Source organism: Balaenoptera physalus (assembly GCF_965194825.1).
Source record: "Balaenoptera physalus genome assembly, chromosome: 2".
NCBI classification, from domain to species: domain Eukaryota; kingdom Metazoa; phylum Chordata; class Mammalia; order Artiodactyla; family Balaenopteridae; genus Balaenoptera; species Balaenoptera physalus.
The window spans coordinates 141,484,077-141,706,325 of NC_138883.1; the positions used below are offsets into that span (position 1 = coordinate 141,484,077).

A 222,249-nucleotide genomic window follows, 5' to 3' on the forward strand; every position below is an offset into this window, starting at 1 on the left:
CAAATTATTAGCGCACCGTTAGTGCGAGGCTATGGGAACAGGCTCAAGCATGCATTGTTGGAGAAAATGTAAACTGGTTCAAGTTATCAAGAGAGCTGTGTGGTAGTATCTATGAAAATGACAAATGCTGAGACAGTAAGACCTAGCAATTCCACTTATAGGAATTCACTCTACCAAAACTCACACGTACAAAATGACATATACACAACGATATCATAGTATATCATAGCAGCATCCTTTGAAACGGTAAGAGACTAAAACAAAAAGGAATCAGCATACTTTTTCTGTAAAGGGCCAAATAGAAAATACTTGAGGATTTTCAGGCCATAAAGTCTCTGGGGCAACTATTCACCTCTGCCCTTGTAGCAGGAAAGCACCTCAATATTCCAGGAAATGAGCATAGCGGTTGCTAAAGGGGAAGGTAACCAGGGTGTCAGGGTGGGAAGAGACTTGCTTGTCATGGTTGACTTTTTCCTAAATGATTCTTTTTTATCGTGTGCAGGTATTACCTATTTACAAAAAATAATAATAATAGTTTTAATAATAGTGTTCTAGTCAGACTAGACACAGGAAAAAAAAAAAAAAAAAAGCAGCCAGATATCTCCCCTACCACATATGTTGATACCTAGGTTAGGACTAGAGTCAGACATAACTACTGGCCAGAGGCCTTTCTTAAAACTATTCAGAAGGAAAAACACTACCTATGATCAACTCAATAGCCACAGAAAAAGCATTTGGTAAAAAACCCCTTCATGATAAAACAACAAACCAGGAGTAAAAGGGAGCTTTCTCACCTGATATAGAATATCTATGAAAAACTTACAACTAATATCATGCTTAATGGTGAAAGACTGAATGTTTCCCCTACAATCAGCAACAAGATAAAGATATCTGCTCTCACCTCTTCTATTCAACACTGCAATGGAGGTTCTAGCCAGAACAATTAGGCAGGAAGTAGAAATAAAAGACATCCAGGTTGGAAAGGAAGAAGTAACACTACCTCTGTCTCTATTCACAGATGACACACTCATATATAGAAAAATCTAAAGAATCCACACACCAAAAAAAAAAAAAAAAGTCTATTAAAACCAATAAATGAGTTGAGCGAGGTCACAGGATACAAGGTTAATATACAAAAATCTTGTGTAGTTTTTACACTGGAAATGAACGATACAAAAATGTGATTAGAGTTCAGTGGGATGGTATCTCCTTGGCCTGACTACTTTCTTACTCAGTACTAGATAATTTCAGGTCTTAGCTAGTGCTACAAAGACAACACAACAATATGATGTGATTTGAATAAGGAGGAGGAAAGGGAGACATGTTTAAACAGGGTGGCCCGGAAAGGCCTCTTTAAAAAGGTAACTTTCACACTGACCCTGAATAAGAAGCCAGCCTTAGAAGGATCTGAGGAAGCAAAAGCTCTGAGAAAGAAACAGAACAGGGAGCTCAGAAATCGACCCCAATGTATACACCGATATGGTCAACTGAATTTTGACAAAGGTGCCATGGCAATACAATAGAAAAAGGATGGTTTTTTCAATTAATGGCACTGGAAGAATCAGATGTCTATATGCCAAAAAAAAAATAAAAACAAAGTTAAACTTCACATCTTATACAAAACTTAACTCAAAATGGATCATAGACCTAACTCGAAAATGGAAAACTATAAAACTTCTAGAAGAAAGTCTGCATGACTTCTGTTTGGGTGATGAGTTTGAAATGCAATACTAAAAGCAGGATTCATGAAAGAAAAATTGATAAATTGGACTTCATCAAAAGTAAAGAGTTTGCTCTGTGAAAACACTGTTAAGAGAATTAAAGACAAGCCGCACACTAAGAAAACATTTGCAAATCACATATGTTGTAAAGAATATGTATCCAGAATAAAGAACTGTTAAAACTCAAAAATGAGAAAACACACAATCCAGCCTTTTATTTTTATTTATTTATTTATTTATTTTTCACCTATTCACGAAAATGTATTTGTAATTCTAAAATCAATACTTATGGAAAATTCACAGACATGCACAGAGTGGTGAAAAATTTAAGCTGCCTGACGTGCACGTTTCCAACTGAGGCTGAGCAAGATAACTCTGCTTTCTTGTCTCAGTTCTCATCCTGTAAACAAGTGTCTTGTCTACAGTCTATTTAGTGTTGTTTTTTTTCACATTTTTGTGCTTTTTGTGGATCATTTTGCTGTTAAAATGCCCCCCAACATAGCGCTGAAGCGCTGTCAAGTGTTCCTAAGCGCAAGATGGCTGTGATGAGCCCTGCAGGGAAAATACACGTTTCAGATAAGCTTCATTCAGGTATGAATCATGGTGCTGTTGGCTGTGAGTTCAGTGTCAATCAATCAACAGCCTGGTCCATCCAGAAAAAAGGAGAGGAAATTCACCAGTCTGTACATGAGGCCACTCAGAAGGTTTTAAAGCTAACATTTACAGTGCTACGGAAAAAGATGGAAAAGTAACGATATAGATTTGTGGATTCATGTGCTGATGACCGATAAAAAATGTGACAATCCAGCTTTTTAAATGGGCAAAAAATCTAAACTGGCAAAGGAGATAAATGGATGGCAAATAAGCATATGAAGAGTTGCTCAACGTAATTTTTCACTAAGAAAATAAAAATGCAAACAACCATTTAATATCACTGCAGACCTACTGGAATGGCTAAAATCCAAAAACACTTGATCATACCAAATGCTGACAATGATGCAGAGCAATAGGAACTCTCATTCACTGCCCATGAGGATGCAAGATGGTACAGCCATTTTGGAAGACAGTTTGGTGGTTTCTTATAAAGTTTAATATAGACTTACCATATGACCCAAGAGCAGTTACACTCTAGATGCTTATCCAAGTGAATTAAAACATATGTCAACATGAAAACCTGTACACAAATGTTTACAGCAGCTTCATTCATAGTCATCAAAAACTGGAAGCAACCAAGATGTCCTTCAGTAGGTGAAATGGCAAACTGTGGTGTAACCATATGATGGAATAGTTATCTGTGATAAAAAGTACTGCGATATTGATTCACACGACAACATGGATGAATCTTAAATGCATTTTGCTAAGATAGAGAAGACAGACCAAAAAAGCTAAATGTTATATGATTTCATTCACATAACATTCCGGGAAAAGTAAAACTATAGAGATGGAAAATGGATGAGTGGTTGCCAGGGGTTTGGGGAAGCAGGAGTGGTTAACCGCAAAGGGGAAGTATGGGGGAGTTTTTAGGTGATGGAATATTCTGTATAATACTAGGATGGTAGATACATGATGCTACCCAACTGCCAAATCCATAGACACTACAGCACAAAGAGTGAAATTTAACATATGCAAATTTTAAAAAATCAACCGGGATGCTGCAGGGCACCAGATTGTGACAAAAGAATCTAACTTTATTGCAAATGTACGACAAAACGTCAGTGAGAGTTGTTATATGAGGAGAGAAGTGGAGCGGAGAGGAACTGACCTAAGTAACTTTGGAAAACAGTGTTTTGACTGGAAACTATAAGGCTGAAGACAAACGGAACTGTACATAATCCCTGAAACCTAGTCAGTAAAGTCAATAAAAGTCACTACAATTGTTTTTCATGGGGATTCTGGTTAACACGTGCATGTATGTTGGGACTTAAACAAGTAAGTAAGTGGATGGTTGATGGTAGGAGTCAGACTTCTCACTGTTGGAGAAGGAAGTTATAGATAAGCAAGGGAGGAGGTTGGAATAATCCACATGGTACTAGATTAATCAGAGAGTCCAGTAGGACTTCGTGTTTAACTTAACCTAGATACAAATGGGTAGGTACAGAAATTATTATAGATATGTGTGTATACAAGGGTTATAATACATATGTTTATTTCCTAGCTCTGTCTGCTGAGAGGGACTAGAAACAGTGACACCCCAGTAGCAATGAGCACCTCAGTGCTCAGACCTTGGTCTCTAATACCATTCGCCAATAAAAGGGATGAGAGTTCCTTGGAGAAATGGCTGGTTCTAGGACAGGGAGAATATAAGATGAGCCTGGAGCATCCAGAAAGTGCTCAAATGCTCTCCAATGACGGCAGCTATGTAGGCATTGGGAGATGGATTGGTGTTGTAGGCGGTGGGCTCCCTGTGGCTGGAGAGATTTAAGCAAAGGGCATGTGTCAGGGGGACAGTGTTTGAGAGGCACAGTGAGGACAGGTGATCTCTGAGGTCTATGCTCTCTCTAAGGTGCCGGTTTACAATTACGTATTTGTCAACACTGCCCAATTCCATCCAGGTGGAGAAGAAGGAAGAGTTTGCCTGGTCCAGCCCCTCCTCTTCGGCTCTGCAGCATCTGTGAATGCAGGCATCACATGGGCTGGAGCAGAATAGCACAGCACTCCCATCCTCACACTCTCCAAATGCACACTCCCTTTCCTAGACCACATGCTCAAAGCACACATCACGATCTGTGAGCAAATAGCTCAGCCCAGGGAATGAACAACCTCCTTTTGTTTTTAAGCCAAAGGCCAAGGGCCGGGGGCCAGTGCTGGGGAATAAATATGCTTTCAGTTTAAAAATGTAAAATTGTTTTCTCTCTGAAACCAAATGGGTGGGCCAAATTCTGAGGTTCCTTTATGTGATTTTCCTCACTTCTGTTGGGACTTCTGTTGACCACTGTGCTCACTAATTTCCCTGGCGACTCCCTCCACCCTAACTAATTTCCCCTTCTCTGAACTCCTGAAGCCCTGACGCTCAGAGCAGCCAATGGTCTCCTGTGCACAGTTGAGTGGCGCCCTGTGATGCCTCCCCACCTGGTTTGTCTGCTCCTCTGAGACAGGTAGTTGGGTGGTTTACAGAAAGATTTAGACCTGGGACCTGGATTTGAGCCCCAGCTTCCCATCTTACCTGCCTGGTGACTCTACCAAGCTGCTAATCAGGCACATTTATTTTCTTCATTCAAAGTTTGCTTCCTTTCCTCCTTCCCAGGAGGTCAGTGGCTGAAAGGAAGTTGCCTTGCTGGTCCAGAGCAGTTCTAGGAGTGAGCATCTTGTGTGGAAAAGAAATACACCCACACCGGGGTTGGGGATTTGGTCTGCAGAGCAGAAAGGATGTGGAAGAAATGCCTTAGAAAGATCTATTTTTATAGGGCTCTGCTCAAAGCCAGCCAGACATCTGGACAACCCATCTCATGCCTGCGTCCAGAGCAAGGCCATTTCCGGAAGAACATCAAGTCCTTTCTTGGAAATCAACCCAGGGAGAGTTGAAGCCAGAGCCCCAGGTTGGGCAGGGTCAAGGGGTGGTTAGTAAAGCACGGGCCCAGGAGGGTTTGTCACTGGCTAACCTCATCTCCCCACCCCCAAGCAACACTCTCTCATCCTCCAGCTGAAAGGACCTCCCTTTAAGGGTATGGGTGCCTTGTCTCTGACCTGTCTTCTTTCTCCTACTACTACCTCCTTTTCAAGTCAGCAGCCCCAGGAGAATTTGTCAGACACTCATTTTGCCATTTCTCCCAAGAAAAAGTCAACCTTCTTGTTAAAAAAAATGAGACAGGGCTTCCCTGGTGGCGCAGTGGTTGAGAGTCTGCCTGCCAATGCAGGGGACACGGGTTCGAGCCCTGGTCTGGGAAGATCCCACATGCCACGGAGCAACTGGGCCCGTGAGCCACAATTACTGAGCCTGCGCGTCTGGAGCCCCTGCTCCGCAACAAGAGAGGCCACGATAGTGAGAGGCCCGCGTACCGCGATGAAGAGTGGCCCCCGCTTGCCGCAACTAGAGAAAGCCCTCGCACAGAAACGAAGACCCAACACAGCCATAAATAAATAAATAAATATTAAAAAAAAAAAAAAAAAAAATGAGACAACAGGTCCAAAATGGAATCACTTGTGTTAAAGCCCAATGTTAGCAAACCAAGACTTAATACCTAACCTAATTGCAGTTACAACCTCCCCCAGGAATGTAATCTTTAACCAACCTGAAATTACCTGGTCAGCACTAATGAGATATTCTGTTCCCCTTAGGAGGGCAACCTTGCCTGAAACAATGCATTTTTTGATATTAATTTCCTTTTTCTGCCCCCTCTCTGCCTTTAAAAATCTTTCCTTTTCTCCAGCTCAGCAGAGCTCCTTTCTACTTGCTACCTGGGATGCTGCCCAATTTATGAATCGTTCAATAAAGCCAATCAGATCTTTAAAATTTACTTGGTTGAGTTTTGTTATTTAACTCTCAATGAACTGAGTAGCCGACTTAAAATTTCTGATTGCTTGCTCCAAACCTACTACTCTGTAGCTCTGGCCCCAAAGCCTCTTAGAACTCAACTCCCAAGTCCTAGCAGATGTCAGATAAACTTTTGTAAAGTTGCCAAGTGAAGAAGTTGGTCTACCCAGTCTTTGCCAGATGCTAAGTATGCCACTGAGCCCAGAGGGACCCCAGCTTGGCTGTATGGGGCAACCTTCTCACCAGAGAGGGGAATTTGGACCACATCTCCTGCCCCAATCCCCAGTGTCATACATGCTTGGCCATCAATCAACATCCTCCCTACCTAATCCCTACTGTGTTCATTCAGTCATTCAAAAATATTTATTGAGCAACTGCCAAGCCAGGTGGTGTGAGGGCCCATTCAGAACCTCAGAGTTGGTATAGAGATTATTTTAAGCTTAAGACATCTGAAACTCAATAGATGCAGAAAGAAGCCTTCTCGGAGCTTCCCTATATGACTAAAAGCAGAAAATTTTGAGAAATGAGGATTGCCATAAATGCCCTCTTTGGGGTGGGTCTGCTCCCAGGAAGAAACCAAGAGTAAACCTACCATAAACCCCTCTCTGGAGGAGTTTTAGGGCTCTGAAGAAGACAGAAAGACCACTCACACCTTTTTAGACAAATATTATCACAAACATTCTCATGTCCCCTTAGTTCTCCTAGAGAAGCCTATTCCTCCCATAGGAGCCTTTTCTCCCTCTTCCCTTTCCCCTGCTAAGTTAATACACAACCCCTAATTCTAAGCCCCCTTTGAGTTACTCACCACTGAGCACTCCTGTGTGTAAATAAATTCTTGTTAATCTGTCTTTTGTCAGTTTAATTCACAGGCCCTCAGAAACAGATCATAAGAGGATAGAGGAAAAGTTTTTTTCCTTGTCAACAATGGTTTGTAATGAATCTTGTTTTACCCTCCAGTTCTCAACAAGACCTGGAGCTCCTAAAGCCCTTACCTAGCACTGCCAATCTCTTGATCCTAAGACATCAAATCCTTCTCAGGGGACTCTTGGTCGGGGTGTGTGTGCCAGTTCCTAGCCTTGCACCCCTCCCATCCTCACTGTCCAAGTGTTTGCTAACCTCAGCTAAGGAACTCCCTGAGACACGGACCTGGAGCCAGAATCTACTCCTTCCCCAGCATTTCCACAGGTCTAAGCTATTTGTCTTTCTAAAATTAAGATTCTAGAGTCTATTTGTCTTTCTAGAATCTAGAATATTGATTAATGCCCTGGGGACTCCTGACAGTGTGGTGGCCTTTGGCTGGGGAAGCTTTGGCCCACCAAGCCCAGACCCCTTCAAGGTCTCACCAGCAAGGCGACTTGCAGAAAAGCCTCTTCATTTTCCCACTAATCCAGTGCATCATTGCTGAATCAGATACTCCCAGGTTTCCAAAGGGCAAACATTCGTTCTCAGAAATAGCACCACCCAACCCTTAAGGAGGACAAAACAATGTCCCTAAGGGCCCTCAGATACTGAGTTAGAACTTCACACCACCCCGCCCCCAGCCCCTTGGGCTACCAGGACGCGAAAGCGCCCCAGCCAGAACAGACTCCTTAAAGGCTGCACTCAGCGACGCACACAAAGAGCCGGCTGGAGCTCTGAAATGACCACTTGCAAAGGCGCAATTGCATCCTTAACGGAGGGTGGCCCTCCTCCTCCTTCGCCGCTCTATCTCCGGGGGTGGGGGGGTGGGGGGGGGGGTGGAGATCGTTCTTCCGGTGATCTTTGTGTTTGGGAATGTAAAGCTGAGATGTCGTAAGGCATCCAGGAAGTTGGCAATAAAGCTCCTGAGAGCCATTTGATCCATACAGATAGATGTGAAAATCATCAGCTCTAAGGTGGCAACCCAGGGTGTGAAAATGGGGACGTTCACTTGGGGGCAGACGCAGGAAGAAGGCAGAACCTGTGTGCTTTCACCTGCCCAGCTCTGCAAAGATGCTCTCCCTCACCTCAGCCCAGCTTCCCCAGATACTTGGAGAAGAAGGGGCAGGAGGAAATTAAGAGGTTTTGAGCGCCTGCTGGCCCCAAGGCAACATTAGCACATGAGAAGGCCATGGAATTCTGAGTCCTCCAAAGTGAGATGGAACCGTGGCTCTGCCATTTTTGTGGTGGGGTAACCAGGACCAGCTACGTGATGCGCGGGGTCTAGTAGCCTGCTGGAGGCCCCGTCAGATTCATCAAGGTGAGAGTCAGCTGTTCAGGCAGACCTTTCGCATCACCTCTAAACTTGACTTTGCTGCCTTATTATATTTACTAAAAGACCTCTTTTCTATTAGGAGGGGAGGGACTCCTCGAATTACTAGCCACAGTTGATCCAGATTACTTATCCACCCTTGCAAAGTGACCCTGGCAAGTTACAGATGATTCATTGAATTCTCCATCCGCATGCTGAGCATTTAGTAACTGCCAGGCTGGTGCTGAGTGCCAAAGGGACATAAAGGTGACCAGAAGGGGCTCAAAGCCAAGTGGGAAAGCAAGCTTATCCAAGGCTAACAAGGCAGATGGTGATAGGGGCCCCGTGACACATTCTAGCAAAGACCACGGTGGCTCTCAGAGACCGGACAAACAGCTGGAATCGCACACCGCACACTCCATGCCTGTCTCCATAAGGCCTCCCAGCTGCAGCTCTAAAGCCTTTCAACGCCAGGGATCTCAGCAGAACTCTGAGAACCTATTTCCTCTTTGAAGTAGCAAGTGGATGCCCACTAGTTGCCAGACCTCCCTGATGAATGTGGAGGGAGGCGTGTCCCAAAGCCCTCCCCCTTCAGAGTCAGCACTGGCGCATGGCTCCTGTGTCCTCAGAGTGACAGTCTCCAGTTGGCTTCCCCAGCACTTCCGAGAGAATTCTTGCAAACCTGCTGTCCTGCCATCCCCCCTCCCCCCACCAGAGAATCGACAGGCTCTTTCTTGGCCACACCAATCACCCTGACCATTTTCCCCACTGCTGCTACTGAAATCTCCGGCCTGCGTTACCGCAAGCTGCCACCAGCAGCCCCTTGAAGTGGGCTCGGACCACATCGTGCTGCTCAGTTGTCAGGGGGCAGGCCCTATACTCCAAACACTGGGTGCCCCTCCTTGCCATCCCTCAAAGGACAGACTCACTGCTGAAGATGCCTAGGGGTATGTCTCCCTAATGCCAGTTTAAGCGCCCGCTTCCCCCAGGGGGCGAGTGTGGACCCCAGGCAACACAAAGCCCTCTCCTCTCCCCACCCTCCAGCAGGCCCCTCTATTTCTGCTCTTCCAGCCAAACTTCTCCCATAGAGACTCGGGCTGTAGCCTACCCCCGTCCCTGCTTCATCTGGGCTCCCTCACAGTCATCAGATCTCCTTATTGTGCCCATTTCACAGTTGGGAGGATGCGACCCAGACAAACCTCCCACCTGCTGTTTGCTTGGGCACACAGCTGCTGGGTGTTTTGCTTGGAAGCCCAGGCTCTGAGGGCAAAAAGAATAGATCCTGGTTTGCGACACTGGCTCTCCTGGGAAGAAACCTCATCAGAACCGTCAGCGGTGGGCAGCTCCCAGGCTCCAGCCTGGCCACCCTCCCTCAGCCAGCGAGCTTGGACGGGACCAGGCTCCCTGGGAAGCAAGTGCACCGGAAGGAAGCCGCCTGCAGCTTCCCAGTGGACCTTTCAGACTGAGTGTTGTTGAGGAGCAGAGAGCCTGGGGGACAGCAGGTGACAGAGAGGCCACCAATGGGGCTCTTTGTAGGGAAAAGCAGAAAAACACACTTAACTACCAATGACATTTCCTCATCAGCTGGGCTAGCCAGCTCTCTCTGGCCTCCTACCCCCATGCCAACCCCAGAAGTCCAGTTGGCGCAGACCATGGGCACGGAGAGTTCCTTCCCAGCACAGCAATTAGATCCAGACATGGAGCAGATGCACATTCCCAGGGAGGCCAGGTCCCCAGGCCTTGGCAGGGACCCCCGTGGCTGTCCATCGCCAGCAAGGCCATCAAAAGGAGGTGAGGCGTGGGAGCCGGGCCCTTGGAGGGACCACCACAGGACCCGCCGAACCGCCATCAGGTCTTGGCAGGAAGAGAAAACTTTTTTGCTCTTATAGAGAGCAGAGAGAAAGGCAGCATGGCCGGACAGGCCAACTTCTGCCAGTCTTCAGGGGACGGAGAACAAAACCCTTTTATCTCCAGGTCCTAGAACCTTCTGCCAGGCTGGGCCATTGGTTGGTTCTTTCCCAGCTCTCTTGGCACCGGGAGGTGTGGCAATCAGAGCTGCCCAGGCCCATTGAGGAAAATCCCTGAATAGGCACACCCAGGAGGCCCAGGCCAGTGGATGCTCCCTCCCAGAATCAGCACCTCACAGGCTTTGCATTCTGAGAGACCTGATTAGCCGTCCAGGCTCCGTAACCCCGGGAACCTCAGGGTCCTCTTATTTAAAATAATGAGGAGAGGGTATATTGCAAAGTAAAGGAGGCGAGGTGCAGACTGCATGGATACTGGAGCAGGCGGGGGAGGGGACATGATATTTACACACGTTTGCTTGTGTGTGCGTGAAGCGACTCTGGAAGGATAAACAAAAAATTGCCGTCAGGAAAGGAAATTGGGTGGCTGAGGATCAGGGGAGGGAGGGAGACTTTTCAGAGTGTACTTTTTGGAACTTTAAAGTTTTGAATTGCTTCAATTACTATATATTAAAAAATAGAATTTGAATTAGAAAACAAAACCCAAGGGTAGCAGTGAGTACCTCGCTGGATTGCTGCGAGGATAAAGTGAGTTAACATAAATAAAATGCCAGCAGGATGCCCAGTGCGTGACAGGAAGTGGTGTTAGACTGTGGGGTTTACAAATCACACGCACGCACACACACACACACACACACACATGTGCACTGGCTCGCACTGCTGAACAGGGAACGGTGCAGAGCAGGCATGGGCGGGACCCTGAGGTCCAGAAGGGACCTGTCCAAGGTCTCACAGCTAAAAGTGATGGATGGTAGATCTTGGACTGGAATCCTGTTCCCAGGGGCCTGGGAACCTTTGTAGAAACTAGAAAAACTATTAAGATCTTTGGAGACACCAGCACCAAGTAAAAGTCAGTCCCTTCCATGATGACCTGGCTTTCAAGGTCGGCCTTCAGAAGAGCAAGGGGCCCAGACCCTGGCTGATCAAGGCAGGACTTTGGGCTGGGGCCTAACGGCAATGAGGTTGGATCCAGAATCTAGCCTCCTGCCAGACCAGGTTCACCCCAGAGGCCCATTTACAGAGGGAACACGTTTCTATCTGTGGTTTCTCCTCCCAACTCCAAGCTCGGCATCAGCTGGAAATGAACCTTTTCAAAATGCCCTCACTCCCTTCCCCACTTCTCCACTGACATTGCATGCCCAGTTAGTTCTAGCCATTCAGCTGTGCCTTGGGGACATCAGGAGGTCTAAGGCACCTCTTAGAGCTTCTAGCTTAATCTGAAGATAGGTCAGGAACAAAGAGGTTAAGCGCAGACTGGTATATGTTCTTGGAGTCCTGGCCCTGCTGCTTCCCAGCTATGTGGCCTCAAGTCAGATACTACACTGCTTTCAGCTTCCGCTTCCTTGTCTGGAAAATGGATTTGATAAAAGCAGCTGCCTGGCTTGTTTTGAGGATTAAATGAGATAATCCATAGAAGGCATGTAAACTGTCCATAGGAAGCACCTGACCCATAGCTCTATCAGCTACTATTGTTTTGCAAGAGAGAAGGGGAGAAGAGACATTTCAAGACAGAAAGGACCAAATGTTGGATGAGTGGTGTAAGTCTATATTGCATAGTTGGGATTCCCAGGGGTGATTTAGCCCCATGAGGAAGTGGATCTTAAATTGAGCCTTGAAGCAGAGAAAAAAAAGGATAGGGCCTTCCACGAAGGAGGATCAGTGACAGCAAAGATATGAGTTGAGAATGAGTTTGGCGTATTCGGCTGGGGAGACCAAGGCAGCAGGCTCTGTCTTTGGGAAATTGGCCCCTCATCCTCCAGATGAGAGTACTGGGGTCTAAAGCCAGCCTCTGCAGTCCTCCCCTGGCAGCATCCAGGATGGGCCAGAGGTCACCCAGAGTTCTTGCTCGCAACTCATTGGTGTCAGTTTACCTCTTCCCTCTGGGTCCAGCTGCTCAAATTCAGAGTCAGGATGTTCCATTCCCACTCCTGGGCAAGACTAAGGCAATGGGTACAGGTGGCCTGATCCTGTGCCCACTGCCCTTGCATTGACTCTACCCCACACAGGAGCATGGCTTCACAGTGGTCAGACTCTTCCCTGGTTGGGCAGTCAATAAAACTGAGCAACATCTTTTCACAAGAATTATATGCTCCTTATCAGGACTTTAGAAAATATGGAAGCATTTTAAGAAGGAAAGAAACAATATCTTAATCCTCTAACCCAGAAAGAACCATATCATCATTCGGCCACCTGTGTTCTTTTCATGTTTGTCCTATGGATGCAATTTTGACAAAGTTAAAAATTGTGCCATGTGTGATAGGCAGCCTTCTAAAATGGCCCTCATTGACCCCCACCTCTGGGTGGTCACACCCTTGTGTAATCTCCTCCGCTTGGGTGTGCACTGGATCTGGTGACTTGCTTATAATGAATATAGTATGACAAAAGTGATAGAATGTCATTTTCTTTCTTTCTTTATTTTTTTATTTTATTTTTTTACTTTGGCCGCACCACTCGGCTTGTGGGATCTTAGCTCCCCAACCAGGGATTGAACCCGCACGCTCAGCAGTGAAAGCGTGGAGTCCTAACCACTGGACCACCAGGGAATTCCCAGAATGTCATTTTCAAGGTTAGGTTATAAAGGACTGAATTGCATCTTGCTGGCATTCTCTCTCTCTGGCTCTTCTCATATGCTTGCCCTGATAGAGAGGGCCACCCAGCAAGGAACTGAGGGCAGCCTCATCCCAACAGCCTTGAGGTCCTGAATCCTGCCGATAGCCATGTGAGTGAGCTTGGAAGTAGATCCTGCCACGGTTGAGTCTTCAGGTGAGACCACAGCCCTGATTGACACTTTGTAGCTTCTCAAGAAACTCAGAAGCAGAGGACCCAGCTAAGCTGTGCTCAGATTCCCAACCCACACAAACTGTGAGATAATAAAGTTTGTGTTGTTTTAAACCACTATGTTTTTTAATAATGTGTTAAGCCTTGATATATAACTAATAAACTACATATATAATTTTATAAACTATTTTTAAAGCCTAAACTAATGATGTAAGTATTCTCCTATGTTATCATAACTCTGTAAACATCACGTCTGCTTGTTGTCCAATTCTTCATCCATGATTTGTTTAACCATTCTGCTATTGTGGAACATTTGAATTATTTTCCAGTTTTTACTCTGTAGTTGACATTTTTATGCATAAAGCATCGTCCTTAATGATTTCTTCAGAGCAGATTACCATAAGAATGATTGGGTCAAAGAGCATGATACAGGGACTTCCCTGGCTGTCCAGTGGTTAAGACTTCATCTTCCAGTGCAGTGGGTGAGGGTTCGATCCCTGGTTGGGGAGCTAAGATCCCACATACCTCGTGCCCAAAAAAGAAAAACAAAACATAAAACAGAAGCAATATTGTAACAAATTCAATAAAGACTTTAAAAATGGTCCACATCAAAAAAAAAATCTTAAAAACAAAAAAGAGTATGATACATATCATTTAACAAGATAAGTTCTGATAAACGCACCACCCTATCACCCTATCTCTTTAAGGTACAGTTTATTCTCTTTTAAACCCTGGATCTTGACAAAGTTGCCATAAGTTCAGGCTGAGACCCAAGGTTTTGGCTGGGGTTATAAGTTAAGGTCTTAGAGAAGCCATAAAACAAGAGGTTCAGGTTCAGTCGTTTTGTTTTGTTTTTTTCAAGAGCACTTGGTACTGAAGATGACCGAAGGTCACCTTCTAGGTTCTGTTTACCACAAACTCCAACTGTATGTCTCAGCAAACCAGTCTCTTAGGGTTCCCATCTACTGCTGTGTGACCTCGGGCAAATTACTTAACCGCTCTGTGCCTCAATGTCCTCAGATACAAAAGTGGGGAGTAAAAATAACTCGTACATCACAGGGTTGTGGTGAGAATTAAATGATTTAAAATATGTAAAGTGCTTAGAACAGTACTGGCACATACGCGATGCTACGTGCATGTGTTCTCATTTGCAGGGAAGGGCAGTGTGATGGTGAAGAGTCAGGCAGAGCTGGCTTTATATTCCCCCTTTGCTGATTACAGGCTGTGTGACCTTGGGCAAATAGCCTCTTGTAGATTTAATTTCTGCATTTGCAAAGCTAACGAAGCTTTGCGACCCTTCATTTGTCAAGGTTCTGGACCTAATTTTGTATTTATTACTATATAATTGCAATTTAATTTTTTTAAAGAGGGCCCCCCAATTTTATAAGCTTCAGAGCCTCACAAACCTGGATCCATGCCTAAGAAGGGCAATAAAGTAATAGCACGCACAGCACGAGGTGGTCGTAAAGATTAACAAGGTAATGTATTTAATGACTTAAAATCAAGTCTGACAATAGAAAGCCCTGACTGTGTGTAGCAGCTGCTTCCAATTTCCATTTGGAAATTCCCTGAATTTCAGCCTCCTCCTCCCCCAAGAACAAAGCCACCACAACTGAACACAGCTGGAGGCCGCGTTTCCGGCCAGGGCCTCGTGTGTCGCCTGCCTGCCTAGGAGATGAGCAGACAAGAGTGAGGTCCCTGAATCAGCCGGCCTGGGGCGTACCAGGTCAGAACTCGCCCTCTGTCCCTGCGCAGTGTGGGCTGAACGTCCTCACTGTCCCCAAAGGCCCTGAAAGCAGCAGCCCCGGACCTGGGCCCTGAGAGAAGAGCTCCTCGGAACATCTCCCTGTGGCCAGATGTTCCATGATCCTGGCGGACCTGACCCGAGTCCGGAGGTCGACTGAAATTCTGGGTCAATCCCTGGTTCCCTGGGAAGGGGTGTCCTCTGGGGATAGAAGCGTGGGCCCCCACATCCTTTCCAAAGCTGCAGAGCCCTCCCTAGTCTCAACATAAGGCCCGAAGGGGTCTGTGGCCCAGCACACCCTGGACTGCAGTTCACACCACCTAGCAAACAAGATCATAGCTAACCCTTATATAATAGTGGCTAACTCACCGAGCACTTAGCAAGAGTTCTGTTTTTTAGTTTCCTGTGACTGCATAAATAAATAAATAAATAAATAAATAAATAAATAAATAAATAAATAAAAATAACAAGCCACAAACTTGGTGGTTTAAAACAACAGAAATGTATTCTCTCACAGTTCTGGAAGCCAGAATGCAAAATTAAGGTGTTGGTCGGGCCACGCTCCCTCCAAAGGCTCAAGGTTGAGAGTGCATCCTCGCCTCTCCCGGCTTCTGGTGGCTCCAGGCGTTCCTTGGGTTGTGGCTGCATCACTGCAAGCTCTGCCTCCGTGTTCACATGGCTTTTTCCCTGTGTGTTTCTGCCTCTTCTGTCTCTTATAAGGACACTTGTTATTGGATTTAGGGCCCCTGTGGATAATCTGGGATGATCTCATCTTAAGATCCTTACCTTAAATACATCTGCAAAGACCCTTTTTCCAAATAAGGTCACATTCACAGGTTCTGGGGGTTAGGACGTGCACATGTATATTACATGTATTAAGGCTTATCAACCTCACGACAACCCTGTGAAGATGTGCTCATTTTTCTAGATGGAGAACACAGGCACAGACAGTTTAAGGAAGCTCACCCAGATCACACAGCTAGGAGGTGGTGCAGACCACATTTGAACCCAGATGTTAGCAATCACTATACTATGTTGCCTCTCCTGTAGGTCCCAGGACCTCAGACACATGATCCTCCGACAGTGATTGAAGGGCAGGGACATAGTAAGCCAAAGCTTGTGAAATAACCTCGCAACCCCATACACACCTAGACATTTTTATTGAACAACTGAAGTCATATTAAAATGGACAATGTAGGTAGCCAATGGCAGGGGTTCAAATAAAAGGATAAGTGTCCTTTCATTCACATTTTTTATCCAGAACAGTGCCTAGAATATAATAAGCACTGAATGCATGCTGGCTGTTACCATTATTGTTGTCCAAACTCCCAGGAGCCAGAGGCAGGAAGGGGGTGCAGGCAGGCCCATGGGGAAGATAGTCTCATAGCCCTGGCCTGGCAGGCAACTCTGCTAGCAGTATGACCTGGCACCCCTGTCCTGAAAAGTGGCTTGCTATCACTCTACACGTATTCTATGGGGAACTGACATTAAAATTAGGATTCGAACTACATATCAAAAATCAAACCAGAATTCCTCAATAAGTTAAGCAGAGAAATATCATACAATCCAGCAATCCCACTCCTAGATGTATTCCCAAAAGAATGGAAAACAGGTGTTCAAACAAAGACACGTACACAGATGTTCATAGCAGCACTATTCACAATAGAGGTGGAATAGAACCCAAATGTTTATCACCTGATAAATGGATAAACAAAATGTGGTATATTCATGCAATGGAATATTATTCAGCGATAAAAGGGAGTGTAGTACTGATACACGCTGAAACATAGATGACCTTTACAAATACTATGCTAAGTGAAAGAAGCCAGACACAAGTAGCCGCATATTGTATGAGTCTGTTTATATGAAATATCCAGAACAGGAAAATCCATAGAGAAAAAAAGCAGAGTACTGGTTGTCGGGGACTAGGGGACACAGGAATGAGGAGAGACTCCTTAAGAGATAAAAGGCTTCCATTTGGAGGGAAGAAATGCTCTGGAACTAGACAGTGGTGATGGTTGCACAACATTGTGAATGTACTAACTCCTACCGAGCTGAACACCTTAAAATGGTTAAAATAGCGAATTTTATGTTATGCATATTTTACCACAACAAACAAAAAATATCAAACCAGCATCACAATTCTGCTCCTTCTACTCAGAAGTGTAATTGGTGGCTATGCCTTTCCAAGCCTAGAAGACAGGACGTTACCTTGCTTTTGTTTTTTGTAAACATCCAAATGACTTAGTTTTCTTTTCTTTTTCTTTCTTTTCTTTTTTAAGAGAGTCATGGAAGGAAGAACCAAAGAAAGTCAGTGTCACTCATAGTACAACCCCTGGTGATAACGTAAGACAATAATGAGGAGGTTTGAGAGCAGAAGTAAACACCAGTAAAAGGAACAGTGGCTGATGGGATGTGGGAGGGGAGGACGCAGGAGAGGGGCGGCCCAGCAGTGAGTCAGCCTGGAGGCTCAGCGTCCCTCCACCCGCCGGCCCCTAGTGGAGGCCGGGCTCACAAGAGGGACACACCTGGTAAACCGGTCAGGATCCAAGGGTCCCTGGAATCCCTTCCTGCACCTGTTCTCTCCCTCCCTATGGCCCCTCCTCCACTTGCAGCCTCCCTTGCTCAAGAATCCAGCCTCTTGCCATCTTAAACCAGAGCCTGCGTGAAGAACCCATCTCTCCCGAAGGCAGGCATTTCACACCCAGGTCTGTCCACCCCTCCTGCTTGTGTGGTCCCTTCCAAGCATGCCCACCTGATCTCCAGCTGCACCCACACTTTCTAGACCAAAGAGATCCCCCAAAAGTAAGGATTCCAACCCGGTGATGCTGGGTGAGAGAGTGGCAAGGGCACTGACACCCGGGCTCACATCCCCCTCTCCCTTGTGTGACCTTGATGGTGTGACCTTGGTGAGTCACATACATTCCCCTCTCAGCGCCATAAAATGGAGGAAGTGACACCACCCGGGCCACCTTACCTGAGTGTCATGAAGATGAAGTGAGTTGCTGTGTGGGAAAGTGTCTTGCAAATGAAAAGGTGTGTGACAAAGACACACTGTGGTAATAGATTCCCAGCCTGACGTGACACATCCACTTCCCGCAGTGACCTGGAAATACTCGGGGACCCTCTCCTGTACCCCGGGTGTGTCTGTACATCCCAGGCCATGGCTCAGCAAGGCTTCCTCAGTGCCTGGTTGGACAGTGTCTGGAGCACACCCTCTGACAGCCACCTCCATGGGACCCAGCTCCCCCACTCCTCCCAACTTCCTGCTGATACCCAGCCCCAGGACCAGAGCCACCCGGGAGGCAGCTCTCTGATGGCCCAGACCCAGGCAGGGCTGAGTGTCCGCACAGAGAGAGAGATCCGCTTCCCAAAGAAAGGGCTCAGAATCGCTGTCTTGGGACTTCCCTGGTGGCGCAGTGGTTAAGAATCCACCTGCCAATGCAGGGGACACGGGTTCGAGCCCTGGTCCGGGAAGATCCCACATGCCACGGAGTAACTAAGCCTGTGCGCCACAACCACGGAGCCCGCGCGCCACAACTACTGAAGCCCTCGTGCTCTAGGGCCCACGTGCTGCAACTACTGAGCCCACGTACTGCAACTACTGGAGCCCGTGCTCTGCAACAAGAGAAGCCACCGCAATGAGAAGCCTGCGCATGGCACGCAGAGTAGCCCTGCTCGCCACAACTAGAGAAAGCCTGCATGCGGCAACGAAGATCCAAAGCAGCCAAAAATAAATAAAAATTTTTTTTAATTCTTTAAAAAAAAAAAAGAATCCCTGTCTCACACAATGCTTCAAAGAAAAAAAAAGGGGTTCTATGGTTGGAAAAGAAATTCTGCCAACCCAGGTCTAACCTTCCCCTCTTTCCCTTCCTGACCCATCAAGGAAACACTCAGGAACCTATGGAATTTGGACAACACAGTGGCTAAGGGCATAGTTGGTGTTTTTTTTTTTTTAAGGCAATTTTCATATACACACAATTGAAGTGAATAATAAAATTAAACCCTTTGGATATATCATCCACTTTCAACAATTATCAACATTTAAGAACCTGGGAAAGCAGGGATCTGGGAATCAAGTCGATGTTGGAATCCCAGTCACACCGAAAATTAATGCTGGGACCCTGGGCGAGTTGTTCAATCTCTCTGAGCCTGTTTCGTCATGCACTAAGTGGAACTATTACCTCACACCTAAAGGGATTGTTCCGGAGTAAATGAAATAAGGTAGCTCTAAGGCACTAGCCGAATGCACCCCCACTCCCACCCCCAAGGTAAGCACTCAATCAATAGTGATAATCATTGCTAGAGGTAATGTGATATAGGCTGAGTGTGGGTTCTGGAGCCTGACTGTCAGGGTTCAAATCTCAGCTCTCACTGCCTTCTAGCTGTGTGACCTTAGACAAGTTCCTGAGCCTCTCTGTGCCCCAGTGTTTTCATAGCAGTATCTACCTTATGGGCGTTTTGTTAGGTAAGTACATTTAGAGCATTGGGAATAGTGCTTGGCAGGTAGTAAGGGCTCAATAAAGATAGGCTTTGTTACTGTTAACACAACCTGTTGAATTTTATTTAATTTGGCATTTCCTACATCCCATTCCCACCTGTAAGCATTCACCTTCTGAAGTGGAATCTCAGAGCACCATCTTTGGGAAAATCTGGATGAAGGAAATAGAAGTAAAGTCTCAGAGTCTCACTTCCCCCAGACCACAACATTGACACTTCTGCCATTTCCCCACCAGAAATGCCAGACCCATAGACCCAAGAGTTAGTGTGCTGATTTGCTTGCTGGGTATGTGGGTCATAGATTATTCACAGGACATCCAAACATGCTTTTCCATTGAGTTGACACAATCTTGGAAAGCTGGAGTCACAAATCAGGAGAGGCATAACGGCGCTCTTCCCCACCACTAGGTAAACAAAAGGAGGAATCTCAGATCTTGAAGACCTCTACACTGCTGCCTGGCCCTTCACTGGGAGCCCTGTCGCCTGGAAGTCCTGGAGTGGGTTCCATGGATGAGTCCACCTTGTTATTCTTCTCTCATTGAGCAAACACAGACCCAGTACCCACTGGATGCTGGGTCCCCGGGGTGACGGGATGCAGCATGCTCAGTTTTCCCTGGGAGACCTCAGGCTGGTCATGTACCATATCTGGGCTTTCTTTTTTCAATAGGCTGCACCCAGATGATACCCAGAGTCCCTTCCAATCTTGCTTTTTATGATTATATAATTCTGCTTTTGACCTGAAATTCTACTATTCTAACAATCTGATTCTTTTACCAAAACAAGGGGCAGGGGTGAGGGGGAAACGATAAATAGAGAAATCGGGGCCTGTGGCTTCCAAAGAGTGTGGTTCTCCTCTCCGTCTGCATCTGCCCACACTGCCTCCTGCATCCAGATGTTTACAGCAGTCCAAACCACAGCACTTCCTGAGGTTTCAGACAGTGTGGCCAGCTCATCCCCTCTGTCCCCTCGCTTTGTTTATTAGGGAAAAAAGCACCCAAAAAAATCCTACCACCAAGATCCCAGACAGGCTGAACCCATAACCCCAGGGAGGGCAGTGCCCTAAGCCCAGGCCAGAGGGAAATCCCAGCAGCCCCAGGAGGGCTGGGCCTCCTTCTGAACCCTGGCCAGAATATCAGGAACTGGAAAGAGAGCCCTCTGCCCAAGTTCTGACCTTTTCACCCAGTGCCTGTGAGGTAGGCTGGGACCTGGGACCTGGGACCCTTCGCTGCAGTGCTTGCACCTGGACAAACATCTCCTTGAGCAACAAAATACAAAGAACTATAAGGGGCTAAAAATCACTGTATACATGCACAGTTAGGGCAAATTATGAACGAGATACAAAAAGGCCAAAACCCAGCTGCCATTTGTGAGGTGCTGAGAGCAAAAGCTGGGTCCTGTGCATAATCCCTGCACACGGCACCACAAAGAGGGTGGGCAGACCCGCTAAGCCGCCCCTCCAGCCAGACCCACTGGTCCGCCCCTACCGTCACCCCATTTAAGGAGTCAGCTCGTCCCCCTCCCTCCAGGGAGCAAGCAAGGGCACCTGTTGCTTGTTTTCTCTCCCTCGTGCTGCAGCCGGAGGCCCAGTAAAGACTTGCCTAAATTTCTCGTCTGGCTTCTTGTCAATTTCTATTGGTTAAAGAGTCCAAGAACCCAGGTCAGTAACACCTGTTTTTATTACCGTGCTCCCTCCCATGGACTCCCTGGTGTAAAATGATTTTCTCCACTGTCAGCTGTGTTGTTGGTTAAATTATGCTGTTAAAGAGGCCAGTTGTAACTCTGAGAAGCAAGAGGACTGGGCCTGGGATACTGTGCTGTGGTTCCCATTATCCACTGCCCTCCCTTCCTGTAAGAGGATTGTTTATCCCCACCACGAAGGGAAGAGGATACCTTCCCCACCACAATGTCAGACGCAGCCTTGTGATTTAGCACCGCCCGTGAGATGGGAGTGCAAGTGACTGATGCCAGCTCCGAGCAGCAGCCTGAAGGGCCATTGCGTGTTTCTTGCAGCAATCTTGCTCTTTTTTTTTTGCCGTGGGAATACCAGGTTCCAGATCGGAGATCCTCCTTCAGCGTGGGTCCTGGAATGAGCAGTCACATGGACAGAGCTGTAGCCACGGACATACAACGTGAGTGAGGAACAAGCCATGGCTGTTCCAAGCCCCTGAGATGTGGGTGTGCTTTGTTACCGCATCATAACCCAGTGGAAGCTGACTAACCCAGCAGTGTTCCCCCAAGATGGTGTCATGGCTTGCCTATTGGCCTATCCTGCCTACTCCTATTAAAATTCAAACACCGGAAATAATCTGTCTCCATTCCACCATTATCCAACATCCGGTTGGAAAGCACTGGTGCTGGAAAAGCATCAGGACTTCTGTGAAACCAACTAAGCGGCGTTCAAATCAACAGGAGCTGCTTGACTTTCATTCAAAATGGTGAGTCGTGAAGACACTGTTGTTTTCCACTCCACGTGATTTCTGCTGCCTTGAAATAGAAACACAAAATCTGCTCGTTCTATTCCCCACCTTACCTACAATGATGGTTAATTTTATGTGTCTGCCTGGCTAGGGTAGAGTATCCAGTATTTAATCAGACATGAATCTAGCTAGGAGTTGCTGTGAAGCTATCGGGTTGGCCAAAAAGTTCGTTCGGGTTTCCGTAACAGCGTACGGCAAACCCGAACGAACTTTTTGGCCAGCCCAATATTTTGTAGACATGATTAACTAGAGTCAGTTCACTTTTAGTAAAGGAGATGATCCTCCATCATGTGAGTCAGCTCCATCCAATCAGTTGAATGTCGTAGGAGCAAAATCTGTTTGCTGGGTAAGAAAAAATTCTGCGGCACCAGTTTCCAGCCTGCCAGCCTGTCCTAGAAATTTCAGACCCATCAACCCATTCCTTAAAAGAAATCCCTCTCTCTCCCACCCTGTTCCTGTCCAACCAGAACCAATCCAGGTTTTCCTGTATTCCCAGATCTGAGCCATCCTCACTATCTGTGGGGCTGCTGGGACTGAGGCCCCTGGTTCACATTAGGGATGTGACAGGGGTTTCGAGAAGAAGGAGGGGCTCCCCTCCCCACCCCCGACTTGTTCTGAAAAGCCCTGCACAGAGTGAGCTGGGGAACTCTGTCCCCTCTTCCAGAGCCTCCTCTCCCGGACCTCTCTATGTCCCCCCTTCCACATTCACCCCTCAGCGTGCCTGTCGCCCTTTGCTGACCTCCTTTCCCCTTTAAGGCTATCCGTGAGCATGATTTTATCCTCATTCCAGCAGTATAAAAACAAGTGTACGGATCCAAGGCCCATCGGCAGACTTCCCCCTTCAGGAATGACCCACCCCTCCAGCCTCTAATCTTTCCTTCCTTCCTACTTCCTTCTCCTCCTCACTCCTTCCTCCCCATCTTTTCTCTCATTTCCACAAAAGTGCAGACAATGGAAATAGTGGGACAGAGAAAGGGAGCCCTGGAGGAGGTGATAATAAAGAACCAGGGCAGGAACAGAGCCAGACCCCATGGCACGGAAAGGGAGGGACAGGTGCTGTGGGTGTAGGAGACTCCCCCGAGGCCTAGGGGACAGAAGCAGGTGTCTGCCAGTGTCTGAGAGGCTGGGTGGGCGGTGAAGCCATTAACTGACACAGGGGACAAAGGATGTGGAGAGAGTTGGCGAAAGGATAGTGTGATATTGTGATTTATAGTAAGAATATATATTCGGTCTTCCTCCATTTCTGGCACAGAGTTCCTAAAACTCCTGGAATTTCCTAAGTGATAAGAGCCATCAAGATGTCTTTTGTTATTCATAACAAGCCCCTTTCAATCACACCAGAGTTTATATTAATGAGGAGACTTTTGGAAAGCCCCTAGGATGGGCTGGTTGGCAGGGGAACGAACCCTGTGATCAGAGGATTGGCGCTTTCAGCCCCACCCCCAACCTCTGCAGAGGGGAGAGGATTTGCCAAGTGTGTTCCATTGCCCATGGCCAGTGATTTAATCAATTGTATCTATGTAATAAAACCTCCATTAAAAAGCCAAAAGGAGGGGTTGATGAACAAGAGCACATCTACATGCCAGGATGGTGGCACACTCCAAACTCCAGGGGGTCAGAGACGCCCGTGTTCAGGATGCTTCTGCACCTCGCCCTATGAGTCTCTTCATCTGGCTGTTCCTTTACCCTTTGTAATAAACAAATAACTAGTAGGTAAACTGTTTCCTGAGTTCTATGAGCTGCTCTAACGAATGAATCAAACTTGAGGAAGGGGTGGCGAGAACCTCCGATTTATAGCTGGTGGGTCAGAAGCCCAGGTGACCACCTGGACATGTGACTGGCGATGGGTGTCTGGCGGGGGGAGGCGGGCTTAACCTGTGGATCTGATGTTATCTCCAGGTAGATAGTGTCAGAATTGAGTTAATTGTAGGACATCTGGCTGGTGTCACAGAATTGTTTAATATGAGAACCTCCCACCCCAATAACACAAACACACATATGGTGACCAGAAGTGTCAGAAGTGTTGTAGTAGCAAACTGAGAGTAAAGGAGACACACAGGAGTGTGTTGTTTTTCTTTACAAGTGGGAAGGAAGTGATTTTCGTTAAGATTTTAAGTTATCTGTGAAATACCGGGTGGACTTGAGCAGGTAGAAGGAAATTTGTGTCTGAACTCCTGAGACTTATGGCATTATGGTTTGGACAGGCCTCAAAATACAGGAGGGAGCTAAGCTATGGGAGTAGATGTGATCATCCCGAGAGGAAGTGGTGAGTGACAAGAGACCCTCTGGCTGGTCGCTGGGGAAACTCCAGCACTTGAAGGGCTAGCCAATAAAGAAATTCCAGAACAGGGGGAAAAAAAGTAAGGGACAGGAGAGCAGTCTATATGAAAATTCCAGAGAAAGAGGAGAAAGGAAGGAAGGAAACAGAGAAGATGGAAATAATAGAAGAAAATATCCATAAATTGAAGAAAGGCATGAATCTTCAGCTTGCAAAGACTCATGTGTCAAGCAAGATAAACAAAGGAACAAAACAAAACCCCAACAAAACTCCTAGACACAGCCTTGATGATATTACAGCACTCTAAGGATAATGAAAAAAAAAAAAAAAAAGAAAGAAAGAAATCCTAAGTTTCTGGAGAGGGAAAAACAGGTTACCTGCAAAAGAATAAATATCCAACTAGCCTCAAACATCTCATCAGCAATATTGGATTCTAGAAGATTGAAACAATGCCTTCCAAGTCCTCAGGGAATGTTGTTTTGATTCTATAATTGTGTGCCCAGCCAAAAGATCAAATAAAATTTTTTTTCAGATATGGAAGGACTCAGACTCTTGACTTCCCATGCACCTTTTCTGGAAAAAAGAAAAAAAATTCAAGGACAAACTCTAGCAAAATGAAAAAGGAATTCAGGAAAAAGAAATGCACAATGGGGGAAGAAAATCCCAGAATGACAGTTGTCCACAGACCTGTAAATTAGTGGCTCAGTTAGAGCAAGAGGTCCAGGAGTTACATGAAGAATGCTTTCAAGGAGAAAGTAGATTTCAACCAACAGATAATGTTTATGAAAGAGATGATCTTTGCTCCCCATCAATGAAAAAAGGGGAAGCAATTTTTAAAACTCTAGGGAAAACAAAAAGTGGTATAAGACAGTGGTGATCCACATATAAAGTGCTGGGGAGGAAAAAATTTCCCTCTGCCTTTCTAGGTTCTTCTGGCTGGTCTAATAATTAAATTGACATGCGACATTAACAGGAGAAAATCGAATTTTAATCTGGTATGTATGGCAGTTCATAGAAATATGAGACTCAAAGAAATGACCAAAGCGGGTCAGCTTTTATATCTTTTAGACAAAGAAACAATAAATTTGTGAAGAACTGACAAGACAAAGGAACTTAGGCTTGGGTACTAATTAGTGAAGAAACAAAGTAGACTTTGTTTACACAGCCTTCTGGGCCCTGAATTCCTTATCTCTGGCGACAAGGGTGTCTCTTAACCTCCTGGTGCAGGGAGGGGACCTTTTGTGTTGGAGATTTATTTCCTGCTTTCAGGGGCACAGAGATGAGGGTCAGAGTGTCCTTGCACCTGCTGTTCCTCAAGTAACTTTAACTCAGTCAACATGCCACAGTGGCATATTTTGGGGCACCCTGCCCTGAACCCCATCAGAAGCTATTTATTTGTTTGTTTCATTTAAAATTGAGGTATAATATACATTTGGAAAAGTACTCAGATCTTAACAGTACCACTCAATCAGCTGCCACAAATGTGTAATCTCATTTAACATCACCTATTTACACCACTATCATGATAAAGAACATTTCTATCACTCCAGAAAATTCCCTCATGTCCCAGTCAGTCCTCTCTGACCAAAAGCAACCACTGATCTGAAACAAGCTCATTTTGAGAAATAGATGGAGTGTCATAAACAAGAATCCATTTGACCTTGATTCTTAGAACATCTCCTTCAAGCAGCACAAGTGTAGTACAAAGAATTACATTTACTTCTTTATGGATCCAATCACAATTTTGTGTCCTAATACTGTAAATGATATTTATTGATGTATTGGCTTCCTAGCACTACTGTAACAAATTACCACAAACTTGGTGGCTTAAAACAACAGAAATGTGTTCTCTCACAGTTCTGGTAGCCGGAAGTCTGAAATCAAGGTGTAAGTAAAGGCCCGAGAGGATAATCTTTCCTTGTGGCTTTCAGCCTCTGGTGGCTCCAGGCACGCATTGGCTTGTGGCTGCAACACTCCAATCTCTGGATCCATGGGTAACATTGTCTCCTCCTCTCCTCTGTGTCTTCTCATCTGTGGGTCTTTTATAAGGATGCCTGTCATTGGAAATAGGGCTCATCCAAATAATCCAGGATGATCTCCTCCTCTCAAGATCCTTAGCTGAATTACATCTGTGAAGCACTTTTTTCTAAGTAAAGTCACATTCACAGGTTTTGGACATGGACATATTTGGGTGGGTGTGTTGACCATTCAGCCCACTACAATTGTTTTTTTTTTTTTTTTTTAACCCAACATCTAGTCCAGTGCTGCCAATAGAAATATAGTGTGAGCAACATATGTAATTTTAAATATTCTAGTAGCCATATTACAAAAGTAAAAAGAAATGGGTGATATTATGGGCTGAATGTTTGTGTCCCCCGAAACTCATATGTTGAAGCCCTAACCCTCAGTGTGGCTGTATTTAGAGATGGGGCCTCTAAGGAAGTAATTAAAGCTAAATAAGATCATAAGGGTGGGGCCCTAGTTTGATAGGATTGGTGTCCTTACAAGAGGATGAGACACCAGTGCACTTTTGGTTAGAATGTAAATTAGTGCAGCCACTATGGAAAATAGTATGGAGGTTTCTCAAAAAATTTAAAGTAAAACTACCTTATAAACCATCAATCCCACTTCTAGGTATAATATTTATCCAAAGGAAATGAAATCACTATCTCAGAGAGATATCTGCCCTCCCATGTTCACTGAAACATTATTCAGAATAGCCAAGACATGGAGACAACCTACGTGTCCATCAACAGATGAATGGATAAAGAAAATGTGGTTTATATATACAATGGAAGATTATCAGACCATGAAAAAGAAGGAAATCTTGCAATTTGCAACAACGTGGATGAACCTTGAGGGCACGATGCTAAATGAAATAAGTCAGACAGAGAAAGGCAAATTCTCTATGTAGAATCTAATAAATGCTGAACTCATAGAAACAGAGAGTAGATTGGTTGTTGCCAGGGGCTGGGGGTGGGGGAAATGAGTGATGGTGGTCAAAGGGTACAAACTTCCAGTTATAAGATGGATAAGTTCTGGGGATAATGTACAGCATGGTGACTAGTTAACAATACTGTATCACATACTTGAAAGTTGCTGAAAGAGTAAATCTTAAGTGTTCGCACATTGAAAAAAAAAGTAATTATGTGACGTGATAAAAGTTTTAACTAAGCTTCTTGTGGTAATCATTTCGCAGTATATTTGTGTATCAAATCATCACATTGATGATTTGATGATAAGGTGATCATCACACCTTAAACTTATACAGTGTTGTATGTAAATTATATCTCAGTAAAAGGAGGGGGCGGGGAGGAGACACCAGAGCTCTCTGTCTCTCTCCCTATTCACTCACACAAAGAAGAGGTCATGTGGGACTTCCCTGGCGGTCCAGTGGTTAAGACACCGTGCTTCCACTGCAGGGGGCATAGGTTTGATCCCTGGTCAGGGAGCTAAGATCCCACATGTCACATGATGTAGCCAAAAAATAAATAAATAAATTTTAACATTTAAAATAAAGAAAAAACGAAGAGGTCATGTGAGCCCACAGAGAGATGGCAGCCACCTACAAACCAAGAGAAGAGGCCTCAGAATGAAGCTTGCTGGTACCTTGATCTTGGACTTGCCAGCCTCCAGAAGTGTGAAAAAATAAATATCTGTTGTTTAAGCCATTCATCCAGTCTGTTAGTATTTTGTTATAGCAGCCCAAACTGCTTAATACAGGTAAAATTAATTTTAATAATCTATTTCATTTAATCAAACATACTCAAAATACGACTTCAACATTTAATCAACATTAAAATTATTAATGAGATATTTTACTTTTCTTTTTTTAGCACTAAATCTTAGAAATATGGTGTGGTTTTACACATATAGCACAAATCAATTCAGACTGGCCACATTTCAAGTGCTCAATAGCCACGTGTGACTCATGGCTGCCATGTTTGACAGAGCAAAGCTAAATAATGCAGAGAATACACTGCACAGAGTATGTTTGTATGCACAGAATAGTTTATCATAATTATAAAATAGAATGTACATTTTTTTAAACATTGACAAAGTAGAAATAATGATACAGTCACAGAGGTTGGGAAATGTGGGGGAAAGATCAGTGTCTGAAAAAAAAATGCACAACTTAAACTCACTGAGGACTTTAGCCTGGGATACAGCGTTTCAGATAGCTCTGAGGGACAATTCCAAAGAGGTAAGGGAATAGCCAGGATATATAGCAGTTTTTCTGAAAAACAAACAAAAAAAAACCAACCATGTTGTGGAACATCAAAAGTTTACTGCTAATCATAAAAACAGACATCTCATGTTAATGACTTTGGTGCTTTTCTATGTATGGGAACATGCAAGAGTCTGGGCTTATTGAAATCATTCTTTTGACATGCATCTTAACTATCTACGGCCAGTATCCTGTTTTTCTCCAGCCTGAATCCCCTCAGAGTATACTCTTGGGAGCAGCTGCAGTGGCTGCTGGCTTGATGGCCACAATATCCTTTGTTTAATGAAATGGCAGGCGACATTCTTTGTCCACAACAGGATGAACAAATTTTATGTAGTGGGAAGTGAATCGATAAATAGAAGTTTAACGATAGAATTTAAAATTATAAATTAACCATGTGTTTCAGTTACCTATTGCTGTATAACAAACAAATGGCTGCAACATTTAGTGGCTGAAAACAACAATCATTTTATTTGCTTATGATTCTATGGGTCATGAATTCAAGCAAAGCGAGGTTGGGCGGCTCTGTTTCCCATGGCATTAGCTGAGGAGCTAGGATAGCTTGGTGCTCCAAAATAGCCTCCCTCACATGACTAGCAGTGGGCACTCATTGCCAGCTTAAAGCTCAGCCGGGGGCCCCGGCCAGGGGCCCCTCTTCTCCATGTCAGCCTCTCTAACAGCTGCTTTGGCTTTCTCACAGGATGACGGCTGTGTTCCAAGAAGGAACATTTCAAGAGGTGAAGACAGATGTTACAGATCTCTTAATGTCCAGCCTTGGAAGATACACATTATCACTTTCTTGCATTTTATAGATCGAGATAGGTCACAAGGCCAGCCAAACTTCAAAGGAAGGGAAAAATAGACTCCATTTCTTGATGGAAGAAAGGTAAATTAATATTGCAAGAGAGCATGTGGGATGGGAGATATTGTTGCAATCAACTTTGAAAACACAACCTATCATACCACTAGGAGAAAACAAACAGATAATCAACACTGGGGAGAGGAAAGGTGGGAAGGGAGCTGAGAGTGTGAGCTTGAAAAGTACTTACCCTATATATAGTCAAACGTTGATAAATCAAGAAATATGAAATGGTGGATACATGTCATTATAAATATGTCCAAACCCATAGAAAGTCCAACACCACAAGTGAACCCTAATGTAAACTGTGGACTTTGGGTGATTATGATGTCAGTGTAGGTTCATCAATTGTAACAAGTGTACCACTCTGGTGGGGGATGTTGATAATAGGGGAGACTATGCATGTGCAGGAGGTGAGAGTATGTGGAAAATCTCTGTACCGTCTGCCCAGTATTGCTGTGAACCTAAAACTGCTATTAAAAAAAAAAAAAAAAAGCAAAGGCCCCAAGACAGAGCCACAAAACAGAGATGTCAAAATGATTACCTCTGGGCTGTGGGTTGGGGAACATAAAGCAGAAGACATTGATATTTCATGTTATAATTTGTAATACTGAAGGAATTACTATTTCATGGGTTGGGGAATATAAAGCAGAAGATATTGATATTTCATGTAATAATTTGTTATACTGAAGGAATTACTATTTCTGTATTGTGTACATGAATTATTATTATAATGTAAGTATATTTTAAGAAGCTGGGTAAAAACTAATCTATGAAAAAAGTAGGTATATGACCTAAAATAGAAAGCAAGAATGCATAGAATCTAACAACGTACAAAAAGGATTACTCAATATTACCAAGTAGGATTTATCCCAGGAATGAAAAACTGGTTTAACAATGAAAATCAATCAACATAATACGCCATATTAATAGAATAAAGGACAAAAACCACACAATAATTTCAACCGATGCAGAAAAAGCATTGGACAAAATCTAACTCCCTTTCATGATAAAAATACTCAACAAAGTAGGAATAGAAGTGAACTTTCTCAACCTAATAAATGGCATCCACACACACAAAAAAAAAACCCACAGATAATATCATATGTAGTGGTGAAAGAATGAATGCTTTCCCACTAAAAACAGGAACAAGGATGTCTGCTCTCACCACTTCTATTCAGCATTGTGCTGGAGGTGCCAGCCAGGGCAACTGGGCAAGAAAAATAGATAAAATACATCCAGATTGAAGAAGAGGAAGTAAAATTATCTCTATTTACAGGTATTCAGAGATGACTATCTCTATTCACAGAAAATCCGAAGAAATACACATTTACACACACACACTCAAACTATGAAAACTAATAAACTCAGCAAGGTTGCAGGATATAAGATCAATATACAAAGAGCAACAGTATTTTTATACAATAGAAGTAAACAATCAAAAATGAAATTAAGAAAATTCCATTTACAATAGCATCAAAAAGAAAAAAATACTTAGGAATAAATTTAACAAGAAAAGCACAAGACTTTTACATTAAAAACTACAAAACATCATTGAAAGAAATTAAAGAAGACTTAAATAAATGGAAAGACATACCTGTTCACGGACTGTAAGACTTCTGTTGTTCTATTGTTAAGATGGCAATACTCCCCAAATTAATGTACAGGTTCAACTCAATCCGTATCAAAATTCCAGCTGCCTTTTTGCAGAAATTGACAAGCTGATCTTAAAATTCATATGGAAATGCAAGGGATCCAGAATAGCTAAAACAATCTTGAAAAAGAACAAAGTTGGAGGACTCACACTTCCCAATTTCAAAACTTACTCTACAAAGTTACATTAATTAAGACTATGTGGTTCTGGAATAAGGAGAGACATAAGTCAGGGGAATAGAACTGAGTCTAGATGTAACCCCAGATATTTATGGGCAATTGATTTTAGACAAGAGTGTCAAGACCATTCAATTGGTGGGGACTTCCCTGGCAGTCCAGTAGTTAACACTCCATGCTTCCAATGCAGGGGGCTCGGGTTTGATCCCTGGTCAGGGAACTAAGATCCCACATGCCGCTCTGCATGGTCAAGAAAAAAAAAAAAGACCATTCAATTGGGGAAAGAAAGTCTTTTCAACAAATGGTGCTAGGATTGTTTGATATCCACACACAAAACAAGTTGGACCCCTAGCTTATACCATATACAAAAATTAACTCAAAATAGATCAAAATCTAAACGTAAGAGCTAAAATTAGAAAACTCTTAGGAGAAAACATAGTAGAAAATCTTTGTGAACTTGGGTCAAGCAATGGGTTATTATGTATGATACTCGAAGCATAAGCAACAAAAGAAAAAAGATAAATAAGGCTTTATCAAAACTGAAAACTTTTGTACTTCAAAAGACACTATTGATAAAGTAAAAGACAACCTTAAGAATGGGAGAAAATACTTGCAAATCACTTGTCTGATAAGAGCCTAATATCCAGAATATAATGAACTCACAACAACAGAAGGACAGCCTGGTTTAAAAATGGGCAAAGGATTTGAGTAGATATTTCTTCAAAGAAGATATACAAATGACCAAAAAGCACATGAAAAGATGTTCAATATCATGAGCCACTGGAGGAATACAAATCAAAATCACCATGTGATACTATTTCACACAAAGTAGCATGGCTATAACCAAAAAGACAGACAATAAAAAGTGTTAGTAAGGATGTGGGGAAATTGGAACTGTTAAACATTGCTACTGGGAGTATAAAATGGTGCAACCACTTTGGAAAATAGTCTTGGTGTGAGGGAGAGGGAAGGAAGTTCGGGATTTAACTAGGCCCTTAATTTTCTCAATGAAATGATCATTCATTCCACAGACCTCATCTATTTTTTTAATTGAAGTGTACTTGATTTATAATATTGTGTTAGTTTCAGGTGTACAGCAAAGTGATTCAGTTATATATATATATATATTCTTTTTCAGATTCTTTTCCATTATAGGTTATTACAAGATACTGAAGATAGTTCCCTGTGCTATACAGTAGGACCTTGCTGTTTATCTATTTTATAAGTAGTAGTGTGTATCTGTTAATCTCAAACTCTTAATTTATCCCTCCCCACCTTTCCCCTTTGGTAACCATAAGCTTGTTTTCTATGTCTGAATCTGTTTCTATTTTGTAGATAAGTTCATTTGTATTATTTTTTTTAGATTCCATGAATAAGTGATATCATATATGTCTTTGACAAATATTTTACTTAGTATAATAATCTCTAGGTCTATCTATGTTGCTGAAAATGGCAATATTTCATTCTTTTTTATAGCTGAGTAATATTCCATTTTATATCCATTTATATATATATATAAATACACACACACCACATCTTCTTTATGCATTCATCTTTTGATGGACATTTAGGTTGCTTCCATATCTCAGCTATTTTAAATAGTGCTACTATGAACATTAGGGTGCATGTATCTTTTCAAATTAGAGTTTTCCTCTTTTCCAGATATATGCCCAGGAGTGGGATTGCTAGGTCATATGGTAACTCTATTTTTAGTTTTTTAAGGAACCTCCATACTGTTTTCCATAATGGCTGCACCAAGTTACATTCCCACCAACAGTGTAGGAGGGTTCCCTTTTCTCCACACACTCTCCAACATTTATTATTGGATCTTGTGAGATCTTAGTTCCCCAGCCAGGGATTGAACCCGTGCCCCCTGCAGTGAAAGCGCAGAGTCCTAACCACTGGACCGCCAGGGAATTCCCATTTGGAGACTTTTTATTGGTGGCCATTCTGACTGGCATGAGGTGATACCTCACTGTAGTTTTGATTTGCATTTCTCTAATAATCAGTGATGCTGAGCATCTTTTACATGTGCCTGTTGGCCATCTGTCTGTCTTCTTTGAAGAAATGTCTATTCAGGTCTCTGCCCATTTTTGGATTGGGTTGTTTGTTCTTTTTGATATTGAGCTGTATGAGCTGTTTGTACATTTTGGAACCTAAGCTCTTGTCGGTCGCACTGCTTGCCAATATTTTCTCCCAATCCATAGGTTGTCTTTTCATTTTGTTTATGGTTTCCTTTACTGTGCAAAAGCTTATAAGCTTAATTACCTTGTCTATTACATGCAGAGCACTTAAGTGTTTCTTGACCCAGCAGAGGTTCTGTAGCTGCTCGTTCAATAAGAAGGCAGTGCGTTCTGCTGATTTAGAAGGGGCGTGGGGTTGAGGATTTTAAAAGGGAGAAAGTTTCCTTTGACCCTTCTAAGCACAGGGGAGCATCCTTGGTGCGTTAACTATCCTGGGCCGTGGTCTGTCTGTTGACCGTTCCGGAACATAGTCTGTTGCCCAAAAGGCCTTTTAAGGGTCAGGAATCCTTTTGATGGCTTCTGCAGTGGGTTGCCTTGCCAGTGACAACATCAGGGCAGCAACGGAAAAAGACCTACTTCCGGTTCCCTGGTAAAATGTCTCCATAGTCTTGGCGAATAAATTCTTTTGCCATTTTCCCAATAAATGACTCATTCTCCTGGAAGCAACTCTGTGGGCACTTCCTGGACACCCACGCACCTGGAAAAACTGAGGTTGCCCTTCTCCTGAAGCAGGCCTTCAGGCAAGACGACAAGGCCATTGTGGGTTTCTATCTCCTTCCCCACACTTACCTAATCCCCTCACTGCCTAGGGGACCTGCCTTCAGTGCCTTAGTGAGCCAGAAGACACACAGATTCGGCTTAGGGTCTGGACAACTGACTAGGACAAAGAAGCCCAATTTAGAATTGCAATGAAGCTAAGACACATCCTTAGGGCTGCTGGAGCTTAACCACAGAGGCGGAACTTCCCTGGCCTTTCCTGGTAGCGGAAGCCATGAAATGCCCAAAGCACAGTACTGGGTGGTGCAGTTCTGTTCCCACTCATTCACCGCTGGCCGCGTACCTTGCTCTCTATCTGTTAAAGAGGCCCCTCCTCTGGACTTCTAGATGGGGGGAGGGAAATGGGGCGCTCACCCAAATTTGCGATGTCCTGCTCCCCAGTGCCCTCTAGTGGCTAACAGGGCCCAGTGCTTTCTCGCCTCCCCTTAACCACCCCAGCTGAGGTTCTCGGGTATGAGGGACTCTTTTGCAAGTCAGAATACTTCACTGAGGGTATCACACCCTCACACATCCACCCGCACCTCCACACTTGCTCCTGACAGTAAATGTGCTTGAGAAAATGTTTTTGAAAAGTTACAGTTACGTAAGTAGATAAAGCATTTTATTTGTCTGCTGACAACGTGTTTGGTGTGTGTACATGTGTGTTGTGTGTGCACCAGCTCCCTCGCTATAATATCAGGAGCTTCCCAGGACAGGAGCCACTAACCAGGCCAGGCCCTTCTGGCCCTTGTGTTAAAAACAGACTGTGGCTGTAGCCACCGCGATTCCTATTTAGGCTCTTACTGCCCAGGGCTCCTTTCTTGGGGGAAATTCCAGAAGCTGCTGTCCTCTTTAGCCAGGACTGACTGAAATTCCCTGGGGAGAGGGAGGTGCTGGAGGGAGTCACGTGTACTCTCAGCTTCCGGGCTGGACTCCCGGCAGAAGGGTCTCTGTTGCCACGTGACCTTGTCATCCGTGTGACTCGCGCTGTCAGTGGTGCCAGCGCACACAGCGTGTTTGAGAATGTTACAGTGCACGAGGTTAGCAGGCTTCTCTTCTGATGTGGTCATTACCACCAGCACAATCCCCAGCATTTTGTGAGCTCTTACTGTGCGCAAAGCACCTTTCAGGAAATTTTAAAAAGTAGAGGACTTTTAAAAAGTGTCCTCGTCCTCCAAAAACTATAGTTTTATGAGAGAGGGGGGTGATGACATGAATCCATAGGAGAAAGTAACTAAAATTCTGTTTAATTCCGTTAAAATTAATTGAGTACATGTGTAAGGAGTTGCAGAAGGCATTTTAAAGGTGCCTTAAAAGAGCTTAGCTAGAATCTTGTGAGGACAATGAGGACAAGGAATGGGACAGTATTAAAATGTAAGAATCAATCATACAAAGTAGGGTAAGTTCGTGCCTGTACTAACCAGGACTTGTTATGCTGCAAATGCCAGTTATACAAACTCACACAAACCAAAAAAAAAAAAAAATGGCTCATTGGACCAAAGGATAGAAAGGGTAGGAATGGGCTAGCTTCAGGGACAGCTGGATCCAGGCCTGAAATGCCTGGAGGACTCTCTCACCCCTTCCCCTCACCCATCCCACCCCCCCCAGTCTCTGGGCTTCTCTCTCCCTGTGGCCTACACAGAAGGGCTTTCTCTGCAAAGCCGTAAAATGGCCCCAGGCAGATCTGGATTCACATCCTTGGCTTTCTACCAAAGAGGAAAAGAAATCTTCCCTTCCGGTTCCATTCAAAATGAGAAGAAAACAAAAAGGACTTGACACCTCACTCTTCTCAGCCGAGTACTTTTATTGGTAGCCCATTTAGAGCCTAATAGTTGAAGTCAGGGAGGAATGTCCTCTGAAAGAAGGGGGAATGGTGGTCTTGGCAGACAAAACAAAGTAAGCCAGTATAAGCCACGCGTTCGTTTTTTCTGGAATGAGGGTCCACGGTTTTTAACCAATTAGCAAAAGGATCCCTAACCCCAAAACTCAACTCTAGAAGGAGTGTTGGTGACCATCCAGTTCAACTTCCCCATTTTATAGAAGAGCATACCAAGGTGCAGAAAGTATAGACAGTTTGCTCAAGATCACACAACTATGGTGGAATTCTATATTGATCTGATGTAGGTTGGGGAAGGGGAAGTGTGAGAAGGAAGAGTCAAAACCTGATCTGAGGGCTTCCCTGGTGGCGCAGTGGTTGAGGGTCTGCCTGCCAATGCAGGGGACACGGGTTCGAGCCCTGGTCTGGGAAGATCCCACATGCCGCGGAGCAACTGGGCCCGTGAGCCACAATTACTGAGCCTGCGCATCTGGAGCCTGTGCTCCGCAACAAGAGAGGCCGCGATAGTGAGAGGCCCGCGCACCGCGATGAAGAGTGGCCCCAGCTCACCACAACTAGAGAAAGCCCTCGCACAGAAACGAAGACCCAGCACAGCCATAAATAAATAAATAAAAATAAGTAATTTTTTTTAAAAAACCTGATCTGAAGTTTAAAGTCAAGACAAACATTTTTCAGATGATGATAGACTATCATAAGAAGAGAATGTGAGGGAAAATAAAGCACAGAATGAGGTGAGGCTTATTTTTAAATAAGAAAATTTTTAAAATCCTCTAAAGTCAACAAGGGCTGCTTTGGTTACATTCCAAGCCTCAGCAATGTTTGTAATCTTTAAGGAATTTTTAAGAATGGGCGAGGCTCCACCTAACTGGAAATAGGAAAATGTTCTAATTTTCCAAAAGAAAAACAAGCAGATTCTAAGAACGGCAGGCTGGTAAACTGGACAAGACTGCACTGTGGGCTTGTTAAGAGTGGGTTATGCCAGACAGACCTTGTTTCCATTTTTGAGAAAGTTCTCCCCTGAAACGTTACTTGTGGGGAATACTCTAGACTCCAAGACTCCTGGCTTGTTAAATCTGAAAAGGATCTTCAGGGATTAAGAAACCAGGGGTTTGACAGGGATTTCACTCAAACTAGTGACTCCCAGCTGAATTCAACCCTCAGGTGCTTAAACAAATGAACTTCCCATCAAATCTGCCTTTCTGGCTTCATGAGGATACTGGCCTACATTCCTGCCAGGCAGTGGGTATCCCTGCCCTCAATAGACAAAGCATGTGCTGGCACACTCCAATTCACCCCAGGCCCCATCATTCCCTGTTGCCTCACCCATCGCCAGCTTCACCCATCAGTGTAATCTGTCTACTCCAGCAAGCATTGGAGTGTGTGACCCTGATCTAAACTACCTCCATTATTTTAGAGAGACTCTGAGGAAAGGAGTGCAGGGTTGGAATTACTTGTGATTCCTTACAAGGTGGCAATCTAGCATGGGCTACGGGTGTCTATGCACAAAATTAATGCTGGAGAAACCGTAGAAGCAGAGAGAAGCTTGGATCTGAGAAACAAACCTAAAACCTTGTGAGCTCCCAGGAAACCCAAAGGCTGTGGTGAACCAGTATGTGTGTGGTGGGAGTTTGGAGAGTGGGGAGTGGGACATTAACGGGGGGTAGAGCGGCCTGACACATCTGTGGGCGGATGGGTTGCAAGAGATCTTTTAAGCCTTTCTCTTGCTTCTTCCCCACATTGATTGGGACAGTCATTGCTGCCCCACTCCCTCTGTGTGACAGGAGCTGGAGCAATAGCTCTGGCTTCAGGTGTTGGTGGGGTAATATCAGGGCACCCCAGTAGCTCTGCTGGGGTGAGAAGCTGGTAGAAACAGGTGTGGCTGACCAGCTTCCCCCAGACATTCGTTTCTCCCCGCTTCTCTGTCCCACCACCAGGGCTGGTAGTGTTCCTGGGGGAAGCTCCCACTTCACAGCACTGCTTCTTTCTAAGTGTTCAAAAGCGAATCCCTGAGCAGAAGCTTTAGTTGGTGGCCCTGCAACAAACAGAGAGGGGAGAATGGGGATCGGTAGTGGTTGCATGGTGCCTGGGGCTCTATGCCTGGCTTCATCCAAGCCACTCTCCTTAAACTCATCCAGGGGCACAGACTAGGGCATGAACTTGCCCAAAAGACAGTGTTAGATACCACCATGGAAACATGGACTTCAAGACCAAAATACCAGATAACCTGAGAGGTACATCCCATCAAAAAAGGAACACACACACACACACACACACACACACACACACACACACACAGGAAACAGAGCAAAATATATCTGTTGAAGCAAAGTCAATACGAATTTATTTTAAGAATCTTCAAAGAGTTAAGAGAGGATATTAGTAGGTGGGGTGGTTTTTAAATATGTGTGCAACTTCTTTGATAATCCTCTCTTGAAGGGGTGATTGAGTCCCTGCTCCTTGAGTGTGGATTGGACTTAGTGACTCACTTCTAATAGATAGACTATGAAGGAAGCAACAGGGTGTGACTTCCAGGACTAGGTCATAAAAAGCATTACGGCTTCTTCCTTGCTCCCACTCTTTTGGATTGCTTGCTGTGGGGAAAGCCAGCTGCCATCTCATGAGGGCACTCAAGGAGCCCTATGATGAGGTCCATGTGGTGAGGAACTGAGGCCACTTGCCAACAGCCACCTGAGTGAGCAATCTTGGAAACAGGCCCTCAAGCCCCAGCCGAGCCTCCAGATGACTGCAGCCCTGGTTTACATCTTGACTGCAACCTCATGAGAGATTATGAGCCAGAATTACCCAATCAAGCCACGCCTAAATTTCTGACCCACAGAAACAACAACAGTAACAAAAAGGCGGAATTCTAGAAGACCTAAAACATAAAATCGGTAAGCTTGAGCTATTAGGTTATGTAGAACTCTACAACCCAAATCAGAGAGCACACATTCTTTTCCAGCACATATGGGATATTTACAAAACATTTCCTGTGTACTTGGCTGCAGAGGAAGCTTTAATAAATACCAGAGAATCATCATCACACAGACTATGTTTTCTGACCAATAATAATTATAATTGGAGGGTAGGAGAAATGAGTGAACTGTTTTCGGTTGTTGTTGTTGTTTTATTTGTTTGGTTTGTGTGTGTGTGTTTTAGTTTAAGTAAATTGAATTTTGGGAAAAAAAAAAGGAAAGAAAGAAGACGCTTCTCCTCTGTCACACTCTAACAATTTGGACTGGAGTCACGGAAGCTGCTATGTTCTTTCCTGTAGACCCCACCCTTCTGGTCGAAGTTGATTGATCTGGGATGGAATCGGATCCAGGTGGCCAGCCAATCAGCAACTTTCCCAGGAGTTGTTGAATTTCAGAGAGAACACAGTTGGTCTTTCTCTGGTGCATGTGCAGTGAAAGAGAATGAAATTGATACACAGACAGAGGCAGAGAAAAGGATGGTGAGAGTTCTGGTGGTTTTCAAGTCCTTGGTTGGAGGTTTTCTAAGTCTCAGTTTCCCCTCTGACCTTCCCAGGACTTGACTATGTGACACACCTCTATGTCCTTCTGATAAATTCCTCTTTTGTCTAACCTATTTCAAAAACAACAAAAAAAGTAAAACATAAGTCTTTAAAAGTGGAGAAATCTTTCCTAGCTGCATCAAAGACATGGCAGCATGAGAACAATTTGATGCCCTGTGCTGCCTCTGAGATGCAGGGAGCTGTTTGCAAGGACCAGAGAGAAGCTTCTTTAAAAAAATCAATCACAGAATGATGACAAAAAATCTCATGTTTGGAGACAAAATAACATACTATTTTAACACCTTGGGTTAAAAAATCATAAGGGAAATTATATAATACAACTAAATGACAATGAAAACATTACATGTCAAACGCTAAGTGACATTGCTAAAACAGTATTTGGAGATGTAAATATATAGCTTTACTTATATTTACCAGAGAACAAGAAAGATTTAAAATAAATGAGTAAACATTTAGCTCAGGAAGTTGGAGAAAGGGAGCAATAGAGTAGGCCTAAAGAAATAAGAAGGAATCAAAAATTTTTATGAAATAGAGAACAAAAGAAATAAAGAAAATGAATAAAACCAAAAGTTGATTCTTTGAAAATATGTATTAGTAAGAGAAGCCTATGGTAGGAATTATCAAGATAGGAGAAAAGATAGAAATAAATAAATGAAACATAGATATATTTTTTGAAAAATAGGCCAGTGTATGCATAAGAACTCAATATATAATAAATAATCACCACTTATCAATGCAGAAAAGGCAGGGTATTTAATAAAATTGCACTAGGAAAACTGACTACCTACATAGAGACAAATAAAATTGCATTGCTTCCTAATACTATACAAAGCTGGAAATCCAGTGGATTTGATATCTAAATTTGAAATGGAAAGTAATAAAGCATGAAAATGATAATATAGGAGAATGCAGCGACAGGGAAGCATAGCCATAAGCAAAAAAATGGACAGATTATAAAACTAAGGATTATGATTCAATGAGAGACATCACGGAGAAAGTTAGCATTCATCTCACAGACTGACAAAATACATATGCGACGTCAAAGACCTAAAGGGTAGTTTTAAACATATAAAAATTCCTTCTAATCAAGTAAAAAGAATCCTATAGGAACTCGAAAGGAAAAACGGGCAAATATTGTAAATAGCTCATTTCTAAGATTAAAACCCAAAAGGCTAGCAAACATTTAAAGAGATGCTCAAACTTATTAGTAATTGAAGAAATACAAAATTAAAACAATAATACACCCCACTGGCATCCCCATCAGAAGGGCAAAAACTAGAAAGCTGGCTAATGTCTAAGCTTGGCAGGGATTTGGAGGCAGGAGAATCCTGATTCACTGCTGGTAGGAGTGCAGACCGATGCAGGGGGGCCAATCTGGTACTACTAAGTTGAGTAATATGCACACTCCATAACCAGCAATTCTGCTCCTAAGTAAATTTCCCAAAGAAATTCCCTTATTATTCCATATATAAGGATGTTCATGTTAGCATTGCAATAGCAAAGAGTTAGAGGCAATCTAGGTGGCCACCACTGGGTGAGTAAATATGTAAAATGTAGTACATGCATCCATCAGAAGTAACAAATTAGAGGCATATTTTGCAAAATGTATGCATATTAAAAACAGACTGTTGAGTGAAAAAAAAGAAATAGAATAAGGCCTATAGTACAATAACATCTATGTAAATTAAAAGCAGATGCCCATAAAACAACATGATATCTTTTGCAAGAACACATGCAAATAAAAGGATACACATCAAACACATTAGACTCCTATGTATGGAGAGAAAGAAGAGGGTGGTAGTGAAGAAAGGCGATAAAAGCAAATGTCATGGATTCCTCTAAACCTCACCCATAGGCTATTCTCCTTTCCTCCCAAACATGGGGGAGGATTGCACTTCTCTGCCCACCTTCACCCAGAGTTGAGCAGGGTTGTGGGATTACTTCTGTCCCAGGAGTTGTGAGTGGAAGTCATGTGTGCCAATTCTAGACCAGAGCATTCAGTTTCTGGTGGGAGGTCATCCAATGCTCTGTTTCCCTACTGCAAATGCTCAGGAAAGCACAAGTTGAGAAGAAACATCCATCAGCCTGGATCCCTGAGTGAAGACAAGGTCATGACCCCCTCCGCTCCCTCCACCCTGCCAACCTGCATGGAACAGTTAGTTTTAGTGAGAAATAAACTTTTGTTGTTTTAAGCTTCTGGGATTTGGGGGTGTTTGTTACTGCAACACAATCCTGTCCTATTCCGATTAGCACGGGAACTAATCAATTAAATAAAACAAGGGGTCTTGTTTGGGACCATTGGTCTGGAGATGGGTCTTTCAGGGACCAGTGATACCAAGCAGAATGACCAACTCAAACATGTGCACCTGAGCTTTCCCTGCCCCACCCAAATGTGATGGAAGAAGAAGACAAGGCAGTTGCCTAAGATCACACAGCCTTGAATTAGGGCATGACAACAACCCTCAAAAGGATGAACAAGAATGAACACTGTGCTTGCCTAGATTTCAGCAAGATTTTCACAGAGTTCCTTGTGCTGTTTCCAGGGACAGGATGGAGACTTACAAGCTGAAGAGTATGGTTACTGGCATTCTCGCTGATAGAAATCCATCATATCCCACGAGGGCCAGTGAGTGGATCCATGTCAGTCTGAAGTGTGTTGCTGTAAAGCTGGGTCCTCAATCTCTCCCAGTTCAACCTTTTATCAATGACTTAGATGAAGATACAGAAAACAGGCTGGGAGGGACAGCTAATACATGGAGAACGGCATCATGACTCATAAGGACAGGCTAGCTAGACCGATGGTAGAAGTGTACTCCACAGACTAGCACCATCAGCATCACCTGGGAACTTGTTAGAAACCCAAATTCTTGGTCCCCACATAAGATGGACTGAATCAACTCTGGGAATGGGGTCCAGATATCTCTGTTTTCATAAGCCCTCCAGGTGGTTCTGATGTACAATAGAGTTTGAAAACCATAGTTTTAGAAAAATGGGCTGACACCAACAGCATCCTATTTAACAAGAATAAATGTAAACTTCCTCCCTCATCCACCTATCCCTCCACATTCAAAACAGAAAAAAAGGGACTTCCCTGGCAGTCCAGTGGTTAAGACTCCACACTCCCAATGCAGGGGGCGTGGGTTCGATCCTTGGTCAGGGAAATAAGATCCCACACCCCGCATGCCGTATGGAGTGACAAAAAAAAAAAAAAAAAAGTATGGATAAGGGACTTTTAGAAGTTTTAGAGGTTTTGTTTTCTTTTGTTTGTTTTTTTACTATAACCTCGAAATGAACCGTTAGTATGTGAGGGAGACTGACAAAAAGCCAACTCAATCTTAAGCTACATTAAAAACAAGATTTACTACCACTGAGGGGCCCAAAGGTGACTCTGAGATTTGGGGCTTGGGCCTGGAATCACAAAGCAGGTCTTGTTAAGATTGGAGCCAGTTAAAATATAAATAAACATATTATATATATATGTATATATATACACATATATATATATAATATGACATGTTATAAATTTGCAAGGCTCAAAACTCAAAATGCAAATGGTTATACAATGCAAGGTCTCTCTCCCAGTCATTCTCCAGCCATCCTGTTCCTTTCCCAGAAGCAACCAATTTTGTCATATTTCATTGACTTTTGGGGGGGGGCTTAGATTAGGATATTGTTTAATTTTCTTTTTTTTTTGATTTTTTGAATTTTATTTTATTTATTTTTTATACAGCAGGTTCTTATTAGTCATCCATTTTACACATATCAGTGTATACATGTCAATCCCAATCGCCCAATTCATCACACCACCACCTCCCCGCCGCTTTCCCCCCTTGGTGTCCATACGTTTGTTCTCTACATCTGTGTCTCTGTTTCTGCCCTGAAAACTGGTTCATCTGTACCATTTTTCTAGGGTCCACATATATGCGTTAATATATGATATTTGTTTTTCTCTTTCTGACTTACTTCACTCTCCATGACAGTCTCTAGATCCATCCATGTCTCTACAAATGACCCAATATCATTCCTTTTTATGGCTGAGTAATATTCCATTGTATATATGTACCACATCTTCTTTATCCATTCGTCTGTCGATGGACATTTAGGTTGCTTCCATGACCTGGCTATTGTAAATAGTGCTGCAATGAACATTGTGGTGAATGTGTCTTTTTGAATTATGGTTTTCTCTGGGTATATGCCCAGTAGTGGGATTGCTGAGTCATATGGTAATTCTATTTTTAGTTCTTTAAGGAACCTCCATCCTTTTCTCCACAGTGGCTGTATCAATTTACATTCCCACCAACAGTGCAAGAGGCTTCCCTTTTCTCCACACCCTCTCCAGCATTTGTTGTTTGTACATTTTCTGATGATGCCCATTCTAACTGGTGTGAGGTGATACCTCATTGTAGTTTTGATTTGAATTTCTCTAATAATTAGTGATGTTGAGCAGCTTTTCATGTGCTTCTTGGCCATCTGTATATCTTCTTTGGAGAAATGTCTATTTAGGTCTTCTGCCCATTTTTGGATTGGGTGGTTTGTTTTTTTAATATTGAGCTACATGAGCGGTTTATGTATTTTGGAGATTAATCCTTTGTCCGTTGATTCGTTTGCAAATATTTTCTCCCATTCTGAGGCTTGTCTTTTCGTATTGTTTGTAGTTTCCTTTGCTGTGCAAAAGCTTTTAAGTTTCATTAGGTCCCATTTGTTTATTTTTGTTTTTATTTCCATTTCTCTAAGAGGTGGGTCAAAAAGGATCTTGCTGTGATTTATGTCATGGAGTGTTCTTCCTATGTTTTCCTCTAAGAGCTTTAGAGTGTCTGGTCTTACATTTAGGTCTCTAATCCATTTTGAGTTTATTTTTGTGTACGGTGTTAAGGAGTGTTCTAATTTCATTCTTTTACATGTAGCTGTCCAGTTTTCCCAGCACCACTTATTGAAGAGACTGCCTTTTCTCCATTGTATATCCTTGTCTCCTTTGTCATAGATGAGTTGACCATAGGTGCGTGGGTTTATCTCTGGGCTTTCTATCCTGTTCCATTGATCTATATTACTGTTTTTGTGCCAGTACCATACTGTCTTGATTACTGTAGCTTTGTAGTATAGTCTGAAGTCAGGGAGTCTGATTCCTCCAGCTCCGTTTTTCTTTCTCAAGATTGCTTTGGCTATCGGGGTCTTTTGTGTCTCCATACAAATTTTAAGATTTTTTGTTCTAGTTCTGTAAAAAATGCCACTGGTAATTTGATACGGATTGCACTGAATCTGTAGATTGCTTTGGGTAGTATAGTCATTTTCACAATATTGATTCTTCCAATCCAAATACATGGTATATCTCTCCATCTGTTCGTGTCATCTTTGATTTCTTTCATCAGTGTCTTATAGTTTTCTGAGTACAGGTCTTTTACCTCCTTAGGTAGGTTTATTCCTAGGTATTTTATTCTTTTTGTCGCAATTGTGAATGGGATTGTTTCCTTAATTTCTCTTTCTGATCTTCCATTGTTAGTGTATAGGAATGCAAGAGATTTCTGTGCATTAATTTTGTATCCTGCAACTTTACCAAATTCATGGATTAGCTCTAGTAGTTTTCCGGTGGCATCTTTAGGATTCTCTATGTATAGTATCATGTCATCTGCAAACAGTGACAATTTTACTTCTTCTTTTCCAATTTGTACTCCTTTTATTTCTTTTTCTTCTCTGATTGTTGTGGCTAGGACTTCCAAAACTATGTTGAATAACAGGGGCAAGAGTGGACATCCTTGTCTTGTTCCTGATCTTAGAGGAAATGCTTTCAATTTTTCACCATTAAAGATGATGTTTGCTGTGGGTTTCTCGTATATGGCCTTTATTATGTTGAGGTAGGTTTCCTCTGTGCCCACTTTCTGGAGAGTTTTTATCATAAATGGGTGTTGAATTTTGTCAAAACCTTTTTCTGCATCTATTGAGATGATCATATGATTTTTACTCTTCAGTTTGTTAATATGGTGTATCACATTGATTGATTTGCATATATGAAAGAATCCTTGCATCCCTGGGGTAAATCCCACTTGACCATGGTGTATGATCCTTTTAATGTGTTGTTGGATTCTGTTTGCTAGTATTTTGTTGAGGATTTTTGCATATATATTCATCAGAGATATTGGTCTGTAATTTTCTTTTTTTGTAGCATCTTTGTCTAGTTTTGGTATCAGGGTGATGGTGGCCTCATAGAATGAGTTTGGGAGTGTTCCTTCCTCTGCAATTTTTTGGAAGAGTCTGAGAAGGATGGGTGTTATGGGTGTTAGCTCTTCTCTAAATGTTTGATAGAATTCACCTGTGAAGCCATCTGGTCCTGGACTTTTGTTTATTGGAAGATTTTTAATCACAGTTTCAATTTCATTACTTGTGATTGGTCTGTTCATATTTTCTATTTCTTCCTGGTTCAGTCTTGGAAGGCTATACCTTTCCAAGAATTTGTCCATTTCTTCCAGGTTGTCTATTTTATTGGCATAGAGTTGCTTGTAGTAGTCTCTTATGATGCTTTGCATTTCTGTGGTGTCTGTTGTAACTTCTCCTTTTTCATTTCTAATTTTATTGATTTGAGTCCTCTCCCTCTTTTTCTTGATGAGCCTGGCTAATGGCTTAAAAATTTTGTTTATCTTCTCCAAGAAACACCTTTTAGTTTTATTGATCTTTGCTTGCTTTCTTTGTTTCTATTTCATTTATTTCTGCTCTGATCTTTATGATTTCTTTCCTTCTAGTAACTTTGGATTTTGTTTGTTCTTCTCTCTCTAGTTCCTTTAGGTGTAAGGTTAGATTGTTTATTTGAGATTTTTCATGTTTCTTGAGATAGGCTTGTATTGCTATATACTTCCCTCTTAGAACTGCTTTTTCTGCATCCCATAGGTTTTGGATCATCGTGTTTTCATTGTCATTTGTCTCTAGGTATTTTCTGATTTCCTCTTTGATTTCTTCAGTGATCTCTTGGTTATTTAGTAATGTATTGTTTCACCTCCATGTGTTCGTGTTTTTTATGTTTTTTTTCCTTGTAATTGATTTCTAATCTCATAGTGTTGTGGTCAGAAAAGATGCTTGATATGATTTCAATTTTCTTAAATTTACCAAGGTTTGATTTGTGACCCAAGATGTGATCTATCCTGGAGAATGTTTCGTGTGCACTTGAGAAGAAAGTGTAATCTGCTGTTTTTGGATGGAATGTCCTATAAATATCAATTAAATCTATCTGGTCTATTGTGTCATTTAAAGCTTGTGTTTCATTATTAGTTTTCTTTCTGGATGATCTGTCCATTGGTGTAAGTGAGGTATTAAAGTCTCCCACTATTACTGTGTTACTGTCAGTTTCCTCTTTTATAGCTGTTAGCAGTTGCCTTATGTATTGAGGTGCTCCTAATGTTGGGTGCATATATATTTATAATTGTTATATCTTCTTGTTGGATTGATCCCTTGATCATTATGTAGTGTCCTTCCTTGTCTCTTGTAACATTCTTTATTTTAAAGTCTATTTTATCTGATATGAGTATTGCTACTCCAGCTTTCTTTTGATTTCCATTTGCATGGAATATCTTTTTCCATCCCCTCACTTTCAGTCTGTATGTGTCCCTAGGTCTGAAGTGGGTCTCTTGTAGACATCATATATATGGGTCTTGTTTTTGTATCCATTCAGCAAGCCTGTGTCTTTTGGTTGGAGCATTTAATCCATTCACATTTAAGGTACTTATCGATATGTATGTTCCTATTACCATTTTCTTAATTGTTATGGGTTTGTTTTTGTAAGTCCTTTTCTTCTCTTGTGTTTCCCACTTAGAGAAGTTCCTTTAGCATTTGTTGTAGAGCTGGTTTGGTGGTGCTGAATTCTCTTAGCTTTTGCTTGTCTGTAAAGCTTTTGATTTCTCCATTGAATCTGAATGAGATCCTTGCCGGGTAGAGTAATCTTGATTGTAGGTTCTACCCTTTCATCACTTTAAATATATTGTGCCACTCCCTTCTGGCTTGTAGAGTTTCTGCTGAGAAACCAGCTGTTAACCTTATGGGAGTTCCCTTGTATGTTATTTGTCATTTTTCCCTTGCTGCTTTCAATAATTTTTCTTTGTCTTTAATTTTTGTCAATTTGATTACTATGTGTCTCGGTACGTTTCTCCTTGGGTTTATCCTGCCTGGGACTCTCTGTGCTTCCTGAATTTGGGTGGCTATTTCCTTTCCCATGCTAGGGAAGTTTTCGACTATAATCTCTTCCAATATTTTCTCAGGTCCTTTCTCTCTCTCTTCTCCATCTGGGACCCCTATAATGCGAATGTTGTTGCGTTTAATGTTGTCCCAGAGGTCTCTTAGGCTGTCTTCATTTCTTTTCATTCTTTTTTCTTTATTCTGTTCCACAGCAGTGAATTTCACCATTCTGTCTTCCAGGTCACTTATCCGTTCTGTCTCAGTTATTCTGCTATTGATTCCTTCTAGTATATTTTTCATTTCAGTTATTGTATTGTTCATCTCTGTTTGTTTGTTCTTTAATTCTTCTAGGTGTTTGTTCTTTAATTCTTCTAGGTCTTTGTTAAACATTTCTTGCATCTTCTCGATCTTTGCCTCCATTATTTTTCCAAGGTCCTGGATCATCTTCACTATCATTATTCTGAATTCTTTTTCTGGAAGGTTGCCTATCTGCACTTCTTTTAGTTGTTTTTCTGAGGTTTTATCTTGTTCCTTCATCTGGTACATAGTCCTCTGCCTTTTCATTTTGTCTATCTTTCTGTGAATATGGTTTTCCTTCCAGAGGCTGCAGAATTGTGGTTCTTGCTTCTGCTGTCTGCCCTCTGGTGGATGAGGCTATCTAAGAGGCTTGTGCAAGCTTCCTGATGGGAGGGACTGGTGGTGAGTAGAGCTGGCTGTTGCTCTAGTGGGCAGAGCTCAGTAAAACTTTAATCTGCTTGTCTGCTGTTGGGTGAGGCTGGGTTCCCTCCCTGTTGGTTGTTTGGCCTGAGGCAACCCAGCACTGGAGGCTACCCGGCTCTTTGGTGAGGCTAATGGCGGACTCTGGGAGGGCTCACGCCAAGGAGTACTTCCCAGAACTTCTGCTGCCAGTGTCCTTGTCCTCACAGTGAGCCACAGCCACCCCCCGCCTCTGCAGGAGACCTGCCAACACTAGCAGGTAGGTCCAGTTCAGTCTCCCATGGGGTCACTGCTCCTTCCCCTGGGTGCTGATGCGCACACTACTCTGTGTGTGCCCTCCAAGAGTGGAGTCTCTGTTTCCCCCAGTCCCATCAAAGTCCTGCAATCAAATCCCGCTAGCCTTCAAAGTCTGATTCTCTAGGAATTCCTCCTCCCATTGCCGGACCCCCAGGTTGGGAAGCCTGACGTGGGGCTCAGAACCTTCACTCCAGTGGGTGGACTTCTGTGGTATAAATGTTCTCCAGTTTGTGAGTCGCCCACCCAGCAGTTATGGGATTTGATTTTATTGTGATTGTGCCCTTCCTACCGTCTCATTGTGGCTTCTCCTTTGTCTTTGGATGTGAGGTATGTTTTTTGGTGAGTTCCATTGTCCTCCTATCGATTATTGTTCAGCAGTTAGTTGTGATTCCGGTGCTCTCACAAGAGAGAGTGAGCGCATGTCCTTCTACTCCGCCATCTTGAACCAATCTCTCACTGACTTTTAAAATACACATTTTCCCCCCACATTTTAACATCTCTGAAATCAGGCTGTGTTTTACAATAACTGTCAGCCAGGTGGCTGTCATCACGTGGATGCCATTGCTGGCACATGTGCAAACTTAGTTATAGTTTTTGTACTGTCAGCACTTCAAAAGATTTATATGCATTGTGGCTACTACACATGCTGAGTTTAATTGCTAATGAAAATGTCTTCAGAAGGATTATACTATGATTTGACATTGAAATGAAAGGTCTTTCTGGATGCAGAAAGTCACAGAAATAGCAGTAAGGTACAAAATTGATATTAGTGAAGCAAATGTATACATTGTTGGAGAAGTGATGTCAATTCCCTATACTGTTGCAGAGAAATCCCAGAGTGCATTTCTTTCTTTTTTTTTTTTTTTTTTTTGATGTGGACCATTGTCACAGTCTCCACTGAATCTGCTACAACATTGCCTCTGTTTTATGTCCTGCTTTCCCGGGCTGCAAGGAATGTGGGATCCTAGCTCCCCAACCAGGGATTGAACCCACACTCCCTGCATTGGTAGGTGAAGTCTCAACCGCTGGACCGCTAGGGAAGTCCCCCCAGAGTGCTTTTCTGCAGCAGTGCTTCTCCAGGTGCAAAGTGCACATTGAATCCCCTGGGATCTGGATAAAATGCAGATTCTGATTCACTAAGTCTGGCATGGGTCCGAGATGCTACATTTCCAATAAGTCCCCTCATGATGTTGATGCTGCTGGTCCACGCTTGGTCCACTTTGAAGACCCAAGAGAGGAAGATACCCAAAGTAGGTGGAGAGCCATTACATATGGAGATTCATGCAAGAGCCTTGCCAGACAAGACAACTTAAGGCCAAGGAAATTGCCAGATCTTGCAAAATAGTTGCAAGAAATTTCAAAGCAATGAAGGGCTGGTGTGATCAATCATGTGTCATGCAGGACTATTGTTATGGCATCATGCCATATAGTTCATTGGCAGTCTTTTTTTTTTTATTACTTATTTATTTATTTATTTTTGGATGCTTTGCGTCTTCATTGCTGCATGTGGGCTTTCTCTAGTTGCGGAGAGCAGGGGCTACTCTTCGTTGCAGTGCACAGGCTGCTCATTGCAGTGACTTCTCTTGCTGCAGAGAAGGGGCTCTAGGCAGGCGGGCTTCAGTAGTCGTGGCACACGAGCTTAGTTGCTCCGTGGCATGTGGGATCTTCCCGAATCAGGGCTCGAACCTGTGTCCCCTGCATTGGTAGGCGGATCTTTAACCAATGCACTACCAGGGAAGTCCCTTTTTTTTTTTTCAATAGACTTTATTTTTGGAGCAGTTTTAGATTCACAACAAAATTGTGAAGAAAGTACAGAGTTCCCCTGTATCTCTTGTCCCCACGCATATGCAGCCTTTCCCACTATCAACATTCCACTGGCCTACATTTGTTACAATCAATGAACCTACACTGACACAATATTATCACCCTAAGTCCATAGTTTACATTAGGGTTCACTCTTGGTGTTATACATCCCATTGGTTTTTAACAAACATATAGGGACAAGTAACCACCAGTAGAGTATCATACAGAATAGTTTCACTGTCCTAAAAATCCTTTGTGCTCCATCTACTCATCCCTTACTCCCCCCTAACCCCTGGAAACTACTGATCTTTTTACTGTCTTCATAGTGTTGCCATTTCCAGGACGTCATATAGTTGGAATCATACAGTGTGTAGTCTTTTAAGAGTGGCTTCTTTCACTTATTAATATGTATTTAAGGTTCCTCCATGTCTTTTCATGACTTGATAGCTCATTTCTTTTTTTTTAAACTTTTTATTTTATATTGGAGTATAGCTGATTAACAATGTTGTGATAGTTTCAGGTGTACAGCAAAGTGATTCAGTTATACATATACATGTATCTATTCTTTTTCAAATTATTTTTCCATTTAGGTTGTTACATAATATTGAGCAGAGTTACCTGTGCTATACTGTAGGTTCTTGTTGGTTATCCATTTTAAATATAGCAGTGTGTACATGTCAATCCCAAACTCCCTAACTATTGCATATAAGTGGAATCTAAAAAGAAATGATACAAATGAACTTACTTACAAAATAGAAACAGACTCACAGACTTAGAGAATGAACTTAATGGTTACCAGGGAGGGAAGGGTGGGGAGAAGAGATAGTTAGATAGCTCATTTCTTTTTAGCACTGAATAATATTCCATTGTCTGGATGTACCACAATTTATTTATCCACTTGCCTACTGAAAAACTTCTTAGTTGCTTCCAAGTTTTGGCAATTATGAATAAAGCTGCTATAAACATCTGTGTATAGGTTTTTGGGTAGATATAAATTTTCAACTCATTTGAGTAAATACCAAGGAGCATTGCTGGATCATAGAGTAAGAGTGAGTTTGATTTTATAAGAAACTGCAAAACTGTCTTCCAGAGTGCCTATACCATTTTCTCATTCCCACCAGCAATAAATGAGAGTTCCTATTGCTCCACATCCTCACTAGCACTTGGTGTGGTCGGTATTCTGGATTTTGGCCATTCTAATAGGCAGGTGGGGACTTCCCTGGTGGCACAGTGGTTGACTCCACACTCCTAGTGCAGGGGGCCTGGGTTCGATCCCTGGTCAGGGAGCTATATCCCACATGCATGCCACAACTAAGAGTTCGCATGCCACAACTAAGGAGCCCACCTGCCACAACTAAGACCTGGCACAACTAAATAAATAAAAAAATAAATAAATAAATAAATAAATAAATAAATAAATAAAATAGGCATGTAGTGGTTACTCGTTGTTTAATTTGCATTTCACTGATGACATATGATGTAGAGCATCTTTTCATATGCTGATTTGTCACAGGTATATCTTCTTTAGGGAGGTATCTTTTCAGGTCTTTTGCCCATTTCAGCATCAGGTTATTCGTTTTCTTATTGTTGAATTTTAGGAGTTCTTTGCATATTTTGGATAGCAGTCCTTTATCAGAAATGTCTTTTGTAAATGTGTTCTCCCACTCTGTACCTCTTCTCATCCTCTTGACCGTTCTTTCACAGAGCACACATTTTTAACTTTAATGAGGTCTAGCTTATCAGTGATTTCTTTCATGAATTGTCCCTTTGGTGTTATATCTAAAAAATCATTGCCATCTCCAAGATCATCTAGTTTTCTCCTGTGGCATTTTCTAGGAGTTTTATAGATTTGCATTTTACATGTAGGTCTATGATCCACTTTGAATGAATTTTTGTGAAAGGTTTAAGGTCTGTGTCTAGATTCTTTTTTTTTTTTCCATGTGGTGTCCGGTTGTACCAGAACCATTTGTTGAAAAGACTATCTTTCCATCATTGTATTGCCTTTGCTCCTTCGTCAAAGATCAGTTGACTATATTTATGGGAGTCTATTTCTGGGTTCTCTATTCTTTTCTATTCCATTGATCTATTTGTCTCTTCTTTCACCAATATCACACTGTCTTACTACAACTTGTAATAAGTCTTGATGTCGGGTAGTGACAGTCCTCCAACTTTGTTCTCCTTCCGAATATCGTGTTGACTATGATGATCTTTTGCCTCTCCATTTAGCAGTCTTTTTCATTTCTTTTTTGTACACAAAACAATCAAGCAACTTGCAGTTGATGGTACCATAGATTTGATGGACTATGATAGTTCTTTATGGATATTTCCAGAGATATCTTGTGCATATAAAAGTAAATACACAAATGTTTTATTTTTCCAAGTCCATTTAAAATGTCTATATTGTGGGACAAATATTAAGAGTCTTTGAAAGAAAATGAGAGTATAATGGGGAGATCTGCCCCCTGATGGGTGCCCAGGGGAATATTTTCTTGTCAGATACGGCTTTTTTTACACTTATTTCACACTTACTATGTGCAAGGCTCTGAAAAAAAGAATTCCTGGCCCATTAAGCTTATGAACTAATAGAAAAGACGCAAAAACATAATAGATTATAGTTCTATATGTTCTCTACTACAAGTTTATACCAAATGCTGCTAAAGCATAAAGGGGAGCGATTAATCCTCCCTAGGACTGAGACTCAGAGCAGAACTCACAGAGTGAGTGCTATTTGACTGGGGTCTTAAAATATAAGCAGTGTATAGCAAACAGAGAAAGCAGGAAAGGGCACTGCAAACAAAGGGAGCAGTTTGCTCAAAATATCAAAGGGCAAATGCTAAAGAACATGCCATGAGCTTAAAAAGGTGAGATTGACTGTGGAGTTGGTGGAAGAGAAGAGAGTATAATAGGGAATGAGGTTGGAAAAGCAAGTTGGGGGCCCGAGAGTCTGTAAATTGTTTTGAATGTTATTCTAAGTGTTTGGATTTTCTCCTGTGGACACTGAGATGCGGTGAGGAGTTTTTAAATGGGGGAGTGAAGTGCTCAGGTCTGAGCTTTAGAAAGATCCTGTGGTATGAAGGGCTGATTAGGAAGAGAAAGAGCAGGGAGACTGGTGAGGAAGCTACTGGAAAAGGCCAGCTCAGATGATTAAGGAAAGTGTCAGAGACTGGTGGTTGTCTCCTCACATCCATTCTCCTCTTCTTTAAAAATAATATTTTTTATGGAGCATGACTTTGCTGAAAGCTAAGTGTCATAAGGTGGTTTAGGCTTCTTATGAATATATTCTTTTTTTACTTATATTCAAGAAGAGTATACTATTGTATATATTTATTTATACGTTCATAAGAAGTACATATTCATAGTCATTGAAAACATTAAAGACATTTTCTTTCCAATGGGCAAATCAGGAAATTCAGTAAATTTGGCAAAGTGGCTTTAGGTGACCCTTTCTGCTTCCAGCGTCAACAGCTCTTTGAAGGATTTTGAAAGTGAAGGAAAGGAGACAAAGCAGTAGCTTGAGGGAGAAGCAGGACCGAGGGAAACTGTTTGGAGACAGCTGTGATTCAAGTGGTTTGTTGACTAAAAGGGACGATTCAGTGAAGAGGAAGCAGAGGCTGAGCTGAGAAAGAGACTACCGGGTAGAGCAACGTTTCAGAGGAGTCTGGAAGGGAGGGTGTCAAGTGCACAAAGGGGGAAACTTAGGAAAAGTAAGTGGAAGTTGACTGCCGCTTTGGTGGTTCCCAATAAGCCATTCCTCCTGGTATTCAGACTGTGTGTAAACCCCCCTACCCTGACTCTGGGCTTGGACAGGTGACAAGCTTTGGCCGATGGGGCATTAGCAAAAAGATGCCAGCAGAGACTGCAAAAGTGTTTGAACACCTGGCCTGTCCTTTTGGAGGTGCTCCCTCTCAGAACACATCCATCAGGCTGCGGAAGTCTGATTTAGCTATGTGGGGAGGCCACGAGGAGGAGGCCCCCTGGGCTGACAGCCCCAGCTGAGCCCCAGCCAACAGCCGGCATCAACTTCCAGCCAAGCGAGTCCACCATCCTCCAGCCTCAGTCAAGCGGCCCCAGATGATGCCACGTGGAACAGAGACGAGCTATTCCCGCCAAGCCTGGCCCTCGCTGCAGAATCATGAGCAAGTATGAGTTTTGTGGTTTTAAGCCAATGAAGTTTTGGGGTGTTTTGCATGGCATAGAAAGGATTGCTTTTCTTCTGAGTTTTGGCTTAAATTCTGCTCTATTATAATTTATTTATTATATACTTATGATAATTCTGTCTTGGCCCATCGGCATTTGCCTGCCAAGGGCCACTAAGGCCCTAGAAACTTCCTTGATATCTGGATCTACTGCAGTGGCTTTACTGCAATGGGTAAAAGCCAGACTGCCGGAGTTTGAATCCAGCCTTGGCCGTTCATTGTCTGTGAGATCTAGGTAAGCCTTGTACCTCTTTCAGCCCTTCTGGGTAGATGCCTGGGGAGATCACTAAGGAGAGAGCTGAACCAAGTGAGAAGTGGAGCTGGGGAAGCAGCTCTGCCATCACCTGCTCTACTGACCTGGTGTGACACTCCACCTCCATGAGCAGGGCCCACCTCTCCCAGGCCCTGCCCCTGAGCGGCAGGGAAGCATAGTTCAGGGCAGCAGTCAGATGGTCACAGAATAAGGAAGCTTAGACCTGGAAAGGCACAGGCATTTCCCCCTACCTGGAATCAGATACTTAGCTGGAGTCTAACAATGGGGGGGGGGGTGTGTGTGTGGAGGAGGGCCAGGAGGGGTTTGTGGCCAGAGGTCCCCTAGGGTGTTTGGTTGGTAAGGGAGCCCAGCATCATATTCATCATCTTCATCATCGCCATCATCAACACCAACATTGCTGACGTCTAATGAGCAGTTACTAGGTGCTGGGTACTAATCTAAACTCTTTCTTACATGTATTAATTCATTCGCACAGCCACTTGATGAGGATTATTATCATCTACACGTTGCAGCTGAGGAATCCATGGGCCAGAGGGGGTTTGTGATTTGCCGAAGGACGTGCAGCTGGTGAGTAGCACAGCCAGGATTTGAACCCTGGCAGTCTGGCTCTCAAGCCTGCTCAGAACCACTCAGTAATACTATCCAAGATTTTGACCAGCTTCTCCATAACCCCATGGTTTTGCTATTACTCTAGCCCCTCAACATCCTTTCACCAGGTCAGTACTTAAGCTGAAAAATTGCAAAACTGTTGCTTTTGGAGCAAATATTCAAGGTGCAATGCACTGCCCCTCTCCCCCCCACTCCCCACCCTGGCTCCCCAGCCAGGCCACTCCCGTATCCCCTGCTTCCAATCACATCTAAATCACACTGAACACCACCTCCTCCATGAAGACTTCCTGCTTACTCCCCTCCTAGAAATTCATCCCGTCTTTCTTACTTTGCCTAGGCTCATGGGTTTCCTCCCTCTTATCCAGGGCTTCCACGATCTGTTTTTATGCCTGTGCTGACCACTGGGATGAGATCCCGGGCTCTTTTCAACACCATCAGGGTGCCCAGGAAAGTGAGTGACACGGCTGTGGACAGACAGCAGTAGGACATAGAGTGTCTCTCTGAAGATGGCAGCCCACCCTGCCTGAGCTCTTCCTGGTGCCATAAATCAAGGTATGTTTGCTCTCGGTAGAAGAGCTGGGGTCGGGGGCAATCTATAAAGTTGGGATAAATGTTTTGATATATTCATCTATGAGTTTTTTCCCTCCTCCTCGTATTGTTCTCTTTACCGTCCCTCCAAAGATACAGGTGTGGGTTTGTTGTCTCTGGGCAGGGCTATGGCAGAAAACAAAAGTCACCCACTAAATACCAGCTCCCTTCCTGGACTGTTGCCATGGCTCTGGTCTAAGACTCCGAAGTGGAGAAGATTTCGTAGAGGAGAAAAAATGTCTTGAAGGAAGGGGAAGGCAGCTGGGCATCCCCTCCCTGCTGACATGAGCCTGGGAGGAGGGAGAGGTCATGGGTCCCAGAAGCAGCAAAGACCTGGCCCCGCTCCCAGCAGACTGCCAAAACCTCATATGTGACCCCTGGCAGGTTGGCTGGAGACTGTGTCTAGGTTGGGGGGGTGGTGCTGGTTGTGATGGAATTTTCAGTTTTAGAGGCCAAGGGGAGGGACTGTGGACATCTCAGCAGTAACTGTGTGGACATGTGTCCAGTGAGACAGCTCGGCACAGCCTAAGAAGTGGGAACTGAAACCAGCCATGGAGTGGGACGGAGAGCAGGGAACTCATCTCCAAGAAGAACTGGAGTTAAGCTCCCCCCAGTTTAGCAGAGTGCTTGATTCATGAAAAACAAAGTTAAACCTCATGTGCACCTGAGTTTGCAGACTGAGATTTCTCCCCAGCGCACCTGTTCTCACATTGCGAGCCCTGGGGAGACGATCTGTTCCTGTTCTCCTTGGAGCAGGGGAGCCAGCACACTCACTGGAGCCCATCTGCTGAGGTAGGAGGTGGAGAGGAGGGGGCTGGCTTTCCCTCTGACACCAGATGACAGTTCCCCAGGGAGCGAATCCTGCCACCTGCCTGGTTCCCTCAGCACTGAGGGAGGCAGGGGGAGCTTGAATAACACCCATGGGTCTGGGAGCTTGGGAGAGCAGACTCCAGGGGCCAGGAGAAAACTGGGAGAAAGAAGTCTTCATGAAGGATGTCATAGCAGGGGATTCAATCCATTTAAGAATTGTACATTGAGCATCTAGTATGTGCCCAGTCCTGGGCTAAGTGCAGGGGGGATAAGTAAAAGAAAGTATGCAAGAGAGCACTGTTTCAGAGCCTGGCACATAGCAGGTGCTTCATAAATGCTGTATCCCTCATACTCTTCCTGGAAGGATACAAAGATGAAAAAAATAGTCTTGCCCTCAAGGATCTTAAGATCCTGTAAGAGGGACTTCCCTGGTGGCACAGTGGTTAAGAATCTGCCTGCCAATGCAGGGGACACGGGTTTGAGCCCTGGTCCAGGAAGATCCCACATGCCGCAGAGCAACTAAGCCTGTGTGCCACAACTACTGAGTCCGCGAGCCACAACTACTGAAGCCCATGTGCCTAGAGCCCGTGCTCCACAACAAGAGAAGCCAACGCAATGAGAAGCCCGCACACTGCAACAAAGAGTAGTCCCCGCTCGCCGCAACTAGAGAAAGCCCGTGCGCAGCAACGAAGACCCAACGCAGCCAAAAATAATAATAATAATAATAATAAATTAATTTTTTTAAAAAAAGATCCTGTAAGAGGTCAAGACCTTTGCACACAGTCCTCTAGAACCCAGCCAAAGCAAGGTAGGCGCTACAGCCCAGGCCCAAAGGTCCAGGGGTTCAAGGGAGGGAGAGAGAGGGTCTGGCTGAGACTTCACAGAAGAGGTACCATCTGAGGGTTGAGTGTGTATAGGGGAGGTGGGAGGTGAGGAAGGGGCCAGGGGACGGGACTCGTGGGGAGCTATCAGAAGGCTGAGCTACAAGAGAACACATTCTGGCCGTCCCTAACCTCCAGAGTGAAAGTTCATGTGCAAATCAGTTGTTTGGAATTTGGAATGCATTTTCCCATGGGAACAAGGCCATAAATGGAGGCTAGGTTCTTGGGCCAGAGGATGGAAACAGATTTCCCCCACAATGTTATTCAACTAGATTACTCAGCTAGGCCCTAGTTTAGGGTTCAGAGAGATGGGAGCCCTGTGACATAACTTCCTTCTGGGAGGCTGGGCTTGCCACAGGCCAAGGACTTTTTTGGGGGGATTTGCTACGGTTTAGGAAGGGATTAAACCTGAGAAATCGTAAGGCTAGTTTTAATTGTATTTAATAACAAAGCTATCAGCTGACATATATTTATGATTACATATTAAAGGAATAGTCCGTTTGCAGGAGGTAGAGATGAAGTAAATTCTAAATTACTATCAAATCAGCAGGCAGGCTAGTCTTAGAATTTCATAGTGGCCAAAGCAGTTCTGTTTGATGTAAATGCCTCCTAATCCCTAATCCAATATGACTGGTGTCCTTATGAAAAGGAGGAATTTGGGCACAGACACACACACAGGGAGAACACTGTGTGAAGATAACGGATGTGATCGTGGTGATGCTGTAAGCCAAGAACTCTAAAGATTGCCAGCAAACCACCAAAATGAGAGAGGTGTGTACGAGATTCTCCCTCACAGCCCTCAGAAGGAACCAGTCCTGCTGACACCTTGATCTCAGACTGATCTAGCATCCAGACATGTGAAACAATAAATTTCTGTTATTTAAGTTTGTGGTACTTTGTCACGGCAGCCCTAGAAAACGAATACAGCCATTATAGTAGACACAGATAAGTGACATGCAGCATAATCCCACCACCTTTGTGACAGCTGACCGGGTCAGGAATCTCTAACAAAGGCTGACCAGTGCCCTCTGACCTGCACTGGTGCCAGAGCTATGCACAGCAGGTGCTCCCGATACTGGCCACCCAATCAGACTGTCTTTCTTGAAGGGTTTAAAGAGAGTGCAAGACTCTCAGAAAAGGGGGACACAGAGAGGAGCTGAGACGAGGTATAAGCAGAAACCATAGAGGAACTGGTCAGGAGCAGATCCTTCAAGCAGAGAGGAGGGTGGGGTCAGGTATTGGGAGCAGCAACAGAGACGGAGACTCATGGATGAAGCAGAAACCAAGGCAAGAGGCCTGGACCAAGATGCACTTATGAGGGCGCCCCTCTGAGCAAGAGCACCTCCACTGCCCTTGAAGGCTGAGAAGAAGCTCACCCCACCGCTCCCAGGGGGCTGCCAGAGCCACCGTCATCCTGAATAATGTGTCAGCCTCCCAGACACCTGGCGTCCTCACCTTTCTGGTGGAGCCTTAAAATAACCTCACCCCTGCCAGGTGAGACACCTGGTCTCTGCCCCCCTGCACCCGGAGAGAGCCTAACACATTACTACACGAGCAGCACAGGATCCCTGTAGAAATTTTAGAAAATATAAACAAGGAAAATAAGAAAATAAAGGTCATTTCTGACCCCACCACTCAGAAATGACCACTGTTAATATTTCAGTGTTCTTAAAGTCTTTTATTCTATGCACATATTTTTACAAAATAGGGTAATACTATATAACATGGCTTTTCTCTAAATAGCTTCTAACAAACACTTTTCAAAACCAATAGAAATTTGTCATTATTTGTAAGGAATGTTCCTTTGTGTGAGATGTATGCTAACCAAACTCCTACTGTTGGAAATTTAGTTTGTTCCCAGTTTTAATGAGCATGCACTTTGATCCTATGATCCTACTTTTAGGAATACATCCCACAAAGGTAAAGCACTGGTTTCTAAAAATATATCTACAGAGACATTTATTGCAATATTATTGACAATAGACTAATTGCTAGAAACAACCTGGATGTTCACCAATAGGGCAGTGATTGAATAATTTATGGCACATTTGTACTATGAAATTTTGGACTGCTATTACGAATGAGATGGATCAATATTATTTGTAAAAATGACCATGGTATATTGTTAAGTGAAAAGTAGGTCACAAGCTAATTGTATAAGGTGATTTTTGCTTTTGATTAAAATTTTGTAAATGGAAGTGGGGAACCCCTATATGCATTTTTACAAATATTCATTTATATCTCCATAGAGAAAATAATAGGGAAAAAACTCACGAAACTGTTAATATTGTTCACCTTAGGAGGTGCTGGTGGAGATATTTTATTTAGTTACAATAATATGTATTGATTTTGCAACTTGAATAATGTGGTGGAAAGCAGTTTAAGAAGCAACAGAAAAAAAGAACACCATGCCCTAGTGCAGGGATTGTGGCAGGGATTTGAATATTTAATCCCTTCGGAGATGCTCGCAGAAGATAGAACAGTGGGGCTTCCCTGGTGGCGCAGTGGTTAAGAATCTGCCTGCCAATGCAGAGGACACGGGTTCGAGCCCTGGTCTGGGAGGATCCCACATGCCGCGGAGCAACTACGCCCATGAGCCACAACTACCGAGCCTGCGCATCTGGAGCCTGTGCTCCACAACGGGAGAGGCCACGACAATGAGAGGCCCGCGCACCGCGATGAAGAGTGGCCCCCACTCGCCACAGCTGGAGAAAGCCCTCGCACAGAAACAAAGACCCAACACAGCCAAAAAATAAATAAATAAATAAATAAATTTATTTAAAAAAAAAAAAAAAAGGAGATAGAACAGTGTAACGAAAAGAGAGAGATCCGGCAATGCTCCTTATTACTGAGTGACCTTGAGTAAGTCATTAATCTCCCTGGGCCTCAACTTCCTTGTCTGTAAAAGGAGGACCATGACAATCTCTACCCTTCAGGGCTCATGTGAGGGCAATGCCAGGAAAGATAGCAAGATTTATATTTTTCACTTAAAATAACGTTCAGTGGAAAGGGGAAAAGACCTATTTAACTCCCTCTGCAAACATGTAATCTCTGCTTGAGAGGCTGCCCCCAGGACAGCTCTCCTAAGCTACTCAAGCCTTCATCTCTAAGTTACATGGGCACTTGGCGGGGTGGCACGGGGTTCTAGTGATGAGGAGAAGCAGTGGTTATACAGGGACCATTGGGAAGTTGGGAACTGCATTCCTTGGGAGCTCTGAGGACTGACTTTTCACCATTAGTAAACAGCTGAGAATTCCTCGGGAGCTTCCATGAGGAAACCGATATTTTTGGTAAGAAAATTAAAAGTAAAATCTCTAATGTAGCTGTGGCTGTGGAATCAGGAAGGGGTAGATCTGGTGCATCAGGCGCTCAGAGGCCGGCCCCCTTGGGAATCACTCAAGGATTCCTGCTGCAGTTCCCACTCTGGCCTCAGGGTGGCACTGCTCCTCTTCAATGACGGTCATTTATCCCTGCTATGCTGTAAACTGTAAAAACTAACTGGGACTTTCCAACAAGACCGTCCTAAAAGCTGAAGAATAACAAAAGGAAAATAGTCTCAGAGGGCACCATGTGTCAGAACTCTAGCTTGCCACGTCTAGCTTGTTCCCTGCAGCTCACAGCCTTCTTCCCTGTGCACCAGTGACCCCAGGACTACGACTCCCTCGTTCCTCACCTCCAATTTCAGGCCCCACTACATTGGTGGGGTCCTTGGCAAGAGGACAAATGGAGGGCTTGGTGCCAGTTGGTCAGGAATTCTGGGGTCCTGGTACCCAGAGTCTAGTCTGAGAGTGTGTATTAGTTACCCAGGGCTGCTGTAACAAAGTACCACAAACTGGGTGACTTAAAAAAACAAAAATTTATTGTCTCACAGTTCTGGAGCCTAGAAGTCCAAAATCAAGGTATCAGCAGGGCTGTGCTCCCTCTGAAACCTGTATGGGAGGCTCCTTCCTGGTCTTTCCCAGTTTCTGGGGGTTTGCGGAATCCTTGGCATTCCTTGGCCTGTTACTGCATCACTCCAGGCTCTGCTCCATCTTCTCATGGCCTCCTCCTCCCATGGGTCTGTGTCTCATGTTAACTAATTACAACTACAACAACCCTATTTCCAAATAAGGTCACAGTCTGAGGTACTGGGGGTTAGGATGTCAACATATCTTTGGGGGCACCTCAGTTCAACCCATCAAAGGATGGGTATATGGACTCTTTTGCCTGTGGGAAGGGATGCAGCCAGAGGAGGTACAGAGCAGGGGCTTCTCTTGCTCTGGGCCAGGATGGTCCTGGGAATGGGGGCAGGGAGAGATGACATCCTTAACCCCCCACCACGGGGGTATGCCCCAAGACGTCTGGACTCCTAGAAATCTGGAATGAGAGAGACCAAGTCCCCTCTCGCTTCCTCTTTTCTGCTGTGGACCTGCCTTGTGTCCAATGATTGGCACCAGGAGAGACCTCACCCTCAGGCAAGACCACAGTAAGTGCCCCCAAAGCCTTTCTCTCTCCACCCTCAATAGTATCTCAATAAAACTGCAGCCCAACCTTCTTGTGAATGATAGAGGCCTACGGTAATGGGGGGTGGGGTAGGAGCTGTCCTTCCAGGAGCACAGAGTGCCCTTTGTCTCTCAAGGGACAGATGATTTCGCCTTAATGCAATTCTTCATCTGCTCCATCTCCAGCTGCTGTGAAAGCAGGCTCCCAAAGCAGTCCCAGTGAGAGATAAGGGCTCTTTGCCTGAAATGAAAAATTCATGAAGAAAGACTAAGGATGGGGCACTCGGATAGCGGCCAAGTTGCTGTGCTCTGGGGACATGGCAAGAAGCTGGAAAAGCCAAATGGAAATTTTCTCTCCTCTCCAGCACCTCCCTTCAGGCTCCCCTTCCATGTTCAGTAGGACTCCTTTCTCTGCTGTACCCGCACACACCTCCTCAGTCTCACTTGAGACTCCAGGCCAGCACCAGCAATGCCCATATTCCAGGGCATTCAGGAAGAGGGGTACCTCTCCCTACCCAGACTGGGCATCTACCAGCAGCCTCAACAAAACGTGCGTTGTTTCTAGAGCAAGCTGGCACAGTCCTGACCACCTGCCACCCCCAAACCTGGAGGAGCCACAAACTGGCTATTATTTGCCCCTGGGAGGACCCCTCCAGATTACTTCCTGTTCCAATTCCCTGACCCACAAATCTGACCAAAATTCATAAGATCAGTCAGATGATCATAACTTACAACTTGGGGAGGAAGCCTTGGATCTGTTGTCACCATGCTGGACAGACATTGGTTTCAATAAAGGGGGGAAAACCCTCAAACCCTCAGAGTTGGAGAATTTGACTCTAATGTAGAGATGGGTTGAGAAGTGTGACTGGCCGGCCTGTGATACGCAAGATGCATAAGAGTCGCAGATGCCAGTGCAGAGACGGTGAGCACTGGGGCAGTGGCTGACCCCCAGAAATCAGGTAGCAGGGCAGGCTGTCATCGCAGGAGAATCAGCCACCAGACTCCACTGTCAGTGGGAAATGGGGAGCTTGAGTTTCCTGCTGCAGAGCTGTGGTGCTTCCTCCTAGTCACAGGTGCCACGGGAAAATCTCACTCCACCATCCCTGCCCAGGCCAGCTGGGGCGCTCCATCAGGCAGAGCACAGAGAGGCCTATCCGCCCCCACGCAACATAAACAGGAGCCCCTGACAAGACATCAACAAAAAGACAAAACACAAGTTGCGTTTTCCATGTACCACCCTGATGTACTTGGGAGCCTAGCCATTCAGACTAGGACACCAAGTCCAAGTGTAATTGAGTCATTTCTTCTTCTGTGTGTGGAAAGTCTTTTGGAGCTTTTTCCTGCAGATGATAAAAGGGATTTGTACTCCCATGGAACACTTGAAAAGTATAAGTATGAAGACAAACAGGGGAAAAAAATGTACCTGTAATCTCACCACCCAGAGGCAAATTATTAATATTTTGACATATTTCTTTTTTATTTTTGTTCTATGACTTTTTGTTGTTGTTGTTGTTCTATGACTTTTTTATTTCACTTGAAATCATACCAAATATATCATTTTGATCAAGAGTGTTTTTCCCCTGGCATTAATGATACTCCACAAACATATTAATGGCTGCATAACTGTCCACAATATGCATGTGCTATAATTTGCTTAATTTGATCAATCTTCTGCTCTTGGACATCTAGGCTGCTTCTGTTGTTTTTTTGGTTTTTTTGTTTTTTTTTTTTAGACTTTTTTTTTAATTTGGTACACAGAACTATTATTCACTCCCCTTCTTTTATTTTATTTATTTATTTTATAAATTTATTTATTTTATTTATTTTATTTTTGCATTGGGTCTTCGTTGCTGTGCGCAGGCTTTCTCTAGTTGCGGTGAGCAGGGACTACTCTTCGTTGCGGTGCGCGGGCTTCTATTGCAGTGGCTTCTCTTGTTGTGGAGTGTGGGCTCTAGGCACGCGGGCTTCAGTAGTTGTGGCTCACAGGCTCTAGAGCACAGGCTCAGTAGTTGTGGCGCACGGGCTTAGCTGCTCCGCGGCATGTGAGATCTTCCTGGACCAGGGCTTGAACCCATGTTCCCTGCATTGGCAGGCGGATTCTTAACCATTGCGCCACCAGGGAAGCCCTGCTTCTGTTGTTTTGCTAACTTAAATTATGTGATTCATATTTCTGCTTTAATCCTTGTCCATCCATTTCCTTAGGAGAGAGTCCCAGAAATGGAATTATAAGGTCAGAGTTTCAAAGGCTATGAATATTTTCAGGATCTTCTTTCAAATTGCCAAATGGCTTTTCTGGAAGCTTGTACATCCCAGTAGTTTATGAAAAGGCTGTCTCTGCAAGACTTAATTCTAAGCTCCACCAGGTCATAAGGCCAAAGCTACACAGTAAGGGGTGAGGGGGGCACGACTGAGCTTGAGGTGAAGGAAGAGTAGACCCAGCCAAGAGGAGCTGGAACAGGCAGAGCTAGCAAGGTCGAGGCTCACAGAGAGCACCAAAATTGAGGACACTTTCAAGACATGAATTCTGGAGGATGCAGCCACAAATGGAAAGAGAAAAACCTTTGGACCCCAGGGCTGGAAGGAAAGACAGCTGGAGTCCGGAGGCCAGGCTGAGGTCCAAGAAAAAGCACAGAGTGTGAAGAAGGGTGTTGAGGGCCCCAGAGCTGTTGCTCATTCAGCAATATTAAGGTTGTTTGGGCATGACATGCACTAGGGTAAGTCTGGAGGAGGTTGAGGAATTGATTTTAAAGAAAAGACATTTAGGAATGGATAGAGAGGGGTGGTTCCAATGCTGGCAAAGAGAGGATAAGCGTAGTTTCAGATGTTCTATTGTAAAATAGGAATGAATATGTCAAAGAGGAGATCTGAAGCTGGCCCATCTCACCTTATTGATTCTACTGTTGACTGAATGAGTCACTTTTATTGGAGAATAATTTCCTTTTAATTTTTTTTATCTTGCTTATTTGACTATGTCATCTCTTTAATCAATCACATTGCTGCTTCTTTTTAAAAATTTTATTTTATTGAAGTATAGTTGATTTACAATGTGTTAATTTCTGCTATACAGCAAAGTGATTCAGTTATATACATGTATACATTCTTTTTCATATTCTTTTCCATTGTGGTTTATCACAGGATAGTGAATATAGTTCCCTGTGCTTATCCATTCTATATATAATAGTTTGTATCTGCTAATCCCAAACTCGCAATCCATCCCTCCCCCGCTCCCCTTCCCCCTTGGCAACCACAAGTCTGTTCTCTATGTCAGTGAGTCTGTTTCTGTTTCATAGATAAGTTCATTTGTGGCATATTTTAGATTCCACATATAAGTGATATCATATGGTATTTGTCTTTCTCTTTCTGACTTACTTCATTTAGTCCATCCATGTTGCTGTGAATGGCATTATTTCATTCTTTTTTATGGTTGAGTAGTATTCCATTGTGTATATGTACCACATCTTTATCCATTCATCTGTTCTTGGACATTTAGGTTGTTTCCATGTCTTGGCTATTGTGAATAGTGCTGCTATGAACATACGGGTGCATGTATCTTTTTGAATTATAGTTTTGCCCAGATATATGCCCAGGAGTGGGATTGCTACATCACATAACAACTCTATTTTTAGTCTTTTAAGGAACCTCCATACTGTTTTCCATAGTGGCTGCACCAATTTACATTCCCATCAACAGTGTAGGAGGGTTCCCTTTTCTCCACACCCTCTCCAGCATTATTATCTGTAGACTTTTTAATGATGGCCATTCTGACCAGTTGAGGTGGTACCTCACTGAAGTTTTGATTTGCATTTCTCTAGTAATTAGCAATGCTGAGCATCTTTTCATGTGCCTGTTGGCTATCTGTATCTCTTTGAAAAAATGTCTATTTAGGTCTTCTGTCCATCTTTCGATTGGGTTGTTTGTTTTTTTGTTACTGAGTTGCATGAGCTGTTTGTATATTTTGGAAATTAAGCCCTTGTTGGTTGCATCATTTGCAAATATTTTCTCCCAGTCCATAGCTTGTCTTTTCGTTTTATTTTTGGTTTCCTTTGCTGTACAAAAGCTTGTAAGTTTGATTAGGTCCCATTTATTTATTTTTGCTTTTATTTCTATTGCCCTGGGAGACTGGCCTAAGAAAACATTGGTACAGTTTATGTCAGAGAATGTTTTGCCTATGCTTGTTTCTTTTTTTTTTTAATTAATTACTTAATTTTATGTTTTTGGCTGCATTGGGTCTTCGTTGCTGCATGCGGGCTTTCTCTAGTTGCAGCGAGTGGAGACTACTTTTCATTGCGGTGCATGGGCTTCTCACTGCAGTGGCTTCTCTTGTTGCGGAGCACGGGCTCTAGACACACGGTCTTCAGTAGTTGTGGCACACGGGCTCAGTAGTTGTAGGTCGTGGGCTCTAGAGCACAGGCTCAGTAGTTGTGGCACACGGGCTTAGTTGTTCTGTGGCATGTGGGATCTTCCTGGACCAGGGCTCGAACCCGTGTCCCCTGCATTGGCAGGTAGATTCTTAACTACTGCACCACCAGGGAAGCACCTATGTTCCTTTCTAATAGTTTTATGATGTCATGTCTTATATTTAAGCCATTTTGAGTTTATTTTTCTATATGGTTTGAGGGTGTGTTCTAAATTCATTGATTTACATGTGGCTGTCCAACTTTCCCAACACCACTTGCTGAAGAGACTGTATTTCCTCCATTGGATATTTTTGTCTCCTTTGTCAAAGATTAATTGACCATAGTGTGGGTTTATTTCTGGACTCTCTATTCTGTTCCATTGATCCATATTGTCCAAGAGCCAATACAATGCTCTTTTGATTACAGTAGCTTTGTAGTATTGTCTGAAGTCTGGAAGGGTTATGCCTCCTGCTTTGTACTTTTTCCTCAGGATTGCTTTAGCAACAATTGCCACTTCTTGATGAAACATGGGATTCCTTTCTTTTAAAATCAGGTTTATTGTTTTCTGATTACACATGTAAAATTTACTCATAGCCAAAGAACCATATAGAAAAGCATGAAGTATAAGAAAGAGAATAAAGATCATCTATAGCCTGAACACCAAAAGATAAGCATTGTAGACATATTGATATAAATTCTGCCAGATTATTTTCTATACATTTTCCTTCTCTCTCTTATACATACACACACACACACAGAAAGGTAATTGTATTATATATATAGCCATTTCTTATCGTGGTAAAATATATATAACATAAAATTTACCATTTTAACCATTTTTAAGCATACAGTTCTGTGGCATTAAGCACATTCACATTGTTGTACAACTATCACCACCATTTATCTCCAGAACTTTTTCATCTTCCCCAACTGAAATTCTGGACCCATTAAACATTAACTCCACATTCCCCTCCACCACCAACTCCCAGCCTCTGGAACCACCATCCTTCTTTCTGTCTATGAATTTGACTTCTCTAAGTATCTCATGAGAATGGAATCATACAGTATTTGTCCTTTTGTGACTGGCTTAATTCACTTAGCAGTATGTCTTCAAGGTTTATCCATTATAGCACATGTCAGAGTTTCCTTTCTTTTTAAGGTTGAATAATATTCCATTGTATACCACATTTTATTTATTCATTCATCTGTCAATAGGCACTTGGTATATATAGTTTTTAAGCTGCCTTCCCCCCCGCCCCCTACCCCATACTGGGCGGTATGTGGAATCTTAGTTCTCCCACCAGGGATCGAACCCATGCCCCCTGCATTGGAAGTGCAGGGTCTTAACCACTGGACCACCAGGGAAGTCCTAAGCTGCCTTTTTCATTTACTATATTATGGACGTGATTTCATATCAATAAGGTAAGATTACATTATTATTTCAATGGCTTGTTAGTATTTCATTAAACAGATATTTTATGTTATTTAGCCAGGCTGCTGATAATGAGCACTTGATTGTTTCCAAATTTGTACTTAATAAACCTCTCAGTGATGAACAATCTTTACAAACTTTTATTGAAAAATACTTCACACATGAGAGGATATAATATATGTGTAAAGCTTAAAAGATAATAATAAAATGAACCCCTCTGTACCCCCCTCCCTGCTTAAGAAACAGAGCATGATCAGAATCTTAGAAGCCCCCTGGAGTTCCTGCCCCAGCTTATGAGACTCTCATCCTCCTAGAGGCACTACTATCCTGAACTTTGCATGAATCATTCCCATGCTTTTCTCTATGATTTTATTCTATAAGTATTTATCCTCCACCCCAATAAACTAGATCCTAAGTATAAGCCTACAGGATAAAATAAAGAACAAGAGTGCTACGGGCATCTTGATTCCTGGCCTTCCTTTCCAGACTAGGGACCCTGACTTACTGAGCTCTACATTCACAGCCTGGAGCTTACTATATGATCAGCAATTGTTTGATGAATGAATGAATTTGTAAATGAATGAATGAGTGAGTGAAAGAACCAAGTTCAGTGGAACTCTCGCCATAAAGACCGAATAAACTTCTACTTCCTTTACCAAGGAATAAGGGAGAATTTCTTTCTCAAAGACCTTGGCCCTAGACTTCATGATCCTAGACTTTTCCCCTTGTAGGACCTTTCCTGTCAGGGCCCCTGCAGGCCAGTCTGTGGGCCACCTACCATCTAACATATGCAAACTCACTTTAAAAAGGCCCGTAAAGAGATTTTTATACAATAGATAACTGAAACAGTTTTTTATGTGTATTTTTTAAACGTTCCAGTCCATCCACTGTTACATAACAAACTCAGTGCCCCAAAACAAGCATTTTATTATGCTTATGAGCTCTGTGCGTCAGGAATTGAGACAGGATCTAGCAGGGGTGGCTTGTCTCTGCTCCCTGATGTCTGGGGTTTCAGCGGGGAAGACTCAAAGGCTGAGGATATCCCAATGGTTGGGGGCTGGGGCCAACTGGAGGCGTCTTTACTCACATGTCTGGGTGTTGTCTGGAACCTCAGCTAGGCTGTCAGTCCCAACACCTACACGCGGTCTCTCCACGTGGGCTAGTTTGGGCTTGCTCAAACTAGCTTGTAGCTGGGATGAAAGAGAAGGTGTACAAGAAAGCAAGCACAAGTGCGTGCCATTTTCATGATCCAGCCTTAGAAGTTACATAGCCTCCCTTCTTCCATACTATTGATATATTGACTGAGGCAGTCACACAGTTGCCCAGGTTCAAGGCGTGGGGGGGTGGCAAGTTTCTAGAAGAGTATGTAAACAGGATTTATTGTGTCCATCTTTGGAAAACATAATCTGCCATGCTTTTGCTTTCTTTTTCTTTAAATTGCATAATCTACACACAAAAGAAGAAATATAACATCTGAAGAGTCTAAAACTCTCCAATCATGTCTGTCTCCCTTATATTCAACCAAAGGGAACCATTCTCATGAATTTTGTGTTAATTATGCTCTTGTTTTCTTTATAATTTTGCCACCGCAGGTTTGTTCCTAAATAATATACTGCTTAGTTTTGCCTGTTCGCCAACTTTACAAAAATGGAGTCATACAGAGGTATACTTATGTAATCTTGTTCGTTTACTCTTGTGTCAGGCAGGATTGGCCTGGTTATGCTGTGGTAACAAGCACCACCCAAATATCTCTGGCTTATTACTCCAAACATACTATATATATGTTGAGGTGGCTGCAACTCTGCTCTGGGATCCAGGCTGAAGGAGCAGCTCCTATCTGGAACATCACTAGTCTCGTGGCAGAAGGAAAAGAGAAGATGGTGGGCCACAAGCTGGCTCCTCAAACTCCTGCTCAGAAGTGACAATTGTCTGTTTTTACTCACATTCTATTGGCCAAAGAAACCACGTGGCTAAGCCTAAGGTCAATCAGGTTGCAAATATAATCTTCACGTAGATAGGGACCCCAAAGAGAGTAGCCCTAGAGGGGCAACAAATATTTTGGATGATAATACAGTCTACCCCAGCATTCTCCTTTGGTCACAAATATTTATTTCCCTTTTTTCTGTAAAATAAATTCACTCATCTCACAGGAGACAACCTAAATTCTCATCTAACCATGGCACCAGACTTTTTTTTTTTTTTTTTTTTTTGGCTGTGTTGGGTCTTCGTTGCTGGCTTTCTCTTGCGGGCTTTCTCTAGTTGTGGCAAGCAGGGGCTACTCTTCATTGCAGTGCACGGGCTTCTCATTGTGGTGGCTTCTCTTGTTGTGGAGCATGGGCTCTAGGTGCACAGGCTTCAGTAGTTGTGTCATGGACTCTAGAGCACAGGCTCAGTAGCTGTGGCACACGGGCTTAGTTGCTCCATGGCCTGTGGGATCTTCCCGGACCAGGGCTCGAACCTGTGTCGCCTGCATTGGCAGGCGGATTCTTATCCACTGCGCCACCAGGGAAGTCCCTGGGTGAGTGTTTTAAAGCCTCCAGTAGTGAGGGACCCATAGAGAGGGGGAATGAATATTCTGAATACTAATACAATCTACCGCAGAAAGCAAGTCAAAAAACCTCACAGCCCCCAGGAGGGCGTATGCGCTCTCTAGGAAGAAAATAGAACAAGAAGGACCTCCAAGATGGCAGCGGCAAGAACTATGAAGGACAATGGCCTGACAAATCCCCTCTTCCCCTGAGAGCAGGACTAAGACCTAATCAAGAAACATTCCCTCCACCTAGGGTCCAGTGGTTTAGAATCCGCCTGCCAATGCAGGGGGACACAGGTTTGATTCCTGGTCCGGGAAGATCCCACATGCCGTGGAGCAACTCAGCCCGTGTGCCACAACTACTGAAGGCCGTGTGCCCTAGAGTCCGTGTGCCCTAGAGCCTGTATGCCACAACTACTGAGCCCACATGCCAAAACTACTGAGCCCATGTGCTGCAGCTACTAAAGCCCGCACACCTAGAGCCCTTGCTCCACAACAAGAGAAGCCATCACAATGAGAAGCCCTCAGGCAACAAAGTGTAGCCTGCAACTAGAGAAAGCCCGCGCATAGCAACGAAGACCCAACGCAGACAAAAAAAACTCACCTGATTGATGACAAACTTGGTCATGTGACCTTTTTGGCCAATGGAATGTGAACACAAGTGACATGTGTCACTTCCAAATAGAAGCTTTGTTAGGGTGACCAAACATTTTGATTTGCCCAGGACTATTCTGGTTTTAGCACTGAATTTGTGTGTCCCAGGAAACCCCCATTCCTGGGCAAAATGGGATATTGGTCACCCTAGCTTTACGAATCATTACATGGCCAAGCACTCTCTTTTTTTCCTTTTTCATGAGACCACAAATATCATTAGAAACCTCCCATGAGCCTTGATCGCAGAATGAAGAGGAGATGCAGCTAACCTCTGTGGACATGTAACACGAACAGGAAAGAAGTCTTTGTGGCTGTGAGCCGTGGAGATGTGAGAGTTGTTTCTCACTGCAGCCTTAGGCATAACTTAGCTTATCTGACTGAGAACACTGGACATGGTGTTTTTCACATTCAGCCATTCATTCATCTACTTCTTGTTGATGTCCCGGCAGACCCTGCCTCTTCCTTCCCTCCCTAAGGTTATACCAATTTTCTCCTTGAAACTCTGGTACTGTTGTGAGTAGGGTTGCCAAACAAAATACAGAATGCCCAATCCAATCTGAACTTCAGATAAACAATGAAAAATTTCTAAACAATTTTTACCAAATGTAAACTGATCAAATTTATAGTTTTTACTAGTAAATTCACTAATTTTTTACTATTGAAAATAATTTTAATTAGTATATCCCATGCAATATTTGGGTCATACCTATACTAAAAATTTATTTACTATCTGAAATTCAAATTGAACTGGGCATTCTGTAATTTTATTTGCTAAATCTGGCAAGCTAGTTGTAAGGAAAACACCTTCTGAGGTGCCTGGGACAGAGTATACTCAGAAAATTTCCTCTTCTGCAGGGAGGTGGTGTTGTTGAGGGGAGTGGTCCCCAGACTTACTTGATCATCACACTTATGGGGAGCTTTAAAACAGGGACCTAGGTATGACCTCAGACCTAATGAATTAGAAACTTGGGATACCTAGGGAATTCATACTCTAAAAAAACAAACAAACAAAACTCCCTAGTTAATTCTGATTGTCAGCCAGGTTTGGGAATTACTGGTCTTCTCATTTTTTTTTTTTTTTTTTTTTTTTGCCGCACCGCGTGGCATGTGGGATCTTAGTTCCATGACCAGGGATCGAATCAAACCCGCACCCTCTGCCTTGGAATCAGAGTCTTAACCAGTGGACTGCCAGAAAAGTCCCTGGTCTTCTCAAATTTTAAAGCGCATGCAAAGAACCTAGGGATCTTGCCAAAAAGATCCTGAATCAGTGGGTCTGGGGTAGGACCTGAGGTACGGCATTTCTACCACATTCCCAGATGATGTTGATGCTGTGCGTGTGTAGATCACAATTTTGTTTGAGTAGCAAGGCTTTAGAGCAGCGGTTCTCCAACCTGATTGTGCATCAGAGCTACTGGGGGGCTTGCTTTACCAGATTGCTGGGCCCCACCCCAAAGTTTCTGACTTAGTAGATTAACAAGTAAGTAGGGCCCCCGCTTGCTAGAAAAGTGCCGGAGACCTCACACTGAGAACCACTGCCCTAGGGGAAAGCGTTCAGGCTTTGGAATCAGGCTGACCAGAATTGAATTCCATCCCAACATGTGGACCACCTCCAGCAAATTCCTTACGATGGTACTCCACTCTGACTATACATTAGAATCACCTGAAGAACGTAAAAAATTCAGTTGCCAGCGTCTTATCCCAGATCACATTAAATCAAAAAAGCTGGGAGACCCAGAGCCACAGTTTACAGAGTTCCTCGGGTGATTCTAATGTATAGCCAGGGTGGAGAGTCATTGAAATGCTTTGAGCCATTCTCCTCATCTGAAAATGAAGACTGTGGGGATTAAGTGAAATAAAAGATGTAAAGGATCCGGTACAAGGCAGGCACTCCAAGCAGCTGCTATTACTCCTTCTCTCTCTATTGTTGCTTCCTTCCTTGCCTTCTACCTTAGAGGAAGAGTTGTCTCCAGGCCAGTCCAAGGCCCATCTGGTCCCCCTCCCCCACAAAAATAAACCTAGTCGCCTTTGTCATTTTGCTTCTGTCACTGCCCCCTCTCACCAGCCTTTTAAGTCTATTTCCCATGGGCTCCTCTCTATGTCTTTTAAAATACTCTGAACACCCTTATCACTCAATCTTGCTGCCATCCTGTTTCCTGCCCCTTCTCATGAATGTATTTTTTAAGCTCATGGCCTACAACTGGGCCAATTCCTAGGTTCTCCTTAACCCCTGGGAACAAGGGACTCATTCTCTCCATCCCTGAACCTAAATTTTACCACACAGACACCCAAAGGTTATCAAGACTGTTTGAATGGTCAACCCCAAAGGTCTTCTCTGAGTAATTATTCTCCTTCAATTCAATTGAACAAACATATTTAGTGCCGTCACTGGGGTACAAAGATGAATGAGTCACCATCCTTGCCCTCAAGGGGTGGGGTACAGGAGTGGCTATTTATGTAAATAAGTCAATAGTATTGATGAGATAAGAGCTATGATGTAAAGTGTGAACCATGTGGATTCTTGACTTAGCACTCAGACTTAGTTAAGGGCCTTGAGCATAAATATTTTTTGAATGAATTAATGAATGATTGAATGAATGAATGAACTCCACAGGAAGGCTTTATGAATGAAGTGACCTCGCAGCAGTGTCCCAAAGGATGAGTAGGGTTTTCCAGGTGGGGAAGTGTATAGGTAGGTGTTCCAGATGGGGTCAAAGGTGTGGGAGCAACAAATAGCATGGCACATTCCAGAAATGGTGATGATGTAACTGGCTGACAGGGAGGTGTGAAGAGGAATGGGAGGAGGGAAGGGTGGAGAGGGAAGGTGGTTTGGAGGTAGAGGTGTAAAGAGATGCTGAAGGACCTCCTGTGCCTCCATAAGAGTTTGAATGTTATCACTTAGGTAATGGAAACCATTCCTGGGTTTTAACGAGGGAATCGGTTGATTAAAATTGCATTTTGAAAGGCAGCCTGGCAGCCACTTAAGCTACTGGGAGAGGATGAAACCCTTGGCAACAGTGTATGGGAGAGAAGCAGAGGGTTTAGGACAGAACTCATGGCCGAAGAGTCAGACACAGGAAGGAGAGTCCACAGTACAGACTAATGGGGGAGGCAGGGAAAGCAGAGGTTCCTGCCACCAGAGTCCCAGGCTACCAAGAAGTCAAGAAAGGGGGACTGAAAGCTGACTTCCAGATGTGGGAGTTACGGTGACCTTGTCAGAGCCGGTCCAGTGCAGTGGCAGGGGCAGAGACAGAACTACAGCAATGGGCACCACAAGACCACTCCCTGCCCCTTTGATCTCTGTGACCACGTGCCTGCTCTCTCCTCGTCTCTCTCAACGGAACTACAAACTTAAAAATATGAAGCCACGGGAAGCAAGTCCTTTGCTGGGACATTGAATGTAAGTTTTCTTCCTTTTAAAAAACTTCTTATCTAAAAAATGTTCAAACATATACACAAGTAGAGAGAATGTTACACGGAAACCCAGGTAGCCATCTTCCACCTTCCAGAATGATCAGCTCCTGGCCAAGGCTGTTCCACCTCTACACTCATGCCCAATGAGTGTAGCAAATCCCAAACATCACATCATTTCATCTATAAACATGTCATTACCTCTGATATATAAAGACTTAAAAAAATTAACAATACAATTAATATACCTAAAATCAACAATTTATTAACATCATCCAAAATACAAGGTGTTCAACGTCCCTGATTGTTTCATTATTTTATTATTTTTACAATTTGTTTTAATAAGACCCATGTGTTGCATTTGGTCAATCTCTATCTCTTAAATATCTTTTACCTTTCTAATTGTATAGGATCCCCTCTACATTTTTCTTTGCATTTTATTTGTTGCAGAGGAAACAGGACACCTGCTATCTTGACAGCTCATGGTTAAAAGGGCATGTCCTCAGATCATATGGCCTACTTCTATTTTGCTTTCTTTTGTATGAGTAAACTTTTTATTGATGTATTACCTATTACACAAAAGTATATAAATCGTTAAGTGTGCAGGTTGATGCATTTTCATAAAAGAACACACCTGTGTAACCACCACTGAGATCAGGAAACAGGACATTACAGGACCCCTTTCATGCCCTCTCCCAGTGTCTACTACCCCACAGACGTGACCTGACTTATTCACACCATAGATTCATTTTGCCTCTTTTTGAACTTTATATAAATGGAATTATACAACATGTTCTCTTTCAGAACTGGCTTCTTTTGCTCAACGTTATGTCCATGCTGTTGCTTATGACAATGGTTTGTTCATTCTCAAAGCTGTATAATATTCCATTGAATATGAATATACCAGTTAGCTTACCCATTCTAGTGTTGATGGACATTTGGGCTGTTACAAACAGTGCTACCATGAACATTGGTGAATGTTGCTTTGGGTACACACTTTGGTATGAATGTTATGCATGCCTAGGTTTTCATTTTGGCTCTACTGCATACCACTTGTGTGACCTTGAGCACATTATTTCCCCTCTCTAGCCTCAGTGTCTTGATTCGTAAAATGGGGATAATAATACCCACCCTGTGGAGCTATTGTGAGGATTAAATTCAAGAAAGCATGTAAAACAGTGCTTGGCTCTTAGTAAGGGTTTAATAAGGGTTGGCTATCATTATTCCTACCTGTCTTGTGCGAACTTCTCAATCTCCTTACTGTTTTCCTCCTCCTGCCTCTTAAAAGTCCATTTTTCCAAGTTTAAGGTAAACTGGTCTGGTTTTCTCTCTCTGAAACTTATCTATTCTCATGACTTCCACTATCCTGTATGTGGGCAACTTTGCAAAGGGTCACATAAAAAGTTTGACTCAAAAACTCTTGCCTTGGGCTTCCCTGGTGGTGCAGTGGGTAAGAATCCTCTTGCCGATGCAGGGGACACGGGTTCGAGCCCTGGTCGGGGAAGATCCCACATGCCGCGGAGCAACTAAGCCTGTGTGCCACAACTACTGAGCCTGCGCACCACAACTACTGAAGCCCGTGCACCTAGAGCCTGTTCTCCACAACAAGAGAAGCCACCGCAGTGAGAAGCCTGCGCACCGCAACGAAAGAGTAGCCGCCACTCGTCGCAACTAGAGAAAGCCTGCACGCAGCAACGAAGACCCCATGCAGTGAAAAATAAAAATAAATAAATAAAAACACTTGCCTACAAAACTCAACCTTTCCCCTAATCTCCAATCCTGCCTTTCTAGTCCCAATGTACTATTTGCCCTTTTCCTTGCATATATCTGTTACCACGATCTCACCAGACCTAAATGAGACTTGTCTTTTCCTCCTCCATATTATCATCACCTTGGAATCCTCTCTGACACTTCCCTTCCCCTCGCACCCCAGATTTAACCTGCAGGAAGTCCTGACGAACCTTTCTGTAATCACATCACTCCTTCCTTGCTTTTCCTTTTTACTCCCTCTGTCAAGTTCATATATTTATCACTTTACACCTAAGCTAATCAATCGCCTGCTGTCTCTTCTACCTGGCTCCAGTCTCTCCCACACTAAATTACCCTGAACATTGCCTTCAGACTAACTTGACTAAGATAGTACTTGATGATAAATAATCATAACAGAGCATATGACTGCTGGAATGGTGCCATGAAGAGCTCCATGAACCCTCTCCCCAGTGAAACAACCATAATTGGTGAAAACTATTTAAAAAATTAAAACCCCAAATGAAACAATTTGTAGTCTCTGAAATTTGTTTTAAGAGCACACAGTAAATTAAGAAACTTTTATTCAAGAAAATCTACTAAATCTTAGCAAGAAAAGTGAGAGTTGTACAACATAGTAAGTACAATTAACACTGCTGTATGTAATATGTCTTCACTAGAATAGTCCAGCCAAGTCGCTGAACAAACAAGCAAACAATAACAACAAGCCCCAGAGGGGAGAGGAATCCATATCCAAAGTTACTACATTACCCAAAATATCCAGTTTTCAACAACAAAAATTACAGTACGTGCAAAGAAATAGGAACGTATGACCTATACACACAAAAATCAGGCATCAGAAACTGCCTTTGAGAGGGCCCAGTTGTCAGACTTACCAAAGCCTTCAAAATAATTGTTATAAATATGGTCAAAGAACTAAAGGAAACTGTGTTTAAAGAAGTAAAGGAAGGTCTGATGACACTGTCTCATTAAACAGAGAATCTCAGTAAAGAGAAATTATAAAAGAGAACCAATGGAAATTCTGGAGTCAAAAGTTCAATAAGTGAAGTGAAAAATTCATTAGAGTACTCAGAATAGCCAAAACAACCTTGAAAAAGGAGAGCAAATTTGTAGGACTCACACTTAACCATTTCAAAACTTACTACAAAACTTCAGTAATCATTGTGTAATATTGGCATAATGATAGACATATAGATCAATGAAATAGATTTGAGAGTCCAGAAATAAACCTATACATTTCTGGTTAATTGATTTTTGACAAGCAAGGGTGACATTCAGGGTGAAAAGTATAGTTTTTTCAACAAATGGTGTGGGACAACTGGATATTCACATGCAAAAGAATGAAGTTGGGCATCTTCCTCACATCGTACACAAAAATTAACTCAAAATAGATTATAGACCTAAATGTAAGAGCCAAAACTATAAAACTCTTAGAAGAAAGTATACAAGTAAATCTTCATGGACCTTGGGCTAGGTAAAGTTCTTAAATATGATACCAAAAGCACAAGCAAAAATAAATAAATTGGACTTATAATCAAAAAATTTCATGCTTCTCAATCATTTTTAAATATACAATTCAGTGGTATTATGCACATTCACATTTTTGTACAACCATCACCACCATCCATCTCCAGAACTTTTTCATCCTGCAAAACAGAAACTCTGTACCCATTAAATAATAACTCCCCATTACCTCCTTCCCGTGGTCCCTTGTAACCACTATTCTTTCTGTCTCTATGAATTTGACTTTTCTAGGCTCTTCATATAAGTGGAATCATACAATATTTGTCCTTTTGTGACTGGCTTATTTCACTTAGCATAACGTCTTCAATGTTCATCCATGTTGTAGCATGTGTTAGAATTTCCTTCATCTTAAAGGTTGGATAGTATTCTATAGTATGTATATACCACACTTTGTCTATCCACTCATCCATCAATGAACATTTGGGTTGTTGCCACCTTTTGGCTATTGTGAATAATGTTGCTATGAACATGGGTGTACAAATATCTGTTTGGATCAAGTAGCACGTGGAAGAACATTTTAAAATTTAATAGTTATGAAATTATTTTAATGTAGAGTAGAATAACTATAACCAGCACACCAAGCTTGCTATATCATAGATGTTATTACTTAGGTCTTAGGTCCACAGGGATTCTCAACATCAGCACTACTGACCTTTTGGGCCAAATAATTCTTCACTGTGGAAGCTGTTCTGTTTAGCAGCATCCTTTGCCTCTACTCACCAGATACCAACACCACTCCCTTCAGTTCTGACAACCAAAAAATGTCTCCAGACATTGCCAAATGTCCCTTGGTGGGTGAAACTGCCCCCAGTTGAGAACCACTGATTTAGGATGATACAGAAGAAGGTATTTAATATAAAAAATGAATGAATTTAATGAAACTATTAAGTAAATAATAAGCAGGTAGTAAAGAGATAGGGTCAAAATGATGAAGGTGATATGCAGGTGCCTGGAGCTTAGGATGCCTGGGGCATGCCATGCACTGAGCTAGGACAGCCAAATCCTCAGGCAGCTAAGAGGAAGCCATCAACTTAGATGAAATATTAACTGGCCTCTGTCATGGGCCCACTCTATCTTTTCATCTTCTCGCCTATTGATTCTCCACTTGGACTCTTCTCTGGACAAATCAACTTGTATTCTTCCACTTAGAGGCCTCTGTCCCTGTTGTCCTCCCCCAACTGGAATGTCATGCCACCCGAGCCTGACTTCAGCCCATAGACCTTCAAGGGCCAGTTCAAATCTCTAAGAATTGAAATCAGAAGAAATTGTTCCCTCCTCAGAATAACTGTTCATGTTGATTACACTTTATTGCTTACTGCTCAGTCCTTTTTAGTCATCTCTTCAAGTATTTCCCTTTGCCCTATATAGGGATGGGACTTCGCTTCCTGGTTCTCCTCTCTAATACTAAATGTCTTGCTTGGTAAAAATATTTACTTTCTTGTTAACTCAAATATATGGTAAAACAATATAGGGATCTCTGGTAGGATGTAAACAGCTTAAAAATAGCTCAAGAACATGAAATTATGCAGGAAAGGATTGTAAAGCACTTACTTAATGCACAAGTTTTACTGATTCCTCTTTTTTTTTTTTTTTTTTTAATTTATTTTATTTATTTATTTATTTTTTGGCTGTGTTGGGTCTTCGTTTCTGTGCGAGGGCTTTCTCTAGTTGTGGTGGGCGGGGTCCACTCTTCATCGCGGCGCACGGGCCTCTCACTGTCGTGGCCTCTCTTGTTGCGGAGCACAGGCTCCAGACGCGCAGGCTCAGTAGTTGTGGCTCACGGGCCCAGTTGCTCCGTGGCATGTGGGATCTTCCCAGACCAGGGCTTGAACCCGTGTCCCCTGCATTGGCAGGCAGATTCTCAACCACTGCGCCACCAGGGAAGCCCCTGATTCCTCTTGAATTAACAGCATGAACAACTCAATTTTTATTACTGTAATCAAGGATGACGTCAAGAAAAGGAATGCATGGTGACTAAGAAGTCATCTTTAGCCAACCACCTGTCTGACACTCTGCAGACATTATAGGGCTCCAACAGCTTTGTGTGTGTGTGTGTGTGTGTGTTACATGAGAATTTTCAGTCCTGGGTCCTATGTATGTAAGTGTAAAAGTTACCACCCAATTTATCTTTCAAACTGAGACCATTTGAGAGTGAAAGACACTCTTTCAAATTTTGGGGACACTATTCAAATTTTGCCAGGGCAGTAGGCATAAACCACGACTGTCCTGGGCATAAAGCCACCCTATGATTTTACTATAGACAACTTCACATGTAGGTTAAGGAAGCACCCCGAATCACAGACAAGGTTATTGTTCAGCACTGTTTGACTGGCCAGAAGGAAGCTTTCCTAATAACAAAAGAGGCTAAACCCTTGAATTTCACCATAGTTAGTTCTGTGGAACTACTGCATGCTGGCACTTAGAACTTCTAAACAAACTTCATCTCTATTATCAATCAGAAGCTAGCCAGGAGGCCTGGTCCTGGGGGCATTCTGAGCTCACTGCCCAGACTTTACAGACAGGCAGCACTGGGTGTGACAATAAAGTGACAGTTTTGGAGTCCTCAGAGCCTAAACTATCTCAGGCCTTGAGGGGAATCTCATGAACACCCAGGTTGCAGCTTTTATCACTATTCTCTCAGCCACAGACTTCCCATTTCCCTCAGAGTGATTATGCTGACGAGGTCTGGTCTCAAAAACCTTAACTTATGGTGGGAATGTAAATTGGTGCAGCCACTATGGAAAACATGGAGTTTCCTCAAAAAAATAAAAATAGAGTTGCCATATGATCCAGCAATCCCATTCCTGGGCATATATCTGGACAAAACTATAATTTGAAAAGATACATGCAGCCCTATGTTCATAGCAGCATTATTCACAATAGCCAAGACATGGAAACAAACTAAATGTCCAAGGACAGATGAATGGATAAAGATGTGGTACATATATACAATGGAATATTAATCAGCCACAAAAAAATGAAATAATGTCATTTGCAGCAACATGGATGGACCTAGAGATTATCATACTAAGTAAAGTAAGTCAGAAAGAGAAAGACAAATACCATGATATCACCTATATGTGGAATCGAAAATATGACACAAATGAACCTATCTACAAAACAGAAACAGACTCACAGACATAGAGAATAGACTCGTGGTTGCTAAGGGGGAGGGGGAGTAGGGGAGGGATGGATTGGGAGTTTGGGATTAGCAGATGCAAACTATTATATATAGAATGAATAAACAACAAGTTCCTATTGTAGAGCACAGGGAACTATATTCAATATCCTGTAATAAACCATAATGGAAAAGAATATGAAAAAAAACCTTAACTCAGTCCTCTGAACCCTCTCTGGTAAGGGTATTCTGAAGGAAAAGCTTCTCTCACTAGGTGGTAGATATAACTAGTAAAAAAATCCTGCATGCATTGGGGCAATGGGTAAATGAGAATTTTCTGCACTTGCTGCCCAATTTTACTGTGAATCTAAAACTATTTTTAAAAATAAAGTCTACATAAAACCAAATCCTGAGTCCTGTGACCACTACTTCTGAGGGACAGAACTTAGAAAATGAGGTAGCACTTAGAGAAAAAAATTTTTTTATATTTCTTTTTTTTTTTTTGGCCTTCCCACAAGGCATGTGGGATCTTAGTTCCCCGACCAGGGATCGAACCCGCACCCCCTAGCATTGGAAGTGCAGAGTCTTAACCACTGGACCACCAGGTAAGTCCCTAGAGAAAGATTCTTAAATGGGTTCCTACAATAACTAGGGCAAACATTTATTAAGAGCTAGATATGTGGCAGGCACTGTTTGATGCACTTTACATCTATTAACTCATTTGCTCCTCACAGCACCCCATGAGGGAAGCACAAATACTGTCATCTGAATTTTATGGAAAAAAGTGGGCACGGAGAGGTGCAGTACTTGCCCAAGGTCACAAGGCTGGGAGAGGCGGAGTCAGGATTCAAGCCCCAGCAGCAGAGGGGCCAAAGCCCATTGCTCTCAATCATTCACTAAGGATACAGAATAATGAAAATGACAGGCTGAGTGAATCACTGATTTTGCTAGAAAAGAATAAACAGAGCTCACTACCTTCTCTGACCTCCACTGCTCACTATCTCTCTGAGGACCTCCAGGACTTTCGCAAATCCTGCTGAGAGGCCCCAGGTGAGTTTAGAGCCACTTCTACTTAGGTAAATTGATGGAGCTTTAGTCATTCCAGAATATGAGTGGGTGCACACCCTCTCCCTTGTTCCCTTTATAACAAGGCACTCTCATGCTTTCAGAAGTGTACTTCATAGCCACGTCCTAACCACTGGTTACCCCAAGCCAAGCCTCACCAAATCCTCAATCCCAACAGGCTACTAAACTTGAGTTCATTCTGTCTCCTAAACAGCCTCCCACAGAAACTCTTTATAGAGGGAAATAGTATGATTCAACAGAATATGGCAAGAGCCAAAGCAGAGGAGAGGAAACAGAAACCAGAGACCAATAAGGAAACAGTTGTATGTGTTGCAAATGGTAATGGTTATTTAAACCAGCCAGAGCTGCAAAGGAGAAGATGCACGTGTCCTTTTCCCCTTTCTCCTCTGCCTGGCCTCATTCTGCACCTCTCTTTGAGCCTCGGTGACACAATTGTGCTTTAGAATTCCCGAATTGGATGGACATCCCTTTCTGGAACTCTTGGCTGAACCTGTGTTCCTGACATGGGTGGAAAAATCCATTTGCACAATGATAAGTCCATCTGCAATCTACTCCCAACAGCTGCTTTCTGTGGCTCTGAATCAAGCTGGAGAAATCTTCCCGGATATCAGGAGCCACTTCATGCTTTTCAAGGCCTAACAAGACATCTCAGTCTCCTTCAGCAAACACAAGCAGGAGCAAACCTGTTTCCCCAGCATGCGTGCAGATGTATGTATGGCCACCAAGCAGTGCTATTTAAAGACACAACAACTGGAAAACTGTGGAGCAGAACCAAGTGCATGAACACACACGTGCACACAGACACATCCAACTGGCCACAGATCTAAAGCTTTTTTCTGGAAGCCCAAACTGTTTTAACACAAAGAGTTGGAACTATGGGCGTCCCTCACTAAAATCCTTTGGGTTTTTCTTTCCCAAAATAGAAGAGAATATAGAGGAATAAATAAATGCTGAGGTAAAAAAAATTTTTTTTGACAACGGAATGACAAAAATACAGAAATGGCAAAGGATTCTTTCTCCTCCTTCACCCTAGAACACCACGGGTGTGGGTTCTCTCAAAGGCAGATCCAAAGGATCCGGGGCTAAATTCGGGCTTGAGAGTCTATTTCTGTTCACATTCTAGGACTTCCACACCTTCAGAATGGGCAGTGGGCTTCAGGAGTTCCTGACAGATAGATTTTTATGCAGTGGTTTTTGGTCCAGTGCTGATCAGCCTTCAAAGGGATGAAACATGAGCCATTGGACACTTGGATGGGTGAACAGGAAAAAGGAAGCTCCATTTTTTCTTGTCATAATCCTGAAATGTGTTGGAAAAAATTTAACATTGATACAAATACCACTTCCCTTCTCTGGCTAAATGGCTACTCTCATCTCAACCCCTGCTCTTGGTAGGGTGGCCCTGTCTGTCCTAGAGCGGTTGCCTTTCAAGACAGTCAAGTGTTCTATTCGTGGCAAAAGCACATGCCATTGCAAAAGCAGTTTCAGACTCAGAATTTTAGAACTGGACCTAATTCCATAAACCAATGTGTAAGTGGGTGGGGAACTAGTCTTGAATGAATGCCTACTGAGTGCCAGGCACTCTTAGCATTTACCGGAGTTATTTAATCTTCTCATCAACTACTATTGTTACTCCCAGTTGCCAAATGAAAAAAATCAGGATGCATGCAGAAAGGTTAAGTGACTTGCTCAAGACCGTACAACCTGTACATGCCAACAGAGAGTTCAATTCTAGATATGATTCCAAAGGCTACATTCTTCCAGGCTGCCTCCAACTGGGCGAAGGTCATCTTAAGGGCTGAAAGAACAGTGGGACGATAACTGAGGTCCACACTGCCTGGCACGGCCCCATCACCCTTTCCTAGCTGGAAGGGGCCAGAAGCCGCTGCCTCTTCATCCTTTCCTCTCCTTGAGGCTTGGCGACTGACTCACTAACCTGACTCCTCTCTCCCGGGACACGACCCCAAATTTTGCCCCGGTGTCCTGGACTACAGGTGAGTCCACCTGTCGGCCTGGAGCCATAAGACCCGGCAGCTGAACTACCAGTCGGCCTCCCTCCTCCCAACCCCAGACGACGCCTGACATTACCCAATCGCCCAACCCAGCTTGCGGTCACAATTGCCTCCCTCTTTGCACCCCGCCTCAGTCAACATCAAACAAGACCCCTCTAGTAACCCTCCTCTCTTCCCTGCCCCCTCCGGGCTGGCTTTATCCTATAGTGTCTCGGCCTATGGGCTAAAGACGTCAAAAATAACCAATTGTCTTGCAGCTCTTCGCTAAGGGCTCCGCCTCCGCTCTGAGGAGCAGCTCCGTTGACCAATGGGCTACCCTCCGGGTACAATGGAAGTACGGGGCTAGTAGAGCAGCGGCTGGGCGGCCCAATGAACGGGCGGGTTTCCGTGGTTAGGGGCGTGGCAGAAGCGGTCGTCAGGGGCGTGGCGGCAGTTGCTTGGGCGGGGCCGGTAGCGGCGGGAGCTGCACTGGCCAGGGGTTCCGGCTGCATTTCCATGAGCGCCGGCGGCAGCCGCTGAGCTTTGGGAACCCGACTGGGGGCGAACTGGGCCGCAGAAGTCAACCACACGCAGGTAAAGCCACGGCGGAGCGAGCTCCGCTAAGCCGCGATTGAGCCCCCGATCAGTCGGGCCAAACCCCTGAGCCCCGCGGTCCCTGTCGTGGCTCGGCCCATCGCGCCGCAGCCTGAGCGCCCGGGATCCTCGGGGGGCCTGTCACCTGGCGCCGCGGTGGTCCCCAGGGCCGGCGGGGAGGGAGGCAGCCTGGACCGCATCGGGTGGGATACGCCTTCCTGAAAGCCCTTTGTCCCCTTCAGCCTCAGATACCGAGGATGGGGACAACCCCGACTGCGGCCTCCCTACCGGCCATCCCTCCATCAGTGCGCACTCTTGGGACCTCTGGGGTCTGGGGAGGGGCTCTTCCAGCCTTGGTGATGGAGATCCGGGATCGGCACCTGCAAGGAGAGGGCCGAGGGACCTGATTACAACCCCGAATATCCGAGGGGCCTCTGCGTTTCTGGGCTCCAGGGGGGCACCCAGGAATGATGGGTTCAAGTTGTACGGACGCAGCTTTTGACCCACTTGGAGGCACACTTATTTAGCTCGCCCACGTGCCAGGCACTGTTCTAAGGCGCTTCGTCGTCTTTCCCCACAGTGAGAACTGTCCAGCAGCGTAGGCCCTGCTAGGCGAGGCAGCCAACACCTCGACCTTGGAAGTGACCAGGCAGAGGCCAGTTGACAGCCACCTGCCAGGGATGCTTAGAAGGGAGGACTGCATGACCCACCTGTAAGGCCCTTCTCCATTCACAGATGCACTCTGACCTTTAATGCCTACCTTGAGGAGAACGCTGCTGGGGGCTCATTAGTTTGAAAGTGGGTGTTGAATTCATCTACAATGAACTTGTGGTCTCAACTCTCAAGAGTGGGTGTTAGCAAAGAGAACGGACCATACCAAGAAGATAAGGTTCATTTAGCCATTATGAAACTCCTTAATTTGAACTACTGTGGGCTGCGTGCGTCTTTTAATCTTCCTGATTCCTCTCCTTTGGTTGCTTCACCTCCAGTGTGTCAGTTTCACCTGCATTCCAGTAACCAGATCCAAAGGCAGGCTCCAAGATCAGACTCCTGAGAGGTTGCTGGGGGGGACTGTAGGTTTGGCAGAGTTAATGTGATCTGGCCCAGAGCTTTTCGAGGGCCATTTCATTGCAACCACACGAAGCAGAGTCCAAAAGAAAAACCACGCAGTACCCCTTTCACTACCCTCTGTCATTTGCCTGAATAGAGGCATAAGAGAGGAATAATCTATTATTATTAGAGTAATATATATATTATACATATTATATATATAATATATTATATATATAATATATAATTATATATATTATTATATAATAAGAGGAATAGTCTTGCGAAGGTCAGGAGGCAGAGGAAGAACCTTACTAGCAAGTTTGCTGCTTGTTTTAGGATGAATTAACCTTTGAATAACCCGTCAGAAAGCAGACCTGTCCATATACTGCTGATTGTCGCATGAACTTGCGGCATTTTAGAGCTGAAGACACCTTAGATAGAGCTTGTCTAATCCGTCTTCTCAATGCACAGGTGAGGAAACGAAGGCCTGGGGAGGTCACAGGACTGACTGGTCATCACAGAACCATGATCTGTTGACCCTGGATCTAGCCAGTGCATGACTTGTATTTCACTCCTAGACTACTTATCTTGCTCTCTGTGTTGAAATTCTAGGGGAGTCTAGAGAGGTTAAGAGCACAGATTTTGGGGCCAGAGTGCCTGGATTTGTATCCTAGCCCTGCTTCTTACTAGCTGTAACCTTGGGCAAGTTACTTAACCTCTCCGTGCGTCTGTTTGTTCACCTATAAAACAGGAATAATAATGGTACTTAGATTAGAAGGTTGTTTTGAGGATTGCTCTATCTGAGGCATTTAGAACAGTGCCTGGCACACAATAAGCACTATAGATTTGCCAAATACGATTTTCTGTTGCCTTTTTATACAGCTTTTCTTCATACCTACCACCCAGTATTTTCTATCAGGAGCTAATTTTTTCCCCTGCTTCCTCTCCCCCAGTTCATTAAACATATTTCGGATTTCATTGTATTTAGCACATATGGCTGTGGGGTTTTCCAAGTCACATCACATTTTATTTCTTATTTTTGTCTTTTATTGAATCAGGTAATTCATTTTCTCTGTTAGTCCTCTCATTGTAATTACACTCTTCTTAGACTCCAAATCTCATTCTCTTTAAAAGGGGGTGGGGGGGGAATCCTTCAAAGTGATAAACCAAGTCCCTGATGATACCAATCTCCACGGCATCCTTCCAAATATCTATTCCCTCTGTTCGGCCCTATTTCCCAGTTGTCAGCGTGCTGCAGCGTGATTATAAATGGGTGAACATTTTCAGATTAAGATTTCATGAGCCACTGTATTAAGTGCTTTTCGGAAGTTCAGGGATCGTGTGTCAAATGCATTGAAGTAAGTTACTTAGTCATTGGAGCAGGGAGAGCACCAGCAACGCCTGCCTTGCCTGGCAGGAACACAAGTGTATGACTGATTCTTGCTGGTAATCTAGCTCTCTCACTAATTTTACTGCATTTTTCCTGTTCTTTTCTTGAGCTTGAAATAAACCAGATGGGACTTGCAGCGGAACGGTCTTTTCCTCTCATTCTAGTTGGGGAAGTTCCCTTTCTTTTCTACTTTCACCTTCATTCTCTTTATCACCTTCACGGTTCTGATAAATATCTACTCTCAGTCTGCCATCCAATTCCCTTTTAATCAGAAGATACCTGTCACCTTTATTTCTTGCAGGAATCCGGTCACTTTGGGTTTTCCCTTCTCTGTTTTTACATGTTTTCTAGAATGAAGCAAAGATGATCACTATTTATTGATTGGCACCTTCCTAAGAGTTGATTCTGAGTTTGGGTTTTTTGTTTAGGACATTCTGGAACTCAGCCATCTTAGAATAATTGTTTTAGTTTCTTTGTGTATTAATAAGGGCCCCTTTCTCTCTCTCTCTTGTTCTCTTTTCTCATAACGTCTTGGTGAAAGGGCTTCTTATTTGCTGTTATTCCTTACTTCTTCCACTTCCGCCTTCCTCCTGGGAATCTCTGGCAGGGCCCACGAAGAGTGTAGGGGTTCCCCACTGCCCTTGTTCCAAGCTCCTGTCCAGAGCACGAAATAATTTCTTTGGTCCTATGGAAGACTGGGGTGAAGTCTGCCTTGTTCTTTGCCTAAAACCTGGCTCTTTGAAAAGCCCTAGGAGAGAGAGCCTTCCAATATAATGGAATTCACGTGGCAGAATTTCTGCTCTAACCTACTGCTTACAGTATTCCGGTTTTCATTGCAGTGTGGGTTTTGAGTACTCTTTGACCAATTTAAGAGCATAGGTGACTGGAGCAAGGGGTGTTTAAGCCTTTCTGTTTCATCTTGGGCTACGCTGTCCCTAAAACAGAGCACAGGGAGTTTAGGCTGCCTCTTGATGTGCTCTGGCATTAGGATTTTATAGCAGCTCTGCACATTCCAACCTTTTTGGCCGGTGCGTGTTGTTTTTAACCCTCATGCTGCTATTTCTGCATTGATACCCTGCAGGTGCTGACATTATCTCCCTTCAGGATCATTTTCATATCTGCATGTTTGTTTTTGTGGTCTTGGTTCCAAGGCATCATGTTTTTGGATTAAACATTTTCTATTTATAAAATGGCTGGTGTGGACAGGCCACCAGACCTATTGTTACCCATGAAGCTTGCGCACTGGGCCCAGTTGGGTGCAGGGCTTGTGATCCAAGGACCCGTTTTCCAATCTTTTGCAATAGTTAAGTAGCAGACAGGTAAAGAGCTTATTAGAGAATTGGAACACTGATACCCTTGGGTTTGCCTGGTTTCCGATTTTCTTTTGTTGTCTTTGAGTGGAGCTTCATTAAGTTCAACAAACTGAGCATCTGGTGTGTGCCAGGAAGACAGCTGTCCAGATTAACAAGGGTGTTTGGTTTGCTGCAGAAAGACTATTTTGTTTTTATTTTACATTTTAAAATTTTCAGTGTTTTTAATTTTAAAAATTGTTTTAATAGGTAATGCATTTACATGATGAAAGAAAATATTTGAAAGGTGCAAAAGTGAAGTAGTAAATACATCTCTGTCCACCCCAGACTCCTACCACCTAGTTTTATTCCTTAGAGGCACCAGTGTTACTGATTTCTTCATCCTCCAGAGGTGTTCCAGGCACAGCCGAGATATTTTCTAACATCTTTTAGCAAATCCATTATGATTATCTTTCCCTTTTACACAAATGGTAGCAAACGATACACGCTATTTGGAACCTTGCCTTCTTTCACTTAGTGTTTCTTCACAGTATGGGAAGAGCTTCAGCCTCATTTTTACGAAGGTGATCTATTTTAGATATTCGATTCTGTTTCTAAGGCTGCTAAGAACCAGTCTTATTTAGGCAACAGCTTCACATGGCGATCTTAAAGCATTTTGTGGATTATTTGGGGGCAAATATTTTTCTTCTCTGTCCTGCAGCTCTGAGCCTGAGAAGAGGCCGCGTGAGGGGGAGGGCCTCCCCTGAAGGTCATCCTATGAAGGGAGAGTGGGGACATTAAAAAATGAGGAGCACTGGCCCTCAGGCTCTTCACCTGCCCTCTGGGCAGAACATGCTGGAATTACCTGGGAAAGCTTGCTGTGCTTTCTCTGGTCTCCAGGGAAAGCTCCCAGCCTTCCTGATACACCTTTCAGCATCTCTACCATGTCGAATCCTGTCTCCTGCACCCCAGCCCCGGCTCTGTTTGTTCTCGACCTTGGGCATCAGAGAGGAACCCTGCCCTTCATGATGGGACTTCCTGTCTGGAAAGCTTTGTTAAGGGCCCCACCCCTTCCTTTCTCTCACCCCATGAAAAACCAGCTCTCACACCTGTGCCTCTGTGAAGCATTTTTCCCAAACAACATTTGGGAATATGATATTTGTTGCTCTCCTTAGGAGTGTTTCCCATTCTCCATATCACTTGACCAAGGTCTCTGAGTCTCACATGGCCTTGCTAAGCTTTTGCTGATGATTATTCTAAGAAGAGAATTTAGGGGGTCTTCACATTTGAATTTTCTATGGCTGCTCTTATGTTTTGTATAACCACACTGGTTTAAACATGGTCTCATGGTCTTCTGTGGCTCCCAGTTGTTGCCTGTTGCTTTGTTTCTCACTTTTCTTTAAAATGTGTCTTGGGACTTCCCTGGTGGTCTAGTGGCTAAGACTCTGCGCTCCCAATGCAGGGGGCCCAGGTTCGATCCCTGGTCGGGGAACTAGATCCCACATGCCGCAACTAAGAGTTCATATGCCGCAACTAAAGATACCGCATGCCACAACTAAGACCCGACGCAGCTAAATAAAATATAAATAAATTAATTAATTTTTAAAAAAAACTAGAACACAATCCTCCTGGGAATAAGCTATAAAAAAAAAAATGTGCCTTAATCTTCATCTTGTTTTTATTTCCCTCCCAATCTAATTTAGAACGTTGAATTGCATTGAATCTTTATGATGTTAGTCAGCCAGTCTATTGAGAGTCATTACTTTCTGATCTTTGCTCCTTGCTGGGTGTCCACGTCATCAATCAGTTGTACCACAGATGCTGTGTTATGTAATATGAGGAGAGGGAGGTGATGTTATCAGTCAGCCTCTTCCCAGTCCCTCTGGGGTAGAAGAGATAGAAGCTTTGAAAAAACTGCCCCATTTCTGCACAGTCACTCCAGGCATGTATTTGTGTACTGTTTACTTAGTCATGTCAATGAGAGCAGTAAAAAACAAATCAGGAAGTCCAACATAGGATTGCCAAATTTTAAGTTTTTCAAATAAGGCATTAAAAAAGCCCTGTCATCTCCCATCATCACCATCATTTAAGAAAAGACTTTAACCCCCAAAATGTGGGAAGGTCTGTATCTGAGAATAAAGAGCAGCCTTCTAAACAGAACATATTTAGATTGATAAAAAGGTGGAGCTCATGGAAATCGAATTGTGGCGTTCGAGAGGGTCTGAGGTAGAGGATTCTATTCAAGGAGGGTTCCACTTTTTCAGTTTCCTTAAACAGTGCCAGCTGTTCTTTTGCTGAGAAACCAGGCCATTCACTTAGCCAGCTAACCTAGCCATGGCATCATTTGATGTGGTTTTGTGCCCAGTGTTTTTTTTAGGTGGTAATGACCACACAATGTCGATGTGCAGTTGTAGCATCTTAGAGTGATGTGAGCTGCTAGTGGGAGTTGTTCTTGGACTCAGCAGGGGCTGGATGTGTTCATGTCTGAAGTGCTATGTTGGGACTTCCCTGGCAGTCCAGGTAGGGCTAGGGCTCCACGCGTTTGCTGCGGAGGGCCTGGGTTCGATCCCTGGTCGCGGAACTAAGATCCCACAAGCCACGTGGCGTGGCCAAAAATAAAAAATACTAAAAAACCCACAATAATATAGTGCCCTGTTGTAGTTGTTAAGGATGAGGAGTGGGGGAAATTGAGGTGGGATCTCCACAACTTGGAATGAGGCCATTTGATGTGATGGGTTTACACATGAGGCTTTTGAAGCGTATGCTTACATTAAATTCTTGACGTAATGTGTCAGGTGGTGGCTCCCATTGTTTCTGAGATATAATGTGACTTATCACCTGAGTCCGCATGGCACCTTTTGCTCTCCTCCAGCAAAAGTAAATACCATGACATTCCTTCTGTGTTATGGGTATTTCCCAGTCCAAGGCCAAGGGTATATTCTTGAGTTTCTTTGAGTTCTCCTTAAATTAAGAACACTCAGACTTTTAGGTTTCATGTTAATGATAACTGGAAATATTTTAAAAGCATGTCCTGGATCACGGGGATGACGTAATTTTATCCAGGTCCAGGCACACCCCACCTCAGTGCCCCTTAGGTGTGTGTGAGTTAGAACCGGGCTAACCTGCTCTGAGAAAAATACAGAGATGGACTTAGCGTGAAGAAGAGGAGCTAGTATCAGGTGAAGCCAAGTGTGCAAAGGAAGGCTGAAACGGGGGTCCCAGCAGAGGAAAGGGGTGCGAGAACAGTCACCGCACTGCGCCTGGTACTCATACAACCTGCGCAGGAGCAGGTGGGAGCACCTGACGTTGTCTTGGGGATTTCAGGTCTGAGAAATGGCATCAGCCTCATTACGTTAGTGTAGTTAACCTGAATTATACTATTTGGGTAATTGTATTTGTATTTATTTGTACATTCGTTTTAGTCTCCGTAATTGTAAAAGTGCTAAGAAAACTTTATGTCTGGTTTTATGTTTGTACATTTTAAGAAATAGTATAAGAAATAATAATCGAATAAAAGTAATTCAATTTAAATTTAAGATTTGAATAAAAAGTCCCCAGAGGATCTGGCGGGACCATTTTTTTCCCATAGAGGGGGCCAACTAGCACCTGAGTTTGAAAGACCCCAGCCTAGGAATCTAACCTCATGACTGAGGTTTCCAGTCATGTTTGTGTCATGCATGGCTCCTTTCCACGTGTTGAACACTTTAGAAATATTCGTTGAGTCGAAATGAAGAGTTAGTTTGCATCATTGCCGTGCCGCCTGAATGAGAGATCCTGTTTGTCTGTGAAGTCAACACTAAGTGTCCGTACCAGAGGTGGGGAGCCCTCCAAAAGTAATCTCTTTGATTCTTTTTGTTTAATTTTGGAGTGAGTGATAAAGTTTTCTTATTGATATTTACATGACCCACACACTTACCAGGAGGGCCATAGCTGGGATCAGCCTGAAGCTTATTTGCCACAAGTAACTCATCAGCCCAGGAACAGTGGAGGTTTGACCATAGCTGAAAGCCAGGTGTGAACTTGAACCTCAGTGACTACTGAGACTGTTTGTACTGTGGCTAAATAATCATTCATTCACTTATGAGCTTTTATTATGGGAATTTTAAAGGTATACAGAAGTAGAGAGAATCATATAGGGAACTCCCGTGTACTGTTTCCTCTTTACCAGCCACTGCCCCAGCTCACATCAATTTTGAATAAATCCCAAATATCATACAGTTGTATCTATATGTATTTCTGTGATATCTCTTAGAGATAGTGATTCCTTTATTAAACCTAACTACAGTACTATTATACTCTTTAAAAAGTTAACAGTAATTCTTTAATATCATCAGCTATCTAGTCATCGTTCAAATTTCTAAGTGTCTAAAAATGTCAGAAGTACATTTCTTCAGTTTAATATTTTTGAATCAGGATTCAAATAAGGTTCACACACTGTGGTTGGTGGCTCTGCCATTTATGTCTCTTTTAAACTACAAGTCCATTTCCTTTTCTTTCTTTCCCTGCAGTTTTTTGGAGAAATTGGGTAATTTGCCCTGTGGACATATTTATTTATTTATTTTTGAACAGGTAATACACTCACACAGTATAAGAGTCAAAAGCTATGACATAGTAAACAGTAAAAAAAAACCTCCCCCAAAGCAATGAATGTTACTAGTATCTTATATATTCTTTCAGAGGTATTTTATGCATATCCCAGCAAATGTGTGTATATCTCTATCCTATATCTTTCTTTTTTCTATAACTGGCCACATATTGTGCTTGTTGTTCTGTTCCTTGCTTTGTTCACGTAACATGGAATGATGCATTTTAGCAAATCTCCATATGCATTGTTTGGCATCCTATTAACTTTTCTCAAGTATCCAATTATGACATCACTGCTTTTGAAAAATTGAGGGAAGCACAGTATTCCCAGGATGATGTGATTGCACTGGAATCTTTCAACAGACATTTATTGAGCCCTCTCTCTGCTGGCCCTCTGCCATCCAGGCTCTCCCCTGAAGCCTGGACACCCTCTGCCCCACCATTGGCCCATGCTTAGCCCAGAAGTGGTTTTCCATGAATGTTTGCTGAGCTCCCAGCCCCTCACAGCTAGCGCCCTGTGTGGCCTGGAATGTATTCACACCGTAGACTATAGCTTCTCAGATTCCATATACCCTGGCTACAATTCCCTTCTCTATTCCGATCAGGTAAATAAAGTGCTCACTCACTCTTGTCAGTGACATTGAAAAATGTGCCCTTCTAAATAGTAAGATGATAGAAAATGCCAAGGAGATTATAGCCAAGGATATTTTTCCCAATTTAGAAAATACAGACCATTTCCCTCCGTCTATCATTAATATCACCCATCAGTCTATTTATTGACTCCCCGTAGAAAGCTGGATGTTACACTGAAATTGCAAGAGAAATCTTGACTTTGCCACCAAAGAGTTTATGAGAGGAATGCAAATTTCTGTAAGGCTCTCTCTGGATGGGAGAGGACTTGCAGAGCATCTGTCAGTGGGCCAAAGGGATCAGGATCCATCCAGCTCTGTGACAGGTGCCTTGTTTCTCTGTATTCCTAGAGCCTTTTCTAGGCCTGGCCCAGGGTGGGTCTCCAGACCTCAGACTCCTCCCTGGCATTAATAATAACACACAGAACTGTCATAAGGACCAAATGAGGTAATGTCTAAGGACACACTTTGTAAACAGTAAATTACAGATTGGTTTCCATGTCAACACCAATGCACTTTGTGACATGTTTTTTTTTTTGTTTCTTTTCTTTTGGCTGTGTTGGGTCTTCGTCGCTGCGTGCGGGCTTTCTCTAATTGTGGCAAGCGGGGGCTACTCTTCGTTGCGGTGCGTGGGCTTCTCATTGCGGTGGCTTCTCTTGTTGCAGAGCACGGGTTCTAGGCGCGTGGGCTTAGTTGCTCCGTCACATGTGGGATCTTCCCAGACCAGGGCTCGAACCCATGTTCCCTGCATTGGCAGGCGGATTCTTAACCACTGCACCACCAGGGAAGCCATCGTGACATGTTTGAGGATTAACTGAGGTCATGTATTTAAATCACAAGCCTGTGATAAACTGTAGAGCTACACAAATAGGAATTTTATTTTCGTCTAGTTCTGCTCCTTCATTTTGAAAATATGGTGACCTGTTAGTTGGCATTAGCCACAGAGCACTTACTGGTTCCCAGGATGAGGGTCTTTGACCCCTAACCTGTAGTTCACAGACTTAATATTTTCTCTGGGGAGCTGATAGATAAGCTAATGGTCTGGAATGGATACAGGAACTTGTAGTACATCCGTGATCTACTCGTCACCTGCAGAAGATGGTTAAATTGGGGTTGGTGGTGATCGCTCATAGGCAAGTCCAGGACCTGGACTCACCGGGCTTGAAGACACAGACTTTGGTCTCTGCCCTAGGACCCTCTAGCCCTGTTGGATAAAGTGAGCCCCTTTTCTGCTATGTCTGGTGGACACACCATAGCCAAGTATTGTATTTGCATTTAAAATTTTCATTTTAATAATAGGACACTCTTTATCATCCCCATTTTAATGGGTAAGGAAACTGAGGTGCAAAGAGGTTAAGAAATTTGCACAAAGTCATACAACCAGTAAGTGGTAGAGTTGTGATTCAGGCCAGATCTATCTGTCCCCAAAGCCTGTCACCCTACTGTGAGTGGCCTTACTACCCCGCCATCCGTGTACACCCACAGGAAGCATCTCAATGAGATAGAAATCTTTGTAACAAGACTTGTTCTGACCTATTTACATAAACCTGTTTCAGATACCACAGATATTTAAGGAAGGATTTTTCCATTTTTCTTAGATATTAAAAAGGATCCCTATTTTTTAATTTCCACTAACCTCTCAATCTAGGTTAACCTTAGGATTAACTGTACTCAAATTTATATTTTCTGGATCAGATAAGCTCACATCAGTTGGAAAATGCCATAGACAACTTTGTTGCATTGCATGTTTTGGAGTGAAAAGCACAAATCGTGAGTCTTCTAATGGTATTTCAGTATTTATCTGAATGCCAACAGTCAATGGATAGTTTTCTGCCTACCTTCTCTTTGGGCATTTTTCCTTCCTTCTGCCATATAGAACAGCCTGTTTTTGCTTTGAATTCTCTTTCTTTCTTTATTGGTGAGCAGTTTCTGAAGTAGATTTATAACTCTTTGAAACTTTAGATAAACAGGGGAAAAGGTAAAAAGAAATATGGCATTGGACGTGAGCTTCTCTGAGTGATGAAAAGTGGAAAACTTTCACTTCGGTGGATAATTATTTGCCTGAACTTCAAAATGTTCTTTGAAATATCCAAAAGCTACTGACAGCCCAGGTCACACTGAGCTTCTTCTCTTGACCCACAGTAGTATGGCAGTTACTCATAATGGCCCCTACCTCTCAGCCTAATGTAATAATTTCCTCATGAGAAAATTCTGCTCAAGGGATCAGAATGGTGATGCGTTAGGCCTTTCCCACAGGCTCAGTCAATCAATAAATATTTACAGAGTGCCCACCTATGCTCCACACCCTAAATTTAAACTAGTATACAATTTTACACTGAGGATTGAATTAGCAGAGCGTAGACCGGAATCCCCAGCAGAGATCAAAGGGATATGAATCATCACTTTTATGTGGAAATGAGGCTTGCTGATTTTCTAGTTATGAAGGAGTATTTGCAAAATGTGAAGTGAGGAAACAGGATGATTTTTAGGGCCTGGAGGGGATGGCCCTCAAATGAAGACTCCTGTATATTTGAGCAGATTGTACGAAAACTACTTAGCTGTCATGGCGGCTTGGGGTGATGTTCACGTGGTGAATGCCAGTGTTTGTCCAACATCCCATGGGTCAGGTTACACACAGCCAAACAAAGCCTTCTCACACTTACCGAGGCACATCAGTCCCCCATTGGGCCAGCACAGTAGGCTCTACCAAGGTGCCACCTTCCCGGCTGATGTCTGGAATTCCCCCTGGAAGTAAAAACCCTGAAGCTTCTTCCACAGTGACTCACTCCCACTGCTCCCAAACCTGTCCCTCTCGCCCTGCCTGCCACTCTCCTGGCTGCCCTGCATCCTCAGGCCTTGGCTGGCCTGTGAGGCTAGCTTGAGGTCTGCACCCACCCCTCCTTTTTCTCTTCTTCTGTTCCATCCCTTCCCATGGTTCTCCAGCTATCTGAGCCCATCTCCTTCTTTCTGCCTCCTTTGTTTGAATTCCTCTAGTATTTATAGTTGGAACTTCAGGATTTCATTCTTAATTATACATGGATTTGCACTGTTTGCTAATTTTTTCCTGGATGCCATGTATTATACTTCTTTTGTAGTCCCCACAGAGCTTAGAATGAAGCTGGTGTCTTTGGTACCCGTGGGGAGCAGGGTGGAATGTCAGAAGCAGGATGTAGTTTTGCAAATATCTCCCCCAGTGGTATTGACACACTTTTTTGCGGGGGGAGGTCTATCCTCTTCTTTTACAAACGACTGCTTTATCCATGAGTGTGCTCCAACTTATACAGGTAAATCAATTTGGGGGAAATGGGATCACTTTCCCGACGATGGAGAAGTATTTCCTTCCTTTCCAAGGAAATCTTCCTTGATGGCTAGTTCCTTGCCTCCCAGGCAACATGATTGGCATCACATACGCGTGGGGAAACCCTGGCAGAGGAAGACCTCCTGTACAGTGAGCTCGTGGCTGAGTCTCTGCTCCATACGAGGCTCACCTGCCTTGAGCAGAGGTGGAGATGGACTCAGAGAAAATGCCTGCCTGATACAGGCAAAATTTAGGCAAAAACCAAAGGAGGAAGGCTGCTGGGAAACTAGGAGTAACGGTGGGGACTTGCCCTCAGGCTCTAAAGTAAGCTGAGAAAGCTCGCTTCCAAAGTGGGAGGACAGGGAGAAAGGCCCAGAACAGCAGTGGGATGTTTGCGCTGGATGGACCAGGAGACAAGAACTTTCAAGGGTGTGAACCTACTTCTGTCTCTTTACTTGGAAAAGCTATCTATTTAGTTAAGACCCCAAAATATATCAACCCAGAGGGCTGCCCTTTCCATCTCAGAGCCTTTGAATTTTTATTTTTCTAGATTTTCAGTGTCCTCAGTAGAAGGGTCTGATGAAGTCAAGCTCAAGACTGCCTGGGGACCGATTCCCATGTTCTTCATGTGTTGAAAATTGCCTAGCTGTTTCTTTAAAACTGACATTTTTATAATCTTGAAATATGTAATAAGGCAGTTTTCCTCTAAAAAGCTCAAAGCATTTTGCAAACCTCATCTTGAGCATATGGGTATTTTATAATTATAAAGCGTTTTTTTTTAACCTACAAAATTTCATCAGCTTCTTTCCCTCAATAGTCTGTAAGGTAACCTCCCCTCCCCCGTTTTATAGAAAAAAAGGAAACTTTCACAAAATTTAGGTAGTTCATCCAAGGTCACTTGGCACAACCTAAACTCAAACACAAGTCCTCTGACTCTAAAACCTTTGTCATTTGAACCTGATTAAAAAATGAACAGAGGCCCTGAATAGACATTTTTCCCAAAGAAGACCTACAGATGGCCAACAGGCACATGAAAAGACGCTCAACATTGCTTATCATCAGAGAAATGCAAATCACAATGACAATGAGCTACCACCTCACACCTGTCAGAATGGCTATGATCAAAAAGAGAACATATAACAAATGCTGGAGAAGGTGTGGAGAAAAGGGAGCCCTCGTGCACTGTTGGTGGGAATGTAAATTGGTACAGCCACTATGGAGAACAGTATGGAGGTTCCTCATTATTATAAAATTATGAATAGAACTACCATGTAATCCAGCAGTTCCATTCCTGGGTATATATCCGAGGAAAACAAAAACACTGATTAGAAAAGATAAATACACCCCTATGTTCATTGCAGCACTATTTACAACTGCCAAGATACGGAAGCAACCTAAGTGCCCACCCAGAGATGAATGGATAAAGAAGATGTAGTATATATATACTATATATAGTATGGAATATTACTCAGCCATAATAAAGAATGAAATCTTGCCATTTGCAACAGGATGGATGGACCCAGGGGGTATTGTGCTGAGTGAAATAAGTCAGACAAAGACAAATACTGTATGATTTCACTTATTTGTAGAATCTAAAAATACAAAACATAACAAAAATGAACAAACATAACAAAACAGAAACAGAGTTAGATACAGAGAACAAACATGTGGTTGCTAGAGGGTGGAAAAAATAGGTGAGGGAGATTAAATAAGAGTACAAACTTCCAGTTGCAAAATAAATGAGTCACCAGTATGAAATGTACAACGTGGGGAATATAGTCAATAACTATGTAATATCCTTGTATGGTGACATAGTGTAACTAGACTTATGGTGATCATTTTGAAAAGTATGGAAATATTGAATCACTGTGTTGTGTAACAGGAACTAACATAGTGTTGTAGGTCAATTTTACTTCAAAAACGAATGAACAAACAAACTTAGAAAAAGAGATCAGATTTGTAGTTACCAGAGGCAGGGGGTGGGAGGAGGGGAAATTGGATGAAGGTGGGCAAAAGGTACAAACTTCGTTATAGGATAAAAAAGTACTAGGGATGTAATGTACAACATGATAAATATAATGAACACTGCTGTCTGTTATTTATGAAAGTTGTTAAGAGAGTAAATCCTGAGTTCTCATCACAAGGAAAAAGATTTTTTTTTCTATTTTTTTAATTTTGTATCTATATGAGGTGATGGATGTTCACTAAACTTATGTGGTAATCATTTCATGATGTAAATCAAATCATTAGGCTGTACACCTTAAACTTATACAGTGCTGTATGTCAAATACATCTCAATAAAACTGGAAGAAAAAAATATAATCTTTGTCATTTGGTTATAGCACACAGGCCCTTAGGGTAAGTTTCAAAATCCCCAGAGAGGGCAAGTGATATGCCCAGAGCTACACAGCACAGCATACTCAGAGGGGAGAATAATTCCAGATACCATTGGAAGCAAGTGGTATGGAGACACAAATGGGATCCCCTCCCTCTTCTGACATCCAGAATCCAGCATGTCTGGGTCCTTCTGCTTGGGTTGTGACCTAGAAGTTGGGGACGAGGCTCTGTCTAGCTCTCAGAATCGGCAGGACTGATGGCAGAGGCTGGGTAGGGGCTCCCTGGACGCCCAGTAGTGGGGCTGGCTTGTTCGGCCCCAGAAAGGTGACTATCTCGCATTAATATCCTGTCCTTCATTTTTAGCCTAAGGGTGTGAGTGTGAATCAGTCCTTCATATGTATCTGTATTTAGCTGGTCGAGTTCGTCTTCTAGGACTTGGGCACTGGTCACGGTGGAATCCATGTGACCTTTAACCTTGCCGCTCCAAGCTAGCGGGAGATCCTGTTTCTAGTCACAGTGCCCGAGGTATATAAAACAGAAGTAAATAAGGCATGCCTCAAAATGCCATGCGCGCTGCATACCCTTGCCCCTAGAACCTTCTCTCAGTCTCGGAAGGACAGGAAGCCCAGAACCTTTCCTGCTTTCTACACCGAGCCCTGAGGGGAGCTACTGTTCTCACTACTGGCAAAATTCATCATCAGAGAGCCCAGAACTGAGAGAGGCCAGGGGTGGAGGAGCTCAGCCCTGCCCCTGGCCTTGCGAGTGGTCAGGAGCGTCTCTCCCTAGGGGAGGGGCGAGGGGCTTGACCTGTGGGTCGGGTCTCCTCACAGATCTACTTCTTGCTGCCTGTGCAGTGAAAGGCAAGTGTCGGGATTATAAAGGGCTGCCCTTGGTAGTGCTCCCATTACAGCTTCCAACGGCACTGTGCGCCGTTCTGGCTCTGGGGCCCTTGAGACACCCCAGAATGCTCAGGAATGGGGACTCCTGATTATTTTTATTTTCTCATTAACCGAAGGTAGCTGTTAAGTGCTTTGTGTTGCAGCTCTGGGTGAAACTTTCTTCTCTGTTTTAGTGAGTTCCATGGGGTCAATGATTTTTAGCCAAGGGCCGTGCCTCCCACCCCATCCCCAGTTTCCTCCTTCTGGAAGCTTGTTTGCTGGTGAGATTCCAGCACATGCCCCAGAAGTTTCTTCTGTGGAATAAATCTGGAGATGGTCTTCTCTTCAGCTGTATCTATCTCTTAAAAATTCCAGTAAACTGGGCACTTGGGTTTGTTGAGTTCGGGCAAACTGAGATTTTCTTTTGATATTACAGATTTTAATTGCAGTATATGGTTTTTTAAATTTATTTATTCATTTTTGGCTGCATTGGGTCTTTGTTGCTGCACGTGGGCTTTCTGTAGTTGCAGCAAGCGAGGGCTACTCTTTGCTGCGGTGCGCAGGCTTCTCATTGCACGGGCTCTAGGCATGCGGGCTTCAGTAGTTTTGGCTCGCAGGCTCAGTAGTTGTGGCTCGCGGGCTCTAGAGCGCAGGCTCAGTAGTTGTTGCGCACGAGCTTAGTTGCTCCGCGGCATGTGGGATCTTCCCGGACCAGGGCTCAAACCCATGTCCCCTGCATTGCCAGGCGGATTCTTAACCACTGCGCCACCAGGGAAGCCCTAATTGCAGTATATGTTTTTTAATACAATGTTAGAATTATCAAATCTCTCCATTAAAATGCCTGTACTATTAGAAAATTCTCTGATCTCCATAGAGGAAACACTTGGCTTAGGATTTTTGGTTTGTTCTCAGGTGTGCATTGAATGGTTTCTTGATGGTAGAGAAAGCAATTTTGCTTGTGATTTTACTAAGTGCTTTTACCCATTGTCCTCCACTTGAAAGTACTACTCTTTGAGCAAGACTATTTGCTAATGAGAGAGGCCAGCTCCCTTTCAGTAAATTAGTAAATGCGTGTAAAAGTGCCCAATTAAATGTGCATGCTTAACTGGTGACTCAGTCTCCAGCTATTTTTAGTTTAGTGACTTTGTTTTGTGAAAGTTGTGGGTTAGTAGCCATTCCTGATATTTAAACACGAGGTTCACATTTTCTCTCATAGGGTAACTTTCCTCTTACTAGAAACTTGTAGGACATTTTCTGAAATTTCAGCAGGATGAATGTGTGGCCTTATGACTTTGTAGAAGAATATGGTTAAATAAAACTATTATCACATGAGTGAGTTTGCACAAAAAGGCAATTTCAAGCTCTTAATTTTGAATGCAACTGAGAGTGAGGTTAACCTAAATATATTTAATTATCTGTAAATTCTCTTCTCTTTACCAAATTGTGTGTGACTTAGGACATTCCCTTCACCTCATAGGACCTGATTTGTAAGGGACGTGGGACTAGATCTTGCTTTCAGTCTCCCTGCCACCACCCACATCCCAGTGTCATAACCTGATCCCAGGCCCCCAGGGCTGCTCCCTGGTTTGATTTCCTGAAGGAAAGGGTCTGGGTACTTGATGCTTAATGTTCAAAAATTAATTAATCAATCAATCAGTGTCTCTTGGCATCTCTGGAAAACAGGGTTTTGGCCCTGTCGTTGCCAGGGCTCTCCATCATTTGGGGCTTGAGGTAGTGGCGGCGGTGAGAGGGGGAATTTCAAAACCCAGTTACCCTGAAGACTCAGCCAACAGGACCGTCCTTGGGAGAAGGACACACAGGACTGGTACAGCCGGGCTGTGCTGAGAGGCGGTGCTGTGAGCTGCTGGCGGAGGCGCTCACCCAGGGAATCGAAATCTCACTGTGAGGTCAGAGTGGGGCCCAAAGCAGCCCAGGTTATCAAGGGTACGCAGGTCTGGGTAGACTAGGACATACCTCGGAACCTTCTGACCGTGCCTCTGACTCTGTCCCAGCCCCGTGGCAGTGAGCACTTAACAAGTGCAGAGAAACAGCTCATAGGGGGTGGCCGGGCTTTGTCCTAGCAGTCAGCTCTGGGCTTGTTTCTCCCCTTCTGTGAAGTGACTTTTTTCTGTGTGTGCAATAGCCCTGATTTCTTTAGTTAAATGGCAGATAAAGGGGGGGAGAAACTGGCCCTTTTCCTCCCTGCTTTGTCCCCAAAGGTGTCATGTTGCCTACATTTCGGGTTGATTACTTCTATCTAAGTTGCCACCAAAAAGGCTGACAGATTGGGATGACGTGAGGTTTTTGTCTACTACACTACTCATAGGGCCTTCTTGAGGAAGGAAGCCTGCCTGAGGCTTACTATGCTGGCGCAGGGTTTTATTTCAGGGCATTGAAGAGGTTTGCTAGGAGAGCCGGGCCAGACACGAGTGGTTTTACCTGCAGGAAGGAGGTGCAGATGAAGGAACGGTCTCTCTGCGGGAAGGGAGGGGTCCCTTGGCGGGAGAGAGGGTGTGTGTATCGGAAGGAGGGGGTCCAGGCTGTGCACCGCCAGACCCCGTTCAGCATAGAAACGAGAACACACCTTGGAACTGTTAATGGACCTTGGTGATGAACACTCACTATCCAACAATTTATTAAGTCTAACACGGTTCCGCGTTAGAAGAATCAAGAGTGTGTCCTGGGATTAATTTTAAACTTGTTGGAGGAGGCCCAAGCAGGGGATCCACTAGTTATTTCATTGTTGATGAGGCCTCTGTGTCAGCTGGGAAAGAGTGTCTTTTGCGGTAATTTCTGTCAGATTAGCGTTTACTTAGGCAAAATGGAGGAGAGTTTAATGGTGGGGATGGGATGGCTAATGTTTGGGGGACACTTACTGTATGTCAAGGATTGTTTTAAAATACTTTCTGTGTATTAATACCTTCAGTTTGCAAAGGAGGCCCAGAGGAGGTAAGAAATTTGCCCAAAGACAAACACCGGAACTGGCGGGGCCAGGATTTGACACTGGGTTACCTCACTCCAGGGCCTGAACCTAAACATAATCCTCTCCAACCTGATTGGAATTGGAAGAGAGAAATCCTTTAGGAGTTTGGTTTGGTTTTCCTTGAGGAGTATTTGCCATGGGACCCACGTATGTATTGAAGTTTACTTGTCAGGTCCTTTGGGTGGCAAGGGAAAGAGGGCCCTCCCCTCCCAGCCCGTGATGTCTCCGTCTCTGGGCTCCCTCACTTTCCTATAACAGGAGAGGAAAGGATGGTCCTGACAGCTGAATCACAGAGGCAAAGAGGCCAAGCTAGTAAACATTTGTGCACAGAATACAATTTGCCTTGTGTTAACAAGTAGCCTGGGAGTATCGTGTTGTTAGCTGATTATTGGTATGTATTGGTTGGAGTTTGTCTGGATAAATTCCAAAAGAATGTGGCAGAGGGTCTCTTCAGCCTCTGAAGAACAGGGGTATGGAACAGATGAGTCACGAGAGGTCATTTGGGCTTATTCTGTAAGAGTTCTGGAGGCTAGACGTCTAAAATCAGGGGTCGGCAAGGTTCTGAGTGTCAGCCAGGTTCTTGAGGGCTCTGAGGGAAATCTGTTCCCTGCCTCTCTCCTAGCTTCTGGTGGTTGCTGGCAATCCTTGGTGTTCTTGGTTCAGAGATGCATCACCCCAGTCTCTACTGCCATCTTCATATGGTCTCTCCTCTGTGTTCCGTGTCCAAATTTCTCTTTTCTTACAAGGACACCAGTCATGGGGTTAAGGGCCACTCTAACCAGTATGACCCCATCTTAACTTGATTATATCTGCAAAGACCCTATATCCAAACAAGGTCACATTCACAGGTCCCTGGTGAACGTGGATTTTGGGGGAACAATATTCACCCCATTATACCAGGTAATGAGTCTTCTGTGTTTGAGGTCTCTGCTTGTTTTTTTCTTCACTGTAAGTTTTAGATTTTCAGTGAACATTAATATTCCTAGGCTGAGATCATCACTCACCCATGGAGGTGGAATGAATATGATGGAATTATTGGCATAAATGGCACAGCTGAAAATATAGAACTGTTTAACTTATTTGAAGGAAGAACAAAGGCCCTGAGCGTTGTTAGTTCTTATGAGTTTTACTGTTTAATGGTCCATGAAGTAGGCTGGAAAACAGGGCTATCTTCTGTTACAGAGCACAGAGAGCGTTTCCTGTGCTCTTTAGCCAAGGACTGCAATTCTATCCCTAGAATCTCAGAAATTTTGAGCTGAGAGAGACCTTTGGCATCATCGACTTCTAATCTAATCCTCTCATTTTACAAATGAGTTCTTTAGGGCCCAGAAAGGTTAAGGGACTTGTTCAAGGTCACCAGCTGAGAAGGGGCAGAGCAGGCACGAGGACCCAGGTCTCAGAACCCCCAGACTGGGCGTCTCTTGCTGAATCTGTGCCTCCATCTTAAAATAACGCCCTTAGTCATGGGGGAACAGCGAGAAGCCCAGGCCCTCGCACTGGCGGAGATGCCAGTGGAGCCTGTCTTAGAGACTGAGGGCAATACCGAAAGTTCCTTTACTGCTGGGCCTTTGACAGCACCTTGGATTTCTTCGTTTATGTCAAGAAGACAAATGAAATTTTAACTATCATTTACAGCACCTAAATCTCACTCATAAGAAGACTGCGGTGGGAGCAGGGAAGTGTGGGGCTTAGGGTGGAGGAAGTGCTGATCAGGTGCGTGTGAGGTGTGGGTGGGGAGATGTCTCCTTTCCATCTTCCGCATACCCAGCCCTAAGCTGCCTGAAGTGCACTTTAACTGGATTTCACCTGCCCAGAGAGGGAGAAGGGGCACACAAAATAGTGCAATAGAAGCTAAGTTTGTTATGTCTGGAACAAGTGCAGAATATTAATTTTTAGTGGCAGGTCAAACTTAGAAAGAAAGAAGACCCTAAAATAAAATGCAGCAAGTTAAGTTAAAATGAATATCAAGAGTTTTATTCTACAATTGCCAGTTAATTCCTTGTTTAATGTATATCGTGCACACGCACGCACACACACACGCACACACACCACAAAATCTCTCTCACACAGACTGCTCCATAAGTCCTTTCCCCACTTATTTTTTTCCTGGGCTACTTATTCTTGTCCCCAAGTTTCTAAAGTATATGTAGCCCTAACATAAACTTCTTTTCTCCCCAGTTAAAATGAGAATTCGACTTAACTGTGGTTCTACACAATGCTTAGTACAGTGCCAGGCACACAGTAGGTCATCAGGTCCTTAAGCCCACTGAAGTTCAAGGAAGGTGGCCCTAGCAACATGCGGTAGAACCGCCCTGCTCCTCAGGACTTCAGCTCAAGGTTCTGTATCTGGACCGTAATAATTAGAAACCTCTCATAGGATTGCCTTCACCAAATCGAATTCAATTTTAAACCCTTGGCATTTTTCAAGCGTTGAGGAAATTAATTCTCTACTGCATTTGCTATTAAAAAAAGTTGTAGGAGGACATTGCCTATCACATCACTCAAGGTCTCCTTATGTAAAGTCCCGCAGAATTCTTTTTTATAAATCTGTGCCAGAAGAACCCTGTTTTCTTTGAGTATCTGTCGTGCTCTCTGGAGGTAAGAAGAGTGTACTACGGATTAGCTCTGCATTTTGGAGAAACCATAGGTCTGACTAGGTTTCCCTTTTCCCCCTGGCAGTCAGAAAGCTCAGACACATTCTAGGCTTAGTCGTATGCTTAGTTGTATATCTTTTATATATATAAATTTATTTAATTTATTTATTTTCGGTTGCATTGGATCTTCATTGCTGCGCAGGCTTTCTCTAGTTGTGGCGAGCGGGGGCTACTCTTCCTTGCGGTGCGGTGGCTTCTCTTGTTGCGGAGCAGCGGCTCTAGGCGCGCAGGCTCAGTAGTTGTGGTGCACGAGCTTAGTTGCTCCACGGCATGTGGGGTCTTCCCGGACCAGGGCTCGAACCTGTGTCCCCTGCATTGGCAGGCAGATTCTTAACCATTGCACCACCAGGGAAGTCCCTAGTTGTATATTTTGACCTAGGTATTTTCCTTGTTCACAGAGTCTCTTAATTTCTTTTTAGATTTTGTTAGTTGCTATTTTAAAGCTTTTTTTTTGTAATAAAAAAAAATTTGTAGTCATTATGAATTTTGGAAAAGAAAAAGAAAAATTGCCTGTGCTCTAATAATAACCCGACCAGTGTAGCATCCATAAAGATTTGGGGAGATAGTACTTCCTCCTGTGTCATTAGAAATTACAGACTAAAAGAGTCTAGAAATAACAGTGGTTTAAACATGCAAGGGTTTATTCTCTTACATAAGAGAACTCCTGAGGTAGGCGGTCTGGGTCTGACATGGTGGCTCCATGGAATCATCAGGGACCCCAGGTCTCTGTCTTTCTCCTCTGCTGTCCTCTCCATGTGGCTCCTAGAGTGACCTCAAGGTCACTTCACAGCCCAAGATAGCTGTCGGAGTTGCAGCCCTGTCGTCTGCATTCCAAGGAGGCAGGGAGGGAAAAAGGCAGAAGAAGAGTTAACTCCCTTCCTTTTAAGGAGTCTCCCCGGAAAGCAGAGCAGCCCCGCCAGAAACTGGCCAGCACTTAGTCACGCGGACTCGCCTACCTGCCATGGAGCCTGGGATCTGTAGTTAGTTTTTTCTAGCTAGGCGCATTTTCCAGGTTTCTGTTCAAAGAAAGGAGGAGAGACTTCTTACCGGGAAGCAATCAGCAGTCAGCCACATTTCTGAATCTTTCTCTGTGTAAGTCTATTCAGCATTCTTTTTTTTATGTGTGGGGTATGTGGGGTCTTAGTTCCCCAACCAGGAATTGAACCCATGCCCCGTGCAGTGGAAGCACGGAATCTTAACCCCTGGACCACCAGGGAAGTCCCCTATTCAGCGTTCTCTTGAAGCTATCTCCAATAGTTTGTGGAAAAGAGTGAAGGTGTAAATAAACATCAGTGTAAATATCAATAAATAAAACATACTACCTCTTGTTATTTGCTACTCTGCCTTCCCATAATTGTTTTTTATTAATTTATCATTTATACATATACTGATAGTGTATGTTTTGAATATTCAATCAATGTAGACTTATCCAGGGCTAGTAAGGACCTTAGATTTCTGCAAGGGTTGCACATTCAGATGCCTTCAGGGACCATTCAGGTACCAGCAATGATTAAGTAGGCCAGAGGTCATTGTTGAGGACCATGATAGGGAGTGGTGGGAACGGTGGCAACCAGGAGGGAGCGTGGCCTGTCTAGAGGGGCAGCCCCGCCCAGCTCCATTCATTGCTGCCATGTGAGAATGCTGGATCAGTGTTCCCAAATCTTCGGATTTTTTTCTCAAGAGAAACCAGAGATCCAGATTTTTATCTGAAATCTCCTGGTGTTTATAACTTAGCAGCTAATAAATTCAGTTTTTTTAAATGCCAGTCAAATGCACTGCCATCCCATGGGTTGGCAGTTTAAGGTCTCTGATCTGGCACATCCCTTGTTTTTTAGTTGGCAGCCGAGCCCTGGAAAGGTCATGTAGCTTGTGTTGTGGCTGGAGACATTGCTCTTTAGTCCCCTCCCCAAAAAAGCCTGGTCCTCTGTGGCTAATTTGTCTCAGAATGTGAAGAAATAATAAAAATTTGAAGTTGAACAAGGCTACTCTGAAGGTTAATTGAATCTCCCCTTCAACTGGCTTTCATTTTCTTTTTAAATCATTTTGGTGTGATCGAATCAGAGAAAATTGGGCTTGAATACCAGCTCTACTATTTTATAGCCGCATGAACTTGAGCAAGCTTTTGGTGTCTCATTTGTGTTTTCAGGTACTATCCACTTTCTTTCTTGTTTCTCTCTTTCTTTACTTTTCCTGCTTTCACACAACGTAGTGGTTAAAAGCACGCTCTTTGGAGCCTGGTATGAATCTTGGTTTCTCTGCCTACTAGCTGTGTGACCTTGAGCAAGTTACTCAAGTTTTCTATGCCTCAGTTTCGTCATCTGTAAAATGGGGATAATAATAGTACCTACCTCAGAGGTACAGTTAATAGCGTTAGGATGGGTAAAGTATGAAGAGCAGAGCTTGGCACATAGATAGTGCTATATAAACACTGGCTGTCCCTCCCCCACCCCTTTCTCTCTTGTGTTTCCTCTGCTGCTTTCGAAGCCACAGATCTTTAGCCCAGTGGTCCTGACTCTGGTTCCCCATCTCACGGTGAGCACTTTTAGCTCCGGATGGCCCTGAGTAGCCAGCCTCCAGCCCCCAGTATGGACCAGATCTGGTAGGTGTTACGGCTCCCCACTCATTACTTTCAGTTCTGTTCTGTTTCTGGAACTGTGTTTTTGAACCCATCTGTGCCCTTTTACTTTTCTCAGCTCATATTTTTTTCTGTCGTTGCTGTATATTTGGGAGAGATGGAACAAGTCAACTGCCTGCTGTCTTGACCTAAACCTGACTAAGTTATTTCATTGGTCACACAGAGATGGTACCTGTCAGGTGTTTCTGAAGATTATGTTACAAGATAAAGGATAAAAGCAGTGTGAGTTTGCGTTAGCCAGAGTTTTGAACGCAACAGATAACTTGTCCTGGAAACCACAGAGAGCCCGTCAGTCTGTGGATTCACAGAGGCTTCACCAGCAGGTCTGTCCAAACAGCCAAGAGTGCGTCACATGTGTTAATTAAAGAAATTGTCTTTTTCCCTAAAGACTTTAAATGCAGAAAAACTTAGACTACGCTTATATTTCAATTAAATTGCTTCTTTCTCAGCCTTTAAAACATCACCATCCAATCTTTTCAGCTTTTAGGTTAAATCGAATGAGATCTGACCTGACCGGCCCAGCTGTACAGCTTTTCAAGAACAGTTCATATTCGCAGTAGAGAGGAACTGGTGACGTAGGTACGTATTGGCGAGACTCTTATTTTTGCTTCTTCTCCCCACCTTCCCTGACATTAGTAAGTAGTGAGTGGAAGTGGGGACAGAGGGACTTCTTGTACGTTTTTAATTCAATAAGTCTACTCTAGACCAGCCAGGAAACTGGTCAAGCCATCCAATGCATTCCTCTCCTCTCTTTGCAACCAAGGGGACAAGAAGGATGTCTGTTTCAGTTCCATATCACCAGCATCATGTCAGAGAAACTGGAATTCCTGCTAGGTTTTGGTTTTGGCCCTCCACTAACTACACTTAAAAATTCCTATTAAAATTAACACAACATTGTAAATCAACTATACTTCAATAAAATAATTTTTTTTTTAAATCCCTATTAACAAGCTGTGTCTTCTTGGTTGTTTGTTTCTCGTCGGTTTGACTGGCATAGGTGGCAGGGCTTTGGAGAGATGAGGGACAGGGGCCACAGGTGGAACCCCTGGAGCATCTTTGAGTGCGGTGCTGTGTACTTTTTAGGTCACAGGCCCCTTGAAGAATCTGATTAAATCTGCAGACCCTCTTCCCAGAAAACTTACAGACACACACACTTTCATGTATAATTTCAGGGAGTTCCTGGACCTTAGAATTCCATAGGGGACCTACAGACCCCAAGTTAAAAGAATCCTTGTTTTAAGGGTTTGGGGAACAGCCTTTGGGGAACATGGCCCTAGGAGTGAGGTGACATGTCCCCAGAAGTTAAGTTTTAAGGAAAGTGTCAGCTCATAAAAGGTCAAAGGTTGATGCAGCTGAAAAGTATATTCTGAGGTCCAGCCTTGATTCTAAATCATGCCAGATAAATTTTAAAAAATTATTTTCTTGCCCTGATGGTGAGTTAAGGAGCTGGGATCTTTTTTGGTTTTTAATTGGGGTATAGTTGATTTACAATGTTATGTTAGTTTCAGGTTTACAGCAAAGTGATTCAGTTATTCATATACATATATTCATTCTTTTTTAGATTCTTTTCTCATATAGGTTATCACAGAATACTGACTAGAGCTCCCTGTGCTGTACAGGAGGTCCTTGCTGGTTATCTGTGTTATATATAATGGTGTGTGTGTGTTCATCCTAAGCTTTTGATTTATTCTCCCCCCACCCCCGCACTTTTCCCCTTTGGTAACCATCATTTGTTCTCAATATCTGTAAGTCTGTTTCTGTTTTGTAAACAAGTTCATTTGTTTCTTTTTTTTAAATTAGACTCCACATATGAGTGATATCATATGATACTTGTGGGATCTTTGATTGCCTTTCCTCACTGAGTTGGAACCCCTGCCAGAGATCGTCTACAGTGTGTTTGGGTCCTGTATTTGCCAAAATCACCTCGATTTTAGAAAAGGCCTTCTGAGACCTCTCTGGCCTGACTGTAGGTCTCAAATGAGTTCCTTCGGTTATGCCCCAAACACGTTTTTGAGAGATTGTTTTGTCTTGCCTCTTCTGTCTGCACCGTTGGCCACCAGAGTTCTCATGCTGTTTTTAGCAGAGGCTACTTGAAACCATTCCAGGGGAAGCTGTTGCCATAGCTACCTTGGCTGCCAGAGTTACCGTTTTCTCCTTTTTGTTAGCTTGTGGTTTCCCTGATTTTTAAGGTAACAGCTGATGTTCTGTTTTCCTGCCTTGCAGCAAGGAAGAGGATGGAGTTTTGTTGCTGTTGATGTTTGGTTTTTTATGTTTGGAGTGGTGTGTGTGTGTGTGTTCTGTGTACAAAATAAAGCTACCTGAGAAGATGAAAAGCCAGATATGCATGTACGTTTTCCGTACTCCAGTTTTTAATTTTGGTCTAGCAGTTGAATTTGGTCCACTTTTAGCCCAATTTTGGACTAACGGCTATAGTCAGTTGCCTTCGGTGGGGAAAAATGTGGCCAAGTTCCATTTCACACTGCCTACAACTCCCAGGAGCAAGAACCACTGCGACCTGGGCTGAGCCTGAACTTGGCTCCAGCACCAGGGCTGCCTCCAAAGGAGCAGGTGGCTGAATCAGGCCCTTCCTGCTCTGAAAACAGAGGTGAGAGGCCAGCAGGCAGTACAGCCTCACCTGGTGGCAGCAGCAGTCCCATCTCACGTCTCTGTCCAAGGCTGTAAACACAGCACCTCACGTGCAGCTGGTGCTCCAGGTGCAGGTTAAGTCTGCAGAGAGATTCAATGTTGCCTGGTAACAGAAATCAAAACTCTCCTCCTGGCCCCCCTTGTACCTCTCCGACTGGACTCCTTTCTCCTGCTCTCAACAGGACGCTATTCTCAGCATTTTCCAATTCTCTCATCTTAGAAATAAACGTTCATTACATTAAAAAAAAACACCACCCAGCCCAGTTTATTAGTGCTCAGGACTGTTCGTGATCTGGGTTGTTGCCAGTCTGTTGGCACTTGTAAGGCACCGATGGGAATCGGCCAGGGTGGGTTCTGCGGGCACATCTGGATCGTGACAGGTGATCGCTGGCTTTGTCTCTGTGTGGTGGGCTCCTCCCCTCCCCACGTGCTTCTAAACCTGCCTGTACCCCTGCTCCCCAGATCAAGATGAATGCCATGCTGGAGACCCCCGAGCTCCCGGCCGTGTTTGACGGGGTGAAGCTGGCCGCAGTGGCTGCTGTGCTGTATGTGATTGTCCGGTGTTTGAACCTGAAGAGCCCCACGGCCCCGCCTGAACTCTACTTCCAGGACTCGGGGCTCTCGTGCTTCCTGCTCAAGTCCTGTCCTCTTCTGACCAAAGAGTGAGTAGACCTCAAACCCACCTGTACACCCGCCTGCTCATCTGTCTTTGCAGTGTTCAGAGAAGAACCTTCTCACAATGTGTCCTCAAGGCATCCATGTAAAATAGTGTCATTGGTGTTAAAGTAGCCACCGTCTCCATAGGAGCCTGGCGTTCGAATCCTGGCGGGTAGGAGACAGCCTCAGATCTTTGTTGCCTGGAAACATCCCTTCCTCCACGGTGTGGTGTCATCATCCATGACAAGGACTTTGCAGAAAACAGTTGTCATTTTAGGTAGATACAGAAAGCTTAGACAATATTCTAGCCCTTTATCAAATCCTCTGTTGCCAGTTCTAAGACAGAGAAATCATCCTGACCCAAAATAATTAATGAGCAAAAGAAGCACACGCTCATTCATTGGGTACTGGCCCTCTGCCTTATTGAAAAATATACTGAGCATTAACTAAGAGAATCCACTTAAAGAGAGGGTTTTCATTGCAAGTGAACCAGATTTCCCTGCAGAAGCCCCAGGTCTGTGTTTTGGGGGTGGCAGGGGTGAGCACTGCTTCTGATAGAGGAAACCGTAGTTGTAAAACAAAGGGTATCTGCATTTCACATCACACGTGCTGTTTTCAGGAGATGCGTTGTGAAATCTTCCCCTGTTGATGTCTTCTGAATAACTCCATCTTCCTGCAGCGCTTGGGACAAGCCTCTCACGTGAAGCAGTCCACACTCTCTGGGGTCTTAGTTCCTTCCTCCTTCCTCGTCATTGCTGCTTCACCTTGTTTGTGCCTCTTCAAGCTTAGTCCACTCTGCCAAGTGTGCCTTTTCAGATGGACGCTGCTCGGAGAGCTGTCTTATCCCAACCGTGTCCCCGGAGCACCTAACAAAGTTTGTAATACTCAATGGACAGTAGCAGAAGCTCTTCCCTCTATCCCGGTATAACCTCTCACCCCCTCTGTTGGGTGAATGATTCCCTTCTAAGAGCAGATGGGCAGCAGAGACACCTGAGAGTTTGCGCTCTGCTTTGTCCTCTTTGGTTGTCTAGTTCATTTTCATGTGCTGTTACCCACGGGTGAAGAACTGTGGGCTGCAGGTGTTTTGGGTGTTTGTGTACAGTTTGCTCGTAGTTGTAACAATAATGCCATGACTCCAAAAAGTTGCTATCAAGTCGAGAGAGACTTATAACTCCGTCATATTGCCTAACACCTGTGGACTGACATGTACCATATAAATGTCATCATAGTAAATTTGGACCCGCCCCTGCTGAAGGGACTTTACATTACAGTAGGCTCCACAACCATTATCAAGGACGTGCTGTTCTTAGCAAGCAGTGTTTGCATTGAAAACTCTCCTCTCTGAGGAGCGTACACAGAATCGGTATGTTTTCAAAATTGTCCAGCATTTTTCTTCCATACTTAATTTAGATAATTCACTCATCTGGCAAGGAACATTTGCACCCGATTTCAGATTGAGTGGGACCCAGTTAGACCCAGTTCCCAGGTCTTCTCTTTGTAGAGAGCTTTTGAAAACCAAGATATTAAAAGAGCTACAAGATTATAGGCAGATGAATACACATTTCCACCCAGCATTGGTTCCTAAGTAATTAGAGGAAGCCCTGGGAAGGTTGCTCCTGTCCAGGCTCTGGATAAACATCACGTAAGGTTTGATTCCACACTAATTGTTCAAAGTGTTTAAAAAAAAAAAAAAAGCTGATATTGGCAGGGGTTTTTCTTAACCTCTTTTCTTGTTTTCTTTGAAAAATACCCAGAGACATAAGTCCAATAGTTTCTCTTTGCTTTTTCCCCTTCCTGGCACTCTTTCTCAATGAGCCTATGGAACTGTCCTGGCGCTACGTGACCTCTATTGCGATTGCCCCCACCCTCCCTCCTGTGATGGAAGTGCATCCCTGGTCACAGTCTCCTTGGACCTCATGGCTCTGGCCACCCTCTCCCATCACCCCCTTCATTAATCAGTTGCCACGCTCCTTCCTGGTGAACACAAATCAAGGAGGGGTGGAGGTCAGCCTAGGTTAAAGGCAGAACTGATGCATGTTTAGGACTCAGCTATGGTTTGAAGGTGGCTGTGACAATTCCCCAGAAACTATGTACTTCCAAGACCTGTCCTGTTGAGCACAGGACCAGCCCTCTAGAGCACGTTGGAACATTACTTAAAACAGCTAAATGCCAAACACCCACATTCTCTGACTTGATCGTGACAAATGATTATTAAAGGGCAAAAGGATTCACTTTTCCCCTCCATCTTTTAACTAGGTTCTTATTTTTTATTTATACTCTTAATTTTGCGAAAAACTATATCCTGTGTTCACGTAGCATATCACCAAAATATTTTCCTGTTACTCTCTCATCCACATTACTGCATTTAAAATTTTGAGTATCTCTCATAGGCATTATGCCATTTAATCCTCTTAACAACTTTGAGGTTGGATTCATTTTTCCTCTCATTTTAAGGATGGGGAAATGAGGAGTAGCAGAGGCGGAGACTGGACCCAAGTCTGTGACCCCAGAGCTGGCTTCCTTCCTATCCACAGGGAGGGGGACAGAGACCTTTCTCAGGGTGCAGGTGAGAGAGAGGAAGCCGAGAGCAGTGAGGGGCCAGCCCACGACAAGAGTCTCTAGCAGGACTGGCCCCAGAGTGGCCTTCCGATTCCTGCATGACCCTCTTTCTATTTTAATTACTGTCGGAAGCCAGTGGCCTTGATGTTCTTTCTCTGTGTGGCGTGTTTGTAACAGCCTTCCATATATTTGAAGCTGAGGGCAGGAAACATATCTGTTATGGGTAAAAGTGCTTCTCCTGGGACTTTGAAGATTTTTTTTTCCCAGAGGAAGCCTGTCTGCAGCCTTCACAAACAATCATCTAGGCTAGAAATGTCAGTTAATTGATTTACAAGTTAATGGTGTTACTCAGTAACCCCGACTGAAAGTGGCCAGTTATTATGACTTATGTCCGGAATCAGGACATAGTCTCTTGCTGTTCTGGTGTAGAAAAAAAAGTCGGTGAAAGGTGAACATCGAAAACCTGTTAGGAGAATAGGGATTTTTTTTCCCTCCTTTCAGCACTGAAGTCAGTTTTTAAATCTGTTTTGAGATCACCTATCCAAAGATACATTAGAAGTGAACCTTTTAATGTCTGGACGAAAACTTTTCTAAGATGGGATGATATGTCTCTTGTTCACTTAGCAACAGATCAGTATTTACCTAGCAATTCCGTTTTTTTGTTCTCAAGAAGTGTTTGCTTTTAGTGAAACAAGCAAACTAAAAGCTCAAATCAGTATTATGAGAAAATGTAGATGATGATACAGATCTCCGTTTTTTCCCGAATAAAAAATTTAATGCATATTCATTTTTTTAAATGGAGAATAAAGTGAAACATACAAAAATCATCTGTAAGTCTCCTCCTCAGAGATTCATATCATTACTACTTTGGTCATCACCCCTGTGGGTTTTTTTCTGCTGCAGATACTTTCCCCCAACAAAGTCAGGGGCATATATAGCATTTGGTAACCTGCTTTAACACTTTGTGTTCCCTGGGAACTTCCCTGGCGGTCCAGTGATTAAGAGTCTGCACTTCCAATCCAGGGGGTGCAGGTTCGATCCCCTGCGGGGGAACTGACTGAGATCCCACATGCCTTGTGGCGCAGTCAAAAAATTAAAACAAAACAAAGCACTTGGTATACCGTGGACATTTATCCATGCTCCTACATATCTTCTAATATTTGATTTTTAACAGCGTCAGAATTCTGTCAACCATTCAGATTTCCTAATGGCCGTTGGCAGCAGTGGTGTAGAGAAAAAGGCTTGATTTGAAATGTAGATTAGGATACAAACTGAGGTCTTCTTCTAAACTAGCTGGAGAACCCTGGACCAAGTGACAGGCCCTCTGATCCTTGGTTTCCTTGTGTATAAAATGAAACAGTCTTACAAAGCTACTTCTCATCATGAAGCTATGATAGGAAAGTACTACCCAAGACAGCATCAATATTCTTTTTATTTATACATGCGGCAGACACCACGTAGACTTCTAAAACCCCAGCTTTTTGTTGGGGGTGAATGACTCAGTGACTAGAAGTCACAGAACCATGAAGAGGGGAACATTCTAGAGCTGTGCTTTACACATATCTCTAGTTTTAAGCCATGAAGAAAAGGTTGAGTGTTTCTGATAGTAATTCTTTAACTGTAATGCATGAAAAAAACAGGGCTGATTGACCCCATTATTCTGGCTGTGTATACTACCTCTTTTCCCATTCTAACTCACATTGAACCATCCCAGCATGGCTTGGGAAATGGGTTGTGCTATGGACTGAATTGTGTCCCTCCCCAAATTCATATGTTGAGTCCCTAACTCCTGATGTGATGATATTTGGAGATGGGACCTCTGAGAGATAATATGGGTTAAATGAGGTCATATGGGTGAGGCCTTCATGATAGGATTAGTGCCCTTGTAAGAAAAGGAAGAGATACCAGTGCTCTGTCTCTACCATATAAGGACACAGCAAGAAGGTGGCCTTCTACAAGCCAGGAAAAGAGCTCTCACCAGGAATCAGATTGGCTTACACCTTGATCTTGGACTTCCAGCCTCTAAAATTGTGAGAAATAATTTCTGCTACTTAAGCCAGAAAAAAAATTAAAATTAAAATAATAAAATAATAAAATGAAACAGGTAGCTTTCCTGCAGTACCCTTTCAGCACTAACATCCTCTGGGTCTAGGACCACTGCATTGTCACCAAGCACCGGAAGAGTTTCCTGCGGGAAGGACCCTGGGGTTGGAGAGCCCTGGCTACAAGGTAAGGGCAAGAACCCAAAGAGAAGGATTTTCTTGTGTATCTGCCCTCTCCTAACTATTCCCGCTCCCCTTGCTCTAAGACAAGGAGACACTGGATCCCATGGGCTTTTGTTTTTTTTAAGGACTTTTTTGAGCTATCATTTACATATATTAAAATACACAAACCTTAAGTATACAGCGCGGGGCCTTTTGCATATATATTCACCTGTGTAACTGCCACTCCCTTGTGCTTTACAGGAGTGTCCCGAGTCACCTCCCTGCCTCTGCCCCACTCTGTCACAATACCACTTGAATTGGGTTCTTCAAGCAGGCCAGCACCCAGGGTGCTACAGTGTGACCCCAGCCTACCTGACTTGCCTTACCACTCATGGCATTCTCCCATTGCCCGTTAAGTGCCTGCCCCTTAGGTTTTCATCCCTCGCTCCCCCAGATCCCTTCTTTCTCTCTCCACCAAGATAACTCCTTACCCTGTAAGAAAAACTTTAAATAACTTCAATTCTGAGAAACTTTGCCTGACCTCCTCCAACTCCTCTTCAGCCAGAATGAGACCCTCTTCCATCTTCCTACCCATGTTTCCCCAGCATGTAGCTTCTGTGTCCATTTAGCACATTTCATCTTGTTCTTTAGGGATCTGTGTCTGTCTCTTTTCTTCATCAGTGGAGTATATGTACCCCTAAATCAAGAGCCATACTCTTGACCAGACAGAACAGAATTCCTAGCAATGCCAAATCTTTAAGTATAATGCCGTTCTGTCTCTCGTTTTCCATAGACAGGTGTAGATGAGGGATGTTCCCATTTTGGTGACTGCCACGTGCTCAGGCGAAAGAAACCACACTGTTTCCAGCTTATGCAATCAGTGCTGCTCAGGGGTGCTCCAGGGAATCAGGTGTACCTTCGGCTCTGATCAAGTTTTGTTTATTAGGAAGTCACCATGCTGTCTCTGAAAGAAGATAGATTGGTTGTTTGGTCTTAAATTAAGTCAGGGCAACCCCAGGTCTATGCAGAAAGGCAGTTGGCAGCCTCTGCCCTTCCCTTGTATTTTCCATCACCAGGTCCTGGTTAGAAAACGAAGGCAGGAAGCAGGTGCCCCATCTCTGGAAGCCTGCTATTAAAATGTATATATTCCCTGTGGGAAGCCAGGCTTCTGCTTTTTCATTCATTAGCAGGCCTGTCAGTATGGGTCGTGGTATAGCTGAAGATGAAGGCATTTAGGAGGAATGTGATGGAGCACTTAGCTAATAGACAAGCCTGAAAGCGGATAGCTGAGGTGTTTTTATTGGATGCAAGAGACATCTGTGAGTCCCTACAGGGTCTGGAGAAGGGAAGCAGTGTGATCAAAACCTCAGCCACATGTTTGTGGGTCCTTTCTTCCCCAGAGACAAAAAGGTAATGGGTTTCTTCTGCAACCAGCTGCCACCTGTATTAATAAGAACTGGATGTTATTATTCTCTGTGAGTTTGAGAGATACCTGAAACTTGAAGAAGAGGGTCACACCCATTCCAACACCAAGTCAAAAATAGTAGTTGACTCACCTATGCCATGGTGCCCTTTCTGAGCATTTCCTCTTTGAAGCTGCTTCAGACACTCATAAGAGAATGGCAGAAACCCCATGACCTTTCCATGGATCGTAATGGGTTCATCTTCTGTGGTTTTTTTCTGTTTCTCTCCTCACTCACCAAGAGTACACACTCCAAACAAGAATCCTATTGAAATGTTGTTCTCATCATAATTAGTCCATATTTTTAGTTTCCTGCCAGTGGTCCTCCGTTAGTCTTGGTTAATGAACATTTGAAGATCTACTTCTCTGAGACTCCATTGTTGGGAGGTATTTTTAAAAGGTCATTTTTAAAAACTTTTTCATTGTGAACAAAATTTTTAGGGATTTTTCCCTGGCAGTCCAGTGGTTAAGACTCCAAGCTTCCACTGCAGGGAGTGTGGGTTCGACCCCTGGTTGGGGAACTAAGATCCTGCATGCCACACGACACAACCAAAAAACAAAAACAAAAACAAAAAATGTTATTGGTTTCTGCACAACTGTGCTTCCTAATTATTTCTTCTCTCAAGCAATACCAATTCCCTCTCTGTTGCAGTCGTACACATTCCCCTCCTAACAGTAATATTCATTTTTCTTATATGTACCCCAAATAAAAGCCTGGTTCTATATATAAAAATACTATATATATATATATGCAAGATACACTATTTTTGTCCTCATGTACCAAGGACATATTAAATAATTAGAAGCACTCAACAGAAAAGCACTAATTCAGATCTCTCTGATACTGCGGTATATGGAATTATTTTCCAAATCTAAAGGGCAAAGGACTCCGTATATAAACTCCTACTCCCCTTCCCATTTCCTTCCTTGCCTCCTTTTTATTTTACTGTCTATTTGCAGTGGCAGCATCACAGGGGAAGCTAGGGCAAGGGTCTTGGATATAGACAATTGGTGTTTTCTCAGTCTTAAATAAAACACCATGCAAAAGCAGCTTCACATGTCCCCTTCCAGTCAGATTGTCACCCCTAGGCCCCTCCTGGGTAGAAATTCTGGAGCCAGCACTGCTTATTTATAGTGAGTTAAAGTTGAAAAGAATTTGATTATCTTGGGCTTAAATTCTTAATTCCCTCTTGTTCCCAGAGACATTCCAAATCAGATTTAGATCCTTTCCTCCTTGGCTGAACACTAAAGCTTTGTCCTTTTTATAGGATAATCTCCTAATTGCCAAGAGTCTTAATTCTCTTGACCTGATTTTACCCATTTTAAGAACTGTGTAAATATTTCCTTAGATGCTTGTGGTAAACCATTAACAATTGATAAGTGGATCTGTAGTGCTCTGGTGGGCTTATTATGTAGGCACCAGACCTTCAAGCACATTTTTGGGAAACTTACATTACAAGAGAGTTCTTGAAGGATGAAAGACTCAAAATCATCTCTGTTGAGACTGATTATTGATGGTTAGCTTCAGTGAGGACACGTTCTCAGGTGACTTCATCTTAAAATTGCTTGTTTCTGATGACATGGCCCAAACCAAAGCGGTCAAGGTGAGAAAGTTGAGTTGTTAAACCTTGGCTACTGTCCTCTGTTACTAGACTGACCAAACGTCCCGGTTTTCCCAGGACTGATAGGTTTCCCAGAATATGGAACTTTCGATGCTAAAACCAGGGAAGTACCAGACAAACGGGGATGCGTTGGCCACCCTCTGTTACTGTCTTCTGCCATCAGATGGTGAGGTTTTTATAAGGGGGTATGCATTAGGGGTAGGTGTTCAGTTCGCCAGTGGTCAGGTTTAATTTAACTCTTGGATGTTGCCCACCTGTACTGTCTCTGCCCTAGCAGGTCACTTATCCAAGAGGCCAGGAGGAAAGTGCTACCATCTTTGAGGCCTCTTGTATTGAATTAAGATGAGCAAGCTGAGCCTGTGGAGAAATTCATCCACTTTCTCTAACCTTGGTACAGGTTGTAGCTTCTTGTTAGAGACTCTGTGCCTTCATGCAGGAATTGCTGAAAGATCTAAAAGCTTCCAAATCCAGAATATTCAAGACTTCTTTGATTTAGTTCAGATGGAAGGCAGCACATCTCCCACGTGCCATGCACTCCTTAAAGAAGTCAATTTCAGTTTCCAAAAACGTATGACCAACCTATTCCCCTGTTCATCATGCCTGAGTTTCTTCTTCAGGGCTCTACCATGCCTTCAAAAAGGCAAAAGAAGCATGTGCTACAGCTGATTCCATCACAACAGTGTCAAACCCAGCACATATGGATGGGCAAGTGGGCCTCTGCTCCGTGCAAGGCCGGTCCCATTGCCAAGTCACCCTCTCTTTCAGTCTTTCCCAGACTAGGCTCGATGTCAAACTAATCCTTTTGTCTGCCTGCTCCACGGCACGGCTCCCTTCACTATGACAGTACGCTCGATACTACAAAGCAGTATATGCTTTACTAGTAACGTATAATTAAGACAACAACTTGACTTTGAAAGTGTGTTCTAGAGGGTTAATAAATATGATTTCTAAACTCTAACTGCCCCTGTTGCCATCCAGCGGTGTAGAGGGTTAAGAGCTGACTACAGTTTTACTTCATCTTTGTCTGAAGCAGCGGTGTGTAAAGCGACCAGTTTTGGAAGCCCCCAGTTCTCTGCAGCAGCCTCGAGGATACCTTCTGTGCAAATGGAGTCTGTTGGGGGGGACTGGGTTTTAGGATCAGAATCTGCTTGGTGGTTAACTCAAGGAAAGCATCTTCCTGGATTTCTAAGGAAATCTACCCCTCCGTGAAATTCTAGGAAGCGAAGCTTTTACTCGTACAGAAAGCTGTAATCCTTAACGAATTGATGTTTCACATAATTGGATGAGATGCCATCCCTGTTACCACCCCAAGTAACTGTCTGCCAGGCTGAGCAGTGCCCTCTCTCAAGGGCTGTGTCCTCCTCAGAGCAAGCACTTCCTCTGCCCAAGGCGGCTGCCTGCGGTGCAGTGTCACCACAAGCCCTGGAAATGAGTCAGCCCTTGTGGCAGCTTGTGAACCACCCTAAATCTCCACCCCATGTCGTTTCTAATCATAGAGTGAGGGCTCTCGGTCAGCGAGGATGCCTTGGCGTCAAGTTGGAGGGCTTAATTTCTGAGGTAGACGTTAAGAGTCTATAATCCAGAGCATTTGGGAAACCTCCTAGCCTGGAGGTCAGTGGTTGATCCCAAACCATCTCTGGCCTTGTGGGAACAGAGAGGTCCACAAGAAGCAGCAGGTTGTGTGTTTTTCCATGTTTCCACTGAGTACTAATGCCATTGCCAACCAACCTGACTTTCCTGTTGACATGTGGCACCAAATTCTCCAGAACTAGTGTTTTCAGCCAGATAACAAAAGCTTGAACAGTAATTCCTTATTAATATGAAGTGAGAAACTCCATGTTTTTTTTTTTTTAATTTCTTTTTCTTGTCCTTTCTTTTTTTTTGGCCACGCTACACGGCTTGTGGGATCTTAGTTCCCTGACCAGGGATCGAACCCTGGGCCCACGGCAGTGAAAGAGCCGAGTCTTAACCACTGGACCACCAGGGAATTCCCCATGTATGTTTTTTAAACTTGAAATCTGCCAAGCCATAAGACTACAGACTTTTCTTCCTTAGCATGTCAATAAAGGATGATTCTTCTCAGTGAATACATAAATATGTATTTTTTAAAGTTAGTTAATATTTAGTAACCTGCTTTTCCTGTCTGTTCTCTGTGTGTATACCACACTCGTCCCCTCCCATACACACAGAACCCTTTTTCTCGTATTTCCACCTCCTCTGTGCGTCAAAGTCCTCTTCATCCCTCAAGGCCTCCCCACATCCTAGTTCTTCCAGCATTCTCTGACTTTCACTCCTCTTCGGTCCCTTTGGCGCCTACCTAACAACAGGGATGTAAATGATATCTTTCCATGTGTGTATCTCTCTTCTGTATTCTGAGAGGCTTAAGGACAGACACCATCTTAAAATTTTCTTTATTCTCTATGGCTGCTGCTTTGCACAGAGTCAGTGCACCCTAATGTTTTTAGGTAGTTTTGGTAGGAACCCAGGTGATTAAGTGTCAGAATGAGTAATTCAGGTAAGTGGTAAAGGAGTTTAGAGAAAGAGGGAGGTGGTACTATGGTGGCTTGGATGTTGAGGTCTTGTGTGATCCTGAAAGATGAGTTGGTTTGGAAAGAAGAGAAGACAGAGAGGTTGGTGTGAGCATGAGCCAGTGAAATCCATCCTTTAAGCAAGTGCTTCCGGTAGAAAACCGACTTTGCTCTCTGGGCCAGCACTCTTCACCCACCCACATCTCTCCCCTTGTCCTGCTAGCCTCCCAGCCAGCTGGCCTGTGTAACAAGATGATGGAGTCCTCACTGACTTGGCATGTCTCCTCATTGTCACTGCTGTGCCCTGACCCCACAGCCCCTCTGCTCCTGTCGCCCCAGTTCCAGGATCTTCATTTGGCTGGACTTTGACCATCTCTCTTGCAATTCCCAAACATCTCCTTGGTGCTCTTTGTATAGCCTTTGGACCTGCCGCCCTCTCTGCCCTTTGTTCACTGTGCCCTTGATTTTGTTTGCTAGTGTGCTTTGGCCCCATCACTGGCCTAGTCTCCATAGCTGCTTCCCCCTATGCCATGATCTGGTGTGACAAGAGCTGTCTGATTACAGCAGAGAGCCCCAGGTCTTCAGGGGAGAAAAAGGAGGTCAGATCACATGGAGTCTCAAATTCCCAGAAAGGAGGTGTTTGGACTTGATCCCACGAGCACTAGTGGTGGTAGGAAAGGGAAGGGCGGGACAAATTCCAGATGCCTTTCAAGGTAGAATCAATGGCATCAATCAATCAAATGTTGGTGGATAATGGAATGGCCTTGGGCATTGGCGGGAAGGGCTGAGTCACAGAAAATGCAGAGGTTACTGAGCAGTTGAGAGAAGAATAGAATCATTGACAGAAATAGAGAAGTCCAGTAGGGAAGCTGCTTTCTTGGGGAAAGCTGTTTAGTTTGGGGCAGTCTGTGGGTTGTACCTGTGCCCAGGTGCAAATGTGGCAACAGTGTGGCTTGGGTGTGAGCTTAAGGCCCGACATGCAGATCCCAGAGCGGCTGCCGGCAGGGGAGAGAAAGACAGAGGGGCAGAGAGAGCTGAGGACCGATGGCTGTGGCAGGTGAGGGTGGGAGGAAGAGCCGGTGAGCAAGCCAGAGATAAGCAGTCAGAAAGGTTAGAGGAGAACCAGGAGCCCTGGCTGCCATAGAAGCCAGAGAAGGAAGGCGTGGCAGGAGACAGTGTCAGAAACCACAGAGAGTGAGGAAGAATGAGGGCTGACCAAAGGCCTTGGAGCTCGGCCAGGAAGAATCAGGGATTTTTTAAAAAATCTTTTGGCTGCACCGTGCGGCATGTGGGATCGTAGTTCCCCAACCAGGGATCGATCCCGCGTCCCCTTCATTGGAAGCACGGAGTCTTAACCACGGGACCGCCAGGGAAGTCCCAGAATCAGGGATTTTTGAGGGTGAGTTTTCAGTAGTAGGGTCAGAAAAGAAGTCAGCTCATAGAAACTGAGGGGGAAAAAAATGAGTGTGGTAACCAAAGCTGAGAAAGAAAGGAAGGGGAAAAAATAGGAAGCTAGAGGAGAAAGTCAGATTGGATGAAGGTCTTCCCCAAGATTGGGAAGGTGAGTGCCGGGGCACCAGGCAGAGGGAGAAGTTAGCAGCTGTTGCTCAGGGAGATGTGGAGCCCGGGCTCTGTGGTGAGACCACCTGGGCTCAAATTCCAGCTCTGCCCCCTCCTGGCCAGGCCACTTCACCTTGCTGAGTGTCTGTTTCCTCATTCGTAAAATGGGCATAAGAGCACTTATTTCATAGGTTCAGTATGAGAATAAAAAGAGACAGCATGTGAAACGGTTTATAGGCCGTTTAGCATGTATAAGACTCCAGTAAGTATAGCTGCTTTATTGTAGCTATTTTCATATTAACATTATTAGCTAGACCAGTTGTAAAAATGACAAAGGGCATCATGTACACCAAGTTCATACAAGAATATTTAGACATCTATAAAACCTCGGTGGATAAGTGGGTAAAGGATATGACTAGATAATTTCCACAAGAGGAAAGACTAGTAATAAACACCAAATAATGTTCAGCCTTGGTAGCAATGAAACTTTCAAAAATGGAGTATTGTTGGATACTCAGAGGAAAATCTGGCAATATGATCAATATGAAATTAAATTGGACACGGCATTAGTCAAGATAGGCTAGTTTATGCCATGGTAACTAATTACCCCTAAATCTCAGTGTCTTAAAACCACAAACATTTATTTCTCACTCCTGCTACATGTTTACTTTAACCAGCAGGAGGGCTCTGCTGATTGTATTCCCGCTAGGACCCCAGCTGATGGAGGTGTCATCTCCATGTGTGCTTCCATGGCCACCACCAAGGTGGGAAAAGGGCTGAGACAACTCACTGCTACCCAGAAGGGACCCTCAGTCATTTTCCTTCCCATTTCTTTGGTTAAAGCAGGGCTTATGGCCACGCCTAACTTCAGGAACACAGACTCACCCTGTATCCAGGAGGAGGGAGTATGATGGTGACCACAGCCACTAACTCCTATCAGCTGAACCTTCTCAGTCTGTCTCTCCGCACCATCCCATTGCTTCTGCCTCAGTTCAGGGCATCATCAGGTCTTGCTTGGACTGATCCCATAGCTGCACATCTGTTCTCTACCCTTCTAACCACCTTGCAGGCCACCAAGTTGTCTTCTAAAGCACAAATCTGGTCATGTCATGCCCCTGCTCTAAGCTACCTGTGGGGTGAGGTCCAGCATCAGCCTTGCTTCTTCTCTCCCACCCACATGCCTTGTGTTCCCGACACATCAAATCACCCCACATTTCCTGATACCCTGTGTTCTCTCCGGCCTATGTCTTACACTTGTCATTCCTTCTACCTGGAATCCTTCCATACCTTTACACAGACTCCTTATTTGAGAGAGCACAGATTTCACCTCTTTGAGGAAGCCTTCCTGGGTATCCTCCTCCACACTCGGAGTGAGTTGTTGGTTATCTCACAGCATCTGGGACTTCTATTATAGAATTTACATTCATCTGCATTAAAATTATGTACTAGTTGGTATTCCATGATAAATTATGAAATAACTTACTATTAACAGCAATAACAACAAAAATAACAAATACCATTGTCTCGAGTGGCTGCTATCCACCAAGTTCAGTGATTTCAATATATTTTATTTCATCTTTAGAACAACCCTGCAAAATGGGTGTTATTATTCTTCACCTCTACCCTCCAGTTTTTAACTAATAAGTAAATGCAACTCAACAAGGTGAATTGACTTGCCCAAAGGTGCAGAGCTGTAAGAACTGAGGTTGGACCCTGGTCTGTCTGACTCCCTAGTCCTTGTTGTTTCTCTCTGCCATGTGTCCTCACTGCCCAGGATCATGTCCAGCACACACTATGTGCTCCATAAATGTTTACTAAGCAAATACATAAAGACACAGATCATAAATAAAGGAGCAAAAATGTTGATTCCACTGCTATGAATTTAACACAAAGAAATCATTTAAACAAAGAGAAAAGCTAAAAGGCTTGATTAACAGTGGCAGATCGAACACATGTTTATCTTCACCTCTTCTTGAATCCTCACTAAAATGATAATAAGGGGAAAAAAGGCACAAATTCTCAAGAACATAGAGAATAGGAGAGGAGAAGGGAGCGGATGAGTGGAAAGCAGATGGACAAGTAGAAACTAACTTAGAGGAGCAAAGGCAGCTGAAAGCCCAGCCCACAGAGTGAGAACTCTGCAAGAGTCAGGCTGATTTGAAGGCTCAGGAATGAGGCATCCCTGAGAATGGGGTGTGAAAGACGTCTGAAACCACGAAGACTGGTGGAGAGTCCCCCATTGTCTTCCCATCCCACACAACCAGGTGACTGCTCTGCCTCCGCCCTGGCAGGAGACTGGCACATTGAGAGTGGTAGTGAAGCGCCAGGCCACAGAGTCTGCACGTGGAAAGTCCCAGCCGTGACCAGGTTCCCCAAGGAGATGGAAGGACTCCCCTCTGGGGAAACTAACCTACCCAAGGGAAAAGTCCCAAAGACTGCTATTTGGGGGTTCTCTAACAGAGCGGCTGGAACCCGCAGATTGACAGGCCCGGCCTATGTAGACAGATAGCTGGGCATCAACTCTCCTGCCATAGGAGCAGACCACCAAGAGTTGCTGGACATGTAACGAAAGCCTTGAACATGAAAGGCAAAGATATAAAGCAAGCAGATGAAAGGAAGGGGAGGAAACACAATGGAGGGAACCAGAGTAAACTGGAGAAAACCTGTCATGAGCATACTCAGAGGGAAGAGAAGATGTACATCCTTGTGGCAAGAAGAATTGCATCGTTCAGAGAACAGGAAGAGCTTTTGGAGCACAAATGGAGAAGATTAATAAAGAGATTAGAAGATTAAATGAAGATCTCTTCCGGAAGGTAGAATAAGAAGTCCTTATAACTTACTATTAATAACAGTAACAACAAAAATAACAAAGAAAAGTGGAAGAGATATTAGGGGATCAGTCCAAGAAATCCAATATCCAAATCGTCGTAGTTCCAGAAAGAGGCTAGAGAAAGTGAAGGGGAAGAAATTATCAAAGAAGTACCCCAATAGCTATCCCATAAGTATAGGACCTGAAAACTCCAGATTGAAAGAGCTTCTGAAATCCTAGCCCAGAGAATGAAAAAGACCTAATCAAGGCTCTTGTGAAATTTTGGAACACTGGCACTAAAGCAAGATCCCAAAAACTTGCAGAGAGTAAGGAAATAGAGCACACACAAGGACCAGGCATCAGAATGACACCAGATCTCAATGGCAGACCAGAAGCTGGAGGACAGTAGAGCAAGGCCTTCAAAATCCTGAGGTAAAAGGGTTTCTAACTTGGACTTATATACCAGACAAACTAAACCTACTGTGAGGGTAAAATAAAGACATTTTCAGATATGGAGAGTTGGTCTCAAAAAGTTTTTTTTCCAATTTACTTTTTCTCAAGAAGCTAGTGGGAGCCGACTTCCACCAAAAGAAGGAAGTTAGCCAAGGAATAGTGGCCACGGGGTCCACAACACAGGAGAGAGGCAGAGGGGCCTCGCAGGATGGGGGGAAGGGGAGCCCTTCCGCAGGGAGCAGGCGTAGAGGGCTCCTTGAGCAGTGTCTCCAGGATCAAGCAAAACAGCTGATTGTCTGATGTCTTTGACTGTCCAGTGACTTACGGGTCCTTTAGAGTTTGGAAATAAGTTGGTGATTGGTGCAAAGAAAACTAAGCTAATGAGGAAAAGATAAAAGTGGTAACCTGAGGGAAAATGAAGAGTCCTACAAGAAAAATACAATGTGTGACTTAGTTGTGACTGATATTTACATAGTTATAATATAAATGCTGAAAATTAATTCAAACGTGTTGCTATAACAATATTGAAAAGAATGGGTGGGGTGGCGGAGAAAATGCATGTTTTAGGGGAGGTATAAGAGAGTAGGGACAACCAACAGAGTTGAAATAGTTGTCTTTCAGAAGCAGGAATTGGGAGTGGAGAAGGGTAAGGAGGCATCTTGTTGGACTTTTTTACCGTGTTGAAAAAAATGAAAAAAATTCTAGAAAGGTAAAAACGAGATGTGGAAAGATACTCTACCAGCATTGTTTATTGTAGTAATAAACCTTGGGAACAAAAGGATCCCCGATGGAGGCAGCAGCAGTATAATGCAGGGGGAGGAACGTGGGTATCAGGTCAGAGATGTGGAGTTCAAATGCAAGGTCGACTGCCTGCTAGATCTTTAGACACTGTTTCCTGGTGTGTAAAGAGAGGTCCTGATAATACATGTTGCTGTGAGGGGTAAATTACATTATGTAATGTGTCCATAGAAGGTGCCAGATAAATGTTTGCTCTCTAAACTGCAGCTAATAAACAGGTTAGAATTTTGTGCAGTCATCCAGAACTTAGTATTATAACTATATGTAAAAACAGGGAAAAGTGAAAAAAGCAGAGGACAAAACTATATATCTACATATTGATATACCAATATTATAACTGTATCAATACTCTATATTCAAGTAGATACAGGTAAAAAGGAAACAAAAGTGAAAATAGTTTCGTAAGGGTTGTGAGGATATAGATGATTTTTATTTTTTATTTTGTGTTTTTGATGATTTTTAAACTTTTGATTTCTTCTAGCTGTTTCAGATTGATATGAAATAAAACTGAGGACTCTGAATATACGTTTCACCCTTCATAGTTTTGAAAGCCGTTTGTAGTTCGTTGCTAGTAATGGGTATAAGCAGTGACACCAGCCGTTGTCTTTTAATCTGTCCTTCATGTGTAAAGAGAGATGTGCTTTGCTTTAGCAGAACTTTCTAGAATATGCTCATCTGTATGATTTTGTGATGCTCTCTTGTCATATGGACAAGTATGAAGGTTTGGTGCCTAAGTTGCCGTGAGTTTTCACAAGGGTGGAGTTGTTGACTATTTGAGGAAATATTTTTCTGTTCTCATGTCATAGCAAAGGGCTGCCATTTCAGCAGGGCTAAACCACAGCCTTCAACAGTGGCTTCTTTCAGCCTTTTGGAACTGCATTCCTCTTATTGAAATCTCCAGGGCGGCTGCATCATTTCCTTCCTTTTACATTTCTGCTCAAGAAGCAGTGTCTGCATTTGCCAGTAGTTCTCTCATCAACCAGCAGAATCTACGACCTTGTTCTGTCCTTCAGTGTTGCCCTTGTAGGCTCTGAGGTTTATCAGAGTAAATTTTTTATAGTTACACATATCATAAACATCCTCAACTCCTGGATAGCTTATATTTATATTTATTTTTAAAAGACAGGTTACATTCCCATGAAAAGATTCCCCCAGACATCATCAACCAATGTTTCCCTTCAACCGATGTTTCCAGTTTCTTGACTATTTTTCCAGACATATTTTATGCAAAAACAATTACACACACACACACACACACACACACACACACACACACTTCTTTTCCTTTTATTGCACAAATGGTAGTATTCTGTATACTCTTCTGCATTTTGCTTTTCTTCATGAAATACGACCGAGGGATTCTCCCATATGAATGTAGGAAGAGCTTCCTCCACATATGTCTTGACTTCTTAGTATTCCATAATGGACCATCATTTGTTTAATTAGTCTGCTAGAGGGAGGTTTCATTTACTTCCAACCTTTTGCTTTCACAATGCTGCAACAGATAATTTTACATTTACATCATGATGCACACGTGTCTGTGTAGGATAAACTCCTGGGAGTAGAATTGCTGGGTCAAAGAGGATGCGCATGGAAAATTGTGTTAGCTGATGCCCTCGGGGCTATCCCCACAAGCACCGAGAGTAAGAAAGTGCTGTTTCTCCCAAACCTTGCTAACAGAAGGGGTTCTCCTACTTTTTGATATTTGCAAATCTGATAAGCAAAAAGTATTCTCTCACTGTGGTTTTAATTTGTATTTCTTTTATCAAAGAGGCTGTGCATCTTTTTTATATTTAAGAACTGTTTTTATTTCCTTTTCTATTAACCTCCTATTGGTAGCCACTGCCTGATTTTCCAATGGTCATTGGTCTTTTCAGAATCACCTGAGAGAGCTCTTTAAGTACTAGGGAGATCAGCCCTTTGTGGTATGAGTTGCAAATATTTGTTCTAGGTTTGTCATTTGTCTTGTGACTTTGCTCATGGTGGTATTTGCCATGCAGAATTTTTTTTAAATGTTTGCATAGTCAAATCGTTGGATCGTTTCTTTTGGCTTCTGGGATTTCTGTTTTCCTTTGAAAGGTCTTCTTCATTGTACAATTATTTTAAAAAACACCAAACTTTCTTTTGGCACATATATGCTTTCATTTTCTACTTTGAAATGTTTAATCTCTCTGGAATTTGTCCTGGTGTGAAGTGTGGCTCCAACTTCATTTTTTTCTAGATGGCTACCCTTTGCCCAACACCACTTATGGAACAAGTCATCTTTACCCCATTTATTGAAACACCACCTTTTTCTCCTGCTAAGTTTCCTGGATGCACTTAGACGTATTTCCAGTCTGTTCCATTCTGGTGATAATCCTGAATATATACCATTAAGCAGATTTGTAGCTTTTTAATACGTTTTACTCTGGGCAGTGGGGTTGGTGCTGCTACCCCCTCACTACTCTTCTTTTTCATAATTTCCTTGACTATTACAGCTGGTTCGTTTTTCCATATGAACTTTAGAATGCTTGTTTAATTCCAAATATAAAAATCCTGTTATTTTTACTGTGTCTCTGTGACATTTATAGATAATTTAGGGAGAATTGGCATATTTGCAAGGCTGAGTTTTCCAACGCAAGCTCGTTTGTTCCAGTCTCCTGAGCCCTAAAGAGCTTTATACACTTTCCTTCTTATCCCCTTCTCGTGACTGTGAACTCCCTGGGAACAAGGACAGAGCCAGGTTTTGAGTGTGGGGCAGTAGTAAGGATATATATAATTACTGACAATAGAAGCATGTTTTTAATTAACTATTTTAAGAACCCATCTTTTTTCTAATGTCATCGTTTGCCATTTTGTGAATTATTTTCTGCATATCAAAGAAAGGCAAGATATGTGCCCATGTTGAATGCTAACATTTTAATTCTTACAGTAATTTCTTGATTAAAGTGTTCTTAAAAGGGGCATTCCATGTAGATAATCCAGGAACCTCACATGTAGCTCTTCCAGTTCCTCCCACACTAGGAATAGTAGCAGATATGATGTGATATTTCAGCTCTTATCTTCCTGCCTAGCCCTGGAATAGATTTTTTTTTTTTTTTAATATTTTATACTTTCTTTTTTTTTTTTTTTTTTTTTATTTTATTTATTTATTTTATTTATGGCTGTGTTGGGTCCCCGCTTCCGTGCCAGGGCCCTCTCCAGCCGCGGCAAGCGGGGGCCACCCCTCATCACGGTGCGTGGGCCCCCCACTATCGCGGCCTCCCTCGCTGCAGAGCACAGGCTCCAGACGCGCAGACTCAGCAACTGTGGCTCACGGGCCCAGTTGCACCGCGGCACGCGGGACCCTCCCAGACCAGGGCTAGAACCCGCGCCCCCCGCACCGGCAGGCAGACTCCCAACCACTGCGCCACCAGGGAAGCCCCCTGGAATAGATTTTTGAGGTGATCTTGGCCTGAGACGTGGCCAAAAAGGGTTGGGCAAAGAGCAGACCACTGACATTTCTCTGCGTGTCCTCCAGACAGGAGAGGGCTGAGCAGGGGAGACAGGGACAAAATGAAGGTGTTCTGTGTGCTGTGCATCACCATGCGCCCTGTCTGGTCAGCAGAGGCAGTTTTTTCAAATCCATGATTTAGCGATAAGAAAGGTGAGGCGGGGGAACAGTTTAGCATCTTGAGTGCCAGACTCCAGGAGCTGCGATGTAGTCCCCTGGTTAGGTAACTAATATTTGACTGGGTCTTTGCAGGACTAGTTCTTTAACGTATGGTATTTGTCGGTGGAACCCTGGAGCCTCGTAATAAACTATGAGCCCACTTAGAGCGTAGTGTCCAAACCAGGTTGGGATATACATGAGGAGAGAGGACTGTGCTTCCTCCCTTCTGTGTACAGAGGACTGTGACCAGAGCTAAATGTGCAGGAAGATTGGGACTTCCCTGGTGGTCCAGTGGTTAAGACTCCATGCTTCCACTGCAAGGGGCGCGGGTTCGATCCCTGGTCAGGGAACTAAGATCCCACATGCTGCATGGTGCGGCCAAAAAACAAACAAACAAACAAAAAAATATGCAGGAAGTTAATGGGATCAGAGACCTTTAACATGTGAATGCAGTTCTGAGGGGTTTTAACTGGTTTTCTTTGAACTTTAAAATTGAGTTTATTTTTCCTCAGAGCAAAAAATGTGTGGTTTCTTTTTAGGTGGTTTTATTGTCACTCATGTGCTTGTTCTTGCTAACATTCGAGTTTCATGGCTGGCACAAGGTACACAATGGGTCGTAGATGGGCCAGTGTCCTGTATTTATTTAGAAACCAGTCTCAGGAACAGAAGCTGATTTCTCTCATTTCCTTAGGCCACTTTTGGTCATTTCAGGCAGAAACAACCCTCTCTGCACTGGAATTTTCCGTGCATCATCCTGCAATTCAGGAATAGAGCATCTAACAACAGCAGTTTTGAAAATGTAATGTGTGACAGCTGTGAAGAAGTATTTGCCCCCAGTGGGGAAAATGCTGTGTTCAAAGCGTATTTCTTTCTTTTTTTTTTTTTTGATGTGGACCATTTTTAAAGTCTTTATTGAATTTGTTACAGTATTGCTTCTGTTTTATGTTTTGGTTTTTTGGCTGCGAGGCATGTGGGATCTTAGCTCCCTAACCAGGGATCGAACCCATACCCCCTGCATTGGAAGGCGAGTCCTTAACCACTGGACCACCAGGGAAGTCCTCCAAAGTATATTTCTGATGAGCCTATTAATGGGTGTTGGGGAAGCTGAATATGCCACTTGCCGTTTTGAGATAAAAGGCCCAAGGTGCTTGTTTCCAAAGCTAAAATGATGAAGTCCTTTCCCAGCCTCAGCTTTGCCTCCCCAGCAGGACTGGTGTCATGTGGTGCGGGGTCTCCTCCACATCTGGGCCTCCTGCAAAGAAGGGGCTTCCAGGGGACTGTGTCCTCGTGGAGAAGGGTGAGGCCCAGTGTTGTAGGAGCACAAAAGACCAGCTGGCTTCAGGCCGGCCAGGCTGGACAGGGGAAGAGAGGCCACAAAGGGAACCAAAAGGATCCATGGTAGGAGCAGCAAGAGTCCTGGGTTCAAGGTCTATGAAGGGGAGGCTCTGGCAGTTCAGGGTCCAGGATAAGTATCTACAAACTGTTCTCCTAACTCTAAAGAGTTCTGCCCCTTCCCTGCTTCCTCACCTCCTCTGTGGGGACACAGGCTTGTCCACATACACACACACACACACACACACACACACGAAGGCGGAAGTCAATTTTCTGACTTCCGGAGCTGCCACAAAGCTCTGCTCCGAGTGCTCCCCCCCCGCCACCCCCCTGCCCCACTGATCCTTGTCCTGATTAATTTATTCTCACTCATTAAAGTAGGTAAAAATGCTTCCCCAAACCAGACATCTCTGGCCTTTCCAGAAGTACCTCTAGCCTCTTTATCATCACTCTCCTGGGTCTCATTATCTTTCGGGAGCTATTCAGTATGAGTTAACATTCTGGCCCCATCTTGAAATAATCAATGTGAATATTCAAATTAATTACCCTCCAGATGGATCTCCTGCAGAAAAAAATGTCACTAACCTAAAGAAGATGGTTACAGTTGTGAAAAACATGTAAAATCAAAGAAATGGTTTTTTGTTTAATGTACGTGAAGAACACCAAAGAGAAGTTCCAACAAATTCAATTATCAACTTGGAAAAACATGATTTAATATAACATTCTGCCAGTTGATCAGACAGAAAAGAGCAGACACAAAAATGTTTAATTGTAGTTCTAACTTGTAGTTGAGGGAGTTGATGAGTCTCGAGTGCGGTGTGGTAAGAAAAGCTCTGGACAGAAATCAGAGATCTGTCCTCTAATCCTGACTTTATGATATCAAGCAAGTCAAGACTCTACTTTTCTCATCTGTAAAGTGGGGGGCGATATCGTCGCTCAGAGATATTGTGAAGATTGAGAGACGTGACCAGCCCAGTCCTTGACTCAGAGGTTGGATGCTCAGAAACTTGCCCACTCTGAGAACCTTAGTCTCCCATCTTAGTCAGCTCAGGCTGCTTTAACAAAATACAGTAGACTGGGATGCTTAAACAACAGATACTTAATTTTCCAAAGTTCCAGAGGCTGGAAAGTCTAAGATCAAGGTGCTAGCAGGTTTGTTTCCTGGTGAGGGCCCTCTTCCTGGCTTTGCAGATGGCCACCTTCTCACTGTGTCCTTGCTTGGTGGAGAGAGAAAGAGAGAGCTCTGGTCTCTCATCCTCTTCTTATAAGGGCACCAGTCCCATCAGAGGGGCTCCACCCTCATGACTTCTTCTAAGTCTGATTATGTCCCAAAGATCCCACCTCGAAATATCATCACATGCGGGGTGGGGGGTGGGCTTCAATATGTGGATGTTGGGGGGACACAAACATTCAGTCCTTAACACTCCCCATCATGTACTGAGTTAAATTGGTGCTTCTCAGCCTCGTGATTGTCTCCGCATACCATCCTCCCATCCTGCCTTTCTGCCCCCATTGCCCACTCCTCCTCTCTGTGACAGTAGTTGTCTGTGTTTCCCTCATGTGCTTCCACCCCCAGGTTGTGAACCCTACAAGGTCAGGCACTGTGTCTTGCTAATCTCTGAATTTTATTGACTCAACATGTAAGAGCCAAAAGAAAACATAGGCAGAGGCCAGCTCAGTCCTGATAATGTCTCTGGTTTGGTCCCAGATGCCAGCCACGTGTTTCTAGAGGCATTCCTCGTCCATGTGGTCACTCTCCAAACAAATCTCTTGGTCTGAGTAAATCTCTTCTCAGTGGACAAATATTTTTCCTGAAATGGAAAATTTGTTTTTCTTTACCTGAGGCTGTGCTTTGAGCAGAGTGGAGGGCCTGCTGAGAAGGGCATTCTCTGGGGAAGCTGAGGAAACGTTCTGAGCCCTTGTCTCCTAAAGAGTTCCAGCACCTGCTCTGACCTCTGGCTGGCGTCTCGGCTCAAACCCAGGGAAAGACATTATCAGCCTCTTGAAAGTGAGGTTCTCAGGAGAGAAACGGGAGCAGCTGTGAGGCAGCGCTCTGTGGGGCCGATGCAAAGGGAGCTTTTCCCTTGGGAGGGCTTCCCAGGATGACGTGACCCATCTGCTTTCTGCCCCATCACTGAAGTGTCCCTTGGGCTTGGGCTTTGCTGAAGGAGAGGGAAGCCGAGGGCAGACCTGTGTCTGTGGAGCGAACCTCTGTGTTGGGAACAAAGTCAGGGCCATGGGCTGGTTGGGCTTCCAGGTAAGTGCTGAGTTCCCAGACGGTGACTTTCGAAAGTCACCAACCCTTGAGAAGGTGGTCGCTCATTTTGCCGGATGACCTATTAAACCTCAAGAGTGAGTTCTAGGTGAATCCCGGAGGTAGCTGTGGATGCCTGGGGGAATCCTGCAGACAGATGGCTCTGCACCGGGTGTTCCTTCTTCTGCCCAGTGCCTGGAATTTAGGCCGGGGATAAATTAAATTACTACTTTTTTTAACATTACAATATTTAATTATTATCCTGATATTCTTTCTAGTCTTCAGTGGAGTTGTATCATATGTAACGTAACTTGTATAGATTCAGGTCTTTACACCAAGAAAGACACACACACACACACACACACACACACACACACACTTCCTTTGTGCTGGGCCCTCAACCAGCCTCTCCACTCAGACAAGTGCAGGCCCCATGGTGTGTGAGCTGGGAGCCTCACATCCCCGCTTGGTAGTGCCAGGGCCTGTGTGCCTCTCCTGCGAGAGGGAGCATTGTGCTGCATCCTCTCATTTAAAGATTTGAGTTTGTTTTTTTTTTAAATTTATTTATTTTACTTTATTTATTTTTGGCTGCGTTGGGTCTTCGTTGCTGCACGCGGGCTTTCTCTAGTTGCGGTGAGCAGGGGCTACTCTTCGTTGCTGTGCGCGGGCTTCTCATTGCGGTGGCTTCTCTTGTTGCGGAGCACGGGCTCTAGGTGCACGGGCTTCAGCAGTTGCAGCACACAGGCTCAGTAGTTGCGGCACGCAGGCCCTAGAGCACATGGGCTTCAGTAGTTGTGGCACACGGGCTTAGTAGTTGTGGCTCTTGGGCTCTAGAGCACAGGCTCTGTAGTTGTGATGCACAGGCTTAGTTGCTCCACGGCATGTGGGATCTTCCTTGACCAGGGATCGAACCCTTGTCCCCAGCATTGGCAGGCGGATTCTTAACCACTGTGTCACCAGGGAAGTCAAAGATTTGGGGGTTTTATATTTCACAACACAGCCCTAACCTCAGGCCACCAGTGCCATCTGTGTTAATGCAGTCCCAGCCACCTGCCCGGCACTGGACAAGAGGTACCTGGGCTCCGTTTACGGACAGTGTGTTCCTTCCTGAAGGGTATTCGGGGGTGTGATTTGGCTATAGTTGATAGCTTGACCTTTTAACTTGAGGATCAGGCTATGGGTGAGACGTGACACCACTACACTAACAGAATGACCCTGAGGAGGAGAGAGCAAGGTTAAAACAGGAGAAGGGGTCACTCCCGAATGACCCCTTTGTTGTGAGTGTTGTGCTTGCTGGAGGCCCAAGTTGTGGTCTGAGTGTTTGTCCTTTCTCCTGTGTGTTGCCAGCTTCCAACTCAATAAGCAGATTTGTTTCAGGAGTAATCTCCCAGGGCTCCCCATGTTGCTGAGAAGCCCCTGGTCGGCCATAGCCTTAAAAACTGACAACTCTGGAATACACGTATGCTAATTTGATGTATTTTTAAAGCTAGAGGCTGGCCATTGACTATTTAAAATACGTTAAGCCTCATTTACACTGGTTCTAGATAACTAATATTTTTAAAGGATGACTAATAGAGTCATAGGAGTCTCTGGAATGAAAGCATCTATTTTCTTCATCACGCCTATTTTATCATCCAAACAAGCACTGGACACAGTGGTCAAGGCCTCAGTTGAAGTCCTAACTCTGCCCTTGATTAGCAGAGTGACAAGTGACCATGGCCAAGCCTTTCATTCTCTGGGCCGCAGGGTCCCCATGGTTGACAACAGCTGCCCATTTCACAAACTTGTTATCAAAGGCAAATGAAAGCAACAAGGTCCTACTGTATAGCACAGGGAACTGTCTTCAATATCCTATAATAAACCATAGTGGAAACGAATCTGAAAAAGAGTATGTATATATGTATATAACTGAATCACTTTGCTGTACACCAGAAACTAACACAACATTGTAAATCAGCTATACTTTAATTTAAAAATTTAATTAATTTAAAAAATAAAAATAAATAATTTTTTTAAAAAGCAATGAAATCCTATACAGAAAGGACTTTGAAAAATTGTGAAGTGCTATAAGTAAATAAAATGTTCTGTGTTCAAAGGAGGTAAATAAATCATGGTGATGGAGCCATGACTAGTACCTCAGATGCTCCTGACTTCCTTTGGTAAAGGGCTTGGGGAACATCCTTAATGCGCCCAAAGTCACGAAGGGAGAGGCCCTAGGTTTCAGTCCAGGTGATATTCCTTTGCTCTAGTAAGGTTCCAGCGGCCTTTGTCTTCACATGTATCTCAACTCATTCTTGCAGATAATTAGAGCATGGTAACCCTTCCCTCCTGTTTCCTTTTTCTCTGTGAAATCATGAGCCCTATTACTTCCTTGTGAAGGAGGAGAAGCAAGACTTCTCAGATGACTCTCACGGATCTCCACAGCCCCTGAGTGGACCCTGCCTTTGGGATCTTCTCTTCCACATGGTTCCTTTTCAGTTCATATCATCTCCTTTGTTGGTCCCGAGTCTTTTGTCTGGATTGGGCTGGGAGGGAGGACCTCTAGGTGAATTCTAACCACCTGCCCTCCCATTGGGAGAAGGCTCAGGAGAGGTTGAACCCAAGGACATTTTAAATACAAGTATCTTCATTAGAGTTGTGCTAACATTAAAGAGTTTTAGACTATTTTCAGGAACAAATTCTACTGAGCCAATTTGATTCCGTGTTGATTTTTTTAATATAATACAGTTAAATTTTATCTTCATCAGGTTTATTTTCCATTTAACTTTTGCTACAAAGCTTGGAACCAGTTTTTGTTCGTATTGTATGTTACTGATCGTAGAAAGTTCTCTTATGGCTCTCCTTTTCATCAAGACCAATTCTCTAGGTTAACTTTTGCAAGTCTAAATGCTTTTATGAAAACTGGATTCTTTTGTAAAAATTTAGGCAATACTAGATTATACCACATGCCGTTTTAACTGTTACCAATTTTATTCTGATTCGATTCTTTCTACCAGTAGTAGCCGTTGTGAAATGAACAGGTGGCTAACAGTATACATTTATTTTATTTTATTTATTTACTTTTTTTAATTAATTAATTTATTTATAGCTGCCTTGGGTCTTCGTTGCTGCGTGTGGGCTTTCTCTAGTTGCAGCGAGCAGGGGCTACTATTCGTTGCGGTGCACGAGCTTCTCATTGCGGTGGCTTCTCTTGTTGCGGAGCTTGGGCTCTAGGCGCGCGGGCTTCGGTAGCTGTGGCACGCAGGCTCAGTAGTGGCGGACAGGTTTAGCTGCTCTGCAGCCTGTGGGATCTTCCTGGACCAGGGCTCGAACCCATGTCCCCTGCATTGGCAGGTGGATTCTTAACCACTGTGCCAGCAGGGAAGTCCAGTATACATTTATTTATCAACTGGTTCATCTTTTAAATTGTGATCAATATCACAGACAGAGATAGAAGTAGAGATAGAGTGGAAGAAAATAGCCTAGAGTCAAAATGGTAGGGCTGTTCGATGTCATTAATTATTAGGGAAATGCAAATCAACCCACAAGAGATGCCGCTTCATACCCACTAGAACGGCAGTAATAATTTTTCTAATGGAAAATAACAGGTGTCGGCAAGGATGTGGAGAAATTGGAACCCTTGTACGTTGTTGGTGGGAATGTAAAATGTTTCAGCTGCTATGGAAAACTGTTTGGAGGTTCCTCAAAAAGTTCAGCATGGAATTACCAGATGACCCAGAAATACTGCTCCTTCGTATATACCCAAAAGAATTAGAAACAGGTATTCAATCAAAAACTGGTACACAAGCGTTCATATCAGCACTCTTCATAATAGCCACAAGGTGGAAGCAATCCAAGTGTCCATCAACAAATGAATGGGTAAACAAAATGTGGTATATCCATGAAATGAAATAAAAAGGAATGAAGTACTGACACAGGCTACAACATGAATTAACCCTGAAAACGTAATGTAGGTGAAAAATCACAAGACAAAAAGTCACATGTTGTATGATTCCATTTACATGAAATATCCTGAATATGTAAATCCATAGAGACAGAAAGCAGATGAATGGTTCCCCGGGGCTAGGGGAAGGGGAGAATGGGGAGTGATTGCTTAACACATATAGGGTTTCCTTGTGGAGTGATGAAATGTTCTGAAAGTAGGTAAAGGTGATTATTGCACAATGTTGTTAATGTACTAAATGCCACCGAATTGTATACTTTAAGACGGTTAATTCCATGTTATGTGAATTTTAACTCAAAAAGATAGTGAGGGCAAAATGATGGGCTGCATAAAATGTACTATTTTACTCTGAGACCAGTAAAGATCATCGACCAGGAGTCATAAAAACTCTACTTTCCTAGATGTCTCCTTTAAAGAAAATAACACAAACTTTTTTTTTTTTTTTTTGGTGAAATTAGCTTTTAGAAAGATGGGTGTGTGAGAAAAAAAAAACAAAAACGCTTGAGCAAGTAGGTTGCCTATTTCTGATCTATGTTGTGTTATAGGTGAAGCTTTTCTGAAGAGGCTTTAAAGTATCAATAGATACATTTGAGAACGATGTGAAATACTAAGAGTTGGGACCAGGTTTCAGGGAACAGGGACAGAAAGAAAGAGGAGACTTTGGAAGAACAAGAGGGAATACTGTGATTTGATGGGGGCTGTGGAGTGTCAGGGGCACTGAAAAAGCCTCTTGAACCAAAGACATGTCCAGCTAAAAACCTTCTAGGGGACATTTGTCACTTTTCTGCTGCCCAGCATCCATTCTTCCTCTCCAGGGGCACACAGATTTCCTTTTGGGGAAGTTCCTCTCTCCCACTGCATGCAGGTAGTAAATCAAGGTGCCCTGCCCACCCACTCTGAAATTCCCTGCTTCTAGACACCTCACTCCTGGGACATTGACTCTTTCCAGGCGGGTGGGGGGCAGTGATGCTGCTGACTGTGTAAAGAGCACATCGCTAGAGCAGCGCCCTGGTTTCCTTCCTGGATCCTGTGCTCTTCAAGCCTGGCTCTCCAGACTCTCGTCCATTTGCTGAGCACCCCAGCATCCCTGTAGTATAAGAGGAGCTAAGTTAGTCGGAGTTGGGTTTTGTTGCTTTAACCAAAGCAGCCTGTTTGATACAAATTTAAAATGCCAAGGAGTAGCGGCTGATGGGCATTTGGTTCACTGGGAAGGACTTGCCGGGAGTCGGCGGGGAGCTCAACCTCAGACAACATATCCTAAACACCTACTGTGTGCCAGGCCTTGGGCCGATTTGGTAGAGAGGTACTGGAGAGGATCAAAGGGAATAACGGCTAAGTCTGGGTCCCATAGCTATAAAGTGGTTTGATCTACAACCAAGGGACCCAAGTCCCATAAGGAAGAATTGGTCACCCACAGATTTAGGGCGAAGATGAGCATTAGTCGGCTTTTTTTTCAACTGTCTTATAAACAGCCCAGCAACCATCTGTCCTTGCTCATGTGAACTCCATCTGCTGAAAGGCAGCATGCGTGTGTGTGTGTGTGTGTGTGTGTGTGTGTGTGTGTGTGTGTGTGTGTGTGTGTGTGTGCATGTCTGGAGGGATGTGGGAGGGAGGGAGGTCCAGATTTTCCCTTGTGGTCTTTCCCTTTGGGCAATTCCGTTAGCATAGCCAGATGTTGATTATAAGTAGGTTCAGAAGATAAAGACATGCTGGCCTCTAGATTTTGTTGTGATCTTCTAGCTTCTTTCTTAGTAGCAGGATTCATTAACCACTGACCACAGCATGACATTGGACAAAATACCATCTAGATAAGTAAAGAAGTAGAAGACATCACTTCTGCTTTCTGGGAGTTAGTAAAACATGCCCAGATGCTAACTCTAAGAATAGCTTTTTTAAATGTAGAAATGCATGCAAATTAGTGTAGTAAAAAATGAGTACTGAAACGTGAAGCAAGCCATAAAGTTTTACTATAGGACATAAATACCTGAATAATGGAGAGATACACCATGTTTTTTTTTTATCTTTTGGCCGTGCTGAGTGGCATGTGGGATCTTAGTTCCCCAACCAGGGATCGAACCCTACATTGGAAGCGTGGAGTCTTAACCACTGGACCACCAGGGAAGCCCCTCACACCATGTTTTTGAATGGGGCAAGTCGAAACTGTAAAGATGTCAATTCTTCCCAAAGTAGTATATGTTTGGTGTGTTTCCAATTTAAAAACCCCTAATTTTTCATAGAACAAGCTAATCCTATAGTTAATCTGGAAACTAAAATGCCAAAAGTCTGCCAAGAAAATTTTGAAAAAGTAGAGTGAAGTAGGCCTGCACTATCAACTCTCAAAATATTCCATAAAGCTATATTAATTAAAGTGGTACCATATTGGCACAAGAATAGACAAAGAAATAGCTGAACCAGAATAGAAAATGCAGAAACAAATCCAAATATTTAATTGAGAACTTGGTATATATTTAAAATGACCGTTGAAATCAGTAAGGAAAGGATGGGCCATTTATGGTGTAAGGACAATTAGCTAACTGTCAGGAAAAAATGAATTAGATCTTCGCATCATTTTCAAAAATAAGTGGACTTCAGGGTAATACATTTTTTAAAACTATAGAAATAATAGAAGGAAATATTGGTGAGTATATTTATAATTGGGTGTTGGAATAGCTCCTTTTAAAGCAAAATGCAAAACACAAAGGTTTTAACAGAAAAAATTAACAAATTTAACCACAAAATATAAAAAGCTATATAAGATGAAAAATAAAATTAAAATATACAATAGACTGGAGAAAACCCTTGCAAAATATAATATATAATGACTTAATGTAGGAGTGATAAAAATAAAAAAGGAAAAAGAAAACTATAATAGAAAAATGGACAAAGGATATGAACAGACAATTCACAGAAAAGAAGTACAAATTGCTAATAAACACATGAATCAAGGAAATGCGAATTCAAGTAAGAAATTTTTTTTTGCCATATATTGGATCAACCTTAAGAAACACAAATTGAAATGTAATACCCATTTTTTGCCTATCAAAGTAGCCAAAACACCAATTATTGATGAGGGTGAGGAAGATAGGTACTTTCATACACAATTGGTGGGAATGTAAATTGGTCCCTCTCTTTTGGGAGGCAGTTCGGTGGTGCTATAAAATTTAAAATGCACACAGTTCTTGGTTTTATTTCTCATCCTCTAGCCCCCCTCCATATTTCCCTCATCACTGGGTAGTCAAGGCCTGGCTTCTTTATAGCATAGCACCAGACTTCCGAGGAGGTATTATACAAGCAGAAGCTGCTAGGCTTCTGAAGGGCCAGGCCCAGATCTGCACAGCAGGCCTCCCACCACGTCCTACCAGACCAGACAAGTCACAGGCCAGCCTAGATTCACGGGGGGCGGGGGGAGGAATCTAGCTCCTGATGGGAAGAATGGCTTGTGGGGGCAGGAATAGGTGGAATTATTTGGCAGCTATATTTTCAGACAAACTACCCCATAGGTAGTTAGAGTAAAACATATTCCTCCATGTACCATTTCAGCAACATCTCTTAAATGTTTCCAGGGACTTCCCTGGTGGCGCAGTGGTTAAGAATCCGCCTGCCAATGCAGGGGACACAGGTTCGAGCCTTGGTCTGGGAAGATCCCACATGCCGCAGAGCAACTAAGCTCATGCGCCACAACTACTGAGCCTGCGCTCTAGAGCCCGTGAGCCACAACTACTGAGCCCACGTGCTACAGCTACTGAAGCCTGCACGCCTAGAGCCCGTGCTCCGCAACAAGAGACGCCACTGCAGTGAGAAGCCCCCGTACCGCAACGAAGAGCAGCCCACACTCGCCGCAACCAGAGAAAGCCCGCACACAGCAACGAAGACCCAAGGCAGCCAAAAATAAATAAATTTTAAAAATTAAATGTTTCCATATTTATATAAATTTCAAAATATTCTGTTGTTTTGGTCCAGATTTCTTCCCTGAACTGAACCACGTGACTAGGCACCTATTCTGGTTTTTACTTTCTTAATGTTTTTCCTATGATCTGTGGATCGGTTATGAAGACAAACGAACAAACAAAAACACAATAAAGCTCCACCACAGTAAATGCTATGCAAAAACTCAATTTTGTAAGCCCTGGTGTTGGGTTACCGTGATGCTAATTAAAAAGTGTTTTATCAGTAGGTGGTATTGTCATAAAATTATAGACAGTGAAACTTCCACTGTGCACAACTGACCTTACACTGAACTGAGAAAGTCCCAGGCAGAGTCACTTGTTCACACACCATGCACGCTCGCATGCACACACACAGGAACAGCTTGAGAATTTCATCCCAGCCCAGTCTGAGAATGGTGCTGTGTAGCCTGGAAAGAGAACAACAGCCAAACACCAATCATGCCACAGTCAAGTTCGCATCATCCTGACGCTTACGATTTTTTAAGCATATCTTTGTCTTTTCAGATTTACTAAGTGGGTCTGTATTCTGTTCATCCTCAAGTCCTCCCTACGTGCTTCGTGTGTTTCGAGTGTCCTGAGGATAGACACAAAGGAGAATGAGCCCAGGCCCTGCAGGTGGCAGGGAGGAGTGTGCTTGAAAAGGGTGTATTTTAATCAAGCCTCATGGGTGCTGGGGTGTGCAGGGTGCTTTGCCTGGGGACACAGAGGCAGGGAGCTCCCCAAAAACCTGATTGGAAGTGACTCTTGAGTGGACGGTGGTTCAGGTTTTTTGGAACTTAGGCAAAAGAGGTAAGCAGGCACCAAGGTGGCACCTCCTAAGCCGAGCTACTAGGACTCAAGCAATGGAGGGCCGTGGCCAGATTTGTGTGTTAGTTATCCCTCCACTGGTGGGGGGATGCCAGAGTCGATGGGAACAAGACTAGAGGCTGAGAGGCCACTTGGGGGGCAATTGCCAAGATTCAGAGGCGGTGACAGGACCTTGAATCTGGAGCATGGCGTCAGGATGATCACCTGTGTCACGATTATACAGGAAATCTGACTAGCCAAAAGGAAATTTTATGCTTTTGTCATCTTTTCTATGATTATATTATATTCTAAATGAGATCAGAGGCTAAGTAGATGAAATTTAACCCATTCTTCTGACATTTTTAACCTCAGCACATTTCTGTTTTTAATTTATATTGTAAACAAAATTTTCTCCGAACTTCTCCTCCAGGAACAATCGGAAGTTTGGTTTCTTGGACCACTCCCCTCCCCCTGTGCACAGTTTATTATCCAACTTAGTAGTCTGAAACCCTTTATAAATTCGGTTATCTAAATCTTGTATAGTATTCAGCTGTCCAATTGACATGATTTTATAAGCTTGCTTTTTGTTACTGCCATAATCCACTTATCTCTTAAAAATGCCTTTGCCCGCTTTCTAAAGGCCGTGGGCTCTGCGCTGAGATTTGCACCTGTGGTTGATGCTGGCAAGTGGTTTCATGTCTTTAGGTCTTAAAAATACTCTTCCTTCTCCTCCCTGCCCCCAGAGAGGAAGCTTATCTGGGAACTGGCTTGCTTAAGGTGATGATTTCCCTTCTCTTAAATTTGTGTAGATTTAATGAATTGCCAAAAACAGAGAGTAAATCTGGTTTAATTTAAGAAGAGGGTCTGGGATCATCTGGTCTGATAGAAATGATAGGCACGAATCGGCAAGCAGGTTAAGGTAAATTCTTAATAAAATGTTCACCACTGTGATACACTACAGAGGCAAAGGATTGATGTCATTACCATTTTATATTATAGGTCTCTAGTTTAATACAGAACACAAATCCTGCTCATGCATCAAGCTTGGGCTCAAAGCTGAAGAAGAGAAACCAATAGCAGTTTCAGTAAATGGGATCATCTTGCCCTGTGGTTGTGAACTATAATCATCTCTTAATTGTAACTTGGAACACCTTGTTTTCCCAGTGATTAACTAGTTTGTGATTTTTGCACTTCCTACCAAGGACCAGAGTCACTGTGTTTTCACGAAGGACAGTTGTTAGGGTGGTATCATGCCTTGCTTATGCTAACAAGACTTTATTCTTCATTAATCCAACAAATATTTACATTGCTCTGCCCTTCTAGCACATTCTCCAGAGCATACAATGTGCCCCCCAACACACACACACACGCACACACACATACATGCACAAGGCACTCAACAGACTCTTGGGAGGCTTTGCAGCCCTTCCCAGTTTAACAAGGCAGCAGGTTTGGTTCATGGGGTAACCCCTGCAGCTGTGGCTGCCTTACTGGGGGAAGGCAAAGAAGTGAGCATTTAGTGTGCATAGGTGCCGTGCTAGCTATTTTATATACATTAGCTCATTTGATAATGAGGCTAACCCTGTCAAGTAGCATGTGTTCAAAATGTATTAGTTGCTTTCTTTCTATTCTACATTATGGAAATAACCCGTGTTGAATTAATTAACACCTTAAATTTGAAATCTGTCTATAAAAGCATGTCCTGGTTGATTTCTAAAGCTAATCTGATGCATAAATGGGGAAAGGAGATAAATCATGGCATGGATATAAGGTTTAAAAAATCTCATATTTGTGCTTAGTGTACAGAATTTGTCAGGAAAAAAAAAAAGAGGTTGAAAAGCTCTTGCTCCAAAGTTTTTTTTAGAGCATTATTCAAGGAGTGTGGGAAAATTGACCTCTCCTCTCCTTCTTTCTTAGATATATTCCACCTTTGATCTGGGGGAAAAGTGGACACATCCAAACAGCCTTGTATGGGAAGATGGGAAGGGTGAGGTCACCACACCCGTATGGGCACCGGAAGTTCATCACCATGTCTGACGGAGCCACTTCGACCTTTGACCTCTTCGAGCCCTTGGCTGAGCACTGTGTGGGAGGTAAGCTAGTTTAGGTCATATGATTGGGCCATCACTCAGGGAAGGGGCACTAGTTCGTGAGGGAGCCTCGATATAAATGCTAGAGCCATTGATACTTACCATCGCATCCAGGGGCCTGTAGGAAGTCTGCTGAGGTGCATCACTTAGGAGCAACCTGCAAGGACTGGCTCCAGCGTGTGCTTGCTGGGCACCCTGTAGGGCTCTTCAGAAAGCATTGTTGAATACAGTTTTTTAGTCCTCTTGTGAAATAGAAAAGCTTGGTATAAGAACTTGGAGCCCAGGACCAGGCCTCTGGTTTGATGACAGCAACAGAAGCTGGACTCTTCTAAGTGCTTTATGTATGCTGTTATCTCATTTAATCCTCACAACAACCCCGAGAAGTCGGTGCCTTATTATCCCTACTTTACTGATGAGGAAACTGAAGCTTAGAGATGCAGTGTAGCTGGTCTTGTTTGTTGGACAACAGCAGATAACAAAGGCTCTCATATACCCTCTGTTAGGTTTCCAGAGGTCTGGGACACCTAAAGCTCAGAAACAACCACGGTTTCTACTGGTGATAAAACTCTCATTGCTCTGTGCAGACTGCACAATAAACATTCATAAAAAGCTTCACAATGAGGACTTCTGAGGAAGTGGAGTTAGATGGCTGCATCCTTTGAATGCTGTTCCTACTGGAAGAGGACATGTCTTTTGAGTTCTGTAGTATTCAAAGGCACCTAGTTTTTTATAGGAGCTCAGTCAATATTTAGGGGTAAATTTCAGTAAATGTAATATAGCTCTCAGTTATTTAAAGCACTTAGGACCTCTGAGTAACTAGTGACAACTTAGCTTATGTTCCCTCTGTCTGGAATGCTTGTCCCAGACCTTCACATGACTGCCTCTTTGTCACTTAGCTCTCAGCCCCGATGTCACCTCAGAGGGGTGGTCCCTGACTCCTCTAACTAGTGTTTCCTTCCCAGGAAATCCATCACACCTTCCTGCTCTGGTTCTTCATGGTACCTGCCACTCTCTGAGCTTATTTGCGTAGTTGTTTATCATCTGTCTGCTAGAATGTAGGAATCCCCAGAGTCGAATAAACAGTCACAGAAGGAATGAATAAATGAATAGATTAGGAGTTCACATTGTGTTTCTAAGCCTTGTAGCTGATCTTTCAAATATTTATTTCTCTACCATTTAAAAAAAGTTAACCTTGCTTCTAATGCTCTGACTTCTACTATTAAAGCACAAAATTTAAGCAATTTAATTTAACCTGCTCTTCTAGGACTGAGGTGGAAAGTTGAAAAGGACAAAACTGATTCTTTTTTGTGATTGTCTGTGTCTTTCTATCACCCCTGTGCCCAGAAAGGATTGATGAAGGTGGTTCTGGAAGGCAGAAATGCTTCCAAGAAACGCTCTAAGAAAAGCAGCCGTTTTTCCTTTTTAATGATTTCTTCCTGACAACAAAAGGAATAAATACTCACTCATAGAAAATGTAGATAATGTAGAAACATTTAGAAAAAAAGAAAAGAATCATCTGTAATCCCACACCCAGCATACCACTGTTAACGTTTTGTTCCATTTACCTTCAGTTCTATGCAAAGTTTTCCTGAAATTTAAATTACTACACATTATATTATAAATTATAATATAAATATTTCCCCATATCGTTAAAAGTCTAAAAGTCTTCAATAACAAAAGTCTAACAACTGCTTAATAGTCTCCAATGTGGTCATACCATAATTTAATCGTTCTGCTTTTGGGCATTTAGCTTGCTTATAATTTTGTTGCTCTCAAATAATCCTTTGATAAGCATCCTTACTCATAAAATTTAAGGCAAGATTCCAAGAATTGGAATTACAAGGTCAAGGTTTATAAAAAATTTTAAGGTTCTTTATACATATTGCGTAAGAATTTTAAAATTGTTTTTATCTTAACTTTTGGAAGGAAAATTTATGATTAGATTTAATAACCCAAACACAACTTTTCTTTAAAGAAAAACACATATTCATATTTTTAAGTGGGTAGTTCATGCTCATTATAGAATATTCAAAAGGTACTAAAGGATATACAGTAAAAGTGTAAGTCTCTCTCCCACCCTAACAGTGGTACCCACTGTTAGGATTCTTGTGTATGATTCCAGAGCTAGTGGATGCGTTTATAAACATAGATGTCTTTTCCCCCCCAACAAATAGTAGCATATCATAACCCTTTTCTGCACCTTGCTTTTTCCACTTAATACATATTAGAGAGCTTGCCATATCAGTGTATGTAAAGATGTCTCATTATTTTTAAGGGCTACATAATATTTCATCATTTGGATATGCAAAAATTTATTTAAGCAGACCCCTATTTCTGGACATTTATGTTATATTCAGTCTTTTGCTATTACAATCTATACTGTAGATATATTGTTTTGTGTATGTACAGTGTATCTGTAAGATAAATACCTGAAAGTAAAATTGCTGGATCAAAGAGGTCTATGCAAACACTGCTTTTTATTTTTCCATTCATTCATTCATATAGAATTTCATATAGAAATTAAGAGTAATGCTTGGAAACTTGTATAAGAATTTGACAGAGTAATTTTATATCTGTTGAATCTAATAATTAAAATATTGAGATTTGAATTTTTCATTTCATTTTTCTAGTAATTAATTTTGATTGTATTTCATTTTTCAAAAGCATCTGTCCATAATGGATTGGAACTTTTAAAAACTGACCCTTCACCACAAATAATTTGAGAAACACTGATATAGAGAGTTCCAGCTAGAAGGGAAAGATATTCTTTCCCAGAGAAATGAGTGACAAGATGTATGTTAAATTCTCTCCTACTGTTGGCTAAGCCAATGAAGTGTAGTTGTGACCATTTATCATGTCACTATTTATTGGCTATCTTGGAATCTCCTCCTCCACCATATAGATGATGTTACCATGGTCATCTGCCCTGGAATTGCGAATCACAGCGAGAAGCAGTACATCCGCACCTTCGTTGACTACGCCCAGAAAAATGGCTATCGGTGTGCCGTGCTGAACCACCTGGGCGCCTTGCCCAACATTGAACTGACCTCGCCACGCATGTTCACCTACGGTAAGCTTGGGGTACAGCCAAGTAGAGAACCCCTTATTTCTGTTCCCACTCCAAGTGTGCTGCTACTTCTGCTTCTGCCTTACTTTTCTAAGTTTAGAATTTGTGCCCATCTGCAAGAGCTGGTGGGGCACACAATTGTAACAGCAGCCCACGTGTACTGGGCATTTGAGAAGCCATGCCCCACATCAGCCTCTCAGCTGGGCATTGGAACAACCCCTATCTCAAGCCCATCTCAGAGGCAGAAACTAAAGCTCACAGGGGAAGGTCTTGCACAGCGCCCCCTGCTGGTAAGTTAATGCCCTTCACCACTATGCCCTCCTGATGCTCATTCCTCAGGACTCTTGTGACTGGCAAGCCAGCGTTGTGATGAGGCATGTGGATGTTAGTGGGAAGGGAGTCTGGCACATTAACAACTCAGTGGGTTCCAGGCTGCTTGAGGACGGGAATTGGATCTCATATTTAGACAAATGCTTCTTGCGTTTCATCGAAGTCCTTTGTTAGGTAAGGCTCTGTGTTCTGGACCGCTCGTTCTTAAATCTTATTTAACTCTCCCTTCAGATTAACTGAACACACATAAATAATAAGCACTTAAAATATGTGTCTGTATATGTACCAACATTTGTGGTGTTCATAACCACATCAATTATAAGGTGTTTTCATGGGAAACAAGTGAAAATTACATCTATAATCTCACCATAACTAATTTTCTCTTTCTTCATCCTCCCATTCTTTTATCTATGTGCACATAGTTTTTATTTAGATGCAGTCATAGTGCATATATCTATGGTAACTTAATTGAAATAACTTTATATTCACTAACATAAAGATGCATAGTCATTGTATTTAATCTTTTTAAAGAGCCACATTACTGTGATTACCCTGTTATAGTTTATTTAACCATTCCTCTTTGTAGCCATTTAGGTTATTTAAAGTTTTTCAGCATTTTAAATAATGGTGCTATAAATATTTTTGCATAGAAGTTTTTTCTTCTCTTTAATGTCTTCTTGGGCGTATATTTCCAGGAGTAGAATTTCAGAGTCAGCATTTTTTATGCACATCTGTACATATTGTCAGATTGCCCTCCAGTAATATTGCTCCAGTTTTTTCCACCCTTGGTGGCACGTGAGGGCAGGTAAGGAAGCGTGAGCGGGGGCACCTGCTCTGTGCCAGGCTGGGGGCTCCCCATCCCACTGCTCCTCCGTGTGCACTCCCCCCTAAAGACACCCATTTTACAGCCTCCCTTCTGTTCAACAGTTTGGTCAGTAGCTTGAAGGTACAGGTGAAACTCCAGATTTACACATAACGCAGGCACATGGGGAGTAGTGAGTAAGTGAGAGGCAGCTTTGGATCAAAAGGCAGAAACAGGCAGTTTCTAACAAAAATGAAAACAATGGAGAACAATTATAAGGTCCTGTACTTGGATATACAAATTCGGGTGCACAAGTAGAGGATGGGGAAGTGTGGCTCGGCCGCAGGGCCTGGGACGGGAGTGCTACCTAACAGCATGAAGTGCCAATAAGACAAGAAATGCCAGCGAGAACACTTAACGTGTGCCCAGCACAGTACCGCCATTTCCCATGGACGTGATGTCTTCCATCTCCACAGCAGCCCTTGAGGCGGTGAGTGAAATTGGGATGGAGAGACTGAAGCACAGAGAGTTTAGGTAACTCGGGCAGGGAGAGAGCCCGTAAGTGGAAGAGCCAAGATAAGAGCCTGAATCTTGCCGCCCCGGCCTCCAGAATGCTAGGAAAGGAGCTAGGCCTGTGCAGCCCAGGCCCCCGCCCCTCAGAGTGCTGAGCTGTAGAGACAGGAGACTAGACTGGGGGGCACTTGCACACAAGTCAAGGAGTCTGGTGGCTAAAGGAGCAGAGACGGGTCGGCTCAGTGTGGGACGTGGTCAGAGAGGCTACCCCAGCCCTGCCACTGGCCAGCTGTGTTACCTTGAATTTGCTTAACCTCAGTTTCAGGTTCTTCAACTGCAAAGTGGGGGTTACAGTTTTCAATTAAATATGGGTTACTAAGGACTTAGCAGGTAATTGAGTGCCTAACATATAGTATCCACTTATGAAATGTTCGACTTATTCAAATACTTGAAGATCCATTAATGCTAGTGAGAGATTAGCAGTGCTCTGTGTGGCCCAGATAAATAAGACGTGTTCTGCAGGGAAAGATGGGAATATCAATAATAATTACAATACAGTACGATGAGTGCACCAGTTGAGAGCGTCTGGTGGGCGCGCAGCAGCAGGGTGGAGAATCCAGCCTGTCTCCGTAGGCAAGGAGTCACGCGTGGAAGGAAGGGTCCTCCCAGAAAAAGCATTTGAACCGGGTCCTCAAGGTGAGGAGGGGTTGGAGCTCAAAAATAGAGAGATGGGGGCTGTGGGGTAAACAGCCCTACAGCTGCCTTTTAAGAGAGCGGCACATCTGGGCTGGCGAGCAGAATTTGAGAAAGGAAAATCCGCGGGGTGAAGTGAGTCCATCTAGGGTGAGCTCAGCATCCACATCTTTCATAGTAATTTAACTTTCCTTTTTTGTTGTTGTCACTGTTTGTTTCATCAGAATTTTAGAAATAAATTCCTATAGTTTATTATATTTTAGTAGTTTTCCAGAAAGACATGTACCTAAAGATATGGATGATTTTTCTAGCTGTGCTATTTAGTTCTTTTGTTTATCAGTACATCTTTTAACTGTTGAAGTGCATTGTTTAACCATTGGTTAGTAAGGTCAAAGAAATGTGACCTGAGGTCAAAAATCCAGAACTTAAGGCACTTGAAATCCAAACAAAAACGTCTTTGGTAGCTTAGAGAAGGCATTAGTGCTTCCTTAAGTGCAATTGATGTGACTTTAGTTTAAAAGAATGGGTTTTTAAAGAATGAAATTTTGCCGTTTACAACAACACAGGTGGACTTTGGAGGGCACTATGCTAAGTGAAATAAGTCAGACAGAGAAAGACAAGTAATGTATGATATCACTTATATGTGGAATCTAAAAAATACAACAAACTAGTGAATATAACAACAAAAGAAGCAGATTCACAGACATAGAGAACAAACTAGTGGTTACCAGTGGGGAGAGGGAATGGGGGAGGGGCAATATAGGGGATTAAGAGGTAGAAACCTCTTATTTTATACCTTAGGTATAAAATAAGCTATAAAGGGGAATTCCCTGGTGGTCCAGGAGTCCAAGGACGAGGGTTCAATCCCTGGTTGGGGAACTAAGATCCCACAGGCCGTGCAGCACGACCAAAAAAAAAAAAAAAAAAAACTACAAGGATATATTGTACAACATGGAGGATTTTCAAATATTTTATAAATATAAGTGGAGTATAACCTTTAAAAGTTGTGAATCACTATATCGTACATTTGTAATTTATATAATATCATATATCAACTATACTGCAATTTTAAAAAATAAAAATAAAAAAAATAAAAGAATGGGTTTTTAATAAATGTTCCCCTGGACTGGTGAATAAGGAGCAATCCTTCAACAAAGGTGGCCTGATACATTAGAGCAAAGCCTATGTTTGTTACTTTTCACTGGTAAAGTGAGGCAGCTCAACTGTTAGCAAGCTAGAACTGAAAAATCTTCATCACACTTAGCCCTGTATTGACTAGTTGCCTATTTATGGACTTTCTATACTTCAGTATAAATATATTTGTCGACTTTTATTTCTACACCTAATATCATTCATTTTTAATTACTGTTGCTTTGTGATATGGCCGAATATCTGATAGGATTCACCCTGACCCATTGCTTCTTCAGCGTGTGCTTTTATCTCTCTGCGTGTTTATTTTTTCAGTTGAACTTTAGAATTATTTTGTCACGCTCTGTGTTGAGTTTCTGTACCAGTCAAGATGGACTCGATTATGCTGTGGAAACAACCCCCAAATCGCACTGGTTTAAAAACAAAGATTTATGTCTTCCTCACGTGACAAATCCATCCTGGCTTGGCCGGGGGGGTCCTATGTCCCATCACCATCCTCACTCAAGCACCCAGACTCATGGAGCAGCCCCCATCTGGAGCATTACCCGTAGAGGTCACAATTTATTGGCCAAAGCATATTACATGGTCAAGTCTAACTTCAGTCGGGTGGGGGAGGTGTGTTGTTCCCAGAGAGAGAAAGTAGATTTTGGTGAACTCTAGCACACTGTATCACAATTTTTTAATAGGAATTTTATTGTATAAATTAACTTGGAAAAGCATGGTCAAGTCTAACTTCAGTCAGGTGGGGGAGGTGTATTGTTCCCAGAGAGAGAAAGTAGATTTTGGTGAACTCTAGCACACTGTATCACAATATTTGAATAGGAATTTCATTGTATAAATTAACTTGGAAAAGTTCGTTGTTATAGTGTTTTCTCATCCAGGAATGTGGAACTTCCCTTCAAGTCTTCCTTTATTTCTCCCATAAAGAACTTCTAGTTCAGTGGTTATCAACATTAGAATTCCCCTGGGGAACTTCTGAAAGATACCAAGGCCGGGGGCCAGCCCCCAGGAGTGTAAGGTTCCCCCCGCCCCGGGCTGAGAGCCACAGATGTAGGTCTTAACACATTCTTTGTTTCCTCTTCAGTTTTTCTCTTTTACCTTTTTATTATAGAAATGTTCAAAGTATAGAAAAGTAGAGAGAATAGTAAAATAAACTCAGAATAAACCCCTCTGTACCCATCACTCAACCTCAACAAGCACTCAGCTTCTGGCCAATCTTATTTCATCCATAAACCACGCCTTTCCTGCATCCCCCTTCCAAGATTGTTTTGGAGCAAGTCCCAGACAGCCTATCGTCTCATCTGTAACTGTTTCAGTGTGTGATGCTAAGGTACATGGACTCTCTGTAAACTGTTTTAGTTTGCTAGGGCTACCAAAGCAAAATACCATAGTCTGGGTGGCTTAAATTAAAGAAATGTATTTTCTCACAGTTCTGGAGTCTAGAAGTCTCAGTTCAAACTGTTGACAGGTTTGCAAAGGCTTCTCTCCTTGGTTTATAGATGGCTGTCTCTCTGTGTGTCCATGTCTGTGTCCTAATCTCCTTTTCTTATAAGGACACCAATTATATTGGGTTAGGGCCCACCCTAATGACCCCATTTTAACTTAATTACCTCTCCAGAAGCCCTGTCTCCAAATACAGTCATATTCTGAGGTACTGGGGCTTAGGACTTCTACATATGAATTTGGGGAGGACACAATTCAGTCCATAACATAAACATAGCACAGTACCATCATCACACCTAAAACTTTAACAGTATTCCTTCATAGCAGTTCAGTTTCCCCAGCTAACTTCTTTCTTTGTTATTTTCCTTTTTAATTACAGTTTGCTCAATTTGGCATCTAAATCAGGTCCCATATATTACAGTTGTCTCAAAGGTTTCTTAAGCCTCTTTTAAATCTCCTTCCCTTCACTTTTTTTTTTTCTTTTTTTTGGCTGTGTTGGGTCTTTGTTGCTGTGCGTGGGCTTTCTCTAGTTGCGGCGAGTGGGGGCTACTCTTCGTTGCAGTGCGTGGGCTTCTCATCGCGGTGGCTTCTCTTGTTGTGGAGTACAGGCTCTAGGTGCACAGGTTTCAGTAGCTGCAGCACATGGGCCCTAGAGCACATGGGCTTCAGTAGTTGTGGCTTGTGGGCTGTAGAGCGCAGGCTCAGTAGTTGTGGTGCATGGGCTTAGTTGCTCTGCGGCATGTGGGATCTTCCCGGACCAGGGCTCGAACCTGTGTCCCCTGCATTGGCAGGCGGATTCTTAACCACTGTGCCACGAGGGAAGTCCCTCCTTCCCTTCCCTTTTAATAGACCCAATCAAGTCAGCCTCTTCTATGTGGGGTAACTGGATGTGACATGAAGGGGGTCCTGATGCCTGGGACATGGCACAGCCCATCCAGAACATACGTGGGCACCAGGCACTGTCCTGAGGGGCCTGCTGACCTCAGGTCTGCCCAAGTTCTGTGTGGAGGGCCCTTCTCTTGTCTCACCAGGTTTCACCTTGTCATGCAGGACTCAATCAACATGGCACCTTCTTGGAGAACCCTTCCAAGACTCCCCTCGCCCCCAGTCATTCTCTGTCTAATCACCCTCTTCACATTCTTCAAGGCACATATGGTTTGGTGAAATGGTGTATTTGTTTACATGTTTATTTCCTGTCTCTCCATCCCCAATTCCCCTCCACAAGTGCCTGGGGTCTTTGTGCTCCTGTTCTAGCCCCCCAGGGCCTCGAACCCTGCTTGGCCCATAGAAAGTGCTCACTAGGTCGGTGTTGCCTGAATGAGGACTGAGAGGAAGGGTGCGAAATGACAGTTTGTGGATGGGAGGTGATGTTGTGCAGACTAGTGTGTCTCAAACAGGTGTGCCTTATGGTTGTGTGACCTGTCCTTATGCAAACTGTGTCGCCCTGGAACAGGTGGCAGGCCTTCCAGTCACCGTGATACTCTTCTGGCCTTTGGAAACTGTGATCTTGACCGGAGCAAACTAAAGAGGGCATCAGCATGAAGCCCTCATTCTTCTTTTCCTGTTTCCCACCCCCCCCCCCCAGACCTCTCTTTCTGAGAAAATTGCAAAAGATCTTTTCCCGCTTATCAAACTAACTCTGTTCTAAACCACGTAAGCACTAATCCCTTGTTATTGGGCATCTTTGCTGATGTGATTAGAAATTGTTGAAAATAGATCTCTTGAACAGAAGAATTTCCTAAATGGATAACCTTACATTCTTGTGACTTAGAATCACATGAATCCTTCGTGCTGCCTTTGAAAGATAAATTCATTAAGGAAAATCCTGCATGACAGCACTTACCATTTATCTCACACTAACAGTGCCAGGCATGTGCTGAGCATGCACAGGTATTACTTCCCTTGATCCTCCTGATGCCTCGGAGGTAAGCGTTAGTTTCCCCACTTCCCAGGCTCAGGGAGGTTAAGTACCTTGCCTGGGGTCACACAACCAGTAAGTGGTAGAACCAGCATTCAAACTGCGTGATTCTTAACCTCAACTCAGTACCACCTCTGTCGTAGTGTTCATTTCCTATTTATGATATTGCTTATTAGAATAAAGGGGAGCAGGGAGATAGTTGAGCATTAAAAAGATTTGTCCCCACTATGGTGGTAGTGGTCATTACTGTTTTTATTAGTAGCTGTTGCTTACATAGCACTTGCTGTGTGCCAGGCACTGTTCTAAGTACTTTATAGGATATATTAAATCAGTCATCCCCCTTTTACAGATGAAGAAACTGAGGCCCGGCAAGGTTGAGTAACTTGCACGTACTGTATAGCACAGGGAACTCAATACTCAATACACTGTAATGACCTAGATGGAAAGAGAATCTAAAAAAGAGTGGATATATGTGTATGTATAACTGATTCACTTTGCTGTGTACACCTGAAACTAACACAACATTGTAAATCAACTATACTCCAATAAAAATTTTTTTAAAAAAGGTTAAGTAACTTGCTCCAGATTACAAAGCTGATGAGTGGGTGATCCAGGTTTCTCTCCCAGGCAGTCTAGTCCTGGAGTCCATGCTTTTTAACAACAGGCTACATAGCCTTTCCATGTAAGGGACTGCATCCTGCTGATACTTCTAAGGAGTAAGGAAATAGTTCCGTCGGATACATTTTAGGTTTAAGGCAAAAGAGCAGCCAGGAGCTTCTCAGAGCCACAGAAACAGGCCTGATGGGTTTGGGCTCTGGTTTTTGTTTATCTCACATCCTATAGACATTCATGAGGCCAGACCCTGTGATGAGAATACAGGCGGGAATTCAAGTCCCTGCTTTTCTGAAGCTCCCATTCTAGTGAAGAACAGCTCACCATCGAGGGAAGGGGGGGAAATAGTCCCAATCAGTCTGCACTTACTAGCTGGGCTTGTCCAAAAAGAATATTTACCAACAGCAACCTTTTTAAGGACAGGGGCCAGATTTTAATATTCAATTTTTATATTATGTTCTTGTTAATCTCCTGCATCTAGTGTATCACTTAGAGAGAGTTGCTCAGGAAATGCCTGCATAAGGAAAAGGCAGTGTTTCAGAGTCCAACAGATGGGAATTTGAATTCCACAGTTGGGGAAGTTAGCATTAATATAAAAGTACACAGCATGAGGCCCAGCAAATACCAGTAAATGCCAATGATTATTGTCTTTATTAGTCTTTCACTCTTACTTTGTGTTTCCTGTGAGCCCACTTAGAGGAGAAAAGGCGAAAGTTTACTTGAACAGTTAAATGGCCTAGCCTCTATGTCGGCTTCAAACAGTTGACGGCCTGTGAACTGTCATAAGGGCCAATTTGAGAAGCAGTGCTCGTTGAGCATAAATTTCTGTTTTGAGCTTGGTCTGAGTTATGACTCTTTTTACAGGGATGGCAAGGCCCCGGTGGTTATTTTGAAGGGTGCAGTGCTTGCTTTCCAGCTTCATAACCTTCAGTATTGGCTCCTTGCCCAACCTGGTGGGCCCAGGCCCGGGGTAGGGGGGGTGGTCACACACCTCCAGCTCATTGTTACTGGCTTCTATATTCAAAATCAGTACTGGCAAGTTGTTTTTATTGTAGTACATGTTTATTAGCTATATTTTAACTTTCTAAAAATTATTTTCATTCTTTAAAAAAATTCCTCACCACTTGCCTCAGAATAGTTCATAGATTTTTTTTTTTTTTAACCAGCAGATATTAAAGATTTCCCTTTTGATGAATTACATGACATTATCCGATCTGACCAAAGACAAAATGTGAAACTGTTAGGATGACTAGTAGAACCCACAAGGGTAGAATTTATCAGTCTTTTAAATTTCTTATTTAAATACGATACTTTGCTGGAACAGACCGGGGGTCCATAACCCTATCTTCTGGATGAGATCAATGAATAACACTTGAAAATGAAGGAAAGCATAGAAGTCTTGAAGATTTTTTTGAAGTGTATTTATCATACAGAGCCTAATCTTTAATTGGAACACTGCGGTAGTGAACAGTTGACTTAATTGATTTTCTAACCTAGGCAGTGTTAGGAATATGAGTAATGTTGTCAATGATACTGCAGGGGACCAGTAAATTCAGGAAATATTCTGCTCCATCTTTGTCTTTGGCTAAATGCCTTATCCCAGCAGTCCAGTGTTCATATTCAGAGCAAAGTAGAGCTGGATCAAGTCCACCAGCCAAGGAAACGAACTAAAAACCAGAATGATCCAGTTGTGGTTATTCTGACCTCCATTTCTAAGACTGACCTTGAAGTCTTATGACCAGAAAGTTAAGAGCCAAGTGACAAAGGGTCTATGAGTTTGATCTTGATTAGAGAAAAAATTTAAGGTTTTTTAAAAGTCTTTTCTATATCAGATGAAAGGAATAAAAATAATAACCTTGCCTTGGCCCCCATAAGGTGACTGAGTCCCTTAGAATCATGAGCCTCCTAAGAACTTATGACCGAACACCAACCTAGGACATTTTGACATTGAAAATGGTCTCAAACGATTTAAATTGCGTTTTCCTGTGAGTTTAAACAGTGAAGTGGGCTCTTCCCTTATTTCTAAACATTTGGCTTTCTTACATTAGACATCAAGCTGAGAAGAGGTACATGAAATCACAGCATCATCTTCTGTTGCTTGGAGGAGGAGCTCATTAATGTCCAATTGGGTTTAATACTGGATTTTTTTTTGTTTTTTAAACTGTCTTTTGGAACCTCAATGTAAGATCAGAAAATTTTGCCTTGCTTAGGGGACAGCATTTCCATCTTAGAAGGGAGGGAAGCCCGGTACCCTGGGGTCACCATATAATTTAGCAACCCAACTGTGTCACTTTTGAGAGTGAAAAAGGACCTTACTAATAACTGCATCAGAATAACAGACAAACTCCAGGACTCTCTCAGGCAAACTAAGGTGTATGGTCACCCTGCTATACAGCACACTGTAGAGATCACCCATGATCCAAGACATTTTGCCACAAAGAGTTGCAGACAGTGATTTTTAAGAAACTTCTACTTTGTTAGAAGTAGAAGTAACTGCTCAATCTAGCTGAAGATATTTGATTAGATCATGAACATAAATGTTTCTGTGAGCTTTTCATGTCTACCATTTTAATTGATGCAGACTCCATTTTGGTTTTTGTTTTTGAATTTTATTTAATTTATTTTTTATACAGCAGGTTCTTATTAGCTATGTATTTTATACATATTAGTGTAGATATGTCAATCCCAATCTCCCAGTTCATCCCACCACCACCACCCCCAACCGCCACTTTCCCCCCTTGGTGTCCATACGTTTGTTCTGTACATCTGTGATGCAGACTCCGTTTTGAATCGTATTCATGATTCCAGATGACAACCAGGAACTGTGTTGCCTCTGAAGCAGTCGAGTGTTATAATGGCAGAAGGACACTGTGGGAAGGGAGGAGGGAGGGGAGGTGGGTGAAGAGAGAGGGAGAATGGGGAAGCGAAGGCAGTGAATTTGCAGAAGCTCAAGCATCTTAGTAAAACATCTGACAAGACCATCTGCTGAGAGTCACCGAGCTTTGAGAGGGGGCCCAGGGAGGGGCCCAGAGTTTAGGGAACATGCTGGGGAGTAATACTGCGAGCAGAACTGTGGAGGAGCGTCGACAGGTCTGAGCTTTCAGGATGAGATCTGAATATTTAACCCTCAGACAGAAGAGGGCAGTTTTCAGCATCCTGTACCCCGGGAAACAAAGCCAAAAGCGCTCATTTGAGAAAATCTTTGTTTCGGAGATAAAGACGAGGCAAATTAATTTGGTGGGCAAAGAGGGCTCTCACTTTATTTCTACAGCTGTTTTCTTCCCGAGTGAGTCAGCTTTACAGCAGCTTGCCCACAGCTCTAAGAAATGACTCACACACCTTCACTATGAAAATGCTAGGGGCTGCTAGGCCCCCAACAGTCTGCCAGCGAGCCGTGTTGTTAGCCGACCACTCTCTTGGATTAAATTTAGTGGGAAGGATATTTAGGTTCTTCTTTCCCGTCCCCTGCTCAGTCACGCTGGCTGATACTGTGTGCTTTCATGCCGCATGATTCAAACTTCCTTCTTACCCAGCTCCATCAGTGGCACGCCCACCATGTGCCTGGCGTGGAGAATACAGAGATGACTCAAAGTCTCCAACCACAAGGAAGACCACGTCTCTGGGTCCTTGTATTTGAGCCGACTGAGTCATGATAGTGCCATTTTGGGGGAAATGGCTTTTGAAATAGATGGGAGGTACAAGAAGAAGGTCTCTCCTGTCCTCGGCAGTTTGCTTTTCGAACATAGGCCTGTGGTACTCATCTGTCTAAGGCCAGGTTAGTGCCTCCTATTTCGTCTTGTCTTAAAAAGCTGCAGCAAGATTATATAAGGGCCTACTGTATAGCACAGGGGGGAAAAAAAGGTACAATCTGTTTGCAGGACATATATTAAGTTAACCTTAAAAATACATTCCAATATACATTAGGTGCAGACAAATACTGTTTGATTCCACTTATACGAGGGACCTAGAATAGTCAAATTCATAGAGTCTGAAAGTACATTGGTAGATGCCAGGGGCCGGGGTCGGTGGCAAGGGTGGTGAGGGGGAATGGGGAGTTACTATTTAATGGGGACAGAGTTTCAGTTTAGGAAGGTGCAAAATTCGGGAGATGGATGATGGTGAGAGTTGCACAGCAATGTGAATGTACTTAGTGCCACTGAACTGTACACTTAAATACGATTAAAATTTTTTTTAAAGTGGGCTATAGAAACATTAAAAAAAAAAAAAGATTATATACCTAAATCTTGTTACTGGTGCTAATCCTTTAAGGATTAAATACATAGAACCTCATTAAAATCCTCCTAGTATTAAAAAAACAGATAGCTGCAGCTCTTAATAAAAGAGCCCAGGGAGGGGTTCCCAGACACTGAGGGTGTTTGGTAACTGACATCAGGTGGAGATCCCGGGAGGACCCTGCATCTACCAGCAGGCTGATCCTGGAGCTGGGCAGACACCACGTCCTTGCCTTTCCCTTGCCTGGGAGAGATGGTAGCTCTTCACAAAACACCCAACAGCTTGTCTAGGATTATGTAGACCTGGCCTTTTATCCAGATCAGAAGTGCTTGAATTTAACTAAACTGAGGCTCCCAAAGTGCCTACATGATTAGCTGTAATTGCTCCTCAGTAGTGTAGCAAATCTGAGTTACAAAATCCAAGTTTTGTAACTGCCCCAGTGACATCTGAACATCTCCTCTAGGTCTCAAATAATTAGTCTCAAACCTGGATAAAGATAGGTAGGTCCAAAAGGCATCAGATGGTGAAAAAGTAAGACTTTTCACAATTGAAAAATAAATCCTGGCCGTGCAATTACTTATGTAGATTTGGGATACAAGACAAAGGACTTGGGCTATGGGGTTAGACATGGGTCCAAAGCCCGGTGCTCCCACTCACTCACAGGGCCTAGCACAGGGCCTGGAACGTAGTGCCTCCTTCCCATTCGTTTAGATGATACTGACTGAGTGTCCGCTGAGTGCCTGGCCCCACAGATACAGTGGTGAACAACACCAGGAGTATCTTTGCTTGATGGCGTTTATAGTCTAATACAGAGGCTCATTCAATGGTAGAACAAAACTTAAAGATACAAAAAATTAGCCAAGGGATGAAAAAATTAGGCAGAATCCCAAGGAAATGGTGGTAGAAACAATTGACAGTAAGTCCCTTAGTACCATTTCTTATACAGGCAAATAATGTCCCCATCACAAGCTGCACACATCACTGCCCCAGCATGAGGGATGTGTTGGGTGTATTTAGCATAGTTGAAACTGGTCTAAGGAGATTTAAATATCTTTTTAAGAAATTATTCTTCATTTTTACTAGGTTTTTTAACTGGCTGGAGTTTTATTGAAAAAGTAATGTCTATACACAGGAAAAACATTCAAACAGTGCAGAAGTCTATATAGCAATGAGTCAAACTATGTCTTCCTCCCATCCTAGCCCCTGGTTCTCCTCTTCAAAAAAAAAAAAATAATAATAATAATAACTGCTATAGTTTTTCAGCAAATATTCAATCAGATATGTGTACACATATAATCCCTTTAAAAACACAAGTACACACAGGAGATGGTGCCATCCCACTGCTCCGCTCTTGTTTTGGTCCCTCAGTAAGCTGGCTCAGGGTCATTCCACATCAGCAGACCGGACTCTACGTCGTTATTTTTCACAGCAATTTAACTAGTCCTCTTACTGGTGGAAATTTAGGTTATTTCCAATCCTTTGCTGCTGCAAATAGCGCTGCAGGAAACATTCTTGCACATATATCTTCGCACACATCTGCAGTATAAAGTCCCCCAAAGTGGAATTGCAGGACCAAAGGTTTGTCCTTTTAAAAGCATTAATAAATGTTACCACATTGCCTTCTGAAGGCTATTCCAGTGCCCACTCCCACATCAGTGGATGGACCAGCAGGCCTGGTACCCACACCCTCCCCAGTGCTGGGTATCGGCAAAGTTGATCTTTTCTAATATGGGCAGTGGAAAAGGATTGCGAATTGTCGTTTTAATTTGCATTTATTTAACTGTGAGTGACATGAAGCATCTCTCTGAACCGCCCTTTCAAAAGGCAAAAGAAACAGAAAATTGAAGATTTTACCCACCTTTCCTATCAACTCAGACAGGGGTTCTCAAAGTGTGGTCCCTGGACCAACATTGCCTGGGAACTTGCTAGAAATGAACATTCTCATCCCACCCAGACCTCCTGAATCAGAGATTCTGGAGGTGGGACCTAGCAATCTGTGTCTTAATGAGCCCTCTGTTTAGACCCCACCCCTAGAGTTTCTGATTCAGTAGGTGGCATGAGGCATAAGAACTTGCATTTTGAACAATTCCCAGGCAATGCTAATGCCACTGGGCCAGGGACCACACTTTGAGAACCGCTGGGCTAGCGCATTTTTCTTGCAGTAATATTTAACCTCAATGCAGCTTTTCTGATTCACTCTACAAGAACAATTACCAGAAAGCAGTTGTGTGTATTTAGGGCTTTAAAGATTGTTTTTGTTAGGAGTTTGATGGACCCGGTAGAGGTTCCCGGTTGGGTTGAGCAGGGGTTCACCCACTACAGAAACCTGGCTTTGAGGAAATATTTGGAAAGCAGCTACCAGGGCAACAGCCCTGCTTCAGAAGCTTCCAAAAGGCAGAGCAGTGCCTCCATGTGGGCAGGTTGCTTACTGCAAGTGGAAAGGGAAGTCTGAAAAGGCTGGCCCAGAGACCAAGTGGGAGTATGCCTTAAAGAATGCTTTCTCCTATTGGTCTGAGCCAAAGGGATCCTTGTTCCCTAGACCAGTGGTTCCCAGCCCTGGTTGCACTTTGGAGTCACCTGGAGATCTCGTAAAAGAACACCCATGCCCGGGTCCTACCCTCAGATAGTCTGATTTAATTAGTTTGGGGAGGGCCCAGGCATTAGTATTTGTTGTTGTTTTACAAGATCCTCAGGTAATTCTAATGTGCAGTCAGATCACAGAACACTGCTTTGGAGAAAAATCTAGAAATCTAGATTGGCCTTTTCAAGTGTTAAGCTACAATCCCTTGTTTAAATGATTTTTTTAAATTGTGGTAAAATACACAAAAATTTACCATTTTCATCATTTTTAAATGTACAGTTCAGTAGTGTTAAGTGCATTCACATTGCTGCGCAATCAATCTCCAGAACACTTCTCATCTTGCAAAATTAAAACTCCGTACCCGTTAAACAACAACTCCCCATTCCCCCTCCCTCCAACCCCTAGCAACCACCATTCTACTTTCTGTCTCTGTGAATTTGACTACCCCTGGTACTTCATGTAAGTGGAATCCGACAGTATTTGTCTTTTTGTGTCTGGCTTTTTTCACTTGGCATAATGTCCTCAAGATTCATCCATTTTGCAACATGTGTCATAATTTCCTTCCTTTTTAAGACTGAATAATATTCCATTGTATACATGTACCACATTTGGTTTATCCATTCATCTGTTGATGGGCACTTGGGTTGCTTCCACCTTTTGGCTGTTGTGAATAAAGCTGCTATGGGTGTACTTAAATAATATTTTTAAAAGAGAAGAGAAGTAACAGTTATAATAATAGTTAACATTGAATACTTACTATGCCCTGGTCTAAGCCTTTTACCTATATCACTTTACTCAGTCCTGCAACCAACTCTGTAAGGTATTCACCATTATTACCTCCATTTTACAGATGCAGAAACAGACCCAGAATGGTTTGGTAACTCGCCCAAGGTATTTTCCAAAGTTCCCTCAGGATAAAAATCATTTGGAGTATTTGTTAAAAGTACCCATTGCCAGACCCCATGCTGTATCTGTGGACTCTGAGCCTCCAGCAGGGAGCCCAGAGGTATAGATTTTCCTTGTACCCCAGGATTTGCTTGTCATCATTAGGAAGTTGAGAGCATTGGGGGGCCACTAAAGGTGCCTACCCTAAACAGTGTGACCACAGAGCTCTTTCACTCAACCATGGGGCCAGACTGCCTCATTAAGGCTGTGTTTTTAAGGCCTCTTATGGCCTAAGAGAGGTGAACAAATATCTCTAACAGGATTTCTGAATTCTTTATTTGTTGCATGCCTGAGCAGCCGTGATATCAGCTGAGTGTGTCTGAAGACTCCCCCCTCTTTTACATCACATCTCCCCGTTTTAAACCTAGCGTTTCCTAGAGATATAACATTCCTTCTATTGCTACCTTTTTAAAAAGAGAAACTTGAATAAATGACCTAGGTGGGGACAAAAGTCTGACGTTTCAAATTCCTAAGTTAAGAGTCAGGGTTCCCTCTGGACCAGCTTTTTGTTGCTCCAGGAGGCTGTCACCAGGACCCATCGGAGGCCTTCAGAATGCACTCAATTCATCAGCTATTTATTGAAGGGCTGCAAGGTGCCCCAGCCTCTGCTGGGTGCAGGAGGGAGAAAAATAGGAGGCTTGATCTCATATCTCAACGGAGAGAGAGACGTACTTCCTTTTCAGGGTGACGCCTGGGTCTTTCCATGTTGGGAGGGAGCAGCTCTTGGCTCCCAGTTTTTCCCCTAGTCATAAGCATCTTTTGCCACCTTCCAAGCCTCAGGAGCTCCGAACACTTTCAAATTGTGATCATTAGTCAAAGTCTGGGAGATCTTGTCTGGAAAGAGGCGCGTGGGGGCCTCTAGGAGTGTCGGGAATATTTTCCGTCTTGATCTGCACAGTGGTTGCATGGGTGTAAATGCATAGATTCATCGACTGTGCACTTTCCTGGGTGTATGTTATACCTCATTAAAAATAAAAAAAAAGAAGGCAGCTTTATGTGTATTGTTACACAATGGCTTCCGAAACATATTGTTAAAAAAAAAAACAGCGCTAAGCAATATGTATGCTGCCATTGGTATTTTTTAAAAGAGTATAGGAAAGTACCTTTTACCACATCTTTTATGTCATTTGAATTTTGTGCCATGTGCATAAATAACCAACTCAACGAAAAAAACATTTAATGCAGATTCCTGGGCCTGGCCACCATCTTACTGAATAAGCTTCTTTAGGGGTGAAGCCCAGGAATGCCCGTTTCTATCACCCTCTCCAGGTGATTCTAGGTACCCCGTGGGCTGAGAACTCCTGCATGGGGTTGTGCTGGCCTTCCACTGTTAAGAGGAAGACAGATCCAAGGGGGAGCTTGTCCCGGCTCAGAAGGTCGTGTCCCTCAGGGTTTGTGGGTTAGGAGAGGAGCCGTCCAACTCTCTTAGGAATGTCCAGCCCTCTGAGCTGGCTTTGATAAGCAGGAAGATGTGGAAGAAGTCTGTTTTCTTTTTTTTTTTCAACGAACAAAATCCATACTGTCTTCATGCTGGTCCGTCTCGTACATGCCTCTTGGCAAAGTCCCTCACTTTCCCTGTTAGGTTTTATTTTAAGTTGTCTCCCTGCTGAGTCTGGGGCTGGGCCTTAGAAGGATGTGATGAACCCCTTCATTTGTATGGCCACTAACCTCCTCCTCTTCGCAAAGCTGCAGAAACATAACATGACTTCACCAACTTCCCAAGGGGACACCAGTAGACATCATCCCTCCTGGGCAGACTGGGCCCAAACACCCTCTCCGTTCAGAAGTCTCCTCTGTATGTTTCTGAATGGGTCTGTCTCCCACGGCACCTGTCCCTACGTCACCAAGAACATTTTATCCTAATCCCACAACACATCTTGGCCGTCCCTCTGGACTGTAGTTTGTCTCTCCTTCCCTTCCCCACATTGACAAGGCAGTCCTGTAAATAACATCCACTTGGTACTTTTCTTGACACCATGAATCATTGTACATGTGGGTGTAACATCCTATTTTGTAGCCTAAGAAGCTAATCCCAAAGAGTATTGCTCTTGCTTTTGTTTACCTGTGTGTGCAAACACAGGTGCTCATGCACACCCTGAATATCTGTTTTAATTTCCATGAGTATCCAGATAGGTTTCTCACAACCCATCTTTAAAGGAGCATTGTACAAGCATTTGACACATGGTCCCTTCCTTCATGGGCACTACTAATGCCATGTTTCCTCTAATACTGAGGGGCATCTGGGAACTTCGCTGCAGGCAGCCAAAGAGAAGTCTGCCTGTCTGGCTGAATGTATGTGTCTCTCTCTACACACACACACACACACACACACACACACACACACACACACACTCACACTCACATACACACACACACATACACACACACTCCTATACAGTCGTCCCTCAGTATCCTCAGGGGACTGGTTGCAGGGTCCACACAGATACCAAGATCCACAGATGCTCAGGTCCCATATATAAAATGGCATATTTGCGTATAACCTATGCACATCCTCCTGTATACTTTAAAACATCTCTAGATTACTTATAATACCTAATACAATGTAAATGCTATGTAGATAGTTGCTGGTGCATGGCAAATTCAAGTTTTGCTTTTTTGGAACTTTCTGGGATATTTTTTCTGAATATTTTCAATCTGTATTTGGTTGAATCCATGGATGCAGAACCAGCAGATACAGAGGGCTGGCTGCGTACATATATATTTCTCTCTGTCTCTATTAGAGTCTTAACACCCACTTAGTAACCTTCCAGCTCACATTTTCTCCAATCTTTGTTGCACCCGAAATGACCAAGTCATCTTACCTCTCTGCCCATAGGCTGCACCTGGGAATTTGGAGCCATGGTAAACTACATCAAGAAGACATATCCCCTGACCCAGCTGGTGGTCGTGGGCTTTAGCCTGGGCGGTAACATCGTGTGTAAATACTTGGGGGAGACCCAGGCCAACCAAGAAAAGGTTCTGTGCTGCGTCAGCGTGTGCCAGGGCTACAGTGCACTGAGGTGAGTGATCCCGGCCACATGCTCCCACTTCTTTCTGCCGTTGGTCCTCCAGTTAGCACTCGTTTATTGAGATGCCCCAGTGCACCAGACATTGGCCAATGAAGAGCAGGGGAAATGCTGGGGCAGACTGAGCAGATGTTTCTGGGTCTTGGATTCACCTTGTTTTGCTTCCACATCATACACTGGATTTGTCGTATCAGACCCCTTAAGCCTGGGATATGCAGCTCTATTTTGGGATCAGATCTGTAATTGAATAAGCCAAAGCCCCCCTTAATAGCTGCTGTTCCCCTTTAGAGTCTCTGTGAGATGACTTAACTCTGTTCATGCTCCAGGAGTTTTGTAGAACTGTGGGTTTATGAAAACAGAGGAGACTTGGTGAACCAGGGTCTGAGAACTGGGCCTTATGACCCCAGAATCCTCCTGTCTACCAAAGAGTTGAGTCTCAGGTGGCATCTGGAAGGGGTCTTTAGAAACCATTTAATCCATGCCCTCACTCTCAAATAGTCATCTCTCTCAGGCATCCCAGAATCACACCCAAGAGATGACCTACTGGGTAAAGGTTTACCTCTCCTCTTAGTCTCCCGACAACAGAACCCCGAAGGAGGAGTGCTAGGAGGGCATTATCGTCTGCTCTGACCCCCCCACTAGATCAGTGTTGTCCTAGATCACTCCAGAGTCACCACACACACACATTCACCCCCACACACACACACACACTCATACACACCACACTCACACACACATCTTTCCAGACTCTTTAAATGCAGTCATATTTTTTCCTGTACTCACTGCTCACGATAATGTCTTTTGTATTACCAATGGGTATGACCAGTTATTAAAGAACTCCTGAAATCCAAAATCACACAAAAAAGTAAAAACAAACAAACAAAAAACTCCCTGATTGATCCAGTCTAATGCCAAAGAGTCCTTATAGTTAATAAATGAATCCTTCCTTTTTGCCTCACCTATATCTCTCGTGGTGTAGTTTAAACCTATCTTGTCATTTTCTAATGGATAAGGGGCTACGTTATTTCTAAAAATATCTGTTACTGGAATGTGAAGTCAACACATCCAAAGGGCAAATGCAGGCTCAGAATTCAGCCTCTGCCTGAGCCTTAAAGCTGGCCAAAATGGAGAATTTAAATGTACCCAAAAATAGACATGAAAGACATCCCTGCTGGAACCTTTCCTGAGTTCCAGCACCAGGGCCTAGATTCCAGTTGTCCTCACCTGCAATATGGAGATGATGGTAATAATAAATGGTACCTACCCCACGGCGCCATTGTGAGGGTCAAATGAGTTAATGGGCATGAACTACTTGCAACAGTGCCAGGCATGTAGAAAGTTAAGTCAGTAACTGTTAATTATCATCATTATTCATTGTAAAATGAGAAGTGGACTAGATCAGTGGATGACAAAGAGTAATCTACTGAACTAGCAACTGCCTCACTTCATTAAGAATCACTTGGAGGATCATGTTAGAAATAAACTCATTTTCTTGGGCCCCAGCCCTGGAGATCCTGATTCATTCATCTGCGGCACAGGGCCGGGAATCTGCGTTTGGGCACGTTTCACAGGTGACTCCTGAGATTTAGCCACGTTTAGCAGTCATTGGGCCTGGGGACCTCAGCGGTCTCTCCAGCTCTAATATTGCAGGACTAGGTTAGTCCCCTCGTCCTCCTGATGAGAATCCTCCCCTTCACTCCTCTCTACACTCTGGTGAGCCAGGACATGTTCCTTTATTTTGGCTTGGCTAAAAATATTCAACTCCCAATTCGTAGCCATTATGTAACCAGAGTTAACCGAAGTCCCATCCTGCCCAGTGACTGGACTATTAGAGTAATGAGCAAAGGGCCCACCACAGGATCCGAGGGAGCAGGGCCTGGCAGGAGGCCCTTGTCACCTGACAGGTGGTCCAGTTTTTGGCAAGGCTTCTAGCATCTGTAAAAATCAGAATCGCTGAAGTCCCCTCCTAAACCAAGTGCTGTCAAACTACTGTGAACACTGACTTTGTGTTCAGAGAGCCCTGGATTTGACAAGCAGGAGGATGTAGGACAAGTTTGTTTTCATTTTTTTTCCAACGCGCAGACTCTTCAGTAACAGCCTGATTTCATTTTGCTGCAACAGCGCCATCTGCTGCTGGCCAAGCACACGACTCACACGTTTGCCGATCCACGGTGTTCAAACTAAGGCAAAGGTTTAAGCTAGGAAACTGACCAACATCTGTGAGGTGCTAAACATTTTGCAGACGTGGTCTACCCCACTTCTCTTTGAGACCTCAAAGATCTTGATACTCATAATCATTGTCACATCAGCCTCCTGCAAAGAGGAGAGAAACAGGCAACTTTATCCTCTAGAGCACAGAGAACTAATGCTAAGGCTAAGATCCTGTGGCCCTACACACAGAAACTGGCAGCAGGTCAAGGAGACACCATCGCCCTATGTGTAACCCCAACATTTTAATGAGTTCAGGTCACCCCAACAGTTTAATGAGATCGACTTGCTAAATGACGGTGGCTTACTTTAAACCAGCATAACCTTTTTTTTCCTGCCAAGGCTTGAGGGCAATGAGCCTTTTCAGCACTGGGATGATGGCAGCCATGCTTCCTATATGCCAAGGTGGAGCGGGGAGGGCTCGTCTGCCTCTGCAGGGGCCACACAGGAGTTCATGCTTCCGGTAAATCCCTCCTCGTTGAGTCTACACAACCGCTTGTCAGTGATCCATCCCCTCCCTCTGGCTTCTCGTCCCCATAGCGCACCTCCCCACTAGTCAGAGCCAGTTCTAGGCTCAGAAGCCAGCGCCTGCTTGCTGTAGTTAGAGCAGTCTAGCTGCTGCTGAACTAGCTCACCTTTGATGAGGTGCTGAACCGGTGAAGGAGGGAAACAGATGTCCCAAAACTACATGGTATCCAGCTGACTTAGCATGTTGCCTCAGGATAAACAGCAGCCAACTAACTAGCCCTGGAAATGTGTGTGGTTAGACTCAGCCTAACTCTCTGGTTTAATTAATCATTTGAAGCTATCATGAAGACCTTGATTATAAATTCATCCTGTGAATAGCAACCAGACAGAAGTGCAAGAGGGAGAAGTAGTGATGCCGAAAGATTACCCGCAATTAATTCATTCATTGATTCTTTGATTCATTCAGCAAGACACCCTTCTAGGTAATAGGACACAACCATGAACAAGGCCAACAAATTCCCCACCCTCGTGGAGCTTAAAGAAAAGGGAAGGGAAGCTCTCGTGGTCTCATTTCAGGTAAAATCAAGTCGTCATTGCTGAGGAAGCCCTCAACAATCTTGCATTGAAGAATCCGCCAATAATAATGTGATTAAATACAAGCATTCTGTTGCAGTTTGGGTGTAAGAGATAGTCTGTATCTGCTTAATGACAATAGAATGATGTTTACACAGCAGCAAACCAACAAATAAGTGTCACTAATGGTGACACGCTAGGCATATGGGTGCCAAGGAAGTCCTCAGTCAAGTGGGGAGTCAGTGGGGAGGGATTTTTGGAAGGAGGTGAGGTGGGGCCAGAGGCCCCTTACAGGGCAGTGGAGGAACCATAAGATCTCCCTAAATGCAGTATGTTTCTGGTTAAGTGAGCGCATGAGCACCACTAACTTGTAGCCACTTTAACGTCCCAGCATTTTTAGCAGGGCCTTCCTGTCACAAGGAAGAGCCAGGCGCCCCTTTTCCTGCCAAATTGTGCATATATTCTCTCTTTTGCAAGTGGGCAAACTCCAGACTACGGATGAGTTTATGACAAAAGCAAGCATTCTCGTTCATAAAGTCCCTCTATAGAGCTGTACCTTCATCAAACCTGTGTTCATAGTTGAGCTGTAAAATAATTTTAATACTCAGTAGTTTTTTTAACGGAGCCAAGCAAAGGAGGAAAATCTGCTGCGTTTAGACAAAACTCCATGGACAGAATTCCAACCTTAAGAAACAGCTTAACTTTGCCACCACTGGGTTATGAAGCTAACCAAATGTTTTGTCCTTGGGGATTTTTGTTTATTGTTCATTGTTAATTTTTGTAATCAGAAAAATGAGGGTGTATGATATGCCCTTTGACCCATTAATCCCATTCCTGTAAAAGTGCATCCTAAGGGGAAATATTCTGATAAGGAAGAAAGGGGGTTGGTGGATGGCCATCCCTACCCTTGTCTGGGCTCCCTGCCCCATCCTGCCACAAAGCCCAGCCAGGCAGGTGTGAAGAGTTCTGGGCCCAGTCCCTAGTAGGGTACGGAGAGCTTTTCTTTTGCTTGCAGTCTCAAGCTGAACTAGCTGGAGGTAACGACCTCTCCACAGGTCAGTCCTGCCCCTGAAGGGCAACCAGCTGCCAGCCCGGAACCTTCTGCTGGGTGTCTTGGGCCCAGAGGTGCCACCATCTTCCTCCCAGAGGCCACACTGTTCAAGGCTCGTCCTGGCTTTGCCCCCACTGCAGTATGACTCTCTTGTAGGGCCAAGTTAGAAATAACCCACGTGTCCAGCATGAGGGATAGTTGTAAGCTATGATATACCCATTCAGTAGAAAACAAGGCTGCTTGTATTTTTTAAAATTAAGAAAATATATAAAATGGCAGACTGTGTATATTAAACGTAGGAGGGAAGGTAACTATGTAAAACTATGATTGTAGGGAGAGAGAAATGGGGAGTTGTCATTTAACTGGGTATAGCGTTTCAGCTTTGCAAGATGAAAAAGTTCTGGAGATCTGTTATATAACAGTGTGAATATACTTAAGATTTCTGAACTATGCACTTAAAAAGGGTTAAGATGGTAAAATTTATAATATGTGTTTTTTGCCACAATTAAAAAAAAAATTTTTAATGATTGCATATTGTCAAAGCCTGGAGGGGAACCCCCTCCCTTCGCAAATAAAAATATTGGTTAAATTGGTGTGGTAGCATTCTGGGAAAATACTTAATGTACTTTAAGGTTTCATTGGCATATTACTTTCAAGGTATTTTTTAATATTGCCTGGGACCGTATTTAAGAAATTCCTCACCAATCTTAATTTGTGGTGCCCCTTTTTGGAATGTGAGAGTCATGCTTGCCCATCCCAGACATATAGAACCTGTCTCTCATTCTCATCCTCCATATTTTCTCAAAGACCACAGGAAAGCTGTGTGGTGTTCTCACAGTCTCCCAGCACTAAGAGATGAAATTTATATGCGCTAGGAGATTTGAATTTCTTTGGGTGTTAGATGCATTCTTCCCCCAGTTCATTCTCTTCCAACTTTAATTCCTTTTAATGGATGCTTTGTCCACTCATTTTGCAAAGTATGAGTTGGAAAAGTTGAGCTTTCTCTGAGCAGTACCCCAGGAGCATAAAGCAGTTGTCTCAGCTCTTCCTTGCCTAATTGATTGTTCTGAACATAATTACAGACCCCTGTTTTGTTGGGACCCTCTTCTAAGTGATTTAAAAATCCATCTCCTGGGACTTCCCTGGCCATCCAGTGGTTAGGACTCCACGTGTCCATTGCAGGGGGCTCGGGTTTGATCCGTGGTCTCAGGGAACTAAGATCCCACAAGCCGTGCATCACGGCCAAAAAAAAAGAAAAGAAAATATCCATCTCCTTCCACAGCACCTTTTAAAATTCTTTTAACCCTGCAGAGAGAAATCTCTCACCAGGAGATGGCTGGGAAACCAGTACGGATAATATCTTATTAATGTTACATTGATTAGAAATTACAGCGTTTTAAGAGAACTTTATTGGTTTTCATAATAGATAGGTAGATGGATGGATAAAGTTCTTTAAAAATCCGTACATGTCATTCTGGAATAAGACTCCCAGTGAAGCCTTACTAGTGTTTTGGGGTACTGTCTTTTCTCATTTGCCATCTCAATGACAGAATCATTTTTGAGGGCTTTGCAACTCTCAGGGGGCATCATCCCTTTTGGAGTCATCTCGTCTTTCTGAAATCTATGAAACCTGCCTTCCTTCCAACAAGGGTTCACTTTGGATTATACAAAGGCTTTCCTCTCTGTAATTATGACCTAGCTGCGTTCTCCCAGGTTCCACACATCTCTGCTGTGTCCTCAGCCAGTTTCTCCTGGTGGGCCAGTATCTGGCTCAGCCTGGGAGCACTTCCTGCCATCCCTTCTCTCTTCTGGAGAACATAGCTGTTTAGAGGCAAGCCAAGAACTTGGATATTCTGCTGTGTGGCCAAGTAAGGGATTCTTTCAGTGTCTAGAGAGCTGAAGTCCCCTGGTTTTGGTGCCCATTTAGCATCAAAATATGAAAATTCATTTCTTCCATCTGACGTGGCAGATCTCAGCCAAACATTCCCCACATGTTTTTCCACCTTGGTCTGTGTTTTCTTGTCATATAGCACTTTTCTGCTTCTCCTTCTCTACCTTATTTTGAATAGCTACACAGTGTCCATTGCAGGGTTCCTTCCAATCCTGCTCTCATCTCAGCAAGTCTCACTGATGCCTCTCATATCTTATGACTCTGCCAAGTTGAGTTCACCTGTGCGTGTTCTTCCCATTGGCATACCGGTATCTGAGGCTATAAATGTCATCTCTCTCTCCCCGTTCTTTCCCGTTTGTTCTCATGACGCCACTCTGCTTATCACCCTGTCATACCTGAAGTCTGTCCGCCATGGTACCCTATGTTATAGTCTCATCCGAGTGTTCTTCCCCTACCACCACCACCATTCTCTTTAAACCTTCTTGACTGAGTCATCTGGTTTCCAGGCACACGTTCTCTTCATGCTCATGAGATGCATGCCCAGGAGCCTGCCCACCCCTCAGGTCTCTTCAGCCGAGGCCAGAATTCAGACCCATTCTTAACACCACCGGTTGGCCGGCTCCCCACTCGCAACATCCACCCCTGTCTGCAGAAGTCCATCCACCATTAACAGAAGCAATGAAAGCAACACCAAGGCCCCCAGGGTGGCCTCTGTCAGGCCTGTGATAGAACTGTCTACCTACCTCAGCCACAGAGCAATCTGGGTGTGAAAACTGCTTCTCTAGTTCAACCTCCTGATTTGACAGATAAGGAAACTGAGGCTTGGAGAGGTGAAGTGGCTTCTGCAGAGTTTGGTGAACTACCCAGTGGGGTCAGATGGGCCCTAGTTCAAGTCTCTGCTCTAACTCTTGCCAGCCAGGTGGCCTGGACATCTTGTTAGACCTTCATCCCATCACCAGCCCCAAGCCCTGGGCTCGTTTGCCCCTCTAGCCTGGTTCTGCCTCCTGCTTCCTCTCCCTGCAAAAACATGACAGATAAATTGGAGTTTGGCTTCAGTGGGAGCTGCATGGGTGAGGTTCTTGATGGGCCATGTATATAACGGTTCCAGACCACCTGCTGGTCTTTTGGCATCCCTGAAAATGGTTGTTGGGCTCAGGGTTAACAGTTAAAACTGACTTTGATCTTTGACTTTCCTCAGCAGGGTAAATAATTTTCAGTAGCTCATAATCCAAAAGATTTTCTATTTTCTCTTTCTTCTCCTCCTCCTCCTTCTTCATTGTTATGGAATATTTTAGACACATACAAAATAAAAGCAACAGGATATTGAACCCCCGTGTACCCACCACCAGCTTCAACCATGCTTAACTCTTGGCCACTCTTGTTTCCTCTGCACCTCATCCACGTACCACTCCGCCGTAAACTGGATTATTTTCAAGCAAATCCCAGACATTATGTCATATCATTTGTAAATATTTCACTAAGTAGCGCTAAAAGACTCTAAGGACTTTTTCTTAAACATAATCACGATACCATTATCACACCAAAAAGTTAATAATTCCTAATATCATCCCGTTTCCAGTCAGTGTTCAGATTTCCTTGATTGTCTCATGGAAGTTTTTTTAACAGTCGGTTTGTTTGAATCGGGATCCCCATGATGTCCACACATTGCATTTATTGATTTGTCTCTTCAGTTGCTTTTAGTCTGTAGGATCCCCCTCTCTTTTATTTCTTTTCAGTTTGTTGGTGGTGGTGGTGGTACTGAAGAAATCAGGTCTTTTTTTAGATATATGAAATGAATGTTTTTTATAATACGTTGATCTTGATTATGTTTTCTTAAAACTACTATAAAATTAAGTTTCAATCCCTTAATTTTATATTCAGAGGTGGTGAAAGACATCCCTTAAATATACTGAGTGGTCAGCCGAAGATATGAGGCATCAGTGTTGGCCAGCGTTGACTGGGTAGAACATTGGTCCCAGCAGCCTTACCCCAGTCCCTCCTTGAGCCCAGGGCCCCCGTGTATTCCCAGAGCCTTTCAGTGAGTGGCACCTCTGGGGTGATTCAGTCAAGGAATCTGCAGCGCTGGAGCATCTTCTCATAGCTTAAATTTATGGTCAGTGCCCCCTCCCTTCCCTACCTCCGCAGTCCCGCTAATATGAAGGAGATACTAACAAAAGCAGTTAGAAGGTCAGCAAAGGGAGAAAAGGATGAGGGCAAGAGAAAGCTGGGATTTTGAGACCATAGGCTTTCTGAAGAAGGGACAGCTTGGGTCCAAGGTCAGAGGAGGGAGACCCACGCTGGCAGGAGGCTGTGGGTCACAGATTGGGTGACCCCCCCTCCTCCCTCAGACCAAGAGGCAAGTGTCCACAGTCCTGCCTTAGCTGGGGTCCTGCCCATGGTGATCTGGCCCATCCTTTCTGCTCCTACAGTGTTCGGGAAGCCCCCCACAAAAAACTCGTGCATTTATAGAATGACCTTTTGACCTTTGAAGGCAGTGTTAGTCTTCACTGTGAGCTTTAGCCCATGTTTTATGAGCACGTCATAGGCCGTTAAATCCACAAACCCTTTCACTTTTAAGTTCCTGCCAGCTCTAATTTTTTAACTGCGACGTTACAGGAAATGTTTGTTATTCCAAAATTGAAGTGTGGCAGTTTTGGGGAAATTACTTTTATAACTCCCTGGATTTTTTTAAAAAATACCTATGTACCACCCTTTCTCAAGAGTCCCCTCTTTGGCCATCTGGGAGATGAGGCCAATGGATTCTGTATGGGAATAGTGACACCCAGACTCATTCCCAGGGTGGAATCAGGCCTCAAGGCTCAGAAACCTGCAAAATGAAGGTTAGCGTGGCCTCCATGGCAGCTGTGTCTGGGTTCACACCCCCCGAGGGAAGAAAGCACGGAGTGGGGAGAGCTGAGCGGCAGCCTGGGAATGACAGCATCGGTGTTTGTTCACCTGACACGTGGGCGAGGAAATCTGGCCGCAGAGGCGAGTAGAGGAGGGACAGGGTGAGGGTGGCGGAACACACGTGCTGGAGCCAGGCCGGCCTGGCATAGACTCAGCCATACCTGACCGTTCCAGTGTGACCCAGGGCGGGTCACTTGACGTCTCTGAGCCCGTGGTCTCCTGATCTGGAAGCAGGGGTGTTGCCTGCCTGGTGACCCCACACGTCGGTAGGCCTTGCCGTGCCAATCACACACTAGCTCTAGAGGAAAAAAGACTCAGGACCAGCCCCAGCAGCTGGGGCTAGAAGGGGTTGATGGCCTCGCTATTTCTTCTGTTCCTTGCCCCTTGAATATGCTAAGGCTAATCAAAAGAAAGCTCAAAGTATATGATTTTCCTTTGCCTCACAAATGGCAACAAGTGGTGGTTTTTTTTCCCTTCCCATTTTTTAAACTGTTATTGAATGATTCTTTAAATTCTACAGTGCTTTTCCGTTTTTAAAAGTTTCACACACATGATTTCATACACTCCCATAATAACCCTTCCCCCCACGGCCCCTCCCCCCTTCCCTCTCCCCACTGATAACCACTAGTTTATTCTGTGAGTCTGCTTCTTTTGTGTTTTATTCACTAGTTTGTTGTATTTCTTAGATTCCACATATAAGTGTTTTCAGGTTTTGCCGTGCACTTATTTTCTCCACACACCCCCTCCCCTTACACACTCCTATTATTAAGCCAGAAAAACATGCTTGCAGGGTAGGAAGCCGAGTAGCGAACGTGTTCAAATGACAATTGAAGCAGGTCCTGTGACGAAGAGAAGACCAAGGTGATGGAAGGAGGGGGTCAGGAGTGTCAGCAACAAAGCCTGTGGCCCCAGAGAGCTTTCTGGCTGGGGCCTCATGTTCAGCAACGTTCAGCTGTTCTGGTGTCTCTACAGGTAGTTTGAGGACCACGCATCCAAGCCCACGTTCCAGCGTAGGGAGCCGGCGCTCTCCAGCAGCAAGAGCTCTGCCTCCTGCCCTCGCCAGCCCCATCCTCTCCTCTCCAGGACGCAGTCCCTCTCACTGTCACTTGTGGTTCTTCCAGGGCCCAGGAAACCTTCATGCAGTGGGATCAGTGCCGGCGCTTCTACAACTTCCTCATGGCCGACAACATGAAGAAGATCATCCTCTCGCACAGGTGCGGTGCCTTCCCTATCCCTCGGGAGACAGACAGTTCCTTTCTGAGCTTATTTCACTAAAAGCCAAAATTCCTCTTTCTCCAGGAAAGAAAAAAAAAAAGGCAGGAGTGGTACACATTGTCTGCTGACTTGTTTTGTGACTTAGTTAGAAACAAACTTGTCCCAAGCTACCAAATTCACCAAATCGCTTTCTGCTTCCATAATTTCCAAGAAGTCCAAGAAGAAAGAGAAACCGTTTCCACACCATTCTTTCCCACGTGCGGGCAATCCTGAGGGTGGCCCGTCACTGTTGAGGAGCTTTTCTCCTTAGGATGCTTTTGTGCTTGGGGATCCAGAATCGTTCTCTGCTGGCTCTTGGGGTTCTGACCAAGCAGCAGCGTGACAGGAGTCCGGCCGCTGATGCCAAGCGTGGTGTCCACACTCTCCATGCTCTGCCTGCCCGTCTCCTGCTCAGAATCCTTTGGTGGGTTAGCCCCTGACAAGTGCTTAGAGCAGCGCCTGGTCTTCAGTAGCACTAAAGAAATATTAGTGATGATTTCATCGTTGTGATTATTGTTAGCGATATTGGCTCTCCCTCCTCCCCCATGCCTCCCTCCCCCTCCAGCTGGACCAGGCCGCTCAGAGGCCCACGTGCCCTCTGGCCTCTCCCACACCACTTATGCCCTTGCTGAGGACCCCCTTCCCCTCATCTCTGCTTGTCCAAACCCAGCCTATCCTTTTAGGTCCGTCTTGGGTATCTGCCTCTGTGAAGCCAGCTCCTCCCCCCACAAGTCGTTTTTCTGCTGCCTCCGCAGTGTGAGTCCTGCATCATGAACTAAACTGGACAGCACTGGAGGGCTAGGGCGTGTTTTGATTCCCCCAGAGCCTGGTACATATTGGGCACTCAAAAAGTACAATTTTAGGGGGTTTTTGATGCCATCCTAGGAAAAGCAACCTGACTGAATGATCAGTTTCTTATCCTGTTTTTTTCAGTGATTAAAAGAAAATGTGGTACTGCCCACCCGGCCAGCCAAGCACCCCAGATTGGGCTTCCTGTGGGTAGGGTTCACATGGCGCCTGGGCAAGGCTGGCGCTCGCAGGCCCCTCAGGCTGCCAGGCACATCCCCAGGCCCTGGTGTTGGGTGGGTGGAGGGCACAGGGAGACTTATGTCCCCCGGGCTGGCTGAGTTTCTGCTCAGATCGTGGTGTGTGAGCATCAGTTGTGTGCTGGGCCCTGATTCAGGTGTGGCTCAGCTGAGGTTTGGATGGATCCAGGGATTTGCTGAGGTTCCAGCAGGGGTGAAACCAGGCCATCAGACACCAAGTCCAAGTCCTCTGTCCGTCTTCCCACACCTCTGCAATGGAGAGTGAACTCCTTCCTCCCAGGGAACATTTGTTTTGCTACAGGGCCCAGTCTTGCCATTAATAAATTAGTCCAAAAGGTCCATCATGTAATTCTTAACAAACTGGCAGAGTCCTCTGGATGTGCTCTCAGTGTATTTACATTTTTAAAATTTACCACAGAAAGCCAAACACCTAGAAATTTTAGGGACACTTTATTATAATTTTTTTTCTCTATCAGCATTGTCTTTTCTTTTTTAAAATTTTTTTCTAGTTTTATTGGGACACACTTTAGATTGTGAATTCTATCCTTTAAGTATATAATCTTCCTAATACTCTTTTGAAAAAAAATTTTTTAAGAAATCTGTTCCTGTTCTTTGGAAGAGGTTGTGAATGGATACCAGAGCATTTAGTTTCCGTAATGAATTTTTCCCACTGTAGGGCCAAACCTCAAAGCAAACTCAGTCTTCCTTCAGCTGTGTGAGTGAGAGCCCTTGCTGGGAATGGACGTCTAAATGTGCACATTTTGATCTCTGCCTTTATTGTCATCCGCTCCAGATGGATCATTTTCTTACTGGAAATAATTACTCTTCTGAGTATACATTAGCTTTTTAGCTAACATATTGGAGGGCTGTTGATTTGCCCAAATGCTGAATGGGTTAACCATTATCTTCCTTGTTAAGTGACACAAAGAGCTCATAAAGAGAAGGGTTCTGCTAAAGGGGGCAGTGTCAACATCAGTGTAAAGACGGGGCCTCCACAGCTTTACACTAAGGCCCCCCACTGTTTGGCTGACAACCCACCACAGGCCACAGAGCCCATCCTGAGACCTCTCTGCAGGGCCAGTTTTGTAATAGTCACCTAGGCTCAAACACAATCTTCAGTTTGTCTAGCTGCCCCTTAGACAGGGGCAAGGAAAATAAGGTCTTGCTGTTGATCCTTCTTCAGTTATTCAGAAGTCAACAGTGCAAGCTCATCCTCTGGGACATTCTGAAGGCTGAAGGGATTTACTTCTAAGTTACCCGCAGACGCTATGTCAGAGACCCTCTCCTGGCTTGCCTCTGGGCAAGGAAGCAGGCTCGGCTGAGGTTGTTTATCACGTGCTTTAAAAAAAATTTTTTTTCAGCTTTAGTGAGGTATGATTGACAAAATTGTAAGATATTTCATTGTACAGTGTGATGATTTGGTTTATCATCTGCTTTTCATTCTCTGTTTGCTTCTTGTCTCGTTGTAGGCAAGCTCTTTTTGGAGACCATGTTAAGAAACCTCAGAGCCTGGAGGACACGGACCTGAGCCGCCTCTACACAGCCACATCCCTGATGCAGATCGACGACAATGTGATGAGGTGTGCCCATGCTCTGGGGCAGGGTGCCAGGCGGGAGGCAGCAGGCCGTTGCTGCCCAGCGCCAGGGGTTTCCTCTGCCCACTTTAGTGTTAAGGGTTTTGGTTGTTTTTTTTTTTAATGTCCACTGTTTAAAAACTGAAGATTTCACAGAGAAATCCAAATTTCTAATGTCTCTTAAAAAAATAGGAAGAGAATTTCCCTGGCGGTCCAGTGGTTAGGACTCAGCGCTTCAAATGCAGGGGGCGCGGGTTAAATCCCTGGTCGGGAAACTAGGATCCCACATGCCACATGGCATGGCATGGCCAAAAAATGTAAAAAAAAAAAAAATAGGAAGAGGCTCTGACCACTCGTTCTACATTCCTGCGTGGCCAACTGAGCTTGAACTGGGGAGCTGGGGTATGCGTGCCCTAGTTGCCCACAGTCCTCAACACCGGGTCAGGGATCAGATGTCACATAAACTGCATGTGGCAATGGAGTAAAAGGAGAAGGAAAATATTTCTTGTACCTGCCTATGTCTCTATCAAAAGTAGAAAAACCAAAAATAGACCAAGAGAGCTGTGTGTTACAAGAAAAATGGACAGAGCCTCTTCCTTTAGGGGCGTAAAGACTCTCCTCTGAGTGTAATATGCAAACCCCGCCCACTTCACTCGGTTGCCCTTTCCCTGCCCAGCCCCTCCAGGCCTCTCCAGGCACCTGAGGTCACCACGCTGACAGTGTCCTCTTTCCTGGCACCAGTAGTTTCTGACTGAGGTCAGCATTAGCTGGAAAAGGTAAAGTTAATCTCTGACCTCATCGTTCTCTTTAAAAAGTCATCCTTTTTATTTAGAGATCACTTGATACCTTCAGGTGTGGCCTAAAGCAAGCTAGTGTTCATCCAATAGATAGGCACATATTGACCTGAGAGTATGAGATCTCTATTTACCTTCCTTATGGGATTTTAGTAGCCTTCTTACACCAAGTAACTTTGAAATATGCCCATGAACAGTTACTCAAAGGAAATGGAAATTGGGAAATTGCTGTCACGTTCAGAAGGTGAGAATGATTTATACCCACCCTCACTTACGATGGGGTGTGCAACTTTACTGTGGTGCAGACACTACACTAATGAGAAAAAAAAACAAACTTACTTAAAAATCATTCCTCTTCTAAATTTTTTTAAGCCCAAAAGAGAGTGTTCTTCAACTCTTCCTAAAACTCTTCCTTTTTAGTAGTGCTAGATAGTAGCAGTTTTCATGATCATAACCAGTTTGGGCAGCTCCTCATCAACCCGCCACCAGTAATACTGGAGGACAAGAGTGCCTTCCTGGCCCGCTGAGACCTCAGAGGGGCTGATTTCATGGAGACAAATGTCCTAGAGATGATTTCTGCACTCGGCCTCCTCCCTATCAAGTTTGGCCCAAATAGTCCAACCTGAGGGTCCTTCGCCAGCAGAGATGTCTAAGGAGCCTGGGAGTGGAAGAGATCCACAGCTGCTACAGGGCAGCCGAGATACCTTGAAGACCCCAGTCAGGACAAAAAAACCCTACTATTCACACACCAGAGGCCTTAATCTGTGTCAGAAAGAAATGAGGTTTCCAGAGATCCTCTGACCTGGGGTTGACTGTGTCTCCTGGTGTCAGAGCTCCAGGCTGAATCGTGCCGGCCTCTCAGAGCACAGGGCAGGGCAAAGCTGCAGGACCTGCCCGCTGGAGCACCGAAGGGTTTGTTCATGTCAGTGTGTCTCTGACTACTGCTCCATGGGGGACAGAGTCGGTAACTTTGAATCCCTGTCTCATTTCTATTATCCGGTACATATTTCATTCCAGTTCACAGTGGTCCAGATCACTCTGCCAGGAAGAATTCTGTTGAAAACAAAGTTCTAGTAAATGTCTTCGAATTGCAGATTCTTAGTGTCTACAGTGACATCTGGTTTTATGCTACCTCAAAAAGATGTAACATCCGCTAATAATGACTACAGATAACACTTACTGAGTAATTACTCTGGGCCAGTCACTGTGCTAATAAAATGTCACTTTAATGTCATAAATCTCACAGTGCCGTTAAAGAAGCTCCTGTCCCTAGCTCCATTTTACCGAGGAGAAGCTCAGAGAGGTTAAACCCTTTGCCTAAGGTCCGTAGTCAGTAAGTGACAGAGCCAGGATTTGAAGCCAGATGCCAAAGCTGGGTGCTGTTAACCCCTAACTCTGGTACCTGAGTATATTCTACTGATATGATGAGCTAGTGTGGGAACTGGCACAGTAATAAAATCAATTCAGCATTCCAATCATTTCAAGTGTTGTTTTGTCTTTTTCCTTTGTGTGTGTATGTGTGTGTGTGTCCCAGGAAGTTTCATGGCTATAACTCCCTGAAGGAATATTACGAGGAAGAAAGCTGCATGAGGTACCTGCACAGGGTGAGTGACCACATCAACTCAGGGAGCAGCATCTCAGAATTAGTATCACCCCATCCAGCTCCACCCGTGATATAACAAGCATCCCTCCTAAGCTTCCCTGGTGGAAGCTCAGCCAGCATCTGGCTCCAACCGCTCTAGTTGTTGACTTGGGTTTATTATTGAACCAAACTCTGCCCCTCTGTGACCTCCATATCATAATCCCAGAGCTGCCCCTTGGTGCGGTGAAAGCCCTTAAAATCGCTGCCGCACCCATTTTTTTCTTAGTCTTCCTCTGACTGTATAATCCTGCCTGGTTCCTACCATGGTTCCTCACAGGAAGTCCGTGTAGATTTCTTATAATCCTAGACCCTGTTTTGGTCATTGTGTATTTTGTTGGTGTGGTGCCTAGCACTGAACTCAAAATTCCTGCCATGATCTGGCAAGCACAGAGTAAAATAGATGCATTTCTGTATCAGAATGATAGAGGAGCATGTCTTTTGTCGAAGTAGACTGGTTTATGTTAATGCAGGTGTGAGCAGCTACAATAAACTTTGTATTAAATTAAGCTTGTGGCCAATCATAACCCCCATGTTTTTTACCTGAACCACCACCAAATCAGTCTCCCCCCTTCTGTCTTTGAGCAATCGCTCTTTCTACTCAAACACAGGACTTCCCATTTATCCCCATCAATGTCCACCTGTTGTTTGGCCCACCACTCCCCCAGCTTAAGCAGACCATTGTGAATGGCAGTTCTGCCTTCGTGTCCTATCGGCCACCCCTCCTACTTTAGCATCATCATCCAGGCTTTTCATGTCTTCATTTAAGCCATCACAGAAACGTGAAGCTGTCCAGAGCCAGTGTCAGGGGCCTCCAGGTGAGGCAACCGGTCATTACGTTTCTGGGCGTGGCTGTTCAGTAATGCCTGAGCGCCCCCATCAGCACCACCTCTGCTAAAATGAAAAAGGACACTTACTGGCTGTTTTGATAAATGGATGTTGAATGCAAAGCTGCCAAGAGCTTCCCGATATCCACCAGCCTGCTCCTGTTTTCAACCTTCAGATTCTTCTAGAAAGCCTCCCTTGTCCGGAGTGGAGCACACTCCTTTTTTCCTCCCCACCATATAAATTGAATGAATATGTACATAACTCTGTAAAGTCATTCTTCGGAAAGATATGGCTAATCTGAGACACTGTGCGGACGATCAGAAATATTTTGCCAGTGAGTATTGTAGAGTCTTTACCCTTGCTCCATCAGAGCACGTGGGTCACCTAGGCTTGACTAGGTGCTTGGCTCCTGCACATGCCTGCCAGGGCTGTGATCACAGCGGCAGTTATCATTCCTGCCACCAACAGGAAATACGAGGTGTCCTTAGTCCACATGTTCAGGAGACTGAGCACTGACCCTCTTCCCTTTGTTTCAAAGACATATCTGGTAGTGTATTTGAGCCTTGGATCAATGGGGTCTAAAAAAAGAGAACTGATCATTTAATTCTGCTTTATTTTCTTGTTTCAGATTTATGTACCTCTCATGTTGGTGAATGCAGCCGATGACCCCTTGGTGCATGAAAGTCTTCTAACCATTCCAAAATCTCTTTCGGGTAAGTGTTTCTTCCTGCTGCTCCCTCAACCACTCAGCAAATTGCCACAGTATGTCACCTTCATCATGCTGTCATCTCCTGGCGATCAGGGTATCTCTTGGCAGTGTTCTTATTTATTCTAGCCTGATAGTTCTGGGGCTATGATGGAGCCTGGGTAGAGCCTTTTCATGTTCTGTCCTGGTACAAGAGATAGGATCATTGTTTATATCCATAGCCAAGAGGTTCCGGGAGTCCCCTGGTGTTCTGTGAAATTATGGCCTCAGGGATGTGGGTCCATTAAGTCTGAGAGTTTGACTTAAAGAGATAGTTAGACTTAAAATTTGACCTGAAAAGCAAAACAAAAAAGCCAGTTCTGCTACCTCTTGTGACAGACAGCCTCCCCATCTGCTTTGAGGATAAAAATATAAGCAACTGAAAAAGCAAAGAAGGTTGTTCATGAGAATGTTATCTTGCCTCAGGCTTGCACGGCCTCACACCATGCTAGGTAGGAGCTACGGGAGAAACTAGAAAGAGGATAACGGAAGGAAACACTTGGGTCACAATCTAAAGTTACTTTGCATTGTACCTAATCTCCTCCCTTCCCAGTCCTCTGTGATTACGTTTCCTCTTGTAAATATCATATGTTAACCAGGGGGAAAAGGGGTACTTCTGATTCTCTCATGACCCCAAGTTAAAGAGTAGATAACACAGCAAGCAGATAAAGGACCCACGCCCAGACAGAGCTCCGTTCTCTGCTCAGAGTGAATGCATGTGTCGCAGGTGCATTACGTGATAAAAAGCTGTGTGTCAACCGTCTATCAAACCACAGGCTCCCTACACAAAAGCAGCCACGTGGGCTGCAGTGAGAGGAGGCAGCCATGCTGGTTTCCTTCTGCATATCTAAAGTAACATCCATAGCAGTAATGCTGTCACACAGAAACTTACAAAATAGCAGCCGAAAAGGAAGAATAAAGGGGGTCAGACAAGAAAAGAGCCCTTGCAGAGCCAGAAATGTGAGTGCCAGGAAGCGCCTCAGAGGCCTGGAGCAGCCAGCAAGGGACCCGTTGTCACTTATCCCCCTGGGAACAGAGATGCTCCCTGTGGTACCTGACTGTACCTGGCTGCCCATTTTGCACACATCTTCGGTAATGGCTTTACCGGCCCATGCGGGACTAACTTAAACGTGGACTCATAAAGTCAAGCTCCAGGTTAATAATTCTCTAATGGCCATTTAGCACGTGCCATTGAGAGCTTGGCCGTCTTTTAACTCAACTTGCAGCTTTATGTTTTAGCCTTGGAAATTAAAGTTCTGTAATGAAAAATCATTGACTCCATTGAGTTCATCTGGTTCTCTAGTAAATAAGAGTGTAAGTGTTGTGAATCCCTCCTCAAAGCCTGGTCCCCACCAGTAGCATCAGCATCACCCAGGAGCTTGTCAGAAATGCAGAATCTGGGGACTTCCCCGGTGGCGAAGTGGTTAAGACTCCGCACTCCCAATGCAGGGGGCCCGGGTTCCATCCCTGGTCGGGGATCTAGATCCTGCACACTGCAACTAAGAGCCTGCATGCCACAACTAAAGATCCCACATGCCGCAACTAAGACCCAGTGCAGCCAAATAAATAAATAAATATCTTTTAAAAAAAGAAATGCAGAATCTCAGCTCCTTCCCCAGGCCTATTAAAGCCAAATCTGCATTTTAAGGCAGTCTCCCAGGTGATTTGGATACACGAAGTTGGGAGGTACTTGGCTGTACAATCAAGTCAGCTGGGGGAGTTTTAGCAACACCAATGCCTGGGTCCTCCCTGTCTCACCTACCACCCCCCAACTCCACCCCACCCCCACCCTCAAATCAGAATCTCATTGGTCTGGATGCAACATAGGGATCATAAAAAACAAAAAACCCAGGTGATTCTAATATGCAGCCAAGTTTGAGAACCACTTAGAGTTTTAAGGATCTCCTAAGCCGCTACCCATTCTACTCCAAAGCCAAGCTGCTATTCCAAAACCTGCTAGATCCCACCATCTTGCCTGCCCCACCAAATCTCCCTCCCGCTTTGGTGAACGAGGCAGAGGGAGTAGAAATCAGATGCCCACTTAGGTGACACCTTCGCCTGTGGGGAAAGCCTGGGCCGCCCTGGCCAGCTCACTTTTGCACCTCCTGCCCTGGAGCTGGTCAGAGAACAGTGACTCACTCAGCTGCCTTTCTCCTGCAGAGAAACGGGAGAACGTCATGTTTGTGCTGCCCCTGCACGGGGGCCACCTGGGCTTCTTTGAGGGGTCCGTGCTGTTCCCCGAGCCCCTGACGTGGATGGATAAGCTGGTGGTGGAGTACGCCAACGCCATTTGCCAGTGGGAACGTAACAAGTCGCAGTGCTCTGACACGGAGCAGGTGGAGGCCGACCTGGAGTGAGGCACCCCCCGGACTCTGGTGCACTCCAGCTGCCCTGGTCACCGGCTGTTTCAGGTCTCCCATCTCCCTCAGTGACCTGGATCTGACCTCACACCATCAACGGGGACCACCCACTAGACACACCTGACTTGAAGTAGGTGGCCGTCCCTGGGAGCTCCAGGCTATTTTTGTGCTTAGTTACTGGTTTTCTCCACTGCATTGTTAGCCATGGTGACAAGCGACGGGGTTTTCACCCTCCTGTCCGGTGTCAGCATCTGATTGCTTTCAAGCCAATTACATCTAGTTTCCCTATTAAAAATGTGTCTGAACAGCAGTTTTGCTTTGCCAGTCAGCAGGGTTTTCCCCAAGAGCAGTGAAGGATGTATGTTATTTTGTGGTGGTGTATGTGTCCTGACGTAGGCCCTAAAAAGAGCCAACGCTGTAGATGCAGCTCAGCTTGGGAGCCTGGGGCCCTGGGCCTCCCAGGCCAAGACTGTGGCCTCTTACATGGCAAAGAAAATTCCCTTGAGTCACAAACCAACTTTCTCCCTCACTGTCTTCTAAGACAGTTTTCCCACAGGTTGCTGATGATGAGAGTTACCTGGGGCGCTTGGTACAAATTCAGCCTCCCAGGTCCCTCCCCTTGGAGAAGCTGTTTCAGTGGGTCTGGGAAGGGGCCTGGGGATTCTAATTTTTGGCAAGTGCCCCAGGTGATTCTCCTCACCAGGCAAATTTGAGAAGCACGGTTGTGCGGAGCCTTTAAATTAGAAACATCTCGGTAGTTTGTGTTGTTGAAATTCGTAGTCGGAGGTATCTCTTAGATCCCAGGAGCCTCCAAAGCTGCAAGGCCTGTCGTGTACGGCTGCCCTGGTGTGATCGCTATGTGATGTCTCAGAAAGGGCTTGGGCTGGGGGTGAACACTTCAGGCCGTGCCTGACTCTGCCTCTCACTGGCTATATGACCCTGGAAAAGTCCCTTTGAACTTTTATTTCTTCACCTGCTAAATGGGGGACTTGGGCCAGGTAGATTGCCGATATCGCTACCAGTTCTAAAGTTCAATGACAAACTCAGTTTACTGAGGTTTGAGAGAACACCTCTCCAGGGAAGCCTGAGAGCTATTCTAAGCATGTAGACGTCATCATTTGCCTTTCTTTTTTTTTTTTTTTTTTCCCGTCCCTCACTTCATATAAAGAGGGGTTTTTTTGGGTTTTTTTTTTTTTTTTTAAAGCACTCAGTTATAATTTTATGTTTTTAACCCAGGTCTCTCTAACTCTGGCTTTTGATACCAAACAATTCAAAAGTTGGATCTGAGTTTGGAGAAATATCTGTCCAACTGAAGAGGGTGTGATTTTGAAACCAGATTTTGTAATGTAATAGCTCATATTTGTAGCCTATTGGATAGATCTTTCCAGAGTGTTATCTTCTCAAATGAAAAGTCACTCTACATTTCAAGTACTCCTTTCCTCCAATCCTGTGGTACTTGAATATCTAAAAACCCTGCACTTTGAAAAATCAGCAGTTGCTATCTGGAACTAAACAGAATTACAAGTGAAAGGAACTTTAAAAAAAAAAAAATTTCCCGGCTTCCTCTCCTTTGCTATAGGACAGACAGGAATATAAATAGTGGGTCTGTATGTGGATGTTTAAGGGGTAAAGGGAGCCACCTGAGGGCCTGGATGCAGACCCTCATGGCCGCAGGTGGATGTAGTTTGGGCATCAGTCCAAGTCATGTGACAGTAATGTCTGTAACCTGAAGAGGTTGTTTTCTGACAATCACCAGATCATCCTAAATAATAACATCAAAAACAGCCGTATCTGAAGAGACTGAGACTTCTATGGCCTCGACTTTGCTTCGGTACAGTTTCTCACACACACCAAATTCATCATTGTGACTTTCCTCCCAAGTTGTTACTTTTCAAGTGCATTTCTTTTTCATGTTCTTTTAGTACGAATTGGCACTTTATCATCTACCCCTCAATTTCGAAGCTAGTCTCTCCCCTCTGTTATTTTTCCTTCCAACCAACAACCACAGCTATAATCTAGAAGATTCACGGTCATATATCCTGCTACAACCTTCATGTCTCAAGACCTTTTTTTGTGAAATTAGATGAACGAAGCAATAACTTAATGCGGTTGAATCACCATCCCAGGAAGCAAGAGGCTCCTTTTCATTTGCCTTAGGTCACATCCCTTGATCTATTCCGACAAAGTAGTGGCCAGGTACCAGCTCCATTCAGGAGGAGAAAACAGTCCTGTTGTCACACACTTGGCGGGGATGGGGGCACAAGTCCTTGGAGCCTGGTGTGCACGGCAGTTCTGGTGGTCCACGGAGGAGAGGCAGGGCTCGGGGCACAGCCTTTGTTGCCACATAACCGGAATTTACCCCACAGGACTGTGGGGACCGCCTCCCAGCTGAAATCTTTTTAGTGTGTGACTCTGAATGGCACTTACATTCCATTTTGGCTTACATGAAATCAACTGAAGGCCTCTGTTCAAGCTTCAGGCTCTCAGGCATGGAAATAAGAGTGTAACTGTGGCTATCTTACAGGAAAATTCTTGTTTGTCCCTGAATGAGAGCACAGAGGCATTGAATTTACAGAGATGCGAGCTCGCCTAATAAACAAGGGAGCAGCATTTTATATGTAGGTCAGCTTTTTCCTTCCTCCAGCTTTCCTTGCTTTTCGTTCGTTCCTGATGATAATGTGAGGGCTCTTCTTGCTACTGAGGTCCTCTTGGGCTAAAACAAGGCAGAATTTTCAAAGAGCATTTGAATATTATATTTTAAAATCGGGTTAAAAATACAGTAAAATCAGGTTAAGGATATAAATTGCAGAGACCTAGACAGTTCTATCGCAGGAAGAACATGTTAAAAACCAAGCAGGTTTTTAACAATTCTCCGGGTTGTTCTCCCCGCCTCTAAACATTTGAAGACAATGATGAAGATCCCAGTCAAGTCAGGATTATCTGACTTGAAAAAATGGTCTCAAGTCTCCTTTATGCATTTATGTTAGTAGGCAATTTAACGGACTTGAAGAAAACCTCTTACCTTCCCACCCGTGAGTTTGCACCAGTGATTCCAGAGCAGAAGGAAGGCAGAAAGTTGTTTGTTGTCACTATATTCTTTGAACCTCCCCGCAGCGTTTTACACATGAGAGTGGGAATATACCTGCAAGGGGAGCGTCCCTTTCTTGACATGGTGTTAGGGAACCAGGGTTCTGGAGACTTGGATTCTTGTCCTATCTCTAATTCACATTGGATTGTGGACAATCACTTCACCTCTCCGTGCCCCAGTTACCTCATCTTAGACCATCTCTAAGTCCACTTCATCTACTTACACGTCATTTGCCAGAACATTCCCGCTGGCCTTCTTACAGCCCTTGCAAGTGGAAACAGATAAGTCAAGACTTCGGGCTTATCTTGAGGGGACTTGGAGAGAGGGAGCTACTGCATTCAGCCTTTGCTGGTGAAGACCCTTGATTTTTGCCCAAAGCCCTGTGTCTCTGACTGGCTTCTCTTCAGAGCCTCCACTGTCATCTCAATATTCTTTCTGTACTGAGGGTGGTCTTATGACTGGGACAGGTGCTGACCGTTGGAACGAGGTGAATATCCCCATCCTTCTGTGTGACTCGGGCAAGCTTTGAGAGTTCCCAGGGCAGAAACCCTTCCTGCTCAGACTTTCATTCTAAAACTACAGTCTTCATTAAAGCTGAACTTTCTGGGTAGCTGAGCTTATATGCCTGGCATCTGAATGAGAGCTCTCTTTGTCACTGTGTGGCTTGAGATCCGTTTTGCCAGCTCCGGGGAAACAATACGTGTGTTCTTGTTAGTGTTTGCCGGGCAAGCAGATGTCTGAGCTGTGAGAGGCTTTTCTTTTCCCGTGGCATTGCTTCTGACTTAGCGCTAAAGTGAAGATCACTGAAACATCACGTTGAGTTGAAACTCAGGTCTTTGTCGTCTAAGGCAGGACAGGAGAGTTATTAAGAAGCATTTCACTGCAGCATCCGCTCACAATACCATCTGGAATTGTTCTCTTTGCCCAGAAAGCCTTAACTTGCCTCTAGAATATCCCCTGGTGGTACAACACTATTGTGGCTTTGGAATTCAAATTATTCTGCTGTAGAAGTCTGAAGCAAAGCTACAGCAAAACCAGAAAATGTCTTCATGTGGCCTGTATGCTCCTTATTACATTAGGTGCCCTCCACCCCTGACAATAAGAGCAATCCAGAACTGGCCAAACACCTCATCTCTGACACCTTTCTTCCTTCTTGGCCTCACTCTGTTGTTCAAAGCCACTTTGGATGCTTCAAAAAACCATGAAAAGTGGCCTGCCTTTGGCATTTAGAGGCCAAGCAATGGGGGGAAAGGTTTTCTTCTCCCCCGTGTTATCAAAGCAGAGGGAAGTGCCCCCCTCTTCATAAACTAGAATTGCTTTTGCCAAATTGTATTTGAAGGGGAACAGGCCCCTACTCGCAGTGAGAACTGGAATGCTATCCAAAACTAAAGCTGCTTCCTCTTGCCTGTGTCACTGCTGCCACTGCCTCCGGACGCTGTAGCCCAGGCATCCCCCTGAAGTGGCCCTTGGAAGCAGGCTGCAGAGCCCAGCTCGCCAGCCATTCTCAGACCCCAGATGGTAGACAGCTGCCCCTTTTGAAGGAGTCAGCCCCCCCAACACACACCATGTTTTCTGAACCGTTTTTCCTAGCATGTATTGTGGGTAAAACATTCATCTATCTCTAATGAATAAGCTGAAGTTAATTTCCAACCAGTGGATTAAGTCCTTTAACTCGACTCCTGTCAGTTAGTAATAAAACCTATAACCTGCCGCCTCCCCGTTCTGGTCCCCATTAGCCAAGAAATCTATCGCCGTAAGTTGGGAACAGTCCATGTATAGCACCTGCAGAAATACCCTTCAACTCAATAGGCATTCTCCTTCCAGACCACCCACATGGAGCAGCCAGCAGTCACCTAGAATAATTGCTGAGCCCTCAGTCCCAGCGCCAGCCACTCCCTCCCAGTCAGTGGACCGAGTTCCTGGGTGTGGGAGTTAGGTTTGGTTTGGTTTTTGTTTTGGCCTCTTTAGTTTTCCTAAAGCACAAGTCCATGTAGAATCCTGTCACCTCTCCACACCAGTTTCAGATGATCTGGGTCTCTCCCACTGCCTCAGGAAGACCTTCACTGTACCTGAGCTTTTGACTTCTGCCATTGCAGCTGCCTTAGCGACACCAGGAGCTGGGGGCGTGGAGGGGGGAGCCAGTTTGCATCTCCCCCTTTCCTGGTTAGACTTCCATGAACCACATTCTTCTGTTGGCAGATCTGCTTCCAGATTGATTTTTGAGAACCATCACTTTCACATTCCTAATTTTTGTTTTGTTTGATTTTTTTTTTTTTTGGACTTTCTGAAACTTCAAATGCTGCCCTGAAAATAATGTATTTTTGAGTTTGTGTTCTGAAAGCCTCCGTGCTGGTGGATTGGGGGGTGGGGGAGGTGGAATACGGGATCCTCCAGCACTGAGGTGTTTAAGATTTGCAACTAGCAATGCAATTTTTTCTAAATATGAGGATATTTACCTTTATTAAGAAATTATACTAAACAGTGGTGTCCTTGATCATTTTATGTTCTCATATTACTTTTGGTTCTGTTTTGATTCTGTGTGGTGGTAAACAAAGATCATTACAAACAAAAACTGTAATTTTGTTATCTTTGATTCAATGGAATTTCTTTACTTAAAAAAATAAAAGACTAAAAATGTGGCGTGGCTGTGTGTCCTTTGTAGTGGAGATTTTCTATCTAAAAGGATTCTTCCTGTGTCTTCACTGAAGCAGGAGCTTGAAAGAAATGGGCAAAACACCAAGTTCTCATCACAACTGATTTTAACCCAGCCTTGCAAATACCAAAGAAATGACCAGCGCACCGGTGTCTTTACAAGCCCATCCTCTCCAGGAAGAAAGCCAAGGCCTGGGAAGATTGAGATATCAGCATTTTAAATACTTGCTCTATAAAGTGAACCATGTAGACAGAATGTAAGGTGAGATGTAAATGGTGGTTGCCACGCATGAGTCACATCCTTTTCTAATAGTGTTCTTTGAAAAGAGTGGGTGAACGTGACCTAAATTAAGGTTATATTGGGTTGGTTGAGTAATGGTGGTGTTTTCTTCTCCTTTGCATCTGTCTGAATCCAAGCTAAGGGTCTCCCAGGGCCAAGCCCTGGCCCAGCCAGGAGAGTTGTGCCAGTCCGTGCTCCCCCCCACCCCAGGGACCTTGCACTCAGAGTTTTCTTCCTTCCTTGGCCATGCAAAACCTTTGACAAGCTAAGTGGGGTGGGGAGCGTTGGTTTTGGAGGACATGCATTAGCAAGGCCTAAAAATGCCCAATATCGAATTCCAAAGTGTATCCCTTTCTGGTAAGCAAGCTTCTCCCCCAGCACCGACCCCACCGCCCCACTTCCTATCACCCACAGAATAGCCAGACTACTTTGATCCAAGAAAACCAACTTGCAAAGAATACTACCTATGAAAAGTACCCCATGAAAGAGATTTCAGGTCCAGGGTGTTAGGCAGATCGATGCCAACAGCTTGCCAATGTGGTCAGCATACAGCTGTGCCTCTCCTGATTCTACCCTATAGATTTGTTCTCGGTGACATTTATCTACAATCACTCGCTGACCCAAGGGTGCTGATGTCTTTTTTATTATACCTTCCAATAACAGGCCTCTCAGCTCTAGCTCTATAGGGAGTACTTTCCCATGTTCAGGACCAAACACCTAACTGGGTGGCCCTCCAGCTGTATGACAGCCTCCCTCCTCATTTCTGTCTTGGTGTATCCCCCCTTAGAGGCGGTCACATGTAGCTGAGTGGTTGGGACGACCTTACGGGCGGCTTAGCCTTGAACTGCTCAATCTCTCCCCAAAGAAAAGTTAAACCTCTCTCTCTCTCTGTGGCTATGTGCACCCAGGACTTATATTTGATTCGTGCTGTCTACCCCATTCGGAATTACCCCAGCATCTCGACTGAAGACTGTTTGGTTTCCCCTTAAAGTTATTTCCTCCTTTATCTGATGATGTTGGTGAAATTGACCTGGAATAAATGAAGCTCTAATTCCATGGTTCCTCTTCCCCACCTCTACCTACATTTCCTCTATCCCCAGAAATAAACATTGGAGACAAAGCATTGGTAGTAACAGAGCCAAGGGATCTGGAGCCAGAGTTGCTGGGTTAGGGTCCCATCCAGGCCACTTCCTAGCTCTGTGACCCTGATCAGTATTGGACCTTGGGTTTTCCTTTTTTTTTTTTTAACCCCTAAGATGAGAATAATTTTAATAAGAATGCCTGTCTCTAGATATTGAGAGAATCAAATAAAATAATGTTTTTCAAAGTGTTATGTTGAGCAGTCCCCTCCTGGGACCACACTTTGAGTAGTAAGTCTCTCTGGTATCCTGTGAGCTTCCAGACCCTGCACTGCTAAGCTTCCTCAACACCAGAGCCACGCCCACCATTGAAAGTGGGATAAAAGGTGGTCCAGTTCACCCTGAAGGTGACTCTTTAGCTCTTTTCCTGGTTGACTTAAGATCTGGGCATCCCTCTTCCAGGAAGACTCTGCCAGGACACCAGGGAGCGTTGGCCTCCTACAGCGTCCCTTAGTTAAACTCAAAGCTCTAAGCAGTGACCAGTCTTGCTCAAAGGCTCTCTGAAGCTGATGGCCCATTTCCCTACTGAGACCTCCATCCACACCTTAACAAATGCTTCCCTCTGCTAACAGACAGTATTTCCCCAAAGGGCCACATGATGCGTCACTGTGACTTCCCAACTTCTGTTATGCTCAGATTACTTTCACATGCAGAATCCCTGCCTCATTCCAGACATCTCCAGAAAGGAAGGTGTTCTGAGCAGCAAGTGGTTGCCGTGAAAGTCATACTTTGTTGTCCCCCTTCCCATATTTGCTGGCTTTCAAGAGTATTTTACTGTCCCTCTTCCTCTCTCATTAATGCGGGGGTTGTGGCCACTTGTAGGAATCCAGCATATGTAGGCAGCTCAGATTCTGTGAGACTGAGCACATCAGATTTTAACATTAACATTCATGGTCTTAAGGCACCTGCTCCCAAAGGTGGCACCACCTTCCTGGCAAGGTCTGGCTCAGCCTGCCCCTGGCTAGTCTGTCCCTGGGCATGGAGGGGCAGTACCACGGCACGGCCAGCAGGGGGTGGTGGCAGCCCACGGTCAGAACGGACTCGCTGGGTCCCAACCCTATAGCTTTTTCCTCAGAAAGCCCCTGGGCTTTTACTTCAAACCCTCCCTAAGCTAAGGCCCTAGCCCTGCTGACTTTAGGAGGGACACCAGCATCTGTTTGGATTTGAGTAAGACAAAGCTGCCCCAAGAGCCTCTGCCTGCAGTTTTTTCCATATCCTGATCTCATTTATAAATTAGAGCTCCCACAAATCAGAGGGTGGGACTAGGAGGGCTCCTGGCAATTAGGGGCCAGGGGAAAGATGGGAGTCATCCAAGAGGGATCAGCCACTGTTTTCCTCAAATTTGGGACACAACTCTTTTACAAAACAATTATAAGTGTATCTTGAAAGTTTAAAAAATGCTCATTCCTTTAATTTTTTAAACTCAGCCTCATCCCTGCTCCCACTCCACCAACACCTGTACTGTCGACTCACCAATGCCCTCTATCTTGGCAAACGCAAGTCCCCATTCTCTTGTCACTTGCCCCCTCAGCGGCATGTTTGTGCCCTCACACTTGAAATACCTTCTTAGCTCCAGATGTTCTAGGAGATCTCTCGGGGTGAGGCTGCTGAGCCCCCTTCAACCATAGCACCTCCACTCTTTATAGGCTTAATACTAGAGTTCCATGTAAGGTTTGATTTGGAAAAGCTTCAAGTTTCAGAGGGTTTAAAGAAGGGTTTGGGAGAAATCCTCACTGGTCAGCCACCCACAATAATTTGCTATGATTCCTCCTCCAGCTCTGAAGTAGTATGTATATCATTTATGAACGTAGATTGTTGACTGTGAACGTCATAGAGAAGGAAATTACTTGGGTGATGAGCATACACTGCAAACCCTAGAAATGAAAGAAAAGATATAAGAAGTAAATGCATATATATGTACAGTCACATATATATGTACATGTACATAGCCACACTGGAAAACGAGAAAGAGAATTCAGTGGTTCAGAGAAATTCCTAAAGGAGTGAAAGCAGACTGCATTGGATTGAACCCACAGCCCAGGAAACAGCTGAAGGTCCTGCCCCAAAAGGTGGGTACAGCACCAAGGGTGCTTCATGCCCAGAAGGAGGCAAGAGCAGAGGAGTCTTGGGATGATTATCAGGGTACCTAGTGGAGGCAGCCAGGCCAGTTGACCCTCAACCACCACCATGAGCCAGACAACAGGAACAAGTGTCTGCCTCCACTGGGAAAGTCAGTGTGGGATCTTGGGAAAAGAATCTGTCAGTGCCTATGAGCCCCATGCCCAGAAGAAGCCAGGCCTTCCCCAAGACAGAGCAGCATGCCCAGCACACACTCAAAAGTCACCAGACACTTGAGGAAAGCCAACTGCACAGAAAGGAAAGCATTTATATTTGTCTAAATATGCAGAGCTTGAAAGTAGAAGTTCATTTCTATAAGGTGTCTGAGACTGAAGACAAAGAAGAGCTTTCACTGTATAACTTGAGGACTGGGAGAGTGCTCAGAGAAGATACCATCTGTAAATCTAAGTAAAACCATCCGTTGAGGCAAGGGGTCTGGAGGAGAGAGCTTTGGTGGAGAGACCCCACAGACAGAAGGAAGGGGACACAACTGCCACCCTTGAAGGAAGTCCAAGGTCCTGACCATCACTGCATACATCAGACTGCACCTGACTGAGGGGGACCAGACCACCCCAAAATGGAGCTACTTCAAGGCTGCTTCCACCCTGGAATTCCACGTGGAAAACGTTTCACCTGCCTACCAGCCACCAAGATCACTATACTTGCCAGATCATTTTCACTTATATTCGCCCTCTTTTATCTTCTTTTTTATATTTTTAGGGGTGGGAGAGACTTTTAAACCAGCCTCCTTGCCTATTTTCAGAGACCCTAAATAGTAAAACTATTACAAAGAAAATCACTGAGAAGCTTGATTAGAGTCTTTGACACTCAACCCCACACAAGTCTCTGTCCTAAAGCTTCAGAGGCAGTAGGAATATAACTGCCCTCACTTCTTCTTGCTCAAGGGAATTCCCCTGCTTTTTTATTGCCCCCCAGCTTGGGAGGAGGGTGACACCTGAGCTCACCCAAGCTTAGGGAGGTTCAGAGGAACCACAGTCACCCCAGGCAGCCCTTTTCCCAGCCTTCTGGGTCCAGGGAGGCTGAGGAAAGGCCCAGGGACACTAACTACAGGTCAGATGGCAGGGGATGTTCTCAGAAGGCTGTGTTCTCATCTTGGGCCCGGGGACCAAAGAGCTGTTCAGCAACGACTTTGCCGTCATACTTGGGCAGTGTGCCCCCAAAGTCGGAGGGCAGGATGTCCTCGTTGAACTCCTGGTAGAAGCTGGAGAGGTCTTCTCCATGGACAAAGACCTGCAGGGAAGCAGAGGAGATAGAGCTGAGCAAGGGGGGTTCCCTTAGGATGAGGGCTGGGGGGAGAAGAGGGACAGGAGGACAAAGGCACACATGCCATCTCTGCCTGGTGATGGCCTTCTCAAAAGTCCTCCTTGTTGTGCTGTCTGTGGGATCCACTTGGTTCGGAACCTTGGTACAGAGTCTGAGGAGGGCTCAGGTGGGGTGCTCTCCTCCTCCACCTTCATCCCTCTTGTCTCCTGAACCCTTTCTTGCTACAACCCCATTCACTCACTTACACACCAGACGATCACCGGGCACCTTCCCCGCGTGACCACGCACTCACCCTCTGGAGCAATTTGCTCTTCAAGAAGGGCTTGACCACGTTGTAGGTCGTGGTGAAGTACCACGGCTGGTAGATGAAGTGGATGGCTTTGAACCGGGCTGGGAAGGAATCCTGCAGGGACAGACAGCATCCCACCACATGGCCCCATGACCTCAGAGGTTCCCACTCACTCTCCCACTGCCTCTCCCCATGACAAGAGGACAGAGTTGTCATCACTCGTTTGCCCCAGAGGGTAGCCCACTGAAGGTTCCATCCCCAGGCCAGCAGCTGGGGAGCCCTGGCTTCACTGCAGCTCCAAACTGAAGGAAGGATGCCCCAGAGGCCACGCAACCCAACCCTCATCCTGCGGATGCACAAAACCTTGTAATTAGGTGGAATAAGGAAGTGAAATGGTAGCCTTGCTTGGTTTTTAGGTGACCAAGATTTTTCAAATCCACTTGCCTGCTGAGCGGACTGCAAACTATTATAGACCAGAGGTACCCTATTGTCATGCCTCATTGTCCTTCGTTCCCTCCCATGACTCCCACCTCCCATCTCTCCTTTCCAAGACAAAGCAGATTTAAGATTAGATTAGCTCTAAGAAAGGACTTCTGACACGTCAGTATATAGGAATGAGTTGTCAGGATCATTAATGATATCTCTTTCTCAGGATAAATTCACATCCAGAGGGAGGCAGCATGACATATGTGTACAGAGAATGGGATTCTAGGTCAGAAGGTGTAGGTTCAAGTCCCGCCTCTGCCACTTGATAGCTGTGTGACCTTGAGAAGTCACTCAAATCTCTGAGCCTAGGTTTCCAGGTTTGTAAAGCGAAGCAGGGAAGCAGGGAGAGAATGCTTTTAAGGAGTTAATGAATTAATGAACGTGAACACGTGGCAAAATGTTGATCACCACGAAGTGTTTGTGGCTGGGGCTGTGATTGTCATTGCTCTTTTGGGCACTAGGCGGCTGTCTTCTCAGGTCCCTGCCAGCATCATTAAACCAGGAAACCCGGCCCAGCCTCCCAGCCTTCCCACCTGTGAGAGGCTCCTGCAGGACAGGGTTCTGTGGCCTCACCTGGAGCATGTCCACCATCTTCCTGAGATCTGAAGCCCGAAGTCCGGCAGCCTGCTGCATGGTAAAGCCCTTGAAGTTCTCAATGATGCAAAAGCCATTAATTTGAGTTTCCTCATTCTCCAGTAGTTTCTCCAGGATGAAACAGTATGCCTGCAAGATCTTGGGCACAACGTGAATGGGCTGTAAGATCCAACCCACAAAGACAGTTAAGACTCAAGTTCCTAACGGGAGAGCTAACTGGTATACCCCTTCCCAGAGGTAATTTGTCACAGGCTTTGAGCTGGGACAGTCCACCCCTGTGAATGTATGCCAAGAAAATAATCTTCAATGTCATATCCACGATTAGATGCCAGAGTGTTTATCCTTGTACCCCTATAATAGTGGAACAACCTAAATGTCCAGCAATAAGGGACTGGTGAAATTATGGTATATTCATGCCATGGAGTATTCTAGAACGGTGATATATAAAACTAATGATACAGAAAGATATCCATTCATGGTATATTATTGTAGAGTACAATCCCATTTTTATAAGAAAAAATGTGTATGTCTGTGTGCATATGCGTTCACATATGTTTCTAGGTTTCTAGAAAAAATAGGCTGGAAGGATGTCAGTGGTAGAAATCTCTGGGTGGTAGAATTGTGGATGATTTTAAATTTGTGATTTTTTTGGTATTTTCTAAAATGAGTAGATATCACTTATGTAACAAGAAAAAATATTTGTAAGTCTCTTCCTTACCATACATATGTATGCCTCAGTCCTAAAGCCAGTATCTTATTCAGTAGCAAACACTACAGGCATCCCTAATATGATCAGGAACAAGATAAGCATGTTCACTTTCCCCACCACTATTCAACTCTGTGTTGGAAGTAGTGGCCAGTGCATCCAAGTTGTTTTGTTTTTTTTTTTTAAATCAAGGGTATAAGAACTAGAAGAGGAAAAGAAAAAATGTCCCCCATTTACAGATAATATGATAGTATTCTTAGAAAATCTGAGAGAGTCATTTATATGAGTAACATAAATAACAGAAGAATTCAGTAAAAATACCAGGATATGAAATTAACATACAAAACCAATGATCTTCATAGATACCAAAAATAACCAAGTAGGAGATATAATGGCAGAGAAAGTCCCACCTATAGCAACAATAAAATAAATACTTACGACAAACTTATTGACAAACATGCATAAGGTTTGAAAACTTTAAAACACTCCTGGAAGCTCAAAATGTAAAAGGGAAGGCATCCCTTTTTTGTGGATAGTACCACTGGCCATGAATGTTGCATTCCTAAAGATGCTGATTCTCCCCAAGTTTTTTACATTAATGTTATACCAATAAAAATCTCCTGACATTTCTCCTAGAGCTTAATAAATTAATTCTAAAGTTCATAAGGAAAGGTAAACATGCAAGAATAGCTAGAAAAGCCCTGAAAAGGGGGAGCATTAAGGACAGAACTAATCCCAACAGATATTAAACATTCTATACCATCTCTATAATTAAAACTGTGTGATATTGGAGCATGAAAAGACAGACCAATGGCATAGAATAGAAAGTCCAGAAATAGATCCAAGCACATATGAAGATGCAGAATATGATAAAGACGGCATCTCAAGCCACTGGGGAAAACGATGGACTTTTTTAAGTAAATGGTGTTGTGACTACTAGGCAGCATTTTCTAAAATGAGTTTGTACTTTTCTTTTAAGGCCTGGTGGCACATGCCAAAGTTCTCCCAAGATAAACCCTAGCTCCCCCACTAGGACAGCTCTCTTAAAGGCTTGACAAGTGAAATCACATATATATATATATATATATATATATATATAGTCTGTGTCGCTCTCAGCTTTCAGCATTTGGCAGGGCTGATCCCAGCTCGTGGCCCACAGCTGTCCCTCCCACTTGGCAGGGATACCAGGGGGCAGCCATGTACTGGCCAGTGGGCCCTGCCTGCAAAGCTGCTGGGTTTTCCAGCTGCCATGGCACATCCTAGGACTTCTCCTCCTGCCGGGAAAGGGCCTGGTGCCATGAGCTACTGGCCATTCCCCCACAAACCTCGCCTCCTGGGGAGCCAGGAATGAGGGTCCAATAGAGGCCAGGTTTGGAGGAGGGAGCCCAGCCCAGGGGATGGGAGGGAGCCAGGCGAATCCCCACTGACCTCATCAAAGGTGATTTCTTCAGAGTCCCAGTTCTCAATATTGAAGAGCATGACCACTCGGCCATACTTGTCCCGACTGGAGAGGACACCAGGGTAGCCAGCCTCGACAGTGCAGCGGACAGCCTCCAGGGACAGGCTGTCGAAGAGCTCTGGGTACTGCAGCCGGAAGTTCACATAGCCTGGCAGAGGGGGAGCAGAAGAGGCCCCTCAGGGAGCCAGCCCATGCTGGGGTGGCACATGGTGGGCCTCCAGAGACCCAGGCTCCTGCCTGGCTTCTCCACCTACATGCTCTGTGTAAGCCAGCAGGATACTCAACCTTTCTGTGCCCCATATTACCTCTCCAAAAAATAGGACGATAATATTGGCCTATCTCACCAAATTGCTGTGGTAATCAAACAAGATTCCAGGTACAAACGCCGTGAGCACACTGTAAAAACACAAGATGTAATCCTAAATCTAAGGACAATTACTATTTGGTAGTTTTCTCTTTCCCAAGGGAAGAGGCACAGTTTTCTCAGTTGGGCACAGGGTTAGCTGAGGGGGTGGCGGTGGGGAAATGACCTCCAGATAAAACCCAAAGCCAGACACAGAGGCCCTCTCTGACTCCAGCGGCACTCCCACCACCCACTAACCCCACCCTGACCCATCCTGAACAGGTCCCCGCCTATCTGCGATTGTCTCTTCCACCAAACCCCGGAGGGACCAGCCCCAGAGGAGGTTTGGGGAGGCATTTGCCAAGGGAAGGCCACTGACCTCCTCGCTGCTCGTCCAACACTCCAGGCCCATTCCCACCACCTAGCCTTCGTCCTTGCTGTACCCTCTGCCCTACTGCTCTTTCCCCAGGCATCTCATTTCCTTCGAGTTTTTCTCTAAAAGTTCTCTTTGCACTGGAGCCTTCCTAGCCTCTTTACCTAAAACTTCGACCCCTCAGTCCTTTATATCCACCTTCTTTATTTTTCTCTGTATATTTTTATTTTATTTGTCTGGTTTATTATTTCCACCATTAGACTATAAGACCACGAGGGCCGGCAGTTCTTGTCTGCTTTGTTCTCTGCCACATCCTTTGGCCTAAAACAGCGGTTGGCAAAGCACAGCAGAGAATTACCATTTGCGGAAGGAAGGAAGAAGGAGAATCATCAGGCTGCATAGGGCCTGCTCAGACACCCCTTCCCTCCACCAGCACCAAGAACTTGATTTCCTTAAGACACTGGTCTTCATCCCATGGGCACAGCCAGGGTGGTTCTGTCCTTGGGACTCACTCCCAGGGCTGGCACCATCTTCAATTCTACTATGCATGAGGTTTGGGTACCTGAGGGGAGTCAAGCTCATACCCACCTTCCCTGCAGTGCTCCAGAGCCAAAACCTAGGCTGGGCGGGTGGGGAAAGGGAGAGCAGGGGTGAGAGAGGAAACTACCCCAATTTGGGCACCCAATTTGGGTGACTCAGTTCTGCTCATTGAGACTCGAGAGTGGAGAGGCGGGGCCAGACCTCTAAGAATCTGGTCCTGCCAGACTCATCCATTCATCGTCAGAGCTGAAAGGGATCTTGAAGGCTGTTTAGTTCACACACCCATTTTACAGGTAAGGATAAGGAGGCTCAGAGAGAGTGACTTGCACAGCACAGGGAATGGGAGGGAAGTGAAGGAGTAGGTCTCAGTGCCTGGGTGAGGGTCAACGCCCTCCTCATGACCTTCCCCCCTTCCCCCCTCACTCCCCACCCCCCGCAGCCTTCCCAGGGCCACCCATCCTGTGCAGGCCTCACCTCTGAGCAGCTCGTAGGCTCGGCCCACGTGGAATTTGCGCGCGCGGATGAAGCGCAGGAAGAAGGCGCTGTCCTTTCCCTGCACCCTCTCCGCCACGGCCACGGCCAGCTCCTGCCCCGAGGCTGCCTCCCCCTGCACCAGCTCCTGCAGCTCCCGCACCGCCTCCTCCCGGGTCTCCTCCCTCTCATTCAGCTCGTCCTTGGCCTGGAACAAGGGTGGGGTGCAGGCACGAAGTCAGGTAGGCGCGGGTGCGGGAGGCTCCTCCAGGTGCCAGACCGGCTGAGGGGCAGAGGGCGTGGCAGCTGGGGCCATCGCTGCTCTGCCCACAAGGGCAGCTTCTGCACTGGCAGCACCTCAGACTGCCATTTACATTTGGAGAAAATTAGGTCAAACTTTCATCCTGGGTTTGTTTGAGGAGACAGCCAGAGAGCTAAACGTTTCTAATCACAACAGCCTACTGGAGCCCTGACTTAGCACACTGCTAAGTCCTTTAGATACATTATGTTTTTAAATCTTTGCCACAATCCGTCACAGGAAGCTTGTAATCTTATCCCCATTTCTCAGGGTGAGCAGACTGAGGCTCATAGAGGTCAAGGTATTCTTGACCAAGGTCACCCAGATAAAAAGGGGTGAAGCTGAAACTCTTACTCAGGTTGGACTTTTAATCGCTTCACTCTGCTGCCTCCCAGGCTCATTTCTGATCTTTCCAAAATCAAAGATACCAGCAGATGGCAGCCTGTCCTCTGCCTCCTATTCCTCCCCTTGGCTGAGCCTGGAGAACTCCTCAGCATGCCAGGGGCAGCTCTTTCCTTGGATGGCATGAGGGGGAAAGGCAGGTCTGGGGGATCTCAGAGCACCTTTCCCTTGAGATGCCCAGGGAGCAGAGATGGAAGCCAGGAGCCTGGGTCCAGCTCAACCCCAAGACAGCTCTGCCACCCTCCACAGAGCACAGTCTGATAAACTCTGAACTGGTCCAACAACCTTCTTTCATAGGTAGAGAAAGCAAGACCCAAAGAGGGAAAGAAGTTTGCTCAAGGTCACACTGCAAGTTGGAAGTCGGTCTGGTATTAGAACTCAGGCCTTTTCCTATCCAGTGGGGGCAGCAGTTGGATCCCTGTTCTCCAAGGCCATTGCAAACCAATGTTCCTCACATCTGAGTCTAGGATGATCCCTGGTCCAGAAGCCCTAGGTCTCGGCATTGGTTTCAGGGAACACTGTTGGTGCCATAGTCTTGGAATAGGCTGGCCTGGACATCTGGTCACCCCAACTGCTGCCATGGCCCTGACCTTCAGAATAGCCCCTAGAAAAAGCCAGTCCTTTAGGTCCAGAATGACCTGAAGAGCTGGTGCTGGACCCTTTCTACAGGAGAGAGGATGCTGTCAACATTCCCCCTTGTTGCCTCTCTACCCTGTCCCTCTGCACACCCCGGGGCCACCTCACCTTCTGCAAGGTGTGGCGGGGCAGCTGGCTGCACTGGCCAAAGACAGGTCCATGGTCTTTGGTCGTAAGCCGCTCCAGTTGGGCACGGAGCTCCTGTTCCTCTTCAGGGACCATGCGGAATGTGCCCGCCTGGGCAGAGAGAAGTCAGGAAAAGACAGGAAGAGACCCCCAGCAACCTGAGCAAGCCAGTCAAATGGGTCTGCTCAGACCCTAAACTAGTGCTTTTGCCCAAGGTCACTGTTGAGCTTCCTCCTTTTGGGTGGGGTCAGGGACCACAGAGAGGTTGTAGGGGTGAACGCCCATAACCCTGAGCAGACCAGATGACAGAGAAGGGAGAAAGGGAAGGAGGGAAGGTGGATGGAGGGGAGCCCCAGGGCACAGGGGTACTCACCCCCTCTGACATGCTGCCTCTGGAAGACTCGGAGTGCTCAGAAAAAGAAGGACCCCACTTCTTCTGTCCTGGCCTCTCCAGGCAGCCTCCTTCCTAGGAGAGGAAGTCAGGGCTGCAGTGGTATGGAGAAACTGTTCTGTTATTGTCTCAGAACAGTGGATGTCAAACTTTTGAGTGCATCAGAATCAGGTGGAGCATTTGTTAGAAATGCAGATGCCTGGGCCCTGCACCTGTGATTCTGACTCAGGAGGTCTGAACTGGGGCCCGGGCATCTATACTTTAAAACAGCACCCCCGGTGGCTCCGAAGAAGGTGGTTCTTGGGCTACACTTTGGGAAACACCCCTTTGAGAAGGAACACACACAAAAATACCTCAAACCTCAGTTCTTAAGATGAGTTGGCCCAGCCAGGGAAAAACTAGGATCGACCTCCATTCTCAGTTACATGATCACTGCAGGATAAGGCAATCCGTCCTCCCATTTGTGGCCCTCCTTTTCCAGCCCAAAGGGGCACCTCAGAAACTTCCCAGCCTAGCGGATGGCCCCGTTCCAGTGAATTAACTCTCCAGAGGGGTGATGGCTAGTTACATAACTATAACTGGGTGCGTGTTCTGTGCCTTGTGATGCGCTATTTTCAAATCCATTGTCTGGGAGCCAGCATTATTATTCCCATTCTACATAGGAGGAAACAGGCCCAGGAGAATAAGTGACTTGTCCAAGGTCACACAGCCCGCAATAGCCAGGGATCGGGACTTAAGACCAAGCTGTGAACTTTCCATCAGCATCAAGAGGCAGCCTGTTGTGGCAAAAGTTAGACCTGGGTTTGAATTCTCTCTTCCATTTGCAAGCTTTGTGATTTAACCTGTATCTTGGTTGTCCCCTGTAAAAGGGAGATGGAAGTTTATGAGGATTTAATTAAATAATGAACACAGAAGCAGTGCCTGCCCACCAGAACCAATTTCATCCATTGCGCACATGACAACTCACTGAGTATTTTTGGAGACAACTCTCCTATTTCCAGATTTTCCCCTCTCCTACCTAAATGTCCCCAGACCCGTCACCACCCTGCTCCTGCCTCTGTGACCAGGTTCCCTTTGGTCAGTTCTGTCATCTGTTCACTGTTGATTAGTAGCAGAGGTGGGACTTGAACCTATGTCTGCCTGAGACCAAGACTTGCTTTGACACCTAGAGCCAAGACATCTCCAGGCAAACTCCCTAGGAGAGCTGGTGTCACAGAAAACCCTTTAGGGTCAGAGAGAACCAGGTTTGAATCAGGCTTGGTCATTTACCACCCATATGAGCTTAGACAAGTTGTTTAACCTTTCTGAGCCTCAGTTTCCTCATCTGCAAATTGGGGATAATAACCACACCTACCAAATAGAGTTGTAATGAAGATCCTATAATTTCTGTAGGGTACCTAGCACAGTGTTTTGCTCTAAAACATGGTTCCCCTTCCCTTTCTTAGCATCATACTGATCATTACCCCAACTTGCACAGAGAGACTTAGAGGATGCCAGGGGATATCTGAGGATCTCCCATTTCCTGCCTCTCCCACTCCACAGACCCAACAGGGCAGGGAGATTCTGGGGGCTGTCATCCACCAACAGGAATAAAATCTAAGTCAGCTTTCTAGCAGGTAGACTTCCAAATATGCAGGCATATATACAAGACAGACTGAAATACGACTGTGCTCTCCCTCGGATTTTGCTGGAACAGAAGGGGAGAGGCTGATAGAACTCCCTGAGCAAGGGGCTCAGACAGGAGAGACAGTGGCTAGGCACCCCCAGCCAGCTAGGCAGCTCATCAGGACAAGATCCTAGATCTTAGAAAAGTAGGGTTAAAGTCAGCACAGCAACTCTTTTTAAAATATGCCTAATCTACTAACTCTGATTTTTTAAATATTGATTTATGAGCTGTATACAAGAAAAAATACCCACCCCTCACTCTGTGTCGAGGCTCTTCCTTGCCATCTAGGGTTGCCAGTTAAAATACAGAATGCCCAATTACATGTGAGTTTCAGATGAGCAAAAGTTTTTTTGAAGTGTTTAAGTATGTGCCATATAAATTTGGGACATACTTATACTAAAAAAGTATTTGTTGTTCATCTGAAATTCACATTTAACTGGGTATCCTATATTTTTATTTGCTAAGTCTGCCATCAGGTTGGTCTGGCTCAACCTGAAAAATGGCTAGCTGGTTTCAGTTTTTGAGCAGCCTGAGATGTGGTCTCCCCACCACTGACTCCTCACCCTAGTCCTGGGCTTCCTGGCCCAGCCAGGCCCCTGCTACTGACTTACCTGCCAAGTCAGCAGCTCCTCCTTGGGACACCTGGTGCCTGTGTCCTCCAGGGCCTGGAGGTTGCCTCCTCTGGGGGCGTGGTCCAGTCAGCAGGCTGGGATTAGTGTGTCACAAGGAACTTCTCACAGCCCACAGTTTTCCGTTAAATCAGGCTCACAGGGAGGCCCAGATTGGGGCAAGTGACACACCAGGGGGAAGAGGGGATCAGCTTGGGCCTGGCTGGAGCCACCTCAAAGCCCTCCTTTGTGTGCGTCTGCTCCAGAGTTCCTGCTCAGCCATGTGGAAGCTGGGCTGTGGGGATGGGATCTGGGCCAGCCCCATACGCTTCTCTCCGTCCTCTCTCTCATCGCAGGGAGGTCTGAGAAAGCACACCCCTGGGTAAGACATGCTCGAGATGGAGGGAAATTTTAAATGTGATTGCAGATGAAATGGCAGCTGTGGAGAACCCTGGCCTGTCACCCTCTCCCCAAGCCCAGCAGGGCCTGGCGTGGTCAGGCAGTGAGTGAGGCCAGCTGGGAAATGTAGCTGGTTGAGATTGAGTGCGGAAAGGACAAGACAGGCTGACCCACTTTTAGGCTGTGGGGTGCAGTGATAGGAGCCTGCTTGGGCACCAGACTGCCCACTTTTATATCCTAACTCCATCACCTTCTAGCTGTGAGATGTGACTTCACCACTCGGTGACTCAGTTTCCTCCTCTGAGAAGTGGGAATAATTAGAGGAAGTCCTATCTCCCAGCATCTCAGAACGGGACTGTATTTTGTTGTTTGTTGTTGTTTGCTTTTGTTTTGGGTTTTTTTTGGCCTCACCGCCTGGCAAATGGGGATCTTCTTTCCCTGACCAGGGATCAAACCTGAGCCCCCTGCAGTGGAAGCATGGAGTCTTAACCACTGGACCGCCAGGGAAGTCCCAGAATGTGACTGTATTTGGAGATAGGGTCTTCAAGAGGTAATTAAGGTAAAATGAGGTCATCAGGGTGGGCCCTAATCCAATACGACTGGTATCCTTATAAGAAGAGGGAATTTGGACACAGACAGTTACAGAGGGAAGATGATGTGAAGACACAGGAAGAAGGCACCATCTACAAGCCAAGGAGAGGGGTCTCAGAAGAAACCAGCCCTGCTGACACCTTTACCTTGGACTTCTAGCCTTCAGAATTGTGAGAAAATGAATTTCTGTTGTTTAAGCCACTCAGTCTGTAGTACTTTGTTACAGCAGCTTTAGCAAACTGATGTCAGTGGGCTGTTGGATTTTTTTCCCAGGTATTTCACAGAGCGTGAGGCTCATGCGAGATAATGGAGGTGGGGGTGAGGGCTCAGGCTGCCCACAGGAAGGAACCATGGAGGCCCCAGAAGAGGCTTTGTCAAGCTGGGTGATGGACTGTAGCACAAAGAAGAACACTCCTGTGCACCAAGAACACTTTCGAGTTGATGGCACAGCCCCGACGGAAGTGAGCTACTGTTCCCAGAGATTTTCAGGATGCTGGCAGGCCGCGAGGCCCTGTTTAAGGAGCAGAGCTTTCTATGACACTCCTCTGCTCACAGCTTTTCTCTGCCTCTGCCCTGCCCTTCCCCCCTCCCAAGAGTCACGTTCATGTCCAGTCTCTCTGGCTGGAACAATAGTGCCAGTGTGTGAGCTGAGTTGCTGCCCTCATTGGCCCAGACACCTGTGCTGGCCACATTGGCAGACTCTGTGGGCTCCCTGGCTCTCTCTGCCAGGCTGGAGGGAGGGAGGGAGGGGGCTTGCACTTGCTGTGCCCCCGATTCTGTACAGTGGCAAGAACCTTACCAGTGTTATCTCATCCAGTCCTTTCAGATGTGAAGTAGAGAGTAAATTCCCCCTTTCCACAGAATAGGGAACTCAGAGTCAGAGAGGTGAGGGGACCTGCCCGAAGCCACACAGCTGGTAAAGAGTCAAGTCCTGGTCTCTCTAAAGCCCTCTCATTATTCAATGCACAAGGCTGCCCCCTTCTCCAGAAGTGAGAGCGACACAGGTGTGACTGCCCAGGGAAGTCACACTTGCCCCCTGGCTGCTGGGGAAGGTGCCATCGCCTCATCTTCCTGGGAGCAGCTTCAGGGGGCAAGAGTCTGGTCATTGCCATTCCCTCTTGGCCAGTACTAATACTCCTGGGCCAGGGAGGACCCCAAGGGGTGCCTGGGCCTCAACCCCTCCTTTGAGAGATGGGAAAACCCAAGTCGAGGAATATTCTGCACCTTCCTTAAAATTACACAGTGGTACTGAGTGCCCCGACTAGCATGGGCTGACCCACAGGGCTGGCTCTAAAAAGCTCCAGTTCCTCCGGGAGGCATACTTATTCCATGAAAAAGAGTCTGCCCTGTGGCAGTGGGGGAGTGGGAGGTGTCAGAGATTAAAGTAATGAGGAGTAGAACAATAAAATCAATCTGTATGCTTGTTGAAAGAGTATTTTCTAATTAAGTAGGTTTAACAGTATGAGGAAAAACCAGTTGGTGCTTTCAGATGGGAAGTTGGCTTTAGCTCCCCACCACTAAAGAAAAAGATGTAAGTGTTTACTATGGACTGAATGTTTGTGTCTCCCACCAGATTCTTATGTCGAAGCCCTAACCACCAATGTGTTGGTATTAGGAGGTGGGTCTGCTGGCAGGTGACTAGATTTAGATAAGGTCATGAGGGTGAGGTCCTCATGATGGAATTAGTGCCATTATTAGAAGAGGAAGAGACACCAGAGCTCTCTCTCTCTCCACATGAACTCATGGAGAAAAGCCTCATGAGCACACAATGAGAAATCTGACCATCTGCAAGCCTGGAAGAGGGTCCTGACCATGCTAGTCACCTGATCTTGTGCTTCCAGCCTCCAGAACTGTGAGAAAATAAGTGTCTCTTGTTTAAACCACCCAGTCTATGTTATATTGTTATGGCAGTGTTTATAGGAAGGAAGCCGTAGAAAGGGAGAGGTTAAAGACTAAGGTCAGAGAGGGGTAAGTGATAGTAAGTAAGGTTCTTGGTGAGAAAATGGAACAGAGGGGGAGTCATTGCTCCAGCAGAAGTACCAGCCTTGGCAGGGTTGGTCAAACACTCTCCCATTGCTACAGAAAGCTAAAGAGAAGAATTTGTGCGGATGACAGTGAGTTTAAAGGTTTGGTGTAGTTAAGGTCATCTGCTGTGAGTAAAGGAGGAGATAGGAAAGTTTGAAATAATTCTCATGAAGAAAAAAAAAGGTTAAACTTACTAGGGAAGATTGGCTGTGTTGAAGGCTTGAGATTGGTTACAATGACTTCTTTTTTCAAATTGAAGTATAGTAGATTTACTATGTTGTATTAGTTTCAGGTGTATAGCACAGGGATTCAGTTATATATATCTATATATTATATATAATATATATATTATATATGTATTCTTTTTCGGATTCTTTTCCCTTATAGGTTATTACAAAATACTGAGTATAGTTCCCTGTGCTATACAGTAGGTCCCTGTTGGTTATCTATTTTATATATAACAGTGTGTATATGTTAATTCCAAACTCCTAATTTATCCCTCCTGCATCTTTCCCCTTTGGTAACCATAAGTTTGTTTTCTATGTCTATGGATCTATTTCTGTTTTGTAAATAAGTTCATTTGTGTCTTTTTTTTTTTTTTATATTCCACATATGAGTGGTATCATATGATATTTGTCTTTCTCTGTCTGGCTTACATCACTTAGTATAATAATCTCTAGGTCCATCTACGTTGCTGCAAATGACATTATTTCAGTCTTTTTTTTAATGGCTGGGTAATATTCCACTGTATATATATATATATATATATATATATATATATATATATATATATATATATATATACCATATCTTCTTTATCCATTCATCTGTTGATGGACATTTAGGTTGCTTCCATGTCTTGGCTATTGTAAATAGTGCTGCAGTGAACATTGGGGTGCATGTATCTTTTTTTTTTTTTAACATCATTATTGGAGTACAGCTGCTTTACAATGCTGTGTTAGTTTCTGCTGTATAACAAAGTGAATCAGCTATACATATACATACATCCCCATATCTCCTCCCTCTGTGTCTCCATCCCACCCTCCCTATCCCATCCCTCTAGGGGGACACAAAGCACAGAGCTGATCTCCCTGTGCTATGCGGCTGCTTCTCACTAGCTATCTATTTTACATTTGGTAGTGTATATATGTCCATGCCACTCTCTCACTTTGTCCCAGCTTAACCTTCCCCCTCCCCATGTCCTCAAGTCCATTCTCTATGTCTGTGTCTTTATTCCTGTCCTGCCCCTAGGTTCTTCAGAACCTTTTTTTTTTTTTTAGATTCCATATATATGTGTTAGCATACGGTATATGTTTTTCTCTCTAGGTCCATCCACCTCACTACAAATAACTCAATTTCGTTTCTTTTCATGGTTGAGTAATATTCCATTGTATATATGTGCCACATCTTCTTTATCCATTCCTCTGTCAATGGACACTTAGGTGGCTTCCATGTGCTGGCTATTGTAAATAGAGCTGCAATGAACATTGTGGTACATGACTCTTTTTGAATTATGGTTTTCTCAGGGTATATGCCCAGTAGTGGGATTGCTGGGTCATATGGTAGTTCTATTTTTAGTTTTTTGAGGAACCTCCATACTGTTCTCTATAGTGGCTGTATCAATTTACATTCCCACCAACAGTGCAAGAGGGTTCCCTTTTCTCCACACCCTCTCCAGCATTTATTGTTTGTAGGTTTTTTGATGATGGCCATTCTGACCGGTGTGAGGTGATACCTCATTGTAGTTTTGATTTGCATTTCTCTAATGATTAGTGATGTTGAGCATCTTTTCATGTGTTTGTTGGCCATCTGTATGTCTTCTTTGGAGAAATGTCTAGTTAGGTCTTCTGCCCATTTTTGGATTGGGTTTTTTGTTTTTTTGTTATTGAGCTGCATGAGCTGCTTCTATATTTTGGAGATTAATCCTTTGTCAGTTGCTTCATCTGCAAATATTTTCTCCCATTCTGAGGGTTGTCTTTTCATCTTGTTTACGGTTTCCTTTGCTGTGCAAAAGCTTTTAAGTTTCATTAGGTCCCATTTGTTTATTTTTGTTTTTATTTCCATTTCTCTAGGAGGTGGCTCAAAAAGGATCTTGCTGTGTTTTATGTCATGGAGTGTTCTGCCTATGTTTTCCTCTAAGAGTTTTATAGTGTCTGGCCTTACATTTAGGTCTTTAATCCATTTTGAGTTTATTTTTGTGTATGGTGTTAGGAAGTGTTCTAATTTCATTCTTTTACATGTAGCTGTGCAGTTTTCCCAGCACCACGTATTAAAGAGGCTGTCTTTTCTCCATTGTATATTCTTGCCTCCTTTATCAAAGATAAGGTGACCATATGTGTGTGGGTTTATCTCTGGGCTTTCTATCCTGTTCCATTGATCTATATTTCTGGTTTTGTGCCAGTACCATACTGGCTTGACTACTGTAGCTTTGTACTATAGTCTGAAGTCAGGGAGCCTGATTCCTCCAGCTCTGTTTTTCTTTCTCAAGATTGCTTTGGCTTTTCCGGGTCTTTTGTGTTTCCATACAAATTGTGAAATTTTTTGTTCTAGTTCTGTGAAAAATGCCAGTGGTAGTTTGATAGGGATTGCACTGAATCTGTAGATTGCTTTGGGTAGTATAATCATTTTCACAATGTTGATTTTTCCAATCCAAGAACATGGTATATCTCTCCATCTGTTTGTATCATCTTTAATTTCTTTCATCAGTGTCTTATAGTTTTCTGCATACAGGTCTTTTGTCTCCTTAGGTAGGTTTATTCCTAGGTGTTTTATTCTTTTTGTGGCAATGGTAAATGGGATTGTTTCCTTAATTTCTCTTTCAGATTTTTCATCATTAGTCTATAGGAATGCAAGAGATTTCTGTGCATTAATTTTGTATCCTGCTACTTTACCAAATTCATTGATTAGCTCTAGTAGTTTTCTGGTAGCATCTTTAGGATTCTCTATGTATAGTATCATGTCATCTGCAAACAGTGACAGTTTTACTTCTTCTTTTCCAATTTGGATTCCTTTTATTTCTTTTTCTTCTCTGATTGCTGTGGCTAAAACTTCCAAAACTATGTTGAATAATAGTGGTGAGAGTGGGCAACCTTGTCTTGTTCCTGACCTTAGTGGAAATGGTTTCAGTTTTTCACCATTGAGAATGATGTTAGCTGTGGGTTTGTCATATATGGCCTTTATTATGTCGAGGTAAGTTCCCTCTGTGCCTACTTTCTGGAGAGTTTTTGTCATAAATGGGTGTTGAATTTTGTCGAAAGCTTTTCCTGCATCTACTGAGATGATCATATGGTTTTTCTCCTTCAGTTTGTTAATATGGTGTATCACATTGATTGATTTGCGTATATTGAAGAATCCTTGCATTCCTAGGATAAACCTCACTTGATCATGTTGTATGATCCTTTTAGTGTGCTGTTGGATTCTGTTTGCTAGTATTTTGTTGAGGATTATTGCATCTATGTTCATCAGTGACATTGGCCAGTAGTTTTCTTTTTTGTGGCATCTTTGGTTTTGGTATCAGGGTGATGGTAACCTTGTAGAATGAGTTTGGGAGTGTTCCTTCCTCTGCTATATTTTGGAGGAGTTTGAGAAGGATAGGTGTTAGCTCTTCTCTAAATGTTTGATAGAATTCGCCTGTGAAGCCGTCTCGTCCTGAGCTTTTGTTTGTTGGAAGATTTTTAATAACAGTTTCAATTTCAGTGCTTGTGCTTGGTCTGTTTATATTTTCTATTTCTTCCTGGTTCAGTCTCAGAAGGTTGTGCTTTTCTAAGAATTTGTCCATTTCTTCCAAGCTGTCCATTTTATTGGCATATAGTTGCTTGTAGTAATCTCTCATGATCCTTTGTATTTCTGCAGTGTCACTTGTTACTTCTCCTTTTTCATTTCTAATTCTATTGATCTGAGTCTTCTCCCTTTTTTTCTTGATGAGTCTGGCTAACGGTTTATCAATTATGTTTATCTTTTCAAAGAACCAGCTTTTAGTTTTATTGATCTTTGCTATCATTTCCTTCATTTATTTCTGGTCTGATCTTTATGATTTCTTTCCTTCTGCTAACTTTGGGGTTTTTGTGTTCTTCTTTCTCTAATTGCTTTAGGTGCAAGGTTAGGTTGTTTATTTGAGACGTTTCTTGTTTCTTGAGGTAGGATTGTATTGCTATAAACTTCCCTGTTAGAACTGCTTTTGCTGCATCCCATAGGTTTTGGGTGGTCGAGTTTTCGTTGTCATTTGTTTCTAGGTATTTTTTGATTTCCCCTTTGATTTCTTCACTGATCTCTTGGTTATTTAGTAGTGTATTGTTTAGCTTCCATGTGTTTCTATTTTTTACAGATTTTTTCCTGTAATTGATATTAGTCTCATAGCGCTGTGGTCGGAAAAGATACTTGATACAATTTCATACTTCTTAAATTTACCAAGGCTTGATTTGTGACCCAAGATATGATCTATCCTGGAGAATGTTCCATGAGCATTTGAGAAGAAAGTGTAATCTGCTGTTTTTGGGTGGAATGTCCTATAAATATCAATTAAGTCCATCTTGTTTAATGTATCATTTAAAGCTTGTGTTTCCTTATTTATTTTCATTTTGGATGATCTGTCCATTGGTGAAAATGGGGTGTTAAAGTCCCCTACTATTATTGTGTTACTGTCAATTTCCCCTTTTATGGCTCTTAGCATTTGCCTTATGTATTGAGGTGCTCCTATGTTGGGTGTATAAATATTTACAATTGTTATATCTTCTTCTTGGACTGATCCCTTGATCATTATGTAGTGTCCTTCTTTGTCTCTTGTAATAGTCTTTATTTTAAAGTCTATTTTGTCTGATATGAGAATTGCTACTCCAGCTTTCTTTTGATTTCCATTTGCATGGAATATCTTTTTCCATCCCCTCACTTTCAGTCTGTATGTGTCTCTAGGTCTGAAGTGGGTCTCTTGTAGACAGCATATGTATGGGTCTTGTTTTTGTATCCATTCAGCCAGTCTGTGTCTTTTGGTTGGAGCATTTAGTCCATTTACATTTAAGGTAGTTATCAATATGTCTGTTCCTATGACCATTTTCTTAATTGTTTTGGGTTTGTTATTGTAAGTCTTTTTCTTCTCTTGTGTCTCCTGCCTAGAGAAGTTCCTTTAGCATTTGTTGTAGAGCTGGTTTGGTGGTGCTGAATTCTCTTAGCTTTTGCTTGTCTGTAAAGGTTTTAATTTCTCTGTCGAATCTGAATGAGATCCTTGCTGGGTAGAGTAATCTTGGCTGTAGGTTTTTCCCTTTCATCACTTTAAATATGCCCTGCACTCCTTTCTGGCTTGCAGAGTTTCTGCTGAAAGATCAGCTGTTAACCTTGTGGGGATTCCCTTGTATGTTATTTGTTGTTTTTCCCTTGCTGCTTTTAATATTTTTTCTTTGTATTTAATTTTTGATAGTTTGATTAATATGTGTCTTGGCATGTTTCTCCTTGGATTTATTCTGTATGGGACTCTCTGTGCTTCCTGGACTTGATTGACTATTTCCTTACCCATATTAGGGAAGTTTTCAACTGTAGTCTCTGCAAATATTTTCTCAGTCCCTTTTTTTTTTTCTCTTCTTTTTCTGGGACCCCTATAATTCGAATGTTGGTGCACTTAATGTTGTCCCAGAGGTCTCTGAGATTGTCCTCAATTTTTTTCATTCTTTTTTCTTTTTCTGCTCTGTGGTAGTTATTTCCATTATTTTATCTTCCAAGTCATTTACCTGTTCTTCTCTCTCAGTTATTCTGCTCTTGATTCCTCCTAGAGAATTTTTAATTTCATTTATTGTGTTGTTCATCATTGTTTGTTTGCTCTTTAGTTTTTCTAGGTCCTTGTTAAACGTTTCTTGTATTTTCTCCATTCTACATCCAAGATTTTGGATCATCTTTACTATCATCACTCTGAATTCTTTTTTCAGGTAGACTGCCTATTTCCTCTGCATTTATTTGGTCTGGTGGGTTTTTACCTTGCTCCTTCATCCGCTGTGTATTTGTCTTCTCATTTTGCTTAACTTACTGTGTTTGGGGTCTCCATTTCGCAGGCTGCAGGTTCGTAGTTCTTGTTGTTTTTGGTGTCTGCCCCCAGTGGGTAAGGTTGGTTCAGTGGGTTTTGTAGGCTTCCTGGTGGAGGGGCCTGGTGCCTGTGTTCTGGTGGATGAGGCTGGATCTTGTCTTTCTGGTGGGCAGGACCACAGCTGGTGGTGTGTTTTGGCGTGTCTGTGAATTTATTATGATTTTAGGCAGCCTCTCTGCTAATGGGTGGGTTTGCGTTCCTGTCTTGCTAGTTGTTTGGCATAGGGTGTCCAGCACTGTAGCTTGCTGGTGGTTGAGTGGAGCTGGGTCTTAGCATTGAGATGGAGATCCCTGAGAGAACTTTCGCCGTTTGATATTACATGGGGCTGGGAGGTCTCTGGTGGACCAATGTCCTGAACTCGGTTCTCCCATCTCAGAGGCTCAGGCCTGACACCCGGCCAGGGCACCAAGACCCTGTCAGCCACATGGCTCAGAAGAAAAGGGAGAAAAAGGAAGAAAGAAAGAAAGAAAGGAAGGAAGGAAGGAAGAAAGAATAAATAAATAAAATAAAATAAAGTTATTAAAATAGAAAAAATTATTAAAAATAAAAAAGTAATAAAAAAATAAGAGAGAAAGAAAGAAGAGATCAACCAAACCAAAAAACAAATCCACCAATGATAACAAGTGCTAAAAACTATACTAAAAACAAAAAACAAACAAAAAAAATGGACAGTCAGAACCCTAGGACAAATGGCAAAAGCAAAGCTCTACAGACAAAATCACACAAAGAAGCATACACATACACACTCACAAAAAGGGAAAAAGGAAAAATATATATATATAAAATTAAAAAAGGAAGAGAGCAACCAAATCAATAAACAAATCTACCAATGATAATAAACTCTAAATACTAAACTAAGGTAAACATAAAACCAGAAACAAATTAGATGCAGAAAGCAAACCACAAGTCTACAGTTGCTCCCAAAGTCCACCGCCTCAGTTTTGGGATGATTCGTTGTCTGTTCAGGTATTCCACAGATACAGGGTACATCAAGTTGATTGTGGTGATTTAATCTGCTGCTCCTGAGGCTGCTGGGAGAGTTTTCCCTTTCTCTTCTTTGTTCACACAGCTCCTGGGGTTCAGCTTTGGATTTGGCCCCGCCTCTGCATGTAGGTCACCTGAAGGCATCTTTTAGGAAGTCTGAGGTCTTTTGCCAGCGTTCAGTAGGTATTCTGTGGGAGTTGTTCCACATGTTGATGTAGTTTTGATATATTTGTAGGGAGGAAGGTGATCTCCACATCTTACTCCTCCACCGTCTTGAAGGTGTCCCCCCATGTATTTTTTTGAAGTATAGTTTTGTTCAGATGTATGCCCAGGAGTGGGATTGATGGATAATATGGTAACTCTATCTTTAGAGTTTTCTACAATGACTTTTAGGGTCCCCATGAACACAGTCATGTGACACCTCCAGCACAACCCAAGCAATCCAGATATAGCCACAACAAAGGAATATGGCTGGCCTCATACAGGGTTGGGATTTGCCAGATGGGTGGGATGGAAGGACAGACAAGGGGGCAAGTTGAATTCAAGATGAAGGAGGAGTGAGGGACAGCAAAAATTAGAGACTAAGTAAGTGGGAATAATTTAGCATGCAAACTGGACAAAGAGGAAGCTGCTGTCTGAGTAGTGATTCTGCTCAGGCTGTGTCCAGGAGAGTAAGTGGCTGAGGTGACATAGATGAGAAAGTCATGGAGATGGGAAGAGAAGCACCAAGAGGCCTCACGTAGGATGGAGGATCCACCTCAGTTTTGCAGCCATCTAGGGTGACAACAGAAGAGGGTCACGTGAAGTGGAAGATGAAGAACAGGCATCTACCTGTCGTCATCAAAGGTGCAGAGATGGCTGCTCAAAGTTTGCTGATTATGTACAAGCCAGAGCAGATCACTAGGTTCACAACTGGCCTGATTTTTTAAAAAAACTTTTTTATTTTGTCATAATTTCAGAATCACAGGTCACAAAAATAGTACAAAAACTTCCCATATGCCCTTCACCTAGAAGTTAACATTTTTATCACATTTGCTTTATAATTCTTTCTCAACATACACATGCTATTTTTTTTTCTAAACCATTTTAGAGGAAGTTGCAGACATGATGCCCCTCTTCTCCTAAATACTTCAGGATGTATTTCCTAAAAACAAAACATTCTCTTAATTAACCACAGTACAAATACCCAAATCAGGAAATGAACATTGTTATAATATAATTGGATAGTCCATAAACCTGAATCAAATATCACCAGTTTTAAGGGGCCAGTGTTTGGGGGGTTTTTTTGGCTGCATTGGGTCTTCGTTGCTGCGCATGGGCTTTCTCTAGTTACGGTGAGCGGGGGCTACTCTTCATTGCAGAGCGTGTGCTTCTCATTGCGGTGGCTTCTCGTTGCGGAGCATGGGCTCTAGGTGCACAGGCTTCAGTAGTTGTGGCGCATGGGCTCAGTAGTTGTGGCCCGCAGGCTCAGTAGTTGTGGTCTGCAGGCTCAGTAGTTGTGGCACAAGGGCTTAGTTGCTCCGCGGCATGTGGGATCTTTGCTGACCAGGGATCTAACCCGTGTCCCCTGCATTGGCAGGTGGATTCTTAACCACTGCGCCACCAGGGAAGTCCCCAAGGGGCCAGTTTTTAAGGATTACTTTCCACCCTGCTTCCCCTTTCCCAAGTCCTCTTCCTGTCTTCCAGGCAGGCCTCTGAGAAACAAGAGACCAAGCAGGGTAATGGAACTAAACTTTTTGTTTGTTTGTTTGTTGTTGTTTTGTTGTTTTGAACTTTTAATCTTCAAATGATTGCCGATTCACAGGAAGCTTCAAAAGCAGTAATGTATTTTTTTTTTAATTTATTTATTTTTGGCTGTGTTGGGTCTTTGTTGCTGTGTGCGGGCTTTCTCTAGTTGTGGCAAGCGGGGGCCACTCTTCATCGCCGTGCGTGGGCCTCTCACTATCGCGGCCTCTCTTGTTGCGGAGCACAGGCTCCAGACGTGCAGGCTCAGTAACTGTGGCTCACGGGCCTAGTTGCTCCGTGGCATGTGGGATCTTCCTGGACCAGGGCTCGAACCCATGTCCCCTGCATTGGCAGGCGGATTCTTAACCACTGCGCCACCAGGGAAGCCCGCAGTAATGTATTTTTAAGTCAAAATTTTCATTTTGAAATTTAACATTTCAGTGAAATAATTTAAAAACCTATTTTTCTAAGGATGTGTTCATAATTTTGCACCCATTTAACAAATGTCTGAAGCACCCACTGTGTGCCACTTTTCCAGACCCTGGGATTACAAATGGTGAGCTGTTAAACCTCTACCTTAAACCCTACTAAATCAGAATTTCTTCAGGATGGAGTCAGCTGGTTCTTCTTAACAATCCTGTGACCTGCCCAGGTAGTAGTATCTTTTTTTAATCTTAACCATTTCTAAGTATACACTTCAGTAGCATTAAGTACATTCACATCGTTGAGAAACAGATATCCAGAACTTTTTCATCTTACAAAACTGAAACTCTATACCTATTAAACAAGAGCTCCCCAATTTACCTTCTCCCCAGCCTCTGGCAACCACCATTCTACTTTTTGTTTCTTGGAGTTTGAATCCTTTAGATACCTCATGTGAGTGGAATCATACAGTATTTGTATTTTTGTGACTGGCTTATTTCACTTAACATAATGTCCTTCAGTATCATCTATGTTGTAGCATGTGATGGGATTTCATTCCTTTTTAAGGCTGAATAGTATTCCACTGTATGGATACACCACATTCTGTTTATCCGTTCGTCTTCCCATGGATGTTTGGGTTGTCTCCACCTTTTCACTATTATGAATAATGTTTCCCTGAATATGGGTGTACAGATATCTGATTAAGAGCCTGATTTCAATTCTTTTGTATACACACTCTGAAGTGGGATTGCCAGAGGGAACTGGAATTCCCGGAGGGAATTTTTTTTAATTCAAAAAATACTTTATTGGTAAAAAATGGTAAACATCTGAAACTTCAGTGAGTTGTAATCTTTTTGCAATAGTAACATCAACACAGATCACCAGAACTACACTATTAAGTGCTCCTAAACACTAGGCTCCTTATACATGCTACCTTTATTATTCTCTCAAGCACTGCCGCCCTTAAACCCAGGCAACTGGAGTGCTTGGACTGGGTGGGTGCCCCAATAGCTCCCTTCCTAGATGATGAGGAGTCCAAGAAACTTGGAGTGTGTACGCACTGAAGCCCACGTGCCCTCCTTTAGACCACGCTCGGGGTACCTTCCCAAACATCCCCAAGCTCAGTTCCTCGGCCTATACAGGCTCCTTCCTAAGTCCACCCTCCCCACAGTGGACCTGCTAGTGTGCACAGCCCTAGGCACAAAGGTGGTCAAGGGTAGCCAAGGGCAGCTTTAGAGGAGAGACATAGTGTGGATTTTCAGGCTGGATGTCCACATGCAGGCATATGAAGCCCCTCACACTGCAGGATGGAGTGGGGAATGATAGGGGGCCTCCATTTGTACTTTTCTCTGAACTCCTGCAAATACCAGTAGCTATAATATTATTACCCAAACATGAACTACTGACAAGGTCTGAAGAACATTTGGTTCCAGTGTTGTAAACCTGTTTTTAACTGGCTGTGTTTTCTAGAATCAGTGTATCACTAGCTGACCAGCGTATGGAGTCTAGTCGGTTGAAGCAGATTGGTAAGATTTGCTGCTTAGTAAGGAAGCCTGCACCAGGGTGAAAAACATTGTTATGAACCTAAGTCTGTTCTCTTCCTTTGCATATGTAACACCCATTAACACTAATGGAAAATACAGATGATACATTCGTGCAACAAGGGGAGGCAAGACCCCCTGCCGCAATTGTCAATGCCAGGGGGTAGATTCTCACACAGGCAATGCAATAAGTGCACCTGGGATGCAAAAATGGAAGTTCAAAAAGGCAAATGAGCCCATTTGACCTACACAGACACACAAATTCATGGGTGCCTGGCCCAGTCCCAGAAGCAGCCTGGAAGGGTGATTTTGTGGGGAGAAGATGAGGTAAAGTCATCTGATTCCTTGGCAAGCTAAAGGATTCCTCTCAGGAATAATCTTCCAACCCAGCTGCTGTGTTTTAGCCAAATATCACAGCTTAATATTGGGCCAGAAACGTGGTAGAAGTAAAAAGTACTTAAGAAGTAGGCTTCCCTGGTGGCACAGTGGTTGGGAGTCTGCTTGCCAGTGCAGGGAACGTGGGTTCGAGCCCTGGTCCGGGAGGATCCCACATGCTGTGGAGCAGCTGGGCCCGTGCACCACAACTACTGAGTCTGCTCTCTAGAGCCTGCGAGCCACAACTACTGAGCCTGCGTGCCACAGCTGCTGAGGCGTGCGTGCCTAGAGCCCGTGCTCTGCAATGGGGGAGGCCACCGCAGTGAGAGGCCTGCATGCTGCAGCGAGGAGTGGCCTCCACTTGCTGCAGCTGGAGAGGCCTGTGTGCGGCAACGAAGACCCAGCACAACCCAAAATAAATAAATAAATAAATAAATAAATAAATAAATAAATAAATAAATTTATTAAAAAAAAAAAAAGTGTCATAAACAAGTAGCAGACCTAGGCAGCTGCGAGGCATCATTCTCTTCCAGCAGCTATGTTTCTTCCAGAACTGGCCAAGTAGATCCATCCTACCCCTGGGAACTGGGAGACAGGCTCCAAACTGAATGCCCCCTGATCTTAGCATTCCTTCACATGCCATCCCATGGTCTCACATTTGGCAAGTCCAAATCTGAAGGCTTCATCATCAGCTCAAACTTTCATCCTTCCCTGTGTGTCAGTCAACTGGCAGTATCACCAGGGTGCACCTCCATCCCAGTCACTCAAGCCTGAATATTCCTCAAACCTCTCCCACCTCTCCCCAAGGTTGGGCCACCACCACCTATGTCCAGGACAACTTAGAGTCTCCTAAGGGGTCTTGCCTTCAATTCTCCTCACCTCCATCATCTTTTTTTTTTTTTTTTTTTTTTTTGGCTGCATTGGGTCTTCGTTGCTGCACATGGACTTTCTCTAGTTGCAGCGAGCGGGGGCTACTCTTTGTTGTGGTGGCTTCTCTTATTGTGGAGCACAGGCTCTAGGTGCACGGGCTTCAGTAGTTGCAGCACACGGGCTCAATAGTTGTGGCATGGGGCTCTAGGGTGCACGGGCTTCAGTAGTTGTGGTGCACGGGCTCAGTAGTCGTGGCTTGCAGGCTCTATAGCGCAGGCTCAGTAGCTGTGGCGCATGAGTTTAGTTGATCCGCAGCGTGTGGGATCTTCCCGCACCAGGGATCAAACCCATGTCCCCTGCCTTGGCAGGCGGAGTCTTAACCACTGCACCACCAGGGAAATCCTCATCATCTCTTTTAAATAACCTCTGCAGCACTCACCTGCCAGAAATATTGTTCTACAACGTGAACACAATCACGCCCTTCCACTTCAGCTGTTCCCCACTTGCTCCTGATATGAAAAAGATTAACAAGCCCCTGCTTTCCCACCCCCACCTGAAGCACCTGCACCTCCCGAACCAGCCAGACGCTGGATTGCTTGTTGCTGTCAGGCCCTTTGCACAAGCTGCCCCTTCAACGTAGTACAGGTTCTCGAACCTCCCCTCCATTGCTCTTTGCTCTACTATCAGTTGTTCATTTAACATATTTACTGAGCATTTACTGCTTTGCCAGGCTTTGTGCTAAATGCTGAGATTTTGTATGCAATAAGCCCCCTGGCCACATGAGGCTTACATTTTAGGGCTGTTGACTGAAAAGAAAAATGCATAACCTAAAAGTTGTGAGTTAAGTTTTATCCAGGTACCTTACTGAGGACTATAGCCCAGGAGACAGCCTCTGAGATAGCTTTGAGGACCTGCTCTGAAGAGTTAAGGGAGGAGCCAGGATATATATGAGTTTTCGGGTTTTTTCTGGGGGGGGGGGGAGATCCATGTAATCAAAGATCAAGATTACTGATTACAAAAACCAGATATTTCAAGTTAATGACTTAAGTGCTTTCCTCTGTAT

The 222,249-nt window shown here is 44.1% G+C and overlaps 2 protein-coding genes across 7 annotated transcripts; one reads left to right on the forward strand and one right to left on the reverse strand.

Annotated features, from left to right (window-relative positions):
• The first annotated feature begins 84,421 nt into the window (after window positions 1–84,421).
• ABHD2 (abhydrolase domain containing 2, acylglycerol lipase) lies at window positions 84,422–191,965 on the forward strand. 5 transcript variants are annotated; one of them, XM_082450941.1, is made up of 12 exons: window positions 84,458–84,576; window positions 95,217–95,291; window positions 108,787–108,885; window positions 111,415–111,614; window positions 145,415–145,590; window positions 148,490–148,657; window positions 166,710–166,893; window positions 177,119–177,211; window positions 179,767–179,877; window positions 182,200–182,269; window positions 183,761–183,845; window positions 186,038–191,965. In XM_082450941.1, exons 4-12 carry the CDS (start codon window positions 111,421–111,423, stop codon window positions 186,232–186,234), a joined length of 1,278 nt encoding a protein of 425 aa, XP_082307067.1. In that variant the 5' UTR covers window positions 84,458–84,576; window positions 95,217–95,291; window positions 108,787–108,885; window positions 111,415–111,420; the 3' UTR covers window positions 186,235–191,965. The 5 variants fall into 5 exon arrangements, with proteins under 5 accessions (XP_082307065.1, XP_082307069.1, XP_082307067.1 ...); XM_082450940.1 differs by lacking the exon at window positions 95,217–95,291 and adding an exon at window positions 108,470–108,629; XM_082450939.1 differs by lacking the exon at window positions 95,217–95,291 and having other exon boundaries at window positions 84,422–84,576.
• RLBP1 (retinaldehyde binding protein 1) lies at window positions 191,573–207,849 on the reverse strand. 2 transcript variants are annotated; one of them, XM_082450944.1, is made up of 7 exons: window positions 203,895–207,849; window positions 203,504–203,632; window positions 202,063–202,267; window positions 200,302–200,480; window positions 198,147–198,305; window positions 197,091–197,201; window positions 191,573–196,765 (listed from the first exon to the last, which is right to left on the reverse strand). In XM_082450944.1, exons 1-7 carry the CDS (start codon window positions 203,904–203,906, stop codon window positions 196,607–196,609), a joined length of 954 nt encoding a protein of 317 aa, XP_082307070.1. In that variant the 5' UTR covers window positions 203,907–207,849; the 3' UTR covers window positions 191,573–196,606. The 2 variants fall into 2 exon arrangements, with proteins under 2 accessions (XP_082307070.1, XP_082307071.1); XM_082450945.1 differs by lacking the exon at window positions 203,504–203,632.
• Window positions 207,850–222,249: the final 14,400 nt, after the last annotated feature.

Bases quoted from the DNA above. Each gene is read 5' to 3' on its own strand.
- ABHD2 (XM_082450939.1), top strand. From the start codon at position 111,421: ATGAATGCCATGCTGGAGACCCCCGAGCTCCCGGCCGTGTTTGACGGG. The intron at 145,591-148,489 runs GTAAGCTAGTTT...TCCACCATATAG, and splicing joins GGCTGAGCACTGTGTGGGAG to ATGATGTTACCATGGTCATC. The intron at 177,212-179,766 runs GTGCGGTGCCTT...GTCTCGTTGTAG, and splicing joins AAGATCATCCTCTCGCACAG to GCAAGCTCTTTTTGGAGACC.
- RLBP1 (XM_082450944.1), bottom strand. The intron at 200,481-202,062 runs GTGAGGCCTGCA...CCCCTCTGCCAG, and splicing joins AGCCTACGAGCTGCTCAGAG to GCTATGTGAACTTCCGGCTG. The intron at 197,202-198,146 runs GTGAGGCCACAG...CTGTCCCTGCAG, and splicing joins AGATGGTGGACATGCTCCAG to GATTCCTTCCCAGCCCGGTT.